The following is a 259,433-nucleotide window of genomic DNA, read 5'->3' as shown; positions in this document are numbered from 1 at the left end:
ACCATCACAGATAGCCAGAACACGCCCTTTGTTTATTATGTGTATTTAAAAATATTTTTTACAAACTTTTTTGTTTTTGTTTTACCTGTCCCGTTGTCAGGTGAATCAAAACCATAATCAAATCTTGCAGTTTTCGGTTTCCTATGAACCAGATGCATGTATGTAAGTCGGGTGAAAATGCAATATTATGGTACCATCGAGCTGATCTGATGATGGAGATAGAGGATAGCCGTAGGAACTCTGTGATAAAAAAACGCAACCTAATTGTTTGGCGTTTTTAGAATTGTCTCGATGAGTATTGTGGAAAGAAAAGTACTAAAAATGAAATATATGCTAAAAAGTAAAAAAAAATTAACTGTTAATTGAATATAATTTATTTGAACAGTCTTATCCCTTTTGTTCTTTAATAGGCATTTACAGGGTGGACAATACTATCATTTTATAATAAGAATTATTATAAACAACACATAATTTTAATAGCCCATATAATTCAAAACACCAACCCATCCATCACAGTCTCGCGTCATTTTAAAGCATATCTCCCATATGGTACATTCGGCCCCCTTGAAATATTATACTAACAATTTTTGTGCACAAGGGAGCATTGTGCCTCTAACTAGATAATGCACAGGTTTATCTCTACTCCTAATTGTACTGCTAAAGAATGGGGATCGTATTACTCGTGTATTACCATTAAAATGGCTCCAAGTCTTTTTGTTCATAAATAGAAATTATGATAATTTACCGTTGAATTAGGGGTGTGATAAATAAATGGACGTTCAATTAAGTTTCTTTTTGTGAAATGGATGCCGAAAAACAGAAGTATGGAAAAGTAAAAATAAACGTTTCCAAACGGTCAGCCTCATATGTATGTAGATACCTGTATAACAACGTAACTATTTCAATTTCTCTTGACACAAAAAAACCTTTGAAATGTTTCGTAGGGACACTTTCAACTAGTCTTGCGGCGCGATTCGGGAAATGAATTAGAGATTAACTAAGCGCCAGCCGCCATAAGGTACCTTTTGCCGTGGAACGTCACATACCTTAACTATTTAATATCTAGTGAATCTCTAATTCATTTCCCGAATCGCGGCACCAGCCGCCATAAGGTACCTTTTGCCGTGGAACTTCACATATCTTTACTATTTCATATCCAGTGAATCTCTAATTCATTTCCCGAATCGAGCCGTTACCGCCACTAAAAGTTGGTTAAGGTCGTAAAGGTCGATAGGCATTAGATTTCATTAAAAGCCAATTATTCCTACCGTCACAACCAAAAGTTAATCATAGATTAACGTTTCAAGTTAATTGAAATTCGATAAGGCCACGCGCACACTGGCCGGAATGTAACTAGATTACGGAACAATATTGTTAATGAGTAGTTCGTCGCCGTGTGTGGCGCACGCGCCTCGCCGGATGTTGTGGCGTATTTGGTTGGAGTCATCTTATTGTTAGCTTATTCATAAATTCAGTGCTTCTGTTCTTCTTTCTTGTTGTTAGAATTTATGACGTTATATATCAAAACTAGGGCTACTTACTGCATACTTAAAAATAGAAAATCTAGAACAGAATAGAACCCGATCACTTAAAAATAAAACCATTTACAAACTTAACTAAAATCATTTACATTACACAAAGGCTCATTTTTTCCCGTTCTTATCACTACTAGGTTATAAGGTTACTTATCACAATAATAATAAGTTCAACAAAGTACCTTACCCTATACATATCATATTACAAGAGGGCGGGATTGTCATTCCGTTCATATTTGTCTGTCCTTTTGTGATAAACAAGTTAAGTGAACAAATCGGCCGGTCGCGTCAGCGTCGCGTGGCCGGGCCGCGACACGTGCCCGTCGCGTGGCGATGTCGCGCATTACCAAATTAGCGTCCGGTGTGCAACTAGCTTTATAATTTCAGTAGATGTTGAGGATAAAAATCTTATCATTTGGAATACAAGAGTACTTTAATAAAAAATACTTAAAGCTTTATTTGATGATCGATGGGTCTTCATATTGAAATTGAAATGAGTATTTATGAAGGTTTGAAGGTAAGTAGACGTATTTTATACAATTCATTTAAAATATTTAAATAACGTGCTTTTGTGTATTAGTGTTAGTGTTATTTATGGAGATCTTTATAGTATCCGTATCTAATTTTATAAAATCCTTGAGACCTTCATTCATCTGAATTAAGTTGTTCTATATAAATAGGAAGAAAATTCAGGTTAGATTTTCTTTATATAGAATTTTCTTTCACCTTAACATTAATGAACGTATAACAAAAGTTAGTGAGGTGGTGCGGTGGTGGTTGAATGGATATGACGTCCGACTTTCAATCCGAAGGTCGCGGGTTCAGGTGGTGGCTTGTACCAATGAGTTTTTTGGAACTTATACGAAATATTATTTGACATTTACCACTTGTTTTTCAGTGAAGGAAAACATCGTGACGAAACCTGCATATATCTGCGAAGAAATTCAAATTATGAAGACCCCAATCCGCATTGGGCCAGCGTGGGCTATAGCCCAAGAGGAGGCATGTGCCCAGCAGTGGGACGTATATTAGGCTGAATTATTATTACTATATTAGTGAGGTGGTAGGATAGTGAAGAAAACAACGTAACTTGAATTTGCTGTTTATTCCTCCTGAAAACATAAAGGAGCATGTCATTGATTGAATTAAATCAAATTCCAAAACAATGGAATTGAGTTCAACAAGTGTTCATCGCAATACAGACATCAGACACCTCTAATTTAAGCCCGAGCCTTCGCAAACATACAACGTAAAACGCGTAAGAAAGAAGGGGGCGAAGGAGGCAGGGGGTGGCCGACAATAGGTGTACAGATAACTTTCCTTCTATAGTAGAGTCAATACCGACCCTTGGGAGTTTTACCCTCGGGGCTCGGTCGCTTGGGAAAACTAGACCCAACAATATGGAAAAGGATGGCGCGATCTATTTTAGCGAGTGGAAGTAGTACGTCCGAGTGTACTTATGTATTAATAATATATAGAGGAAAAATGTCGAGGACGTGCGCGTGTGATATGTTGCGACTGTTAGCGAGAAAGGGATGGATGACATCAATTTGTCGTGTCGTGATGGGGGTTTATTTTGTTTCTACATTTGCCATTTTTCAAGGTTTTTGAGTTTGAACGTTTTTGGAGCGTGCAGTTTTTTAACACATTTTATTGGACATCGATTATAATCGGTCTATTTCCGCGATAAAAAGGCGCGGATAACTTTTTTATTGTACCTAGGTGCAGTCGAAAGTTTTAATTTATTGTGTAGTATGAGGTCTCTAGCGACTTTCATATTGGTTTTCACTATGACAAGGTACGAAATGGGTCATAAATTAATACTTTCGACCGTATATCTAATTGTCTATGTCGATATGTCGTTGATACGGCCTATATCCTAAACGGCTCGACAGCTATTGATATCTGAGACCTTATTGATTCGCCACTCTTGTCTTCATATTTTGTTAGGTACTGTGTTAGTTGACATGCCCATTATACAGGGTGATTCATGAGACGTGAGCAGGACTAATCCTGCACACTCGGTAACTGATAATTGATCGATCACCGTCGTATTTAGATGAAACAATCACACTTTTTCCTATTTTTTAACTTTTTGGCGAGGGAAAATTTAATTCTTTACAATCATGGTCACCCTACAAGACCATTTAATAAACATAAAACCTCATTAAACGTAATGACAGCATCTTGATTACGAACTAAATAAACTGTCAAACTTGAGTGAGATACGACTTTTCAAAAGTAACCAGACCGTGATGACAGTGATGACATTCAATTTGACACAGAATATCGGTAGTTTTAGTATTCTAATTTTAGTGTGACCATGCATGTCGTAAATAAATTAATAACTTTTTTTTTCAACACGACTAGAAAATTAACGTTAACCTCACCAATACTGATACGAAACAGTTGCTTATAACTTATGAAATGCGCAGTGTTAGTCCTGCTCACGTCTCCTGAATCACCCTGTATGATCATAATCTGTGCTCTAAATTACATTAGATTTATAAAATTTGCATAAGTTCAGCAATATACTTAATTATTATTATTATTTATTTTATTATGAGCCTATATTGTCCCACTGCTGGGCAAAGACCTCCCTCTTATTTCTCCACGTATCCCTATCACCTGAAGTCTCCCACCAGTTATACTTAATAATAAATAATTAATAAGCTTAGGCCCTGCCCCTGCCCCGCTGCCGGCGGCACCCTAGGTTAGGTTTTTTATAATGTGTTTATATGTATTTTTTATTGTTTTGTATGTGTTTTTATATTTTACTTTTATATTTATATTATAAATAACCTAACTTAAGACGAAAAATAAATAAAGATAAATAATTAATAATAACCATAACTAGGCCCTTGAGGAGACTAAAGTCCAATTAATCTTATTCGCCAGCATTGGAACGTACGTAAGTAAATATAAGGCTATTAGAATGATTTTCATGATAATACTTGTAGAAAACATAAAAGTATTGAAAATAAAGTTTAGGCTAGTCGTATAAGAGTAATAAAGCGATATCGCGCCGTGTCAACGAAGCGTTGGCGAAATTGAGTGAGTCGAGTTAAAGTATTAAAAGTTTTCAGCTAGCGATCTTTGCGCGGAGACGGCGCCCGCCGCAGCGCTAGAGCGGCAGAGTGTCGATAAATGTGTCGATAGAATAAGAAAACGTTTGACAAACGCATTTCCTCAGTGGGTACTCTTTCTTAGCTAGATATCATCACATAGTGAATAAAATCAGGCGTTACTTTGCGAAAATCCATATTAATTAAAACCAAAATAATACTTTGCTAATCCGCGTAAAAGATAAGGTGCTAATCAATCAGTGCTAACCCGTTATACTTACTTGCTTGTTGTTGTTGTTGATATCATCACGTTTACTTTTTTCTTTCGACGAAATACGTGTATATCTTCGGTCGTGTTTCAACTTATCGCCACTCGTTGCGAATTTCCTACTTTTCGCGCGTGTATCGTAATGTACTAATATAGTATACCTGGTGCTCCATTACGACACCCTGTGCTATAATAAGCACATTACGTAACTACGTGGAATTTAAAGGGCCATAATAATGTGCCTACTGTAAAACATTATAGGTAGGTACGATAGGTACACGTGCAAATAGGTTATTCGCCACTCGTTGCGAATTTCCTGTTTCTCGCACTTGTATCGTAAATAACCATTACTAATAATATATTTTTTTAAATTGCTAAACTAACAATAATACTATAAAACACACATTACAATAATATTATAATAAAATACATTTTATACTCTTTTCCGGCTTTGTCGGAAAGAAAAACCATAAGGTTTACTTATATGTTATAATTACAAAATAAATTATAATCAGTATACTTACACGAAAATACTGACTCATCCCATCCCTACTTCTTTTACACGGTGTAAGTTAATAATGTAATAGAATTACGAGGGAAAAACTGTTGAACTCTGCCCGAGCGGCTCGCGACTTAATTGTAGCACTTTGTTTTGCGTGTCTCACTGTCTGATCTATACATCTACACACACACACACAAAACATACGCAATAAAGTATAAGAAGTTGGGGTGTTTTGATACTTACACTCGTTATGTGGTCTTGCTGAATTGATGCACGCCGAGCGAGCATATACGAATATTTTTAGGTAAAAGTTATGCTATGTTGACGGTAAATGTCTATTAAGACATCTATCTAGTTGTCTTAAACTATCAGTTAAAAGGGAACAATTTAGAACTTAAATAGTAGTGTAGGTAGGTACTCGTTAAAATTAGATTCGAATGAAGTAGAATTACTTCTAATGATAGCAATGATAACTACTTGAGTAGAAAAAATGTTAAAGCACTATCACTGACACTGATGAGAATATGTAATAAAAAAAGTCGTATCTTAGTATCTAATTGATCCTACGATACGATTTTTTTTATTACATATTTGTTACGTACTGACGTTACAAGTACGCGCTTTGGGTCTTTCAAACTATTTCTACTACCTTTTTCATGTCACTTCGCTCCTAACCCAACAAATAGGTACATAAATCACAGTTCATAATGGCAGTCTAGGGTTCAGCATCGATTTAGTGTCTGGTATTCAAGGTTTTTGAGTTTTTTAGCAAGGTGACTAAGTATATGGCAATAATAATGTGAAAGTACCTATTGTTATTATTCAAATCGAAGGGACGTAATCGCGTAAAATTAAATCTTAAATTTACCTCCGACGTTTCGAGGACGGCGTTGTCCCCGTGGTCTCGGAGAAGACTGGCTAAAGTTGACATCAACATCTTCTAGGCGCGCGATATTTTTCGAAATACCCGCACTTGGCCACTAAATCGGAGGTAAGTTTAAAACTCAATTTTACGCGTTTAAGAGCCAACAGGAGTGGTCATTTCTCCATACAAACGTACTCGAATGTTTCCTCCGTGAGTTTTGATGCTAGAACAATGATTTTTTCAACACAGATTAATATTGTCAATATCTATGTCGGACCGTTTTGCTTTTTTTGAAATCTTTGTTTTTCCAGGCGCTAGAGCCCTTAAAAAATGCCCAAAATGGCCTCATTGACTATGCCGCAATGAGTATACGCCTGTAGTATTGAAAACTGATATCAATTAGCCAAAAACGCAAAACGGTCCGACACAGATAATATCATAATCATTTAGATTTCCAAATTTGGTTACGATTGGTTATGTTTTGGAGGAGGAAACAGTCGAGTACGAAACCTCGATTTTTGAGATTTTACGCAGGATTTTTCGCCTTGTCCTTATCGCACTAGTTTTAGGAGCCGCTTCCGTTAGCGAGACGGGTATATTTACCTAAAATATTTAAAACTCAGCTCTTGTTTCGTCTTAAGTTGCGTCGTTGTGAATAATAATGAGTAAAAATCGTGAAAGTTAAATCAGTGTATGTATTACCTATTGTTTTTCTAAAAATAATTATGGAAACATCCCGGTGCCCGGACAAGTACTCGGTACGAGTAGCCCGTAGTGTTGCGAATATAACTTGTTGGAAACAAAAACAGACTATTTGAATATGGATAGACGCTAATAAAACCCAGTTCGTTGCGACAGGGACAGGTAAATAATAAGGACTTTTTCATCATATTGCACTTGCGTAGACCATGCTATTAATGGTAGTCTAGAACACAGAAATTAAAACAAAGCTTATTTTAAATTAACACTCGCTAAAACCTCACTAATTAGGGCCGATTGCACCAAACCGTCTGACACCGTTAAAGCGTTCGCAATTTTTTTTTGCATGGGAAAGGGGCTGGCCGCAATCCTATAGTGAAACTGCCCCTGGCTGAAATGTAAACCTTTCTTAGGTGCGTTTATTTTTCTTATTATAAGATATCGTCTTACCAAATTCCAAGCCTTGGTTTGGCCGAAAAAGGAAAATTTTTTTTAATCGTTTTCAATTTTTTGTAGCTAAACTAGTGGTTCGATTGTTTTGAAATTTGGATGTTACATGCACCTAATAGTAATTCATTTTCAAAAAATAAAAATTGAGGTTCTAGCTTGTTTAACGTTAATCAGTCTGTTAAATGTGGTTGGTGCAACTGCGCCTTAGCACAGAATAAATAATAGTACTGCCTTAGTGACGTTGAGCTTTCATGTCTGTGCTTGCTACCAAATGATTGATATTGATATTTATATCAAACTAGCTGTGCCCGCGGCTCCGCCCGCGTGGAATTCGGTTTGTGTCAGTAAGCTGCTAAATATATAAAAAATAGTAAATTATATTACGCTGTATTATTTTATTTAAAAAATTATAACATTTATAATTTCTTGCATGATAATTTCTGTTACGAATTCTATAGATCTTATTGTTTTACACTTTTTAGAGCGCGATTTGTAGTAGTCCGACTACGCTCGACTCTTTTAGTATGAGAAAGTCGAAGTTGCCTAGCTTTGGACCGCGTGCAGTGCGCCACGTACGTCGGGCTACGCCAGATTCTTTTAGTATGAGGGCGCCGAAGGCGCGCGGCTTTGGAACGCGTACAGCGCGCCACGTACGTCGGGTTACGTCCGAAGGTTTGACCATGAGGGCGCCTTTGGCGCCCGGCTTTGGTAAGCGTACAGCGCGCCACGTACGTCGGGTTACGCCCGACGCTTTGGGCATGAGGGCGCCGGAGGCGCCCGGCTTTGGAACGCGTACAGCGTGTCACGTAAGTACGTCGGTCTACGCCCGACACTTTTAGTATGAGGGCGCCGAAGGCGGGCGGCTTTGGAACGCGTACAGCGCGCCTCGTACGTTGGACTACTCCTGACACTTTGAGTATGAGGGCAACGAAGGCGCCAGGCTTTGGAACGCGTACAGTGTGTTACGTACGTCGGTCTACGCCCGACTCTTTGAGTATGAGGGCGCCGAATGCGCCCGGCTTTGGTAACCATACAGCGTGTCACGTACGTCTCTTTTAGTATGAGAAAGTCGAAGTCGCCTGGCTTTGGACCGCGTGCAGTGCGCCACGTACGTCGGGTTACGCCAGATTCTTTTAGTATGAGGGCGCCGAAGGCGCCCGGCTTTAGAACGCGTACAGCGCGCCACGTACGTCGGGTTACGTCCGAAGGTTTGACTATGAGGGCGCTTTCGGCGCCCGGCTTTGGTAAGCGTACAGCGCGCCACGTACGGCGACGTACATACCGACGTCGGGCTACGCCTGACTCTTTTGGTATGAGGGCGGCAAAGGCGCCCGGCTTTGGAACGCGTACAGCGAGCCAAGTACGTCGGGCTACGCCCGACTCTTTTAGTATGAGAAAGTCAAAGTCGCCTACCTTTGGACCGCGTGCAGCGCGCCACATACATCGGGCTATGCTCGACTCTTTTAGTATGAGGGCGCCGCAGGCGCCCGGCTTCGGACCTGGTACAGCGCGCCACATACGTCGGGCTACGCCCGACGCTTTGCGTATACGGGCGCCTGCGTACAGCGTGTCACGTACATCGGGGTACGCCCAACACTTTCAGTACTTATGAGAAAGTCGAATTCACCCGGCTTGGGATCGCGAACAGTGCGTCACGTACATCGGGCTACGCCCGACACTTTAATATGAGAGGGTCGAAGGCGCCTGGCTTTGAACCGCGTGCAGCGCGCCACGTACATCGGGTCTTCTTTGTATTTTAATAAGTATCCCATTCAATAATAATATTTGGTTTAATGAGATTAGCTTCTCTTAACATTTTTTGTCAATTCGTACTTTCTGAAACTTAAATTTAAACCCACATGTTGGATAATATATAAATTAATCGGCTTTCACAACCCTTCATTTTGATACCCTACTCGATAGGTTTGCACGATATTTTTTCTACAGGTTGCGTAATATGGCGTATTAAGTCCGCCGTATTGGTTTCATAACGACGTCACATAGCCTATGTCACCCGGGATGACGTAAGGATTCTAATGATGTATCGTACGTCGTACGTCTAAATCGGTTAAGGCATTCAGTAGTTAAGGTGGAATAAAGAAACGCACATAAATTAATATATGACCTTCATACAAACACGAACGCTGAAAACACAATACACTCTCTCTCTCTCTCTTTTTTTTGGGCAGTCGTGAAAAAGATGGCACTGTGCAATGAGGGGCAATTAATTTACTGTCGTTTAATTTTGTTGTATTATTAAATCAACAAACCTAATTATTCAATGTACCCTCTCATCTAAACTTAGAGTTAATTTGGCAAAATCCTTCCTCGGTGGGTTATTCATGTCACTACGTATTAAATTCAGCGCCATCTGTTAGTTTACCAGGGTACTCAATAGTGGTAGCACAAATTTGAAAAAAGTTTGCCCCTCCTTCCTAAGTAGCGCCATAAGATTCAGGGGCAAACTTAAATCAAGCGAGTGTTGTGGCTACCCCCCCTTTTAGGGGTTAAATTTTTATAGCCTATAACCTGGCCGGAGATTTTCTCGACAGATTAGTAAAGGTTGCATCAAAATCCGTTCAGCCGTTTTCAAGTGATGCGCGTTCAAATAAACAGACAAACAGATAAACAGATAAACAGATAAACAGATAAACAGACAAAAATTCTAAAAACTGTTGGAACGTGTTCTGTTATCGATTCTAAGTATCCCCAGCCAACTTTTTTTCAAATATCTTCCATGTACAGACTTTCGACCCTCTACAGCTTTATTATATGTATGTCCTTTCCAGATCTCGGGACCATGGGGTCCCGGACTTTTGGGAGGCGTGCGTGGAGCCGTAGCCAACAGCGCAGAGGCCCTTTAAGACAATTTAATCTAAAAGCAAGGGATACACGTGGCGGATACCATCCCCGAGCGCACAATATGATACATCCGGAGATGGTCCCCGCCAGGTGCAAAGACTATTGCAGTGCAGCACTTTTGTGCTGCGATGGGAACTAAGGTCATAGGCTATTGATTTGAATGTTGGATGGACTGGATATCGGGCTATGGGATGAGACTAGCGGACACCTGTCGTGACAATCAGTCTCAATATTGTTAAAGACAGGTGGTGACTCGCCAACTCATTGAGTGGGCCCCGCAATGGCCGCACGCACAGTGCGACAACAGGGCAACACTTTGGAGTGGCTGTAAAGTTGTCGAGAGGTGAGTCTGCGGTGTGCCAGATCCCGGTAATCCGTTCAGCAGGCCGCCGGCGTTATGACATTTTACACTTCCAACCTGGAGCATAGGTCCCGCTCTTGCGACTCCACTCTGGCCGGCCGGTCAAGGCAAGCACAGAGGCTAGGGCCAGATGAAAGTGCCCTCTAGAATAGGGGTCCGCGGTGTCGCCACTCACCGTCAGCTCGCCACAAGCTGCCCCCGCGGGGTTATATGTATTATTATTATAGATTATTATTATAGATATATAGAAGATGGGCTATTACACAACTATGCTGAAGCACAAAATTGACTGTCTTATCTATTTACGTATCTCTGCTTGCGGTTTGGACTTTTCTAAACTAATGCCTCGACGGGACGGCCAGGCCAGCAGACAAAAGTTAGTTTCAAAAATCATACGAGCGCAGCGGGAACATTTTATATTTAGATGAATGTCTGGAATTCATGTTAAATGGGCATGTGCATGTACCGATGTTTTACATTTTAGGCGCAGGTTAGGGGCCCGATTCGAATTTTGAAAAAGACCATCTATTAAGTAGATATCTTTTAGACATCACCAAGATACGATAACGATATGTTTAAGATCTAACCTGTCAAATTTGACATTTGTGCGATTCTGGAGATACTCTTGAACGATTTCCACAGGATATCACTTAGAGATCCAATTCACATGTAATAGATATCTTACTCTATCTACCGTAAAAGAGACATTGTTGCTCGAATTGCGCTGCAAAAGAGAACTAGTTGATCTCATATAATCGTCTCTATGACAACGTGGAGAAATTTTAACAACGCTAAAATGGTTCCGTGGTCGCAGGATCGCAAACGCGAAATATTTTCCTTTTAATACTTCGTGACATCAATTTTAGGCAATTCCGTTCGACTGGTTTCAGAGGTCATTCCATTTACCGAGTTCCAATGAGACTAACACGCGAGAGAACCAGTATACAAGCGCTCTTTCACTTCGTAAAGTTCTTACGAATCTCGGTCACTTTACACTGGTTTTTCCACGGACTTGACTCGTTAGAACTCGGTGTGTCAATGGGAATGAACACGTATCGATATCGCTTTAGCTATAAATTCAACAACGCAATGAGTACCCATCGTACACAGATACCCCGTTGGCCGGTTTCCGCGCGTACCTTATCAAGATCGCATCCAGTTTTATGGGTCTAATCGTGGTGGCCGCAAATTGGACCCCCGTGGCTAATTTTCTAACCTGGCCGATTATAGGATTTCCACTAATTAGCTATTACCGGTATATCCAAACGAGTAACGATGTTGCAGTGCGTAATTTGGTTAATATTGGGCGCAAAGTTGGTTTTTATGGTGTGAACTAAATTTTGCAGCAAACACTTGTTTTTAGGGTTCCGTACCGTACCCAAAGGGTAAAACGGGAGGGACCCTATTACTAAGACTCTGCTGTCCGTCTGTCCGTCCGTCCGTCCGTCCGTCTGTCACCATGCTGTATCTCACGAACCGTAATAGCTAGACAGTTGAAATTTTCACAGATGATATATTTCTGTTGCCGCTATAACAACAAATACTAAAAACAGAATAAAATAAAGATTTAAGTGGGGCTCCCATACAACAAACGTGATTTTTGACCGAAGTTAAGCAACGTCAGGCGGGGTCAGTACTTGGATGGGTGACCGTTTTTTTTTTGTTTTTGTTTGCATTATGGTACGGAACCCTTCGTGCGCGAGTCCGACTCGCACTTGGCCGGTTTTTTTTATCAATAAATACTTATATCCTTAGCTAAATACTGTGTAAGAGAATCTAACGATATTAATATCTAGAGGTTAATTTTTGAAGGAAAATAAAATGCAGCTTTACCCATGCTCGTAACAATATTAAGCGCCAAGTTTTGCGAGTCAACCGGTATGTGTAAGTACAATATCAAAGTGGCTTCGGTTGCGAGTACTGAGATCATCACTAGCGACCTAGCTAAGCCCTTATAAATTGGTAAGCTGCTTACCGCTGATCGGTTCCACGCTCCGCCATTATTTCAGACCGCTTCTTGACGGCGATTTTTACGAAATAAGTAGGTATTGTGCTTTGGAAATAATTTTTAGTGGGTACATTAATAATACATGTAATAAGTAATTTTAATATTCTCTAATAATTTGTATTAGTTAGCTAAGGACTTTTTGTATACTAATAAAAAAAATTCTTTACATTTACTGTTAGGTTGACTAGTAGAGAATATAATGGCACTAAGTTCGCATTTTGTATTATATGTTTTTTTGCCCAATATATAGATGATAGAGTAAGAACTAGCCCCGAAAAACAGTCAACATTAAAAGCAACGCAACGCAATACTATACACTTTATGTTTTTCGATACGCGGTTGGTTGGTTGAAATATTTTATCAGAAAATACATTACCTATATCGGGTGGAACAGAAAGAGGGACTTTTATACATACGAGGAATTCTTTAATTTTGTTTTTAACTTAATAATCACGTTAATGTTTCTAACCGTTTTAGAGATACGGTTTCTTAAACATTAGTGCAAAAATCTGTATGTTTCAACCCTAGTAGATCCTATGAATGACATGACATGTGTCAATTTAAAATGTAAATAGTAGGGTTATCACTAATATAAAAATATTTCATTTTAGTGATTTTGTTTTACTTCACGATTATAATAACTCGATTGTAAATCACTAAGATCCTTTTCTCCAACCTGTACATCTTCACTTCAATGAATCGAGATTTCGATTCGATTGAGAATTTCTCGTGATTGATATTTTAAATCCATATTTCTAATTTGCAACGACATTAATTGTATTTAATGAACTCAAAACAAATAATTATTGATTTAATGAATCACCTTTTAAATCATCTAGATAGATACTAGAAAATACTATTCTGAGTTAATTTCCCACCTACTCATAACCCTTTAAAACTTCCCAACTTCGATACCGAACTTCGTTAAACTCGTCACAATTTCAGATTTTCAGACGTTCGCGACGCCATCTTTTAGAACTAACCTGCACGTAGTTCAGACCAAAACTCACAGGTGGCGTTATTGTCGGTGCCTGCACTTAGATTCAAACCCAAATTTGACAGCACCGTCTTGAAACACACCAAAGCAAATTGAGAAAGAGAGAGGTGAATTCTCAAGGCTCTGTTTCGCGTTGTGTTTTGGGACTAACCGGGCTACATTGAAGTTGTTTCCTTTTTGTTGGCGCTGTGGGTGTGTCCAAGACGGCCAATAGGAGGGACCTGCCTCGTCGGACCACTCCCACCCGGTTTCTGATGCCTACTGGGAGTTGGAAGGAAAAATGTTGGCAATAGGTAATTTTGAATGTCGTTTGTAGGTGACGTAATTGAGAATTTATGATCAACAGTGCTTTATAATTTAGATCGGTCTCCTGAGTGGCGGCTCGTAAAATGTTAGCATTAAATAGGTAGTAAATAGAGCTGTAACAATGAAAATACGATCACTTCAAAGGTGTGTCGTATATCGGTTTATTGTTATTGTTAGATGATTGAATTTTTACAACTTTTAAGAAAAAAAATAAAGCGAACTCAACTCCAATTTTGTTTGACCGTGTCATAACTAATTGCTAGAACCTCACTTTAACTTGTATAACAACAGAAAACCTTTCACGTCAATAGCTTGGACATCGCCAATAGTAATGTCATTTCATTATCGAGCCATCTTTTTTATGACGTTTTCAATCCGCTAGTTGGATTAATTTCTCTAAAGGTCGTTGGTAAATTTAATGATTTACCAACGACCTTTAGAGAAATTAATAAGTATTTAAAACTATTAAATAAGTATTTAAAACTATTTATAGAAGTACGTACTAAATTGCGTACGTACGTAAATTGTGTATTACCTATTTACAGAAGCTGTACATGGGAGTATATTATAAAGCAAATCTTCGGCGTTGAAGACGTTGGTAACCATAACCGAAAAACTTTTTATAGAAAATACCAAACGCAACTGAGAACGATTTATACAAACACACACTACTTTTATACACAACTAGGTACTAGCTATGTGTATACACGTCTGCCCACAAGACGGGTGCACTAAAGAGCACTCACGTCTACTTTAAACTGAAACTCGGGTTACCCTTAAAAGTGCTAAGCCGTGTCGGGACCGCTCTATTCCCCCGGCCAGGCATCCATCAATATCTTTGCATATGTAGTTTGCTGCTATTTGTGGTGTTGTTAACCTGCCCGGAGATATTTCTGAGGTTTTTGTTTATTTGGAACTTTGAAAAGATAGTTGACTTTCCTTTTAAGGGATAATATGTCTTATTTTAGACAGATTTAGTATGTTCTGATGAATATACCTAGTGCTGGTAGTGGAAATGCATAGCTACCTTTTTTATTTTCTAAATTTTTATCCACACCGTCCATATATTATAAGTATAATATCTACGTTGTATCAAGCTCATTCGCATCTATTCGAATCGAATTGAGCTATTGAGCTCAATCGTCAATTGCCAAAACGATTTAACCCATTCAGCGCTAATCACGACACGTTGTCCTGTTGCCTCTACTAAGCATTTCCGCTACATACCGGGAAACCCATGTTATCGGCCACGATATAGAGCTACGACGGTAGCTCAGCGGTGAATGTATTAAAAAATATAAAGGCAGATAACTACTTATAATAAGCATAGGTATGCATAATGGTCCTGTTCACAGCTGAAAATAAGGCATATACTTCGTTTCCCCCCTTAGATATTTAATTTCAATGCACATATTTATTTAAATATACACCAAGTTCATAATTATGATAATCAGTTTACGATTCCTATTCTCCACCGCCACACTATTCCAACAATACTCTTTGTAGCACCTATTTAAAACCCTGTTACTGCCATTGTGCCTGTTGTGTCATTATTTCATCTGTCACATTCACCCCTTTCAGTCATAATACCAGCTGTTGGAACAATTACTGGCCACATACACTAACAAGTGTTCCAAATTTTGACAAGCAATAAATTCGATTTGGACTTTTGTGTTTCTATTGCCGTTCAATGTACGGTGAAATTATAGTTAGGGTTAGGCTGGTTTTGTTTGTGAATTGAATCTAGGGCGATTTGAGGCGAAGTTTAATTTCACTAGTTACTTTATAATACCGTATACCGTGTAAATGATAAAAATACCTTTTTTTTAACTGTCTATCTTTATGTAACTATAATGTTCATTATTGTTTTCTGAGGTGCAAAACTAATTACGTATCACGATTCAAAGTAATGAACAGTCAGCTCACAGCGGCTCGGAAAAAGGAAGAACATCTTTTATGAAAAATTACAACACAGATTGGATTCTAAAGCTCCTCACTTGGAATATCTTTATATGTACCTACGTTTTTCGTGTTTTTAGCTTCGTATCCACATCCCCCGTGCGAGCGTCATTAATATCGCCAGTAACGCGGCGCGACAGGTACGCTAAATTGAAATTCTTTCGCGTAAACACGCTTATCTGATTTGCTCTCCTGCCTACATTCTGCTACAAGAGATTCAATTCTTATTAAATTCAGTTCAATTTAATTATACTTATATGTTACGTTATTCTCTTACACGGTTGGATTTTCGTAAGAGCACCTAGTAGAGATCGGTCGGAGAATGGGGTAAGCCAACCCACCAAGTTAGATTAGGTAGTTAAAATCATCACTATTATCTACACAGTTAACAAAGAAAACTACCCTTTGCATTCAATATGCGTTATTTATTAAAGCCTGTTTGTCTATAACCCTAGATTCGAGTAGGTATAACAACTTAAACCTCATTCAACTGCGCATTTTCTCGCCTTTTAACTTCAAAACAAGCAACTAAACTTCATCTTATCCCGATCGGACACGGCCCATTGCTTGTTCTAAACGGGGCGACATAAACACTGCATTGAATTGAAATCGTATCGCCCGCCATTCATCTTGGTGTCACCCGCGCATTGTAGCAGATGTGTTGCATTACAACTGTTTAACTGTTGTGCGGGGGCCGCTTGGTATGGATGGGATGGGATATTGTATTTTTAAGGCATTTAAGCAAACTAACATTTTCTAATTCTAACATTTCTTAATGTTGGATTATCATGTCTGTTCACTCATATATATAAATGTTTTAACAGTGATCATTAAGGGATCTCTGTGGTACGAACTAGAGGGTACGAAGCAGCTTGAAAATTAAATTGGTTTAATGTATAACTTACCTAACTAAAACTTTGGCATAGTAATATGATACGTACTTGGAATCTTGGAAAGGAACAGTCAGGGAATGAAAAAAGTGGATTATTTATACGTTTTCTATAACATTTATAATAAATCTAATCCTTACAATGCCATACAAATATACTCACTATTCGAAATTTGGGCCCACAAGCCATGTCCACATTATTCCTCAACCCCAGCGCGTACGCACAAATCGAACTCAGTATCAAAACGTCAGAAGTCATGACAATTAAGACTTTGCCATGTTGCAATAAGGGTTACGATATCAGTTAACTGCGTCGACAATTGTACTAACGGCGTTGGACATACGCTCTTTCAAACGATTGAGACAGAGTTGTGTAAAGTACGAAATAATTTCACGCATCACATGCCCCCGGTAATGACCCTGGCAGGACAAACATGACATTAGACTCCGGACGGAGAAGAATGTGTGCTTTGAGGAAATTACACAAAACTCGTACGGGTTACGGTATTTGTTTAGGTCACTGGGTGGTTTTTAGTATTTCATCTTAGAGTTGAATTAAGATGACTGGTTAAAAAATACAGCATTCCTCATATCTTCGAATAACCGATGAATCAATGTCATGTCAGAATTTAAGTTCCTATATTTATGTAATAGATGATGTAATTCATTTTTTTTTCTCTAGCCTACTTTGGTGTCCCACTGCTGGGCAAAGGCCTCCCCTCGTTTTCTCCAGTCGACCCTGTCATCGGCATTTTCCCACCATTTGGGGTAGAATGCGTCCAAGTCGTCCCGCCATCTCCTTTTCGGTCTGCCTAAACTCCGGCCTGCACCGTCTACTGTATTCCGTGGGTCCCACTCAGTAACCATTAATGGATTTAATTAAATATATCTAATTAATCACCGATGGAAATGTTGAAACGCAACGGTACGGAGACGGTAATGACGGTATGCATGCATGTAAAGTTAGAGGTGGTTTGTTTGTTAGTGCACTAACGAAAATTCGTTTCCCTACATATAGGTATGTAATGCGAAAATTTCCATTTATTTCGAAATTGTAATGACTAAATTCGTTGCAGTTTTTGCTACATACATATGGGGTTTTAGAGAACAAACACTCATATCTATTAGTTTTATAAATCTGTATTGTTTTGGTATTTTTTTTATTAGTGATAATAATATCAAATTCTTTGAGCATGCCTTAGATTTACCTACTAGGTACATATTTCGAATACACGCAATATGTAAAAGACACACGCGTACAAAAAATTCGTTTTATTTCCACTTAATGCCACTAACAAATGTCACCTCACCACAATAAAGCTATTAAGATCATTATCTACATCCCGATAGCCAATTAAAATCCACCGACAAATGTTTGGCTTGTCAGCAATATTTTTAATTGAGACAACCGCGTATGTCGTCAAATAATAGTTTGAAGCGCCAATGACAGTAGAGCTCTAAGCCCCTTCTGGGGCTTTAAATTGTGTTAGCAACAAGGGGTTTTGAATGCAGTTGTGGGGGTCTATTGTGGGTGGTTGTGTGTGTAGGGTCATTGTTTACCAGAACGGCAAATAATTAAGAATGTTCATTGGTTTTGTCAACACAATCTGTGGTGCCGCCGGTGTGATTGCTAAGGGATTGCTTTGTTTGCTCTCCTTCAAATATGTTTGTTGGTACGTCGAACTTTATTAGTTTTTGCGTGGTGCCTATTGATATTCGGCGCGGTTCGGGAAATGAATTAGACAATCACTAGATATGAAATAGTATCGATATGTGACGTTTCACGGCAAAAGGTACCTTATGTCCGCAATAATATTGGAGCGGCGATAATAATAGCGTAAGCGCTAACTGCCATAGGGTACCTTTTGTCCTGGAACGTCACATATCGTTACTATTTCATATCTTGTGAATGTCTAATACAATTCCCGAATCGCGCGGATTGTCTATTTTTTTTTAGTTCTTTGGGGGATTTAAAATTGCTTGCAAAATATAATCACTAAAATAAATAATTTTAATATCTTGTAATATTATGTATATCCGTCTGTTTTAAGTATGTAGTGGTAGATATAAGTAGAAAATACTACTATATAACTAGATCGGAAACGTACCTACCAACAGAGAATATCTTGTGCTTTGTAATAAATAAAGTAATTTGCACAATTTTGGTCCAGCAAAAACTATGTATGGGCCAGATTGGACCAATTCACCGCCAGAAATTAGGGTTCAGTATTCTTAATTATGTATTGGAATATGTCTTAAAATATATTGAAGTACCTACATGAAAAGAATATTTTTTTAGCATAAGGTTCCATTGAAATGCTTGTGTATGCACACTGCACACTCATCGAAAACCAAAGTAGAGTGGCTCTCAATTAGGTCGCGTAGTTATTTCACATGCTGCTGGGATAGGGCGAATACGCGTTGAATTTTATTTTAAAGTACTTTGTGACAAAATTTGGGTCCTAATTGTGTCGTATCCACGCCCCGCGATTCACATACAGTAGGTAGGAAAACACAATTAAACTACTTTTTAAGATAGACTTCCGTCATACTAATAGAACACCGGGTCAAAATAAATCAGTAGGTACAATAGTTTAATATCGCAATTATCGCAAATTATTGAATATCTGCATTTGTTTTTATTTGCTTTATAATGAGAATGTTTTTAACATTAACTTCACTAAAACACTCAGAAGACAAAAGCTTAATGTTAAACATAATTATCAATGCTTACCAAAATTAAAATAAAATTTATATCGTTAATTAACACCATACGCTATATTCCCTAAACTCGAAAGGGTCCGGTATTCGGCTTTTACCGTTTTATCTCCGGTCGCAGGGCGCGCATATCTGCGGCCGCCATCTTGGGGCTACTGTATTGTATTCTATTCATATCGCTTACCATAACATGTGCGTTAAAACAACCAATATAAATATATCTCATATTGCGAACAGTTGGTACGGACGTCAAGGCCAAACTTATATTGGTTTCTAGGAGAGTTCTCGGTAATATGGAGATAACAGCTCTGTAAATTGGTCAAGTCTTCGGACGCTGTCAAGATGAAAAGCTTTTGAAGAGGGTTAATGAGTATGGGTATTTTGAAGTTCAGTTTCAATGTTTGCGGTATTTGTATTGTGTATTTACTTTGAATAATTTATTATGTTTAGGTGATCTAAAGGCCTACCGCGAAATTAGAACTTCGTTATCAGCCTCTCTATCGGTCAGAGAGGCAGATAACGAAATTTTGATTTTCGCCGGTGTTTACCTATTAAATGTGTTTAAAACATATCCCACCAATTAATATTTTTATTCTATTGTCGTAGTTACTAATTATTTTGATAGTGAGAAAGTTAGGTAATCAATAGTCGTACCAAATTTTCGAAACATTATCAAAAGCAAAGCCATGAAATTTTCACACAGACAAATTCAACATTGTTACATTATAAGGAAAATACAAAAATACCGGTATTATATTGTTTCTCTTGTCGCATGTCAACATTGCCAGCCAGCCGTGACGCGAATGCATAATCAATCAGTAATACCGGCAGCACTGTGACGTGCAAATCGCATGGGATTCCAATTTCGAACAAGATTCGAATCTTTATTTTTCTTTATGGTTTTCGGCGTGACAGGCGTTTTAAAAATCGAATGCTTTGCGGTTACCGTTAAAGGGAGGTGACAATGAAACGGTATGAATGGCCAGTAATTTTTGAAAGCATTCTGTTTTTCGTTTACTTTTGCTCCTTAGGGAAGCTTTTTTCCGATTATTGATGTTTTGACAATCCGCCTCGGCTTAATTATGATAATGGATGGAAATTGTTTGACTTCGGAGAGTCAGTGCTTTCGTTAGATGTTAACAATTTTTTAACAAAAATTAATACTGTCTGTCTATATGATAAGTACATCTTTAACACTTCTTCTTCACTTACAAAGTACCTAAAACAATATAGTAAGAGTTTTATGAGGACGAAATCAAGTGCAAAATTTTGTACAGAAATAATTAATTTTTCGAAGCCTCCCAAAAGCGAAGCGAAGAAAGATCAGACAATATTTCAAAAATAGCAACTTGTAACATGATATTGCAGGATAGTAAAGTGAGCGTATTAGAACACAAATTTATATTTAGATGGAAAATAATAAAATTTGAACTTTGCGCAAAAGTAATAAGAGCTATATGGATTGCAGAAATAGGCTTGTAAATATAAGCGCACGTCATAACCTCTGAGCGAAATTGGGGAAAGCGTGCGAGATAAATCTCGTTGCTAATGTGCATGTTCAAAACGGAGGATTGCATGATATCAGGCATTAAAAAACACATTTTTCTTTACTATCCCTTTTTTTTTCTGACCAAAAATGAAAACCGAATACCTCAACGCGGTGACTGTCTGTCTGAATGTCTTACCTTTAATTTTTAGTGTTCCGTACAAAACTTTGTTTACGGAACACTTATGGGATCACTTCGGTCTTGCAAATCAGTTAAATACGTTTTTCTCAGAGACCGTTTGACATAGATACCTAAAATTTGGAACAGTTATAGCAATTACCACCACTCATATTGTAAATAAGTCAAAACTGCTTATTTCTTATTAAAGGGGGAAATTTAGGGGGTTGAGAGGGGTAGGCTGAAACTTTTTTCATTTGTAAGAATCGTGTGGGGTACCATTAGAAAGCTTGCAAAAAATTGAGTCGATGGACTGATTTTGACTTCATTTTAGACTGCAATAGTTTCGTCAAAAAATGCATTTAAAGTTGCAAGTTTTCATACAAAAATTTTCACCTCTGTCCTGGCGATTTTCGCGAAAACTATAGCTAACAGGCAGCTGACCAGTCAATACCCAACTTAAAGAAGCATGGAGACGGCGGGAAAATTATCAGCTTTACTTTATCTTTATTAGTTTTTCAACTGCAGCTTGACCTTTGGTTGCTTAGGGCTAGCTAACTGATGCTTACACTGGTCAATTCATATTAGGCGAGAAACATCCTTAGTTAAAACTTTGGCATTGAAATTTATGACTTATGTCTTTGACACAAAGTTTAATTCTGCTTGCTTATTTTTGTGGGATATTTAATTTTATCTCAATAGCCTACTATAAGTATGAGAGAGATCTACAAAATACGACCTTATTATATTGCAAATAAGTTTAAATTTCGAACGGGCTTTCCAACGAATGGACTAGGCATCTCAAAAATCGGAAAAATTCAAATTAAGAATTCCGTTCTTGACTGTCGTTGTGTTTTTTTTTCCACAATAGGACACATAGAGTTAGTAAGGCGTATAGAGACAATAAAGTAATTTTCTCAAAAATGGACGGCAAAGTCGACTTTGCCGTCTAAAAACTTGGTCGCGAAGCGCGTAGTTTATGGTCAGACAAAAATTAAAAAGTTAAAAACATTGCAGTCTCGATTTTGGGACTGCAATGTTGCATACAAATTCCATTATTTGTCGAGTTCCAAACTTTTTAAAAGTTGAAATTACCATATCATATGAAGGCACAGGCCCATTAAACAGCCAAACAGATGAATAGTACCGCGACTATTTAGATGTCTCAAATAGGTTGGCGTATTTTTGGCAGAAAAATACACTTCTATTTTTTTATTTAAAAAAATAAAAAGGCGGCAAGGGTTTTTTTCTGTCAAAATATATATGTAAGAACGTTGCTTTTGTAAAATATTTCTATGATATTTATATTTCTTGCACCATTTTTGAGAAAAGCACTATATATGACTCGGCTGGAAGGCTACTTGCTGGCTTCGGATTCAATTAAACGGACTCCCAAGGTCGTCCGTTTAAAACGAATCCTCAGCCTGCAAGTAGCTACTTCCGAGCCTCGACAATAATGTACTATTAATATTTAATGAACAGCTTTGGCCTCATGTATAGATTTTATTGAGAGTATCTGATTCGTCGAAACAATATACACAATATTCCTTTTCATTAAGTACCATTACATTTCTGTATTAATTGTATAATTATAATATCTATAAATTATATTCAGTACTTATGTATATTTTTGAACGGATCGGTGAGCATTCATAGAGATTCAGGGCTATAACCGCGAAAATAGAAGTTCGCAAATTGCGAGCATTTTTCTCTGTCACTCTAATTACGCCTTCATTGGAGTAAAAGAGAAAGATCCCCGCAAATTGCGAATTTCGGTTTTCGCGGTAGCCCCTCAGTCCTGTTACGAGAAAATAATTTTGGAAGACATTAATACAGAGGCGTAGCTGGAGGATATGGCGCCAGGGGCAGGCACCAAATTTGCGCCCCCCCCCCCCACACAAACGAAATGAACTACAAAAGGGTTACTTTTTTTTTAACTAAAATTTACTTTTAATTTAGACAATACAGTGTATATGTGTTTTTTTAATACATCGGCAGGCGTGGCTCACTCCGCGATGTCGTCGCTTTGCTACAGGCAGTTAAAAGTCCATCCGTTCGACCCCAATTTTGGGGTTTGCCATAAGCCGCGCGTGGCGCTGTCGCCACCTAGCGGCCATATCTGCGCTGATCGTGACAGACGCGTTTTGTTAGAGAGTGAGTCTTCTGTACCTAGTACTATTATTTATTCTGTGACATCGGTGGGTAACATGTTTACGACCCACCTGATGGTAAGTGGTCACCGCATCATATGGACGTCTACACTCCAAAAGAGTTACAAGCGCGTTGCCGACCATTTTAAAACTTATGCACTTTTTTGGAGATCTCCGTACTGTAGCCTCTCGAGAAAAAGGAACTTAATCAATTTATTGTGGAATGAGCTCCCTTTTTTCGACAAATTTCCTCCCGACCACTGTGGAAGGAATTCCTCTTAAACCGTACAGTACGCAACCATTTAGGTTCTAGGGTGTGAGGATAAACACTCTGCCTATCCTAATACGGCGAGCGGTGCAGTGATGGCAAGCTGTCACCGTTGGCAACTAGGCAGCATGTCAAACAATTCTTCAGACAACAGCTCATTGTACTTACCTACGAGCGGTAGAGAACATTCTGTATACAGGGTGGCTAAAAAATAACTGTATTCCCGTTGCCAGGGAGGTTCTGGGATTATAATGAGCAACTTTTACTATGGGACCAACCCCTCAGTCGCGAAAAAAAAATTTGGCTGGTTCATACATTTTGGTTGGTCCATTTTCTATGGGAGGGTAAACTTTTTTTTTTGAGATTTCGGGGTTGGTCCCGTAGTAAAAGTTGCTCAGTATAATCCCAAAACCTCCCTGGCAACGGGAATGTAGTTATTTTTAACCAGCCTATATAGGAATCCCCGTACCTACTGTCGTCCGATAGACAACATGTCACAGATATGCAGCAGCAGCTATTGGAGTAGGTTCCGTCTACTACGGCTCATATATATGCGCCTACCGGACAAAGGGCTAGGGATCCATTTGCATAGGTAGTCTCTTGGACTGTCCATAAAATGGTAACTTCCCGACAGGAGACCCCTGAGGGAAAAGACGCGCTAACACGGAACACAGCTCTGAACTCTCTGAAGCACTCGGCCCGCTCGCCTTATAAAATGAAAGCATAGCAACTCCTACCGAATATCCCTCTGCTTGATAGAAGTTTCTGGCATAGAGTATTCGCACTGAAGGATGGTGGGCGGTAGGGCGCTACCGTCGTCTTTTAAGGTCGAGTTCTAGGCAAAAAAGAGTACCTAAAAGATCGGCTTTCTCTTTGCTTTTCTAAGCTGTAGGCCAGATTACCAGGATGAGAGGTAGTCTTTTGCCCATTTTGGCGCCCCCCCCTTGGACGGCGCCCGGGGCACTTGCCCCCTCCAACCCCCCCCTAGTTACGCCTCTGCATTAATAGTACTTATATGACAGTTAAATATCACAGTTTTTAGAAACAAAGGTAAAATTGACGAAATATTATTTTAAAGTAAGCCGATCTTATTTTTTAGCAGTTCTAAATAATATTAAAGTCTATATATATGGCATAGAACTAGAAACAAAATCAAATAAAAAATAATAATGAGTTCTAAATTCAAATTGAAGGAGTATACATTTAAGGTATTATAGGCCAAGCGCGTACCACGATATTAATTTTTACGACACGATTTTAGAATCGCGCTGTAATATATCGCAGAAAATTCACTGCGCGCACTGCGATGAAAAAGTCGACGATTTGTTCATTCTCAACATGGATTTCGTACCAGTCGCTTGTCATGAAACGTGTCTTTATTGTCTTTAATATGCGATTGCTGTATGACTTTGAGCATTTATAACACAAAGGTGATCCCCGTCTATTTCCATAATTAAATGGTCAACATCTAGCGTCTCATTTTGAGACTCCATTGAAGATGCAGGTGCCGAGATGTTGGGGTTTGGAGAGTGAAATGCCGACTGAGGTCCGGCCGGGGTGCGATTTTATTATCATAGTGCGCGCGGGGCCATACAACTCCGCATGCTGCAATTCACTTTGCGACAATCGCGTCGCGAACAATCGCGGAAAAATGTGACAAATCACAATTTTTAAATCGCTGCGATTTTTTTGTCGCATATGCGCGCACTAACATATAAACACATACGTTGCATTTCTGCGACAAAATTATCGCAGGACAAAAAATCGTGGTGCGCGCTTGGCCTTACTCTAAATTATTATAATACATCAAGCATTCGCGAGATGCTCGACTTCGGTATTCAAACACAAAGCAATAGTACAAGAATCTAACTAAATGCAAAGGCCGAAGGAGCGATTCGAAGATCCGAAGCGTCCGGCAGACGCGCGCCTCCCGTAACTTTTCCAAGTATTTTTAAGTACAAGTGTCTAAGTCGCAAGATCCAAAGGCTGAAGTCGCATTGGGCCGAAAGCCCGAAGCATCCAGGAGGTCAGTTCTAAACACAGGTAATTAATAATACAAGTGTCTAAATGCGAAGGCCGGAGGCCGAGCTCCGCGTAGGGCCGAAGGCCCGAAGCCTGCAAGATATCAGTGGTTAAATACAGAACTGACAGCCTGGACGCTTCGGGCCTTCGGCCCTACGCGGAGCTCGGCATTCGGCCTTCGCATTTAGATACTTATACTATTGTTCTGTGTTTAAGTACTAACATCCTGGACGCTTCGGGCCTTCGGCCCTACGCGGAGCTCGGCCTTCGGCTTTCGCATTTAGACACTTGTACTATTGTTCTGTGTTAAAGCACTGACATCCTGGACGCTTCGGGCCTTCGGGCTACGCGGAGGTCGGCCTTTGGCCTTCACATTTAGACACTTGTACTATTGCTCTGTGCTAAAGCGATGACATTTTGCTAAAGCTATTTTACCTTTGTATCCTAAAAACAGGCAAACAACCTCTGTAAAATATAACGATGCGAGCGGTACGGCTACCATCAGTTTGGCATTGACATAAACGCTACCGTGGGCGTGAACGTAGTTTTTTTCTATGCATCTCGCTCGTACTGACATATTAGTGCGAAAGAGATATACCTATAGGAAGTAAATTACGTTCACGATATCGTTTATGTCAATGCCAAACTGATGGTAGCCGTACGGAACACTAAATGCCTCGAGCTATCTCGGGCTTGGCCAAATTATTTTTAATAGATAGCGGATATCTATTTTTTCTGGATTCGTCGAAAGATAGCATTATGTATGTCGACACTAGTTCACCAATAAATCGTGATATAATGCTAATGAGGTAAATTTAGACTCTCCAAAGCTCAGTATAAAAACAATATCTGTACTAAAGACAGTAGGTACGGTATCACAATGCGGACGGCGGCGGTCGATGAGCAATTCCGCCCGCCGTGATTGGCCGAATTTCCCATGAGGCGCGATGCGACAGAACTCTTAATTTCTGCCTCGGACGCGCTGTTTTATCGTCTTGTCGACGCATTGAAGGGTTACACTTGATCATTAAGTACCTGTTGATTACTTAGGTACCTATCAGAAAATGCTGTTCACTAACGTCTGTATCTGTAATGATCAACTTGTTTGGCAATATAAGATATTTGCATTAAAATTGTTAAATAGATACAGCAATCATAATCCTACCTTGGACGCGCTATTTAGTATCTCTTAGATGCAATTGAAGTGTTACCCTACACGATAATTATTTTACATAGTTTAAGAGTACATGAATTGAGTACCTATGTACCTATCTAAAAAACTTTAAACCTACCTCTCCGGTTGTATTCAAGCGAAACTGTTTTAGGGTAAGCACGAGCTTAAAATATAATTTAACAATCTAGTTACCACCAACATACACCAGCAACAATAAATTTTGTACATACAATTTTAGATGTCATAAGCTTTGTCATTTCTATTAGTCACTAAAAAGTAATAGCGTAAGTTACAGGTAGCATTCAGCTTACCACTAAATTCACCCTTTTTCCCTACTACATAAATAAAAACAAAAGCGCACTCAAATCTAGCGCGTACGCATCGGACCGGAAGAGTGCGCGCTCATTTTGAATTTAGAATTAATGAATATTAAGCGACGTACTCGTTCGGTGACGCCATCTCGTGGATTGTGACACAATATACACGCCTCCTGAGGGACATGGGGAATTTAAATAAATTGAGACAAGCGAATTCTTGAATTTTAGGTTATTTATACGGAGTAATGTGATGTGAAGTTGGGGTTTATTTTGAGTGATGTTAATTGGGATTTAAATAATATGTTTTAAGTCTCTTACAGAATTTATGCTATTAATATGCTGTTAAATTGTGAAGTAAAGTTGAATAAATGAAAAATTAAGTACTTATAGATTGGCAATATGGCATGGAAAAATCCAAGACGTTAATGTGGAGGTAATATAGCCAGCCCACGTTAAGAAGGTCAGCTAGACCGCGAAGAGCGCCGGATAAGCTAAATCTGTAATTAAGTTTTCATTTAAAATTCTTTGATAATTAAGTTAAACTTTAAAAAAAAGGGGGACGAATGTGATGTATTCTATTTTGTGCATGGCAACTATTTAAATACAATTTATACGTACTCGTATTTTCAGTTCATTCCTAGTTCAGAAAAATTGCCAATGATTATCAATTTTCCACAGTGAGTTTGAGAATACATGAAATGACCACATACAACATAGCTTTTTAAACACACGCGACCAGCTAGCAGGCTGTGTGTTAAGGGATTATGTGTTAAGAGATTATCTCCTGTAGATGTATAAGAAAAACCATGTCTAATAAGTTCTAGATTGCCAAATGTGTACATCTATTTGGCCCCACGGCAGTATCGGTATATTTATCTTTACTTTACTTTGTTGTATAAATATAAATAACTCCGCGGGTATGATACCAGCGCCGTCGCCCATGAAATTCGATTGTCCGCTACAAAGGCGCACAATGCGACCGTTGCGGGTTATTCCGTATTCGAGTGCATTATTAGGGTCTCGGACGATGATGGATTGTGAGCACAGGGCCACATGAGATTTGAGGTGCCCTTGTGACTTGGTACACAAGACGGGCAATATTTTTGTTTGGCGATACGAACAGTTGTTTAATAAGAAGCATAAACATTTTGAACTCTTCTTCTTCTTCGTGTTCTTCATTACTAAAGGTCGTGCCTGTCTTGAAATGCCTTCACCGAGGCAACATTTTGAACATATAATTTCAAATAGAGAAACTATAGTCTGTATATTTAGATATTTAAATAAAAATAAACTAAATCTGCCCCCAAATGGCTCCTTAAGCCAGTTGAGAGTACTAGATGAAAACGTTAAAATGTAGGTTGAAGTCAGGTCGTTTAGTGACGAACCAGAGGGTTTAGTATTTGGTTGATTAACCAATAAATGTTATAACTACCCGAAAATGTACAAATTGTTTGTTTACTTATATTTTAATACCGAAAGATACAGAATATAGTTAGGTGCTTCGTATTTTTGTTGATACCTATTACCAAACTAAACGCTAACGTCAAATCTTACTCTAACGCTATCTACAAAATCTTAAACACATTACATTATTATGTTTCACTATTTGATGTTCACATTTTTTTTTCTTAGCCTATTTGTGTGTCCCACTGCTGGGCAAAGGCGTCTCCGCTGGTTCTCCATGACTCCCGATTTAGCGCTTCCTCCGGCCAGTTGTTAAGGAAGGCGTCAAAGTCGTCCCGCCATCTCCGCCTGGGCCTGCCCCGCCCACGCTTCTTCGTCGGCATCCACTTGGTGGCTATGTTCACATGGCTTATTGAAAATATTAAAACATATTAATATTTAATCTTTTCATACGATATGAAACTGTTAAACATTTTGACAATATGATTAAATATGGTTGACGAGTAGGTAGGTAATGTATAGTATAAAGTAGGTAATTAATGGCATGATACGAGATACGAGACAAAGCTCAAAAGTAAAGACTTAAAATTGTGGAAGAATACCTACGTAATATGCGCCTATTTCTCGACCATGAATCAAACTGATTAGGTATGTGTTTTATGCTGAGGTTCTTCAATTCCTGAGCCCCACAGTCCGAAGGCTGTTTTCTCCTTCAGCCGCAGGCTTTGTAAATATTTGACAACACGCACCGCGAACTGTCTTATGCCTAATTTATTTTGACAAATCATCTTCCTGCTGAATAAAGGTGAGGGGGCTTCTTATTACAAAAAAAAAACTGGACAAGTGCGAGTCGGAGTCGCCCACCGAGGGTTCCGTACTTTTTAATATTTGGTGTTATAGCGGCAACAGAAATACATCATCTGTGAAAATTTCAACTGTCTTCACGGATGTATCAGGGTTCATAAGATACAGCCTGGTGATAGACAGACGGACAGTGGAGTCTTAGTAATAGGGTCCCGTTTTTACCCTTTGGGTACGGAACCCTAAAAAATAACTTGTGGCCTCACGTTGTTTCAATACTTACCTGGGTACAAATAACTTAGATATTTAATTCTTGCCTTGTTCTAAGAGCATATATGTAATCACTTATTTTATTGTATTTTTCTTATCACAACTTTGCGTTCTCCTATGGGTTGGGTAGCTAGATTCGCTCCAAAGCTCACCTTTCATAGAGAGAGACCTTAACGTCCTATAAAAATATGACAAATATAGTGACACTTCCACACTTTGTGACTTCCAAGTCTGTGCATAGTGAGCATCGTTTTTTATAGAAAGCTACACGTGATCACCTCATGTCATAGAAAAGTAAGCACCGGAAGCTCCGGCCCGGACACGGCCCGGTCAAACGCGAGTCATCCGTAACGGTCTTTATATACCTATTCTATAAATTGCTGGTTTTAGTGTTACACGTGGCCTGTATATTAAGACCGAATTACCCAATATGATTGAATATAGTTTGAAGCTAACTAAGGTAAGTAAACGTTGGTCGGGTCTCGAGAGGACAGCCGTCATCTGACGTACGTAACGCGCTTGTTAACTCGCCTCATCCATTATGAACGCGAGTCAAACGTATCTCGACCGGAGGGTACAGGGTGATGTCTTACATTACTTCTATAAAGCGAAGTTTTGTGCGTTTACATATAGCATCGAGAGGATACATGTGGCCTATTATGGTTCTTCAGGGTACGAATCAGTTTCATCATTAATATTTGGCGCAATTCGGTGCCTTTATTCGTCTACAGCTAAATTTAGTCTTGCGTGTAAAAAAAAATTGGTCGTACAATAAACTTTTTACATGCACATTTACATCATTTTACAAAACTAACCCTTGTGTGAAAATTTTAAAGCGTAAAAATAATTTGTTAATAGAGGTATTTTTTAACAAGTTAGACTATTTAGAGGTAATTCAATTGATGACATGAAAAGATTTACAAATACGACGACTTTCTCCGAAAACTTTCGAATAAAAATATCTACCCTGTCAAGTCTGTTCATTAAATTGCTGGTTTTAGTGTTACACGCGGCCTATAGGTATATCAAGACCGAATTAATATCCAATATGATTGAATATAGTTTGAAGTTAACTAAGGTAAGTAAACGTTGGTCGGGTCTCGTGAGGACAGCCGTCATCTGACGTACGTAACACGCTTGTTAACCCTTATCTTGGCAAGGCTCAGAATATCTTAAATATAAACATTTTTTTAGTTTTTTGTCACCTATTGAGCATACTAGACTATTAAAAATTAAGAAAAAAATCCAGGATTTTCCAGTTTCGGAAAATCATATGTATCATATTTGATACAGTGCCAATAACTCGACAAAATAGTTACCTACTTTTTAGAAGAAAAATGAAGATTTTAATAAAAATAAAACATGTAATGCAACAGAAATTTGCATTTACTGCTAATTAAATGCAATCTAAAGCATCAGATGACTATTAAACCTGTAAAAATAAATTATATCTACGAATACCTGTTCACATGGGCGGAAATTTAGATCCCGTAAAATTTCAAAAAAGTCGTCAGCAAAAAGTTGAGTAAAATAAGAAAAGTAAACAAATAATTAAAAGTAAACAAAAATATTTTTTTTTTTTACTTTGGGGCCATTTTTTGCCATACACATATTTTTCCGTGCTACAGGCTACGGCGTAGCAATAATGCTACAGCGTAGGAATATATAGTTAAATAACATCTAGTACTTAAAAAGATCAAAGTTTAATAACTAAATAATACGACAACTAATATTAAATAATTGAAGCATGTTTTGTAACCCCACAAAAATAAAAAAAAATAAAAAATCATGTAAAGATATTTTGACGATAACTTGGCAATGTATTAAATGTAATACAATCCTTTCGATATGTACATTTCTAAGTTCTTGGCAGTGTATCAAATATAATACATAACAGTTTCATGTAAGGTTCTGTGTATTAAATGTTTTTAAATTCGAAGGCACTGTAAATATGTATGCACTAAGAGACAGTAAAGATATCAAAATGTAGATTATGGAAAAATATATACTAACATAAGAAATAAATGCAAAACTTCCAGTACGAACCGAAATCTATTGTTTCCGCGGCGCCATGTTGATTATTACTATTTAATTTACAATGACACTCGTGTCAATTTTTTTTTCTATAAGTAAGGAGGGTAGCTCGACATATTGATGGCAGAATTATTGTGCTAGGTAATAAAGTGAACCTGCTAGATTTTTTTAAGTTCCATGTATCACGGGTGTTACGATGCCAAGATAAGGGTTAACTCGCCTCATCCATTATGAACGCGAGTCAAACGCATCTCGACCGGAGGGTACAGGGTGATGGTTTACTTTATTTCTATGCAACTTAATATTATTAAATGTAAAGCGAAGTTTTGTTAGTTTACATTATGGTTCTTCAGGATACGAATCAGTTTCATTATTAATATTTGTTTTGCAATTCGTTGCCTTTATTCCAATAAAAATGACAATAAACAACACATGCGCATTTTCTTATTTTAAACTTATTTTTGTCGGAAAACGTTGAAGACTATTTATATAGAGGCAATACAATTGACTTACATGAAACCATTTACAAATACGACGAGGTTACCTTTGAATGAACCCTATGCAGTTAGTTAATTAATTTAATTTTAACTGTAAAAATATGATTATTAGCGGTTAGTATAATCTTATACTAACCGCTAATAATCATATTTTTTATTGAAAGCCCGACACTGTCATTTTAAGTACTTGTTATTATACACAATAACTTTAACTATTACAAAAAACAGTCACAGTTATATCTCGTGAGCACCCCGTGAATGGCTGGTAAAAATAAAGGCTCACCGAATGTCGTCTGTCGCGACCTCTGGGACACTCGCGGCTAACTTATTTAACTTTGACTTCAACTATCTCGGTCCAATATTTGCATACGTGCTGTATGTTATTTTGGTGAATATTGAGACAAGTGAAATTAAGATACCAGTTTTTCGTTAGCAAAAATTCGACTGACTTCTAAAATATTACAGCGTAATTTATCTTAGTTGTATAACAATATTACATTTAGTCATTTTTAGTTACCTAAGTGTATGTTAGTTTCTCTACATACTCGCTTCGCTCTTCGACAAAATGCTGTAAAAGGAAGAAATAATATATAAATTCATGATTCAATCTAATCCAATTTCACTGTCCAAGGCCCTAGATCACGCGGCTGCGGTAGGCCTAAGAAGCGCTGGCTGGACGTCATGACAGCGGACATGGAAGAGAACAATCTCACGCCTGAGGATGCCGAAGACCGGGCAAAGTGGAGAAGATTGAGCAGGAAAGCGGATCCTGGCGTTAGGGAAAACGCGAGGTTGAATATTTTTTAAACGGACTATAACACCTTAATATATACTGATTTCAATCAAGGAACACATCCACAATACATGGTACATACTTATAGTTTTCGCCAAAGTTTACCCATAATATAAGACTGCATCACGACCACGTAATAAAATATCTATCAAGAAGGTTATCGAAACGATACGGGGAGCGATGAAGATACATGTTTAAGCAAATATGGCGGAATATCCAATTTGAAGTCCCATCTATGCAAACGTCCGTTCGTCCTTCTTTAATGTTTTACAGAATCCACTGGTATCGGCTGCCCCACAAATACTTAATCGTGAAAAACTTTAGCGTATTGAAATATTAAAACTCATGTTACCTCTTTTTATTTTTGATGCTAAAATCTAATTTTTAGTAACTGCACGATCATAATTCATAAATTGTAAATGCGGAATAATTAATTAAAAACCGATATCACAAATTAAAGTAACATAAATGGCTAATATTTAATGGATACTGCTACATTACCTACATAATATATGTACAGGCGTATTATGTACATAATGTTAATTTTTAACAAGCAGAAACGTCTGCTAACGATGCTACTAAGCTTAGAATAATTTTTCCACTTTTAAATTTATATTATGTACATGTTTGTGATATCGCAAATTTTGGCATTTTAGCTATTTTAGAATTAAAATTACTACTATTTTTTACCTACATTTCTATGGTATAGCGGCTTTTGCCTCCGAAAGTCAAGGAACGACGTTATCTGCGGGTAGTCAGATACGATACGAATAATTACGTGGGGACCGTTCAAACCTACGTTAATATTACAAGAGGTCGACTCGTTCTGAACTGAGTTTGTTTTCGTTTTAGGGGGACTTTAGGCGTTGGCCTTCAGTACCCGTGTCATGAGTCACTGACAGTATCAAAACTGACATATAAACGTCTACGTAATTTACTTTTTATACATCTCGCTCGCACTAATATGCGAGTACCAGCGAGATGCATAGGAAGTAAGTTACGTTCTCGATAGCGTTTATGCCAGTGCCAAACTGCACAGCATTCCATACGGCCCGATTCGAACTTTTAGATACGTCAATTAATAGATCTAGAAACGATATGGATTAGATAAGTCAGTGTCAAATGTGACGTTTCTTCAAACAAAAACGTCACTTTTGACACTGAAACATCTAATCCATATCGTTTCTAGATCTATTAATTGACGTATCTTAAAGTTGGAATCGGGCAGTTAGTTTCGAACTTAGCGCGCGCGGCTAATCGCTAATACATAAGGCTACCAATGCATATAAGGCAAAAGCTTTATGTTATATTTATTTTTTCCGAGTAACGCTTAAAACTTAAGTTCATAATTAACAGCAATATTATAACCCGCACAGGTAACAAGATGAGCAGGGAGCGACCGCTCCTGACCAAAACTAATCCGTCTCCCTAATTGTGTTAGCGACAACTTTGATCCGTTCTCCCCACTCTCCCCTAGGATATGATCTAACAACGAATTTGATTAGTTATACTTGTTGGCTTCGCTAATAAAGGGCAAAAAGTTCACTTCGGATAGTTTGTGGAGTTGTAATGTTATTTAATCGGCTTTTGAAGAAAGTCAGTGGTGCATTCTATAGAGTATCTATAATTATGTAAGGTCTCTGCGCGAGATTCAAGGGTTTGGAGAAAAGGGAAATGGAGGAGTGTGCAATGAAGTCTATACTACCACTACTACCCACTACCGTTCTTCAATCCACCTAAGGAGTGACAACCTGACGCAGATGAGGCTTCATGTTAAGAGCCCATCAACGTGCACACTAGCGCCACTGCTAAATAATCGTGATTATTTAAAATTTACGAAAGATATTTTAAAACGGGGGCCGCTAGGTACTGTATTTAATATTTAAGTACCTTTTGAATACATCAAACTAGTTTAACAGTGGCGCTAGTGTGCATGTTGATAGGCTCTTAACCACTTTACGGGTTAGCGCCTGAAAGGAACTAATTAAAAAAAACTTCATCTGATCATAATCACTAATCATAACTTCCATCCTATTTAACATTTCTAATAAAATATTCAAGTTTTGCTTCAATTATGTTATTGTAATTTGCAAAAAAACATTCGAAACCATAAAATTTCAAAACTTTTGTAAACCACATTACATATTCAAAAGAACGGCCGGCTAACGTGATTGGATGTATTTTTTAGAAACCAAAAGCCACACTCCGCTTAAAAATAATAAAGCAAGCGAAGCGAAGTTACTCTTCAAAATGCATAGCCTATTACAAGAGAAACTTTATTGTGATTCTGTGTTTAAACAAAGAGGGGTGTTTTCATAGACATATACCTACTTCAGAAGACCACAAAAGCAAAAATATCCCCAGCGAGAATTATGAGGAGGAGGTCTTATACAATTACACTAGTATTCAGTGAACATGAGCTCCAGTGTGTGAGTGTGTGTGCAGTGAGCATGTGAAGATTGTTCTTGTTGCTATTCTGCAAAAATATAATAAAATATTGAAGAAATAGGAATATGAAATTGAGTAGAAGTTAAAAGAGACGGGTGAAAATGGTATCGCAAATGTAAACTTCAGCGCCACGCGAAAGGTATTGACTAAAATTGATACAATAAGAAATAGTAATATGATTGTAAAGTATTTCAGCCGATCATGTAAATATATAAAATAGGTCACTCATGTTATTTAGTTGGAAATCACTGGCATGTTTGGCTACTTTGGCTTCATAATTTATAACGTGGAACTTCATAAATTTAATATGTCTGAGTCTCATAGAAGTTTTGTTATTAAAATGCTAGCCTATCAGTACTATCTTATATAATAACATGGAACGCTACAAATGGATGAACAAAGAAAGTACGACGTCTATAAAATATATGTCGTTGGCCGTTTTCCTACCGCCCCATAATGAATTTCAGGCGAGACACTCTTTTCTTACATTTGGCAAAAACCTGATACTCTTTAAACTAATGGAATAAAGGTCATTTTTCAAGTGAATTTGATTTTTCGCTTGATGTTTTATGGTGTTAAAAAATGTACTGAATATTCAATACAATGCAGGAATATCGTACGCCTCATTGAATAGAATCGTTTCATGTACCTATTATTTTTTATCAAGTTTCCTTTTTAACGTGGACTCATGGTTGAAATAACATGTTTCTAAGCATTTCATGTGTTAATTAAACTTTTGGGCTCAGCAAAATTTCACCTAAGTCACATTTACACAATGGAATAAATAAACTTCGCTCGTTAAAAAATATCGTGCCTTCTTTTATACCACAACGGTGGCCAAGGGTGTGACCCGCCTGATATTAAGTAACTACTGCAGCCTATGGGCGTTTGCAACTCTAGTGGAGTTACACGCCTATCCTACAAGCTTACAAGGATTCATCCTTGGGAACACTGGAAACTTTAGTCAACACCAGGGACACAACACTACATTCCTACAGAGTAGGTATGTAGCATTGCTATTAAAGGTGACAGTCCATTTCCCACGACAGCTGCACTACTGTTCATTTTACTATGGAAATTGACAATGACAGCGACGCGTTCAGTACCGGTAGTGCAGCTGCGGTTAGGAATGGAATGTTACCATAAGGCTGTGGTCTTCTGTAAGGTTGAGGTACTCCCCCAGTTGGGTTGCTCCAGATTAAAAAATGACCTCTCTTTTGGTTGGATGCAGTTTAAGACATTTATTGCCAATGTTTTCGTTGCACTAATACAATACGCTAGTAGCCGATCCCAGCGTTTTCCCGCTTTGTAAAGGCAGGCGTCCGCCTTGATCTCTATTTCATATGTGCTTCGATATTAACGGCCCGATTCGAACTTTAAAATACGTCAATGTGACATTTCTTCAAAAGAAAAACGTCATTTTTGACGCTGGGCCCTATTCGGATTTTGAAATAGACATCTATTAGATATCTTTTAGACATCACCAAGTTACGATAACGATATGTTTAAGATCTAACCTGTCAAATTTGACATTTGCGTGATTCCGGAGATACTCTTGAACGATTTCCACATGATATGACTTGGAGATCCAATTCACATCTGGTAGATATCTTACTCTATCTAACGTAAAAGTGACATTGGTTGCCCGAATTGCGCTGAAAAAGAGAACTAGTTGATATCTAAACTATAACGTATCTAGAATGGATCTAGTACGTGTCGTATCTTGTGAATATCTTGAAGTTCGAATACGGCAGACTGACACCTCTAATCCATATCGTTTCTAGATCTACTAATTGACGTATCTTAGGGCAGTCTATTTCATATATGTGCTTCGATATCAAGTTATTCTTTATCTCTGATTTCCCGTCCTATTTGAATTTGTACAGAAATGTAGAAAGGATTAGGCGGACGGACAGAAGTTGTAATGCGATGCACCGCCGGCGGTCCCCCGGGCCGGGACGTTCAGAATGTTCAGATATCAAATTGTCTCCGGTCATCTTGGCGCAATAGAGGACAGTATCAGAACGCTATACCTACACCTTAAAATTTATATTTAATCTATTTGTTAGGTATTAATATATGTTCTTGTATTTGAAGTAACTAAACTGAAGATATACTCGTAAATATTGTTACTAACTAGATTCCTAAGAAATAGTCTTGGCGTTGAGGCAACGATCACAGCCTATCATGGAGTTGTGTTGGGCAGTCCCAATTCGAACTTTAAGGTTCAGTTAATAAATCTAAAAACGATATGGATTAGAGGTGTCAGTATCAACAATACATCCATATCGTTAGTAGATCTATTAATTGAGGTATCTTAAAGTTCGAATCAGGCAGTGTGAACATTGTTTTGCACGCCTGTGCTGTGCTGCGCTTACACATTATTTCAGGCGGGGATATTACATGCTACGGGCTACGACGTGGGTGTAGCACATGACTGCGCTTAATAGCTACTCTACAGTATGGGCCAACGCCGGCCACTCCAAGGGACGCAGCCATGCGGTAGAATGAGATAGCAATATCACTTGCTCCCTCTAACGCATAAATGCGTCCCTTGGAGTGGCCGGCGTTGGCCAATCGTGTAGAGGAGCCATAAAATAGGGCAATTCCAAAGTACACTTTGAAACGTATCTAAATGATGTAAAGTTATCATTCACGCGTTCATTTCGGTTGTACTTGTCCGTACGTCTATTAGCGCGAGCGAGACGCACGGTCGAATAAGAACAAAATGACTTCATTTTGATGCCAAACGGTAAGTACCTATATAACGGCCGTTTTAAAAATGAATTAATTCCTTATGTGTCCATTAATTTTGCAACTCGCTGCAGGTATATGGACAAATGAGGAAACTAATATTTATGTATTTTCATAATCTTTCACTTAGTCTCCTGGGGTCATAGGTACACTAAAATAAATTAATACCTATCTTTTCTGTCAGCCTGTAATATAATGTTGCAGCGCAATAAGCTTCAATGTATTTGAACTATATCGACATCTAACTTTTAGTCAGAAAGTTACGAGTAATTATAGGGTCAGTTTAATGTTATTAAAGTTGATATCACTTCTCCTCCGAAATTATTTATTCAATAACAAAACTTATACAAACTATTATTAAAATTAAGTATAGACTAAATAAATTAAAACTAAAACTAATAAAATAAATAAATAAAACTTACCCACCTACCTTAGATCCCCCAGATCTGTCCCCTGCGGAAGTGTGCCCATAAGGCTGGCTACATTCCCACGCTGAATAGCTATGCCTATTCTTTGGCCTAGGAATGAGCCAGCCCTAGGGTCACCCGTCGTTTCCAACAGTCTTTTTTTTAGGTTTTTAAAAAGGTTGTGGGCGTCAGGACACCACGGCCCCAGGGTCTCTACCGCGAACGCCGCAAATATGTGGTTGTTTGTAAGACCAGCATATTTGCGGCGTTTTAGGGTTTCAGCCGCTGCTGCCGCGCCGCCAGCTCTCTGAGACGTGGCGACTAGATGGGACGGCGCTAGGGTGTCCACACATGTGGCATCCCAGATGAGCGGCCGTCCCATCTGCCAGGGGATGAGGGTTATTCCATCGGGCCTCTTGCCATCGTCGCGCGCCAGACCGGCTGGTTCCAACGCGGCCGGCACGCCCACGCTGACAAAGGCCCGACGGATGACATCGTTGAGGCTGGCGTGGCGGGACAGGCGGCCGGCACTCCTTCGGCAGGAGAGGCCGTGGGAGCCCAGACTGTCAACTTCTGTTCCGCAGGGACAGCTGTGGGGGACAACTATTTCGGCGCCTAGGCGGAGGCCGACAGCCAGTCTGAAAGAATTATTGTCCAGTAAAGTTGCGCAATTAATGGAGGGGAAGGCGTGTAGCCAAAAGCCGGATTCATGTTGGGATGAGGCAAGAAGGCGGGCTTTTTCTGTGTTGGATTGTGCTGAATTTAAGAGCCAGTTTTGTATTTGATGGCAGAGCGGTTCGTCCCAAAATCGAAATAATATGTTTTATTCTATACCAAAATATACTGAGATGTGTCTCTGAGGGTGCAAACCCTCAGAGATAGAAAATAATTCCTAAATAAATCAGAATAGTTGAAATCAGAGAGAATCAGGTGGGAATTGCGACCTACCTGTAGAGGTGAACAGCCGGTATATACGAAAGCATTTTTACCCAAGCTTAAACGAACCTTCGCACTTGCTCGGTCACTTATTTAGCCGAACCTGATCAGCAAAAACGCCGTATGCAACAATCATACGGGAATTTCCTAAAACCATGCAGTCGAATTGAGGATACCTCTTTAGAAAGTCGGTTAAAATTTGGCAGCAGAATCTCTAGTGGTACTTTTTGTAGTCCATGAGAAAAAATCTAAATATTTTATAATATTAATATTAAGCAGAGCGGTAGTAGCATAATGGATCTGACGTCCGAGTTTCAATTCGGAGGTCGCGGGTTTCTTCGCGGGCAGGAAACTCGAACAAATTCAAAGGTGTATGTGAAATCCGCAGCCCGCATTGGACCAGCGTGGGACTATAGCCCAAACCCTCTCATGCTTGAGAGGCCTGTGCCCAGCAGTGGGACGTAATGCTAAATTATTTATTTTTATTTACAAGTAAAGCGTTTGCGGTCGCTGATTTAATGTTAAATGACATGACTATCGGTAACTAACTGAAGGGACCTTTTAAACGAGCCGTGAAACATTTCAATTTGCCGCATTCACCAGCAAATGAAGCGGGTCTAGCCAATTTCGGCATTACTGGAGTCATTCCTATATCTCACCGAGCTTAGGCGAGTGGAAGGCTCAAGTGAACCAGCATAAGTGCGCTCTCGTATTACGCAAAATTGTTACGGAGCTCGAGATTACGTTAGACTGGTTTCCATAAGAACTTGAACCGCCCGAGTTCGCGCATCACATGCGAATACACGACCTGGCCAAATTCCTGATAATGCCCGAATAGTTGCCACTCCGGGGAATATTATTGGTAATATTCCGCGCTAATGATGTGAAGTTACGGTTCGTTACATACTTATGTTTTATTGTTTATCGGGGTATACCTTGTTAGGTTGTGCTCAAAGCGGTCATTGAAAGGTAATTATTAGGCACTTTTAGTTACATGGGTTTTAATACTACTTACGGACTATATGTAGATGTAGTTATCGACATGCTGAACGTCCTAAGTATGGCTAAAACGGCAAAGTCTAAAGTCATCTGGATCGAATCGGCGTGGCATAAAAAAACCTGGCGGTCTTTGGTGCAGTGTAAAATGTATTTTATTTTAGAATTAACACATAGGTAGAGTTAGGCCAAGAAAAGTCTGCAGAGAATTTGATAACACACTCAGTTCAAGTGGTATTATTCGGTACGTCGTTATTTCATAGAAGTTTGACGTTTAATAACACTTGCACCGCGTGTGCTATAAAAATTGTTGCGGAATTTTCTTGGTCTAACTCAATAATACCTCACTCAATGCATAAGTTACAAAAACTTGTTGCTATTATATGTAATGTCAATAATTCAATATCCTGCCAAAAAAATCTTACACACCGCCGAGAACGCAAACAACATTTCACGCGATAATTTCGTTTTAAATAGTCATTATTTGTCGATAATGAGTCAATAAATTACGCGATAAAGTTACCGCTTTATTATTTACCGCGTTTCAGACAAATGGGCCGCCATTGTCGCTATTCAGCCTCCGCGGTATTTATGACGTGAGGCGAGAAGCTACGAATTAAAAATTGCGGCTTGTTGTTTACTATAAAATTGCCTACTATGCTCCAAAAATAAATTAATATTAAATTTTCAAATTATTATTGTGGTAGGTATGTTGATATATATACCTATATATGCTGATTTAAAGTAGACCATCACTAATATGATTATGTAACACTTAAATGAGGTTGTGTGTATTTTCATATAACAGTTGGAGCACAATTACCCAGTGGGAAGCAAAGTAGGCACCTATCGTAGGTATCCGTGTTTATTAATGAAACACCAAAATGATTAGTTTTTATTAGGTTAGAAACGAAAAACATGTATAAACTAAGATGCTGTAGGTACAAGTACATATTATTTTATATGCTATAATGTCACCTTTTACAGTACGTTAAGAAGTCGGCCCTTTTTTCTGTAACTTATTTAATTTTAATTAATATAATATATTAATTATATGTATGGTACTATGGTGAATTGATTAACCGTTATTTAAATACTTATAAAATTATCGGCTACTTTATCAGTTTCATTTTGTCATGAATATAATTTATCTAAAATTAATGTCTATCGCCGAACTCTGGCCATCAGTAAGTACATTAAGTTAGAGACGTCTTAAATAAATTTATCATTTTCCAACAACATTTTAGCAAGTAGCAACAACTCCCTCCCTTCAGCAATCCGCGTCGCGACCATAAACAGTTAATATTGCATACATTCATGCGTCGTAATTAAACGCATCATGTTAATTGCCCGCACTACTGCTGCGTTCATTTCGGGTACATGTTATGGTAACGCTAAGGTTGCGTGGCGGTTATGCGCACAGTTACACAAGTATAATAATAAAATTGCTATAGGTACACGATTAAGACAGAGTTCAAAGTACGTGCTTCATATTACTATAGGTAATACACAGAAATTATCATAGTATACTTATTGGTTAATAAGTATAATAAATCTATAATATAAAGTACTGAATAATAAATCTATTGATTAATAAGATAGATGTCTGTATTTGAAGAAGAAAAACAAGAAAGTCATTTATTGTATTTTGCGCCGATATGTTCACAGAAAAAAAAGATTCTAAAAAACGTTTTATTTTACATCCTTTAACAAGGCTCCAAAATAACAAAGTTAAAAATGATTCGTTTGAGAATGTAGGATTCGTTTTAAAAAATTTTGGCGAAGCAAACTTACTTAAGTTTACAGAAAACTGAAAAGCTTTTCCAAAACGAAATTAAAAGCTTGAAAAATATTGGGCGGAATCATGTAGTTTTTTTTTCTCTCAAGAAATAAGAATTTATTTCTAACTTTTTTTTTTTTTATTATGAATGGGCTTACTCATGGCCACAGACTAGCCGAGGCGTAGACGTGGCCCACGATGGAGCGAGCTCGCCTAGAAGAACTTCAATAAATTAAACAATATGCTACATATACAGGGTGATTCAGGAGACGTGAGCAGGACTAACACTACGCATTTCGTAAATTATAAGCAACTGTTTCGTATCAGTATTAGTGGGGTTAACGTTAATTTTCTAGCCGTGTTGAAAAAAAAACTTATTAATTTATTTACGACATGCATGGTCACCCTGCAATTAGAATACTAAACTACCGATATTCTGTGTCAAATTGAATGTCATCACGGTCTGGTTACTTTTGAAAACTCGTATCTCACTCAAATTTGACAGTTTATTTCTTTGTAATCATAATGCTGTCATTACGGTTAAAGAGGTTTTATTATTATTAATTAGGTCTTGTGGGGTGACCATGATTGTAGAGAATTAAATTTGCCCTCGCCAAAAAGTTAAAAAATTGGAAAAAGTGTGGTTGTTTCACCTAAATACGACGGTGATCGATCAATTATCAGTTACTGAGTATGCAGGATTAGTCCTGCTCACGTCTCATGAATCACCCTGTATACCTACAAGTACCTAAACAACCAAGCGAAACTGAATTGCCATGACCATAGTAGTTCTTTTTGACTGTAGTTAGAAGGTTTCATATCATTACGTGCCATATTAATACATATTTAAACGATACAAGAGGCACTCGTGTACTCCACATCGTACCTACCACCCTTCTTTTCAACCCTTCCAAACCACGCAAGAAGTACGATCTATCTAAAAAAGTTGAGACAGGTGGTTCGGTGAATTTAAACGTTTTTGGTTAAACAAATGCGGGCATAAATTAGCGAAGATTGACGAGGGTAGCCTGACATGTGGACGGAGGTGGGCATTCGTGCTGGTCGGATGGCCGAATGAAGAGAAAAGATAGAAAATATAAATCAAATATTGCTATAGGCATAACTTAAGAGATGCGGTCGTCCGCAGTAGGAAATATCTTGTGATTCTTGTGAAGTTAACAAAACGAAATAAATTTATGTTGTATTAAGCTGAAACGTCTGCAAACCATAGGTACCACAATGCTTAGAAATAAAGAAAAAGCGAAAAAACTCACTGTCTCGGGCGAGTCGACCTCGCGACGATACCAGCCCGCACAATGAACGTGTGTCTTGCTTGTGTGTGTTGTCTTGAACGTGTGTGTTGCTTGCTTGTTGTCTTGTGTGTCAGTCTCGGTACAAAAAGTACTGAACTAGCATGACAAATACGAACGTTTCCAAGAAAATACGATGGAAAACAATCATGCACTACATGTGCAATAATCGGTAACATGATGCAACTGTGCAATCTATCTTAACATTTGACAATACGTTAGACGATGTCCCCACGGACCACTCAGGACACGATTCGACGGACATGACGTCTGATGTTCATACTATATGTACAGTAGCTATATGATACCTATCCGTTATGTATGTATCATGTAAAAGATACAATTAATAAAATAGTTGAATTAGAATATTAAGAAATCTATAGCTAACATATTTTCTGATATAAAAATATAGGTCGTTTTATTTAAAGTAGAAATTAGTGTTGACAAAAAACGGGAGCATTGACTGTTACGAGTATTATCAGAGTGAGTAAAAAATCAGATCGGTTAGTCAATGGCTGAACACTTCATTGACAGTCTAAAACAAGAAAGTAATGTATTATAAGCGTCTAGTCTAGTCATGTACAGTCGCCATCAGATATATCGGAGCGGCCAAGGTGTTCACAATATCTGAACAAGCACTCTAACGCCTTGACAATAGAGGCGTGCTCAGATATTTGTGAGTACCTTGGCCGCTCCGATATATCTGATGGCGACTGTACATATGCATGGAAGAAGAAGAAACAGCAAAACATATCCTCCTACACTGTAAACAGGTAGAAGTATACAGGAACCAATACCTAGGGACTCCGTGCACACTGAAGGAGGTAGTTAGCAACCTGAAGACTGCTAGGTTTCATGGAGGAGCAGGGGTAGCTAGAGTAGTGCTACCTAGTTTTCACACAAAATAGGCACAATGGTTGTCGACTTGCGGAAAATGCTCAGTATAACTAACTAACTAACTTAGTCTAGTCACAGTATCTACGCTCATCTATTTCCAAATAATGGCGTAGTTCGGACGTGCCCATGTATTTGTAATTGCGATGCACCACGCAGCAAGACTGCACAGCACTTTGCACGCACAACTATACTCGGTGACATTGACGGCTCGCCGGGCAAACGCTTCCCCAAACATTTATTAACGAACAGGGAATAGAGTGGAGTGGTGTTGTTTGTTTTTCTTAACTAGGTTAGATGGCTAATCTGTGACATGAAAGTGCCGAATAAATATATAATTTGGATTGATTAGAAGTACCTATATAATTAGCAGGCTATTCTACCAGGCTATTCTTAAAAAAATCCTAAAGCCTTACTTTGGAACCCATTATCATTGAGGAAATATTTCCTTGGTTATAAATGTTCAATCATTTTAAGATACCTACCCATATTATAATCACTTGATGTTATTTATAAACGTCCGTTAAATCGAACAGGTCGATCATCGAATCGTTTAGAAAGAGAAAACATTTCACAAAGGTTTGCTAAGATTAATGAATGAGTGGTTATGATACTAGCCAAAGTGTAAAGTTAATTTATCATGAATTTCCATCTCAATTCACAATAGTTCAAGAAATAAATATGGCATGCGGCTCCATGGTCTTGCTAGCCATGCACGTCGTGCATACATCACGGGCGACCATTATTCTAATTGGTCACAAATTATGCCTGATCGGGTTAGCGTTTAGCTTGGTTTGGCGGGGGCACTAATTCGGTTTATTACGCACTATTGTGGCTCATTATTATCATTGATTTCTGATTTGTGACCCCCAATTTAATCGCATATTGTCTACGTATTTAATTTTTGGATATAAGTACTTAGTACAAAAACTATGTACACATATACACATATATATACGTAGGTACAAATTAGGATTTGTCGATAAGTACTTTACACTTTTATTATTTTATTAAACTCGAATTTTTAGCAGATTCATAAACGTAAACGGTACATAAAGTAAAACGCTAAATTTCACCCTACCATCCGCCATAATTTGCTTATTCTCCCCAGCACAACTGAAATATGCATGCCAGCAAAATACATTTAACCGCAAACCGGCAAAACAAGCATAAGCATTAACATAACACGGGAATCCCATAAGCATATGACGTTTTTTAACACCCTTCGTAAGTGACGATGGATTGTCAGTCACCCTTTAGACATGTCGTGAGAGAGGCTGTTTAAATTTTTCGCTTATCTTTCTTTGAAAACGTAACGAGTGTAATCCAGGAATAAAAATTAACAAATCACAACTTATTATGCTTACTAAAGCGATACTCAGATTACATCCATACTAATATTATAAATGCGAAAGTGTGTCTGTCTGTCTGTTATCTCTTCACACTTAAACCGCTGAACAATTTTAGTTGAGATTTGGTATGGAGATAGTTTGAGTCCCGAGGAAGGATATAGGGTAGTTTTTATCACAGAAATCACCCTTTAAGGGGGTGAAAAGGGGGGTGGAAGTTTGTATGGGGAACGTTGCCCCTTGCACCTACCTGTCCTACCTGAAGCTTACCTCTCTTTCTTCAGAGCATCGATGCATTTTGCCACTTCCTTAACTAGACAAATTAATAAGTATTTGTAACTATGTGAAATGTTATATTGTATTATCGCGATTTCAACAGTAATATGTAGTAAGAATAAATTTAAGATATTTTTATCCATATTATAGGAATTTGAAACACCTACTGACATGACATAAATTTATTAATTTCCGCTACCTAAAGGTTGTCTGGAAGAGATCGCTTTTTAGCGATAAGACCGCCTGTTGTTTAACCTCTTCTTCCTGTATTATTTGTATTGTTTTCTGTAATGAGGTGTGCAATAAAGAGTATTTGTATTGTATTGTATTGTATAGGATAATAGGTTACAACATAGAGAAGTATGTAGGTCTAGGTATATTGGCTGAACCCATATAGTAAACAAGGTGTATTTTAGTAGCAACATTTAAATAACCTTAAGCAAGTTTGTGTAAAAAACAAAATTGTCTATACAAACTTTAAATTATAGTGCTTATATTTATGTTCCATTTTGCAAACTATCCTTAATTAAAAGAATAGAACACATAACGAGTCATAAGCTTTCAGTGTATTAAAATGGGTAATTTTAATTAAAACTCGTTAGATTGTTGTCTTGTGGATAACAGTATGTTGATGTAACCCTTCCATTTAAAGTTACTATATCACTGTCAAACTGTCGTGTTTTATTGGGCGTGGCAGTACAGTCAACACTGAATACAATTCCATTAACACTTGTATTGCTAACTGACCGGCGATGAGAAACAAAATAAACAATTTAGGCAAAAGTATCGTTATTTATGGAATGGGGAGTCAAATATAATGGAGAAGTCCGACTCGAACTTGTCCGGTTTTTAGGGTTCCGTAGCTCAAGGAAAAAACGGAACCCTTATAGGATCACTCGTGCGTCTGTCTGTCTGTCTGTCAGCCCCCCCCCCCCCCCCTTTATCTCTGAATCCCAGTTAGGACTAAAATTGAAAGAAACTGCAGTCAAGCATGAGTGGGCCTTATATACGGAACCCTTGGAACGCGAGTCCGACTCGCACTTGAGCGGTTTTTTGTATACCTTCCTACCTTAGGTACCTACCTGCCTGCCTGCAATATTTACTTGATCAACATAATATTATTTACAATCCAGCCAGCTCTTCCATAGAAATCCATCGTCCACAACATATTACAAGAAAACAAACAAAAACCGGGGAACTTTAACCCCGTTTATGTTTTATTCAAATTTACTTACATTTGTACTAACGGGAAAGACCTCTGCTACCCTGAATTGTATTCCCTCGCCGTGCCATATATCTTCTTCACGCGCTTATTTATTTCTGGAGCGGCGGGTTGTGGGAATGGTTTTTCGTGTGTGCTGTGGAAGATGCTTAGTTCGTGTTCAAACTAAAATTTAACAGAAAAAACTAAAATTTAAATTTAACAGTAGTTTAACAGAAAGTTGCGTTTACTTGTATAGACTTGGAGTTTTAAATCATACGGCGTTAAGTGAGCAAATTCTGATATAGGTACAAAATGTAACTGATTCTACGCGATACAGGTGAATAAGCTAAGTGCAGAAACATCTGTAATACTTAATTTTTGCAAAATACAGATCTAATGTAAAATGTCAATATCAGTTAATAATGACAAAGCCTCTTTATTATTGTCTCCTCTCCGTCGGAGAAGATGATTGAAAATACATATAATACATATTTATTGACATTGTAATATCTTTTATAGTTTTTCCTAACACATCCATTATTAATTACTCAACCTGCATGACCCTGATAGGATCATAAGTGGCCACTGTAGCCAGCTTAGACGACTAGAAGCTTCCGTCTATAATAATAAAATTAACACATTAGTCAAACCCCTAATTTTACTCAAACACTGTCAATATTCCAGCTCCCAACATTTGCTACATACATAATAACTTCATCTCACATGACGCATCCCATAACTTTTCCCGTAATAAAGTTGCGAGCCGTGATTGGCCCGAAGCCCGTGGGACGCGGCAAATGAGTGAGCTAGCACGCTCATAATTTATAAGACGCACTCACTGTTATTTATAGACTTATGGATAATGTTTCGTGCTAGGCGTGTGACATGAATTCGAAAGGTTTTAGCAATTGTTCTCAGATATAAAACTGTAAGGATTAGTTTACAATCATAAACAAGTACTTACCATGCTATGTACAACTGCCTCTTAACCATAAAACACTCCGTAAATAATTCACACTACATTTTCGGGACAAAAAATACAAGATTTCCTTTTTGATAGAAAAATAGTGACGGAGTTAGGAAAATTTTGACGAGTAATAAGTTGATTTGTATTAAATTATGACGCAATTCCAAAATTTAAAAAAATATTTCCGGGTACAAATAATACTCAAAATTTATGTAAATATTGTATCAGCGCCATTTTATCTACAAAACACGAGTTTCCAGCCAGTCGTTTACAAAAGACGTTGTAAATAAAGGAACGGCAATGCATCACAGGTTATTACGCGCTGACGGCGACATTTTTCACGGAATGAAACAATCCCTGATTAATCCAGAGCGGTGAGACTGTATTGAAGTTATACAAGGAATGAGTGTGCTTGGTGCTTGCTAAAAACAGTCGTCAAATGTGTGTATACTGGATATGGCTTAAAAACCTTGACATAAGCCTATGAATCGATTAAGTGCTTGGGTTTATAATATAATTCAATTTTATCTTAAAACAAAACAAGGGAAAATATTTTTTTACATTATCCCTTAAAAAACTCTAATAGAGTCCTTAGACCTAAGACCTGTAATAGAGGATTTTTTAATTAGTTCAACACAAAAGAGAATACCTAGGTGAAAGACCCGTAACACGATATCAAACCTCATATTGAGACTTTTTGAAGGGCAAGATCGAATGAAGCAAAGGCAAGGGAAAATTTGGACATACATAAAATTTAAGTAAGTCAAAAGACTGAGCACAGAATAAAGAAGTATCATAATTACGCCACCGACAAGAGCGTGTCTTAAAATAAAAAGGAAAAAACATCTAACATAAACCTTGGCTCTTATCGGCAACTGTGACTCACTAAAGTTACTCGTGCTTTTATAAAATATTCTCCAAGTCTCAATAGTATAACATCGCTCTATAATCTCCCGCCAATACTTACCATAGAGCTGATGCATTAATATTTTGGTTGAGTTTTTCGCCGCCGTCTATTCCCCTGCGCCTGAGTGGAGCGGGCGCTCCGTCTCAATAAATTATCGAAGATGAGCGAACATTAACTAATTACCGACACCGATACCTGGGATATTGGATAGCTCGATTAAATTGCGAATATTAGTGTTACATTGATATACGTACTAAGTAGAGTAAGTAAAGTAGATATAAAATCCATGATTTTGAACACTAAATCGTTGATCTTTGTTTGTGAATACAAACATCGTTTGGTGACTTGGAAACTCCAAGTCAACTTTATAGGTATTTGATTGTTTTGTTTCTTAAGGGCGATTTTTTTTAAATCATTGATAACAACAATTGGCTAGGCCTCCCGATGTGATAGCGTGAATAATCAATTACTATTTTGAAAACATCTAATACCTAATATATAGAAAGAATTGTTTCATTAGAAATCAAATAATAATAACAAACACGTTCGACCTAAGCAAAAACAAAGGAACACCCAAATCGGCAAAATCAGAAAAAAGACAATCAAAGCTCCTACGGCTGCAATTCCCTCGATTCCCAACTTAAACGGGAACCTTTGTTGCAAACAAATGCAAATCCAGACGCTTCACCCTTTGCCGGGTTCCATATTTAATTCAGAGGAACGGAATGCAGGTAACAATCGCCTAACACCGGTAAATGTTGTAAGTGTAAACGAAGAGGAAAGTACGAAAAATTTTTCCCGGAAAAAAAAACAAAGTGAAACTCTGGCTTGCTTATTTCCCCTGACGATGCCCCGCCGACGCTGGCTTCCGGAAATGGAAAATATTGCGATAAGGAGCATTATAGATTAAACACGTCGGTACTTTAATGCGCTGCTCGATGATCAGATATGGGCTTTAGGAGTTACAATGACGTTACGGCGAGTAATGGGTTGATAAGACGATGTTTGTTATGCAAAGTGCCGAAAAATTCGTGTGAGGGGTTAAAAAATATGTGGTAGGCTGTGTTCATGTTGTTGTTATGCGAGTTAAGTTAAATGCTTTTAATAATCTGAAATAATAAAATTACAATTCAGTTGCCTTTGTCTGACCAATCGTCATCTTAGTTTTTTATTCTTCTTCTTTGGAGTTCTTCAAAAAAGTGTGAGTGTACAGGTTTTTAAAGGGTCGGCAACGCGCATATAACAACTCTGAGTTGCAGACGTCCATAGGCTTCCGTGACTGCTTACCATGAGGCGAGCGGTATGCTTGTTTGCCTCCGAGGTGGTATGAAAAATTGATACAGCATCAGGATGAAATAAGCCAATCTAACCCTCATTTCAATATCTGGGATTTAAAAATATCATATTAGATAAATACTGTAAGCAATATTATTAAATCTTAAGGCAACGTTCTCCCATTTCTAGACGAAATAAAATTAGAATAAATTCAATTATGAGCATCGTCATACAATACGAGACTATACGACTACACGAATATACATGTGCAACAAATATAAGAAAATATGGGAAAGTCCTAATCCTTCATACATTTTTGTACTTCATATAAACCACTCCATTATCTACATGTCATCTCATTAGTTATGCCAGCTCAAAAGCTACTTCGCATCGCCGTAATGGAATCTATCAGAAATCGAAGGGGTGTGCGCGTTGCATCATCCCCTAATTTGGTTTTTATTTTATTCGCCCTCGTCCGAATTAGCCTTACCATATGTGATCCTACTTGTGTTACACTTGAGCATCGAATGTTCACATTTTTATAATGTGCGTTGGTATAGCGGAGCTATCTGTGGGTTATTTTGCGAAACACATTTTATCCTAGACATGTTTTTTTTACTGCTCTATCTTTAAAAATTAAAGCAACCGTAGTGTTTTAAACCTATAATGATGTTATTAGAGAAAGATAAAAATATTTAACACCACAAATATTCGAGGTCAATTTTAAAATCTACTTAACAGTTAAATAAGCGGTATCCCGTTACATGTTCTTTGTCGGACATGCAGACCTAGTACTAGTTTAATTAAATTAATAATTAAAACATTTGGACAAATCACAGTGCTATAGAAATCTTTGTTTTATAAATATATATATATACAGTGAAACCTGGTTAATTGGCACCTGGATAAATGGAAAACCTCAATAATTGCAACCAAAAGTCCGGTCCCGGTCCCTTGAGACCAAAAGGCCTCTTTAATTGAAATTTTGGAACCTCTATAATTGCAATTTAGATTTTAGCGCTTTTCGTAATTTTGCCTCTGTAATTGACCACATCGCAACTAAGACCTCTATAATTGACACTGTGCTAAAAAAACCGTTATTTTTGTTCTTCGTTTTACCTCCATTATTGAAACGAGGCTTACTTTATTACCTCTGTAATTGAAATAATGTAGTTGTAGACAGCAGAAACAATATTTTAATAGCAATGATCATTTTATTTGTATCTTCATCCCGAATTCAACTTATTTATTGGGTATCTATCACAGCCTGTAGTAGGTGAAATACTTTTGATTAAATCAAAAACAAAGTATGCTTTTTACATTCTAATAAAATTTTCTTTTACAATTCAAGGGATTTTTTTAACCCAAATCATTAATAAGAAAATAAAGTAGTAATTAATGTAGTGTAAAAGTACAAGTATAGACATAAGCAATATATAGACCAAAAACCCAGAACGTAAGCATGTAAATCTACTTTCAAAGGTTATTTGCACCTCCATAAAAAAAAATTGTCAGAACGCAACCTCTATTAATGAGAACCTCTATAATTGACACGACGATTTTTTGAACCTCGTTAATTGACATGACCTGCTTAAATGAAAAACCTGGATAATTGACAAAAAATGGCCGGGCCCTTGAGGTTGCAATTATCCAGGTTCCACTGTATATAGATTTTTTTCTTAGCCCGTTATAATGTCCCACTGCTGGGCAAAGGCGTCCTTTGATTTCCATGATATAGATTAAAAACAATATTTAAAAAAAAGTACCTTGTACTCAGTCACACAATAAAAAAACTTCTTTAATGTGAAAGGCTAAAAGCCGTCCCCTGGCAGTCCTCCTACTGTAACGCACACACTTTGTTAAAGGGCGCTCTCGTAATCCGGCATGTGCGTGCGGCTTTAAATTCTGATCTAATACCGATTACCAGCACGCACGGGAGCAGCCTTAATTCTGTTAACCGGAGCGGAAAATGTGCACTGCTCTTAAGAGATTTGCTTATGGGAACAGGAAAGAGAATCATGTTTATCTAGCATGAAGCAAACAAGCATGAGCTTGTAATTTCGTTTAGAGTCCAGCAGTGTAGATTACCTAGCATTGTCATGCAATCTTTAAGGATGACTCACGCTAGACCGGACCGAGGCCGGGCCGGAACTTCCGGCGCTTCGTTTTTTCTGGAAAAGCACCACGTGATCACCGATCAGCCGTCATATAAAATGACATGTCGGACGTCTCGGCCCGGGCTCAGCCCGGTCCTTTATGGAGTCAGTCAGACCACGCTCAATTTTCATGGTACGTCAAGAATGATATGGAACTTACATAATATAGATATCTACGCGGTCTTAAAGTGACATTCCATTTCCAACTGCAGCTGCAATACTGTTCATTTTCTATGGAAATTGACAATGACAGCGACGCGTTTCCATAGTAAAATGAACAGTATTGCAGCTGCAGTTGGAAATGGAATGTCACTCTTACTGTCAAATTTGTATAAAGTGTCTGACGTCACTTTATAGATCAGAATCATTTTTAGGCATTTGTATTTGTATAGTAATCCTTATACCTACAGTTGAATGTGTGAACATTTAGGCATGAATTTCTTACAATTGCTAAATTCATTTATTAAAAAAACACTGGATTTCTTGGTAACTAGCGTATAACAAATTTAAATTAAAACCAAGGTAGGTAGTTATAACAACAACTTATCTGTCTAAATACCTAGTTGAAATGTTTATGCAGTAGTTCTTAATATAATCAATATTACATTCCGTAATAAACCTAACCTAGCTAGGTTAATCATGACCTAAATAATATAGGTACTTATTTACATTTGGGACAATATTTACTGTTTCCTTCTTCATGTTTTTATTTTTATTATATTACACTTTCCTATCATCCACTATCGATTTCAAGCTAAGCCCACATGTCATACAATTTGTACAAATCGCGACACCCGCTGCGAAATGAATTATTAGCGCCCGCCCTCCGTCATTCTGCAACAATGCAACTGATTATACTACTGTGTTATAATGTTATGTTTTATGATATCATATGATATTTTATGATAATTGGATGCGCAAGTGTTGCAAGTGCATTGTTGGGATGAATAGTCGTAGAGAAATTTGATGAATAAATGGAAGATTTTAGTCCCTAAATAACTAGGCAGTATGGTATATAAAATTTAATTAAACAATTGATTAGCAATTTCTTGTATTAGTATTGGATTACTACGAGTACCTAATCGTTAAAGTTTAATCGTTAGTTAACAACTCTTAAAACATTTTAATAGTTAGATAAAATTTCAAGAAACTATATTTTCAATTAACGAAATTGATCAATCCGGGGTAAACACAAAAAAAAAGCATATTTTTGATGCATTCCATGGCCAGCAAAGTCAAATTCAGACCTAAATCTGTTTGATAGTATAGTAATTGGTGTATTCATTGGTATGTTGGCCGCTAAAGCTACAGTTCCCGGCAATAATGAATCCCGGTGGAGCCTATCTATTCACCAAACAATTCAAACGATTCACCTAAAATATCTTGGTTCCTATATTCGTAACAAATATGGGAAATCGGGGGTCAGGTTTGTAATGTACTGTGGCGATTGTCTTAGAGAATGTTTAGGAGTAGGCACCGTGACTGCCGGTCGTGTGTTACGTGCAATCAGACGTGAAAAGGATCCGTTTGGAAGGATTAACGTTGTTAGGGAACCGGTGAAGGGGCAGTAAGGTTGAGAGACAAAATCTGGTAACCTCGACATTCTTACTTGAAAATTTTTTTAATCCAAATGGTTACTCAGTCCATGAGGTTGAAGGGTTGGACACTCTTGGAATTGTGTATATTCAGCCGTATTCGAACAATGAGATACGTCAAATACTAGATATTGAAACGATATGGGTTAGATATGTCAGTGTCAAACAAGTGTCAAAATTGACATTTCTTCAAACAAAAATGTCACTTATGACACTTGTTTGACACTGACATATCTATTCCATATCTTTTCAATATCCAGTATTTGACGTATCTCATTGTTCGAATACGGCTGATTGTTTTGAATTGAGGTCTTTAGTAGGTTAACTTTTAAGTTTACTAAAAGAAACCGTATAAATAAAGTACAGTAGTATTCTATAAGATTCTCTATATACATATATACATATATCAAACAAGAAACGAACATACCATAAGTGAAAAATAGGTACATAGGTACGTACCGGTTGTATTGTCTCTGGAATTTTAATAAATATGTAGGTAATATAAATCCAAATAATGGTGAAAAAGAAAGACCGGCAGCGTTTTTAAATAGAAGTCTATTCCTGGTGCTGTTTTTCCTTGTAATTAATAAAAAACTGGTCCATTAACGGCATCGATCTTATTATTAGCTGTGACGGCGCGGACAAGTCAAGCTCTAGCCAAAAACCAGTGTAATGTAACCTCGACTATCTGAACAACTACCTAAGTATTAATGAAGAGCGCTCTTACAGTCCAGCTCTTCAATAATGTGATTGACACTTTTATAGCTGTTTGATTTTTTGTCATAACATGTTCATAAGTCATAACTATAGTTGGTCAAACCAATTTGTCAGTAAGAACCAGGAAAACTATACTCATCCTTTTCTTTTGGGTGCTAGTGTAAGACAAAGATAGTATGATTCTCTCTGTCTATGATTGAAATGAGACAGACCTTTGACAAACTACATATATTCATTTCCTTCGGCCCTAGCGATAATTTTTAGAGAATGTCTTACCTTCATTTACAGTGTGTCTGAAAAACTAAAATCAAAAATACAGTGTCACTTTCTATTACGCGATTACGTCCTATTCTTCCCGAAACCCGAATATCATTCTTAGAACTAACGGACTGTAGGTAAACTGTTACCACACCGATGCGGATTCGCACGCTGCTCCGGTGTGTGAGCGCAACAGCACTATGCACGCGGCGTGTCCTTATCCAATGTGAAGACTACCTTTTACTGGTGCTTCTGTTGTCGGATCGCCCGTGCTCGGCAACCGACTGCAATGACACCCTGGTCCAAGTCGATCCAACAACCCTCTGGTGGATAAGCCAATAATGCAAAAAGAGGGCCAAGTCCTAAATGAGCCGTCTCGTGTAACTTTGAATATTTATGAGCGCGGGCAAAAACAGTGGTTAATTTGTTTAGTTTAGTTTACTCTGAAAAGTTTGCTTTCAGATAATATATCTACCCTACAGTACCCAACCAACTTTATAGTAGCAAAATGTAATCCTGAATGGATTATGCAAGTAGGTATTTGCTTGGCTAGAATTTTATATGTACTTTAACTGTAAGTATGTGTCTATAAACACAAAAGTCATGATTTTTGATTAGTGTATTTTTGATTTTAGTTCATTTATTCATTGGAATGTTGAGCTATTATTGTAGGTTGGTTATGAGAAAGTATTGTAATTTTCAAATAAGAATATTTAGTGCAGCTAAAAGTACACAGTTTGTTTCGTCACAAAAACAAACATCAATTCAAATGCCGAATACCTCAACGAGCATTCATTCGAACTCATCAGAAATTAGCATATTCGCACAACAGTTGAGGCGGAGTCGTAAGTGCAATAAACCAATTATAACTGTCATATTTCACGCGCGTATTTACATTTATATTGGGACGCATCGGACGGAGCCAAGCAGAATGGATTTAGAAATTTAGAGGTTGGCCCTGATGGCCAATAGGTATAAAATATTTATAAATTATTGTAGCACATTAAAAAAGCTACTTTTTGATACAATACATATTTACTAAAATGACAGGTAAAAATTAAACATATGTCGCATATATTTTGTTTATAAACTGAATACTTAATTACCTATGAACCGACGCCCCAAGCATGTACTTGTTAGAGCGAAATAGTCCATTTCTTTTTTTAGGATGAATATGGTAATTATGTATGTTAATTACGTGAATGGTAATGATAATGTTACCTATATTAGATAAACAATCTCATAAATCGGGATAACGTACAAATAAAGAGAATTAATCTCCCTACTTAACATCCAACTAATTGCAGTTAACACATTTATGTGTATGTGTATTTATGTGTGTGTGTATTTACGTGGTAGTAATTGAATGAATAAATAAATCATACAGCTGAAACATAGTGATTTACCATGAACCACAAAAAATTATCTACCTAACGTATGTGAACATTATTTTAGAATATAGTTTTGCTAGTAAAACTATACCAAACTTATCTTCCCGTGTAATTCCCGGTCGACGTGTGGCAGCATCGGAACTGCTCCGACTGAAGGAATAAACCCCGCGACATATGCGTATTTGCAATTCGGTCCACGGCTGCACTCTTCTTGATTCCATTTGGGAATTACGGCGCGAACACAAATCACTACTTTCATTATGATACAGACGTAAGGCAGGTTTAGGTTATTTTCTTTGTATTCTGAGGTAGGTATGGAATTATAATTAAAGTGCAATTTATAAGATTTAGATTACAGTCATCATCTAATAAAAGCAAATAATCAGTTAAATCATAGGTACTTGGTCACACCACAAGATGTTTCTCTCTACGACACAGGCATACTTAATGGGGTTACCAATGTTCATCAATTTGGATTATAGATACTTAATGTTGCTTTCTAAATATTTGTTTAATATTTAATTTTTATTATTTCTAAATTTGCTATCGATTGGGTATTTAGCTGGGTATAAGATTATTAATTGTAGTGCCATATTTACTACTGATTCTGGTTAGATCTTATTTCTTTGGTCTGATTTAATTTTAGTGAAAACCCACGCCTAATAAAACATTAAAAACTTAAAAGTTACATAAATGTATAGCGATCACTGGAAGTGAAGTTAAATTATATCACCTGTCAATTTATATGTGACCACGGAAATCACAAATTGTCCCTAAACCAATAGAACCCAGGTGTACCCAATTCAACTTCGATTGCCATCGGCAATAAAACTTGAAATCCCATGATAGAATAAAAATTCTCAACATGCAGCGTCCAAATAAATAACATTGACAGTAGCCATAATAGCTTTTTCACTGGCCAGAGGCGGGGCACGTTTTTTATCCCATTATTGTTTCTGAGAAATTGTAACAGTTTTGACGAGTGACCTGACCATTTTTCTTCCTCCACTAGTCGAGTGGAATGAAAAATTTTCAAGTTGGTCCCCCCGCCGTCCCTAGGGTGCCGTAAAACTCCGGCGGACACGGGATAGTCCGCGGGCTGACCGCCGCCGGACAATTTGTCATATTCATATGTTAACGTGTCCGTCTTTTCTTGCAAAAAGTGGATAACTTAATTCTGGGACGCCACCACCGGCGGGTTATTCGATTTGTGGACATTCAAATTTCACGTCTTGTTATGGTAATACAGGTGTTGTTTCTCCGACGGATTTTGTGTTTGCTGTGATGGAGGTTAACTGAGTTTGCCATTTGGTTGAATTTGTTGCCTATTTATGGAAGCTTACTTATATTTAGGTATTTTGATCAGTTTTATACTCCCGCTACGTAGGTACTAAGTTTATTTGGATATTAACTCTATGTGCTTAGTAAAACCTCCTGAAGCAAACGCACAGATACTAAGCTGGTCCGTTTTTATTCAAGGTGATCCATTTTGACACTTGGAACCGATACTAGAATTAGCAATGATAGAAGTCAATCTGCGAATAATAAACCATTTTTGAAATTATATTTATTTGAAAAAGTTACTCCCTAGTTTTTAACCCAAAAAGCACGGTCATAGCAGCAGTGTGACCACACCGAAAAGCCCCGCCGTAATATCAATAACACGGAGCAATTGATGACTTGTCCGATTTGCTCCGACCACTCGTTTCTCACTCGCTTTACGACGGACGTGTCCCATTCTGACATTACCGGTCGGTTACCCTAACCTGAAGTAAATAAACTATTCTAGATAAATATTCAGGCTGGTTTTTCGGTAATTTCGGTATAAGTAATTTTAGCTATAATATGTTATTTTTCTGTTAAGAATAAAGTTTTTAAAATATTAATAATAAGCTGCGCACAAATTAATTACTTCTGAAGGACAAAATGCTGTATAATGAATTAAGTTAGGTACCAGTTTTCACAGGTATTTACATTATGATTAATTACTTTAACACCGTATTTTTATCTAATCTAATAGCTACACAGAAAGCCAGCGGGAACCGTTCTAAAACCCATCACGCAATTTCCATAATTAAATCCACTTCATTACCATACTTATCATTACCGTGGCTCATTACCGGTCCTTCTGACACCGTGGCTAAGTAAACAGAATTTTTGTCACTATGTCCAATGAAATTAACCACCACAGTTTGGATGACTCTAACTTATGACAGGGCGACACGCGATCGTGTCACGGTAATGACAGAATAATAAATTATGTTGTAATAAGTTATTATAATGTTCGGCCTACGGCTAATGGAACTGGGGTATGTTCATTAGCAAATTTACTAAATTAAAATGTTTGTAGTCATTTGTCTTGCGGGGGTAATGGGTTTTAATTACACGAGTAAAGGTACCGTTAACCCTTTTCGCCGGACACGCGCGGGCATATCTATTATTTAATGTTTTTGCCTGCATTAAAAATACAATTTTTTTTGTTCATATTTTACTTTTAACATTTGTAGATTATAAAACATTTATAATACTTTTAATTTAGTTACTTCGTGTCGAAAAACCTGTACCTATTAAGAGGAAAGTGGACGACCGCGCAAAACAGTATTTCCATACAATTTAGTAAGTATCATCATATTATTACTTAAAGCTTCCGTACCATTATTCAAACTTAAACAAATTAACGTTTTACTATGTGTATTTACTCACATTTCCCTAATTTAATGCGTTTTTAGATTATTTCTGTGACATTTAAAGGCGTCAAAGCCTACGGTAACCACTTATCATCAAGGGGCTGCATGATTCTTCCCTGTGATATTTATAATGGAATAAAAAGTAGAGTTTTAATTAAAATTGATTAAAACTCGAAAATGATTCGACTATTACCTTCAAGTATTAAAAAATAATAAATTATAATGTACCTTCTGAAATTTTCAATGCAGTAGGTAACTACCTAAAACTTATATTTGGATGTGAAAACTGTATTTATTCACCTTTAACAACACACCCGATGAAAAGGTAAGTAATTCAGTAATTTTGCGATTTTTGTTATGTACCTAAGCCAAATAAGATTACAATGTCAAACAGGTATAGGTCATTCATAATTAATTAATGATTGATGTTAATATTATTCCCTAGGTCTTAAAAACACGAAATGGTTGTGACACCATCACTAATCCAAACAGTTTAGTAGTAAACAAATGCGCCTACTTACTATGCACCCTCGGGGAGGCTCGGTTGTATCAAAATAATTAATTTTTAATTACTATTTTATTACCGTCGCACATCCCATCCAATTACTAAAAGAAATATTACAAGCGGTGTCAAATTCTAATTGAATTTAAATATGTAGATAAGGCGGAGGCTGATAAGAGCTTATTAAAAACAGTTGCAATAAGGGAGAAAGAGATCTATGAAATTGCCAAACTATTTTCTAAAACGCAGCTAGAATGTATAAAACTTAATTTAAATTTATTCCTTTAGATATTTAGGTATTGCGGCATTTATACTCGTACCTCTCTCTATACTATATTATTAGATACAATGCATTAAAAGATAAATTCATGAGAAAGTCTGATAACCTGTCCTTTTATTTATTCGTATGGCATTTACAGAGTCGCTAATTATCAATTACAATATTTACAATACGATATCTAAATTCTTCACCCATTGGGCAGCGTGTGCATTAGGCGAGTGAAGGTCTAGGGCCTCTCCGACATATTTCCGTTTCGGGCAACTATGTATAATGTGGTGTATAGTCTGTACTGGGGCCCCGCAGTCACATGCTGGTGAGTCTCGCCAACCACACTTAAACAGGTAGTCCGCACAGCGTCCATGTTCGGTACGGAGTCTGTTTAGTTGGCACCATTCCTTCCTAGATGCTGAAAAGCCATACGGCTTTTTGGTAGGATCGTAGGCATTTAGGCTGGGGTTTGGCAGGTTAGATTGCCACTCATCTTTCCAAGCGTCTTTTATATTGAAGCCACCTTGCGTCAGGTTTTGAGCGGTTTGATAGGGCGGGTGTCGAGACTTCAGACGATGCTGTGGTGGGTTAAGGAATTCCTGGTGGATCGGCAGGTTCGGGTCGCTGTGAATTTTGTTCGCTTCTTTTACCAGTGCCAATTGTCGTCTAAGATGAGGTGGTGGGATGTGGCTTAGGGTTGGGAGCCATTGTACGGGTGTGGATTTGATCGTGCCTGATATACATCGCATAGTATTACGCAGTTGCACGTCAACTTTCTCTGTGTGTGCGCTATTGAGCCAGACTGGTGCGCAGTATTCACCAGCAGAATAGACTAAGCTCAGGCCAGTTGTACGAAGAACGTCCGCTTTTGCTCCCCAAGTCGTGCCAGTTAATTTGTGGAGAATGTTGTTTCGGGTCACAAGTTTTTTGCTCAGCTTTTGAAGGTGGGGACCGAAAGTAAGTGAGCGGTCCAGCGTAACACCAAGATATTTAGGGTGCGGGTTGAAAGTTAATATTTCACCATCAAATGCTACCGTTGGAATATGATTGGACTGACCTGTCCTCCAGGACCCCAACAGATTCGTATATCGAAAATGGGACTTAATCGCGAAACGTGAAACTTTAAATCAGTGGTTCGTATTTTAGCTGTACTTAAGTGTATTTTTTATTATCAGTGTTTGCGTTGCCTATTATGTATAATTATTTTGCTTATTTTTTCATCAAACGTCCGTTTCCAATTGATTTGAACGTTTTTACAAACAACAAATTTTGGATTCAGGAATGTCGACAACTGTATAATCACAGTATAATTATAATTATTTGATATTTCGTGTCTTTTGGCATTTCAGAAAAATATAAGTGCTTTTGTAAAAGTATACAAGTAAAACACTCAGGGTTGTTAATAGTTATTTGTACAACAAGAGATCAAAGTTTGATATTTCTTCGAGTGCTTATTTTGAGTCCCGTGCAAGCGAAAGATTCTATAATAGATTCACGAGCGTAGCGAGTGAATCTAATTTAGAATCTTGAGCGTAGTAAGGGATTCAAAAGCGCACGAGATGTAAATAACTTTGATCTCGTGTAGTACACAAAATTTTTCACCCTAAGCAGTGAGAACATACCTAGAGGGACAGAGATAATAGAACCCAAGTATCGAACTTGTATTAGACCCCGCATGTTGAAATGACACTTGAATGACATTTTGTCTCACTCAGTGAGCAAAATGCGATTTTGCTCATTGAGTGAGACAAAATGACTCAGTGAGCAATATCGCATTTTGCTCACTGTTTTTAAGAAGCAAAGTACGCTTGTTCGAGCTGCTGAGGTGAAAAATATATTTCTAGGTGTAAACTATTAGCACTGTGCTAACATTTTTACTTTTACCTATGCTTTTACCTTTTAAATATCGATTTCTGCTATAAAAATGCTGTGTAAGACGACTGTAAGTGAATACTAACACGAAAAAGATAAGATAGGATTAAAATTAATTTGCATTCGAAAAGTTAGCAGCAGAAGTTGTTAACAAGGCGAGGAGGTCAAAACTATCCAAGAACTGCTTTATCATCAGGCAGTACCTAAGAGCGTGTGCACTGCGCAAATCTTTATGACCACCTGTCCCGCTTCGCTAATTACGCTGCTGATTGTACTGAGTGAGCTAGGTTAACGTTTTCACGTAGGTATTAGGTGTGTAAACATTTCATATTTGCACTAGAAACAAAAATTCCCTAGATATATTTCACCGACACGACAATACTATCGTCATGGTTCCGTGCACAGACCGACTTACAGCCAAAAAACCCTTTGAATCGCGACTCGCGCGATGGAAATCTGTATTCCCAAGATCACCCGATACCCACACACCATATGAAGAAAAAAAATTCCTCAACCTCGTATCACAAATATTTCTGTCGTTGTAAAACTGATCTTCCTTTGTGCAAATAGAGTTGAAAATTACTTATACTCCGAATGATAACGTGGTAACGTGGCGAAAGTTAACCCTCTATATGCGTGCGCTAATGCCACTTGGGATGAAGGAGTAGTTCTCAAAGGCACCTGTTTTTGTAAACAGAATCTATTCGCGCTGCCGAATTGATAGTGTTACGTGGAATTTGTTATTCGCGGATATCAAAGTGGGAAACATATGTGGTTGACTTAGATGGTTTGATGTCTTGACATATACATATACTTAGGTACCTATGATGTATCGGATTCTTAGACTCGTATTGATGGTATATACAAGGTGTAACAAAAAATAATGAGGATCCGTTTACGGGCATTTTCGGTATCGTGTTCTGATGAGGATTATTAGACGCGAAAAAAAAATACAATTTATTTGGTATAGGTGTTGCTCGAACTCGGACAGGTTAGCCGTAGTCCATACATAGGCCAATTTTTTTTATCTAAAAAAATCATTTAGTAAAACCCGTAGGTATAGTTTCATTATGTGCGTCTTTTTCTGAATTCTTGAGTTGTAAAAATGTGTGATCAAATGTAGGTACTTAGTATTAAGGTTAGCTCTATAGATTACCTTATTGAAATGGCATATTTTAATTTAATTCGTCGTAAAATAAAATAAAATAAACATTCCCGGTCCAAAAGTAACCCATTGAAACATAAAAACGCACTCAACACTTCGTTGCTATTTATCAGTCAATAAATATGATAAAAAATATTATTGGGGCCAGAATGCGCCCTCCGGGAGCAGAAAGCTGCATTATTGTTTTTGTTTTATTCCGTTTCGAGTGTAAACGGATATTTGCTCAAATTGTACGCGAATATCAAGATTTATGGGTGTTTAGAAAATTATGGAATTGTTACAGGGAATGTGCGACCGGGCTCAGGCTCAAAAGCTGTTGCATATTTTTGGTCAACCTGTATTTTTATTTATTTAACGTACGGCTTTTTGTTTTTGCTCATGTATGCTTAGTTTACTAAAACTAGTTAGTATTATAACTAGCTCAGCTATCGAGATCAAAGGTAGGTTATATATGTAGGTCAATAATTATATTTTATCCACTTGTTGTTACTAATTTTAATTATTTCAGCAAATCTTACTGGGTGATTTCCATATTTATATATTTTTTTACTTTGAAATTGATGAGATCGAACAAAGTCAATGTGTGGCAGGAATTAGGCTCTTGTGTCTGCCAAAAAACTGCCACATCTGCCATACAGACCTAATTTTAACGAACAAATTTATACGTCTAAATTTAACTGTTTATCATATTTACAATTCGTTCTTAAATACATTGGTTAATGAAGTTAGCTAAAAGCTATATTATTTAGTTTACCACAAGCCATCAGGAAGTCCCGACAGGCACAAGCCAGGGACCTCTGCCAGTTAATTAACTCGAATCTTGACGTGGGTTCCGTACTTAGATAAACTTGCCCGCAAATTCGGCCCTATTAATATGCGTGATCAGTTTAATAATACCAACATACGATCATGCGCTAAGATAAAAGTAGTGGCTCTGTGTAGCTCGCGATAAGCTTAAAGGCCGAGCCACACCGGCTTGCGTGTGGTGCGTGACGTGCGCGTGTGCGTGCGCTAAAATGTTGGAGCCGCACACGCACACGTCACGCAAGCGGTGTGCCATCTCTCATAAGGATCTGTGTACTACAACGCCGCACGCGCACGTGCACGTCACTCACGCGCAGCCGGTGTGCACCGGCCTTAAACGTATTAATTCGAGTTTGTGTTAAAAGAAACCTTAAAGTTTTACCTACTTATAAATAGATATGTAACTTATTCACACATGTATACTCAATTTAAAATATATGAATAGAAGTGTGTTTTTAGTAATAATTACTATCATTAGGTAGGCGTACTACATCTACATGAAACAAAGTAAATTAAGATAATCAGACTTATATCTACCCAACTACTTTATTTACTACCTACACGCAAATTCTTACAACTAAATCCATGTCAGTTAAGTCCTTTTCGAGTAAGATAACGTTATCGTCCAATACTAATGACCGACCGCCCCTGACAAGCCAATAATTGGACGATTTACCTCACCCAATAACAGCCAAAAACAAATGTTTGTCCGTACGGCCGTACGGAAATAGGCAATAACAGGGCGAACGCGTCCATATTTACTTGGGGCGCATTCAGCTCCTGGTACGTTGTCAAATTGGTATGATATTCTACGTACTACACACTAGATATAGCGATTGTCTACAAAACCAAGGAAGGGCGCCCTACACAGACACGTGTGCTGGTAACTAGTATAGGAGTTCCATACTACGGTAATTCTGGGGCGCTCCAGGGGTTAACAGAGGAAGCAATCGCATTTCTCTAGCAGCTAAGCATACGTAGATTCATTCCCTCCGACTTTAGCACTTTTCTACACTTCTCAAAGGACAGGTAAGGTAAATTAGGTCCGGGATGCCTAGAATTTGACGTCATGCTGCTACAGCGCGATCTTTCTGTTGCTTAAATTAAAGGATGACTCACGTTAGACCGGGCCCTTTTCGGGGCCGGAGCTACCGTCGCTTACTTTTCTATGACATGATAGGCGATCACTTGATGCTTTCCATAGAAACTGATCACCGATCAGCCACCATAGAAAATGACATGTCGGACGAAATAACAAAATACTTTTCGTGTTGAAAATCCTTGAGTAAAGTGCAGAAAGGACACGTAGAAATTTGTGGGAGAACATTAAAAAAATTGTTATTGGTAGGATATTTTACGTTTCTGAATCGGCTTCGTATTTACTTATTGTAAACTCGCATGACAGGTGCCTTAATGGGCGGAATGACAGGCGGGCGCGACTGGCCAAAGATTAGCTTAGGGCAGGCGTGACTTCAATAGTTTTTGGGATTTTTAAGTGGTATTTTGGATTTCGAACTCGAATCCAGTGAGTGAGAATGAGTTCAATTTTAAGTAGGCAATAATATCAAAGAAATATACAAATATACAGCATATATATTTTCCCGAGAAAACGGGACTATGTGATAAGTGTAATCTTCGGCCCAATTCGAACTTTATGATACGTCAATTAATAGATATAGAAACGATAGGGATTAGGTGTGTCGTGTGTCACATATCTAATTCGAACTTTATGATACGTCAATTAATAGATCTAGAAACGATATGGATTAGGTCTGTCGTGTGTCAGTGTCAAAAGTGACGTTTTTGTTTGAAGAAACATCACATTTCACATATCTAATCCATATCGTTTCTAGATCTATTAATTGACGTGTCTTAAAGTTCGAATCGGGCAGCTTCTTCCGTTTTTAAGCACATGCAATGCATATGAAAAATTTAATGAAAAATATAGAATTTTTAGGGTTTTGTACCTCAAAAGTGCAAGTGGCGCGTAGATAGCTTAAGCGGCTGAAAATGACTAAAGTGAAACTTGAGTTTTTAATCGTGTCGCACACGATGTAATCTATGGCGTACGTAGTACATTGACGGACTCCAGGGAAATCGACAGCGCGAGGTGCCGCGGGCGCGGCTTGCGCCAAATTAATTAATCACTTATTGAACATTACTTGGAGTTTGTAGGCTTTACTGTAGGTAACTAAGGTATATTTATATCTTGAACTGTACGGCTACCATCAGTTTGGCATTGACATAAACGCTATCGTAAACGTAATTTACATTATATATATCTCTTTCTCACTAATATGTCAGTACGAGCGAGATGCATAGAAAGTAAATTACGTTCACGATAGCGATTATGTCATTGCCAAACTGATGGTAGCCGTACTGTTAGAACTTGAGCTGATGGTGAGATATACCATGGTTCACATTTATTAAAGGCATAGTTAGGATCCGCAGTTTAGGGTTCATATTTCAATTAATTTTCCTTCATTTTGCATAATTTCCAGGATAAATTTTATCTATACCAATTACGTTAATACCACTCTGCTGCACGAAGAATGCTGGAAAATGTACGATCACTGATAATAAATAGTTAGGTACGTATACCGAGCACATGGACAACTGTTTAAAGTGTTAAAACCGAATCCCACATACTTAAGTTACTACATACTAACAGCCGTATTCGAACAATGAGATACGTCAAATACTAGATATTGAAAAGATATGGAATAGATATGTCAGTGTCAAACAAAGTGACGTTTTTGTTTGAAGAAATGTTAATTTTGACACTTGTTTGACACTGACATATCTAATCCATATCGTTTTAATATCTAGTATTTGACGTATCTGATTGTTCGAATACGGCTGTAACTCTAGTTATTAGTCACTTCAAAACAACGTGTAGAACTCTTAAGGAGATAACAAAAGCAATTTTATCCGGTTTAGAACTGGTATATAGTGACTTTATACTACCAATGTATTCTAAATAAAATGTACCAAATAAACTTTTTAAATATTCAGCTTGCAATTGCAGACAAGCATTTGGAATCTGCATTCGGACCGCATGAGCATCTTTCGTCGGTTACTTGAAACCGACTGCATTTGTGGCACGCTGGACGGGGGCTACTCTCAGATCCGATTATGTTATGCATGTCTATATCGAATGCCTTTAAACGAGCAAGTCTTGTTTATTTATTTATATTACTATTTATTTATTTATATATTAGGGTGGTTCAAAAAACATTTTTTTTTATTTTCCGACGGGCCATCCCCTTATTTTGTTACACTTATTATGCTGATAAAATACACCAAGTTTCGTAATTTTATCTCAACTACAAGGGGGTGCTCAACCACTTTGAAAATTTTGTATGTTGTATGAAAACCAAAAAACAGAAGTATTTATTATTCAGATTTTTATTTAAGTATCTGTTTTCACATTATTTGCACATGTGATTTATAAGTTTTTAAGTAGAAAAACAGTTTTAATTCTATTTTTTATAATTTTTCGAAAAGTAAGATTTTTAGAATTTCACCTAAAAAATCATAAAAAATAGAAATAAAAATGGTTTTTCATCAAATAACTTTAAAATCGCACTTTCAAATAATGTGAAAACTACTACTTACATAAAACTGAAAAAAATAATAACTTGTTTCTTTTGGATTTCATACAACTTTGAAAAATTTCAAAGTGTTTGAGCATCCCCTTGTAGTTGAGATAAGATTACAAAACTTGGCATATTTAGTCAACAGAACACGTGTAATAAAATGAGAGGGTGGCGCTTTTTCTAGCTGGAGTTTGAATTTTTCCCATACAAACGTGAACCACCCTATTATATATATATATTTCGGCGATCTCGGAAATGGCTCTAACGATTTCGATGACATTTGCTATATGGGGGTTTTCGGGGGCGATAAATCGATCTAGGTCTTATATCTGGGAAAACGCGCATTTTTGAGTTTGTACGAGTATGTTATCCGATCAAAACTCGGTCTCCCAGATATTGTCGTATTTATGTATGTAAATCTATATGTCTGTTATTTAAGGTTCAATCTAATAGTTATTTTGAATTCGTTTCATGGCATCGAAACCTTAGTCTCGATTCAACTTGCGGTTCGCAAATCAGGATGCGAATTTTCTAGACGTATTTTAGACATGATATTGACTTTTTAACACAGGTTTTATGTTACATTTGATATAATATAATTTCCTTCGAATAGCAATGTCGTCGTCTTCACCATGACGTTAGAAAATCGTCCATGTTTTGCTTATTCCATTCTAGATTACGGGGAATTGATCAAATAACTTAGGTTGTATAATCGGGTTTTGTTGAATCTCGAAGGTACCTATGTAAGGATTGGATTGTACTTACTGATCGATTTGAACTTTAAAATACGTCAAATATTACGTCTAGATACCATATAGGTTAGATATGTCAATGTCAAAAGTGACGTTTTTGTTTGAAGAAGATGACATCTTAATATTTGACGTATCTCAAAGTTCGAATCAGGCCGTTAGTATTTTTTTAAGAACCATTGTTGCAATACGTACTTGTTACTCTACTCTCTACTCCAAGTAATTTTTTTTATGTTGAAAGACAACATTTCCTTAAATCCTGAGAATAGCCTCCCGTAAGTGGTAACAACGGCGACGCTCGCCCTATCGCAGCGATAATGGCGGCAACTCTCTCGGCGCTGTCTGTCTGTCTGTAAATGTGTCGCAGAACTGTAACTGCGGATTTGCATACGTGAATGTGCCAAATTTTACGGGTTTAGAACTGAATTCAGATAAAGACAATACAGCGTATTTCAGTGCCATTTCATTTAAGATCTGTATGTTAATCTCAATAGCCGTGTTAAAATAATAAGAATATTTTTGTCTCGCAACGCCCTCTTCTTTTGACAATTTCATTGCTATGTAACGTGCTTTCTATTGAGCTGCAATATTTTTTCTATTTTGTCTTCTAGGTATATTTACATTTTTAATTACCTATATACCTACAGTCCACTCATTCTATACCATGGCTCCAAACATATTATTATTAACTTGGTATGTTGATGATTTCTGCTGATCTTCCCAAAACATGACGACTCAACTGCCTAAACCTTCCATTATATTGTGTTTATTCATATACTATACAAATATGTATAAACTAGCAACTTAATTCTAATTCTTTGTGAAACAAACTACGTGTTGAAATTAATTTTGTATGAAGAAGAAACGTCTGCGTAGATTAAGCTAAGAATAAACTACAAGTTTTACTTATTTGCATACATACGGATTTTGCTTCGATTTAGATCTTCCATTGACATTCCAAACAAGTAATTTTGCCACTGTGAGAAATGTAGGAATTGTCTCGTCGTGAGCATACACAATAAAGACGGTAACAGTAACGGCGGCATAAACACGGGCTACCTAACGACGTAGGCCAGAGGGAGCGGCATTGTAAATAGTGCGCTGCCGTTTAGTTCGCAATATTTGTGCGGTTCCGTGGAAATGGAAAAAGAATGCACAGACTTGTTGGAGAAACAGAGTAATCTGTTGACAAGTACTGATACTTCGTTGGAGATATCGAATACCGTCGAATCATATTGAGGTCCTGGCCGGAATTTACTGCTTATTTGTGTTAAAAGTACCTAACTATCAATGAAGCAAATTAAATTTTTAATTTTAATGTGTCAGTTTGAATTAGTATCCAATTGCATTCCAAAGTAATTTACTTAGAGCTAATCATAGTAAATGAGGATTGAGAGTCGAATCTTAATGTAGCGATATGGCTTCACGTTGGTGCATTTAACATATGTATCTGGGAGACCGAGCTTTGCTCGGAAAAGATTATAAAATCTCAAAAATGAGCGTTTTGCTAGGGATACGACCCAGCTAGATCGATTTTTCACCCCCGAAATTAATTTTGCCGCAGTGAGAAATGAAGGAATTGTCTCGTCGTGAGCATACACAATAAAGACAGTAACAGTAACGGCGGCATAAACACGGGCTACCTAACGGCGTAGGCCAGAGGGAGCGGAATTGTAAATAGTGCGCTGCCGTTTAGTTCGCAATATTTGTGCGGTTCCGTGGAAATGGAAAAAGAAAGCACAGACTTGTTGGAGAAACAGAGTAATCTGTTGACAAATACTGACTTCGTTGGAGATATCGAATACGGTCAAATCATATTGAGGTTTTTGTACCTGGCCGGAATATTAAAATTTTATTTTAGGATCCATATGATATCACAAGTCATTTACTTCGAACTAATCGTATCACATATGAGGATTGAGAATCGAATCTTAATGTAGCGATATGGCTTCACGTTGGTGCGTTTAATACATACATTGTGATTTACTACAAGACAGAAAACGTCTGCTACGGGTTACGGCGTAGCGCCAAGCTAAACGAATTGTAAACGGGTGTCTTACGTTGATTCTTCTGAAAGAATCATTGAACGAAGCTGCACTTTTTTGATACGATTTGACAGATTTTATTTCATAATAATCTTAGTTTGTGTGATATGCGAACATACATTGTTGATGTAATTGTAAGCTCAACGTATCCAGTATATAAGTACTTACCCCCTTATTCATAAACGTTTACTAAAGTTGATAAGCCGATAATAATCGTTTGTCCCTTTCCGACGTATTGGTATGATGATAAGGGACAAACGAATATCGACTTGCCAACTTTAGTAAAAGTTTATGAATAAGGGGGTTATACTTTTTTTAACACTTTACTGACATGCGCACTTTTATCTATCTAGTTCTGCTTAACTATTTTATTTAGTGATCACTGATCATGCTGTCTCTGTTCCCAGTAAAACCTGTACAAGAAGGGGGTACAACATGGTATCGAAAACGCTGATGTGTGTAAGTCGACGGAAATTAGACGTTACGACGGCAGGGAATTGCCGACGCGGACCTGCCTGGGTATGGGATTAGTGCAGAACTACACATTGGGCATCAAATAGCTTTGTATTTAAACCGGCCGACTGCGTGTAGTGTAAATACTTGAACTTTATCAAAAAAACAACAAAATTGTAAGATATATACCTACTTAATATAAAGATAGAGGAAAAGGAAGCTAAGAAGAGCTTACGGATATAAGTAAAGTAAAAGTAACCATTATAGGAAACTCAGGAAAGTGATTAAGCTAATGGCAGTGCCCAGAAAAAGTACATCATCATCATCATCATGTCAGCCCTTTATCGCCTACTTCTGAGCATATGCCTCGTGGCAGATGGACTAAAATGTTAACAGAATGGTGGCCGCTTTCGGATGAAAGAATCGCCTGGTGTCCGTTGGCTCGTTGGGTGGACAGCATCCGTAAATGATGTAAAATAGACTAAATCACTCGTTCATATTAAGTAATAAAGTGTCATCAACGCCATGTCAAAAATTGCACGTAATAGATAACCAGTAGGTATAACATACCAAGTCGTGGCATGTGGGACACGAAATGTACTGACTTTACATCAAGTCCATAGCGCAAAAAGGTTTAAAGTGCGTACAAAACTGATCTGAACTTTTGAAAATACGATCCTGATCGTATCATTTGTTTTATAGATCATTTTGCAAGGCCGATTTCAGTCAGCCAGGTAATTCCAATCCCAGGTAGGTAATATTGACAGGTAAGTCACGTCCTAATCGCGTCACGCGGCACTAATTGGACACGCGTTAACGCGTAATTTGCGTCAGCCGTGCGTGCGTTTAGTTAATTCGACTCGATCAACCAACGCATTTCAAAACAGACAGTTCATATTATTAAGGGTTTATCGTCGTAGAGCATCATCTTTGTCTCTTTCTCTATCTTTGTAATGATTATGGGGCAAAAACGCGTAAGTATCTTAAACCTATAACCTAAGCTACAAATGGAGCCATTATTGTATGTACCTACCGAACCCATTATTTTGTTCGATAAGTTTTTTTTAGTTAGCTTACAATTTTGTCAAACTGGGTGCCTAATAATAAAACATTGACATGCGCGTTCTAAAATCTCTTGACATAAAAAAAAATCTCTTGGATGAACCTAGTATCTATCGTATTTAAAACAAATGACGATGGTTCCCAGTAGGTTCACAACGCAATGTTAGTAATGTGCGAATGTGAGAATTATCAACACGTGACGTCACGCGTGTCGATTAGCCATACGTGGTGAACCCTCCTAATGGCTGCCTCGTTCTGCTGACTCCACCACACCACCTGTAAAATGATGCGTTCTCACTCAATAGATGTTTCAGGGAAAGGAAATCTATAGAAATCACTATTACTACAACGTTATTTATAAGTATAACATCGAACTTAAGAAACTTAAGAAGAAGAAAAGAAGAACTAAAGAAGAAGTCAAATTAATTCAAATTAATAAAAAAAAACAGTCGTTTCAAGCCAATCCAGAGCTACAACTTACCGTGCAAAATCGGAATTACTTTTTTTAACACAATCAACAAAAGTAAACCTTTAATATATTACAAATATGCTAAGTACAACAAATGGCTAGTTATGGTCATTCAAGCGGTGCTGTGTTACATAATACATCGGTCCCTGTCAATCTGTCAGTCGGCCGCCTAATAAACCGGTGGGGGTGTCTAGCATACACAATGGACCCGGATTTATGTTACGACATTATAAAATATTATTGTTATATACCTTAGTACTTACTTAGAATCTGAAATAAAACTATAAATTCAAAGCATTTGAAGCAGAATCCTACGATAGGTACTAATAAGAATGGGGCAAAGACGCAAGTTCGCGATCCGCTAAACCGTTTTTCGTCACTCTTGTAAAGAGATAAACAAAAATGTACTATACCTACCAACCTATATTTACATTCCTAAATATATAACAATAGTTTTGATTAATTACGTTGAAATTAATTAATTAATGTTTATAAATGTACCTAAAATTTAAAAAAAAAAATGGCTAAATATAAAAGACCAATATAGGATTACACAATTTCACACAGTTTTTAATGCGGATTTTATCATTAGATTTTATCTGTAAAATATCGGATATACTCCAATTTTTCTATTAAATGTTTCATGACTGGTGCCGTCATTATAGTATGTATCTGCAGGATATGAGTTTGGTTTAAATAGCTCCCGTTATGGTGCCTCTAAATATTTCAGCACAGTAAGTGCGTTAATGGTGGTCCGTTTTTAGCCGCAGGCTAACGACTTCCTGGTCTAATTGGGGGCTAGTTCAGATTGAAATACAGTGCTGAGTAAAGTTGTATCTCTACATGAATTCATAAATATATAATATTTTCGTTTAGAGCAGTACTTAGTGTCTCCCAATAACCGATACTTGCTAAAATTGTTAAACAAAGAAAATAAAGGTGTCCTTTATTTTGTAATACATATTAATTTTGTTTCAGTATATCGTTTAAAAATTAGAGCGTAATTTCGATCGTGTGGCTTGGCAGGTATAGCAAAAGCTAGGTTCTTGCGACTCAAATATGAAAACATTTTATTCAATTGTTTCGCAACACTGGCACGTTACAGAACCATGCGAATCCACAAATTCGAAAAAAGAACAACATCCATTTGTCTCATCCGCTCCCTGGAATCATCTAAACGGCAGGGGTAGCCAACCCGCGCAATTAAAGCGCCGGGAATAATTCACCCACCGACAAAACGAGGAATTTAATACGCAAATGAAATAATTCCTCAGATTGATGACGCGATTCCTCGCGCCTCGTTTTTTGGCCCACTTTTTACGAATTGGGTTTTAATTATGTTTTATGGACTCGCGAATCGCAATTTGCCGGATTAACTGCTTTTTCGGTGTTTGGATTTTTAAATTATTTAGCGTGTTCCCTGTGGACTGGAAAAAAATCATCACGTGTTTGTAAAGGATTTAGAGGTTCTGTAAATAAAACCAACTTAATGCAAAGTACTCGTAGGTAATACAAACAGAAGCTTAAGCATCTAAATATTATATTTTAAGGAGTTAAAATATTAATATTGCCCAGATCGTCTCGCAATGAACAATGTCAGTATCCAAAATATATTTTTTTAGATATTTTCTTCACTTAACAGACTTCCGAGTCATTAGAATGTTAACACCTAATCAACTTCTAACTAAAACTATTTTTGTGTCTATATATCTGTATAGCTAAGTGTTTTTGCCATTTTGGGCACTTATATTTTTACATGAAAATGTCCTCAGTGTTCAAAACTCAGACTAAGCCATTAGCAGACGGACGACCTCTCTAATGCGTTCGCGTCTCTAATTAAGGACTCGCCAACTTGTCCAAACTCACGGACATTCAGAATACGGGACATTATAATAATAACTCCAACTTTGCCCGTCCGAAGCAACATACGCGTAAAAATCAACGTACACACTAGGAGCGCAAAGCTTCGCGAGGCGCCACAGTCTGAAAAGGTACAATAGATGAACCTTATGTACGGATACGGTAAAGTAGAATATTGGTCGGAGTCATTTTACTCTGTGGCATACAGGCCGTTAACGGGAGTTGTATACTGTAGGGTGTTTTAAAATGATATGCGTTTCATTTATAAACAGAGAGACGCGCGACCCGCCAAACAACCTCCCCCAGGAACTAAACTTTCCGTCCACCTAGCGACAATATTTGAAAGTTATTTCAGCGTTCACAACCCTCATAGGCGCCGTTAAAATTTTCCCTGCCTTATTCATAATACACACATTGAGGCTTTCTCTTTTCAACCTACTCGAAGCAAGAGGAGTGAGAGAGTGTTAGAGATATTCGCAAACTGACATCTCTGAATTAACGGTGGTCGGCTCATGATAATTTACATATTTAGGTGAAATTAACCTCGCTGCGTTAAATTGTATTATGAATATTAATAGCGTGCGTGTGCGAAATGTATTATATTATATGGTTTGAGTTAGTACAGTCTTTATGGCTCAGATTTTGGTCGGGAGTTCTGCAGATGATATTTATGTGCCATAAGTTTCTATGGGATTAATTAGGTTTTAACGTGTAAGTAGGTAGACATGTTGAATATGTGATCAATTTAAGGATGACTCACGCTAGCCCGGGCCGGGCCCGTGCATAGGCGTCCGACATGTCATTTTCAATGACGGCTGATGTGACCACGTGGTGCTTTCCATAGAAAACGAAGCTCTGGCCCGGCCCCGGTCCGGTCTAGCGAGAATCGTTCTTTATACTTTACTTTCGTAAGTTTCGTATATTTTCTAAATATTAAAATAACATACCAAACGTTATTGTTGAACAGTACTTAATTGTTTTTCTTGTCGTTTAAACTACCTATAGGGCGGGGCGACTAAAATTCTTCTTAAATTTCTTACGCATTTTTACTTCGCGCAAACACTCCCTGAGTTCTAACATTATGCTAAATTCTTAAGAGGATACTCGAAACAACTCGGGGCAAAAATGCAAACGGGCGAGGTTTATTTGGTTGTCTAATAAAATATTACGAGCTTTGACAAGTGCCGCGAGGCGCCCCGGAGGCCCGCGAGCGACGGATCTAGCTTTTATTTAATCAAACAACCGGATTTAAAATTACCTAGTTACTTGAAAAAAATATATACGCGTACTTTGGTATTTTATTTCCAAGGGATCACCACCAGGTTTTGATTACCTATAGTTGTAACTACTGGCGGTCTAGCATAAGTTGCGTTATCGCGCGCGAATCAATACACCAAGCGCGTCTTCAAGTATGACTCGCGCGCGAGAACGCAACTCATGCTAGACCTCCTGGTACCGACATAATAGACAAAAAAATCAGAGTACCTATGTAATCTAGTCTAAAGCGGTGTTTATTGTTTCAGTTGTGCCTAGTACATTTTTCATTTTATTAATCATTTGTATATAAACATGTCCCGGGCATATATTTATAACATACCATAAATACCCAGATAATAAAGGTACCGCCAGACTCTATAATAAAACCTAGCCTACTTAATTGAAAATAAGATGTTCAATGTTTTAAAAGAAAACGCGTTACAAAGAAAGGTATTCCCGTGACGCCGGCCGTTCGAAATTAAGGTACTTCGCGAATACGTCGTGCTGTTCCAATTTTAATTTTTACATCAACTTTAACGGCGACTCTAAGATGTTTAACTACGTTTGAACTTAGAACTGCCGCTGGGAATATTTCACGTCGTTCCGGTTCGAAAATTAAATTTAAATCCCCTCGCATTTTTCCCGCCCTTCGAATTATTGCCAGCCAGCTATAAGGATTTCCTTCCACTCTATTGTTTAAATTTGTTGGGGTCAATCTTGATTCAGTTTGGCAACTTTTTCTTATTCTTCCCACAGGTGACGCACTTTTAAATTGAATATGCTCGTGTATTTATTTTAATCCACAGATTGTTTACAATTTTTACAGCACTCGCCTTTTTTTACCTTATTTCATTTTCGCAAATTAGGCCTTAGATACGAAACGGATGTTGATATTAAAAAAAAAAAAATAGGTATCAATACAAATCTGGCAACCATCCTATTCTTGGTTACATATCAGAATACCGAAAACTGATTTACCTAATGTTGATTCACCTATTTTTAAATTACCTATCGATCAATTTACCTAAACATTGACTGACCTAAGTTTATAATACCTAAGCTTAAATAACCTAATGGACGAAACACCTAATGCACGATGTACCTAATGCAAGTTTTACCTATTGCACGTTTCACCTAAAGCTATTATACCTAATGCACGAATCACCTATAGCTGATATACCTAATGGACGATACACCTAAAGCTGATATACCTAATGAACGATGTACCTAAACATGATTTACCTAATGGACGAAATACCTAAAACTGTTAAACCTATCGCACGAAACACCTAAAGTTGATATACTTCCTGCACGAATTACCTAATGTCGATATGCCTAATGCACGGAATACCTAAAGTCTATATACCTAGAACAAAATTCATATCATTTTGCCGAATGATCAAGTGGCAATTCCACCCAATAATTCGTATGATTTCCCAATCTTACAGTAGAAACTGTTTGTTCGGATAACTGCTTAAAAATACACTTTTTGAAACGCTACTTTTTAGGTAGTAGAATGATTTTGTAAGTCTGATACAAAATTAGTTATCTTATCCTATCTTATTAAAAACTTAATTTTTGTAAGTTAACATCATGACGATGAAATAAAAGTCTGTTTTGGCACTGTTTGGTCGCAGTTAACCTAACACGCTCCTCCTCGCTTTACTCGTCGTCGCACCTATCTCGACTCTGGCAAATGACTAGACCTTATATTATAATAAAAAATAGTTAGCCAATTGAATGATTTGGCTAAAAAATGTATACTAAATGTTGTATGTCTTAGTAATATTCTACTAAACAATAATTATATTTTTTTTAGGTACATATTTCATTCATTAAGCGCATCGACTTCAGGTATTTCGTGCATTAGGTGTTTCGAATTTAGGTATTTCGTTCATTAGGTATGTTAACTTTAGGTAATTCGATGATTAGGTATACCGACTTTAGGTAATTCGTGCAGTAGGTATGTTAACTTTAGGCAATTCGATCATTAGGTATACCGAGTTTAGGTATTTCGTGCATTAGGTATATCAACATTAGGTGTTTCGTGTATTAGGTATATCAGCTTTAGGTATTTCGAGTATTAGGTGTTTCAACTTTAGGTGAATCGAGCATAGGTATTCTGAGCTTAGGTAAACCAATTGTAGGTGAAACGTGCAATAGGTAATTCGTTCATTAGGTGTTATGAGCTTAGGTTAATTGATCATTAGGTATTTAAAAAAATAGGTGAAACGAGCATAGGTGATTCAACATTAGGTAAATCGATTTTCGGTATTCTGATATGTAACCCTATTTTTAATTGAACCTTCAATGACACTGATTTAAATAAGTTGGTATTCATAAATATGAAAATATTGAATAAGATAAACGACACATTAAAAGGCTTCCCGGGCCGGACTTGTTCTCCATAATTAACGTAGACTCCTTGGGGACAGCCCTGGGTCCGGCTAACGCAATATATTATATTCCAGATGACAACCCTGAGGGGTCACTGTTTTGAAGGATGATACAGATACTAAATATTTTGGAGAATACGTTGATATTAGTTGCATTGTTTGTTGTTGAAAAATTAAGAGAGAGGAAGTCAAGAACTCTTACATTGAAAAATATTTATATTTCCAAATAAAACATTTTTGTACCTACGAGTATATATACTCGTACCTACTTTAAATTTGGTTGGCTGATATAATTCTTCACTGACACAAAAAAATGTGTTTCCCTGTGCAACAAATAATCTTCATTTACCTTAACCTTATAAGTAGGTCACTATATACATTAAATAACATTTGATATCAATTAATTCTAAAAATTTAATCATTCATCTCAAAGACAAACAAAACTAGACCTGACTTTAATGCTGTTTCATAATAAGTCTTACTGACTACTTAAAAACTTTATTTACCACTTCGTTTCTAATTAGGTTTTTTATAAATTATTAAAAAAAAATTGATTTCGATTGTTGTGATAGTTACTCATGCAATAAAATTATTTTAACGGATTATATTTAAATAGTTCCTTGTTATTCATATAAAGGAGATCACGATTAATTTTAAAATATTCCATGAACGGTTATTTGATGTATTTAATTGAAAAATGGAATAATAATTGTATGGTATTCGTAACAAAGGAATGGTACAAAACGATCTTGATTCCGTTTGTAATTGATTATATGGTAATGTCATTCGTCACTGCTCATGAGACTAATGAGGCTTTTAACGTTCGTCTGGTATCGAAAAGATATCTACCAATTTTCAGGTTCTCGATCAAGATTCAACAAACTGTAAGGACATTCCTATTTCTATTTTCAGCAACTTGTGTAACACACTTTGCTAGTTTTACGCCTGAGCACAATATAAGGCAACAGCCAATTATCCATAAAAGATCCCGTAAAGGCCCCGTAAAGTCGGCGAAGCGTCGAGAACAATTCGTCCTGATTTAACTTTCATAGTTTACTACTCGGTTTATGATGAACGATACGACTGCTTGAAGATTAATTATTTAGTCTTTAATCACTAGCTTTGGAGCATTATCCCAACTTTTTGTTCAACTTAATATTTTATGTTTGTTACTTAATTTAGCTACAGTTACTCGAAGCTAACGGTAGATTGGGCTGATATTGGAGTTATACAGAATGGCTAAAAAATAACTGCATTCTCATTACCAGGGAGGTTTTAGGATAATTCTGAGCAACTTTTACTATGGGACCAACCCCGAAATATCGAAAAAAAAATTGGCTGTTTCACACATTTTGGCAGGTTTATTTTCTATTGGGAGGGCAATTTCTTTTTCACGATTTCGGGGTTGGTCTCATAGTAAAAGTTACTCAGTATAATACCAAAACCCAGGGAGGTTTGACCCAACCTGACGGAAATGCAGTTATTTTTTAGCCACCGTGTATATTCTATCACCAACCGAGCATTACTAGACTCCTAACATGGTGGGTTTTCCTAAGTTGGTGACCCCAAATCCACTCTCCTTCAACAAGTCTAAGTTATACCTGAGAATTGAATTTTGGCTTATCGGAACAACTAAGTAATCAGAACACCTAATTGAGAATATTGTCGTTTTTCATGAAGTCGATGAAAAATAAAAACACGGTCTTCTATTATATATATGACATTCTACAAGAGGAAATAGACGAAATACTTAGATGTTTATTTGTAAAGCAAACGCGTAAAACAAAGGAATTATATGTATTTTCACGTATCCCAATGCACAGAGGTGCTACCCATCTAAATCTCTCCCTGACATTTTTATAAGAGCTTCACCCCTATTGCTTAGACCGAATTAGCAATTACCCACCGTCAGCAACGAACGAATAATCTTTTCTCTATATTTGTTTAAACTAAAATCATGATTATGCATTATGCATTGGCTATATCAGAAAATTTGCTTAAAATGGTATATTTTTGCCACCTTTTCTTAATTTGTCGCTTAACACACGGTGCCTACGTTTCTGTATAAACTACGATTAATTTTGCCGTCGAGTGATAAGCAAACGTAGTAAATAAATATTTACAGAAGTAATTGGCTAATGCACCAATAAATGAATCGATCCATTATCATTGCTTATTTTCATGCCTCTTAAAATTAAACAAAAGGTTGACACACACGATATATACATATAAATTAAGTTTTAACTTACATCTAAGAGCGTTGTGCGTTTCATCCAATCCGATATAGGATGTCGGATGATTCTTGGAGAAAAGCGGCTGCTAGAGAGTGACCTATGTCATCAAGTACTTTTTTGGTTTAAGGATAATCATAGGTTAATGTACCTATAAAAAGGCGCTTTTTAAATTTTTTACTTCTTTGTGGTTGGACCAACATTTTCTTTGTGGTTGTTCGATCCGATATCAGATCGGACAACGTGCAAATGCTTTAAGATGCTCTAAGTCTTACGTCTGCTTGGAACTATAAACTGGTTATGTTATGTATTGAAAAACATGACAACATATTTTATTTACATCGATATTTAGGTATCACTATACCTACATAAAGGTATGATGACGACTTCGGATTCAAATTCATCATAATAAAGTATTCGGAAATGGTAGTTATCTTTTTCACACAAGAACACCACGCTTATAAATTATAACATTCTTGGAAACTTATTATTTGTTCATTTACTTCGCTGCCGACAGTACCCGTCCATCCGCCGGCTAGTGTTTTTCACACAAGTTTTATGTGCTATTATTCGTTACGAGATATAAAAGTAATCCCGCGCAGTTTATTGCGCGCTGGCCAGGCTCATCCCGCGCGCGTAAACTTACCCCTTTATGTTACGTTGGACTGTAAAATCTTACCTATGTGCGAGTTTATTTACACAGGTTTTGGGAAAATGGGCTCGTTCGCAATTTGTTTCCGCTTGTTTGTTTAAAGAACAAAAACTTGACATGCATTTCTAACACACTTAGGCATTTCATCCCATCTTCATTTAGGTAGGTTCGCATGGCAAAGAATAGAAGCCTATGGAGGAACCTGGTCTTCAACAGGTTAAAAGGACATGATGTCACGATTCTTAGCATTGTGGGACCGTCTGAAGCAGAGAATTTAGTTGCTACAAATAAGATATAGGAATGAGTGTTAGCTATAGACGGACAAGTTAGAAAACAAGATAGAGATTTTGAATGTTGAAGACGGAACATAATGCGACTTGAGATAAAATAGTAGAAATTAAATAAAAAGGAACTAATACTAAATTGTTGCCATAAGCATTTTACGTCAAAAAATTGGTAGTTTCGTAGGAAATGGCGCCCTCAATAATTTTCTACAATTTCTTGTCGGACTATATACCAAACACCATCATAAAAATTTACTCCACCGACATTTATAAATTAATAATTTAATAATTCAAAATAAGAACACCGACTTTGCTTAACTGCCGCTATCAAAGCAACTTCTTTAATATTTAAAACGAAATGACAAACACCTTGTACCTGCCAGTAACAATCCAGCTTAACGACACGCGGAGTGATTTTAACGTGTCATGAAAACTGCATAGTCTTTATTTAAAACGTAGTATGTGAAATAGAAATAGAAATAGAAATATCGTTTATTTGCCAGAAATGTGGTACATAAATTAGGTGGTAACATTCATCTTAAATCGAACATCACATCTCGCCGAGAGTGTAGGCATGCAAATATTACTTACAATCTAGCATTTTAAGATTACCTATATACATATTTACAATTACAACAATATGCTACAATTGCCAACACAAAATATAAATAAATTCAATGTTAAGAAATAATTTTCGAATGTCAAATAGTTCTATTACAAGTTAAAATAAATAAATTACAAGATCAGTACGTATAAATTATGATACATTATTAGAATTTACAACTATTCAGTGTCACATACATGTCAATTAATACCAAACTAAGTTAATTATTAAAAAAATCGTTTAAGTTATAAAAACATTTATCCATCAGCCAATGTCGAAGTTTACGTAAAAACAGATTTTTAGGTAACAGTCTTAACTCTAAAGGGATATTGTTATATACTTTCCCTCCTTTCATGTGCTAGGACAGATGATGCAGAGTCAGACCGTTTTTCGGAATGGCCGAAGTTGATTGTGGATGTTGGGCCGTTGCGGTGGCAGTGTTACGTTTATTAGAGGACGTGGGTGATTGGCCGGTTGGAAGGCGATGGCAATTGGCTATTATGGTGGCGAGTAGATTTGGAATTGTAGGTAGTAACGACAAAAACTAAAGTTCTGCTATTGCCTACGGTTATGTATTTCTATGGAAATTATATAATTTGAACATAGTTCATATAAGTATGTCCACTTTAATTTTCTTAGTGCCACTTTCACCATGACACTAACCCGGGTTAACCGGTTAAACCTTGAGTTACCAGTACAATTTGACACTGGGTTAACGGTTTAACGGGTTAACCCCGGATTAGTAGGATGGTGCAAGTGGCCCTTGGAAGTTTTGCATAAGGTATAGTAAAATTTAAGTCATGATCATCATTAAGTTCCATAGGTACAATATTTTCCTTTACATATTGTTTTATATTTTAATCCTAAATAGGCTGACACAAACATTACGAAATTGTACACGCCAGTAATTTGTGTTTATTTAACCTTTCCTAACTGCTACCAATGTCATGTTATAGGTATAGTTTTCAATACAAACATCACGTTTCATTTAACAATTCAATTTATTCTGCCCAATGAAGGATTATTTTTAAGAGTCAGACCAAGCGAACTCTGCATGCAATAACAAAGTGTAACAATGTCATCATAAATGTCAAAATTCTTTGAAAATATGTCGTTTATAATGATAGTGACACCTCAACACTTTGTGCTGTCAAATTCGGTGCAGAACTGTAGAGTTAGCTTAAACGGACTCGGTCTACTGGATGTCATTCTCATGACTCTTCTTATGATACCCCTGAAGTGTCGTGCACAATACGACTCATGAAACTTTATCCAAAACCTATTATTGTTCCCATCACCTCGCCACATAAACTCGCGGCAATCCAAAACCCATTTACCACCATAAATAAAACAGGTCTCGCGCGCCCCATACCTTTCAATTTCTACATATTGCACCTACAATATTCCCCGGTCTATACTAAACAACTGTCATTTTATTTTATGCCCGGCTCTGTGTAAACTCGCTAGTGATAAATTTTAATGTTGCCAACGAAATATTGTCGCGTAAGGGTTTTAACTTGGAAGGAGGTGTGAATTTTTGAGGAGCGAATTCATTTGTTTGTCTGAGTATTGGGTAGCTGACGGTGAATACTTTTTCTGAGAAAGTCAGTCAGTTCAGTCAATTCCTTTTACAGCATTAATCTGATTGTGTTACACACATCTATACTCGTAATTCCTATCAAAGGGAAATAATTATTGAGAGCTTTCAGAGAGACATCTCCGTTTTCTATAGTAGTTCATTATTAAATAGCAGTTGAAGATATTTAATAGTTAGCCATCATTGTTGCTAGATATTTATTCCCTGTAGGTCTACTTGCCGCTGGTCAGATTCGGCGATACCGTATTGGCGATCAAATGACATTCTTAGTAATTTCCAACAAAACGGGTGGTGATAATTACAACCAAAAAGTCTCATTACCATACAGCGGGGTTTTTGGCGCAGTAACGATTTCGTGTATTTATGTTTATTGTAACTATGTTTATTGTAAAATATTTACAAAACTATGAATTTAAATCATAAGCCTATACAGGTTTTTACAGTTTATACCTATTTTGGGTAGTGTAAAAAACATTCCCGCACCAAAAACCCCAATGTATGCTCATTACTACTGGTTTTGAAGTTGTAGGTACTTTCCATACGCCTCTGGTCCATATTTATATAATGTAATAAAAAGATAAGAATTCAACAATTTCTTCTGGAAAATGTTAGCGTTAACATGAACTGTAATCTGCCTCGGTCTGGGGAGTTATAAAATTATGCAGCAACTCATGCTAACCCATTGCAAAGTGTCTTTTTAACAAACTTTTCAAACTTCAAGCTCCGTCGTGTTTCAAAATCCCGGATCGGTCTCGGGAGGGTTTCCGTAAAAAATTAAGGCACAAAAGACTCCAAAAAGTTACAATGTCCCCTCTTTCGGAAGAATAAACATTTTACGTTCGCTTAGGAACAGGTCGGAATTAAAAATAGCGATGGTGTGTGTTCAGACTCGGATCACTCAATAAAATATTTAACTGGTAAATTTTCCCATTCACTTAATTAATAGTTTTGAATTAATTGAATTGAATTGTGCAAACTCACCTGTTTCAACGCGCAGCTAAATGTATAAGAAAGAAGGGAAGCAATGTCTGTAAAATAAAATTTTATCACTTGCGATTTTTATGTGCTGTTTTGTGTGTTATTACTCAATTAGAATATAGTACATATAGTACCTATGTACTTAAGACTGTTTTGACGATGTATAATTATTTATAGTGGTGTGTGTGTGTATTATTCTGTTGTTCCGACCTTTCAGTATTGTGTTGGAAGACTTTGAAGCATGTGCCTAAATTGTAAGTTTTAATAAAAATCAGTTTTTTCATGAAAGTGTCATAATCTGTAAGGGTTGAATACAGGATTATGCAAGCCAGCGGTTAACTCCTGTTGAATTCATTAACTTCAAAGAGGTGCCGTAACTAGGTGTCTTGATAATTTAATCCTTGCAGGATTGCCCAATTAAAATGTTGCCAACGACTTTTTAAATATTCAGAGGAAGGGTTGCCACTCAAACGAGGCAAATTTATCACTCCTGGGAGGATTTATTCGAAAATAATGATATTTAGGTGTCGATTAGGAAAAGTTGAAAGTTTGGAGCTCAGGCTTGTCATAGCCTAAGTGACGAAATTTTTATGTTTTTTACTTTTACCTACACGTGTTAAATATATTTGATGCAATACCTATTTATGCATCGAAATTTCAAATTTAATCTACAAATCTTTATTACTGTATAAAGAAAGAATGTAGGTAAGTATAGGGGTATACATGGTAGATAGATTTTAACTATCGCAACAGTAGGTAAAACTGTGCAAGGGTTATTTTATTAAAATTTATACGTAATAATTTCATAGAAGTTTGACGTTTAAAATAACACTTTCACTGCGTGTGATATCAAAATCGTTGCAGACTTATTAGTCCGACAAGAAATTGTAGAAAATTATTGAGGGCGCCACTTTATAAGTAACTATCAATCACATTTTTGACGCAAAATGCGTAAACATGGGAACAATTTAGTATGGTTTTTTTTAGGTCCATTTAATTTTACTTCTACTATTTTATGTTGCACTATATCTTGGTCTAACTCTGATGATTTGTTAATTTTCTGTAAATATTTAGTTTTGACTGGATATTCCTATTTTATGTAGGTATAAAAATATAAATGTAGTTCCATAAAAAAAATAACATGCAAGTCATCATCATCATCATCATCATCATCATGATCTCAGCCATAAGACGTCCACTGCTGAACATAGGCCTCCCCCTTGAAACTCCATACGTGCCGGTTGGAAGCGACCCGCATCCAGCGTCTTCCGGCGACCTTAACAAGGTCGTCTGTCCATCTAAAATGCAAGTGTATTCGGGTAAATTCGAAAGGAATAAAAACACTAAATAATAGCAGATAATTTCGAAAGAGACTCTTATTACAACGGAGTACGAGTGATTTTTTAGTGAGGATTACCCAATTTCCAAAATTACCTGAATGCACCTAAAATTCCCTACGATAAAATGATAGGAAACTAATTATCATGTGAATTACTGTTACGTTGTGCGCCGTGTGGAATGAGCGCTAAAGTATTATTGAGAGTGGAATCCAGCTCTCTACTCTACGATATAATTAGTATAAAGTTTGAGTGATACCGTCTTATTCCCGTCTGTCGGTCCCTAAAGGCCATACGACAGACGTGGCCGGCAACTCTAGATATTTTCATTAGACTGGCAACCCCGTTGGCAATGTCTAGCCAGACAATTTGACAAGTTTAATTTGAGTTTAGATTTAGTGGGAATTTGATATGTTTGTAGAATTTATCAACATATTGTGTATAACGTCGTTGTTGGGATTTATAGGCAGGTTCAAATATCTGCTAGTATATCACTCCGGCTTCTCACGGGTGCAATGTAACGGGTTCCTCAATAAGAGTGCAGCACTATTTCCTTAAAAAATAAAAACACGTATTTTTTTAATTCCGATTATGTATGTAATAAAATATCCGGCAAATGACCATCATGGCAGGCAGATGGAAAAGGCAAAAGAAACATAAAACATGAAAGAACACACGTCATTAGTACAAAGACGAACTTATCCCTTTCAAGGATCTCTTCCAGTTAACCCTTGAGCAGTTAACTTGACAAGTTACAAGCTTTTAAGATACGGGCCACTGTAAGTGACTATTTTTACCACAACTCAGTCCTCACTCAGTCAGTGTTTCAGTTCAGCTAAACATCCTGCACTCTCCAGAATAGACAATTGCGGTTGGGCAACCTGTTCCTTATTTTCGTCTTCATAACACGGGCCTCGGTAGCGCAGTAGGCAGCGCGTAAGTCTCATAATCTTAAGGTCGTGAGTTCGATCCTCACCCGGGGCATAGTTTTTACTGCTCCAATTAAAATCCAGAAAAAACTGACGTAAACATAAGAATTAAATTACTTCATAAACAATTAAATTTTAGGTTAATTAGTTTCACACTTATAATTACGTACTTACGTTAGTAGGTAATCTTTAATGTTACGAAATCAGCAAAGTAGGTGTACGTAAATAAAAACTACCGTAGATTTTTTAAAGTATTTATTTATACACAGTTTCTTCGCTAGAAATACATATTTGAAATAAGTCCCAGGCTATGTGAAGCCTATTTGATGAGAACCAGCATTTGAATAAATCCAAAAACATTGCTAGTAGCGACATCTGTACTTTTAGATTGCTCAGAAACTAGGTCAGGCACGCCCTCTTTAATATTTAATTATCATACTTAGTACACAGATGTCGCTACTGTCAATTTCATTTCATATACTAATGTAGTGCGTATACTAGTTGCAATACTAGTTTCTTCAATTTCGTATAGAGGGCGCAATAAAAAGTTGATTAAAGCGCCATCTAGTGTACCTTCCTTGAACTAGCAGAAACTACACCCTAACTAAAGTTTAAAAGCTAGCAAATACGACACGACCTTATTAAGTAGTACAAAGCATTTCTCAAAGATGGCGTTAATTAAACAGTGCTAACTATTTCTAAGAGATGGCGTAAAACACAAAAGTTATATTTTTATAACAGAATGTGTCATTAGACAAGTTTAAATTGTAAGATTGCCGTAAGTTTTGCAGCAATTTATTTTATTGTTAAAGGAATCGTCAATGACGATATTTTTTATAATTCAAATCACTACCTACACGACTCTACTTAGGTTATTTGATATCTTACAATCGATAAAAAGAAAAACTTTATTGTTATTATTCAATAATTTATTATCGACATCGTTTAGGATGAAATATCTAAAGGTCACACTGGCGCCAGCAATAAAAAATCTTTTGTGATGATGATACAGTCTGGTGTTTGTTACATATTAACAAATTTAATCATGACTCCGATCGTCAGCGATGTATTTTAATAATTAATTCATTACGTGTTTAATTTAAATATTTTGTTCCAAGCCGATAAAACTTGACGAACAAATGCTGGTTCAATAAAGTATAGACTTAGGTATGTACCTACCGACACTTAAACCAGAATGAATAAAGTGTTTTTTAATAGGTAAGCTGTACCTACCACGACAGTTGCAAACAAGCTAGCTGGTCGCCTGATGTTGATCAGCCAACGCCGCCTATGGGCGCTTGAAGTTGATGAAGCTATCATGGTTAATTACTGGTTAAAGATTTGTTTTCAAGTTAACTGATTAATTAGGTACAAAATATAAAAAAAAATACAAAAAATAAAATACTTACCTATGGATTAAAATTAAATACTTACCTATTTAAACAAGTGTTAGTCCCGAAGCTAACGTATCTTCTGGTAGAAAACCATCGCACAACTAATTTATCGCCTGAGATGAGTGGTAGACCAAGAATATAAAAGAGGAGGCATGGAATCACTTAAATAATAGTGACTTTATTTCATAACATGCATGTACAGTCGCCGCCTGAGTGACAAAGGCTCTAATTATCAAATCATTTAAGCCCAAAAAAAAACCCAAGTGAGTAAAAAAAAACTTGCCGTTAAGATCTATGAGAGCTCATAGTCCTAAACGGTCAGCTTAAAAAAATACGATAACGATAACTGTCAGTTTACTTTCTCGATCTGTTTCCCGGTACGAGTGATACTTCTGATTTAGTTAATTTTTGAGTACTTAGGTACCTCTAGCACGAGCATTACAAAAACATCACTAGAAAAAACTTAAAAAAAAACATTTTCAATTTAACTGTCTGTACCTATATGAATAATTTACTTTGAAAAAGGACACAGCTAAGGCGGCTAGAAACAAGGCATTTAATCGCCATACCTGAGGTCTACTGCACTTTGACAGGAGCAACAAAACCGTGAGTTGTTGATGGCGCATTGTTGTGGAATTCCTTCACGCGCACACGCAGGTTAAGGCCACCGTACCACCACAGTATAATAAAGAGTACTAGCGTAGTACCACGGCTTCATGGAAAACTATCGTTGTTACTTTACTGGACCGTTGTAAGTGATATAGAGCACTTACCGCTGACATGGGGTATGTCTTACCCGTGCGACTATTAGATATACTTAACTAGACTACATATATTCTCATTAAAAGAAACGTTCATGTAGGTACCTACTACTACAGAATAAATAATCCTAGTACTATTTAGGTAACAGTATGTACTCTTTAACAAAACGCGTCTGTTACGATTAGGACAGATATGACCGCATGGTTAGCCACCAAAATTGGTGTGGGGTGGATGTACCTGTAGCTACTTGTTGCGATGCGACGAAATCGCGGAGTGAGCCTCGCCTGGTACTACCTAGATTTAGATTTACTTTTTTTAGCTGCTATTAAAAGAGATAAATAGTTAGGTAGGTAACTACGTCGATGATGGATATCAATGAAATTTTTTTTAAGATCTTTAAAAGAAAAATTTTATCAACGTTAATAGTTTCTCATTTATTATCCCAGAAATAACCCGCCATAAAATATAAATGAATCAAATAAAAAGGAACGTAGTTACTGTGAGGTAGCAAAAATTATAGCCACCCATATTACCTCAATTAGTTATGGAAAATTAATGAAACACTTTTTTCCGTATTGACATACTTTAAGCTCGTGAATCCGCATCGTGTTCTCGGAAATAGTTAATAATGGTGACATCGCTAATAAACTTTTCTATGACAGAAGTGTTTGTCTCCTCGAGAGATCCGTATCTACGTAACCACAATTCTTAAAACCCTTACGTACTTGGGTGAATGTGAATGGTAATCCTTTTTCTAGGAAACGAATGTTGACGTTTATGCTGTCGGGTTCAAAGAGCATTGAGTTTTCTTGCTGCGACAAAATCATTGAATTAATAATTAAATAATAGGCATATTAATAACTCCTAGCCTAGTCGGCAGTGTCCTTGGCTATAAAGCAGGAGGTCCTGGCAGGGGTGCGAAACTCCTCTCTTCGGGCAAACTCGGCACTGTTCGGCTCAGCATTGCTCCGAGCAATTTTTAGGTTTGACACAACTTGACGTCCCTTTGCGTGCACAACCACAGATAAAGTAATGGCTTGAATTTTGAAAACCCTAAAGAGACGAAAGGAATAGTGCCATTCGACCCTGAACCGCTGTCAAACTTCGTCGGTTTTGTAGGAAGTTTCCTTTCTGTACGGTAGTACTATTATTTATTCTGTGGTCCTGGGTCAAATTCTGGTATCTAATGGTCTGGACAAATTCTATTCTATGCTATTCTATTCTACATATATTTACCTTCTATGTTAACTATGTATGTCGTAGTCTAGTGCCAACTACACAAGCCTTAATATTGAGCCTACTGCGGGACTATTTAAGTCGATTTGTTTGATCCCAGTGGCCCATACCAACTGGTCAAGATTTGTTTGTCAAGAATCTCAACTGAAAGCGACTCAGTTAACTAACAATTTGTATTGCTAACAAATATGGGAAAGAACAGATACAAAGGTAAATATCATTTCATAACGCAACATGACATACCTAATTATAATCAATAAACCTTAGGGAAAATAATATCAAGAGATTACTCTAAGAAACTACTTAACACGTAAGATTAGTTCTTCCTTGAAATTAATTTCCATTGCCTAGGTATAGATAACACTTGTTCTTACTGCAATTTAAGTATGTTGACTGACAGATGCAGTCATCACGATCAGCCAATTAACTTGGTCATGTTAATACTTGCTTAACGATATTTCCTGGCATCCGATCTATTATTTACAAACAGGTTAAGTACCTATTGAATCTTGATAATTTTATTGAATTATATTATTCCTCTTGAGGTAACATTCAAAAATCAATTATGTATACAACAATTTAGTCTTCTTCTTATTCGATACCACACCATTTCTGTGATTAACAGGAAACATCAGGAACAGGAGAAACAGACTTAAATGTTTAATTGCAAAAAAGCTATGACTGATTAACTTAGTAAAATAAAAATATTTTGTCCTCTCCTAAAATGAAATAAGACAATTGCTCAGCATTTCTTCTGTTTGTAATGTACCTATTTGTAAATTGTGTGTTTTTGCAGCATCCAAATAAACGTTTTATCTATCTATCTATCTATCATTTTTGTATGTACACTTTTTTGATTAATTCAATTGTTTACAGGCAATAACTTTTAACCCCATTTTGTTTACTAACAGGTCGTCATTTATCTTTGAACTCGCGCAATGGTAACCAGAGATAACGGCAATTAAAAACTTGACGTAAACACTGCTATGTGTAAATGGGCGTATTTTTATAGGTAAACAACCTCGTTTAAGCTATTAAAACTAGGCGTGGATAGAAACTAATAATGTCATAATTGTGCTTCTACATTATTATTTAGGTTTCTCAAGGGCCGGCAACGCTTAAGTGACTCCTGTGGTGTTGCTTATGTCCATGGGCGACGATGACCGCTTCCTATCAGGCGGCTCGTCTGCTCGTTTGCTGACTATTACATAAAAAACAAAACAATCGGTTCTATTCGGGATCCCTTTGTTTGACATAAAGTTTGAAGTCATAATGCATCGTTTGTCATATTATCATTAGTCCTAATTCTGATACCGTTAACTTTTCAAGATTTTCATAAGGTTATCTTATAGATAGGTTAGGTTAGGTAAGGTTTGTTTTATGGCGCATCTTGAACAGTTACGCGTTTCTGAAAACAAACGCAAATAATGACTAACGAAAATGCGGACAAACAATACATTATGACTTAAAACTTTATGGAAAACAATTGAGATCGGGTTAAAGTCACAACAAGTTGTTGGATCTAATGACCATTTTTGTTGATTATCTTCTATCAAACATTCATTAAGCAGATCAGTTTAGTCAGTTGGCCGGACGGAGGTCTGTTACTGATAAATCACTGGACCCTGCTGCGACTACCACCAAGCAATTAAAATGGGCTTAAGGGGAAGCGTATATACATACCTACTCAATAAAACCATTGACATACTTAACATAATGTTCCGTGTCATAGATTACGTCAAAAGGTAAAATTCTATAAAAAGTTGTGCAGTCTTGTACAATAATACCTATTCTTGAAAAATACTATAAAATCTATAATATATATGTATAAGATAAGATAAGATAAGATAAAGATAAAATTTATTTCATTGAAAAATATCCAAAAATTAAAACAATCATAATACGCTTAAATAGTTACTTAAATATTATATGTATGTATTATACGTATGTATGTATGTGGTTACTACATAGCTAATTAACATTAGATTCGTTACGTAAAAAAAATGTTCCTGAAATGTTATTGCGTCATGCGCATTCAGCATATATTATTGCACAACAGCAACTTATTTTGTAGTTAAAGTTTCCATGAAATAAAAGTTCTGTAAAATGAAACTTTGTACATTCCTTACATCGGTAAAACGTACACGAAACTGTCTAGTTTAAAATATATTTACTAATAAATAATTGTACTGTTAATTTTGTGACTCTTACTTAAAAGAATAAGTAACTTCTAGACATACATATACTCGAACCTATCAATACAAGTTTTTTCGCCTAGAAAATTATTCAAATTTCGATCGGATCGAAAGGCCTTTTCAGGCCTCTGAGCGGCGCAATTATTTTTATTCGACACGGAAGATTATTTTTACGAAAAACTCCTGCTACCCCTTAAGTAAAGGTGACTATGCACCCTTAAAACTACCCAATTATAGCCACCCCTTTTAAGCACCGCTCTCAGCTATTAGCCCTTAAGTAAGAGATTTATGGCTCGTCATTAGACATTGTTGATTGGACACGGTTGTTAGAAAATAAGGAACAATATTATTGTGGCACACCATCGCTACCTGGTTTGTCTGGAAGATTGCCTCTTTAGTGATAAGAACGCATGCTGCCCATCGCCGCCATATTGTGCTTTTGATTGTAGTAAATTTCTCACCATATATGTAAATATTTGGTAAAATACAGGTAGGTAATAGTCACGTTTGGTAGGTATTAGAGATTCACTAGATATGAAATAGTATAGATATGTGACGTTCCACGGCAAAAGGTACCATTGCCCCGGCTGAATATTAGAGCGGCCTTAATAATAGCGTAAGCGCCAACCGCCATAAGGTACCTTTTGCCGTGGAAAGTTAGATATCTTTACTATTTAATATCTAGTGAATCTCTAAAACATTTCCCGAATCGCGCCGTCAAACAGTTCACCAATGAGTTTTTATGATTCTATATTTACCAGTCCCTTTTCGGTGAAGGAAAACATCGAGAGGAAACGGGACCAAACCCAATAAAACCTTGTTTTCCAGGATCCCTTAAGCCATGGCAAAAAGCCGGGATATGAATATACCGAGGAAGATGATGAATTCAGTGTTAAATTTGAAGCCTTGAAGCTATCGAGGAGCAGCAGTTTGTGAGTTAAGAGAGATGAGATAAATGATCATTCGCAGTCGATGACTGATATCTTTGACATGAAGCATCTTGCCAGCCATAGTTGAGTGCAAGTGGCACTGAACTTTTGGCGAAATTGAAGAAATCCTATGTTATCCCTTAGAACTTAGAATATGAAATTATAATCCATCAAGCTACATACCCACATACAGTCACATCAGTATAGACATACCCACATACATACACACATGTACATGTATCGATACCCTAGTTCTCCTCCACACAGGTAGGTATCCTCCACACAGGTATCTGTACGAGTTACGGAGATTTTAAACCAAACCATTGTAACTAAAACGCAATCGATCCAAAGCACCTATTAAATAGCTTAGCAAAAACAAAATACGTAGTACCTATAAAAAAGTGTACCAGTTTTTTAACTCTCCACTCATATGGCTCACTATCGAACTTTTCAATAAACAATTTAATTAAGGTAATGAGGAAGTAATTGGGATATTAAAAGGTATTAAGGGCTCCGGTTATCAGCCGATCGCGGCGGTCCGCGTTATTGATGCTACATTATTATTATTCCGCTTACGTCTTTTCACAAACGGTGCCGCCAAAAATGATCGAGAGTAGTTCTGGGATAGGCATGGAGTCGATTGTAAATATTTATGTTATTAGAAAAATAAAATGCATAAGGATTTTCTAATCCGGTAGATCCTTAATGCCTCTAGATGCTGAATAAAACAATTATGTTTTAGATATTTCGTTGAAATAAATTTAACTTAAAAACGCAGTTAATACTTTAGAGAGAGGCGGATAGATGAAATGATCGCTGAAATAAGAATTAAACCTACATGTTTATAATTTTCTAAACATACATAATGCATTATTGAGCGAGTAGCCTCTTTCTACGGTGCAATTACATGTGATCAAATGACACTTGCCAAGCAATTCCTAAGCTCACCCGGTCAGTACCTACATAATTACAAAAATTACATCATCTCAAAGGCGTTATCACTATCTTATTCCATTATTAGTTTTATTCTAACAATTTTAAATATAATTTAATCGTATTTATTGTTAACTGGGTATTCTTAGAAATACACTACACACACATGTACTAAGATTGCTTTTACTTTACTATAAGTATAATGGCGTTATAATAGTTCTGAAGTGTGGTATTATTGCATCATTGTCGCTCTTTGCATTGTGCAATTAGGTATCTAGGTAGTATGTGTTGCTGCTTTTGCTTGCTAAGGTTATTTCTAATGTCATCCAATTGCGTGATTGTGAATTGAAAATGTGTGATTGTTTGTTTGTAATTAATCAATGGTGCATTTTATTTTACCCGACATGCAAATATAATGTTTGAACTTCGTCATTATTAATCTTATTTTTAACTATACGAATTGAGTACTTGCAATAAAATACCTTGTCATTATGTTATCCGATTTATGGATGGATATCGCTTCACGGTCGTTTTAGGGATGCATTATTTATAGTTAGGGAGGCGAGGTAGCTAAATGGCGTAATTCAACGGCGCCGTCGAGACCTATCAAAATCGAAAGATAAAATAATTTCGAAAAGAAAAGCTCGTATGGCAAAAACCATTTTAGCGGTGGGTTTGGCGTGTACGGTTTTTCAAAAATGTTAAAAAAAACAGTTACTTGGGCATTCTCGAGCGCGTCAGATATTCATACTACGTATGCCCCGAGTGCCTCTGATAACAACGGTATACTAATCTGCCGGTTTGCGTGGTGGGGGTAGGCATATAAAGTAGTCAAAAATGCAAAAAAAAAAAATTTACTCGAGCGCGTCAGATTTTCGGAAGGGGTGTTAAGTAGGCCCCAAGGAAGCTTCCTTTAAAAAAACTGACGATTTCGGCGTGACGATAAGTTACGATGAATTTTTGAAAATGAAAAAAAATAAAGTTTTTTTGAAATACTCGAGCGCGTCAGATTTTCATAGAAGAGGTTTATCTCGGTATCCTGAAAGCATATTTTTTTAATCTGACAAAAATGTTGGTGGGTTCTCTTAATCTGACCGAAAAAGGTTTTTTGGTTTGGTTTGGTTTCTTTTTTTTCCTTTCTTATGTAAAGAGACCTTTTTTGTGTAAAATAAAATTACCTTTTTTGTTTATTTAAACTTTTTTTTTGTAAAATGTATCGTTCGCGACTTATATGCCGCAACGCGTTCTTAGGAAGACGAAATGGCTCCTCCACACTTCCGGTCATGCGGAAACCGGCAGATTTTGTATTTTTAGTAAGTTTTAGATTATATTCTTCAAAATAAAAAAAATAAAAATCGCGCTCGAGAATGCCGGATTAACGTTTTTTTTTTACAAGTTCGCGACCCTATAACTCGGCGGCGTCAAGGACTTATCGTCAGATTAGTTAAATTTAGTCTTTAAACACTAAAATCAACCCCCAATATCTTAATCTGACGCGCTCGAGTATTTCAGACTATCCATTTTTTTTTACTAATCTGATCGTCTATCCTAGGCGCGCGTCACTACATATAGAGCTAAATACTTTACAAGGTTGTTCTATTAGGTCTAAGGTATCTCTCATATCTTAAACTGCCACGCTCGAGTATTGCCGAAAATTCCCCTATTCGCCTCCCTAACCATTACTTTAGTTGTGTTTTTACCTAAGTATATAGGTAGTAGAAAATGATATACCTAACCAAAAAATTCGTGTCGATCATTTAATACTTAATTGATATTTCATTACATAGTGGATGACCTAGGTAGAGGGGGTCTTCGAATCTCGGGCTATATAAAATCTACATTATAAAGTTATTTTAGTAACAATTTTAACGCCGACTCCATAGCATTCCCTGTTCCTCACCACCGCCACCAAATTGAGTTATCAACTTTGGTGAAATTCATTGTTTTTAACCTTTTAGCCTTTTTGTGCCGATGCGTGTTTAATAGTCAATTAATGGACGGCGGCGCCTTTGTCCCAAATTAGTTGCTAAGGGTTGGAACTGAACCCGGGCCCCGCGGCGGGGCCCAGGGTTATGGACCATATCGTCTCTGGCTAACCAGAATAAGAATGATCTTTGATTACAATCAGTTGTTACGATCCTTTAGGTCACAGTTTACACTAGTTCGCGTGTTTCACGCTTCTGCACTTTAGGTGATACGTGTGTTACTCAGGAATGATACCACCGCGAGAGTCCATACAAAAAAACGCAATTTAGAGGATCCTGCATTACATATTACTCCGTTCTCCCTCCTATAGTAGCGGTAGCGTTGAAATATCGCCGACGCCGGCGGGTTTCAATTCCAATACGATTTGTATTGTATCATTTGTATCGATGTCAATTTATCAAATAACACATACTTATAAGGGAATGTAATACAGTTGGTAAATACCTACTTATACTTAATTATTTAGTTTATTTAATGTTTCTATGTTTTTTTCGGCTGTTGTATTTTGAATTGCTTTAGGCATTAAGTTACCTATTTATTTAAAAAAGAGACATAAATTAGGGTTAGGGTTTTAGCCGTAAGAAGTTCACTTGAAGTTAGGCTTTTAAAAATTGAAAACTAAAACAGTCTCATCAGTATTTTTTATCTACCTACATTACATATATATGTATATACGTGTAAGCCCAAACTCCAAAATTTTTTGCCTCACTATTAGGCTCAGTATTGTCACTTATACACAAAGCTTATATGATTTATAACTAAACATGACTTAAAATTCAGAGAATTAAAAAAAGACCGCATTAGGACATCACACGTTCGAATTGCACCAATATAAAAAGAATGCAACGAAAATTGTAATTTCGGAGGCACCTTCGACCGGGCGGGGCCGGTAATGGGCCGATTAGCCCCGTGATCGACTGATGAAAGTATATGGTTAACTTAATAACTTCAAAAACGAGGTTTTTATAGATCTATTTTTTTCTAGTATTGAGGAGTTTCTTGCTTTAGTTGTCGCGTTAGATGCCTTGCTATCGTATTTGACTACTAATCAAATCAGTATCTTTTTTTGAACTGTCAAAACGATTTTGCTACTATGGAATTTATATGAAACACTAGCATGTGACGTCACAGTCAAATTACCTACTTTTTATAGTTTTATACGGGTTTAAAAATAGAAATTGTGTTTAAAATTAGCTGATGTCTACGTTTCTCTATTAAACCTGTGGTTTTTTATTTCTTGCGTTTTGTAAAATTATTTATTTAAATATATTATAATTTATTATAACATAAATACAGCCAAATACCCCATAGAGTTGCAATAAGATTAACCTTGTGAAAAAACTTATAACAATATGTAATACGGGATATATATAAATCAAATCAAATCAAAATATACTTTATTCATGTAGGCCTAGCAACAAGCTCTTATGAATCGTAATTAATCTTAATCTAATTATCAGAGCAATTTATTGAGGTTAATATTATTCCATAATAAAATTGGATTATTATACATGTCAAATTTAACACTAAGAATTTCACAAAAGGATCGTCAAACATTTTAAAAAAAATTGTATAAAAAAATACTAGTCTAGAATTTCTAGAATAAAATCTAAATGTCAAAAAAAAGCATAAGTAACAAACAAGTAGATAATATTACATCGGAATATCCATTTCCTCATCAATAATCAAATATACCTAATAAATAAATAATCATTTCGAATAACAATTAATCCCACTTTGTATTATCATTCATGTAGTCCTGTGTGGTATAATAAGCTTTGGAAATAAGTTTACGCTTTACATAATTCTTAAATTTATTAATAGATAATTCAGTAATATGGTTTGGAAGTTTATTATAAAATCTTACACAATTACCCATGAATGATTTTTTAATTTTATGGAGCTGAGTGAAGGGCACTGCGTACTTATGTTTATTTCTAGTATTAATATTATGGATTTCACAATTTTTCCTAAAATTTACAATATTTTTATGTACATACAGAATATTCTCATAACCAGTACCAGTGCATTGACAGTGCACTGTCATTATGTCAATTTCCTTAAATTTATCTCTAAGTGAGTCTCTATGGTTCATTTTGTATATTGCTCGAATAGCCCTCTTCTGCAGAACAAAAATGGTATTTATCTCTGAAGCACCGCCCCACAGTAAAATACCATATGCCATAATGCTATGGAAGTAACTAAAATATACTAATCGAGCTGTTTTCACATCAGTTAACTGACGGATTTTGCTCACTGCAAAAGCTGCAGAGCTCAGTCTATTCGAAAGAGTAGCAATATGGGGACCCCACTGGAGTTTAGAATCTAAAGTTATACCAAGAAAAACTGTACTATCAACTAATTCCAATTCCTCATCCTTCACAATGACACTTGCTTGCACATGCCTTACGTTACTACTAGTGACAAACTTAATACATTTAGTTTTTTTCTCATTTAACATTAAATTATTAACATTGAACCAATTTACTACTTTTGAAATAGCATTGTTTACATCATTGTAAGCTTGTTGCTGTCGTTTGACTTTGAAAATAAGTGAGGTCGACTGCAAACAATACTATATCATGGTGGGTCTTAACAAGGAATGGCAAGTCATTTATGTAGATAAGGAACAGGAAAGGCCCCAATATTGACCCCTGTGGTACACCCATAGAGACCAATTACCCAGGTGATCGCTGTCCATTCACATCGACCCTTTGTATTCTACCATTTAAGTAGGACTTAAGTAAATTCAGTGCCGATCCTCTAACTCCGTAATAATGAAGTTTCCTGATTAATGTTTCATGACAAACACAGTCCAAGGCCTTAGATAAATCACAGAAGACACCTAAAGCATCTCGTGACTCCTCCCAGGCATCGAAAATATGCTTAATTAGCTCAACACCAGCATCGGTTGTTGAGCGACCCCGTGTAAAACCAAACTGCTTTATGCATCAAATTATTAACGTTAAAATGTCGTACTAATTGAGAAAGAACTAATTTTTCAAAAATCTTGCTAAATGTTGGTAGCACAGATATCGGTCTAAAGTTAGTGGGGTCAGAGCTGCTACCAGATTTAAATAAAGGAATTACTTTACTATGTTTCATTAGATCAGGAAACTCGCCGCAATCAACACTGTTGTTAAATATAACTACCAAGTCAGGCGCTACAATTTCTACTAAGGATTTGACAGCATGGACAGAGACTCCCCAGAGGTCACTAGTTTTTTTGACATTAATTGATTTAAACGCCTTTATTACATCTGAGGTACAAACATGTTCAAAATGAAGGTCTCCACAACACTCTGGAGCGTTATCTTTTAATAATGTAACAGCAGATGAGGGTGATGAATTTAAATCCTTAGTTGTAGATACTGGTACCTCGGTGAAAAATTTTTCAAATTCTGTAGCTACTTCTAAATTAGAATCTATAATTTTGTTATCAATGTTTAGTTTAAGTTCTTTAATTGTGTGTTTCGAACGACCAGTCTCCACATTTATTACTTTCCAGGTTGCTTTAATAATGTCTGAACTACTTTTTATTTTCTGACTTAGATAATTTCGCTTAGCTATATGACAATCTACTTTAAACTTCTTCGAATACGCCTTCACATGTTCTTTAAATTCATCACTCTGATTAAACCGCCGTTCCTCATTTAAGGCATACAGTTCACGTCTTCTTTGATGTAAGTCCGCAGTAGCCCACTCACTAAAAACTGATGCACCACTAACTACGACCGATTTTGAGGTGAATATCGCATTATAATGATTCATAAAAGTGTGAAAGAATGAATTATACATACTATTAGGACTCATATCGGAAGACAAAAAGGGTAGCGCCTGAACTAAACTTAGCTTCATTCTTTCCACGCGGTCCGAGGTTACTGGTACAAAAGTTATTTGTTTTCTCATGGTATTTTTCCTAAATGCCTCAAATACCATTAATTGACCTAAGTGGTCAGATTCTAAATTGCTGATAACTTTTTTAGCAATAGGAAAAATATCTGTGAAAATATTATCTATACAGGTCCTACCTATACCTACTACATACTATTAAAGATTAAGGATTTTATAGTAATCCCTATTTTATTTAAAAACAAATACATTCTTTGTTATGTATAGGTATTAAATATACATGTAAGTAGCATTTATAAGTCCTACGACATTATATTTAACCTTATTGTAAGCACTTTAATTAGAAATCCCGCAATATTGTATTGATATAATAATGTTACTCAATCTTATTAATATAGAGCCATAAGGTACCTACTACCTAGTAGGGCTAACTATACTCTGTATCTTTAGGTACATTATCGAGTAGTTAAAATAACATTTATTGGTTAACCAACCAAATACAAAACCGCCTGGATCTGTCACTGAACGATCTGAATTTAACCTACATTATTTGATCATGTACCTAATGTTTTGTTTACTTTTATTTAAATACCTAAAGACTACTATACTACTACAACTACTCTGCAGCATCAAGTGGAGTTCCTGGCCCAGCAAGTAGACGCCCTGGAGATGCGGTCACGACGAAAGATACTCCTTTTCCATGGCGTGGCTGAGGCTAGTGGAGAGGATACATCGGCACGGGTTGTCGAGTTGCTGAAGGAACATCTGCAGTGTGAGCTGGCTATAGAGGACATCGCTCGGAGTCATCGCATGGGTCGGCCTAGAAGTAACCAAATAAGATGCATATTGGTCAAGTTTCGCGACTTGTCCGATCGCAACAACATCTGGTTTGGCAAAACCAAATTGAAGGGCTCCGGTGTGGTAATGTCGGAGTTCTTAACAGCGCCTCGACATGAACTCTTTATGGCGGCTAGGGAGCGTTTCGGAGTCCGAAGCTGCTTTACGCGAGACGGCAGCATCTACGTTTTGGGTAAAGATGGTAAACGCAGCTGCGTGTTTGGTCGTGCAGATTTCGACCGTGTACAGGTCGCGGCGTCGGCGGAACCGGCGGAGCCGGCTCCCAAGGCAAGTGATGTAGGTGCCCCAGGTCAAGCTGCTGCGACTACTGCGAGTCAACGAGCCGGAAAAGCGAAACGGCAAGCCGCTATAAAGCCTCGAGCCTAATTACTGTATCATGTTTCTTTCTTGCAACCCTTGTTATGTCAGTATTTTTTTAGTTCATTTTAATGCTCTTTTTCTTGACTGTGTTGTTTTGCTGTGTATTTCTACCTTCTTTTAGTTTGCTATTTCTGTACTGACATTATTGTATACTTAGTTTAGCCGGATAACACTACTTGTTGTAACTTTTTGACAATTACATGACATGATGACAGCTGACGTTTTATGCAATGTTGCCGTTTAACAGAAGCGTTTCGTTTTACGTTACGTCAAAATTATTGTTTATTTATAATTACTTCATTGTCGTTTAAGATGTTTAAATATTCCGTATTTCATACTGCTGGCGGGTAGTCAGTTTACTGAACAATTTAATAGTTTATAGTTTATTTTTTGTTTGTCTTTTTTTTTTACTGTATTTAATTTATATATTTTTATATTTATTATTATATATTTATACACAAAGGCTATGTCACATTCAAGTAATATAAGCATTAATAGTGATAGTGATGATTTTCTTTCCTTTTCTTCCGATTTCGATGGTGAGAGTTTTCACAGCCTCCCTCCCCCTCTGCATGACGTACTTGACAGACAACTTTCTGATGTTCCCAAAAACCTCAATATAGTCCATTAAACAACTGTACCGCTATTCGGAACCTAATAATAATATTGAGAATGGCAACCCTGTTGTCGGTCGTATTGTCCTTTTCTAGCATATACGTCCCTCTCTCTCCCACACTCCCACCACACAGCAGTTTGCTTTTTGGCGGTTGTCGCAAAAACAAATTTCCAACACATTGGCTTGCTGTTTTTCCATCTGGAAGGTCGTGAAGCTAAACTGCTGGTGAGTTTTTGAATTGTACCCCAGTTTAGCTGACTATATTGAAAAACAGTTTCTAACGGCTTTTGCCGTTCGAAATAAATATTTAAATTTAGTGTCCGTTAAACTATCTAGCAAATAAAAACGATCCGGAATAGTAATGTGTAAGTTTTCAAAGGCTGCCTGCGCGCACCGTGGCTATGCTAATGAAAATACTAAAACACATAATGGTAGAAAACACATCGAGATGGTAAAGCGTGCACTTGTCACCATTAAAATTTAATTAATATTATACCTACATTAAGTCTCTTCTGAGTCTTATTACTTATTACTTTAAATCTTTGTGTGTCTATAATAACTGTTGAAATTAGGTATAACACTTAAATGGTGATGTGTGGAGGCATACCCTTCAGTTTTCAAGTGATTTGTGTTTTCGAATACGAAAGGATCGGATAGTTAATACGTGTTACGTAGAACCTACGTATTAAGGTAGAAGCTTATAGACGTGTAGGGTTTATCTGTCCAAGTATCTATCAGCAACTTGTCGGTTTATCCCGTTCCGGGATAAATATAATATTGCAAAATGAATTTTTTGGTAATAAACTTGCTGATAAATAATGTGTACCCGCTTAGGAGTCGACGAAGCCCCGCTTCGCGGGGCTTCTATTTCCGCTCTGAGGGACACAAGGTAACGAACAAACCTACATCGCAAGAATTGCATTTATTTTTGTGGAAAGTGAGTACTTCGGCAGTACGTAAACTTAAGTCTGACTAGATAAAGAGAGATATTAGCATGGCTCTGCGCAAGAATGACATGGAAATCCTTAAGTATTTCACTCCCTATCAATTTATATCTCTCCAACTAGATCTAAGGATATTGAAAAAAAAAAAAAGGTTAAAATGTAGGTAGATAGGTATCTCTTTAAATAAATAACAGGTACTAACAGCTTAAAAGAACTCTTGCATGTAGTTACTATATGTGCTTGTATTATTTTGGATTTGAATAACTGGATTATTCATTATACTTATATGTAACTATAGGTACATATAAGACGGTTCTTTAAGCCTACCTACCTACCTACATAAATAGTACCTACACTTGTAAACGTTTTAAGTAAAATCGGAAGCCTGTGACTTGAAAGGGCATTAACGATATGGGAATGTTTAGATTGATTCATTGACGAAGACGCATGGTTTGCTTCATAATTTCAAATTATATTCGCTAACTGTAGAGTTAAAGTTTAGTTATGGCAAATCTCGTCACCGTGAATGACACTTTCTAAAAGTGCCTATTAAAGTAAATCCTTTCCCCTTGTCAAGCGAAGAACTCGCAACTACTTAAGGGAATATTACCCATAAACATAAACTTCATTTGAATGATATTCTTAAGCTATGTCTGTTATGGTTCCACCTGCGTAAGGTGTGCCTAAGAGAATCTTTTATTCAGTCACAAACTAACGTCAAGTTATTTGTGATGAAACCAATATGTTGTGTACCTATTTAAGCCTGCGCAAGGCTGCCATGTTTCCACCTGCGTAAGGTGTGCCAAAGAATCTTTGATTCATTCACAAACTGATGTCAAGTTACTGATGATGATATTACAACCTATATATAAGCCTGCGCAAGGCATGTCAGAAATTAAATGATATGGTCATAACACAGGCGAGCGAGTAGGCCACAATCATAAAAATATAACAAAGATGAATATGTAAATACCTCCTTTTGGACAAAGGACAAGTGAAAAGGGTTCTAACAAAATAATGTTCTGGGTAAAAATCAGTCGAAATAGGCTTCGTTATTCGAGGTTTCATTATTGTTTACCAATCTATTTTAAGGGTCCCGGACACCCTATTGGCTAAACTCAAAATTGGAATAATTAACATTTCTAAAATTATAATATAATAGATATGAAATAACCTAAGATTCCAGGCCTATCTCGACTCATTTTTATTTTAAAGATGAAAAAATCTTTGCACCCTAATATAAAATTGTGGTCTAGAGACGCTAAGCCTCATAACGTTAGTGGCATAGATAATACTAAGAGATTTACTCACCTAAATTCGACCATAAGCCCAGACAGAATATTGATATTTAGAATAAGGTGTGGTCAATCCTCCAAGGTCCAGATAATCTGTGGACTCTAATTAAATCAGGCTCACTTAAGCTCACGACACAACATAGCTTACGGTTCAATTCTGAAATAAGCTATGTTTAATATCACTCATGGTGTGAAAATAAAATTACAAGAGCACAAACAGCCTGCTCAAGGTGTACAAAGGGTTCCGTTTAGCGGCCCTATGAATATCTAAAAACATTTGAAGTCTATGCCTGCTATGACAGACTAGAAATTAATATAAATTATATTTGCCTCGAGAGCACTAGTCTTTCAGTAAACATTTTTACGAGTACCTACCTATGTAGGTACACGACATAACCAAGGTTAGGTACCTATTTAATTATTATATCCCTGACTGGCATGGTATATAGGAAAATTGTCCTGCACAAGCATGTTGGAAATAAAAATATACAAAACTGACCTAACGGGGCGTTTATGAATGATTTATTTTACATCCTTATGTCTGCCTTGTGAACCTTGAGGATTCGAACCACCTTGATCGTAAGTGCTCCTATGCACAGATTAAGTTTATTTTAAACTACCCATGCACTAATCTCAAAGGCACGTGCTTCTATGCACGGACCAAATATTGTTATCACTTAATTCACTTATCATTATTCGTCATAGTTTGATACTATACGTTTAACAAATGTACCCACCGTGGAATGTAAGGTACCCAGTCATAAGGTTTTTAATAAACAGTGACTTAATGGTTTGCACGAACGATTCTAGTATAACTTCTGGGCGACACGTCTAGGGCATGACCCTCTAGTTCTCAATTTATACAAAATTATAGCATTGCGATACTGTTTGCTGTGCACAATGTGAAACAGCAGCAAGCCTTGCGAAAAGGCGAAGCTATTTTGAAAGGCGAGTACTTTTCAAAAATACATTGTAATATATATAAATATGTTTTTGTCGTGGAACAAGTACACCCAAACAAATGCAGTCATTTATTATAATATGTTGGCAAAACTCTGCGAAAGAGTTATATAGTCTGTCTGTACAGTGTAACTTGAAGGCATCAATGCACATGAATCTCTTGAAACATGGTGGATCAATTAATTTACACCCCGTTTGTGTCTTGCTCCTATTACCAAATCCACAAGTTAAGGACCTCAACCTATATATAGGTACCCTTCTTGCTCGAGACCTGTAAAAAATGTACACAATAATTTCATGCAGTCAAGTGTCGGAAAACTAGATCCACACACTTAGCGATATCGTGAATATATATCCATGAACTCTGTATATTGCCTCCCAGGAGGCGGGATGTTATTAGACTAACCTATATAGTAGGTAGTAGGCCAGAGATATAGTATACAAAAGTACACTGGCCCAAATTAAGTAATATTATATTTCAGAATATAAAATAATTTACAATCTTGCTATTATTGAAATATAAACAAGTAACAATTATCCTTAGTTCATAAGGAGGATAAGTATACCTAAATATCTAATAGATTCGACAAAGCGTTGATTCTAGCATTGGATAAAATAGGTCCCTCTTAAAGGGCCTCTGCGCTGTTGGCTTTGGGGCCACAGGCGCCCGGCAAATGGTCGGGAACCCCCTGGTTTCCCACAGCAAATAATGTAAAATTACGAAATAAGTACATAAATTTGTATTTCGGTTAAAAGCACCTATGCGATGAGCTAGGGTTTCGAATTAAGTATCTGATTCCTTATAATTTACACACTGAATATTCAGAATTAAGCAATGTCTATGAATAGTTTACAGAAATTAAGCCACTTTAGCGGTCAGAACCAATAAAGTTTTAAGGCTTATGTCTACCAGTAGGCACCAGATAAAGTAAACCACTAAGAAACTACTCTTACTACATATATACAAATTATTGAGTAAAATTAAGGTTATGATAGCTAAACATGAATTTAATTAGAATGACTCTGCAAATATTATTGATAAAGTTCTGTGGCAATTCTACACAAGAACACCACAAAGCGTCATAACTAGTGCCACAGCGCAGTGAACAATGAGTGTTGTGGCTTAAGCTCTCATAGTAACCTTCACACTTTTAAGTAAGGTTTATTTATGTATGTACAGTGACTTGCGTTCTCGTTAGTAAAGCATATAAAAGAGTTAAATGCATTTTATAGCTATAACTATAACCTATAACCAAGTATATGGCTTACAGTCATTAAATAAATTTAGTGATTCCCTATGACATTTGAATAAGTACCTAATTTTATTAACTCTGTTTGTGGTGATAGTGATATAACGAATAATTAAAATATTCGTCTACCTAATCCCGAGGGATTCTGGAAATAAGAAAGGTCCTGTCCTTGTTATAGTCCTGCAACTGCTTACTTTACTATTATAGATAATTATTATCAAATTTGATAATAATTGCGACTTATAAATAAAAACTACTCTAGTACTTTATTATTTTTATCTTTTCATACTTGAATTACATTACTCCTTATAACAGATGTTGTATGCTCTTTGAAGAGTAGACTGACTTATCACATCTTCTTTTACCTAGTTTTCACATACCTACATTTAAGTAATTATGTATAGCACCCTTGTGGTGACTCACTTATTCTTTTTGAACATTTATAAGTACATTAAGTACGTATATAAAATGTTAAGTTAGTATCATAATATAATGGAATATCAAATTGTATGCTTTACTAAATACCTCTCTCCTCACAGGTGTTAAAATAAAGGGTGTACTGCATAATTAATTAAACACTCATAATATAATAATATTACATATACATAATAAGTACATGTATAATCACATTGGCTTGGCGTCTTCCCACCACCAGGCGATAACAAACACGTCTCAATATTATTATTAGGTTCCGAATAGCGGTACAGTTGTTTAATGACAGCGTTTTACACAAAAATAAAACGCTAATTAAATAACTTACCCTATTCGGAACCTAAAGTTTTAATCCTGCCTGGTGTAAATATGTATAATTTTGAGACAATGAGTTGGAAATTTGTTTTTGCGACAACCGCCAAAAAGCAAACTGCTGTGTGGTGGGAGTGTGGGAGAGAGAGGGACGTATATGCTAGAAAAGGACAATACGACCGACAACAGGGTTGCCATTCTCAATATTATTATTAGGTTCCGAATAGGGTAAGTTATTTAATTAGCGTTTTATTTTTGTGTAAAACGCTGTCATATAAACGCGCAAAGCATTCCCGCTCACTTTACTGACTTTTTGATGACTTTCGAATCTAGTAAAATTGACGCTATTCTCGTATCGGAATCTTGGTTCAAACCCTGCTTACCCTCTACATCTTATTCCTTGCCAGGCTACCGCTTAGTGCGGAATGATCGTGCATGTCGCGGAGGTGGAGGGGTTGCAATATATATCCGTTCTCATATTCCTTTCTCTATCCTTACCATGTCGCCTCAACCGCTTTCTTCTAACACCGCAGAGTACTTGTTTCTTGAGCTGAGCTTCTCTCACTCAAAACTCCTTCTTGGCGTCTTCTATTCTCCCTCTCTTCGAGTTAACTACTTCAACTGTTTCGAAAAGCTTCTTGAAGATCTTCTACCATCTTACAATCACCATATTATTATGGGCGATTTTAATACATGCTTACTCAAAAATGATTTTCGCTCAAACTCACTAAAATCTATTGTCGATGCTTGCAACATGACCATTTTACCTTCTGAACCTACACATCACTTCCCAAATTGTTCTCCGTCGCTCCTAGATCTTACTCTGGTCTCCTCTACTGATCATGTTGCTAAATATAATCAGTACTCTGCGGATGCCTTTTCCTATCATCATCTTCTGTTTCTTTCATATAAAATCCGTCCCCCTAAGGTGTCTCCCAAGGTTCTTCATCAGCGCAGTTTTGATCGGTTGAATGTTGATAAGCTTCGCGAAGATGCTCTCTTAGTTGGTTGGAACGCGATATTGGAGGCGGATACCGTAGATAAAAAAGTATCTCTTTTCAATTCTTTTCTTACGCAGATCTACGATATTCATGCTCCGTTACGTCCGATTAAAATCAAACATGTTCCTGCTCCCTGGCTGACTAAGGAGATTAAGTCACTCATATCCAAGAAAAATTCGGCCAAATCTAAATATAAAGGCAACCCGACTGACAAAAACAAAAGCAGGTATCATACATTGCGTAATAGATGCAGTACCGTGTGTCGTGATGCCCAGAGGAGTCACATCCACAGGTCTGTTGAGAATGGTGATCCTGCTAAAGTCTGGAGATTTCTCAGGTCGTTAGGAATAGGGAAATCTGCACAAGATTCCATTAACACTAATATTGATATTGATCGCTTAAATCACCACTTTTCTACTTCCGCCACTTTTTCTGGACCAGCTAAATCTGACACTCTCAACTATCTTTCTAACATCCCAACTCCTGATCACCCATCCTTCTCTTTTACTCAATTCACCGACAGTGAGGTTAAGAAGAATATTTTAAGTATTTCATCCAATGCCGTCGGGGTGGATAGCGTCAGCCGTAACATGGTCTTACCTCTCCTTGATGTCCTGGTACCTGTTATTACCCACATCCTGAACCACTCAATTTCCTGTAATATTTTCCCTTCACTTTGGAAAGACGCTGACGTCATTCCCCTTCCAAAAAAGTCAAATCCTTCCTCTTTCTCTGACTATCGCCCAATTTCTATCCTCCCTTTCCTTTCCAAAGTCCTCGAGCGCCTTGTACATCATCAGTTAACATCTTTCTTAAATAGACATGAGCTCTTGAATCCTTTCCAGTCCGGATTCCGAACGGGCCATGGTACGGCTACCGCACTCGTAAAAATTACCGACGACATCCGTGCAGGAATGGACAACAGAAAGGTAACCGTGTTATCGCTGTTGGATTTTAGTAACGCTTTCAACACGGTTGATTTTGACGTTCTGCTCGGAATCCTGCATTCTTTTAATATATCTCCTGCGGTGATTGATTGGTTTAGTAGTTATTTAAAAGGTCGTCGGCAACGCGTAAAAGTAGATTCTCTCTGTTCTTCGTGGTGCAGCACGCTGGCCGGCGTTCCGCAGGGTGGCGTGTTGTCTCCTCTTCTTTTTTCTATTTTTATAAACTCAATTACTAGTAATCTTTCTTCCTCATACCACCTTTATGCCGATGACCTACAAATTTACTCTCAAGGCACCATTAGCGATCTACCTATGATTATCAACTCCGTAAATCGTGACTTGGGTAACATCTCGGATTGGAGCAGGCGTTACGGACTTTTAGTCAACCCAACCAAAACCCAAACGATAATTGTAGGTAGCTCTAAACTTATTCCTAGGATTGATTTTTCTGTGCTACCTTCCATTACGTTTGATGGTGTCCACATTCCATTCGCTAAACAGGTAAAAAATCTCGGGATCATAATAGACTGCACTTTATCTTGGATCCCTCAGATTAGCGAGGTAAGCAGGAGGATGTTTGCATCAATGGGTGCTCTTCGCCGACTACGTAATTTCTTGCCTTTCGCCACGAAAATTGCGCTATCAGAATCGCTTCTTATGCCTATATTAGATTATGCCGACACCTGTTATCTGGATCTTACTGAAGACCAGCTTAGTAAACTTGAACGCCTTCAAAATCTTTGTATCAGATTTATATTTGGCCTGCGTAAATTTGACCATATTTCCAACTTTCGTGCCCAGCTCAAGTGGCTCCCTATACGTCTTCGACGTAATTCTCATACCTTAGCTCTTCTCTATAGCATTCTTTTCAACCCCGCTACTCCTTCATACCTTAAAGAACGTTTTAGTTATCTCTCCTCCGTCAGGCCTTCACGGAAATATCAACTTGTTCCCCCTCCTTCTTCTACGAAATTTTATAATGACTCCTTTACGTTTCGAGCTGTTCGTCTGTGGAACAGTCTGCCGTTAGACATTAGGTGTGCTAAAACTCTCCAAAGCTTTAAAAACCTTCTAAAGAATCATTACTTATCTCTTCCTTAATGTGCCCCTGTGTATATATTATATATTTATATATATTGTGTTTGTATTTTTGTATGTGTTTATATATATGTATATGTATGTTATATATATTAAACTATTTGTTTGTACCTATTGGTACATATTTATATAATTGTATATGACCGAATGTGTAATCTTATTCCTGTAACTTATTTTGTGCACTACCTGTTTTTAAAAGTTTTCTATTCTTTATATCCTGCTACCCCAAGGTTGTCTGGAAGAGATCGCTTACAGCGATAAGACCGCCTGTTGCTACCATTATTTACACTGTAAATCTGTTATTTTATTTTTCTTTGTGGTGCAATAAAGAGTATTTACTTACTTACTTACTTACTTACTACTATACTACTACTACGACCACTACTACTACTACTACTGACTACTATACTATAGTAGTCTTAATCTTCTTAAATTTATTTAACACATTAACAAACACATGTAAATATTGTAAATCCGGTGGCACATCACTGGCTTCATTTTGTCAGAAAAGGGTCTAATCCAATGACCATAACTGCCCTCCCAAATAAAAGGTAGCAATGCTCTGGGTGGCGGCGTTTATGGCCTTATGGCCGACCTGTGTGTTCCCAGGGACTTTTTTGACCCTAGCTTATTACACGGCTTGACTTTCAAAGAAACTTAACGCTTATTGTTACTGAAGTATATATTAACTATGTTGTTTAAAGAAACTAATTTTGTATTTAAAATATTTTTTATTTTATTTTATGTGGTATTTATTTCTAATACAATAAAATAACGCATATCGGCACTACTTTGAAAAGATCTCGTATGTCACACACTCAAAAGTTAAAAGGCAGTAACTCCGTATGCCTCCTATACACAGATACCACATTTTTCGTTTGATTGACATAACAAGATACGAGTTTTTTTTTTCAAAGTAGGTAGTGCAGGCCGCGTAGCCAAGATGCACATCGCTTACGCTCCGTAGCGATCGAAACGCAACTGTCACTGTCACACTAATACGGAAGAGTGATAGAGAGACATAATGCTTTTCGTTGTCGAAGCGATAGCGATTGTAACCTCGGCTAGGCCGGCTGATGTATTAATAATAAACGCTCTAACGGCTAAAACAAAATCTATATCTGTTACAACTGAAAAAGGTTTAAATTTTTTTAAAGTAGGTAATTAGTAGGATTACGAGTAAAATCGTATAAGCCTAACGGGGATTAAGATACGACCTGATTGACGAATAAGGAAATAAATCTCTATTATACAATTTTTGCAGCTGTATCTGCGACATCTGCGTAAAATTTATAACCTCCTGAGACTAACTGCCGTATTCGAACTTCAAGATATTCACAAGAGACGACACGTACTAGATCCATTCTAGATACGTTATAGTTTACATATCAACTAGTTCTCTTTTGTAGCGCAATTCGGCCAACCAATGTCACTTTTACGTTAGATATTTATTAGATGTGAATTGGATCTCTAAGTCATATCCTGTGGAAACCGTTCAAGAGTTCCAGAATCGCGCAAATGTCAAATTTGACAGGTTAGATCTTAAACATATCGTTATCGTATCTTGGTGATGTCTAAAAGATGTCTAAAAGATATCTAATAGATGTCTATTTCAAAATCCGAATCGAGCCGTGAATGTAGGTACTTACATTACAATGTAGGCACGCATTCGTGCAACCTAATTTGAACCTTTCATGAACCAAATGAGGTACGTAGCATTTCTTTCGTTTCATTGATTTTAAAACAAACGAAATAAGTTCTAATTTACTTATAAAATAAGGTTCAAATCAAATTAGAAAAAAATAAAACTTTATATGGTGTGTCATAGGAGGTTAAACGCATAAACTTTATTGAGATGACGTTAGACGCGGTACCTACCCAAGCTATGTGGAAAAAACTAAATACATATAAGTAGGTAAGTGACGTGCCCCATCAAAGGGTTCCCAAACCTACGAGTTAAAACCCTTCTGGCGCTACACAGCTTAGTATTAAATTACTCTTAGCGGTGCGGTAGCTTGTAGTACTCGTACCTACCTTCAATAAGACAAAATTCCTCGGTTTATCCCAGTCCCGACGGGACCCGTTGCAACTGTAAGCCGTTTAATTCCTGTAATCCCACTATTAATAATAGTTTCTTCCTATCACTATTCGATATTAATTCACCTGCGAATAGCCTCTATTAAAACAGACTATAGCATCCCAAGCAGTACCTTGACTTTATACAAAATACAAGTAGCCAAAACCACACTGTACCTACACATGCAGTACCGGTTTTATTTTTAGTTTTTTGCCACGACAATCTTTGTCTATTTTATACAGGATCTCTTTCCTTTATACGACAAAAGTTGCAACCACACTACGCAAACCTAAACCACAACATGAATTGACGCTAAATTCAGTTAGTTATAGACATTTTTATTTCGCGCAATCATACTGAATTTTGTTATTTATTTCCATACGAAATTGAAATCATAAATATATTTTTGACAAAATTAAGAGTTTGGAGATGTTAGGCTATCATTTTAAAACGACTTTCTGAAATAACATGAAATTGGACATATGAACATTCGAATAAATGTTGTAACATGAATATAAAACGAAAACTAACTACAATTAAAATAACTAAAGATAAAAATGAAAAATACCAATTATTTCCATGTAGGTAGGTATACTTAAGTTAGTTTCCAAACGGCCCAGGCCCATCGCGGAAAAAAGCTAGAAAGACGATGGTGATAATATTAAGTTAAAATACTGTGAAGTCATTTACTGTGCACAAGCATACTTTATTTTGTAATTTGTTTCCATGTAAGTGAGGATTGGATAAATGGAGGTGTAATAGATAGGGCGGGACCAATTTAATAATAGCGTGCGTTTTGGTGCATCACTACCGATTTATTGGCGTTCATTAAAATACTTGGATGCACTTGAAACGTATATCTTCCGCCAATTAAGATCAGGTATTCTCACTTAACAGGGGTATAATATAATTATAGGAAAACGTGTGAATTGTTAGTTTCGTATAGAGTGTATTGCGAGTTATGTTTACTCTTCGATTTGATTATGAACTGTAAGTTAATAATAATAAGGTTGAGATTCGCAAGCACTTCTGTTGGACTGTTTTGTATAGCTAAGCAATATATTTTTTATAAAATATAAAACAACAAATACCTATAGACACACTAATATAAATAATATAATACGCCCATTAACAGCATTTTTTTTTTATCTTTGATATGAATTTTGTAACCTTTAGGTAATCTTGACCTCAACCTGATTTAATTTACATTAAATTTTTGTAGAAAATATTGTTCAAATTAACTACACAAACTAATAGGAAACCGATAGCTAATTTCGCAACGCTTACCATCGGCCGAAATAGCTCAGTTGGGAGAGCGTTAGACTGAAGATCTAAAGGTCCCTGGTTCAATCCCTGGTTTCGGCAAATCTTTTTGCTTTTTTTAATTATGTTATTACACTACTTTTGGTTTGTATTGCATAGTGATGTTTTTTACCAGCTTGAAAACGGTTGTTTTGCATATGTTAAGATTTTTACCCGAATGCCGAAGGTGTATTTTTTCAGAATCTTACCTACCTATGTATTTCTATCTACTTAATTTATCGCGAAAGTAACGTCGTAAATCGAAAGAAATTTTAAAACTAAATTAAAATACTTAAGTCCCCATTACGTAAATACATAGTAATATTAAATACATAAATCATACTATCATATTACATAGTCTTGTATCACATGTAATCAGGCAGGATGATAGGCCAAAGTAGTGTAGTGCCCACAGTTCACCAGTCAGGAATTAGGATTAAAGGATTACAAGGCACGCACTCACGCACCTAACTGCATTACCGCACTGCACTAGGGATTAAATTATGTCCTTTCAGCCCGCTGCGTCTGAAATTGGATTTTCGCACTGATTCGGTTTAGGCGCAACGCGCGTGCCGATTTGCCTCGTTAAATGGAGTTAGAACTATAGCAGTTTAGGTATATACCTAGTAGATTTTATATTAGAATAAAATAGAATAATAGCGCATTGGTATTGAATGACCAATACAGTACGGCTACGGTGTATGCGTACCATCTAGCGGGCTTTATGTTCATTTACCACGACCTTGGTATCAAGAAAAGTGTTTAACTAGTTGGTAGCAGGTAATTCCTTTGTTCACCAACGGGCAAATTTTCATCAAAACAAGGCCTAACAGCGTTACATAATCTCGTTTGCCAGAAATGTCTCGTAAACAATTTTGCTCGTAAATTCAAATTGACAGCTGTCACGAATCTTACGCCCTAAATCCACGTGTGTGTGTATATCCATGCGGATATTGTTGGCAGATTATCATAGTATTGATGTAAATGTGAACAAATTAATGCTTTTGATGGTGAATATGTATGTTCAAGGTGGAATATAATTAATAATTTATGAATGGACGAAGAGACAATGAAGGCCTAAATATTTTTTACTAGTTGTTATACAAGACATCTGCCAAACGCTTCATCTAAACTAACCAATATAAGTTGACATCCGATGGCGCATAATTTCTTATGGACCCGGAGGTCAAGTAATATAAGGGCTTAACAAGACTGTTTTTAAAATAAATGAGAATGTTAGCAGTGGGGCTAGTTTATCATTATCATACTCGGTGTTTCATACAATTTCTACGTTTTCAAACAAAAATGTCATAACGTGTTTGGCAACAGCAACGGTGTTACAAGTGATGTGTTAGTGCCTATTTTTCTATTTAGGTGCTTATCAGAAAAAAAATTACCTAATAGGTATTTTTTAATTTTCTTCTAATAATTTTCTTGTGTTAGTGCCTATTTTTCTATTTAGGTGCTTATCAGAAAAAAAAATTACCTAATAGGTATTTTTTAATTTTCTTCTAATAATTTTCTTTCGAATAGTAACGAGTGATATCGGTAAAATATGCTGCCGTATTCGAACTTCAAGATTTGCACAAGAGACGACACATAACTAGATCTATTCTAGATACGTTATAGTTTAGATATCAACTAGTTCTCTATTCGCAATTCGGGCAAGCAATGTCACTTTTACGTTAGTAAGATATCTATTAGATGTGAATTGGATCTCTAAGTCATATCCTATGGAAAACGTCCAAGAGTATCTCCAGAATCGCGGAAATGTCAAATTTGACAGGTTAGATCTTAAACATATCGTTATCGTATCTTGGTGATGACTAAAAGATATCTAATAGATGTCTATTTCAAAATCCGAATCGGGCCCATGGCTTTTTTACATTAAAGATGCATGATGCGTATAATTATCTGGTCAGCAACTTGTCCGGTAGTAGATACGTACATATATTCAGTTATTGAAGAAGTTCGACAAAACTATTACTAGTTCCAAAAAGGGCCGCGTAGGTGGCGCGGCGCCACTGCTCCCACTTTATATTGTATGCAAATTCCACACACGAATAATAATTATGACAAAAATCATTTAGAATTGTCCCTATGAGTGGCAAGCCGCAACCCGTTCTCATAATGGGTTCACATTTTAAAACCTAATCTTTTATTTCATACCGGTTTTTACTTGTATGTAGACCCTTTATTACTGTTGGTACCGTTCGATGCCACTTGTTACTGGCTGACGGATTTTTAGCATTAGAAAAGATACGTCGTATGTAGATGTTGGTGGCATAAATCATAACAAAAAAATAAATGGTTGAGTCTAAGAAGCATTTGAATTTTCGTGGCGGATAATCTTATAACTAGAAGAAGCTACATTTTAAACCATTTCAATCTATCAACCCATTTAGCACTTTTAATAGTTATTGCTTCCCGCTACTAAGAATTCCCTAGAACAATTTAGTCCAACACGTTTTGTGACAGATAAGTAATTTTTGATAAAAAATTTAGGTAGGTTAGGTACTTATTACTACGTACTGAAATGACATGTCTCAAAATTGACTTCCAAGCAGCGGGCTACAATTTTTTTTCTAGTTTTTCGTATTCGCACTGTGTATGACTGTTGGTGCCACCCTGACGGGTATTGAAAACATTAGTTGTCTGACAGTTTACAACTGTCAAATAATATGAAGATTTCATTCGATGAAAGTTCACTTTTTTTCTATCCTGTGTTGTTGCCGTTTGTATTATCCCCAACACATACTTCGCACATAGAGTCAGACCAAGATAAGTTGACAGCGATTTTGATAGCCCATACGGTGCAAGTGTTAAGTCAAATTTCATAGAATATTGACGTTTAAAATAACACATGCACCGTCTGGGCTATCAAAATCGCTGCCATCTTATCTTAGTCTGACTACAAGCAAAATGTCTGTTTCTAAGGCAGATACCAATTCAATAATCACGAAGATCTATTACGCGCCATTTTTGTCAGATATCGGGTGTAATCGTCGCATTTCCGTTGTTTTCCCTTTAAGTGGAATGCAGTGTTGATAAAGCATGTGTCTTGTTATAGATAAAATTATACGTCACCAGACCAGTCCTCATTTTAATTTTATCATAATGTATCTTTATATCAGACGTATAGACAAGTTAGACGCTTTTTACTTTTGAATTTTTACTTAGGTACGTGATGTACAATATAATAAAAACCTCTTCCCAGTTGATGAAGTAAAACTTTCAACATTCTACTAAATAGACTAAGCTTACTCGCCTAGGACAGACGGGTAAGAAGACTAAAGCATGTAATTATATGCGAATCTAAAATTAGCAAAAAATAGAGTTATGATAATGATAACCATCTACTTAGCGAACCAAAATAAAAGGCAGTAAGTAGGCTGCAGTATTTAATTCCCCATAATTGACCGACGCAGCGGCACAAATTGAACGATTACACGATGCTCACCCCACTTTAATCAATAACCGCGTTTTAAATATTCACTTAAGGGAGAGACAGATATTATTTAGGTATTTGCCTGACAAATCTTTGACAAAAAGTAACTATTTATTACACATCTACATATATATGTCCGTCCTATGACGGTACATAATGCCTTTATCGTGCGTCCTGCAATGTCCATCGTAAGTTCCGTACATTCCGAATTAAATCAAATAAATCTTAAATTAAATTAGTTAAATTTTTAGATAAATCGGCTTTTACTAACTTTGCAGAAAGAAAATCTGGATTTACCGAAAAAACATATTATGTCAGACCGTGATATACCAACCAGTCCAAGGTCAGATTTTCTCGTGTAGCAGAGGTTATTGACACATGATGTAAGAATCACTTAGGTATGAATTGGAAAATCATTTACTCATTTACATACATATGTAGACAACGCCGTCAAAAACTTCATTTTTTTTATTTTAGGTATCTACACGTGTTTTATTGTAAAGAAAGAAAAAGGTAATCGTATTATTCATTATTGACCTTCAAAATTCACAATTCTCATAGACCGACAGACGTTTTACATATCGAGCATTATTTTTTGCCATTAACATTACAATTGCAAATTTAGCAAAGACTACGCCTTAAACACGCATGACATAAATTATTTTTAAGCACTGAACATTAAATATCCTCATTACGCGTCGGAACGCCTCCAAAACTGTCGATGCATATTTTAGAAGCAGTTCCGAGTACAACGGTACAAAGAAATATGGGAGCAACTTTAAAATTTCGTGCTACAATTAACCGAGGAATTTCTGTATTAAATTTAAAGCATTAAGAACACACCTTTTATCTCCGTTGAGATTCGTTGCTTCACTGGTAGGTACTAATTAAAAATAACATAGTGACTACAATACATAATCATATCAATTCACAAGTTCCTGCAATTGATAAACACCAACACAATGCTGTTTGCAGTGGTGCTTTTAATGACACCTTTTTTTGCACAGTCAAAATACTCGTAGGTTGGAAAACATTTTTTGCACTAAAATATTCTTGAGGTCACAACTTTAGGTAATCGTAGTGATTTTGTGGCATCTTAACAGAATAATGAATATGTACATTAATATAGCAGTATCTACATAGTAATAAGCAGTAGTGATCGCACATGGTAAGGTCACGCTCCATCAGACTATAATCCAAGGCAAGAGTATGCCACCGCACCCTACAACGCAACAATCGCAACATCTTTGTCCTCGTATCTGGATCCTATCTATGCTAATAGCAATTGTGCACGCTACGGTCATCTGAGAATATTCTGAAAAAGCCCTATCTTCATCATTAGCGCCTCATATCATATGCAAATCACCGACAACTTGGATGCCACAATTACGGCCGGTGATTTCACTTAATTTTTCGTCTCCTATTTCCCTTCATTTTCTTCAGTATCTTTTTAGTTTATGATCTTAGCATAATAAACGTATATTGAAGGTGATGATTTTGGGTGGTCTACCTTTAAAGTAATGATGTTATTATTTATATGGGGTTATTAATGGAGTGTGTGCCTCTCAACTGTCTCATCAAGATAAGTTTGTTTTCAACGAGAACTCATTAGTATTTATCGGATGAACGATTGACTTTTAATGTTTATCTACGTTTTAGATGTTTGAATTCGTTAGATTTGGGATCAAACAAGTAAATCTTAGTATACGATGTCGGTATCGCATAAAGTAATTTTTTTTTTACTTTAATTAAGAGGAATTACATTTGGAGAAAATTCGACTAGGAGATATTTTTTATTTGAGAGATCCGTTTCATAAGAAGATAGAGAGAGTGCTGCAAGTTTTAGTATTGGAGTACGAATTTTGCGATTTAATTCGCGGGAAAAATCTAACAAAACAATTAAAGTTTACGAATCATGTTCATTTTAATATATTTCGGGTCAGTGCGGGTCACGTCCCAAAGCCGACCAGTCACCGTGGGAAACGGGACTATTTGCCCGGACATTATGTTGGCCTCTCCACGCCGACCAAACACTAGACGCCTTTTGTCCGAAAATGTAATGGGAACAGATAAATAATAAAAAAGGAGACTTCAATGGGGCGTTAGACGACTCGAGAGAGCCACTTAAATGAAAGACGTATGAACAATGTTGGATAAGACATCCTTGACAAATAAATACCAATGGGATGAGTGAGAATTAGAGGAAAATTTAAAAGATTTGAATATCTGATCCCGAAAGTTATCTGGTGCCATCGGAGCCAAAATGTTGACTTTAAAATATAACTATGTACCTATAAATGTGTACAGTGCTTCCAACTTATTGTCGCGGCATACCTAATCCTTATTTAAACTGGAAGGGGCATAAGGGCACTAACTACCATGGCTCCATTCAAATATAATAAAAAATTGCCACAACCGAATGCAGAACCTTCTCTTTCTTGGAATCGAAGTCGGTTAAAAAATGGTTAAGATTTATGGTAGTATTTAATTACTACAAGAATTGATACGTTGTAAAACGCTTTATTTTTTTATTATTGTCAACTCCGCGGCACTCCTGCTCCGAAGACGGCCTCAGAAAATATCCGCAAGCGAACCTAATGGACATGTAATACCCGACGACTTCAAACACACGAGTGGCGTTAAAAGGACTCAACACAACCCAATATTTTTTAACGTGTGGTATAAGCATAGACAGGACGAGAGATGATTTACCTAACATCACTATGAAAAAGTTCGATTGCGCTCCAGAAGCACTAAAGTGTCTGGGTGTCTTAAAACTAAGATTTTGTCGAAGAAAATACGACGCGACAGCGACACGTACCAGGGGGCCGATTTTTGAATTTCGATCACTCGATTTCGTCACTCGAAAATCGGTGGAAAACGGCGAAATGCTAATTTTTGAAACACGAGCGATCGAAATTTGGAATCTAGTGGTATTGACCACTCGATTTCAATTCTATTAGTAGAATTTAAACGCCTAGCAGTGGAGATATTATTTAACGAAATACACGAAATCGAGTGGTCGAATTTTAAAAATCGGCCCCCTGTTCTGTTCAGAAAGACAGGCTCAAAAATTTAATAATTGCTGATTGTTCAGATTAACACCCAGCAAATGTACATAAAGAATACATTATCACTCCAAAAAACAAAGATGATGAGGTTACTGACCGGAGACATTTCAATCCTAGAATGTACTTTCGCACTTGATGCACTCTTCCTTGGCTTGCACCAAGCGGCTAGACGCTGCAGTCCAATATTTACCAAGTGGAGTATTTTTTGTCAGGCCCGCAAGGGTTGAACGGCTAGGGTGTTTGGAGAGACGAAACCTTCATCATGGAATTCCTTAAATTGTACCGCAACAATATAAATAATATAATAAAGGGATCTCTATTGTTGCGATGACAAGTGAGGGTTATTTGAACTGCTTTGATGGATCCAATGTTTGACGAGCTTAGAGGAAGGAAACATGTTTTTTTAGTTTTAATTATAAGTCCGTGAGGCCACTTATGCCCACGTTTCGTTCCCGATTTGTGTTCCTGATGTTACTTAAGTTTTTCAATAGTCCTTTTACAAATGTATAGTTTTGCCTGTTTATTGACCGAAAAATATTTCTGTTTTGTCGGTAATATTTTGTTTTATAAGAAATGTAAAATATGTCTGTATTTTTCACAAGAACGGTAGTTGTGTTTTGCCTTTTAAAGAAACCGTATTGATATGGGTTCATGAGCGCGTCCAGCAAAGAAGTAAACTGCTGACGTACTATTAGACGCTCAAGAACTTAAGAGAAGAAATGGGACCGTAGTCTAATTGGATTTTTTGGCAAAAGAGAAACGGTAAGATTAAGGTAAGATTTCATCTCATACACTACTTATGCATCTACATAAGAATAATAAGATCAGACAATTAAAAGCCTATTACTAAATATTCGATTTAAAATCCGCACCTCAATAAAAAACCTCCTTTCGCATTTTTCTTTTATAAAGTACTTGTGTCTTAATCGTCAAAGTAAATAACAAAAAAATCTCAAAGCCAAGGTTGCTTAAAGCCCAATTTTTGTATTAAAGCAAGTACTAGAGTTGCCAGCGGGCCGGGAATGTTTGCCGACCTCTCCACCGCTATTGTACAGAGTCGAGGGAATCGCGGCTAACCCAATATTTGACTATAACATTATAATTGTGATGCTGAATTTTTATTTCCAATGTCCAATGTTTTTAGTCGTGATTTTGCTAATTACATCCACGTCATCCTTCAATCTCTGTTCATGAATAATAATCGGCTTCGTAAAGGCAATTTGGATGGCAAAAACTTAGGACATTGATTTCAATCTCCATGCATCTCCCTCACATTTGTATATATCAGCCACTTCTTCATCTATTTGGAATTAATCGCCATGGAATAGCAATCAACGTATGCAATACACCTGCCAACCTGCCAAAATTTTCTGATTTCTTTAAATATCAAAGCTTAGAAACTAAATATCTACAGGTAAACGAAGTGAAGCCATTTTTGCTATGTAATACTGACAAGGTATCAATCTCTCGTTATATTGTTGTAATAGAATAGCTAAATACATGGATGGAGATTTCCGTATTACGACTGCAATTTTCAACTAACTAGGTTTTATAGACTTTATTATCTTTATTTATCTTTCTTCTTAGGCTAGGTCATTTATAATATCTATTTATCTCTCTTTATTTATCTTTCTTCTTAGGCTAGGTCTTTTATATTCAAAAAGTAAAATATAAAAACACTTACAAAACAATAAAAAATACATATAAACACATTATAAAAAACCTAACCTAGGGTGCCGCCGGCAGCGGGGCAGGGCCCAAGCTGCCGGTGGTCAGGGCCGCAGAGTGAGGAACCGACGTACTATACGCGCCGTGTCCAAAATTACCGCCTTCTGCATCTGACCCTTGATCCAGCCACCCAGCGAGAGTCTCTCTAGGTGTTGGTCAAGACTCTTCGCTATGAGACCGTTCGCTGACACGACTATCGGAACAATGATCGTCGAGTCTACATCCCACATGGCGGTAATCTCATGAGCTAAGATAGACTTTATTATTATTATTGTGACATTGCAAATTAGGTACTTACTCTTATACGGAACCTCCTGCATTCACCTATTACCATCTCAGTAAAAACTTATGAAATAACCACTCGCTATTCATGAAGGCTCGGCTAGTCAGAACTCAGAACCTGCTCTCGGATGTTTGGTCAAACGGTTAACGCCGGCACCGACTAGTTGGGCATCATCCTCGATTAACGTTACATTTGTATGGCAAACAACACTTTCAAGTTCAACATCATCAGTAGGTAGTTAGGTTAAGTAGGCTATTTGCGACAAGCAGGAATTTAATGTTAGGTTGTAAATACCATAATTTCCATGTTAGACTTTTTCTAGCAGGTTAAAGGTTTTAGTTCTAGCTAGGACGTCATTTAATAAACAAAATCCCCAATTTAATAATTTACTCCTAATGGAGCAACAAAACACGTGGTAAACTAATATAGCGTTCCGCACGTCGTCGTAGCACACACGTGAAGACCAGTGGCAAAACAGTAGGTATTCTACGATGTAGGTACAGGTTTCCTATTACAATCCTCAGGAATTAGCGATGTATGCGATAATATAGAAGTTATACTTGCCAACTTTACATGAATTCTGCGTGCCAGATAGGGCAACTCTTTAGAAACTAAGACTAAGGTCTCCTAGTAAGTGACGTGATTATTTCTATACATTATTTAAGTCCCAGTTAACGTTTTCTGTTAAATAATTGCCACTGGGCTAGACACCAAAACAAAAATAATATAGAGCCTCTTTTCTTTTATCTATCATTCCATGTAATGTGACAACTGTTGTAATAATAGTGGGCGTTTTCTATTTATGTAAATTTCCTTGGCAGTTATGTGTAAAACCTTCATTTATGTGTAAAAAATCTGTCAAAATAACATAGAAATATGTTAATTATGTAGGTATGTACGTAAGGAAGGTAAAGAATTATCCCATACTTATATAAAATTATTATTTAGAATTCGATTCGAAATAACTAATACTGTTTAAAACTTTAACCGGTCTGACATTTAATGTTCATTTTATATGGCTTCGTAAAACCTCTTATACATTTCCAGAACGCCTTTTCCCAAAAATTTTAACTCCATGAAAAGGTGTTCTTCTTTCTTTGAATTTAAGCTCTTGTCGGTGCAGCGTGATGAAGTTGTCTCCACCTTGGTCGGTCCAAAGCCAGACCCTTTGTGTCCTGGTACGACACGGCCCCTACATTCTCCTTTACTTGGCTCATATAACTCTTCCTTGGTCTTCCCCTCCCTCTCTAAAAGGTGAAAAGGTGTTATTAGAACATGGAATTTGTCTAACACAATAAACCAAAATTCCTAATTAACCCTCGGCACCGCACACAGCAGGTGTGGATACCGGCGCACTATGGGCTACTTAGCACTTACATCAGTATGTTAGCGTCCACAAACATTATCGACGAGATACGTCGTTGTATACTGACTTGTGTGTTTCTTGTGAGATAGAGAAGTAATGCTCCAGAGACTTTTGGTTACAATATGCACATGAGCTTGTAGAAAGCAAAATGAAACCCCACTTGGTGCTTGGACATGGACACACATCCCTCCACTTCCTAGATCCCCAAATCCATGAATTTTAAACTATTAGCATCTTTTCCGAGCCTCTCTAGATAATACATAGATACCTAATTAATAAAGACTAGCATCAAAACGCCAACGTCAACGTTAACAAACGTATATTATTTAAAACTACTTTAGTCTCATTTCGATTCAGATGAATAATTTTAACAAAAAATATGTAGGTTTATATTATGTTCCAGTCAAATCTTCCATACCGAATTATACACGCTTCAATCGATATTAAACTTTTGTGAGACATATTTTAAATTGTTTATACGACAACGGTTTCACTCACTTGAATTTGTAGTCGCTATTGGCGACATGTTTCGGGCCCGTCGGGGGTCCTTCTTCAGGCTCGAGTGCTCGCTTATACACGCTTCATTACCAAAGGAGAAGACTTATTAAGTGAAATTGTAACTGATGCACCTTTTGATTAGTCTTTTTAGAAGCATTAAGGCGCCTTTAGTTGCCGATGCAACGCAATTACAAAAAATCTCTAGTTCAAAACACGACACGTTATCCAACGTTTTAACGTCAAACTCGTGCCATAATACCATTTATAGTTTTCAATATTCACGGTTAATTTTGAGTAACATCAACAATTTTATAGACACTAAAATGACGTTACCGTTACGATTTATGAATACGTGTTGCAATACATTTATAGCGTGAAACATTATCCTTTATTACTTATTTGACGAATCACGTTACAATACGAAATGAGAATTATTATACAAGTGGTTTTATACTTGGTTTATAGTTTTTCTCACGTGTTCAGTCAGTCTCAGTCTCAGTGTCAATCGAGAGTTGATTTCGAATCAGATTTGACCCGCGGACCTGCCGTGCCCTTGCCTATAGGTAGTTTTTAGAAATTAGATAAAAGGCAAACAATCTTGACGTGTCTTTTTATTAAAAAAACACTTTTGAAAAATAAGTCACGGCAAATATGTAACAATTACGAATCATATACGATTATTTACATTATTTTGCTTTCATAAGTAATAAGTACTCGTACTAGTTACCTACTAATTTTTAAAAAGCGTTTTTCAATTAAAAGACACGTCAAGATCGCGTAGTCTTTTTCTAATGCTAACAAAACGAACTATTACTACAACTTTACAAACATACTAAAGAAAACAAAAACACATACAACACCAATAAATACATACCTATTTGAACCTTTTTAATAATTTGGCATAATGTGTTAATATCAAATGGTGTAATATTATAAGATCCTTGTCTGAAAACAAAAAAAAACAACGGGTTGCACTCCGGGAGTACCGGCAGAAGTGAAAACTCAATGTCATTGTATTTTGATCAGGTAACGTGTCCGTCTTACGTCTTACGAATCTTTCGGTCACGTGGCCTGTCGCGAGTTTAACATTTTTCCCCATCACAAAAAGTGCATAGCGCCGCTAAAGAAGTTTTTACTTCAAAAACTGTGTTGCCTCTACGCAGTAGTACTCTGCGCAGGTGCTAATCGCGCCGCGCACGCGCATTGCTCCTCCGCCACACTGCTTCACCTCCGAAATGTATTAAGAACCTAACAGCTTCTCGGCTGTGACGTCGTTTAGTAGCGAAAGCGTCATCTGGTTACATTTCACCCGCGACCTCTTCCGGCCCACTTATTGGAAATCTCGCCCTTTTTTCTGACCGCCCCTGACCGGCTACTTTTGAGTAAACATAATGACAGGTTCCTGATGTAAGATTTACAGCCTTTTTGGTCACGTAGAATGAACTTACGGTTATGTTATCAAGTAATTAATGCAAATTCTTGGCAGTATAAAATAAAATTCATGCACGAATGGTGTTTTATAATGGTACCTAAATGTCCTTACCTCAAAGTAACAATTTTATCTAACTATGCTATGTATGTTTTTAAGAGTAATAATAATAAACTAAATGGACCGTTATGACCGTTTAAAAGTATTATTATTAAAGAAAAATATAAAGCATTACCTTATAAGTATAGATAGTGGCTTTTCTCTATAGGTTAAATGGCATACGGTAAAAAAACAACAGGCGTTTGCGAGTTAAATATGATTTAATTTCGTAATTTTTCTTAGCAATTATATGATTTCGATCTCAGCATCTGATAGGTACTTATAATTAGACACAGTAATACATTAGACAGTGTCATCGCGTTGACATACTGTGTTAAGCGCATGGTCGGGAATTTGTTTTACACCCCATTGTGTGGAATGTTTGCCGTGCGCCGGCGTTGCAGTTAACATACATTTATTGATGGGTACGGAGAACCAGTCGGCAGCTTTACGAGGACGAACACTCCAACAATCGGAATATTACTTTTTATTTGAATACACTGAACAGTTTTCTCCGCCTAATGTTAAACATATTAGTTTACTCGAAGTTTACAGACATACACTTAATACACTAGTTACAATGCGAACACAAAGTCGTACACTGCCACCACACTATGGCACAGATCTTATTAAAATATTAAGATTATAATGTCCTCTATTAAGTATGGATATGAAAAAGTAATTGTACAAGAAGCAGAAGTATTGTCATTCGTTTGTTAAGTAAATTTACATTAATTCGAAACCAATAATTCAAAATGGATGACGCGAAAACAAGGACAGAAAAGAGATTCATAATAGAAACCTATCACTCTCAGATGAACTCTTAAAATAATATGTACAAACGTTCAAAACAAACAATCAATGCCAAGTTGAACATAAACTACTGCGCAATGGGAATGTATAGTAACCCGAGAGAACTAGAGTATGAGCTGAGGCTAGCGAGCGGGAGAGAGCGATTGGTTTTACACCCATAATTAAATACAAAACATTTTAATACAACTTTACAACTAACATCTACGTTTACAAATTCCGATTAAAGTCTTTTGATAAATAAGTATGTAAACACAATTATTTTATTATATTTACAAGCAGATAACACAATTCGTACTTAAGTAACAGTAAAGCATTTAAATAATAACACACTGAGAATTGACGTGAAGGCGTTTTGCTACATTCATGGCGAGCCAGCCCAAGCATGCGCGGCCGAGCCGTGGTGACCGAGCATGCGCGGCGAGCGGCGGAGCGAGCGGCGCGCGCGCCGTCCTCCAGTGCGGTGGTCTGTCGGAAGACTCGTGACTAGCGCGACTACTATTTACTCTTTCCACAGAAAGCCTTTTTTTCCTTTTAGAGCACGAGTCTGACCGCAGGCACAAGAGCAAACGAGCGCCACGATATTACACGACCTTAAGGAATTTCACAGCTCCGAACGACGTCCCGGCTCGGCTTTTTTCTCCATTCAAATGTTTGCTCTCTCGCTTCAGCTACCATTCATGCGGCGTTTGAGCCGCCGCGGCCACCGCGACCGAGCCCTAACTTAACGCTATCCAGTCCTCGTCACTGTAATAATACTGCGATAGTTGACTAATACTCTGTCCACTCACAAGGTCCATCGACAGCTGGCAACGGAACGCGCGAAGCGTTGAAGCGTAAAGGAGCTGCTAAGCTGGGGCACCTACGTGCCATTGGGGCTCTTCCGCCGCGGCCACTGCCGGCGGTGGTGGTGCCGCACACGGTACGGCGGGCTGATGGAGTTCTGTGGCGGCGGCCGGAGCCTACGCTGGCGCCACTTGGGCGGGTCGCCCGCGAGCAACGTGTTGTGTCGGTTGATGTCGAAGTCGTGGGCCTCCTTCATGAAGGACAGACACTTGTGGCTGCGCTCGGGGAGGAGGCTCTTGCCGCGCCGAAGCTGCAGGCCGCGCCGGTTGAAGCCTATGTAGCGGTCGGTGTTCTTCACGAGGTGGTATCTGTTGTAGCCGTCCACAAACTCCTCTTTGAAGAGGCAGTTGGGCTGTTTCATCGCTTGGGCATGCGTCTGTGTACAAGGAAACGAGGTTAAAGAAACTTTCCTGAACATGATAGTTCAATTAATATTAAGCTCATATGATTAGACTTACCAGTCGCCTGCCGACCAGTTTGGCCTTGTTGAAGCAGAGGTACATGTCCTGCACGGGCGAGTGGATGAGCAGCTCGAGACTGTAGCCGCGCGAACTGATGGTGAGATTCGCTGTAACAACAAAAACGTTTCCACATTAACTAATGTCTTTAGATAAGAAAGACCCTAAATAATGCATCATTCTGAGGCAAAAATGCAATCTCAATAGTAAAATTATTAATTTTATTGGTTATTTATTAAAGTAATAAACAGACTCATACATAAGATAATCATATTGAATTGAAAGTAAATTGATCATTGAATATTTAAAAAGACGACTACAATTAGACAAATTCTATCTTTCGTCCAAGCCCTATTAAAGGATTCAAATGACTTAATTAAAAATGTAATTAAGCTGCAAGTTATTAACATCCAATCACGGACTACCAAACTTTCATCTCACACGCGCTTCAATACATTAATTAGCCTTATGTTTATTAAATAGAAAGTAAATATTCTAAGAATTCTCATTTACATGTATCGACTAATGCTTACAATACTACCGCTTTAAGCCAATAGAGCTTAAGAGGGTTTAGGAGTAAAATGCGTATACGCCGCTTTGGCTTAATGCTTTAAAATAATGACGCGCCGCCGCCTCATGCGTCGGTCACATAGTAAATTCAATTACTAATATGAGGGAGAGAGTAAGAGTGTCAGGAGCGACAACTAATGACACTGAACGCTAATAAAGTACAAAAATAAAATGTCAATAAATATTAATCTATCGCTGGACATTCAATACTTGAGATGTTAAGAGTTGGGTTACATGTTGATGATTTTTGGGTTAGTATTTAAAAATATTAATAATATATTTCACTTTGAACGATCCTACTTACAGAAGTAAAATATGTTGATATTTGATATCTATTAATTTTCATATAAACAAGTCAAGTAAAAAAAATGTGTCTTTAAGTTCCGATTTCAATCTGGTACTCAAAACCTTCAGCATTATAAGAAAAGGATATACGTTCCGTATTTTGCAAACGTCATTTTCACCCTTAAAGTAATGAAAGAAGGCGTCGCACTGACATTTTATAATTGATACAATTAAATTTACATGAATATTTTACCAACTTTCACTGCAACATGTAAGCCCGCCGCGGTCATCAATGGGTAATGTAAGAAAGTTCGTCGGAATTTGATGATCGCGCGATGGGCCCGAATAAAAATTAATAAAATAAAAAGGCCAGGACCCGACGGTCAAGTCATTTCAATTAACATCTGGAGAAGTGAAAACACGCTGTTGGGTGCGTTGGAGACATTTTTGAATGGTGTTTATATTAAGTAAACGAAGAAAAATCACTATTTAGTATTTACCTACATCTTTTCAGAATAACATAAACATGAACTTTCAAAGAACGTTGGCGTAATAAATCTCGGACTTTTTCAGCTTGTTATGATTTAGCCAAATTTTTACCTTATTTACATACATTGGGGAAACCAAAATTACAGTGTACCTAACACCTTACAACCTATACCTAAGAATCGCGCACTCAAACCGTAGTTTGAGAGGAGTTTTTCCGCGAACACTCCGTCAAGAGTACCTACTGTAAACTGTCGACAGAGAACTTGTAAAGGTATTTGTGAAAAGGGAGTATGATTTTCTTCATAAAACGGATATTAAGGGTTACGTATTCGCTCGCTTTTTATTGGGTACAGAGCATACACTATCAACTTAAGCGAACGCCTAAACAATTTTTGATCGATTTTAAGTGACCACAGATTTGTCTATGCCCCACACTAGCCTTCAGCGTGTTATGTGATGTTACATAGATTCCAAGCGAGCAGCGGCCTGTCAACATTGCCCAAGAGTTAATTTCGAAAAGACAACAAGATCCGCCGGCTAACGAGTCTTTGAGCTCGCCGACGCGTGAATTTTCTCTTTCCTCGCATATACTGTGACAATATTTTTATGACACTCTTAATAAGCTAGTTTCCTACGAAGTGAAAGCAGCTGGGTCTCTTTATAAGAACACTTCAATTTTTCCTAAATCATAAGTACAAATGTAGAATTATAACAATATAGTTGTACCATAATCTTAGACTGAGATTAAAAATGAGCCTCGAAAAAGAAATACAATTTTATTGTTTAAAAATTAAACGTTTTTCATTTAAAACTATTGTTTGTGACCCTAGCGCTGAATTTAATGAAACTTTTTAATACTTTTTGGACAGGTACAATTACACCCACATATATTAAGCATCAGTAGCATCACCTATTATTCCAAACGCATCGGCGTTTAGACACTGTATTGTACCAGTGTATCGACACTGGAGAGCAAAACCATATCCTGACATTTCGCTACATAAAGGATAAGCCACAGCCTAGGCCGTAAGAGATAGAGAGGTCCGGTTTTTTTTTCAAAATGTAGCCTAACTTTTTTAATTTTTTCGATATCGCTTTTCTTTTTCGATAAATTGTCGATTTAGTGCGACAAGATACCGAAAATATGCGTCATTTTTCTACATTTTTGAGATTTCCGAAAAGAGTTTTTGACTTTTTCAAAATATTTTTTCACCATATTATACCCTTGTTAAGACGAATCTTTTGACACCTGGACCGTAGCCCTAAAACTCACGAGACCAGGGCGATGTCTCACTATCTGGCTGAAATTGGAGGGCTACTGATGCGATCGAAAAAACATGTTCAATGTTAAAATTCTCTATGGCAAAACTCAAGCATGTGTTGTTAACTCCGTGCAAGCACGCCATGTCCGTAAATGACCAATCGGGGGTCAACGGCCGGCTATCGCACTGATAGTAGCCGTATCGATGTAACTAATCTCGGTACTCCCAACTCACCTGCATTTAACGGAGCCGATATTTTTGTATACATAACAAAGTTTCCTCTATTTATTTTTGGGATAGATTTTTCTTGTCCTTGATTTAATCTAAAGTCCAACATGTATGTTTTAAAGACGTCCCTAATTCTTTTGTTAATTAATTGTAATAACGTTTTAACGTGTCTCTTTCCATTTTATTGACATCTATTATCAAAAATAACCAAAACAGAGATGAATCCTTTTATTATCAATAGGTACACTTTTTTAACGTTTGAATTCGTATAAAAACCTGGTAGATGATAATGTCCGAATTTTCATGACCTACTTTAAATAATGCGGTCGCGTTATCAGCTAATATCGGCAAATCGCCGATAAAATGGATTCAACTCGAATCCAAAACCAATCAATTTCAAATCCAAAGCTGCTGTCTTCAAAATTAATTTTCGATTAAACATGCTATAAATTTAACGGGATAAATGTGGATTTGGAATGCGATAACGAAACTGGTGATAGTATGTGCCAAAGTGCATTCCTCTGTTAAGTGGACTCTTGGTCTAGAACTCGTACTTGATACTTGATAACGAATACTTGATAATTATTGTGCCCTTAAAACGTCCTAACTTTTTTTTTATCTGTCGCAGCGTTTTCTGCAATATGGTAAATTCTTGGCGCTCTAGATCAAGCATAGCAAGGGTTATGTACCTCAAGTCCTATGGTGCATCCAATACGGCTATGAAAGGAAACTTTACTTTGTTATTTTTATTTTTTTTATAAAGTTCTCATCCGTTATTGCATGCATAAATTGTAATAACAATTAAATTACATTTTGCCAGGCTACCGATTAATTTCTGTAATAGATAATTTAGAAAGATTATACACAATAATACATGTAATTACATATATTTGCAAACAAAACACTTACTTACCTACTTAATATTATGCATTACCTGCGTTTCAACAACATAATGCAAATATGTGTCGCTTAACTGCAAACTCGGTTAAATCCATTGGACCCTCTCAGCAAATATCTACCCTATTACGTTTTCTTAATACCAAAATCGCATAATCTGACAGATGGATTTACCCGAGTTTGAAGTTAAGCGACTCATATAATATTTCTGTTGTAGGTTATGTGAACTGCGACAAACCGATTATAAATACATATTGTACATACGTACATCTCAAAATCATGCTACTGTTGTTACAGAAGTTTTAAAAATAAAGGCAAAATTATGTAAACTCTTTAAGAGTCCGACTCGCACTTGGCCGGTTTTTTCTTCTTGTACCTATAATATACATGGTCAGGCTTTGGGACACCCTATGCTGCTAAGTAACACCAAAAAGAAATAAGGGTGTTTTGATTTTCGTGTCGACAAAATAACCATGAGTTAGGCGCCGTGGGGCCATAAAGTAGCGACTCGAGCGGTCATCCGAGCTACCATGTAATTTTTAAAGCGTGCACATTGGCTATTTGAACCCTTCGAGGTCCTATAAAAACAAGAGTTATGACTTATACTAAATATATAGTTTCGTTTAATATACCTAAATGCTTACAGGTTTATACTTGAGCCAAAACTTGAGTTATAAGATTCGAGATCCAGCCGTTTGTAAGGTTTGACACATGAAATTATCACAAATCCTGTATGTACCCTATACTATATATATCCGTAACAACTATAAATGATTACGTGTACTTACTTCAAATAGAAAAGTAATCTTAGTAGGTAATTATCAAAAAAAAATATTTGCCGTGGCAATCTGACAATCTAAAAAAATTAAGTCTTGCGTAATTATATAGTGGGCCTACAGTATTGACAATATTTCTTCCTTTCCCAAGTAGGTAGGTACTTTATACGCGTACGCAATGAATTGCGTATAAATGAATTGACTGAAGTCCGAGAATATTAAGTTATTACCGTATTTTGTTTTGACATGAATGGATAAATTGTTGACATAAGATTAATTAATGCAAGACATTTTTTAATTTGTATGTATTAAATAATATTATGTAAATATGAATGACGATCATAATATAAATTCGTGTAGATTAGTCTAGCATAATTTATAATGTAATTTAATATTATGAGAATAAATATCTAAATCTAAATCTATTCTTTTTACGCAAACGTACACAAATCTTTACCACACGATCATCACATCTCTATTAAACGACGTACTGTGTTTCTCCCGGCTAGTTAATTGTTACAGCTAGATAAGCCAGGACTATAAACGTGTCCCACGTAATCGCGGGATAAGCCGGCAAATCCTCCCGCTGCGGTAGGTAAGCATTTGACAGAAATCTTGGAGTAAATTCCGGAATGCTTCCTTGGTAGCTGAACGTTAGCATAGTAGCGTCCGGTACGGGAATGAGCCCGCATCAGATTTTACACCAATCAATATTTTTTATATTGTTTGTACTTAAAAAGTTTGACGACCCAATTCGAACTTTAAGATACGTCAGTTAATTAATTACAGCCTCAGGGGGCTTTGTTCGCTGTCATGATTTTTTAATTGTATTATTTTGTGTTAATAAATAAATTAAAAAAAAAAAATTGATCTAGAAAAGATATGGATTAGATATGACAGTGTCAAATGGGACATTTCTTCACTTTTGACACTGACATATCTAATCCACATCTTTTCTAGATCTATTAACTGACGTATCTTAAAGTTCGAATTGGGCCGTCAGTGAGGTCATTTTCTATTATTTTCATGCAAATGGTCTCGAAACATCACGACGACATACACGGCAAAATTATTAGCATACTGATGCAGCGACGTGTGGCATCTGAAATGGCATACAATTATGGATACGTGAACGGGTGTTTAATATTATGTACTGTAATCCATCCAATATGTAAACCATGTCCATGTGCTGTATTTTTTTACCATACCAGCTCGGAAAGGCTCTTTTTACCTTTCAAAAATTAATTGGAAAGTTGCATTTTATCTACAGTGGCATACTATAGTAAGTTGATGCAAATTATGAGTTGCTTCCACATGTTGTCTGGTATCGACCTTTAAATGATGTTTTTAAACGATATGTAACATTTTAAAGTTAGTATTATCCTCATGTTCGTGCGTTAAAAAATTATGATTGCAAATAACTATTAATAGGTAATTTTATTTGGTATATTTTCACGCAAAACGATTCATCACGATTCACGGGTCATAATATGGATGTCGGCGGCAGATCGTAAAATCGGGCATATCGAGATATTCCTAGGCATATCATGAAACGCCGCCATTTCATGATCTGACTAACGACTACTAGCCATATCGTTCAAACCTCAACGTTTGACGATTTGCCTGGCTACGTTTAGGCATATCAAATAAGTAGGGTGTGATATTCCTAGGCAGATCATGAAACGCCGGCATTTCATGATATGCCTAACGAACACCAGCCATATCGTGCAAACCTCACGGGGTGATTTTCCTAGGCAGATCATGAAACGCCGGCATTTCATGATATGCCTAGCGAACACAAGCCATATCGTGCAAACCTCAAGGGGTGATATTCCTAGGCAGATCATGAAACGCCGGCATTTCATGATATGCCTAGCGAACACCAGCCTTAGGGCTGATTTAGACGGCGCGCGAACTCGCATGCGATTTTAGTTACACTGCGGACTGTGGATTACGTCAAATTCAACCGACCAATTAAAACCCGCAATGGTATGAAACTCGCATGCGAGTTCTGGCATCGTCTAAATCGGCCTTTATCGTGCAAACCTCACGGGGTGATTTTCCTAGGCAAATCATGAAACGCCGGCATTTCATGATCTGCCTAGCGAACACCAGCCATATCGTGCAAGCCTCAAGGGGTGATATTCCTAGGCAGATCATGAAACGCCGGCATTTCATGATATGCCTAGCGAACACCAGCCATATCGTGCAAACCTCAAGGGGTGATATTCCTAGGCAGATCATGAAACGCCGGCATTTCATGATATGCCTAGCGAACACCAGCCTTATCGTGCAAACCTCACGGGGTGATTTTCCTAGGCAAATCATGAAACGCCGGCATTTCATGATCTGCCTAGCGAACACCAGCCATATCGTGCAAGCCTCAAGGGGTGTTCCGTTCTTAACGTTTAGTTTTTAAGTAATTAATCAAATTTCTGCGCGCTTCTACCGTTTATCGATGCAAAGAGTGAGTATTATATTCTTTGATGCAAAGCCAAAACGCACTTCACAACGATACAATATTGACATTTTAGCCAATAGGATCGTCCGAAACTCTCGGGCGGCCCGCTCAGGACGAGCCTCAGCAGCGCCTCTGTTGGAGAAGGAGAGAACTAGCGAGACGCCGCGGCATGCGGATCGACCGCTATCGATTTAAATCACATTATATGTATTAAGCCTCCAAAACTAAGTGTTTTAGTGATATATCGTGCGTGACAAAAGCCCTAAGACTGTTTAACGTACCGCCGGCCGGCGTGTGAAAGAGGAGAAGGTGCTGAACGTAAAAAAGAACTAGTGGCATCGAGAGGATTCCGCCATTGCTGCAGTATCAGGTCAGTCCAGTGCGTATATCCTTTGGTTATTTTATCGTGTTGTACCGTTTATTACCGGTGAGTATAGATATTTATGCTCGATCCTGAATGTTGTGAATTGGCATTGCATCTCATTCCAAAACCGCATCGTTTTGCAACACGGGGTGATATTCCTAGGCAGATCATGAAACGCCGGCATTTCATGATATGCCTAGCGAACACCAGCCATATCGTGCAAACCTCACAGGGTGATATTCCTAGGCAGATCATGAAACGCCGGCATTTCATGATATGCCTAGCGAACACCAGCCATATCGTGCACATCTCACAGGGTGATATTCCTAGGCATATCATGAAATGCCGGCATTTCATGATATGCCTAGCGAACACCAGCCATATCGTACAATCCTCACGAGGTTATTTTACGATGCGCCCGGTATGAAGCTAGGAATATCAACGAATGCCAATGCTCTGATCGATCTGCCGCCTCTTTTATAAGGCAGATCGTGATATGCCTGGGCAAATCTTAGTCAGATCATGAAATGGCGGCGTTTCATGATATGCCTAGGAATATCTCGATATGCCCGGTTTTACGATCTGCCGCCGACATGGACAAGTTAGCGGCTTTTTGGCGTAGCGGCGCGTGGCAATTTCTAAAACATCATATTCATACTAAGTAAAGTCATATAATAAGTATATTAATACGCAAATGCGTACTAATATTTATGATTCTATACATGATCATTTCAAATAACCTACAAGTCCTACAAGATATTTTACATATAAAACTATCTAATTAAAATTGTCGCAGTGACCCATAGGGATTACGGTCGCACAGTGTGTGATTTTGCCTTAGTTGCGGCCATCTCTTTTTTTGCGCTTTTTGGATAGATAATAACCAACAAAAGCTTGTGTTAAAACTCCAATGGCTTTAAGTACCATAGTTTTTGAGATATTTAAAAAATCGAGAAAAGTCCTGAAAAACCATAGAAACGCATTTTATGCTCTGTCGAAGCAGATTAATCAATAAATGCTTCCTGGTATGCTAGACATGACTTAATAGCACCATTATACGCATATAAACATAAAGATATACTCTCAAGTAGTCGTCAATTAATTAATTTCTTTGATATGTCAATTATTATTTTTTCGGCTATTCCCTTCACGGTCGCATTTTTTTTCACTGCGTATATGTTAAGCAAGATGATAACTATTACCATAAAAAATATCAAACGCAACTAAGGCAGGAATAAGGAGATACAATTTTTTCAAATTTTAGGTTAGGGTTGTCACATCTCTAGTCTGCTACAACAAAATATTTTCTTTTCCAGGAAAAATGGTAGAGCGACAGTGCTCCTCTCTCTTTCATCATCACATCATCAATAGTTTTCATTAACAATCTTCGATGAAAGATATTATGTGGGATTGGGAAGGGGTCCGCCCTCGTTAGACACTAGTCGAAACCCAATTCCTATACATAATATCTGGAGAAGCGGGGGTGAGGTGTCATGGAGCCGTTAAAGACCCATGGCACTGCTTTGCCTCAGCAGGCACTGACCCGTCCTGCTGAGGGATGTCCTTCTGGGCCCCGACCAGAGGACTTAATGCTAGGGGGGCATGAGGGCGCCAACCCTCATGCTGGTCAGCGAGTGGCAATTCCAACAACCGCCTACCAAAGCATGAATGAGGATCAAAAGAAATCGCTCACGAAACTAGATATTTACAGAATTCTACAAGATAAGGCACATTCATATGGTGTTAAGACGAGACCATTGAATCTTGATAGTGACGAACGATGCCTTACTGTATTAAAAGCTTTATATCCGAATGGAATTCCGAGCATTATTGACACGGAAAACAAAGAATTTAAAAACAGGATTACTAAGTTTTTAGACAAATGTGAAACCTTATACAAGAATAGTAAAAGAAACTTTAACCGATTTTGCAATAAAAACAAAACCTGGCTATCGACCATTTTCGAAATCGAAGTACCAAAATTGAACATCCAAGAAAGTCCTTTATCACAACCTAACGTTATAGAACCGGAAACACCACATATATTAACTTCAGATAATCCATCAACTTCATTAGACACAGAAACTTGTAGCTTTTCCCTACAAGATACTTTAAAACTACAAAAACATGAACTATCAGTAGCTCCAAAACCTGGAACTTCTTTTGATAGTCCTAGCTGTTCTACCCATTCTTTTGAAGATTTAAGTGACCGCCAAAAACGTCGTGCATGCAGAACTCTCCAGGAATCGCTTCAAGAAGAACCTCATGCCAAAATTATTAAAGTTATGTCACGTATTGTTAAAGATGAAACCGGCAAGAATCTTGACAAAAGTTCAGCTCGGGAATTAGAATTTGTAGTAAATGAATGTTTGAAAAGTCCTACACGTCCTAAAAAAATTGCAACGACCTTAAAATCCATGTCGGCGCCTAAACCCTATACCTCTGATGAAGCTCTGTCATACATAATTGATAGAAAACTGACTGTATATGATTACACTACACAGCAGAAAGATTTGAAAGAAAGAGGATTCCCAGCTTATCCTCCGTATTATAAGGTACAAATAGCTAAGAAGAAATGTTACCCGGAAGAGGAAATAACCGTTACTGAAAGAGAAGCAAGTGTTTCGTTACAAAGTCTGTTGATACACACATTCCGAAGGATTGTAGAAGTCTGCGATGAACAAATATCAGAATACTGCAGGCAAAAGCAAAAAAATGATCTTTATTGTACACTTGAAGGTTCCTGGGGGTTTGACGGCAGTACAGGCCAGTCTTTTTATAAACAAAAGTTCATAGATGCCGAAGACGATGATAATGAAAATTGCTTATTCGCAACTACATACATACCATTGCAACTAAAAACACAAGACGGCTTTGTCCTGTGGACTAACCCCTGTCCACAATCCTTTCGTTTTTGCCGCCCACTAAAAATACAGTACAGGAAAGAGACTAAAGGACTGGTAACGAGCGAAAAACAACGCGTTGAGGATGAAATTAAAACTTTAGTTCCGATTTATGCTGAAACTCTTTCCAGTCATACATTGATCGCAGATCCTTTGCTACACTTAACCATCATTGATGGTAAGGTGTACAATATAATAACGGGAACAACTTCACAACTTCGTTGCGCGTGCTGCAGTGCTACATCAGTCGAGTTTAATAATCTAAAGCTTGTTCGTGAAAAGAAAATAAATCATGAAGCTTTAAGACATGGATTAAGCCCACTACACGCCTGGATCAGGATTTTTGAATTTTTACTGCATTTAGGCTATAAAAATTATCCAGCGGTTATGAAGTGGCGAGTAAACAAAAACACTCCGGAAGCGAAGATAGTCGAAGAACGAAAAAAGTCAATACAGGCGGAAATTAGAGCAAAAATGTCACTGTTAGTTGATGTTGTTCGCCCTAATGCAGGGACGACAAATGATGGTAATACTGCACGCACAGCATTATCGGATGAACACCGAAAAACGTTTGCTGAAATCTTAGGTCTAGAGATGTGGCTTGTAGAAGACTTGCATACAATATTGGTAGCTCTATCGAGTGGGTTACATATTGATACAGAGAAATTTGAAGAATTTTGTAGCTCACTTGCAAAGAAATACGTGAAAAAATATGAGTGGTTTTACATGTCAGTTTCGTTACATAAGATATTGATACATGGTCGAAGCATTATAGAGGCTAGTACGCTGCCGATAGGTATGTTGTCTGAACAAGCTGGCGAGTCAAGAAATAAATACTGGCGTTATGACAGGGAGCACCATACCAGAAAATTAAATCGTATGACGACTATTTTAGACTTATTCCACAGAGCCTTAGAATCGTCCGACCCCTACTTGTCTTCCATCAGCTTACGAAATAAACAACAAAAACGTTTGCCTATACCGAACAACGGTCCCACACAAAACGATGATGACTCTTAAGAGTTAACCTTTAGTTAGTTAGTTTGGATATTTTAGTTAGTTAGTATTATAATTCCACGAACACTTTTAAACATCGTACTATGAACACGCGCCACAGAAGCTAGCGCCCCCCGACGACAGGAAAGCGCTTAATACTGTAAACACAGATCCATAGACACTGCTGAGCTACAGATAACCCCCAATGCCGCAGCGTCTGTCACCAGGAAAATGCGGCATCCAAAAGCGTCAGTGCTTGATCCCTTAAGCTAATCTGGATAACTTCATCTGTGGGCAAATAGGGCTGCGTGATGAAGATTTAAGGTTTGTGTTTCGTAATGAGTTTGTTGCAGTAGTGTATTTTTCCATTCTTTTTGTAACCTTAATAGGTAAGTAAATTTGAACTATGTTTTTTTTTTATTTGAATAAAACTAATATATATCGAAACCGTTTTTAAAATACAAACGCGGCTAGCGCGTGACTTGTGACATGTCTGATGTCCAGTGAAACACGTGACATGTCAATGAAAATTTAAAGCCCCAGACATATATCCAAATAGAACACGAAAAATATTTTACAGGTCAATCGTGGTAATGCTCTGCAAATTTTATAAACAATGTTTCTTTTTAAGAATCTCTCGTTATTCTTTAATTTTTTAAAGCTTATCCCGTGTATTAAGCCGTCAAATTTGTATGGGGCTCGTTGTTGACAATGCTACATGTACGATATATATTAATTTAGCAGTACAATGCCATTCATATAATTGGGAAGTATATATTTACTTGAATTATTTTATATAATATTGCCCCTCTCTCTATCCCCAAATACCTTTAATTGTACTTGCAGCAACTGCTCAGATATATCTGCGCATCCGCAGGCATCACGTAAACAAGATATTGAATTAATTTCAAATCCAAGATAACCTCAACTACAAGAATGCATGTTAATGTCCACTATCGACACAGATGATTGTATATCTTATGCAGATTGCAACATATCGTGTTCACAGAACTGTCAAATCGCATCTTAGGTTATCATAACTTAGATTAGTCATATCATATTGCCGTCTAGCCAGATACAACCACAAACACTGTGGCATTGACACTAATACTATGTGTGATTCACTTAATATCTTACTACTCAGTGCCTTGATGTTGCTGATGTAAAGAGTATCTGTTGCATCCTTTCCTCGTATGTGCAATTTAGTTTGACGTTTAAAAAGTACGAAATATAATTTTTCACTAATAAATGATGTGAATTATTATTTTCATTATTGTCAGAATGACTACAGTCAATGTCAGATATCAGTTGCAATAAGAATAAATCAAAAAGATTTACAAATATATATGTAGATAATAGGGGAGCTAACATATTATTTAATAATTATGATTTATGTACTTCAAGGACGAGTTAGATTTGTTATTATGACTTAGAAATTACTTGCTATCGATATTGATAACATTTGGGTCGCATTTAATTAATCATTAGGATTGGTACGTTTTGCCTCCGAAAACTGAGCCATGCACGCAGATCTACTAGGCATGCGGTGTCTAATAAGAAATATTACTTGTCTATTGCATAGAGCAATCTACTACGATGAAATTTTTGTCCAAGTCCCATTAATTTTTTCTACCCTGTGCATCTACCATTCAACATTAATCGTATACCGGGTGTGGCCTGTAATATGAGCAAAAAATTAAACTGTAGACTATACTCCTCATACTGACCAACATTTGTTCAGCGACTTTTAAAAATAACTTGTGATTTCATTTTTAATACACTTTAAAGTTTATTCTAAGACGCAATGTACTGCGGATTATGTTATGTTTAAGGCGTGACAAGCAACGTCAATCACAATGATATGGCGTGGCGATGGCGTCCGTTGAAGATAATATTTATTTTGTCTAAATACTTCATAATTTTTAAAAGTTGTAGAACAAAAGTGTCACCGTTTGAGGAGTACAATCTATGTTTTAATAAAATTATTTGCTCATGTTACAGGCCACACCCGGTATATTTTAGTCTAATGGCTTATGGATTACGGTCGAGAGATAGTTCAGAGCCGGAAACTGCTACCGATTTTTAGGGTGTAGATGAGCTTGCTTATCCAACATTAAGTACCTTATTGGAATCAATTAAGTAATTAATTAAAGATTAATCAATTAATAACACTAATTGATTATCAACATCCCGGTTATATTATATCACAGATGTTATATAGATATTATAAGATATATATGTATCTCTCGTTACCTACATTTGCGTCTATTATTTATTTTTAATTGTTATGTTACCTACATTTGCGTCTATTATTTATTTTTAATTGTTATTAGTCTGTAAAAAAACTGTTCGACTAAAAGATTGAGAAAGAGAGATTCGAAGAAAGAAACATTGACCTACAATTTAAAGAAAAAAGATAAGGATAATACGTTTAAGAGATAAAATATGAATCAGACCTAAATTCATGACATAAAGGAAGTAGGTGCAAGTGCGCAAAACATCACAGTAATCCATTATTTGACAGCCAAAAATCGTCACTAAGGAGATGGCAATAAAGACCGTGCTAAATCGTGTATTGGGTGTTATCGCATGGTAATGAGAAGGGACAAATGCGATCGGAATCAGGTCAGACGCATAAGATAAACTGACGACTTTCGATAATGGCCCACAATGTAGACAAACAATGCACTGCCGTACACTGTCAGATTTGAAATTGTCATACAATACACCAGCGGTCGGCAACAAGCGGCCCGCGTGCCTCCCTGGCTATTTTGTATGTAATATTGACAAACGACAATATCTGATAAAGTCATAAATATTAACAAAGTGCGGCCCGCGTCAACTTCGGTAACTACTATTTGGCCCTTGGCTGCTAAAAGGTTGCCGACCGCTGCAATACACAATACTCTTTATTGCACACCTCACATACTCGTAGTTTACTATAAATGTACAGTAACATAAACAGACAGTAGAGGTAGCAACAGTCATAGTGACACTCTTCTTAGCTTCTTCTTAGTCATATGTAGTAACATTCTTCTTAGCTTTATGTGATTTGTGGAGGAGACAGTAGGAGTTACACAAAAAATATAGATATATACAGATACACATTTCTTGAGGGATCTTCACTCTTCTTCTTAGCTTGATCCACTATCATCAACACTGAATAGTTGAAAGGAACAATACTGTTACTCGAAGCAATTTAAGTAAGTAGGTATAATTAAGTCACCCCAGTCTATGGCCCCAACTAACTCAACTTGGTACTGTCAAAATAAACAAATAGTAACTGTCGGAAAACTACGTCTTCAGATAAACTAGCCTGAACTCTTGATAAAGAACGCGCCTATTGATATTTTTCGCTACGAAGATTTGATTGGTGTGACTTTTTGACTTTATGACGTAATTATAAGTAATTCCATTACGCATGTTACGTTGATAAAATAATTTATTACCAATATGATATGCTCACAAATTGTCGCAAATTGTAAGTCTTCTACGACGTGACATGAATGTTGGATTTCGGAGCATAGGTATAGTCGCTTTGTTTACTCATCGTTATCGTTATAATTATGTACTCGTAATGAAAGTAACTGAAGGAAGCGACAAATCTGATAGAATAAGAAAAACTCTGATCAGCTCCTCCTACAATATTTGTATAAACGGAGGTAGATTTTTCATTAAAGTTGAAATGTTGGAAAAATTCACGAAAAGTAGAAATCAATTACATCGAAAATAGTAAAAACTTGAATTTTCTCATTAACGCAATAAAAATTGCGTTAATGCATTTGGTCCTTAAAAACACAAGATCGGTTGACACCATGAAAACATGCAACAAGCCAATAAATTGGCGGTGCGCGATGTTTAACCGTTACCTTCATTTCAACGCTCTTAAATATTTGCACCTCCCTCATTGTAATACTTTGTTTACAAAACGTACACCGTCACATTCCATTTTATTTGCGACATCAACATTGGAAACTAAGTCGGGACCACCCACCTAGCAATTGTTAACCAGATGTTATAATAAAGGCAATAAAATAACGATAAGCTATCATTCGTTTGAGGCCTTGATTTTGACGAGCATGAAACTTGTATTTTATTAATTGTTAATAGCCGTCGATAGTTTAATTAATGGGGCGATTCTGGGATTGGCGCCGGTGCCAAATTAACGTATTACGTCTTGAGGGAAAAAACTGTTAGGTTTTATTTACTACAAATCCGGCTATGAACTGTATTTTTAAGGTTATTTTCAAATACCTTTTTTTAACACTGCTGCGCTTACCACACTACTGTATCATCTATACTATACTTTGGTAAACGGTGCAATTAGGTTTAAAAATTAATCAATTAAAGGCGTTAACGTAATGGTACTTTCGTTGGAATAAAAACGAACAACATTTATTTTATATTGTATACATTTTGATACCAATTTTTTGCCACCACTTAGGTATATATGCCATGCCTAAGCAATTATTTATGGCTTATGATCGCACACTGTGGAGACGTAGCATACATGGTCGCGATCTTCAGCAATGAGGGACCGAGGAGGAAGAAGAAGAAGCAATTATTTATACCTATACAAAAATATCACGAGTCATGCCACCCCGCAGCAAACGGTTATGCCTCTTGCGATTCCGGACGCTAACGAGGTAATCAAAAACTTCTACGATATAGTTTTTGTCGAAATTTAGAGTAAATACCAGCTGCTGAATGTATAATAAAAAACTTATTCTAATAAAAACCCTTGCCTACAAAACCAAATGATAATACACATTCTGTTTGACACGAACAATCATAAGTTTGTATTAAAGCAAAAAACGTCTTTATAACCTTTCACGGAAACGTTTTCCCCTTGCGCCAAATTATGTTATTTTGGTCCAATTAAATAATAATGAGTGCACGCATGTGTGTGGTATTTTTTGCAAAACGGAGGGCCTTATGGGTTTTATATTATTATACTTTTTATAAAATAACAACTTAATTTGGGAAGGCACCGCGCCGCCTCCATCGATTGATTTCATATAATTTTCGTTCCGCCTACCTTCTCCCGATGAATTGCCACAAAAAATGAACCACATAAAAATCCGGGGGTAAAGCTGAACGAAATTCTTGAGATTTTTTTAATACATACAAGTATCCGCAATACTTCGGACAAATATGACAATACATGTCGAGCAAGTTATCTGTAAGCATTGAACTTTGAGTGTTATGTAAGACTGATAATAAATAAGTTATCGTAAAGACGGCGGCGTTTAAAAAAATACCTATGGGAGCATTTTAAACAGACGTACAGGCAGACGCTTCGATACGGAGCCGTAAAATAATACTTTACAATTACCTAAGTACCTACTTAACACTTAATTTGGCAAAAATCACGTAAAGTCGTGAGTTCAAACCTCGTCGGCCCTCGACAGTATCAATGATTTTGTTAAAAAAAAAATACAAAAAGAGATACATATAAGATTGTGTACCTACAGTATGTTGAAAACTGACTTACGGGATTAACTTTACGTAACTGGCTTTGAAATATTTTGAAATATTTTTTCCTAGAATCCTAAGGCATACGATACTTCCGTTATTCAGAACAGTCGTTTTTCTAAATCACTTCGAGTAATTAAATTTCTTTATCAGTACTTCAAAATCTAATTTTAATTAAAAAGTATCACATATTTCACGCGGTATTCGTCAGGAGGCGGAGATACTGATTCCGATGAAAACAGAACTTACCAAGGTATCATGAACCCTGTCACGGAATGAAAAGTACTGGATAACGGGTCAAGGAATAACGGAGATTCAATATTAAATCGTTAAATTTAATATTGGCCACGTCGTTTCTTTTATTGCCTCACAACTAACACGTATGCTAACATGGGGCAGGTGATTAAAAATTTTTGTAGCATCAAATAAATGTTTATTCTCACGCAATTATTGTTCATATTAGATTAATGGTTTTCCGGCTAGCATTAGTTAACATATAGAAAGTATAATTTTATTGATATAATTGATGGTTAATATTCTTTCTTTTCTCATGAACGATGAACGTGGGTGATACCTTATTGGACAATACCAAGTTACAGATTACACATGTCAATGATACTCATGGGGTTATAGATTTTCCGTTTTATTACAAAGGACTAAAATGCAAAGGTGTATTATACACATTTAGTAAATAATCCTTTCCCATTGTATTTTCTTAGTTACTTAGGTAACATCGTATTTTATTACTTTTTTGCACTGAGACAGATTCAAGTAGCAATAACGTGACGCAAACGATGGGAAAGGATTATTCAAAATACATCTGTAGATATGTTTTGAGGTCGATTGTATTGTATGTACGCGTGAACGCATTCGCATATGACCTTTTTTTTTAAATTAATAACGGTTTAGGTATTAGATATATCAGGCACATAATATCACAATACCTACATAATATCATAATGCAAACTGACGTACAAATACTCGTACTACCAATACCTAGATACCTAATGTTATTGTCTTTATTAGGTCACTATTCGCTTGTAACATGATCCCTGTAATCTTGATTCACATTTTACACGTACACCTTTCTGTGTGATGGACGTCATAATAACACGATATTGCGACCTATGACCTCGGCTTAAAGTTCAAAATCGAACTTAATACTTGCAGTCTTCCGATAGCTTCACACAATATCATACAATGTGGAAGATTTCAATGTGCCTGCATGGGACAATCTTGAGGTACCCTGTCATCAACTTTAGGTTTAGGGAGTTTACTTGTTTTCGTTGGTATTTTAAGGTCTTTGCACATTTTTGTTCCAAATAAAGATTACCTTTAAGATACCTTTATGAACACCTTGATTGAAGCTACCTAACTGTAAATATTCTTGTTACCTAGTTGTTGATTATCATTGCATCTAATACCTACTCTTACTCAATATATTTACAATGTACTAGCTTTAGTCTGCAATTTTGAACGAGCACACACAGATTTGTGTTTAAATCAATGTTGAATAAAAACCAACTTAAGTAGGTAATTAGGTAGTTTTCCTCATTCTTTATTTTCTACAATGTATTTCTGTTTACGCCCACTTTATCACTCCTCTAGTTACCTATGTGAATCGCCAACTATACGTATTTGCAAAAAACACGCAACATACCTCGTCATAAAGTCTGCGCGAAAAAAAGAAATGTGAAAGTAAATATATTTGCGAAGACGACCGCTAAAAGTTGCATACTCTTACAAAAATCAAACATTGAGTAATATCTTATAATGGATACTTATCTAATACGTGTTTGCAAATACTTGTAGTTTCTCTGTTTTAAACAAACTATGAAACGAAGTAAAAATGGTTGAGAGATTAGGTTATAACTACATTTCACTCGATATATTTAGTATCCACGTAGAATTTTAAAGTGATGTATTTTAGGATCCAATAATATTTCGATATCGAATATCCTTATAGTAATAAAAGAATTTCAATTAGCACATATGTTTAAATAGGCATATATCGCCAAATCGCCATCTTATTTGAGTGACCCGAGATGTTAAATAATGCTAAGATTATGTTTTGTTTATCTATGATACTGAATCAATCATTTTGTTAAAATATATGTAACATGTTACATTAAATAAAAACAATATATTACGAATTGAAATTGTATACGCCTTGGAGGCGTGAACAGAACAGCCATGTCGTCGACATACTCGTAAAAGATCAGAGATAAATACTAGGTATTATATTAATAACACATAATAAAATAATATTAGTGAATATTACCTTGTATTAAGATCCAATGCAACTAGCAGGTAATTTATTACACTATGAGAAAGCACCAAGCAACAAAATCATTGATAAAACTTAAGCAATGAATTAATCAAATTTCATTAACTCAATTTCATAATTTTACAAGCACTAAGTTTTTTTTATATAGGTATGTATATATTTATTAACATACTTATCTCTGCTAGACATTTGTTTAAAAGAAGAATTATATTTATCGTTGTTACCTATATCCTTATTAGTGTATCATCATAATCCACTTGGTCTGTGATCATAATCAAATTTAATTATGTAAGTAGGTATTGTAGATATAGATTGAATTGATTTATTTTTATGCGTAAACGTACTAGTGCTCGACATGCTAATGCCCAATAGATGACATCTTGCTGTCACTTCTATTGACAATGACTTAAGTTACCGCGTCGAGCACCAGTACGTTTACCTTTAATTTAAAGATTCTAGAGCATTTTCGTAAGATTTATTATATATATAACGGGATATGATCATGAGGATAAAATATTGGAATTAAAAAAACTTGCAATACAAGTATAAACTTCGTCCTCAAGTTATATAAGTAATACAATTATATCCTAGAATTCACAATAAAGTAAATTCCTGGTATTTCCGACATTTTCAGTAACAATAATACGTGTAACATAATGGGGTTGTTATAAACTTTAACCTCGCACATACCCCGTTATGGCGCGTACCTGCGACTGGCCGTTGACCCTTCAAGTATTGACATATTCCTATACGTTCCCGTGTACGACTTCTATGTATATGTATATACCTACGTAGCGTACTTACTATACACGCGGACTCGTAAGTTTTCACCACGCCACTGCTAAACAATGTTATGCTTTCTATGAATAGTGAGGATATTACATCGACGTTAGGTTCATTTCATTTCTTATTGGTCAGAACTTTGCAGCCTAATTAGGTAAGTAATATCTATTTTCAATGCGGTTTGATATCAATTCTGGATTTTAATTACATTGCTCAAATACCTACCTTTATTATAACGGACTTTTAAAAAGAATCTTAATTCCAAATTCAACTTTCTCTTACATCCAAAATATACCTATGGTATGGTAAATTGACGTGAATAGAACCATACAATTCATACAAAGAGAACAAACACAGCTGAAGAGCACTGTCAAACAAATCATCGCATTTTGTATGAATCTTGGGAATGAAAAACCTACTGCCACTTGTCCAGCAGTTATACAATACAATATGTCGGCGACCGATCGTAAGATCAGGCAGATTGTAATGATTCTGTGTAATGTGTCAAAACATTAAACAAATTCGCTCGGTTGGTTCGTTAGGTTGCTTCAGATGCCCGAAGGGCAAGCTGTCCAGAAATAGGAGCCCCGCATAGGGACTCTTTATTTCACACCACATACTAACTTACAATAAATGTACATGTATCATCATCACATCAGCCACTGCTGGACATAGGCTCTGCCAAAGAGTGCCACAATGACCTGTACGGCTATCACCAGTTTTGACATTAGCATTAGCTAACGTCTACGTAAATTACTTTCTATATATCTCGCTTGCACTGATGTGCGAGTACGAGCGAGATGCATAGAAAGTAAAGGGGCCCACTGATTAACAGTCCGCCGGACGGTATCGGCCTGTCAGTTCTTCGGAACTGTCAAAATTCTGTTCTAACTGACAGGCCGATACCGTCCAGCGGACTGTTAATTAGTGGGCCCCTTAAGTTACTTAGACGTCAGTGAATATGTCCATGTTAAAACTGGTGGTAGTGGTACGGAATGTATGTGTGTAGTTATCTGTTGTGGAATATGAAGATGTTGGTACTTACGCTGGTCGTTTCCATCGGAGCGAGCCATGACAGTGCCGTTTGGCAACACGTTGACGTAGAGGTGCGAGCACTGGCTGTAGAGGCGGACCGACCGGACCATCGATGGCACCGCACCGCAGATCACCACCTGAAGAATAAACATTTTTTTTTATTTATGACATCTAAGAAAAATGGCTGTCTGTAAAGTCGGTTTACGGATGATAGTCATAAGAAAACGTGGCCGTAACGTTACTCCGGTGATCCATCCACAACGTGACACTTTTTCGTGCATGCTACCGGTGTTCATCGATTTATAAGACATTATCACATCAATAAAAATTTTCATCTCGTCGAATAGGATTTCAATCTCCGGCGTCATCACATTAGGCGGTCTATTGCCATATTTCGCTATTTGCAAATAATTTATATACTCGTACATTAAAAAAAAATCTTTAGAGAGGGTTGCAATGTGATTAATGGCGTGACAGGGACAACATGATAGTATTGATAGTGTTTTAGTATGTTGTATTAATGTTATAAAGGTAAGCAGAGTTCACCCGGGTATATCCTTAAAGGACCCGGGTATGTCCTTAAACTACGTCCAGGACCCGGGTATGTCCTTAAACCACGTCCAAGACCACCGGTGGACGGGCAGCAGCGTCCCTCAAATTCGGCGTACTCGACTGCGATCGCCAACCCGCCTGCCAAGCGTGGCGATTATGGCATTCACCCCCCAAAAAAGGGGGAGGTCTATGTTCAGCAGTGGACGTCTTATGGCTGAGATGATGATGATGATAAATGTTATACATGTAATATTTTGTGACAGCAAATGTGAGAGAATGAATATTTTGAACACTTCACGAGACAAGTTAAGGTTTAAATAATATTTTACAAAAACACCTATACCTACTCAATTAGAAGGTACTGTTATAGTAGGGTATTGAATGGACAGTAAAATCAGCAAGCAATATGTTTATATTATATCATACGTGTATGTAAAGTGACGAGACAGAGCTATCGACCGAGCGCTCACGAGGTGTGAACTCATCACTGGCCACTCGGCCTAGAAAAGAACCACGCGGCCGAGACAGCCACTCGGTCTTTGATCTTTTTACTGGGCAGAGTGCTGTCTCGCAATTATACTAGTGTGTAACAAGCGAAGGTGTCAAAGAGTTAATAGTAACATTAACTCTGACACCGGCATTCTGACTATCACGACGCGTTAACGTTCCTATTCAGTCTGCTTACTCTTAAACCTAGACGCTGGTTCTAGGCGTACAGTCAGCTTAGCATCCATTTTTATACGCAGGTGTATTAAGCCAATAGTTTTGCTGACTGTAGCTACCCAAATTTTTTTTAACACTATCAACTGAATTTGATATCACTATCGTTTTTGTACCGTCATCGTCTCAACTGATCTTCTATAACTTTTAGCACTAAAAGAGCTATCCAGTAAGGGGAGATCGGATAATAAGATAATCGGTTTGTATGGCGCGACCTTTATACGGGCGAGGGTGAAGGGTGGAAAATCACCGCTATCAATGCATGGCATTTGCTTACCCCTCGTTTGTCTTTTGAATCATGCATGGTAAGCAGAGTTCATGCAATTGTCATTCATAACTTGCACGCTTGTGCTTCTGTCGTACCGGTCAATAATACATTTGTTTTATTATACCACAGCAATGCCTGAAAGATCATGAAAAAATCTTAAAATAAATGTTTTAAGCATTTATATTTTGCTAGACAGTAGACCTCATTCTAATTCCATGATTTGTGTAGTTAGATTTTATAGCTCGGTCATTCTTATAAATTTTACCATTTTATAATGTTTTTAAGTCGCAACAATATAAATTTATTCACCTACTTATTTTGTATAATTACTTAATCGATACTGTGCGGAATTTTATAGTTTGCTTAAAACAAAGCACGTGTCTTGTAATTATATATTTGAGTTACGCTGATGTTTAATTAATCAATATTTGCTCAGTAATAAATCCACAGGCGAAGTGGAAAAAACCTTTACTTTAGACTATCATCATTTTATCAATGAAATTCAGATGTCACGTGTCTTAAACGTGTAGACACATTTCATTCAAGAATTTAATCATAGCCTACGTTTGGCACAATCAATGGAACGCCATATGTTACGACATTTAATTAAAGTGCATTCAAGCCAATGTGGTATAGTTAATTACAACCACAGAGTACATAAGCGAAACAAAAAACTGCGTATCAAACTGCTTTTTCTAGCAAGGAAAGTGAAACGAACTTACTGCCGTATTCGAACTTCAAGATATTCAAAACAGACGACACGTACTAGATCCATTCTAGACACGTTATAGTTTAGATATCAACTAGTTCTCTTTTGCAGCGCAATTCGGGCAACCAATGTCACTTTTACGTTAGGGAGCGTAAGATATCTATTAGATGTGAATTGGATCTCTAAGTCATATCCTGAAGAAATCGTTCAAGAGTATCTCCAGAATCGCGCAAATGTCAAATTTGACAGGTTAGATCTTAAACATATCGTTATCGTATCTTGGTGATGTCTAAAAGATATCTAATAGATGTCTATTTCAAAATCCGAATCGGGCCCTAAGGGTCGGTTGAACCAGACCGTCTGTCACCGTTAAAGCGTTCGCTAAATTTTATTGTATGGAAAATTTTATAATTCAGTCTTGAGTGACGTTGATCAGGCTGCTATAATATTTGGATATAATAATTGTGGTTGGTTCAACAGCCCCTAAGTGTGCAACTGTGCATCACTCTTACTTTAACGGCTTACCAAACGAAGGGTCGTTAACATCGAAATTTTGTAAGGATTCTCTACTGTTAGCACTCACACAGCTCTGATAGTTATGTTTTTAATAGTATTAGGTAAATTTGAACTTAAAGATGTTATATCTGATTTAGTGTTTGAAGGTGAATGATAGAGTCTATACGAGTACCTATTGAATCATAGTAAATGCGTGCATACGCCGCTCTTACAATCATAGGTACTATTTTACGACTTAGGAAGTCATTGTATAGGTATGATGTCGTCACAGTGTGACGGAAAATGATTACTCTGAATCGTTCAAACGATAACATTACAGGCAGCAAATCATCGGATTACGCCAACTTTACATAGTCATTGGTCTTGAGTCCCAGTTAAGTATCGTAATATGCGTCATACGTTTGATGGTAACTCAATACAATTAAGCACTTAGGAAGGCAAAAGAAGCATTTGGTTAAGGAATTTAACATGCGTAATCGGCAGCGTCAGATACTTTATATCGCTTAAAGTTACTGCTAGTAACTGAATGCGTTCGTGTGACAGCAAATCTGGGGGCCTACAGCGAAAACCGAAATTCACTAATTGCGGGGATCTTTCTCTTATACTCCAATGAAGGCGTGACTAGAGTCACAGAGAAAGGTACCTGCAATTGAAGAACTTCGATTTTCGCGGTTATAGCCTTATGGCATTGACAAGGAAAATGTAACTAAAGATTTAATACATGTCTAGGAGCAAATTTTAAAATCGACACTTTTCTATGTATTTGATAATTGATCAGTTTTCAGGTTCTCCGAAAACCTACTTCCTAATTTGTTGTTTCTGTGATGTGGTCAAAGTTAGCGAAGGAAACTGCGGAAACAAAAGCATATAATTTTGGCATCGGTGAAAACTGCGTCCGGAAATTGGTCTCCAGGACCCAATTTTTTATTTTTTAGTTTTATTATTTCGTGACATTTTTATGCTATCTTTTGATACGAATAAATAAAACCGCAAATATAAGATAAACTATGCATGTTTTTGTACCACAAGCACGTTGACACCATGTCTGTAAATCGCAAGGAAGTTTCTCTCTACCCAGTCCTAATGAAGAAGCTAAAATCGTGAGATACGTGTTTGTGTGTGGCCGATGTCCTATCGCGGTGTGATAGCTTGAATTAGTTTCCCTATTCTTACCACATATTCCCCTTGATGCAAGCGTAGTTGAGAAAAATACTGAAGAAAACCATTCCATAAATGAGCTGTGATTCCATAACATCTATGTAATTGAAAAGCGCAGTCTATACTGGTTGTCTCAGGACATGACTCCCATGTACTCGGCAAGCAGCAAGAATGATACTCCTAGGCTTTCACCATTAATGGCGCCAGAGCTGACTCATTACGCAGATCTGATCGGCATCTCGTGAACCCCTGAACTTCACAATACAGTTATACCGGCCGCCGATGAATTTGGCTAACTGTTGGCACTATTTGAGCCGAAGAAGACTGATTATGATGGTAAAGCTAAAGAATTCTTGCATAAAAAGTAAGATAAAATTGTTACCCGTAATATAAATACTTAGTAGTAAATATGTAAGTTTTATTGTGCGTTTAACAGTTTGTTCATATTTAAAGCTGCTAAAACTCAAAGTTAAATTTTCGTAAAACTGTTCCTTTGGGGATAAGGAATGTATCAAACAATAATTTCATACAGGTATATTTAACTATAAATCAATAGCACTTCGCAATTTTCACAAATCCTAATACCTAAACCATAGAAACTATCCGCCCACGAATCAAAACTTGCCGAGACAAATGCAATTTTGATTTGTCAAATTAAAGATTCAAAATTCAATGGAACAGGAGACCTTTATATAGGCCTCTGGCCGGCAAGAGGATACAGTTGGTTGACTTATGTTGCTAAAAAAATCTAAAAAGGATAAAATATATTATATACCGGGTGTGGCCTGTAACACGAGCAAATAATTAAAACATAGATTGTACTCCTCAGAGGGTGACACTTTTGTTCAACAACTTTTAAACATTATGAAGTATTTAGACTCCCTATTTTTCATACTAAATAAATATTATCTTCAATGGACGTCATCGCCACGCCATATCATTGTGATTGACGTTGCTTGTCACGCCTTAAACATAACCAAATTCGAAATACATTGCATCTTAGAATAAACTTTAAAGTGTATTAAAAATCAAACCACAAGTTATTTTTAAAAGTAGCTGAACAAATGTTGGTCAGTATGAGGAGGACAGCCTACAGTTTAATTTTTTGCTCATATTACAGGCCACACCCGGTATACCGTCATAATCGTATACAGTTCTTATAAATTGATTTAGCCGTATAGCCTGAAACACTAATTTTCCTAAACTGAAAGTCGTGTTTTCACGTTCAGACGATTAGTCGCCTTCACCGTTTCCGTAGCCAATCGCGTTAAAGGACACGTATTATTAGTCTACCAGTTCTGTATTATTACGCTTATTTACGTTTATTTTTTTAGCACCCACGGCAATTCTCATGCTCATGTCAGTACTAATTACCGTGGAACAGATCAAATGTCGACGCACATAATTTAAATTGTGTCATAGTATTTATTTCCTTGTCAGCATAGGCCTTCGGATAGAGCCTCGATCCATAATCACATTAAATTTATAATTATTACTAGAAACAACGGCTTCAAGCACCACAATAAGGAAACAATCGATCGTTTTAATGGGTCAGGCGTGCTCGGCTAATCCGTCATACTGAGGGTTTGGAATGTGCAATACAAGCGATAGTTACCCTTATTTTGATCAAGTGAAAGTCGCTTGTTGGTTGATGTTAAAGGATGCGTTTGGACGTTTTGAATGCGGGCGGGTGGTGTCATATTCAGGTGGGAAAGCATAGGCTACCGCGACGCGGTCGGCGCTCAGCCATATTGCGTTTCACGTGAACTTTGTGTAAACAATACTGGGATTACTTATACTCTTTAATGTCGAAAGACTTTCTTCGACTGTTTCTTTACTTAATTATTAAATACCTACCCGTCGGAATTTATTGTTGAAATAAATTAGTTGACAACGATACAGTATCATAAAACGCTTGACACATTCGTACACAAAAAAAACTAAACTCAACACCTGCTTTTATTTTACTGACAACACGGGATCCTTCCGAAGGTACAAATAAAAATAATTGAAGTGCTTAAGACAATACATTCTTGCGACGAGATCATGGTCCCAGTAGTTCAGTTGATAGAACGACGAGTGTCGATGCGATAGAATGTCGTGAGTTCAATCAAACCCAGCTTGAGGTATTAGTTTTAAATTTATTTAAAATTTAATTTTAAATATCTGTTGCAGTAGGAAACGGTAGGCCGTAGTTAATAAGAGAAAATTTGTAGGATAAAAAATGATGTATGTTGTTTCCTTTAATTGAAAACACGCAGGATGCACGGGTTTTATTTTAAGAATTATTATATAAATGCCGATAGAGTCTGGCTAGCCAAAAATTGTTGACAGATATTTCGTTGTTGTATCACCAATTGTCTATGATTTAAAAAAAAGCTAAAAGTTAGTTGTCAATTTATGTCATTCATTCAAATTGTTTGCGGTATATAAGGGGTTTATTTTAAATAATATTAATAATTTCTATACTGAGTGAGGTTTGCAAACTATTATTTAAGCTCGTAAATAATTACGACAATGTGCGATGTCGACGTGTAGTGTTGTATAACGAAAAACTGCAATGTTTACAAGTCCTAACCAAATGTAAACAAATTAGGAGGTTGGTGCTCTATAAATATTTTGATACTTTAAGTACTAGTTCTAACATTTGCCTATTACTTTATTTAAGTACGTGAATTTATTAATGCCTGAATCTCATAAACAGGACAAGTGTATAAAGAAACGGATAAATTAAAAGTTCTGAAAAATATCCATAAAATCTAAATATTGGAACGTAAACATATGTGTTTGTCGTTGAAAGTGCTTTAAATAGTGGTAGAATTTATGTGAGCTGACTTTGAGTGCACGTAAACGTTTATTTAACTTATTTCCTTAGGTACCTTACTTGTGCACAGAAAATCAAAAATATTGTCTAGTATCAAAACTATTATTCCTACTACACAAAGTGTGCCCAGCCCAAGATTTTTTGAATTTCCCGCCAAACATTTGTGTAAAATTTCAGTAGCCAGACTCTAAAAATCTTATTTGTTAAAAATAGACGCACCAGTAAACACGTTGGTGCTTGAAGTACCTTTTTTGGGTAAAGTACCTACTTATCTAGATCTAACTTATGTTGGTAACACGCGCAAACCTCATGATACCTGTACAAAGAAGACGACCACAGTTATTCTGAAACTGTACAAAACATAAATAGTCGTACCTGATGGGTATTTTCCTTTATACACACACAAATGATTGAAGCTACCTGTTATAATTATATTTCAGCACATTATTATAGGTAATGACGTTTGTTAAGTAAATTATGGCAGTTTCACATTGACATTCGTCACTTTTCACAAAATTACTCGCCACCGGTGATCACCAAGACGCCAAGAAACCAAACTTAGTATAGCTCCAGTGCTCTTGTATTGTTTCATAATCATCTCACGAGAACTTCAACTTGTAAAGCTAGTTAATATATAATAAGTACATTTTATGCACATACTTGTTTCGATCCAAATCGTAAATTTCGAAATCTGTATATTAATACCAATATAAACTACGCGTAATCATATCATAACACGTCAAAACAGTCACATTTAGAAATAACGGTCGCATTTCCAAATATTATAAATGACGTTCATTATGTTAATAGTTAAGTCTGATACTCGTATTTGTGGAATCTGTAGAAAGTGCATTTTATTTTATAGATGTTAATAGAGCCGTTAATCTATGTGGTTCTATGATATCAGTCACACTGGAGATGGAATCCTAATTAAGGTTTGCAATGTTATGTTTCTAATTTTAATGTATTTACTCAACCGCTTATTTTATAATAATCTAAAACGCGATGGACTTCGTGAAACGCGAGAGACAATATCAATATGAAGGAAGTGATGCTGATGACAGAAAGGTATGAAAGAAATACGACAATCCTAAATAAATTCTAAAACGGCAAGCGAATGAGTATTTCAACTTGACCGACGACCGGTCTGGCCTAGTGGGTAGTGACCCTGCCTATGAAGCCAATGGTCCCGGGTTCCAATCCTGGTAAGGGCATTTATTTGTATGATGATACAGATATTTGTTCCTGAGTCATGGTTGTTTTCTATGTATTTAAGTATTTATATATTACATATATCGTTGTCTGAGTACCCACAACACAAGCCTTCTTGAGCTTACCGTGGGGCTTAGTCAATTTGTGTAAAAATGTCCTGTAATATTTATTTATTTATTTATTTTATTTATTTATTGGGTAGAAAAAAAATATCAAAATGCCGGATTTAGGTAAATACAATATCTTGCAATATTTGGGTATAATATATGTGTAATGGATCTTTTACCAGGGTTATCTATTAGCTAAGAAAGCCCCAAACAGCATAACCGTAGCCCTTTAGGTAGTCAGTGCCCAGTTAAGATACCATCACACTTATCTAAAGGTTTATGCCTCGTTTGACGGGTAAACCGGCCACACACGCGACAGATAACGGCTACGTAATAATTGTTTTCGGTAGATAAAACAAGCAAACAGTTTAATGGAAGCGTGATTAATGTTTGAACAGCATTTTGCAGATTTGATAAAATGAAAAGTAACTGTTTACGAAAAATGTCGAGGTGACGTGCAAGATAGTTAGTGTATTTGATTGATGTCATGATTAGAATAATTTGCTTATTAAGTCTATGTTGAAATGTAGACAAGTTTAAGTACCTAACTAAATACAGCAAATATTTTTACTCGTACTACATTTTTACTCGCTTCACGTGCCATACTAATATGTACCTAGTTAACCAGCGATGTCTTGATTGCTCGCCAAAAACAGCACCTATTTAGGTAAATTACCTACGATAACTACCTTCCTGTAATTTAAGCATATTTTCGGCTGTACTTTTAAGTGGCGACAGTTTCAAATTCAAATCACAGTTGTCACATTTACTTCAGAGACGTAACACTACCTTGCAAAACTTAACTTAGGTACTACGGAGTCCGAAACCGTTGTACAAAATTTTATCTTATATTAACTCAATGACGTATAATATCTAAGGACTGGCCAATAAGAATGAGGCATGAATGGGGCCAGTACAGCGGTGTGACACCGCTACAACGCTATTGGTTGATGAGAATAATGAAGAGTTCGCATCACGCGCGCGATCGGTCGTAACTAGTTGCGTTAGACTACACGATTGGTTCGAATTCGTAAGTGACACCGCTGATCTAGTACCATTTTTAGTGCCCGTAAGGCCCGTCCTTAGGTATTATACGTCAATGTAATTAACTACCTACTTTATTTAGGGTAATGGACCTGAAACCCCACACTTCATGCATTGTTATTTTTTAATTTCAGATTGCTTCACAATCTGAATGGATCCATTAATTAGTGGTCGTTAGAACGAGCAGTGAGTGGCAGTGACGGCCACGCCTGACTGAACGGGCGAGGGTTGTTTACACCAAATTGTGTAACCAGACGTTCATAAATAGCCTACAAATTTAATACACAGCTGTCTACTACGTGAATCTGAATAAAGTGCATATACGTACATTCATTTAATTTAATATGTACACTTTGCGATAAATAAAAAATCTCGATAGATGTTACCTAATCGCAGTGATCTCTCAGTGTATTAATTAGGTAGGTGTGAAGCATCCTTAATAGCTCTGCTACTGACTGCAGTGTTCTAAAATTTTATTCTTGTTTAAGTGGATACACAACTTAGTTGTGATTTGCTTTAAAACTCTCCAGTTTTTTTAATAGTATGAATAATTTGGACTAATTTGTATCATGAAAATTAACCCTCAAATGAGTTTGATAACTTGCCTACCTCATTGTTTTTAAGCAGAAATAAATTTCAGAAAAATGAGTCCGGATATAAATTGCCTAGGTACCTACTTCTTTAGTTACGTAAGTAGCTCTCTTCTTCTTCTTCCTCGCATTATCCCGGCATTTCGCCACGGCTCATGAGAGCCTGGGGTCCGCTTGACAACTAATCCCATGATTTGACGTAGGCACTAGTTTTTACGAAAGCGACTGCCATCTGACCTTTCAACCCAGAGGGTAAACTAGGCCTTATTGGGATTAGTCCGGTTTCCTCACGATGTTTTCCTTCACCGAAAAGCGACTGGTAAATATCAAATGATATTTCGTACATAAGTTCCGAAAAACTCATTGGTACGAGCCGGGGTTTGAACCCGCGACCTCCAGATTGCATGTCGCACGCTCTTACCGCTAGGTCACCAGCGCTAAGTAGCTCTCTTCATTAATGAAAAATACGGGATATCATTAAATGAAACACCGTTCAATCATTAGAAAAGTGGTCGGCGATTGACTGAAGGTAAATTTCTTCATCGAAGAGTGTTTGCTTGCGCAGGTAATTACGGGGCGCGACAGCCAGCGAGTGAGGCTCTGATAGCCCATGTATTAAATTATATAGAAACTATTTACTTCACGACACAGCGTTCGCGGAACACCGGTGAATTAAACAGAAAATGTGATGATAAATTTCTTAGAATACTAGTGCCTGCGCCATTTTTACACGACTGCCCAAACAAAGGAGTGTATTGTTTTTCAATGATGTAGCGCTGGGTGCAATCGATGTTGATTAAATAATGTAAGTTTAATTTAATCGCCTTAATTTAAGAATTCTAGCGTTTCATTCTAGTATATTTTAGTTCTAATACAAGTGCAGGAAATACATAATATACATATATAACAGAAAAAAATATTCGGAGGAATTCTATATCTCAAAATATAAATATACAATTATCGTTCGTTTTGTTATGGTTCCATCATTAGGGTTAAAATTGTGTGAGAAAAACTATCACAAGAAAAAAAAATCATTTCAGTGGACAGTGAAGTTGAAAAATATGGCATTAGATTATTTAGTAATATAACACAACGTCCTCTGTTTTTATAAGGTCACATTAAAAAAAAAACTATTAAAAATATATACTTATGTCAGATATGCAAAAAGTATAAAAATTGTTTTGACAAATAACTAAAAATTTGTAAAGCTTGGAGGTGTCAGTCGAAACAGTTAAATGGGGGTCACGATTGAAGCTCACGGATTTTTAAAACAATAAAAAAATCCCACCCAACTGGTTTTGTACCAAAATTGTTCAAATATTTTTAAAGGCAAACGAGTTTCAACAATAAGTGTTTTCAATGTCGTTGACGCAAATGTGCCGTTTTCTTTTTTTATGGATTATTGTAATCATTTGAGATTCGATCAAATTCGCGGAGTAAATAATAAGACGACATTGATCAACCGTGTTCAGGAAATCTTAAACACTACTTAAAGCATTTATTTACATATAAGATATATATACAATAGTACTACTATTTAAACTAAATTAATAACTAGCTTACATCTAAAATAGGTGCCCACCGGCTGCCAGGCTGCCCAGGCCCAGGCGCTTGTAATCCTTGTTAAATCTACACGACCAATTTAAGAAAACTCCCTCTCCATACTTATTATTAGCAATTAGTTACAATCTTAACTCGATTATCATACACACATTACCGCACAAGTGAGATAATATAATAAAAATAGGGTCCCGTTTTACCCTTTGGGTACGGAACCCTAAAAAACACTCGTGCGTAATATCTAGGGTTATGAGGCTTAAAGCGGTTCAATAAGTTTAACGTTACGAGCAAGTGGGTTAAAAAGTAATTAATAGTCATAAATATGCACTTCATTTAGTCGCACGGGTCACTCGGAAGGCTGACGTTTTCTCATTACGATGGCAAATGCGAACAGAATAGTCCGAGATTGAAATTACTAATCCTTGCCGGTTAACTGACCTTTTGCATGTAACCCGCTTATTTCACTTAGTAATTCAAACTTAACTGTTATATTATCTAATTAGACTATTAACTACTATTTAGGTTATCAATAAGTACTTGTTTTTTACGTAATTAGTACACGATTGGTGTGAGAGAATTCACAATCTTTTACATACATATGTTAATGTCTCGAAATCACGTTACCTATTATTATTTTCATATAAGGATAAGGTGAGGCATACATTTAGTCACATGTCTATATCTGACTTATGTTAATAAATAATTTTACCTTCCAAAATACCTCAATTATAAAAATAATGACTTACCATCAGGAGGCACAATATCTTCGCAGAGACGGCAAGCTGTGGTAACCTGAAACAAAAAGATAAGAAAATTTTATTTCATTGAAAAATCTTGTTGGAATTAAATCTAATTGGATTTAAATAAATGTCTGTCTACATTAGTTTAACATTAAAAGTGCTAGCTATCTCATGTTTTTTACAATATCATGATATGCAAATAACAGCAATATACAGGATGTAACAAAAATAGTGGTATTCCTTTTAAGGGCATATTCGGTATCGTGTTCTGATTAGGAAAAAATAAAAGAAAAATTTTGGCCTTTGTATAGGATTGGTGGACTTGGACGACCTTCTCCATAGAACAAAATGTTTTACCGACAAGACGATAATACCAATTACTAATTAAAGGATCGGCATATCCCTTATTATTGTATTAAAGCGCAAAAACTCAGTCATAATATGTATTACTCATCCTCTCTTCTTCATGTAATACAAATGGTAATGGCAAAATAATATTACATCTAACTATATGTTATGCTTAATGCTTGTTTGCAGGGTTAAAAAAAGTTCGTGCACGAGCTACTTACGAGGATTTGGGAGTTGAAGAAACAGAAGGGTGTGCGCCACCATAGCGGGGGACATTTATAACTGATTAAAAATAAGACTATTTGAAACAAACGGGTGACCCTAGGCTGGCTCATTCCTAGGACAAAGAATAGGCATAGCTATTCAGCGTGGGAATGTAGCCAGCCTTATGGGCACCCTTCCGCGGGGACAGATCTGAGGGACCTAAGATATGTGGGTAAATTTTATTTATTAGTTTTTTTTATTTCGTTTATACTCAATTTTAAAAATAGTTTATAAGTTAAAAAAAGTAAAATTAAAAATAGGTAATGGTCATGTTCACCCTGTTTAACATTTCCACAAATTAGATAAGTAGATACTATGATTGATTAATCTCATAAGAATTAACATAGCCAAGTATTTCTAATGAAGCCAGATAACTTATCAGTAAGATTACCGGTATAAATATTAGGCAGATATCGTATACAAGAACCAGTTATTTCGACATTAGGTATTTGTGTGGTTTATCTAACATATCGCTTCCATGTCGGCTGCTCAATTATCTGGCATGTTTTAGTACACACAAACATACTCTGATGTGTTTGCGCTTTCCATTTTCAAGTAGACTTGTTATTGGTCTAGTCGGTGTCCTCAGGAAAATCGCTCGTGCCTTATGACTGTTTGATTTTGAGCAGATAAAATCAAGTAGTTAACTTCCATATTCTTACTTTATTTTTCCAATAAAGAAACCCAATTGACTGGAAGAAACGTCTATTTATACCGTGAACTATAGTGAACATAATGAAACTTTAAACTTTTTATTAACATGTAGTTGTAGGTACCCACGGTTAGTTTGTAAAATTTTGGTTAGGGAGTATTTTATTATTTATCAGGCAAAAGTAGCCGTAACGATGATGTCGTACATATATTATTATATCTAGGTAGTTATTTACATATTATCTATATCTATCTGACATAATCGTTATCGCCATGTAATAAACCAGAATATGAACTTATAGATAGGTCACGTTATAAAAGAAATTTACACCAATAAATATGTTCACCTTAAATAACAAATATTAAAATGTAGCAATACGAGTGTATTCTTATTTAGGAATCAAAAGCAAATGACTAAATTAAAAATATTTGATACTACGTGACTAGTTAACATTTTAATGTAACATTTAATTTGATGCATCCAAAATCTGCTGCAGCTGCACTCACCATTCGAATGTCAACTTTAAACTAAGGTACAGGTTGCCTACTTTCAATATTTCACTCTTTTTTTAAATGTGAATAGGTTTAAATTCGCTCGCTATATGTTCGCTAGTACCATAGACAAAACTGCAAGTTCACATTAAACGTAACTAAAATAAAAATTATTTGGTGCAGGTACCTCGTATGTACCTATATATATCAACATTCCAAAAAAAATTCTCACCAGTTTTTCTGTAGTCTTCATAAATACCAATATCTACTAATAGGTTTATTTCTATATACCTATACATAGTAAGAATACATATAAGTAGTAAAATCGTAGGCATTTATTTGTCGTGTAATCATTGAAAACAATCATATTTTTATGCCGTATAAACATTTCAAACCTCGCTTTAAAAAAAATTTTTTGTTTCTGTTAGTAAGTCAGGAAAACAGGGAAATTTATTTAACCGTAAGTTATCATAGACATTAAAGAAGTATAGTAGGGTAGTAGGTAGAGACCCCAGATTTAGATTTTTCTCTCATTCACTTTCATGAAATTCTTCACCAATCGATTTAGTTTAGGGCACTCTTGATCTGAGCTTTTAGTTTTATGAATTTATAATAAGCCAAGTGAAATTTAACCTAGGCTAATACATATAGAGAATTTAAGAAAATATATATGGTTTGCGTATCGGTCATAAATTATTTTTTATCGAAAACCCTGAGCGCTGAACTCAATAGATAGTAGAAACGTAATAATTCGCCTTAATAGCCTGATTTGCCACGCGATTATAATATTTATAATAGATAGTTAGGTACATGTTGTTAGCAGAATAATGACTTAGTAAAAAGATACCTACTATTTAATAATTATGTAAAAAAAACAAAAGAATGCGAGTTTCGAGGGGTAGGATCATAGAAATAGCCTATAGTTGTTACATGAAGTACATAAATGGCCGTAGGTTTCATACAAATTATGTCATTTTAATACGATACATCTTCCGACTACGACTAGTGACCTTGAGAAGATGGTTTTATATACTTAATTTTATATCATGCACGTGTATAATAATATTTGTGTCCTTCATGCAATGTGTGATAGGTACCTAATTCCAGGAAACTTCACTTGCGATAATTTACTTATATTAAGTCGAAAAGTTAATTATATTGTTCATGTACTTTGTAAGTTGTTAAAATTTTGTTATGACGATTTAATTTAATTTAAATATTAAGTAGCACGCTTTCTTTGTACAAGAATTATTACTTTTAACATAAACCTTCTTTCTCAATCCAAGCGAAATAAAAACATCAAATAAGAAAATAACAGCATAAATAATATAACAGAAACTGACTGACTAATGATAACATGAACGAAAACTTTACCTATATGAGACAACAGTTTTTATCATTAAAGTTAATTTTTTTAGCATTAGTAAAAAGGTATTTTTATTGAAAAACACGTTTTAAAAATAAGTCACGGCAAATATGTAACAATTATGAATCTAATACGATCATTCTTCTGCTCTCATAAGTAATAGTTACTGATTTTTAAAAAGCGTTTTTCAATTAAAAGTCTTGTCAAAATCGCTTATTACCTTCTTTCTAATGCAAAAAAATGAACTATAATACCCAGCCGAGTAGCCGACGTAAATTTATGTGCATTTAGAAATTTTATTTTCAATTTTAGTCCATTAAGCTTTTCTTTCTAGTGTAAATAATATCATGTACCTACTCAAAACACATGCCCAAATTATCGTAACGTTATCAAATGGCAATGATGTGGCTCGCAGACTGGCAACTGTTTAAATACTTTAAATCCAATCAAGTACGTAGCATCCGAACGGTGTGTGATAAGCTAATTCGCACACGACGGGCCATTACTGTTTATCTCAGTGCGTATGGACGTCAAAGATATGTTTATGTTTATCGCCTTATTACAAAGGAGTAAGGTACAAAAGTGGAAACATATCTTGGACATGAACTGTACGAGTCGTTGCTAATTAATAATTCCCACAGGTCATCTGCTAGTAGGTGCAATATCATGATTGATATCTGAAGGAATTCAATATAGACAAGATAATGGATGAAAAAAAGCTAGTTTTGAACTTAATAATAATCGATGCCATCTAACTAATTATTATAGTTAAGTTTATTCTGAAAATAAAACTCGTAGGATTTGATTGGTAATATACACGACATATTCAAAAAAGATTTACTTACTATCTACTGTGTATTGTGTAATTTTAATTACAATTATATAATAGATAGATAAATAGAATATTTATTGCACAGATACAGTTTTAGGAAAAATAATTATAATAAACATTTCAAAATAATTTTAAAAACTTACGCTAGTATTGTAGGTTGTAGGTATATCTATCGATATATATCGCAGATAGTGCGAAAAAAAACAGAAGGCGAGAAATACATAAACATCAAAAAGTACCCAATGATTTCCCGCCCATCCCAGATATACATAGACTACATTTATTAACACAAACTATTGTTAGGTACAATACATTATTTTATTACCTAACAAATAAGCATTTGCAGACATTCCAACTGGCATTTTCTAGTAATCTGTACAATCCCCTTACATATCTATAGATAATTTATAAATATTCCATTCATAACAATGCAAAAATATAACATATATGAAAATATAAGTGCCAGATAAACATCATAATATTATCAAGTGTTTATTGATTGCTGTCTGTCATTCAATTAGCGGCTAGAAAAGAGGGTACTTTTGTAGTACTACCGATTCACGTGAATAGAATTAAAGCTAAAATATAGTAGATACAGTAAAAACAAGAAACGATTATAACGGTTTTTTTTATTAATTATTAAAACAATTATTTACTCACATAGCCGAACTTTGCCGTCATGTTGTGTCTCGTTGTATATTATGTAGAACACACATCTAAATGAATTGCTCTGCCACTTATCCTTTTAAAAACTTAACAATCCACTTTTATATAACAATTTTTCAACACACTTTGCATACATAAGCAAAACACTTGAATAAGTATACTTTTTGTTCCTAGGTGCGACGTAACAATAGCTTTTGTAGTCATAAGATTGAAAATAACTGAGAAAATTCTGAACGGAAACACTACGGTTTCACTACACTTTACTCGTTAATTTTTCGGAAAACCCAACTAAGCCTGCGCGAATTTAAAAATAGAACACTTTTCGCTTGTGAAACACTCCTTTGACGGCTTCTTTTAGCTGTTTTTTTTTTGTAATTTTCATAGGCGAAGGGGAGTTTTTTTTTTCACGCGCGTTATTTTATGGGGCTTCAGCGCTGACGGCGACATGCGCGCTGTGCGACGGCCAGCCATCGACTACGAGATAAAAACTTCGCTTGATTATAAACTTATAAGCTAAAGTTTTTTGTTCGTGTGCGTTCGTGCGTCGGTATGGACGATAGGCTTTTGTTGGTGGTCAGCCGTAGGTGCTCATAGTTTTCACTAGGCCTACTTAGAAAATAAAATGTTGTCCGTTACTTAGTTACATTTTAGTACTACATTTTATTACTAAATTATAAAAAACGAGATATATTACAATTTTAGAATAAAAAGCTGATAATTGTATGAAACTAGCAAGCGTAACGTAATTAGTATTTCAGTGCGTAAGTATTGCAGTTTTATAGATAGACATTACAGGACTCTATAAGGTATTATATGTTATATTATGTAAGCACTTGTATACAAAAATGCATAATAGTTGCCAAGGCAAGTGCGTACTCGCAATAGCCGTACGAGTTATCAAAATGGGTCAATGTAGCCTACACCTTGCTCCCAACGTACTCAGGTCGTTCGTTGGCTCTCTATGCCTAAGTAATATTTTTATTTATTTACTTATCTATTTCTATAAATTTTTTGAGAAGAAAGAGAGTAGAATGATGGTATAGAAATCTTACCTAATTCTAAGTAGAACTACCATATAAATTCCGATATCTGAGAAAAAAGTTTAATAAAATGCCCGGATAGGTACTTCTTCTTACTCCTATAATTTGGTTGTGACAGCCATAAAAATAAAACAAACGTTTGCTAAAGTAAAGTAGTGTTTACACAGCCGAAAATCCTGCATAACATTATTTAAGTAATTGTAGTCAATTAGATTTTAACAGTTGGTGTTTCTAGGTTACGCTGCGTGGCCAGTGACCTTAACTTTGAATTTTAAACAAACATTAACACATTTTTAAGTTGATATTTACTAATTAATATTGACTTCTGTAAAAATATTTTAGCATAATTTTAATTAGGTAATATTCCTCGATGTAGGTATTTAAAGATCAAAACCACGTGTAGGTAACTACTCTGTAAGTACCTAGTCTATATAAAATGGTGATGCAGATAAACGCGCAGGTTTCATTCAGTTATAAGGAAAATGCTCACTGATAGTGGTACCTTTTAGTACGTACCGGCTATTTCATGGTGAGCGCAAATAATCGTACATGCTTCAAAATGCAAAATATTGAAAGATGTAGTTTATGCATACTTATCCAAGCTAAACAATGTTACAAGATTTTGCAACAAAAACCTTGTGCCAAAAGACGCATTTCAATCCATTAAAATGACTATAATATTCTAAGTTTGCTATTTGCTATTACCTACTTGAATTACCTCAAAACGTGAAACATGACGACCACCGTTATTAAAATCGTAAACACATAATTATTGCGTCGGAATATGACGCTTAATAAATAATGTGTAAACGACCGTAGCGTAGTCTTGTAAGATTCCTTTGCGAAACTGACAATGAACGGGTTTTGAAATGTATGCCTGAATGATTGTTTTTGTTATAAGAAGGAAATTATTTCGCTAAATAAGCGTAAGAAATAGTAACAACTGACACTTAAAGGTGTCCCAATAATTTAATTGTAGGTAGATGTAGTAGACAGGAAGACCATAGATTAGGCTGTTTAATATAGACTATTTTGTTATTGAACAAATACGCCTCACTCTTATGAATTTTGCCGGTTTACAGTGTTTGCTCTTGTTAATAACTTTTAGTTTTTAAAGAATGGGGTCCAGAGAACGTAAGTCCGAATATATAATGACATCGCGATATTTTCAACAAATGTTTAGTAAATTATTTACTGAATGAGTTTGAAAATAAATGTTGAACTCAAATCACCATAAAATATAATAACAATACAATAATAGGTACATGTGGTGCCGCATTTTGCAGTATCGACTCTTCCTAGAAACTGCCTGGGTCGACGGGTCGCGGCGTAATTATTTCAAGTGCTTTCGACTTAGCATACTGAAATACTGAAGCTAAAATTTATACCGCAGCAACCTTGGCCTATAAAATTTTTAAACCGGTAAAAACGGAAGCAACTAAATAACTAAACATTCAGTCACGTAAAATGTTCTCCTGAGTAATCAAATAACAGATTAATTGATCGATTTACAATCAATAGATTTGAGCTGAGAACTGGGATAATTTCTCGTTTGTAACACCCTACAAAGCAAACAATGAGATAAAACCGTTCCTAAATACATACACAATAAGCAATGAATACTTACATGAATTATAAGTAGTGGTACGAACATCCAAGAATTTTCCTATTAAACATACATACCGGTCAAAATCATAACCCTCCTTTTGCGTTGCCGTAGTCGGGTAAAAAGAGGTTAATTCGTTTTAGTTACAAATCCACCTTCCGTACCAAGTGCACAGATTACAAAATATAAGGTAAACGTACTAGTTGGTGCTCGACGCAGTCCCAGTACATATCATCTTGAAACTTAAGTCATTGTCAATAGAAGTGACGGAAAGGTGTCATCTATTGGGCATTAGCATGTCGAGCTAGTCGTTTACCTTATCGGCTTCTAACAAATTGATTCCAACAATGTGACTAGTGAAGTGAAAATCCAGGAAACTTCCTCGTTCCGGAGTCGTTGACCACATCGGTGTCAAGATTCGACCGCTTCCTTGTTTAGTCTGGACCCCAACAAGGTTACTGTGTAAAGAGGATTGTTTTGACAGAATCGCCTTGACCGTCCGACGTGTCCAATGCACGACCTTTGGTAAGTATTTTCATTTCCTTCATTTACGCCTTAAATGTGTAGCTACTAGTACAGTCGCCATCAGATATATTGGAGCGGCCAAGGTGTTCACAATATCTGAACACACACTCTAACGCCCTGACAATAGAGGCGTGCTCAGATATTTATTAGCGCCTTGGCCGCTCCGATATATCTGATGGCGACTGTACTAGCAGTGACGGAAAACTTTGTAATAGGAAGTGTAGGGCGAAGTCCTACTAGACGCATGAGGATTTTTGTTTAATTATAACATTTATAAGAGCCAATGCAGTTTAGTCTGCTAGGTTACGTTAAATACATAGTATAGGTAAGTTATATGTTTATGAGTTTAAAAAGTATACATAATTGAAGGGATAGTAAAAAAAGAGAGGCAGAGGAAGACCGAGACGTACGTTTTAGGACCAAGCTAAAGAGAGCGTAGAGCAAATCAGTAGCAGAAAGAAGAACCGAATGAGCCAGGCTCTTAAAATTATGATAATTATGACATTTTAGTTAAGTAGGTACGAACTAAACTTTAATGCAAGTCAAATAAAGTCCGTCTAACCTAACTTTGCACCGAATCGAACAGAACCGAGTGAGGGAGTGATTATAAACGTCATATTTTCATATAAATTAGATATTTAATGCCATTGTCACACTTTGTCATTGCAAATGGCACGCAGAGTTAGCTTGGTCCGACTCTAGTTCGACTTTCATTGCTTATGTCTAAAGTGTTTAGGTATACATAACTCACCGCCAGTGCATTACCATCAGCAGTCACTCATCTGCAGTCACTATTGACTTAACAATTGCACCTTGCAAGGTGCATTAAAAGTAATAAAATTCAAATTAGCGTACAAATACGGAGGCTCTAAGTAATCCTCGATCAATAAAATGTGCGAGTGGAACACACATGGTCACGATACGTCACCGTGACCGCGAAAACCAGTGAAGTGCAATTTCGTGTACTATTAAAAGAGACGGTATCAATAACGCACGCTCATTACGCAGTGTGGGCTTAAAGGGCAATATTCATGAGCTTGGTTTTTGAGCTTGAACATTTTGCTGTGCTGAAGTAAACGAAGGCCGCGACCAGAGTGGAATGACACCGTTTTTGAAGCTATCATATCAACAGCTTACACAACACACAACACAACCATAATAATCATGTCAACACTGCAACCGACAAAAAAATGATACCTTTCTTTACTTACTTAGTAAATTAAATAATTTATAAATTAAATTATTTGCCGAAAAAAATCATCACATTTAACAACTTTTATTTCTGGGTAGTTACACAATGTAATTTTTACAACTTCTTTACTTAAATGTTTTTTTAGTTATCCTGTGACCACGTGTGCTAGTAAAAGGCACATAACGTAAGGATATAATATTTAAAACCTATTCCAGTAATAATTATCGCTATCATCATCATCATCATCATTTCAGCCTTTATACGTCCCACTGCTGAGCACAGGCCTCCTCTCATCCGCGAGAGGGCTTGGGCTATAGTCCCCATGCTAGCCCAATGCGGATTGGGGACTTTTTATACTTTTTATTATCGCTATAACCGAGGACTATATTTTGTTTACACTTCCCGCTTTATTACATAAACTCTGCTACGAAATTTTGCATAAAGGAACGTTCGAATTCAGCCAACTCTTGACACTGAGTAGCGTCTTTATCCGCAGTCTTTCGCGTGTTTGTTTATTTTACCGTCTCAATATATCCATAACACTATAATGTAACTTTGCCGGCCATAATGACCAGGCCAGAGTAAATAAACTCCCTTGAGAACACACTTGAGGAGTACTTGACCGCCCAACCTTTACATTTACATAGCATGATGTACTCGGAAAAATTGCGACTCTGACTATATGTTTGGGTTCCGTGAGTAATCAGGTAACATACCTATTTGTGTTATGGTTTATGGGTGAGTGGTCAAAAGGCAATAAAAAGGCTATTAGGTGCCCTATCTAGATGATGTCATGGCTGATCTCACTTTATATGACGGTAATATGCTCTCGAGTTTTTGCTAGCTTGCGAAATGCACATTTTAGTCAATAAATTGAACTTGGCTTACCAACCCGAAAATGAAAACAATATTAACTTTTATGGTTGAAAAATAATAAGGAAACAAAAATATATCTATTAAAAATTATACTTTAGTACCTAAGCTAAATGCCTTTTCAATTAGTAATTAGTTGAAATTGATCCCTATGTTAGTAACTAAAGTTAATGTATAAGGTAAATGCTTATTGTAATTGGATATTACCTAGTAACTTGACGTTGATAACATAATTTACTTAAGTTTACCGGGTTTATCTATCTGTTTGCCGGCCACCAAAACAGACAGGCCCACAAAGTTGCCTGACGTCTCATTCCTATTTTACAGCCTACACGACGCGTCGACCAACTCGGGCGGCGGCGATTCTGAAAATTTATGCCGGCCCAAACCCGCGCATGCTTCGATAATGTAACGTAAATTTTCATTAACTCGAACGCATGTGGGTAAAAACATATTTAGAACCAAGAAGCATCATTTCTTATATTTATCAGTATCACAAATATTTTTTGCGTTGTGTACCAAATAAATATTTATGAACGCAACGCAATGAACATTTTTAATTTGATATTTTTGGATTTTGATCCTGTTGGTTAGGTATTTCCACTTCAACTTTTTGATTGTCAGGTGTTTGGACATTTTAAATATAACTACCACTATCTGATAAATTATTAAATCTATTTTCTTGCATGTTTCACGGGATAATGATATTTTATTATTTTTAGCATCTTGTATATGAATGTGGATGTGTGTGGATGAATGGAGATATAATTGCGACCACAATATCTAAATATAACTTTGCATGGATTGATAACATATTACTGATTATATAAAGAAGCTGGCATTATGCTTAAGATTTAAGCTGAAAACTTTTTATCAATTTTATTGTTAATACCATCTCATTACAGTCCCGATTGAAGCTAATCCGTGATAATGCATTAGTGTAGGTCTGCTATGTATTATGACTCGTGTCATACTTAGAGATAACCAATTTAAAGTATAAAATGTATCATACAGTGATGTAAACTTTCTGAAAAACTTTCGATTTCAAGAATGATTACGTTATTAAATTTATTCATAAAATGAATCAATCACACATGCTGTTACGTCAGGACTAATACTGGGTGTGGCCTGTAATATGAGCAAAAAATTTATCTGTAGGCTGTTCTCCTCATACTGACCAACATTTGTTCAGCGACTTTTAAAAATAACTCGTGGTTTGATTTTTAATACACTTTAAAGTTTATTTTAAGGCGCAATGTATTGCGAATTTTGTTATGTTTAAGGTGTGACAAGCAACGTCAATCACAATCATATGGCGTGGCGATGGCGTCCATTGAAGATAATAAGTATTTATTTTGTATGAAAAATAGTGAGACTAAATACTTCATAATTTTTTAAAGTTGTTGAACAAAAGTGACACCTTTTGAGGAGTACAATCTATGTTTTAATTATTTGCTCGTGTTACAGGCCACACCCGGTATACACACATAATATTTTGTTCACACTTATTTGTTTTTGTGGCGTACTAGTACATCAACTAATCGCAAGCACACCAGCTACAACTAACTTCATAGCTCACCATTTTAATAAAAATTTTGGATGGTCCCTAATCCAATCGCTTCGTTAGGGACCTACACTTAAATCAAATTATCATCTTGCTGAATTTTGTATAACGCGATTCTCAATTGATTCTAGGCACATGAAAATATCACAATGGCACAAAAAAGACATGAGAGAATCACACAACCTCGTGATATTTTTCTTGTAGGTACCGTAAAAGTATATCACTCATCATTATTTAATCATTTGCAAATCTTGTGTTAGTGTAAAAAAATACCAATATTCTGTGCCTTGTATGTATAACGTAGAAGTACTAGTGCTCGACGCTGCACTAGTATTCGACATAGGCACTTTATGTCAAAGTAATATAGGTTAAATATGAACGGCGAAGATTTTACTGTATTCAAATTTAATCCTTATAACTTTGACATAAAGTGCCCATGTCGAATACTAGTGCAGCGTCGAGCACTAGTACTTCTACCTTATATTATGATTACAGCATGATGTTTTTTTTTACTTTTTCACGGCATTGGTTTTTCACGGTATGCTCTCTGAGCAAGTGTTTTGACGAAAATCGTCAACGGATGATCCTCACGTATTGTGTAAGTGCTAAAACCAGATACATTAGTAAATCAGGCGCCCGCCTCGCCTGTTTGTACGTACAATTACACACGCGAGGCGCCAGTCGCCAAACAAAACGGACAAACTTGTTACTGCTATTTGTAAATTAGCAAGGATAATCGCTAGTTTATTTAATAACACGACGGGTTCGATATTATCCTTTAAATCTTCTATCTTTAAATCTTATTATCTTTATAATTTTTTAATCTTTCTTATTAAATAAAACAATGTGGAAATTAAAGATTAGGTACAAACACACAATCAAATCGTATTTCATAGCACAAATAAGGAAGAGTTTTTAATATTAAATAAAATACATATTGTATTGAATATAGCTCTTTATACATCTTGTTGAGTACCGGTTTAAAACTAGAATATTATCATTCACGTGGCATTGTTGTAATTTTATCAATCTTTCACATGCGGCGCCAACGCTTATCAGTTCAATATGCACTTGGTTACAAATGTCTTTAAGGAATTTATTTACCAATAAAAAGAGAATAAAAACACATCTAGTGGCTCCCATGGAGCTTCCAATAACAAACCACTCCAAGCTCACTTTATATTAAAGCATCAATTAAATTACATCCAGATAGCAGTTGCATAATCAAACCTATGGACGTCCATACATCGGCTATGAAAATAAACAGCGGGTGTCAATAAAGTATTTATCGAATATCATATATAGATACTGCCCAATCTGTACAACTGGGTGTATGCATTTTTGTAGTCTGTGACATCGGAGTTCGATGCGTATTGGGCAGACGTGACGACATTGACTGTGATTGTCACTCCGTCACATGGCGGGTCCGGCCAACGACCCGACTCCCATTTCGCCGTAGGCTCAAGTGCTGAAATTGGACAAACGGAAAACGACATATTGCTACATTGGTTTTACATATTTTCGTCACACCGCTAATAAAGGTTTCGGTATAAAACTTATTTACCCGTCTGAACGAAAAATGGTTTGATTTGCACACTTTTATTACGAGAACATGATGAAAGATCTTTTTTTTTAATAAACAGAGAAACGATTCTTGACCTGTTTAGAAATTATAGAACACTCTTGAGGCATTAAAATCGGATTTGGTTCGCGATTTCGATAATTCAGTTCACCACCTTCTACTGAACTATGTTGCTGGAAAATTTTGATTGCCATTATTTTCAAATCGAATACGTTAATCATTAAACAAGCCTGCGTTGCTTTGTTCAGCGGCCTCGTGTCAACAGTGGTTGCCTAACGCCTGTAACAAACAATACCTCTACTAACAACCCTTGAAAGTGCAAACAAACGTTACTTAATCGTAACTAGTTACCGCTGTAAATATAGCCATTTTGCAGGAAATTGAAATATAAAGGAAAGTTAAGGCAAGTCAGTTATAAAATACTGAATAAATGACCTTAAACTTAGATTAAAATTTCCTTCGGCACGTGAGGCAAGAGACAAGGAACATAAATATCTAACTCACAAATATTTAGCCCAAATACAGTAGTAACTATATAGACTGTCTACATCACTTATGGTGCTTGATTGTAATAAAATAAGCTGAACGAATATACCAACAAAACGTTAAATTACTCCAGATATAAATATAATAAATATTATAGGACAATTTTACACAGATCGACCTAGTCCCACAGTAAAATCAATAAGGCTGGTGTTGTGGGTACTAGACGACGATATTTATAATATACATATATATACGAATACTTATATATTTACATAGAAAACATCCATAAGTAAGGAACAAATATTTGTGATGAACGCACAAATAAATGCCCTTACCGGGATTCGAACTCGGGCGTCCTGCTTCGTAGGAAGGGTCACTACCGACTAGGTTAGGAGGCCGTCAATATCAGTGTACGGATCCAGTTGTTTCTTATAATTATATTATAGGTTCTTCGAATTTATCTATTGTTTTGAAGAACCCTAGTCTGCTAATCGTGTTAGCAGACGGGTTAATGATTTATACTGATGAATTGTTTCGCAGCTTGCTACGAGGTCAAGTATGCGATGCAGTTTACAAACAATTATCTAAACCATAAACTTACTTTTCCTATATAAATATAAAATGTGCATAACACTGTCTCTCTTTTGTGCAATTAGGCTGATGTTTAATTATTTATTTTCAAAATTACGGAGTATTTTATTATAATAAAATTTATAAATCACCATACTAAGAATTACCTACATACCATGCGTTGTTTTTAAACTAGCCAAAGTTTTTTTCGGTTCTGGTGACATTTTAAGTAAGGTAAGTTGGTAGAAATCGATCAAATCCTGAAGACAATACAATAAAATAAATTACTAATACCTAATCGCTAACGCTAATCGCGGATGCAAATCACTACCTATACAATAATCATATGAGTAACTGAAATCAGTAGAAACCTGATAAAAATATAAGAAATTGAACACTTACTCAAACATTCAGATTTTTATGTATTAACACCGGTGTTCCATAGCTATATTTGATAATGTTGCAGTTATAAAAAATATAAAAACCGTTAAGAACCCACAAGGTTTGCACTGAGACAATATTTTCGGGAATGTCCCATAATCCGCACATCACTAGTCCGGGGCCCATTCCATGAAACGGTATCAGCGTAATACCTATATTAATGGGCTGCTATGGAAACCATGTGTGGGTTTATATTTATAAATGGTAACTGCTTGACAAATTTGATTCGTCTGATATCGTTCTAGTCACGGGCCACGGGTATCACCAAACTACCACACAGCTTTAATATGTACATATAACCAGTAGGTACTCACTTGATCCGAGCGCGCGAATGTTCAGACATCAGACGTCAAAATTCCAATGAAATCCTACAACGCGATAAGTTTTACGATATTGCGTATTTTTCGTCACTCGCATACCGATGCAGTAATCTCTTCGGAGTTTAATAGTCCAAATCGTCATTTCCTGCATAAACTTGATAATAAATAATGTTTTGCATGTGCAGACATCGGTGATGCTGGAACACTGAATGTTTTATTTTTACTTCCGAAGGAAAATGATTAATTATTATTAATTTATTATTGCTTTAAAGACCCCTTGTTTTAGCGTTTATCGCGTCACGTAAAATAAAACTGGCGTTTAGCTGAAATTCAATTAATTTTAACGTTACATGCTTGCGAAAGGAAGTAATTATGTTTTACCTAACGATGATGAACCCTTAACATTTAGACGTAAAACATTCAAGTAGCAGCATAAAATAATTAATTCCACAACTATTTAGATGCTCGTAAAACACGCAGAAATTCCTAAAGTGTCGAGAATTACCACATCGCTGCTAAGAGCTGCGATCAACTGCGTTAAGTCAAATCCCTTGTAGCGGGGTCCTCTACTGTCAATTGTTTATCAAGTCCACTGCACTTTGTAAACAGCAATAACAGACCAGCGGTGTGATTCCGACTGCATAGCGAACGCTAATGAGAACCAGTATAAGTTCAACCCGATTACGCAAATTAGCTACTGATCTCGAAGTCACTGTTGCACTGGTCGGCATGAGCAAGTAATAGGAATAGACGATAACTGCGGCCTTCTTGTCATGAGGAAAAGCTTAGTACAGCGGCGAACGTTTCTATGAAGCTCGATGTAGGTTATGATGAGAGCCTGGGACATGCCATTAGAGCCTTCGGTATGCAGTTTCCCTTGTAGACAATTTTATGTTCTATAGAATTTTAGACTTATCTATACATCATTCTTAATGTAATTTGAATATTAGTTTTATGTAGATATATTCGTAAGTTATATTTATTGTTATTGTGTATCGAAATGTTTATTTCTTAAGAAGCCTTTCTAATTATCTGAAACTTAAGACAGTTTGATGATTTCTCTCATAAGCATCACTGAAGCTATCTAAGAGTGACATTCCATTTCCAACTGCAGCTGCAATACTGTTCATTTTACTATGGAAATTGACAGTGACAGCGACGCGTTTCCATAGTAAAATGAACAGTATTGCAGCTGCAGTTGGAAATGGAATGTCACTTTAAAGGTGACAGTCCATTTCCAATGACAGCTGCACTACTGTTCATTTTACTATGGAAATTGACAATGACAGCGACGCGTTCAATACCGGTAGTGCAGCTGCGGTTAGAAATGGAATGTTACCATAAGAATTGCTCTTTAGATTACCTATAAAACGCAAACTCTACCCAAGTACTACACACTAACTAATTGAATGTCTACCTACATATTTTATAAATTGACAAAATATACCTACTTCAGAATTCCGTTTAAAATTTGTATTGTGCTTACTATGTAATGTTACAATAAAATAGGTAAATATGGTCCTGAGAATTTGATCTTCACAATGATACTCAGCAATTTTGCATTTGTAACTTTTGTAAGTAACATTCAAAGTTCATAGTTGCCTGTACCCATTGTATCAGGGTCTAGAACCCTGTTATTGTTGAGATCATGCGCTCGCGCCGCATAGTCCCCGCGCAAGGTCGGTGACATAGCAGGTTACCTAAACATGAATACTATGATGAAAACTCACCTGCTAACGTTAGCGTCTTATTATCTAGTTTGCTTAACATTGTGAATTAGGAAGATATACATTTTACAAATGATATCCTCTAAAAATTGTGAGATTAAGTAAACCCGCCAAGAATTTTAATTTAATTTTCATGTTTTGAGTGTATTAGAATAATTATTAATTTTGTCATACATATTTCCACTTTCAGCAGAGGAAAAGCTCCAAGTAATTTAAATTTTACACTTACTTACCGACTATGTCATGACGTGAAACCTTTTGGCGCAGGGTCGGTCAAGGCCCCTACACACGAAAATTAACAAGCCTCCAGACACTCCAAGTCCATAAACTGCATTAGCACTCCCTCGCCTTTGTCTTTTCATTAGCCTTCCTAAGATGAGCTCCATACCCACACTCATCCAAGAGCGGCACAGACTCGCAGACAATGGTCGAAAGTTCGATGGCTGAGAAAGGACGAGATTTAATTTTACGTAACGTTCAAAATATTTTTAAAACAAATAACTTGAACGAATAAAATTTTGAGGATATGATCCAAAGAATATAATACTCTCAGCTTATGAATAAGACTACAAACATCTTTTTGGAGGAAAATAATCACATTCTGAGGAATGACTGGCAGCAAGATAAATATTAGATGACATAAAAATTGAAAGTTGCGTATTCATGGTGTCAAATGTAAGTAACTTTAATTAGGTACATATATTGTTCATTTATGTAAATAATTCATCGTTTATTTTAATGGCTACCCATTAATTAAACATTAAGCTACATAATATTCAACTCAACTGCATTTTACTTGTGAATAATTTGATCTTATTTCTGCCGGTAATAGATTTACCAGTTTAATGTATTGCCACTTACAAAATTTGCAACGATGTCCAATCTCCAAGCTGAATAGAATTGCACATTGGAATATTGCTACAAAAAAAGATTGTTACATATTTTAAAACAAAATGCAACTCTATAAAAATTACTAGCCTCCCCGCGACTTTGTCCGCATAGAAGCCGTTCTTAAAATATAAAAATAATTTAGTGACTGACTTTGAAGGCAATAAATGGTCAATGCCATTATGTTAAATAATTAGTGTTCGCCGTTTGTGCCTGCCAAATAAATGCTGCATAGCACAAGCCGACCACACAAGTACTTCACATAACATATGCAATCTGGATTTTTCTCGGTCGTTTACAAACATTCCGTGTTTCGTTGTGGCTTGATTAATGCGCGCGCACGGCCGAACCGTTTGGCCACTTAGAACCTTACATTTTCATATGCGCCATGTCGAATTTGTTAATTATTATGCAAATATTATGGGCAAATAATACACGCGCCTTTCATCTTTAGGGAAAACTCTGGGAATTTGTTTTAATGATGGCCCTTCAGGGCCACGGTTACGTTTAGGGCACTCCCTTTGCAATAAATATATACATACTTACATAAATAAATACATAGTTATTTACTAGGTACTTTAAGGGCCGACCACACCGAACGTTAACTAATCTGTCAGCTTTCCACGAAATTATAAATTACTAAAAGATAACTATACCTACCTTTAGATATGTTTCTAGTTATTTTCCCACATGATAAGTGATGAACTAGTGGGTAATGTGAACGGCATTGAGCTGCCAGCGAGGCTGGCTTGAAGCCGTTGATATTAGGATGGCACCGCGACCGCACGCCAGGCCGATTACGCGCCGATCCTCAATGGAAACCACAAGGATGCAAGGCTTGAGATCACTAATTAAATCGCTATTTTACATTTTATTATATTGCTAACTACATATGGATTAATAATAATCCGTGAACGATAAAATAATGAACATTTTTTGTCAGATTGAAACTTTGCACGCAATCCTGGCCGTATGGTTTAGAAGTATTTTTATGATTGTGTTGTGTATCCAAATTTTAGCTTTTTAACGTTGTTATTTTTTGCGTTAAAAAAATAAAAATGATCTTTTATATTGTGTTAGATTTTATATATACTGGGTGTTTGGTCCATCGTATATCCATGGCAAGCGATGGACCAAACACCCTGTATATTAAAGTTATCAATAACTATTTAAATTTGATTTAGTACAAATACATATTTATAAGAGCCTACATAGAGAAACAATAATATAATGACGTTTCTGTGCACCACGCTCTTCAATACGTTTACACCAGTGATTTACTCCTAATTTAATATTTTATTTTATTTATTTATTTTATCTTTTTAATTTTCAAATTGTCTTGCACTAAGTGCAAATCGATAATATATACATATAATAAATTGGCGATGCATTAATTGAGGCATGCGTTTGTTATTCAGACATCACTTAAACATTAAATGGCACTGTTAATATTCGATCGATTTTGCGCTAGTAGGTATACAAACAAGCGTTTTATTACCTTTTTACCTTATTATAGAATAGACGCAAAGGTCAAATTAAAATAAAACTGCGTAGTACAATGTAACCTTACTAAGCGATCTTAACTTTAGAGTGGATCGTATGTTTCCAGCCCTTTTTTAAGGTACTACGAATAGCGCGCAATAAACGTTTTTAGCCTTCAATAAAGGGCCGTCCACCCACACAATATGTAATGTACAAATGTATGGAAAATTTCAAATCCACTCGCACTTTGGCGTCATCTTTGGTAAATGCGTACTAACAACAACAACATTCCTTAGATGACGTCGCTCAAATATTTACTATCTTATAAAAATTACAATCGGCTTATGTTTAAGGTGATTGTACTGCTTGTCCCTATATTATAAGGTATATTGACTAATTAATTAACAGGTTTCAACAAAACATACAACTGGCTTACCGTCTACACAAAGCTTTCGAGATTCCATCGTTCCAAAATTCACCTAAATAAGTAAATATGTTTAGTACCTATAGATTAAACGAGAGATAAATTGACTTAAACCTTCGCAAGTAAAAAAATACTTTTAATATAGAGAAAAAGATGTCTAAAAGTTTTAGTTATCTGTACTCACATTTTATCAGCAATACCAGTAAGTCCATCGAAACATTCAATAAACATTGTAACAAATTCGCAATATGAGCATTACAAATACCGCTTTATACCTTATTACAATTATTGCGACACTGTCGATAACTGTGGTCCGCGTAGTACTATCGTTATTTTGTATGGGTTTCCCTGACATCTATTGATTCTTATACCAAGACATAAACCGATTTTTGAAATTCCATTCTTTTCCAACGGACTGTGACTAACATATATGTTATGAGAAACAATTACGAAATTTTCCTTGAAGCCTTTTCTACAATTACACTTGACACTTGGGTTCCGGATTAACCACATTCCTTTAATACTATTTTATAAAATCATCCGGTGAATTTAAGTAATCACATAACGAGCTACGTTTATAACAAGTTAGACATTAAAGGCCTGTGCACACCGGCTGCGTGTGCGTGACGTGCGCGTGCGGCGTTGACAGATCCTTATGAGAGACGACACACCGCTTGCGTGATGTGTGAGCGGCTCCAACATTTTAGCGCACGCGCACGCGCACGTCACGCAGACGCAAGCCGGTGTGCACAGGCCTTAACAATCTTCATTTAATTTCGGTTATACATGTAATACTTGCACTAGCAAATGTTTGAACTGACTTTAATATTGGTTAACATGCGACCATCCCCTTTACGATTATAAAACGCAAACACGCAGGCATGGGCACCGGCACCGATTACAAAATACAACACGATATGCTACTCTCGAAATCGCTCCCGATTTAAATATGACTCACGCTAGACCGGGGCCGGGCTGGAGCTTCCCGCGCTTCGTTTTCTATGTAAAGCACGACGTGATCACCGATTCGCCGTCATAGAAAAGTACATGTCGGACGCCTCGGCCCGGGCACGGCTTGGTCTAGCGTGAGTCATCCTTTACTATGACCATGCGGATCACGGTCGCTCTGTGAAATTATTTTGACATGTCCCTTATTTTACTGTGAATTTAATGAGCAGTAAATAGAAAAGTGTTTTCCAAGAGAAAATTGCAAACTTACGTAAGTACACGGAAAAAAGTTTAGTTAGCATAGCAACGATGCCAAAGGATATCTCCGTTTCTTTTTAATAGTAGCGCATCTTTTATTGTATTAATTAATCTTTTTTGATATCTCTACTGTTCATCTCAATTACTCCGTTACTGGTAATGTGTTCACAGAATATACCTGTTAAACTTAGAGTCTAACTGGCGGTTAAACTATTAATTACTATTAAACAGTATCAGTACCTTCAGCTAGTACTATTATATTCTGTGCTTCAGTTGGCATCATATCTGACTTAGTAGTCTTTTTCTTGCAACTCTTCGGGATGTCCTACCCGAAGAGTTTCAAGAAAAAGATTTTAAAATTTTCAGAAAAGCGAGGTATTGGTTAATAAGTTTTTTTTTTACATATTTTAGTAAAGCCTGTCCGTGATTTCTAAGATCAAGTTCGCCATAGATTTATTGATTATCTTTATCAATATGTGAACATTATATATTCTCTTCTGCGAGAAGACCACATAAGACTGACATACTTTCGATTTATAAAACATCGGTACTTATATTATTCTTGCTAAATTTAAATTCAGTTTTAACGGTGCAAAAATAGAAGTCTTGTTACATAACAATATGCTAAGCACTCGGGAATTTATGGTGCTATCCCTTTTATTTATTTTTTATCTGTTTACACTAAACTTGGCGTTAACAATTAATAATTTAACATATTAACCGATGTGTTATCGATAGATTGCATCGCCCGGATGGCTCCATGAGTTTGCCACGATAAAGGGATTCGTAGAAGTTGTAAACATATTACAATGTTTTTTTTTTTTTAATATGAAGCGATAATGGCTAAAAGCAGGTCTCCAAACCCCGGCCCATGGGCCAAATCTGGCTCGCGACGCTTCCAATCCGGCCCGCCGACATCCAAAGCGAGTCCTCACTGCCCGGCCCGCAGGAGCCAGGCTCCCGGGGTTCAGCATTCAATGAGAGTGGAACTGTTCCTAACAGCAGCAACCAGACAACCGCCGCAAAGTGGTGGTGGCCCACTCGAAAGTTTCTTAGACGCAATATGGCTCTCAGCTAAAAAAGTTTGGAGACCCCTGACTAAGAGGATTGTTGAGAAACGCTGAATGTGATAGCGATTTCAATGATCCAAGTTCTTCGACACAGCTCGGACAGTTTCCTAGCTTAACGGCTTGTTAACCCGTGCGAAGCCGGGGCGGATCGCTAGTTTCTGAATAAGTCTCAATGACTCTGGGCCCGATTCGGATTTTGAAATAGATATCTACTAGATATCTTTTAGACGTCACAAAGATCTATAACGATATGTTTAAGATCTAACCTGTCAAATTTGACATTTATGCGATTCTGCAGATTCGCTTGAACGATTACCACAAGATATGACTTAGAGATCTAATTCACATCTAATAGATATCTAACACTATCTGACGTAAAAGTGACACTGGTTGCCCGAATTGAGCTGCAAAAGAGAACTAGTTGAAATCTAAACTATAACGTATCTAGAATGGTTCTAGTACGTGTCGTCTCTTGTGAATATCTTGAAGTTCGAATACGGTAGTGTCGCTGCGGCGTAGTAGCGTAGCGTCATCTTCCGTTCTTTGACATTGTTTGCAAACGTTGACCATGTAACCGATTCTATTGAAGAATACACTTTTGTTAAGAAAAATTAACAAGTTTGTTTCTGCTCTATACACAAACAATGTCGCAAACATTATTTAATTTTATAAATAGAATTGAATACCATAGTGATTTATCAACACTTTGGCTGTTGGTAGAATTTCACCTCAGTTCAAAACATTGCACTTTTCTTTAATTTCTTTAATAAATAGTACGTAATATGTACCTCTATATCGCAACATTAGTCAAGCTTAAAAAAAAATATTTCGATGCAGCCTAATCCAGGTTTGCCTGATGCCAAACAAAACATTTGCTATTAAAAATAAACCTTGACATGACACGTACACTATAGAGTTAGAATACATAGTCGTGATATAAAACGTTACAGAGGCTTCATAATAAATTGGATTGATTCAGCGCCACCCGATACCGCGCTCACCTACATTCGGTGGCACGCGAACTAGGGTCCTATTCGGAAACGAATATTCAATAGCAATGTAATACAAAAAGATTTGCCAGCGAGTTATTAAATATTTCACGACGATTAGGTAAAGTAGCTGGATTTCAATAGCAATTGTAGTGAAGTGAGGCTGGGTCGGTCATGTCTCTTCTACTTACGTGTTAGGCATAGGCACAAGATAGGCGATGCAGACGGGGCAGGCAGCAAATAAACTGGCTGCGACATACGGACAGACAGACGGACGGACGTGCAGACGGACATGACGAAACTGTAAGAGTTCCGTTACTGCCATTTTGGCTATGAAAACCTTAAAAATGAAGCACGAAAACAAAAAGCTGAAATACTCCACATACTAAAATATTTTGAAGATCCAATTTCAACCTCCTTGCCTTTGTATATCGACATAAAGTCAGCATAAAGTGGCCAATACAATAAAGTGTTTACATACATAATATATGAATTATATGATACAATACAAACCTGTCTCATACAAGTTATTAGTTAATCTGTTTTGAAATCACATCAATATCAAAATTGATTTTGTAATCACCAATAACCAATAATTCTTAACGAGTTATTTATTAATCTTCTTAGTTTTATCGGGACACGAGCCAAATTATTAAGCAGACACCCAGTATAAATTAAACAAGTCAAGTACTAATAAAACATATTCGAATTGTCTCATCTACATCAAGGATGATATAATAATATCATAAATTTTCATCATAATTGGCTGGAATTGATAAATGGAATGCCAATATTTGATTTCACAGGCTGGCTACCATACTGATCTGACTTAAGAAATTCTTTACAAGCATCGCTGTTTAATAAAGTTCATAGTTTGTATGAGGTAGGTATGTACTTAATAGTTCAGTAGCTATGCAATTACGATCGGCTTCCACATGTACATTACAGTATATTAGTATTTAACATAAGTAATTTTGTGCAAATGAGTACCTTTGGTACTAATTTGTATGAAAATGCTAACTCAGAACATATGTGTAATTTTGAGACAACTTAATTATTGTTGAAACACTGGTTCAATGGCCAATGATATATTATTTCGAAACTCGTAAAATTCACAGTAAGATATAAACTTTGCCCGATTAGTAAAATAAGCTATGACTATATAGATGTACGACCTGTTTTGTGACCAGTATAATGAGCAGTTTTGATTAGAAGAATATCTTAAATGTAGTTTCTTTGCATATTCATAATTATGGGACCTTGACCAATAGACTCCTCTATGCGGACCCGACCCGACATGCCTTAACTGTAGGTAAATGAAATGCAAATTAAATTACTAATTTCTTCTATGTTATGGTCATGTTAGCAAACTTTATATTTATCGCAAATAGTATTGAGAAAAAGTTACTTCAATATCGTAAACGGCTCAGTTTAGCTTTCGATCTTTTCTCTTTACTAGTCGAGTCGGTATTAACTACAAAACATTAATAATTCTAAAGAAAAGGAGAAAATATTTAAATTCTGTTAATAAAATAAACAAAAAAAAAATACAACAATGGTGTGAAAGTGCGATAAAATAAATAATTACGACGCGTTCCAAACGAGGTTCACTTCCAGCTGCGAAATATGCATTCAAAATTCCTATGGACATCAATAAATTGGAATCACCGCATAAGCTACATTCTTTAATTGGCAATCGAGTCCAAGTTATTGATCATAGACACCACGGGAATGTATTATCGTAATTCAATACAAAACATTTTCAAAATTTAGAATGCGACAAAGATGATAAATAAAATAACAGAGGGCCTTCGCTTTCTTTGGCCTCAACCCACTACCAAAGGAATATGTGTCAGTGGACTCGTTTAAGGTCTGAAGATAAATTTAAAGTGTCAAATTTACGCTAGGGAATCATATCTAACACTCCACTGACACCGTTACCAGCTCCACGCTATTGTTTTAATTGATAGAGAAAGTTTACTGTGATCGAAACGACCGATATGAAGATACCTATGAACAGAGTGAATATTTACATGAAATTGAATCTATACATCTTCTATACATATAATAAAGCTGTAGAGGATCGAAAGTCTGTACTTGGAATATATTTGAAAAAAAGTTGGCTGGGGATACTTAGAATCGATAACAGAACACGTTCCAACAGTTTTTAGAATTTTTGTCTGTTTGTCTGTTTATCTGTTTATCTGTTTATCTGTTTGTCTGTTTATTTGAACGCGCATCACGTGAAAACGGCTGACAAAATTAAACGACAGTAAATTACCCCTCATTGCACAGTGACATCTTTTTCACGACTACCCAAAAAAAAGAGAGAGAGTGTATTGTGTTTTCAGCGTTCGTGTTTGTACGTAGGTATATATTTATTTATCTGAGTTTCTTTATTACACCTTAACTTCTGAATGCCTTAACCTTAGCCCGACGTACGTGCCACGCTGTACGCTTACCAAAGCCGGGCGCCGAAGGCGCCCTCATAGTCAAACCTTCGGACCAGTGCCGGAGTAACCAATAAGCAAAACAAGCACGTGCTTAGCTCCACGTTCAGGGGGGGGCACCAAAATGCCAGGTTAAAAAAATAGAAGAAATTTTAAAATTAGGGACAGACACATCGTTTTTACCACACGATTTTTTTTAGCTGCCCAAAAGCTAATTTGCAAAAATAATGGCGCGTAATTCTTTGGGAAACAATCGGTAGCAGTAGAAGAGTCGTGATTACATGCATAGATTCGATTTCAACCCACTCTTTTGCGGTTCTGCCTTACGGCAAAGTTGATCTTCTGCCTTAAATACACTTGGGCGTGGATCCAAATCCAAGCTTTCCTCTTTCGCAGCTGGGCCTACTGCCTTGCTCACCCTTCGCCAATTCAATTCAGTTGGTCAATTCCAAGCTCTGCTTTCTTGCATCTTTTATGCATGAAAACAACCTCGCTGAAACCCTTAAATATCGAGCCCTATGCGAAGCTAGGCTGATAGAAAACTGTCCCATCCCTTCTTTGTATAAAATCCTGGATTCGCGCCTGGTTGGGACTAAAAGTAAAATTGCATTTTTTATATCGAAAAATTTTCGCGCTCGCTTCGCTCGCGTTTTTAATAACTTTCTAAGGTATGATAAAGGTGACATTCGGGTGGCGACTGCAGCAGCATTACTCTGTTGCAACGTTACTGTCAATTTTCGTCATAAAATGATGTGACTGATTTCCATACTAAAAGTAAAAATGTAGTACTGTCTATTATATTGCGTTTTTATATCGAAAAATTTTCGCGCTCGCTTCGCTCGCGTGTCAATCACTTTCTAAGATAAGATAAAGGTGACATTCGGGTGACGACTGCAGCAGCATTACTCTGTTACAACGTTACTGCTGCAGCACTGTCAAATTTCGTGATAAAATGATGTGACTAATTTCCATACTAAAAGTAAAAATGTACAACTGTCTAACAAATTGCGTTTTTATATCGAAAAATTTTCGCGCTCGCTTCGCTCGCGTTTTCAATTACATTCCAACCTAAGATATGATAAAGGTGACATTCGGGTGGCGACTGCAGCAGCATTAGGTACTCTGTTGCAACATTACTGCTGCGGCACTGTCAATTTTCGAGATAAAATGATGTGACTGATTTCCATTCTCAGCTGTAATGCGGCAATGAACTTCACTCAATGTACCAAAAAAAATAATGTAATCTTAATGACCCTAGGGAGAGGGGGCACCATGGTCTAGAAATGCTTAGGGCATCAAAATATCTTAATCCGGCACTGCTTCGGACTTAACCCGACGTAACGTGTCGCGCTGTACGCGTTCCAAAGCCGGGCGCCTTCGGCGCCCTTATACTAAAAGAGTCTGGCGTAGCCCAACAACGTGGCGCGCTGCACTCGGTCCAAAGCCAGGCGACTTCGACTTTCTCATACTAAAAGAGACGTACGTGACACGCTGTACGGTTACCAAAGCCGGGCGCCTTCGGCGCCCTCATACTCAAAGAGTCGGGCGTAGACCGACGTACGTGACACACTGTGCGTGTTCCAAAGCCGGGCGCCTTCGGCGCCCTTATACTCAAAGCGTCGGGAGTAGCCCAACGTACGTGGCGCCCTCATACTAAAAGTCAGGCGTAGACCGACGTACGTGACACGCTGTACGCATTCCACAGCCGGGCGCCTCCGGCGCCCTCATACTCAGAGCGTCGGGCGTAACGTACGCGTTTCAAAGCTGGGCGTCTTCGGCGCCCTCATACCAAATGAGTCGGGCGTAGACCGACGTACGTGACACGCTGTACGCTTGCCAAAGTTGGGCGCCGAAGGCACCCTCATACTCAAAACGTCGGGCTACGTCCGACGCACGTGGCACTCTGTGCGCGTTCCAAAGCCGGGCGCCTTAGGCGCCCTCATACTAAAAGTGTCGGGGGTAGACCGACGTACGTAATACGCTGTACGCGTTCCAAAGCCGGGCGCCTCCCTCATACTCAAAGCGTCAGGAGTAGCCCAACGCACGTGGCGCGCTGAATGCGTTCCAAAGCCGGGCTCCTTCGGCGCCCTCATACTAAAAGAGTCGGGAATTGCCCGACGTATGTGGCGCACTGCACGCGGTCCAAAGCTAGGCGACTTCGACTTTCTCATACTAAAAGAGTTGGGCGTAGTCGGACTACTACAAATCGCGCTCTAAAAAGTATGAAACAATAAGATAGAATTATTTTAAGAAATTATCATGCAGGAAATTATAAATGTTTTAATTTTTTCAATAACAAAATACAGCGTAATGTAATTTACTATTTTTTATATATTTAGCAGCTTACTGACACAAACCGAATTCCACGCGGGCGGAGCCGCGGCCACAGCTAGTTAATAATAAAGCTTTAATTCCATTTCGAGACCATTCACACAAAATCGTGTGAAAATTGCAAGTTTAGTTTCCAAAGTTCCATATCAACCTTCATAAATCACGACAATTTCAACAGCGTTTTCCAAATATTCCATTCGAAATATCTCTATCGACCAAAATCGAACTTTGTTTTTCTTATAAGGTGTAGAACACAATTAATTACTTTTGACATATTATTGCAAATTCAACAGATTCGTATCTTTTCACATAGCTAATAACTATTTGTCGAAACGATAATTTATTGTATTATTATGTAAATTTTAAGACTAGTAGGCAACAAGCAGGTTTTATGGAATTTTCATTAGGTTTTTTTATTGTTTTATTTCAACTTGTCAACGGTATGATATCCTTGACTGTGAAATATTAACAAATTAATAAAACTTCTCGTTCGATACCCGTCTGTGTTTAGTATTCCTACATATGTATTTTTTATATAGCTGCATACAAAAAGGACTTAATTTGACTTTACTTACCAATACAATATTAGCAATACAATGCTAAAATGTAACGGTTTCAATTATAAACATCGACAAAAAGGGCGCGGCTCTGAACGTAGAAACCATTGAGGAAGCTACATAAGTATCTACTACCGCAAAGTAAAATGATTAAATCATCAAGTGTTTAGTATCGCAAGGACCTGTCTAGACACTAGTAGCAACATAAGCACTCCAACTGACTCTTTTGACAAACATCATGAAGAGGTGCTTAATTTTTTACTTGACCATATATGTGTACCGTACCTACCACGAAGAATGCCTGACGTAGGTAGGTATTCAATTCAATGACGCTTAAAATGGTAATATGGAGCCATAGATAATAGAAAATTGGTGGCAGACAAAAAACAACAGACCATAAAAATCGCGTCTAAATATCGTAAAATTACATGTAAATTGGCATATTTGATATCAATATTGTCAGTCGTTCGGATCTATTTGGATATTTTATGTGATTGCTCCTTTATAACGTTAGGCGACGCTGTGCTGTAGGTATATGTGTCCGCTACCGTGGGCTTGGTAACAACCATTAAGCTTATACAATAGATTTAAGTTATTTGCTTTAGGACCATAACATCTTCATGCCCATTTCGTATTCATTATTCTGTAGGTCAATGTTACAAGTTTATAAATATGTATTTAAATAGAAATTTTAACTTCCGACCAGTTTTTACGTTTTTTTTTTTTTTTTTTTTATTATGCATGGGTTTACTCATGGCCACAGACTAGCCGAGGCGTAGACGTGGCCTACGATGGAGCGAGCTCGCCCAGAAGGTGCCTGTTCACTCTTGATTTGAAGGTTGCCGGGTTATAAGAGCACGGAAATATACGTATTTTGCATCTTTATAATAATTTATGACGGGCAAAGGATAGGTAAAGGGCATTAGTATTTTTTTATGCGTTCGTTAAACCCAGGTATTTTCAAAGCTTCACGAAATAGTTGGAACAAATGTTTTACAATACCTCTATATAAAGCATAAGGTACATATTATATTCCACTACGGTTGTAGAGGAAGAAATCCCAAAAGGGTAAGGTTATGTAAGGTTAGATCAAGTAAGAGTACTTAACACTGAGGCAAGAGAAATATTTGTAGGGATTTCTCAAACCGCTTCTTTTGCCCAAAAAAAATAAATTACGTTTGTCTTAGCCCACATGATATAGAAATCGTAAATTATGTACGGAAGTCTATGAAGATGTGTAAAAATTGGGGCCTCAATTATTCCCAAATACCTGAACGTCCACTTGGTATGCACGGGGCTACCTCCGTGGCGTCAACTTGGTATTCCTACACCATCATATTGTCGATTTGGTGCAGATATCAATTTGTGGTTAACGCTATCGGAATTTTAAAATGACACCCGCGGTTTGAAAGATTAAGCAAATGCCGAGCATGCGTGTGTGCCGCGACTATGAAGTCGATCAAATTCGGTTAAATTAATATTGAACGCTTAAATCGTTGGTAGACGTGACACCTGTATTGCCTCTGTAGATTTATATCTACAAGCTATTTGCTTTCGAGAATTTGCTTTTGAATGAAGTTATCTATTGGTATCTAGAGCCGATAACTAGTGGGCTACTTGGACTTGAATAACTAAAATCTAGGGTAGATAATGTAGGTATGTAGGTTTGGTAAAAATGTAGATTAAATATATACAGCCGTGTGCGTGGCTAGTATTTAGAATATTCTTGTTTAGATTTTTTTGCTGCTGCTGTCCTGAGTTCGATTTTGAATCTAAGCAATTATTATGTACTTTATATCAGTTTTATCACTATATTCTCGAAATATAAAAATTTAACGACACCCCCTGCGCAATTATACTTTTTTACTAAATTACAGTCCTCATCGGAATGCATCATTAGGGAATGCATTCTGGGATTAAAAGTATCATATAGCATCATATTATAACCTTTGCATATATTATATGCATATATTATAAGCTATGAAAGACTCGAATATCCAAAAAAACTTTCCCAATATGTAAGATTTTCTTTCTCCTTCACTTCGCAACATTTAGTACTTGACATGTTGTAAGTAGCAATTGTATAATAGGCTGTAATCGAAAATTCTCCGAGTAACGGGAAGGTTAATAGCTCCCGGTGGCGCCACCGCCGCCCGATACCGCGGGGGCCTTTGAGTTGCCGCGGACTGTACTTAGGCCTGCAATACACCAATATCTAATTTTATGGCTCCACTACACGATGGGCCAGCGCCGGCCACTCCAAGGGCTGCAGCCATGCGGTAGAATGAGATAGCAATATCACTTGCTCCCTCTATAATATTTATCATCCAAAATCATCATTTAAAGTCAATTTTACCAGCAAACATAAGAAAACAACTCAAAATTTGCATTTGATTACTTTGCCTCACATGTGAATAAAATGCAACTTTGCTATCAGGTTGTGTAGAGCAAAGTAAGCCTTTCCGAGCTGGTGTGGTGAAAATTTATTTTTAATCAGCTCTGATAACGCACGCAAGAGTGCATACGTGTTCTACTTAACTTAATTAATAGAAAAAGTTGACGATTCTCCGTTACATATTTTTTTTTTAAAGTTCGTGGAAACCTGCCATCGATTGACTTACATATTACTTGTTAGTTATGTTAGAATTTTTTTATCCAGTCCCTGCATTAATGGCTTTAGTCTGTAATGAGTCAAACTACTCAGTACGAGTACCACACCACTAATTTCTAGGTAATTATGTGATATTCATCAAACACCAATGTCACAGACTTTGCTCATTATTAGCATGTAGCGGCATGTATACAAACAGACACGGACAACACGGCTGTGTAATTGCCAAACAAGTCGGATTTACATCGCATGTAGCCTGCGGTCGGCGCTTTACTTAAAAATCACAAGTTAATGTACTTTGTTTACAAGGTTATGTGTTAATAAGCAGTTTATACGAAAACTAGAATTGGAGTCTTTATACGCATGGGAATAAAACATAATGATAGTTTTTAACCACTTTACTGCTTTTGCAGTTGCCACCAACACTAATCGCCAGAAAATATGTTCTCTCAAATTGTATCTTTTATTTTGCGAAATCATTGGACATCGTAATATAATAAAAAAAACTTCTAACTGTCAAAACAATTTAATTTACATGTTTGACAGTTCGCCAATAGTGTTGAGTAAGTTCCCCTCGTGACACTATTGGTCATTTGGATTCAAACAATATCGCCTAATTTGCCTCCTGTGTGCCCCGCACTCGCGGGATCTTTACAAGCTCTCTGCTAATCTCGATTGTTTTGCATATCGTGCTGTCGAAGCGCGGCAAATTTATGTATAAAATGGGTTCTCCATCGCTTCGACGGAAACCTACTCGCGAGACGAATGCCTGCCGCAAACATAATGAATCTCAACCGTATGCCAGCCAAAAAGAAATGTTCATCAACGCTCAAATACAAAATCATTGTATTATCATTATTCAATTACTACACCGGTCCGCGGTAAGTGTGCGAACAGCCCGACTCCATCAATCACACTTTAACTGTATCAAGTTTTTTCCCTGCCTCTTGTTCCATCACTTTTTACTTTGCCGCCGCTGGCACTGTCATAATTTGTCAAGGTTTTTATTTTACTTAATTAATCACCGCAGCTAGCGGTCGCAGCCAAGCAGGCCATTGAGGAAATATTAACATACTCGTCGATTGTACACTCGCGTTCATTGTGTATCTAACAACTGAATGTCATTAACAATTTCCTGCACAAGAGTTTCGAGTGTCCGTCTTTTCAAGTCGGTGTGCTATTGAATAAATATTGTTCGACAAGTTGCCAAGTGACATTTTGTTGCGTGCCGCGGCGCATCGCTTGCGCCCGCGTCTCCCCACCCACGTCATTCCACTGTCCACTATCAACAATTTATTCTCAATGCATTTTATGCAAAATGAGAACAATTAAAATTGTTTTATGAATTCATAGCCGCGTCGATTAAGATTCAATTTTGATAAGGGATGCTACTGTTGTCGACTGTATCATTAGACAACATGACGACGTCGTGCGAGCCTCTTGAGTTATGGGGGCAGTGAGAACATCCACCGGATTAATTTATCGTAATAATGCCTTCTAAATGAATTGGGTAGGTATGAGTAATGCGCTAGAAATACTGTCGCCGTTACTTTTATAACGGCTTTCATTGGAATCGAAGTTGCAATTCGGAAATGTCGAAATGGTACTAAAGTTTTTACAAACGATAAGAACGATTCGAATGAAGATTTAATGCTAGGAATGAGCGGCGCCGCCACCGTCTCCTCAACTCTATAGATTTACGACCACGGGGTTATGATGGCGCACACGCCCACAACACTTTTGAATATACTCCTCGCTTCGACAAAAGAAACTTGTCCGGACGCAAGTTTGGACATGAATAGGGAAACTAAATTTCTCTTCATCATAAAACACCGAAATGACAGTGCGGCATACGAGCTAGATAAACAATGTAAGACATGCGATGCGTACGCGCATGTAAATTAAACGAAAGCTGGCATTAAACGAGCACCCATAAACTACCGAAGGGATCGAAGGGCCGTCAGAGTTTAAGCGGGTGAAATGAAGACATAAATGATAATAATGGTTCGCTGCAGCGGCGCTAATTCCTTGCCCCATTAACATGGCCATCGTAACTGAGAACATCCGAGGCTGGTGGAAGACAAGTCCCCATTGTGGAGGTTATTTGTGCCACGGACAGTTCGCTAATGCAGGTGCCGTGGCCGCTCGCCGATTGTCACGTAAATGTCTAAGCGCCAATGAAAGTGCCGAGACCCTTCGGCTATTTCAATAACCTTTATTGTTCGGCTGTCCATGCGTCAAATTGTTTTACTTTGTTGAAGCTTCGCTTAAGTTAGAGGGAAGGATTCCCACGGATTCTTCACGTAGGATTTTTTGTAGAAAACGTGAAAAAACAGGAATGACCACCCATAAAATCCGTCATGTAATAATGAAGAAGTAGCGTTATGCAATAAACATTGAAATATAACACCTTCCGCGACATACGTTCGAAACCTTTCAAAATGTTTTATTGTAAGCCGAAAGATATGTTCATTATATTCCAAACGATTTCTTTAAATGGCTTCGGAAGCCGTAAATGCTGTCATTTTGCGAAGCGAATAAAAAAGATTTATTGTGCAAGTCATCACGACAAGCAACATCTTATTTAGTTATATCGTAATAACAACGTAATCGTTTGTAACTTATCCGAATTTGGCACATAAGTAAAGACTAATAGTTTCTAACCTGGCATAGAACAATGGGTGCCGGGATTGGATATACATATTTTTTTAGAGAGCTAAAGACAACCCTTAAAGAATATGTGTTTCAAATTTCAAAACCCCATCGATTTATTTATTTGAAGTAGGTATATACCTCATATTAATGTGTTACCTACCTTAATGTAAAAAAAAGCTAGACGCCTTACATTATACAATTGATGAAAAAATAAAACATACATCGAACAAAGATTGTGAAACCTTTTATTTGGCATCTCCGTAAAAAAGTTCATTAAAATTAAACTAAACAATGCTAATGAGTGTTGTCTGTCAAAACGTGACTGTCTGTGTTCGATGTTTCGATACATCGGGAAGCTTATATCGGTTTCATAATCATTTGTTTGACGCACGATCATTACCACAGATTGATTTTGATACCGATTGCTCACTTCCGCATCATTCCGTTCACGTTTGCTCTTCGCTTTGTTTTGACGTTTTAACAAATCACGTTGAATGCTATTACAATTACTTTCAATCAAAGTTGCTTTTAAACTTATTGATTCTTTGTTAATAATATTGAAATCATCGGCGGCTGGAACTGTGTTAGCTGGATTTACAGCATAATTAATAATACTGGCAACGTACACCACAGGCAAACCGCAGTGATAGAAGTGATTAAAATAATAAATTATTTTATTAATGCTACCACAATCGCGGTTCATGTTTCTTCATTAAACTCCCCATTTGTTGGCGCGTCAGCCTCCCAGAGCGCTGCTAATATGCTTTTAATGGTAACATGCTTTTTAATAATGTTAGTTGTTGATATGAAACGCTCGTCTTGGCTTTCTGATCGATAGGGATATCATCTTCATAAGTTGTAACGATGAAATCTATTTACTCGTACTTGTACGGTTGTATAATAATTTTACTGTATCGTAGACAAACGTTTATTACTTCCCTTACTTCCATTATCTAGTTATGACTTAACAAGCAGGAAAAATTACATAACTCACATAAAAGCCTTGAACTTAGTTGCTTTACGTGCATGTTACTCTTTGTTATGGTACGCATTTTTGAGTACTCTTCTTTTATATTGCATAGATTTAGATATATGATATTCAAAAATAATCCAGTAGTCAGAGGCATTTAAAAAGCTATTCTTAAATAAATGGTATTAATAGTTACAGCTATAACCTAAAGCACGACTACTAATCTTTTGAACCGCAGCAATAACTGTCATAATAGACGCACAAATCATCACCTTTTAAATGGAAAAATAATAGGTTCTAGTTAATAAACATGAAACTGAAAGTGTATTACGAAACGCTTGTAAATCAGAAAGTGGTAACTGAGAGGTTGGGCGTACCAATTTGCCACCGACTCTTTAACACTGATTCGTTTCGGCTGCGCTCGCGACTGTGATACTATCCTTAATTGAATGTTCCGCGGTGGGTGTAGCGATGAATTATATGCAACTGGGCATATGGGAACTGTGCGCATTCTAGCTTTGCACGCTACTCACGTACTCAGCTTCTGATATATTAGAGGGCTCCTTTTATATTAGAACATTGAAACAATATTATTTATGTAGTGTATGTGACAATACAATCAGAAGTATAATAAAATATTTGACACAAAATCAGACTACCTGTAGATTTAACATTTTAAATATTTACAAAAGTGTTAATTTTTTTAAACGTAAAATATTGCAGGAATCAAGCTCCTGGATTGGCCGGCAGTTAAACCGCGGCTCAAAATACATTTTTTTACTACCCTATAAAACTCATGCTAATTTGTTTCTGCAATTAAAATTACCAGATAAGAGTACTAAGTACATACGTATTCGTAATCGCGATCAGATAAGGTATCTGATAAAAATCTCATCGGAATTCTTTCGTGCAGGTTGTGGGTAATGTTACCTACGCCTTTTAATTGTAGGCAGCGACATAAATATGAGAGTTTAGTGTCATCGCGAGCGACACTTTTGCTTATCGTAGTCATGTCGATTGCTTGTAGCTTCCATAAGCTAGAGTAGCACAAAGATGTTGGAAACGTTATAGTAGAAGAGCCGGCCGCAAATTTTCTAACCGACTTGATACCACGATGAAATGCACAATGTTTTCCCATAAAAGTGATGCTAAGTCCGAATTCGATAGTCTGCCACGGCGGAACTTGCCGAAAGTACGAAAAAGAAGGCCACTTCCGGTGCGAAAAAAGGGGGCTGATTTAACCCATCTGATACCGAAATAATAGTTATGGCAGCAGTTAGAAATTTACATGTAGACACATAAAAGCGAAGTCTGCCAGTATTTTTTTTGCCGGAAGTGCTTGGCAGACGCTCTCAAAGGTGGCCAACGGGACCCCTAATTTAACCCATCTGATACCACCATGAAACCAATTCCAGTCGGTAGGTATGAACCCTCATGTCAGGAATATATAAGTCTGCCAAGGCTTTTCCTGCCGAAACACCTTGGCAGACGAGATTATGTAAGCAAGGTCGGCATCGGTTACCCCACACTAACCCATCTGATACCACCATGAAACCAATTCCAGTCGGTAGGTACGAACCCCCATTTTAGGAATATATAAGTCTGCCAAGGTTTTTCCTGCCGAAACACCTTGGCAGACGAGATTATAAACAAGATGACCATCGGTTACCGTACACTAACCCATCTGATACCGCCATGAAACCAATTCCAGTCGGTAGGTATGAACCCTCATTTCAGGAATATATAAGTCTGCCAAGGCTTTTCCTGCCGTAACACCACGGCAGACGAGATTATGTAAGGAAGGTCGGCATCGGTTACCCTACACTAACCCATCTGATACCACCATGAAACCAATTCCAGTCGGTAGGTATGAACCCCCATTTTAGAAATGTATAAGTCTGCCAAGGTTTTTCCTGCCGAAACACCTTGGCAGACGAGATTATAAGCAAGATGACCATCGGTTACCGTACACTAACCCATCTGATATCACCATGAAACCAATTCTAGTCGATAGGTATGAACCCTCATTTCAGGAATTTATAAGTCTGCCAAGGCCTTTCCTGCCGAAACACCTTGACAGACGAGATTATGTAAGCAGCATCCACATACGAGGGATCCGTATTTTGGGATTATACAGATTACGGACATTATTAATAGCTGTAGGCTTATTTATTGCTTTATGCTTATACATATTTGTATATAATTATGTTACTAATAAAATATATTTATAATTTATTAAACCTAAACTTAATACATTGGGAATTCATTACCTGCTTACGGCAGTAGTAGGGATAAGTGGGTGAGTTCTGGCTCACTGAGCCAGGCCAACAGTCCCTCCCCCTTTTTTCCCTTGTTGAGGCCCTGCAACCTTGCCTTGAACCCAAACTAATGTCATTGTAGCTCGAATCTAACCTAATCTATTTTTATTGCTTTTAAAATATTTCAATTATCTACTTTTGCAAAGTTAAAGGTTGAAATCTCTATTTCGCAAAATGGAATTTTAATGTGACTTTAATGAATGTGCAGTCTACTTAGTAATTGGGTTTAAAGATATAAAAACACACATTTTATTTCCTATCCTAAGTATCCTATCCTAAGTTTATTCAAATAATATTCTGAACATATATAGTAATAAGACTGGTCATATTTTTCATAAAATCGATTTCGACTGGCAAAGCATATTACTTTTTGGCAACCGGGTTTTTTAACCTAATCAGACCCCGCTGAATCCGAATTTGCCCGAAATCTTGACCGGAAGTGAGATATTTGACATTAAAGGTCCCTTTTTTTCGTTTTTCGTAAATTACTCTTAAACGGTGGCACATAGCAAAAAATGTTCTATTACATAAGTATTCTACATAAAATTGCCTACAAGAAAGATTCAGTACAAATTTTCGCTAGGATCAATATTCAAAGAGATTTTAACGCGGGAAATTTAATTATAATCACTTCTAAGGTCCGGTTTTTTAGGTTTTCGTAAATAACTCATAAACGGTGGCCAATATCAAAAAATGTTGTTAGACGTTAATAATCTACACAAAATTTTGAACAAAAAAGATTCAGTACACTTTTTGCAGGGATCAATATTTAAAAAGATAATAAAGAGGGAAAGTTAATTATAATAAATTCTAAGGTTCCTTGTTTTTATTTTTTCGTTAATAATTTGAAAAGTATGACTCATAGCAAAAAAAATCTTATACATAAATAATAAACGTAAAATTTCCTACAAGAAACATGCAGAACACTTTTCGCTAGGATCAATATTTAAAAAGACAAAGCAGCGGGTAAGTTAATTATAATCAATTTTAAAGTCCCTTTTTAGTTTTTTGTAAATAACTCGTAAACGGTGTCCCATAGCGAAATAGGTTTTTAAGAATAAATTATCTACATAAAATTTCCTCCAAAAAACATCTAGAACACTTTTCTCTAGGATCAATATTTCAAGCGATATTAAAGGAAGAAAGTTAATTACAATCAGTTCACAGGTCACTTTTTTTTAGTTTTTCGTAAATAACTCGTAAACGGTGGCCCGTTGCAAAACAATATTCTACATAAATATTAAACATAAAATTGTCCACAAAAAAGGTTCTGTACACTTTTTCGCTACGATCAATATTTAAACAGATATTAAAGGGGGTAAGTTAATTATAATCAATTTCCAGGTCCCTATTTTTAGGATTTCGCAAATGACTCGTAAAATAAGGCTCATAGCAAAATAAGTTCTTAATGTTCTTGTAAATAAATAATCGATATAAAATTTTCTACGAAAGACATATGGAACACTTTTCTCTTTTAAGGGTTCCGTACCTCAAAATGAATAAAAACCGGCCAAGCGCGAGTCGGACTCGCGTTGCAAGGGTTCCGTACATTACCCAATTTTTAACAGTGTATTTTATATATGTGAAACGCGAGTGAATTGCCTTTAAAAAACCTGTAGGGATCGGTTCAAAAACTATAAGTAATGTCCGACTCGCGCTTGACTGCATAATTCTAATAGGTTTTCCTGTCATCTATAGATTCTATTCTGTGTATCTTTTCAAAATTTTAGACCCAGTAGTTTCGGAGATAAAGCCCCCTTCCCCAAAATAAAACATTAAAATACAAAAAAATACCCCCCCCCCCCTTTATCTCCGAAACTACTGGGTCTAAATTTTGAAAATAAAATAAAATAAAATAGTTCTTTACCTATATAGACGTAAACCTAAAAATAGGGACCTGGAAATTGATTATAATTAACTTACCCCCTTTAATACCTCTTTAAATATTGATCGTAGCGAAAAAGTGTACAGAACCTTTTTTGTGGACAATTTTATGTTTAATATTTATGTAGAATATTGTTTTACAACGGGCTACCGTTTACGAGTTATTTACGAAAAACTAAAAAAAAGTGACCTGTGAACTGATTGTAATTAACTTTCTTCCTTTAATATCGCTTGAAATATTGATCCTAGAGAAAAGTGTTCTAGATGTTTTTTGGAGAAAATTTTATGTAGATAATTTATTCTAAAACACTTATTTCGCTATGGGACAACGTTTACGAGTTATTTACAAAAAACTAAAAAGGGACTTTAAAATTGATTATAATTAACTTACCCGCTGCTTTGTCTTTTTAAATATTGATCCTAGCGAAAAGTGTTCTGCATGTTTCTTGTAGGAAGTTTTACGTTTATTATTTATGTATAAGATTTTTTTTGCTATGAGTCATACTTTTCAAATTATTAACGAATTAATAAAAACAAGCAAACTTAGAATTCATTATACTAGAACTTTCCCTCTTTATTATCTTTTTAAATATTGATCCCTGCAAAAAGTATATTGAATCTTTTTTGTTCAAAATCTTGTGTAGATTATTAACGTCTAATAACATTTTTTGATATTGGCCACCGTTTATGAGTTATTTACGAAAACCTAAAAAACGGGACCTTAGAAGTGATTATAATTAAATTTCCCGCGTTAAAATCTCTTTTAATATTGATCCTAGCGAAAAATTGTACAGAATCTTTCTTGTAGGCAATTTTATGCATATTACTTATGTAATAGAACATTTTTTGCTATGCACCACCGTTTAAGAGTTCTTTACGAAAAACGAAAAAAACGGACCTTTAATGTCAAATATCTCACTTCCGGTCAAGATTTCGATCGAGCAACCGGCAAATTCGGATTCAGTGGGGTCTAATTAGGTTAAAAAATTCGGTTGCCAAAAAGTTATATGATTTGCCAGTCGCATCAAGAAGGAGAGCGATTTTGATTTTTTTTGTCTAGTCTAAATATCATTATTTATTCTGTGTACAGTGGAGAAAACGAATGAAATCATGCAATTTGATTTTGCTATTTTTAAATAAAGAGTTACAGCCGTATTCATAAACAGTTAGAGCATTGATCATCAGTTGCTGATAACCGGATGTCACAAAACGTGATTCATAAACACTTTTTAGCGCTAAACAGTTGATCATCTCTTTATTAAATCCTCGGAAAGTTACGGAGCCGAGGACCCTTCTTTATCTGTTTATTATCTGCTATTTTACAAGATGGCGGTCACGAAACAGCTGATTTTGGCAAGAGTGACAAGAGCAAGAGCAAATAGTACGTTTTGGTTAAAATCCCAAATGTGAATGGAAAACAACTTTAATATGTGCAATTACGTATTACATACCTGGATATAGTGCGAAAATGGCGTGAAACCTAAATATCCCGCTTTTTATAAGTTGTTTATGTGATTTTGTGTATGGTGATTTTCGTTTAACCAAAATATCGAAGAAGGCAACAGAATTCTATGATCGCGTAGTCGGAAAAATGCATCATAAACGGAGCGAGTTCCTCCCTCACAGCTATTAGGCGTTTGGAGAAATAGGTAAACCGCCAGATTCACTTAAATCTATGCGGGCCAGCTTCATTGCTCGCCATACAATCGCATTTTCGAAACCAAGTTTGGCTTGGCAAGTAATATTAGAGCGTTCCATGTTCCTAATTAAAAATATTTGGAGGAGTCGCCATCGTCGGACACGGCGAGGACTTACTTATATTTGTGCGTAAACCCTTTAGTTATTCATTATTACCACTTGCCAGAAACGTTGTTTTTAATTTAAGATCAGGGTGTTCGCATTTCGCAAACTTAAATTTAATTGCATTTCTTGCGCACATTATACCTACCTATATAATATTATAGACCCTGTAAGAGTACATCAATCTCGTTCATAGTTTGCAATTGAATAACTAACCATTATACCTAATGAGATTATAATATTTACCATAAGTTAACTTGTTTTATAGACATATTTAACCGACTGTGTTTAATAAAAAATATCACAGGTAAGTAGGCACTACTTAAAAGTATCAACTTATTTACAGGTAAAAGAAGTGTGCACTCTTGTCAGTCTGGTAAAGTGATGAAAAATCTGAAAAAGTCACGGGTATATGCAGTCATTGCATAGGCAGTTTGCTCAATATTGGCTTTGAGCATAACAATTTGGCCTCCAGGTAAAAATATTGCAAGCTGAACTTTATAGAATGAAAGTTTCATTTATGTCAACTAATTATTCAGTATAGTCATCCAGGTTGGATTCTATACCTACCTGTTCTTGACGCTAAGGTTTCCAGTGCTCCCAAAAATGCACTGTCGGCTATTTGTAACTCCGCTAGTTGCCTGTAGGCTGCAGTGCTTAATATCAGATGGGCAGCACTAAACTTATCCTTGTCATTGTCTGGTATTCAAAAATACCTTTTAATTTTATTCTACATAAGAACCATTAATTACCAATATTATTTTTGAACTTCTTTGAACTAGGTACATAGCATGAACTTACCTATGAATATCTACTTTACTTTATATAAATTGTACACTTTCATCAGAACAATATTGCAAACACATGAATATCATAAATATGTGCAAAATAGGGTCCTACTTTCCTTTTTAGAACTCTCAAAATGATTTGCTATTATGGTATTTATATGAAAATTTATTTTCTAATAATAATCTGGTGCTTTATTTTATACATGGTATGGTGTGACATAATTTATTTTAAGTACAGGAAATATCCCTATTAGACTGCTAGATACATTTAAGATTTTATTGCATTGTAATTAGAAAAATGGAATTTTGAGTATTTCAATATGGGTACAGTCGCCTGCAATAATATGTTACTCTTCGAAGGCTGCAAAAATGTGCAATGCTCTTATGGGCCTTTGTTGTGTAACATATTATTGCAGGTGACTGTACATCAATAATAAAAATTGTACAAACCTTAACAAGTCAAAAAATATATTTAATTAGTAAAATAAAACACCAATTAAATTAGAACAATTTTATTACTTCAACCTAAATCAAGCTAGGTTTTCATTTTGATGTTTTTTTTCTTTTAGGTTTCTTGCTGATTTCCTGCTGGGACTTGCAGTGTACGGAGTCAGTTACACTTCTCTGACCAATATTCACAGCTGTTCACAGGCCACAGCTTTTCTTCCAAAGCCTGGAGTTATTCAACAATAACAGTGGCTAATGATGGTACTTTCAGGATCTGAAAAGATGCAATAATTTGAATAAAAGTATTTTTGTATTCAACAATTTTCTTTAATTTTTAGCTTATGATATAATGGATGTACTTAAGTTAGGGTCACATGATTCAATATAGTTATGGTAACTAAGTATCATTTTAAGCTATAGACAGAGATCAATATGACTTCATTTATTATTCATTACCTATTAGGTACTATAATATGATATCATTGTACATTGACCTTGCAAACTCTCTGGAATAGATGTCCAAACTGTCTGATGAGATATAGATTAGCCAACTTAATTATAACCAATTGTACGCAGAAAACATCTTATTTTTAATCAGCAGGTACACAGTATCTATACACACACCTGTACACTGGTATTTAAATACTGCCTAATTTGTGAACCATCCTTCCTCGTAGTAAGTAGGTTGGCTAGGTGATCGAGTATAATAACCATCCCATTGTTCCATGCATAAAATAAATACCATTACAAAATTATTACTAATGACACGATGACAAGAAGTAAACTCGCGACACAACGGCTTGTTACAATAAAACATCACTTGTACATATAATTATCATTTGGTTCCATTGTATGGTTAAGAAATATAATACCTATAATAGGTAGGTACCTATGCATAATTTTAAACAAATACACCAAGCTCCACAAAGCACGGATAAATTTACCAAATTTATAAGTGTTATAACCTTTAAATAATGTCAAAGCCGTCAATGCAAGTGTCAATCTTAACATGTTCAGATACTACATTTTATGTTACATACCTATGTCTATAATATATTATAAATAGATGGTCATGCCCAAAATTTGAACTGTACCTAGAGTTATCATCAAAATCGCTGCAGACTTTTCTTTGTCTAACTCTAAACACTGCAGGTATGTAAGGTAAACAAGAAAGTATAGGACATTGTTCATACCTGATTTAGTGAGTCTGAATGGACTTCGTTTTGTTGACCCGTTGTGAATTTCTGCCGCAACCAGAATAAATTAGTGTGAACTCATGAACCATTATTCAATGGTTCTTCTTGCGGAGGCGAGTGGGGTCTGGTACGGTATCTGGCTTCGACTTCTTCTCTTCGCTAATTATGCACTTCTCGGTTAGTTTGAAAGAACCCCACTTCTTTCGACTCCATTCCACATAATATTGAAACTAAAAGCAATAAGATATAGGTATATCAACATTGCAGTGAACTCATATTATTACTTGTTGCTGTATAAGATACTTGTCTGTAAACGTAGTTACTCACCAAGTTTTATAAAATTTCCGGCCATGCAGCAATCTTTAATTATTTTTGTGGCACAGAAGCTATTTTAATAAGAGATAATTCCGAAAATTAGTCAAAATAGTAAATCAACTTCTTTATGATATTACGATTGGCCGCTAGTGCTGCTGTCAAACTTTTTTTTTAATTTAATGTTCAGCCATATTTTAGTCTATGATGCGCCAAGATGCCAACATAACGCGTCTAATCTGCTTATTAGTTAAGAAGCCCCTAATAAACGTTTATAAATCATGGTTCTTATCAACGGCTTATTAAGCCTAAACAGCGGATTAGCTAATAAGCTGATCATTCCTCATTTAAGGATTTTTTATGAATACGGCTGTAACTAAACAGTATTTTCCACAGGTTGTTGGTAATGATACCATCTCTTACAATTTCTCTTCATGAACATTTTATGATACCTAACCTTCCAGTTTTCGCCCGAATTAAAAAAAAAAATTCACCAACTCCATTTACACCAACCAAATAGAAAACGGGTCCGTGTCCGAATTCGCGATCTCGAGTCCGGGTCCGCCTCCGGGTCCAGGTTCAGGTAGAAGTCGAATTCAAAATCTTGCTTGCTTTGCCAGTGGGGTAACTTGCTTAACAATCAATTAGAAAAAGACAAGTCGTCGATAGCAATACCACTTCATCAAATGCCACTGTTCTTAATGTAAATCCTTGTTTGCCTGATGAAAATACAAGAGTCACTATACAATGCCATTAAGATTTGTAGAGTTCCCTCGATTCCTTGTGGATCCCATCATCAGAACTTGAGCTTCACGATAATATGACTTAAAAATCTAACGTGCTTAACAAACATAACGAAGAGGACAAATCCCCAAACATGAGCTATGCGTCGTTGAAGAGTTCCATTCTGATCATCATCAGCAGTTTCACTTCATCAAATGTCACAATTCTGAATGTAAATGCTTGGTTTGTTTAAAATACACCAGTATCACTATATGTTAGGGTGGTTCAAAAAACATGTTTTTTCCTAAGGGGCACCCCCTTATTTTGTTACACTTATTATGTTGATAAAATACACCAAGTTTCTTAATTTATCTCAACTATACTTCGTTTTTTTTAGCATTAGAAATTAGGTAAACAATCTTGATGTGTCTTTTAATTGAAAAACACATTTTACAAATAAGTTACGGCAAATATGTATGTAACAATTATTAATCTAGTACGATCATTTATATTCGTCTGCTTTCATAAGTAATAGTTTTTGAATTTTGAAAAGCGTTTTTCAATTAAAAGACATGCTAAGATCGCTTACCTTCTTGCAAGTTCTTTCTAATGCTAAAAAAACGAACTATACAAGGGGGTGCTTAACCACGTTGAAATTTTGTATGTTGTTTGAAACCCAACAAAAAGAGTATTTATGATTCAGAATTTTATTTAAATATCTGGTTTCACACTATTTGCACATGTGATGTATATAAGTTTTGAAGTAGAAAAACATTTTCTTTCAAAATAATATCTTTTAAATCACACTTTCAAATAATGTGAAAACTACTACTTACATAAAAATCAAAAAAATAGTAACTTATTTTTTTTATTTCATACAATTTGAAAAATTTCAAAGTGTTTTGAGCACCCCCTTGTAGTTAAGATTGTAAGATTACAAACTTGGCGTATTTTTACAACATAATAAGTGTAACAAAATGAGGGGGTGCCGCTTCTTCTAGCTAGAGTTTGAATTTTTCCCATACAAACGTGAACAACCCTTACAAGATTTGAAGAGTGCCCTCGATTCCTCATAAATCTCACCATCAGAACTGGGTTTTGACAAAGACGGAACCAATCTGTATGTATATACTTACAAGTTATAACTCAACTAAAAAAATAATTTTCAAAATCGATCCCGAAATGACGGAGATATCAAACATTAAAAAACCGAATTAATACCTCCTTTTTAGGGTTCCGTAGCCAAATGGCAAAAAACGGAACCCTTATAGATTCGTCATGTCTGTCTGTCTGTCCGTCCGTATGTCACAGCCACTTTTTTCCGAAACTATAAGAACTGTTGAAACTTGGTAAGTAGATGTATTCTGTGAACCGCATTAAGATTTCAACACAAAAATAGAAAAAAAAATGAGAGAGGCTGTATCAGGGACACAGCCGCTATGGCTGACGTGAAACGTGGTGTGGACCGCCAATGCGAAGGCCGAAGGCCGAGCTCCGCGTAGGGCCAAAGGCCCGAAGCGTCCAGGATTTAAGTGCTTTACCATAGAACAATAGTAAAAGTGTCTAAATGCGAAGGCCGAAGGCCCGAAGCGTCCAGGATTTAAGTGCTATAACACAGAACAATAGTACAAGTGTCTAAATGCAAAGGCCGAAGGCCGAGCTCCGCGTAGGGCCGAAGGCCCGAAGCGTCCAAGATGTCAGTGCTTTAATACCTCCTTTTTAGGGTTCCGTAGCCAAATGGCAAAAAACGGAACCCTTATAGATTCGTCATGTCTGTCTGTCTGTCCGTCCGTATGTCACAGCCACTTTTTTCCGAAACTATAAGAACTGTTGAAACTTGGTAAGTAGATGTATTCTGTGAACCGCATTAAGATTTCAACACAAAAATAGAAAAAAAAATGAGAGAGGCTGTATCAGGGACACAGCCGCTATGGCTGACGTGAAACGTGGTGTGGACCGCCAATGCGAAGGCCGAAGGCCGAGCTCCGCGTAGGGCCAAAGGCCCGAAGCGTCCAGGATTTAAGTGCTTTACCATAGAACAATAGTAAAAGTGTCTAAATGCGAAGGCCGAAGGCCCGAAGCGTCCAGGATTTAAGTGCTATAACACAGAACAATAGTACAAGTGTCTAAATGCAAAGGCCGAAGGCCGAGCTCCGCGTAGGGCCGAAGGCCCGAAGCGTCCAAGATGTCAGTGCTTTAGCACAGAAAAATAGTAAAAGTGTCTAAATGCGAAAGCCGAAGGCCGAGCTCCGCGTAGGGCCGAAGGCCCGAAGCGTCCAGGATTTAAGTACTATAACACAAAACAATAGTACAATTGTCTTAATGCGAAGGCCGAAGGCCGAGCTCCGCGTAGGGCCGAAGGCCCGAAGCGTCCAAGATGTCAGTGCTTTAGCACAGAAAAATAGTAAAAGTGTCTAAATGCGAAGGCCGAAGGCCGAGCTCCGCGTAGGGCCGAAGGCCCGAAGCGTCCAGAATGTTAGTGCTTTAACATGGCACAATAGTACAAGTGTCTAAATGCGAAGGCCGAAGGCCGAGCTCCGCGTAGGGCCGAAGGCCCGAAGCGTCCAGGATTTAAGTACTATAACACAAAACAATAGTACAAGTGTTTAAATACGAAGGCCGAAGGCCGAGCTCCGCGTAGGGCCAAAGGCCCGAAGCGTCCAGGATTTAAGTGCTATAACACAGAACAATAGTACAAGTGTCTAAATGCGAAGGCCCGAAGCGTCCAAGATGTCAGTGCTTTAGCACAGAAAAATAGTAAAAGTGTCTAAATGCGAAGGCCGAAGGCCGAGCTCCGCGTAGGGCCGAAGGCCCGAAGCGTCCAGAATGTTAGTGCTTTAACACAGAACAATAGTACAAGTGTCTAAATGCGAAGGCCGAAGGCCGAGCTCCGCGTAGGGTCGAAGGCCCGAAGCGTCCAGGATTTAAGTACTATAACACAAAACAATAGTACAAGTGTCTAAATGCGAAGGCCGAAGGCCGAGCTCCACGTAGGGCCGAAGGCCCGAAGCGTCCAGGACATCAGTGTTTTAGCACAGAACAATAATACAAGTGTCTAAATGCGAAGGCCGAAGGCCGAGCTCCGCGTAGGGCCGAAGGCCCGAAGCGTTCAGAATGTTAGTGCTTTAACATAGAACAATAGTACAAGTGTCTAAATGCGAAGGCCGAAGGCCGCGCTCCGCGTAGGGCCGAAGGCCCGAAGCGTCCAGGATTTAAGTACTATAACACAGAACAATAGTACAAGTGTCTAAATGCGAAGGCCGAAGGCCGAGCTCCGCGTAGGGCCGAAGGCCCGAAGCGTCCAGGACATCAGTGTTTTAGCACAAAACAATAATACAAGTGTCTAAATGCGAAGGCCGAAGGCCGAGCTCCGCGTAGGGCCGAAGGCCCGAAGCATCCAGAATGTTAGTGCTTTAACACAGATCAATAGTACAAGTGTTTAAATGCGAAGGCCGAAGGCCGAGCTCCGCGTAGGGCCGAAGGCCCGAAGCGTCCAGGATTTAAATGCTATAACACAGAACAATAGTACAAGTGTCTAAATGCGAAGGCCGAGCTCCGCGTAGGACTGAAGGCCCGAAGCGTGCAGGACATCAGTGCTTTAGCACAGAAAAATAGTACAAGTGTCTAAATGCGAAGGCCGAAGGCCGAGCTCCGCGTAGGGCCGAAGGCCCGAAGCGTCCAGGATTTAAATGCTATAACACAGAACAATAGTACAAGTGTCTAAATGCAAAGGCCGAAGCGTCCAGGATGTCAGTGGTTAAACACAGAACTGACAGACTGGACGCTTCGGGCCTTCGGCCCTACGCGGAGCTCGGCCTTCGGCCTTCGCATTTAGACACTTGTAATATTGTTCTGTGTTAAAGCACTGACATCCTGGACGCTTCTTGCCTTCGGCCTTACGTAGAGCGCAGCCTTCGACCTTCGCATTTAGTTAGACTCTTGTACTATTGCTTTGTGTTTGAATACCGAAGTCGCACATCTCGCGAATGCGTGATGTATTATAATAATTTTGAGTAATATCTAAATTTTATTTGTAAAGATTATTTGGGGTCATAATGATTCACTGTATCTAGATGAACTTGAATACAGCATTTGATGGGTAATTTTAAAATAATTAATTACAGCGTCACACTTATTTAAATAATTAAATGATCAATTCATTTTGGAGTAATGAATGTAACGATTAGGTACAATTTTTTTGTAAATATCACACCAAAATTACGAGAATAGATATTTTATACGGGTAATACACGTTTTATAGCAAACTCGTTCGTGTTTTTCCTGTAGCCATCGCATTTAAGGGAATCTAAAAGCAATTTTTTACGCAGCACCTTTACAGGCAAAATATTTCATTCAATATTTGAGACTCAAATGAGAAAAACTGGATATATATGAACCACAGTTACCTTTTATAGTACCTATTTTCCACAGAAGTGACCTTTTCTAAATTATGTTTTACCCATTACATCAGAAAGTACCTAACTAAGATTATTATTAAACGGTGGGGTCGTCATTTCATCGGTGTTTGACATCACTACGGTAACCGGCAAGGTCACATCACTAGAGGTGGTCGTCCATCTTAGATTGGTTCTACGCGAGAGCGTCTTGGCATATTATTTCAGAACTATATTCTCATATTTGTGATTCCCTAATAAATGTTGTTATAAAGTGGTGTCTGGTGTTTTTACTCTTACAGCTTCAGAAGTGCGATGTGAACTTTTCGCCTACTGCGATATAATTTGTCGGAAATTGGCAATACAAAATTAACCGGGCGTAGTCCTTTCTTGTTTCATTGTTATTGAACGTTATCGTTATATAAAATAATGAAACTGATTGTAATGAGTAAACGCATCAACACCACTCATCAGTTAGGGATTAAAATATACAAGGTCTTACCGTCCAAGACCTACAAGGATAACCTAACTAACCTACTAAACCACTGTCGGCTGCCGACGTACTGTACCTTTGCCTTTTGTTGTGTTTACTTTCAGATATCTATTTCAGTTTACTGTCCATCATAAATGAACATGTCTGGCTAAAAAAAAAAAATACATATGGACAGTGTAATAAAGCTGATTCCATGATGATGATGAATATGTATTACAATATTCACAGCAGAAGATTACAAGACATAGGCTGACAGTATGGTATGAATAAAAGAAATCCTTGGGATTACAAAGTAAGAATTAAATTTAACTCAGGTAAGAAGTCGTTGATCCAACAGATAAGAATGTTCCCTGGAACGTTCCCCGGAATGGCCCCGGCCATAGTGGTAAATATTCACTGCTTCTCTTATATGTTGTGTTATTTTTGTGATTCATGTGCTTTCAGATACATAACATAATGTGACATGACATATTATCACAATGCTATAATCATTTTCTAAGGTTTGTGTTCCGGTGTGAGAATTATATTCAAGTAAAAGTCATACAAAACAATTTTGGTAATATAAATTTAGCCTTGATTGATACTATGTGTATGGTGATATTATGCTCTCACAATTAACAATGAGTGCTACTTAATACTTTCCCTTTACAGTCAAATTAAAATAGATTCCAAGTTTTCAAAAACTCAAACCGGTAAGGAAAGTGAATTGTTGTTTCACATATGTGTGTGTGTAAAACATGCTTATTGCAACTGAAATAATGCTTTGTTAGTATGTTTTTGAGTTGTGTAATTTCCAGAAATTTGACAGCAATGATTCTTGAAGTGAATTACCATACCGTTGAAGGCATTAGACGCCTATCAGCTCAGACCTCTATAATGAACCCAAATCGACATGGATAATATTTCAAAGTTAGTTGGTTATGGATGCCAGGTATATTATGTTCAAGTAATTCATTATATGCAGAAAATATGTTGATAAGTGACAAATCTCTGATGCCATGGAAAATGAGGTATTTATTTAGAAATAAAATGATTGTTGATGTTTTACATGGGTACTAATGGTTAGTATGTGTTACATGGACTGTGGGTTGGTAAAATGCGCTTTGTGAATAAGCAAAAGGAATTATTGGCATCTATTTGTAGCTGGTTAGTATTGTCTGTGACAGGTTTAGTCACTCCATGTTTCCGGAGCCTCCTCGGGCTGAATATTTTAAAAAAGATGTTCCATATCTCATATAACCTCATACATCCTTGCAATTCATATTAAGTTGGAGACATACTGCTATAGTAAAAGGCAGTATCTCAGTAAAAATGGCAAGGAAAGTAACAAGGATAATTTCTGTCTGTCTGTACATATTATTTTATTAATTATGAATAAAATGTTTATCCAACCATTCCATACAACTTATAGTATGTTGTGATTGTTGTTTTGTTCACAGGGATGTTGGTTTAAGTTGGCATTGCAAATATTTTTCACAAAATGTCATGTTATAAAATGAACCAAAGACATATATTTAAACAGACTTACCAAATAAAGAAAATGTTATTGCTATGACATTGTCATGTGTTTGAGTTATTGACAATGATAATCATTTGTGTTCTAGCAGTATTTTTCAGATGCATTTCCTTATAACAAAACTTGATTGCTGGTGAAGTTTTGACCATAAGTTGTAATCACATACTTGCACTGATGAATTATGATTACAGGAGATTCCAATGTTTAAATCTTGTCAAAAAGATGGACATATTATATTAGATATTAATTGCGCTGATTGGTAAAGCAGGTTGCTGCTAATGGTAAGCAAGGTGAATTCTTTCAGGAGTCAATATAGACTTTGACGGTCTACATGATATACATGTCTTTTACATACAATTGCTACTGGTCTCTAAACGTACCGGTCAGTTAAATATTAAATGGATGAATATTAAACGAAGGTAAATAGCTTGGTTAAAGCTTTCTAAGTAACTATTTTAACCCATTCACTGCTACTGAACATTGACCGAAGGATATCATGTCATCATGAGCTACTGTTTGAAGTTATTAATGGTTTTCGTCTGAACTTGTGTGTGTGTGAACGTTGAAGTGTGTTATGGTACTGTTTGCATTATAAAACAGTACACTTTTATTGCTTCTGGGTTTCATAAATCAGAAGTTAAAAATAATAATAATAATAATGTTTCACAAATTTTGTGGGTTCACTAAGTATCTATTTCATTGTTTTGCAAACTGCATAAATTGTGGTTTATTATGTTATGAACTCATTTACTTTTAAATGTGTGCTTGCATGGCATTTAACAAAATTATTTAGTTTTGTGCAGGTATAAGATGATGTGATGAGTTACCTACACATAAAATGCACATATACAGCTGAAGAAAATCAACCATGTGTGTCTTGGAATCGGAAGCTTTATGGTTTAAGCATATGTGCCATTGATTCGGTTGATTGATCATTATCAATACACACTTTCATGATGGTTGAAAAATACAATTTGTGAAACCTCGGTAAGGCGAACCTGGGTAACAGAGGAACCTCGATAACATGAACTTCTGTTCAGGGTCTACTGTAGTTCAACCGTGGTATAGTAAGAGTGTGGCCTTTATTTAGGGGCACGGAAGAGGCCCGCCAAGTTGCACAAAACCATTTTACAATTGGTTGCATATTAGCAACTGCTTATTATTTTATGTTTTCAATGCTACCGTTTTCAGATTAGGAACTGACTATATTCTCAGACTAACAACTGAGTTATAATTTTATTAAAAAACTCGGACTGAGAACTGAGTTTTGATTTTATACAAATTACTCACTCGGATTAGGAACCGAGTTGTGATTTTGTTTTATTCCAGCTTTAGAACTGGGTTACTGTTGTCATACTAATGTGTTTTGTTAACGGGTTTGCCGACTAATGAAGGCAAGTGCTGTTATTTCAGGTACCGTTTTCAGATTAAGAACTGACTATATTTTCAGACTAAGACTGAGTTATACTTTTATTGAACACTCGGATTGTGATTTTGTTTTATTCCAGATTTAGAACTGGGTTACTGTTGTCATACTAATGTGTTTTGTTAACGGGTTTGCCGACTAAACCTAGAAAATAAACACAATGTGCTTGATTAAATATTGTAGTAACCATGGTAATGCTTGCGATATGTTATTTTATGCCACCTCACTGTTAACCATTTTACTCTAAAGGCTGGTTCATAATTCTACCGGTTGCTTCAATGTCTGCTATAGAGCTTTAATTATTGTGTGCTCTTTAAGAAAGACTGTTACTTTAGTCTTGGCAAGGGATGTTATCCTTAAGAGGCTAGTTCCTGGCGCCATAATCGCAACAAAGGCTTTAAGGAGCGGTCTGTTGCTTGTCACTATCCTTAATAGGCTAGTTGTTTTTGGTTTCTGCAGTGTAGGCCTTAAGGGGCGGACCGCTGTATGTGATATAATACTATCCTTAAGAGGCTAGTTTGTTCCTGGTATCTGCAGTGCAGGCCTTAAGGGCGGACCACTGTATGTGATGTAATACTAACCTTAAGAGGCTAGTTTGTTCCTGGTATCTGCAGTGCAGGCCTTAAGGGCGGACCACTGTATGTGATGTAATACTAACCTTAAGAGGCTAGTTTGTTCCTGGTATCTGCAGTGCAGGCCTTAAGGGGCGGACCACTGTATGTGATATAATACTAACCTTAAGAGGCTAGTTTGTTCCTGGTATCTGCAGTGTAGGCCTCAAGAGGCGGTCCATTGTATGTGATATGAGATTATCCTTAAGAGGACCATTATTTCTACTACCGATAACTGTTTTATCTATATCGTACTATTTGTTGTTGACTTTGAGAGGTTGGCTTGAGACTTTGTTTACAAAAGGATATTTTAATGACCTTAAGACTGATGATCTCAAGGTTACCTTGAAAGAGTTGCTTGCACTAATACCTTCTAGAGATCGCTGGCGCAGTTCCGGACCCAGTAGAGGTTGAGGTAGTGCCTGTTCAAAATGCCCAGTAGAACGAGTGCGTGCAATGGGCTCCGTGACAGCCTTATCGTGAAGTGCTGACTTCTACGGTTGTTACCCCTACAAAGGCAGTGATATTCTAGCCTGCATGTGGTATTTTAACACGGTAATGTTTTCTTTTTGTCCAATAATCAAATCTGTGGTTATATGCCATTAGTCACGATGCTAGAAAGCGGTGACATGAAGTACCTACTTGATTACGTCGCCATTAAGGGTGATTATGTAATTTATTAACAATGTTGCTAAAGAGTGCTCATGAGTTCTGTCCAATCATAACTGCATCTTTCTCATGTATTTACAGAAGTAGACCTTTTGACTGTGATGGTTATTACGGTATAATTTTATGGCTATCAAGCCGGACCTGTGATCAAAGGGTCTAACTGTGCCATTTGCGCATTAATATATCGTCGAAACCTTATCATGATTATTTTGAACAACATTGTGGTATGCTAATGCAAAGCCTATCGATGGCGCTAGGGTGAATTATAACGCCTTAGTTATATTAAGGAACTGAGGCTTTTCACATGTATGTTATAGAGTTTCGTGAATAAGAGTTTGTACTGTTTACATGTGCTGTATCGGAGGGCACCTATGCACATGCATGAGACGTGTCCCACATTAGCCTCCCACCAGTTGAGGAGCCAACCAGTAATGAACTGGTGGAGGCTACCGCCACCTGGTGAAGGCCCAGCTTGCTGCGACTGCGTTGGCTGCGGCAGTCTTCAGTGGCGGCCTTGATAACGGTGACCTGACGGGACGTAGGTCGGGTCAGAAGATGGCCGAGCTAAACGGTGGGGTCGTCATTTCATCGGTGTTTGACATCACTACGGTAACCGGCAAGGTCACATCACTAGAGGTGGTCGTCCATCTTAGATTGGTTCTACGCGAGAGCGTCTTGGCATATTATTTCAGAACTATATTCTCATATTTGTGATTCCCTAATAAATGTTGTTATAAAGTGGTGTCTGGTGTTTTTACTCTTACATTATATACTTACTAGCATTAGGAACTCGGGATTGTCAAGCAGCCGTCATACGTTATATGTGTTCTATCAAAGTAACTCGCGCCGCCGCGCCGACATAGATGCTAATGCATTATTTGAGGAGATGAGCATGTATTACTATGGTGAATGTGGTATTAAAAGAACCGTTATTGCTTTATCTTACTATTTCAGGTATATTTTGTCAGTTTTGCGCCCTTTTTTTCGCACACGGTGGCCTCAAACAAGAGCAGTGATAAAAATTGTGTAAAAACTGTCACATTTTTATTTTTTAACAGCTTATTATAATTCCACGTACTTTATTTTACTCATATTTCATTAAAATAAAGTAAGATCTATCAAATGACATGAATTTTACCGAAATCGGTTAATGGGCTGATGAGTCATTACTAAATGAACACTGAAATTAGGGGTCATTTTTGCTCCGAATACGTCGTGTCTAGCGCAGAATCAGCGCCATCTATGTCAGCGGCACGTGCTGTTCCGAGTAATGGCTACTTTCTTCTACACATCTGTATCAAAACTATGTTTATAGGTATTATAGTTTCGGAGATATAAGCCGCCGCGCCATAACACTTTTTCGTTACATCGGTTTTTGATCCGAGCCCCTCTACGGGTTTTTAAAGACGTTTACCTACGTTTCACGTCAAAAAACAATAAATTTTGGGGGTCCCCCATACTTAGAACTGAAACTTAAAATGTCTTTTTCATTAAACCCATACGTGTGGGGTATCTATGGATAGGTCTTCAAAAAAAACCGGGCAAGTGCGAGTCGGACTCGCGCACGAAGGGTTCCGTACCATAATGAAAAAAAAACAAAAACAAAAAAAAAGCAAAAAAAAACGGTCACCCATCCAAGTACTGACCCCTCCCGACGTTGCTTAACTTTGGTCAAAAATCACGTTTGTTGTATGGGAGCCCCATTTAAATCTTTATTTTATTCTGTTTTTAGTATTTGTTGTTATAGCGGCAACAGAAATACATCATCTGTGAAAATTTCAACTGTCTAGCTATCACGGTTCGTGAGATACAGCCTGGTGACAGACGGACGGACGGACGGACGGACGGACGGACGGACGGACGGACGGACAGCGAAGTCTTAGTAATAGGGTCCCGTTTTACCCTTTGGGTACGGAACCCTAATGATACAATACAATACAATACTCTTTATTGCACGCCTCACATACACTTAGTTTACAATAAATGGACAATAACATAAACAAAGACAATAGAGGTAACAACAGGCGGTCTTATCGCTTATGATATTGAGGTTTCTAATATTATTTATTTCTAAACTGAATAGTTTGCGCGAGAGACACTTCCAAAGTGGTAAAATGTGTGCACCCTCCCCTCCCCCTTTAACTTCTAAAATAAATTTAACTTCGCACTGAATGATGACATCGTACGGGGCTTAAAGCCCCCGTAACGCAGTGAACGTGTTAAAGTCACATTAAAATTCCATTTTGCGAAATAGAGATTTCCACCTTTAACTTTGCAAAAGTAGATAATTGAAATATTTTAAAAGCAATAAAAATAGATTAGGTTAGATTCGAGCTACAATGACATTAGTTTGGGTTCAAGGTAAGGTTGCAGGGCCTCAACAAGGGAAAAAAGGGGGAGGGACTGTTGGCCTGGCTCAGTGAGCCAGAACTCACCCACTTATCCCTACTACTGCCGTAAGCAGGTAATGAATTCCCAATGTATTAAGTTTAGGTTTAATAAATTATAAATATATTTTATTAGTAACATAATTATATACAAATATGTATAAGCATAAAGCAATAAATAAGCCTACAGCTATTAATAATGTCCGTAATCTGTATAATCCCAAAATACGGATCCCTCGTATGTGGATGCTGCTTACATAATCTCGTCTGTCAAGGTGTTTCGGCAGGAAAGGCCTTGGCAGACTTATAAATTCCTGAAATGAGGGTTCATACCTACCGACTAGAATTGGTTTCATGGTGGTATCAGATGGGTTAGTGTACGGTAACCGATGGTCATCTTGCTTATAATCTCGTCTGCCAAGGTGTTTCGGCAGGAAAAACCTTGGCAGACTTATATATTTCTAAAATGGGGGTTCATACCTACCGACTGGAATTGGTTTCATGGTGGTATCAGATGGGTTAGTGTAGGGTAACCGATGCCGACCTTGCTTACATAATCTCGTCTGCCGTGGTGTTACGGCAGGAAAAGCCTTGGCAGACTTATATATTCCTGAAATGAGGGTTCATACCTACCGACTGGAATTGGTTTCATGGCGGTATCAGATGGGTTAGTGTACGGTAACCGATGGTCATCTTGTTTATAATCTCGTCTGCCAAGGTGTTTCGGCAGGAAAAACCTTGGCAGACTTATATATTCCTAAAATGGGGGTTCGTACCTACCGACTGGAATTGGTTTCATGGTGGTATCAGATGGGTTAGTGTAGGGTAACCGATGCCGACCTTGCTTACATAATCTCGTCTGCCAAGGTGTTTCGGCAGGAAAAGCCTTGGCAGACTTATATATTCCTGACATGAGGGTTCATACCTACCGACTGGAATTGGTTTCATGGTGGTATCAGATGGGTTAAATTAGGGGTCCCGTTGGCCACCTTTGAGAGCGTCTGCCAAGCACTTCCGGCAAAAAAAATACTGGCAGACTTCGCTTTTATGTGTCTACATGTAAATTTCTAACTGCTGCCATAACTATTATTTCGGTATCAGATGGGTTAAATCAGCCCCCTTTTTTCGCACCGGAAGTGGCCTTCTTTTTCGTACTTTCGGCAAGTTCCGCCGTGGCAGACTATCGAATTCGGACTTAGCATCACTTTTATGGGAAACCATTGTGCATTTCATCGTGGTATCAAGTCGGTTAGAAAATTTGCGGCCGGCTCTTCTACTATTATGGTATTCGTCAACTTTATCAGCTTACCTGCATGTAAAGATTACGAATCGTCTTTCTTTTTTAGTTCTTGGGAGTTTTTTTTTATTAACTAATTGACTTTTATTTCAGATTTGTAAATGTCCGGTAGGAATGTTTTATCTTAATGTTGCCTCAAATTCACTAAATATGAACAATAACTGCAATTATTCAAAAGAAGTCTGTATGTAGGTACTTAGGTACAGTTTATTCAAACTTTAAGCCTGTCTGGTTCATAAGGTACCTACTTCAAAACTATTTACGTTATTTTGTCATGCCTACCAACAATTATTCACGACTTAATTATTAAATACCCTACTTCGAATAACTTGAACCGTATGCTGATTTTTGCAGCGACTCCTCAGTCCTCATGCTTTTATCTCATTGGCTGGAGCCGAACCACTACACACCACTAGGCAACGTCTCATTTAAATTACTCGGTAATTGGTTACTAGTGCTCCGATTGAGATACAGACATTTTTCTACGCTCCTCGTTTTGCAACACTTAACCATGCTTAATGTTAACATGCTCACTGATAATTATTTAAATAAACTGGGCAATTGATGTGTCCTGATTGCTTGAGGGAGAGCACTTGGTCGTGTGAGCAAAATTGGCACATCGTTTGCTGGGTAATTTATTTGCGCATATTCATTACGTGTACTAGTTAGTACTTAGCTAATAGACGGAGCTATTTTTATTGTTATTATCTAATTGAATTTGCTTTAGTTAAGAAGTTATGTAGGTTAGAAGTAGAAGTTAATGTAGCCTTTGTATGTAGGTTTACGTACGTACGTGCGTGCTATGTCAGTCATACCGTAACATAATAATATGAAGAGTTCAAGGAAAATCTGTGTATTTTTTTATTCAATTCTCGTTAAGTATATGTATTCCATATTTTTAGGAAATGACAAAACTGTTTACCTTCTCCTCCATTTTGTAAAATTAAAATATAAAAGTGCAGAGAAAAACTCTTAATATGCTAAAATTAAATTATATTTATTAAATAATTATATAGGTTCTATATTTTTTTTAGGTATTAGTTTTAGTTTTGTAGGTAGTTTTAATTTTAGGTTACTTTTTATTCTAAGTTTGTTATTAATATTGTAAATATATTTTGCTACATTAATAAAAATACCTATATGTAGAACTCTTAATGTGAATAAAGCATTAATCATCTGATCAACTAAAAATGCACGAAATATTTTTTTGCCTTTTTAGTTATGGAAACGGTTTGCCAGACTACATTTAATTTACTGCACATTTTATTTTACATATCTACATACTTATTCAATAATTCTAAATATTATAATTCTCGTATTCCTCATCTTGCCGTACGAGTGGAATCTTTGCCAAAGCTAATTATATTGTAGTACATAAAAATACCGCAACATTCTTATTATACCGCAATAAGAATTAAACTGAAGTCAGTACAGCCTATAGCGACACGATAAGATCTTTCGGTCTCCACGATAAAGATCGGCCTGAACTTGAGCGGTCACGTGAAGCCTAGGCTGCGATCAAAAATCTAGATAAAATGGAAACTTGAGCTGAACGGGTCAGGGCCGTTAAAGCTGGAAACGTTAATAGAGCCAAAGCGAGTGAAATTAATTAATTTAAATACAAATTGTCGATTCGGTCGGTGTCAGGTTTCCGCATGAGAACGTTAATTAGTGGAACTCTGGAAATAGAAATGCTTCAACGCTTTCAAAGGTTTGCCGCAGCTACTGTCGCATTGCATATATAATATTTATAGTAAGCCTACAATCACGGTCCAAAATACTGTGACGTAATAGTTATTTGTTTTACATGGGGGCAAAGTTGTTGTTTAACTGCTCGTGCTAATATTGATACCCGAGCAAGCGAAAGATTCCAAAATTGAACCACGAGCGTAGCGAGTGATTCGAAAATGGAATCTTGAGCGTTGGGAGGGTTTCAAAGCACGAGGGTTAAACAAAATTTGCCCCCGAGTGAAACACAAAATTTTTCACCACACCAACCCGAAGCAAATATTAAATGTAAAATATCAAACAAAATCAAACCAAAACAAATCCAAATGAATGTTATTAAATATTCATCATCCAAAAGTCAATTCTACAAGCAAACAAAAGAAAACAACTCAAAATTTGCATTTGATTACTTTGCCTCACATGTGTATAAAATGCAACTTTGCTATTTCTTTGAAGCGCAAAGTAAGCCTTTCCGAGCTGGTGTGGTGAAAAATACTTTAACAGTACATATGCTTTACCGCCCTAATAGGGCGGGAATTAAGACAATACGTGCCTAATTCCTATGTCAAATATTTAAAGGGCCATATGTATGTACTGTAAAACGTTGTAAATACGATACACGTGCGAATAGGTAATTCGCAACTCGTGTCGATTTACAACACTCCCTTCGGTCGTGTTTTGATTTATCACCACTTGTTTCGAATTTCCTCTTTTCCGCACTTGTATCGTAAATAACTAATTTAACTATTGGACAGTGAATACAATAAGAGTAGCTCTAAATCGCTACTACGACTAAGAAATATAGATATCAAACAGGAAACACCGACATTCCATAGATTCACATTTGAGCCTGATTTGCATGGATCTATGTAATGTAATGTGAATCTAATCTGTATAATGTAAATGGTATTGTACCATTCATAAATCGATTATGACCTTGGTATTTTGTAAAGAAACCACGGAACATACTACATATTTCTCAAATAACTCATTTCATATCGAAAGATTAATTGAATGTCAGAACTCCGTAACCTCTTCCGCCATCGCAGGTTTTTTAGGTCCTGCAAATTTCCCTAGCATGACGGTTAAATCACATAGTTCTCGACGAGAAAATCGTTCTCAACTCCGAAGGTTATAATTACACGGTTGTTAATTAGGATTAACAACCCGTAAGAAGATTTTACGCCAATAAAGATTGCAAAGTATGGAACGACCGTTTAAATTCAAGACGTAGTTGTGCTAAGCGGCTCGGCTAAAAAAAAAACTCGGCTCGGTGTTGAAAGTGCTAGAAGGCGCCTGTACCTATTATACCAGCTTTTCTTTGTCACCCATCTCTTTTCTTGTCTACCTCTGTATCAAATCTTACTGGATATATATCTGGCCCTTTCTCAAGTACAATAATAATTGTATGTAATGCAATAGTAATATATCAATGAGTTAGCTGCTATAGACTTATGACTCCCTACTCTACTACTAAATCGGGAATTTAAGTAGGTGGGTAATAAAATTTTACAGTTTTCAAATATTGTTATACATTCTTTATTATTGTTCTACATTTTTTATTGTTCGTTCGATTTGGTCATCCTACTAGTAGGTACTACCTACATTATTAAACTTAATTTCAATTTGGAATTCCTGATATGAAATGAAGTTTATACTACATAAATTACCTAAAACTAAATACATAGATATAGCAGGTATCAAAAAATAAACTAGAAGTAGATAGTAGTATTAAATACATACCTATATATAGTACGATTCGTTTCTTATATTTGTTGTTTATCTTCTATCTGGATTTAATATGAAGGCTATTCTATTTTACGAGGTGATTACTGATTATTTTACTGTAGGTACATGCTTTAAGTAAGTAGCGAAACACCCGCAATATTTACAAAGTGATTGGTCGTCAATACTTTATTGCTCCGTAATTATGATGTGCAGTTACGATACTCGCTCTGATACCTATATTTACATTTGCAAAGCAAATACATATAACTAAGATACTTAAATCTATTTTAGATATTAACAGATCATGGTTATACCGGGTGTGGCCTGTAACACGAGCAAATAATTTAAACATAGATTGTACTCCTCAAACGGTGACACTTTTATTCAACAACTTTTAAAAATTATGTAGTATTTAGACTTCCTATTTTTCATACAAAATAAATATTATCTTCAATGGACGCCATCGCCATGCCATATCATTTGTGATTGACGTTGCTTGTCATGCCTTAAACATAACAAAATTCGCAATACATTGTGTCTTAGAATAAACTTTAAAGTGTATTAAAAATCAAACCACAAGTTATTTTTAAAAGTTGCTGAACAAATGTTGATCAGTATGAGGAGTACAGCCTACAGTGATTTTTGCTCGTATTACAGGCCACACCCGGTATATGCATTGCGTTTATAAAGGTGATGTTTATATTTGCTTTACGTTCACTATGATTTTCATATAAACCCATAGGTAATACTGGGTCATTAGGTTTTAACGATATACAAAGTGGTTTTTTCTTGAAAAAAAAAATGATGTGTCCAGCAGTGGGACGCATATAGGCAGATGACAATGATTAATGAAAATAAATCTTGTCAGATGTTTCGTCAGGTCGCACGTGCAACTTTCGATTCACAAGAGGCCACTTTTACTCCACTTCTGCCGCAGTTTCTAACACGAGACGACTCTGGCTTTGTCAAATAAATTCTAATTAAACCGGCCATGGCCCTCGCTACCAGAATAATAATTGACACGTCTTGATGAATCGCTTCAGTTACCTTGTTATAAAATCACTAACCCCATCTGTCACTTGATGACAGTTGTGTGAATAGAAAACTATTTTCATTTGGATGTGTGATATATTGGGTGTTACTTTTTTATTGATTTTTTATTGATACTTGTCGGATCAAACTTTTTTATTTGTTTTTTTGTAGCGATTACATTAGTTTCATTTATTTGTCATGAGTATTTGTGCCAGGAACTTATATTGAAATATCGATTGTGTATCCTTTGCTTTAATTTTTAGTTAAATTAGCAACGTGACTGCTTAGCCCATAAATTATATAGAACTCGGACAATATTCGTAATAAATCGTTAGTATAAATCATCCGTACACACGACACGTAACGGTACCACCTCGTTATAACAAAATATATCGAGTACAATACCTAGTATTTGGTACGGGGGAGTAAATAAAAGAGTATAGATACTTGGAGTATCAGTGACAGTAGAGGCTTGGCATTATTCTTCTCGTCCAAGCCTTTAGGCGAGGAACATCGGGATACATGGATGCGACAGCTTTAAACTTTCCGCTAACTACAATACAAATACAACACACGTCCATACAATATACAAACAAAGATTCAAACTCAAATGGTCTTATACAGTTTTATACATTTTTTTTAAATTTCATATTGAAATTTAACTATTGCATTATTCTACCATGTTAGTAGCATGTTATAACAGTTTTCGTATTGTATTTGCTTATTTATAATTTCATTATTATAGCACCCTAACCTAACCTAACCTAACACAAGCATTATACCTAATCGATGTAAGTCGATTACGATAAAACACAAGATAGAATAGAATAGAAAATCGTTTATTGCAAAAACCATCTACATACAGCACCACACATATAAACTTAAAAGAGAACTTATACACTAAACAGTTAAAACTACGTAGTAGATGAAGGCAGTGGTTAAAAAACTGAGACACTGTGCTTTATACTCGTAATTATTTCTTAAACCAAAAAATACCCAGACAGGATATATTTCGAAAAGTATGAATTATTTTTATGGACACAATATATAAATGTTATCGTGCGTGACTATTCCATAGTTTTCCGGACAATGTGTCGGTCACTCAAGCCAGCCCATTTGTCCTGTGACATCAAAGTCCTTTCCCACTCATCCAATATTAATCTCGGGGTCCCGTATCACAACCGATACACCTACACGCGGATTAAAATAATACACGTATTTAAACTCCATTCATAGATCGAATATCAAGATAATAACTGTTTCTATCAGTCTATGAGATAAAATTATCTGGTTACAAATTAACGTGACATATTTAAACTTGGCATCGATTTTAAGCTCCAACGGTATCGACGATGCAAAAAAATATAAAAAGCTAACGAAACAATAAAGTATCTAATTGAATTACAACCAGAGAGTAGAACGAAAACACCGTTACGTATGAAAATTATGGTCACCGACAGGATACAGCTGCGCGAGACATTACAAAAAAGCAATAGTTTTCATAATTAAATTAGCGTGTTCTAAAATTAAAAATGTAAAAGAGCGGCGTCCTACGGGCCGCCGCTGGGCGCCTGCCGCGACACATACCATAGAGTTTTATGCCCATCAAATTGTTCGATAATTGAAATGAGTTCCTTGTAAAAGTCAGAAAAACGATTATCCCCATACCTTTTAAGACGTCCGAGATACACAAATGGACTTTGTATTAGAATTTATGTCACTTAAAGAGATGATATAAAAACGCGCCGACGGGTTTACACGCAATAAAAATATGGGAACGACAAGAATGCCTTCCCGGTTGTCAATCGTGGGGTTTAATAACCGTAAAATGTTTTTTTCATCTACTCGTTACGTATGCCATTGAACACTTACAGCGACGAACATAAAATACGCCTAATTGATAAAAGACAATTAACGGCACCGTAATAATTACCACGGAATCAATTTATTGCTAGAAGTTAGGATATGAATATTTTAAAGTTATGTTGTCGATCAAAAATTATTTACGTAATATCGTAACAGGCCTCCTTGACAACGACTATACCGGCCGTAATCATGAAAAGTATTTTGGCTTTTCAAACTCTCAACTTTTGCTATTCGAAATTAATTTAAAATATTTAAGTAACAATTAAGTATTATAAAGATACTTTTGTGGTATCTTTTTTTAAACAAGGTACACATTTCTAAAGTGCTGCCTAAATTAGTTTATCTCTTCATCAAACATTAGCGAAACATATATTAACTACATACATTTGGTTTCACGTGTCGAAAAAACATGGTATAGTATTAATTAAGGCTACTGAGACCGTGCAAGAACTAATGCGAGTTTAAGGACTCATTTAGGTTACATCCAACTCAGCCGACCGATCAAATAATGTAAAGAAACTCGCAAGCGATGCCTCGCACCGTATTAATGAGCCCTAATATTTGTGGCATTTGATAGAGAGGTAGATAATTCGCTGCACCTCTCTGGTCGCTAATGTATCGAAAATCGTATGCGAGCACTCGCACCATATAAATGAGCCTTAAACAGATAATGATATGCTTGTTTATCTAAACAAATTTGGTAAGTTTACGACCCGTGCCGCCATATTGCATTCGATTACATCTTAATGTTTAAAGCGTTGCCTATGTTTATTAAATACGCATAATCAAATCAAACCTAAGTCATAAAATAGGGAATAAAATTTCCAAACATAAATCAGTAGTATCCGACAATTTCTTAATTTAATGATTTTTTATTACTGGATATTGCACAATTTTTGTATCGTACGTAAGTGTGAATAACATGCGTACCACAAAGAGGAAATACGCCTAACCATAATTAGCAACCTTTAAAAAGCTCTTAAAATCAATTAGCTTTAAAAGCACTAAAGCAAAATTTAATGATGGGATAATAAACGTTTTAATCGACAGGCCAATCTTGTAGACAGGCTTTGCCGGCGTTATCCTGCAAAAAGCATAAAAAGGGAGGTAATTAAAAACTTTAACACTGCATACATTTTATGAATACCGAGGTACATCGTCGGTCACCTGTAATAAGACATCAACGGTTTATGTTAACTCCGGCCCCCAACTTAATGTAATACCTATTCATTAAAAACACTTGCGCAGGCTAAAAGAGGTTTAGTCGTGTGGTGAATGTGAAAAGAGACAGCGGAAGGATTAGTTTATGCACACGTACACGCAGGCACTTAATGTAGCATTACCCTCATTATTCTATATTGAAAAATAAGCTATACCTACGTACAACTACTACAGCAAAAAATATTTTAACGCATCTGTAATCGATTGCCAATCTGCTTTTAATCTTTGGTATTACAATTGTCTCAATCTCATGTGTAAACTTAAAGTGACATTCCATTTCCGACTGCAGCTGCAATACTGTTCATTTTACTATGGAAACGCGTCGCTGTCACTATCAATTTCCATAGTAAAATGAACAGTATTGCAACTGCAGTTGGAAATGGAATGTCACTCTTATTTAATAATATAGGTTCGGTTAGATTAATGAGTATGAATATTTTAAAGCAAATAAATTAATTAATTAATTACATATGCTTGCTTTGCTTCCTTAGATATTTCTGTATTTTTTGATCCACTTCACATCTATCGGATATTAACAAGGTGAGGGCCTAAGCTAATACCCATTATTTGAAGATTATCGCTCCATCTTATTTTATCAGTAAAATTTGTTTAACAATAGGACTATGTCATATAAAACAAAAAAGTAGTAGAGTTAGACCAAGACAAGTCTGCAAGGATTTTGATAGCACACACAGTGCAAGTGTTATTGAAAAGTCATACTTCTATGAAATTATGGCACTTGCACTGCGTGTGCTATCAAAATTGTTGCAGACTTATCTTGTTCTAACTCTAGTAGGTATCTAATCGTTTAATAAGTAAAGACGGACAACAAAATCTGACTATAACCTGACTGAGCTAAGTTTTTACCTTACTTCAATTCAAGAAGCCGGTTTGAAGAAATAGCATAAGCACTAAGTTATAACATCAGAAATAAGCTATTAACTTTACATACCTTATAAAGTACTATGTTAAGATGAAGGTAACATCAAGTAGAGACATTAAATGGCCTACTGAGAGAGTGTTCACGTTTGAGCGTTTCACCTTTAACTTGCGCCGCACCCTTTAACACTAAACCCACAATTACGCATATTGGACGAGGCGATCAAAGCAGCGGCGCGGGAGTCTACGCGCACACCGAATTAAAAACAATTTCATCTTGCCAGTCACTTCACGTTTACGTGTTACTACATGTAATGTGAAATATAAATTGAAATTACTTAAATTAAAACAAAAGAGTTGTGCAGACACTGACAAGTCACGGCGCGATTCGGGAAATGAATTAGAGATGCACTAGATAAGATATAGTAAAGATATGTGACGTTCCACGGCGAAAGGTACCATTACCCCGACTGAATATTGGAGCGGCGTTAATAATAAGCGTAAGCGCCAGCTGCCATAAGGTACCTTTTGCCGTGGAACATCACATATCTTTACTATTTCATATCTAGTGAATGTCTAACGGCGCGATATCTTAAAGTTCGAATCGCGCCGTCAGTCACCAATTCATTATTTTACAGTACGGTGGAACGGGGTGACTTTCAAATGCAGGGGCGACTTTAAAATTCTAGTTTTGATGTCATAATATATATTTATGCGAGATTTTTTACAGTAGGTGAATATGAATATATAGTAATCTAACTAGTTACAGGAACATTTTCAGTAAATAATGAATAATGGTAATTCTATGGCCGTTTTAAATCTATCAAAGTAACCCCAAATTTTCCAAAGTCACCCCGGTCTACAGTCACCACACGGGATTGTTATGCCATTTAGGGATCTTCCTAAATTGGCAATTCTATAGCGTAAGTATTGAACAACAAATTTAGCAGGACCCTAAATGGTGCAACAAGGGAAAGAGCAGTTTCTGTGCGTATGTCAAAAATTTAAAGGGTCATATATACTGTAAAACGTTGTACGATACACGTGCGAATAGGTGATTGGTGCAAGACTGCAAGTCCCTAATGGTAACATTCCATTTCTAACCGCAGCTGCACTACCGGTACTGAACGCGTCGCTGTCATTGTCAATTTCCATAGTAAAATGAACAGTAGTGCAGCTGTCGTTCGAAATGGACTGTCACCTTAATAGATTCTTCCGGGCCTATAATAATTAAAGGTAACTTTGTTTCTAATTCATTCAGCTCTTGATCCTGACATTTAAAACATTACATTAACACATCCGTCAATTACAAAAGACAAATAATGAAAGGATCGTTCCGTACGTGACAATAAATTAATTAACATAGCCCTGCGACCCGGATTTGTCCGCTTCCCCGGGTCAGGTGGTCCTTTCGCCTCAAGAGGGAAGTATTTCGAGGGTTCAAAAAACGTATTATAAATCCGTATTGTCTGAGATGCATTGAACTCGAGAGCAACGGATAAATGGAGCACATATATTAGGGCAGAATGTTGTTCAATGCATGGCTTTCATCTTGTCGCATTCTTATTTTACTACCTAGGTTCTAGGTACACGCCTTTTAAGTAAGTAGGTAACTTGCAATATTTGTAAGTTAGTATTCTAATTTATTAGAAGAGGTGGTTAAATTATCTTGCGCGCGACTTGCCTTGCATTGTAAAATGTGCAAGACGATATTTGCTTGGTTTTGGTTGGCCTTACATTATCTAGCTTATCTGTCTAGAAGTTGTACAAAAAGAGCATCATGTTTCTACTAGACGAATCTACTAAGACCATTTAATTTACTTTAATGGTACATTCGGTACTTCTTCAGTAGGCAACTACTGAATGGACCAGTCACATTTGGATATGACGATGACGCAGCGTAATAGTGACTAGCAAGTAGCGATAAAACATATACTCGTACTGCTAACAGTAATATACCATTCAAAATGTATGAATTGTTTCTTTGCCCGTTCATTCGGTCGTTGCCTCTCATTCTATATTCCACCCCGACGGCAATCACTACGGAACAATTCAGATTAAGTAGTTGAAAGTTTCAGATTCAATTTGCGTTGTGCAGCTTTTGCCGGTCAATTAGGTTAGAATTGGCAGTGGGGCGGAATGGCAACGACTTATTATTGTGAAGTTGTGCTAGTTCCCATTTGTTAAGAGATTTGTCAACTATTACACTACTACTTGCATAAAATAAGCTAAAGTTCATTGCGATAACTTTTATAACTGTTTAAAGAAGTAACTTCTAAAATCACAGCAATACTACTAATCTTTAATGAGCTCTTTATTTGTTTAATGCCTTTGTGTTGCAAAGGTGTACTTACATACCTGTTTTTTTGTAACTCTTACCCCCTTATTCATAAACGTTTACTAAAGTTGACAAGCCGATAATAATCGTTTGTCCCTTTCCGACGTAATGGTATGATGGAAAGGGACAAACGTTTATTAGCGGCTTGATAACTTTATTAAACGTTTATGAATAAGGGGGTTAGACTAACTGTAATCATAATTAGAAAAATATTAGTGCATAATTAGCGACAGCAATTAACGATTAGGTAGCGAAAACCACCCCGCATTATAATTTTAACACATTAAGAATACTTTTAGTACCTACCTAACTTTATTTTATAATTTATAACTAACAGATACTATTAATCATAATATACAGATATTAATACTTCTTTTTCTAGGAAATAGATACTTAATTCCTTAAAAAATATCCCATATATTTAAATCTTGAAAGGTAAAAAGCAACATGAAGGGAACACAATTGCCAGCACGACATTTATCATAACCATTAAGTTTGTAACAGTAAAATACACTTTAAAAATTAAAAAAGTACAAGCCATGTATCATTGGGGACAATTCGAGTTCAAATTTTGAACAATTCTCAAATAATGCCACCTACGCACTGGGCAAGTAAAAGTAGCTTTCCAGTCGCAACATGCAAGTAGTTTACTTACCCGCTGTCACAACAAAAAGCAAGCATAAAGGTTCTTTCTGTGCCCTACTCCGAGTCCGTTCTGTGTCAACTAGTATTTGGTTTAGATATATAATAGCCGGTTTGGGCGGGTTTGCTTTACAATTGAATAGGTAACAGTATTCAATATAACTATTATAATTATGTACACTCACCTTAAGTAAGTAATGACTTTTAACAAAACATTAGGTGATTCTCTCGTTTAACAAATTGCAAGAAGTTAATGAAAATAGTTGTTATTTGTACCAATGTGTTAATATTAAAAAAACTCGGCTCTCACGATAAATAGCTTGATACATGTACTATGAGTACGTGTACGAGTTCTATATAGCTTAATACTATATGTATTAATTATATGTACTTATATGGTATTGGGTGATTTTACGGTAATCATTGGGACCAAAAGACATAACCGGGTGAAGTACCGTGGAGATCCTTGGCGGAGACGTTTACGTTTATCCTGCAATGGACTAGGCCCGATTCGAACTTTAAGATACATACGTCAATTAATAGATCTAGAAACGATATGGATTAGATATGCCAGTGTCAAATGTGAGGTTACTTCAAACAAAAACGTCAGTAAGGCGTTTCTGTGAAGCAAGCATTATTTCCGTAATCACAAAAGGACGAGTGCAGCTGTAGCATCTTGTGACACAACCATACTTATACGAATATACTTACTTACTTATACTAATTATAAAGTTATTCAGTTATTCATACGACTTCCGATTACGCTTTCCCTTTTTAGTGGAATAAAATACAAGCATTAATGAGCTACATCTTGATGTTAAATGTCAAAAGAGAATAAAGTACAGATTATTCCAGAGTAAGATACTCCATTGTAAAAGCAAAGAATAGCATGGTTCTACCGGTTCAATAATTCATTGACTCCTACATTGGCAGCACGATGAGTGACACATGAATTACATTGTTTGGGTGTCAATGGCGGACGATAATTAGATTATTAGATTAACTAGTAACTTCTTACACGCGCGGACAGACTTTAGACACGCTAACGTACTTACCTCTGACAGATTAGAAAAATATATATAGAGATATGTCACACAAAAAGTCACGTTTCCAAATTGCGGTTGCGATTTCGGTGTAATGTAAGGAAGATCACCGAGCATTCATAACGAGGATATGCAATTTTGCGGCTAGGTGTACACACATTTTATGAATTGAATCGATTCATAGAGTGTATTTACTTTACACTTACCATACCTATGCACTTTTACAGCTCATTGTACCTAACTATTCGGGCCCTTGTACTGTGCGCGTAACCAGAGAAGCGGTAGATTTTTACTTAAACAAAACGTTTTTATATAATTATTAATTAACATATTTTTTTACATTACTGTGTTAAGGAAATTGAAATTATCCAATGTTGTAAGATGCGAATGGCAATTTCTTTTGTTTTTAGATTGACGTATCTATTTATGGGTAAAATATTATTAAATCTATGACTTGAGTGACTCGGTCACTTTGATTTTTTAGCCTGCGTCATCAAAAGACGCAAAAACTAATGCTACTCACAAGCTGCAGTAGTATATGTGTCAAATAGAGGCTGTTTATAATATTATTATTATTGGCTTACAACAATTCATACTCTGAATCGACTGTTTTTTATTGACTAATAGCGAATAAGTGGGCGGCTGTATACATTATGCTATATAAAGATTAAAAACTTCATACTTTATTCATGAATGACACAGTAAGTTTTAATTGATATTATCAGAGTTCAATAATGTCTGTTTAATTACTGCACTGACGTATAAGTGAGACATATTATTCTAATTATGATATATATGATATACATAAATATATAACTTTCAAAACCTTTTCAGAATCACGTCTGCAAAATAATGTTTCAAAATTAATTAAAAATTACGGATTGAAAATAAGTAGTTCAGTATTGAGCTAACTGTTTACCGACTTGAACAAAATAAAGCGAGGAAGTATCATTATAAATATAAACGTCTTATATTCATAGAAATTTGACAATAAATGACATTGACACACTGTCATTGCAGATGCCATATACGGCTCGATTCTGAAAATGTATTAGATCTCTACTAGACCCTTCGAGCAACACGGAAGGGAGGCGGCATTCGCACTATTTCCCTTCTGCCGAGGTACAAGATTAGCGCGTCAATCTAATCTAGCGCGGGTAATAAAACTAGTTGCACTTGGATTTTTCACTAGACCGAGTCCAGACGCGCGCGTGAACACTGCTGCACAAAAATGCCTGTTTGCTCGGTTTTTTGTTAGAAAAAGAAGTCGGGGACATCAAATTTACAAAAAGATAGTGTTACATTTCACATGTAATATTTTTTTTACATATCATACGTTAAATTACATTTAAATACAATTATTATATTTTAGTCTCAAGTAATTGTTGGATTTATCGATTTTGCTTGCTCAGTACAAATTGCGGATCGGTCGAGCGACAAATCCGACTTCACATCTCTCAGAAGACAATGACATACTTCAACGAAAATGTGTTAGTGTGCGTGTTGTGACACTAGTCACTCGTCCGTACACAAAAAGAGATCGAGGTTTGCAAGATTTGTCTTTGACGGGTGTCATTTTCTATGTATTTGTGTCGTCATTACAGATTGGATTTTGTATGTAAGTGTGTGAGAAATGCGACTGTGTGCACCTTTCCCCCCGCGAAAAATGGCAGAAAGATTTGTACGGCGAGATATCGCTTGGGCCCCTCCCTTCCGACGTGTCGGAAGCCGGTGTTGCTCGAAGACTAGACCTCAACAAGTTACGATATGGATAATTTAAAGATATTTGTAAGATATGTAGATATGTCAAATTTGACATTTCCGCGATTCTGGAGGCCCTCTTGAACGATTTCGACAAGTTATGACTTAGATATCCAAGTCACATCTAGTCGATATCTAATGTAAATCTAGTTGATCTCTATATTGTTTCTAGATCTTGTGATTATCTCGTTTCCCGAATACGCGTGATAGTTTGAACTTGATCCGACTCTAGTCGGTCTTTTATACGTGTCACAAGATGTGTAGCCATATTAGCTAACACTTATTACAACTACCAAGAAATAAAAAGACAATAGGTACCCGAACTACCAAACTAGTAAAGTATCTTATGTCGATCTGACACGTAATAATAGAAATTCGAACGTGATAAATTCGCCGTTGAAATTATTGTAAGCAATAAACAGTAGCAGTCTTTTGAGCAGGGTTCTGATTGAATATTTTATCACATTACAAGCCTACAATACGAACAATCGCCGTTATGTCTGAAATATCATGAGAATTTTGTTACATAAAAAATTGTTCAATGGAAGAGTATAGTTATATTTGTTTTTGTTATAATACTAAAGATATTGATGTTTTTCGGACTAACGCGAAGAAGCTATCTTAACCCTTTACCAGGCTATGGGATATATATTTTCCACAGACGGCACTTCACTACAAACATGTGTTCTATTTTCGATGAGTAAGACTGACATTCGATTGTCATTTTTGAAATGTCAGCTTGGTAACGGGTTAATAAATTCTAACTCAAAAAGCATGTTACATTAATCCTTGTCTCTTGGGTTTACCCATTAGATGAAACACGAACTGCTTGCAATTTTTTAAAACCCACATAGAGCGGAAACAAAGAATGGGTATGCGCTGATTTTACCGCGTCTACTACGACTTATTGCATTTCTTTACTTTAAATAATAAATACACATAATTAACCAAACGTATACGGGACCCTAAACAAACAGCTTACGAAGGTGTCTAGACGCCTCTGTTGTAACCACAGCAATGTAATGCGAGCTGTAGCCGTAATCAGAGAGGCATTATTTGAATAAGTATTTATTCTAATAAATCAAAAAATATTTCATAAATGACCAATAGTACATTATAAAAATATAGATCCTTATATATCACTAAAATAAGTATTAGGAAATCAACCTCTCCGTGGACGAAGTTGCGCAACTACTTAATCTGTCACTCTAAAAACCAAAGATATCCAAAATTATACGACGAATCATTAAACACAAAAACTGTAAACAATTTAATGTTCTTACATTTTCTCAAAATAGTATCCAATATTACTTATTATTACTTAGTTAGCGAATAATTTAATTCATATGATTAGTTTTATACAAAAATAATCTTGACATTTAAATCTACATTGCGAAAAATATAATTTATTAATTATTCGTCAGGTTATATTTTGGCCGTCTCTACTTGTGGTGGCCTGGCCAAACAATGCGCCTCCCACTCGGCCATTATTGTCTTCTGCGTGACCTAGACGACTTGGTTAGGACTGATTTTTTCGCTACTTTGAAGGTCAATGACTTACATATTTAATTACCTACAGACATTATATATTTATGGACCCAAAAATAAGTTCTCTTTATGTCTAGTACTTTTTAGCAAAACTTCGTATTTCATCGCAATAAGAAGGTACAATCGTCTTAAAAATTTAAAAATATGATCAATCTAGCAGTCACATCTTACGAAATATTGACAAACAATTGATATTCCTAAAAAGGTTTTTTCACATGTGACCTTATGAACCTCAAGGCCTATAATAACATCAGAAACTTTTGTTCTTTACCTTTTCCATATTTTTTTGTCATATTGCCTCGTAACCGGTTAATTTCATAAGCGTCCATTGTGATTTGGTAATGGCTAGAAATATTTGCAAATGTTTGACAAACGCTCGCGGCAATGTGTATAATAGTTGAATAGAATAGGTTTAAGTACAAAAGGCTTAGCAGAATGTTCATTAACTATTCAATTCACATTTTAGTACTGGTAATATTAGCTACGCGTGAAAATTAACAAGCCGATTGTCAGTCACAGTCACTTGGTACAAAAATTATACTAACAGGAATTTTCCAATCAGTATAAGTACTCATAAAATAAATCTTATAAGAATTTCCGTAAGTCCACAACCTCGCTAGCAAATTTTGACAGTAACGTCAGTTTTACTAAATATTGTGTGTTCTCTCTTCTTCTTGATCGGAACACTCTTGACAGAGCGGTCGTGGTCATCATTGGAAGTCTCCCTTTGTGACACAGACACATTTGACGGCGGTTTGGATTGTGTGTTACTTAGTGATATTTTTGTTGAGGACTAACAAAACAGCCTATCCTATATCATATAGTATTATGGACATTGTTGTTAATTTGCCGTTAAAGTTTCCTTCAAAGTTATATCCCGAACAATTGTCGAAGTGTCGCTGACCGATTTGGTTTATCCATCAAACAAGCGTGAACTTATAAACAGTATTTTGTTACAAAAAAATCTTTTCACATACTGAGCCTAACAAATCTTTGCCACGAGACACGAAATCCGTCACATATGCTTTTGTTATTTAGATGGGAATTTATTTGCATACATATTAGTTCTAGCGGCCCCAAAATTCTGATTGGAATTAGATTTCCAACCTCGCACTGGGAAACATCTGTTCAAACTTAATTACTCATTAAACAATTCAATTTAAAATGAAGCATCCCTCATACGTTAACGGTAAATAATCTTACATAAATACCTACTCCTGAAATTGGTATTGAATAATGAAGATTATACTTAAATACCTAAAAACACATTCTAAATACGTTGTACATAATTATGAAATAACTACAGTACAATCCGCATATAATGACATCGAAGGGAAGTGACAAACACGTCATACTAAGCGGATGTTATATAAAACATAGGTGATTCTTATTTTTGTTATTTTATGTATGTATGTATAAACTCTTTATTGTACAAAACACAAAACACAAATTTATGGCACAGGATAGGCAGTACAAAGGCATTTTACAGGTATTAAAGGTAGGTAGGTTTTTAAAGGTATTTTTTCCAAATTAGTCTCATATTCTTTTGTGAGAGATGGATTTTATCACGTTGTACCAATTATCAACTTGTCACTGAAAATCAAAACTAAATCAACTTACACGCCACGCACGCACCAAACTTCCACGCAAAGAAAGACGTGGGGACGGCCACGAAAACCAGCGAATGTGTCAGTATAACCGGACATAATTTCACGAAAATAGGATTTACAGGTCATAATAAGCGGTTTGTCACTAAAAGCGAAGTCATCATATCCGACTTTGTCGCAAAGAATTTTATATGAAAACTAAACTCTGCACGGTAATTAGGTCATAGTAAGCGGTTTGTCAGTATAAGCGGAGTCATATGTCATAATAAACGGATTCCACTGTATCTAGTTTACTTAGGTATTTAGAAGTACTTACGTGTATACAGTTAGTAGCATCCAGCACTGAAGTCGCGCGCCGGGAAGCCACGTGACGTAGCGACCAGTGAGCGCACAGTCGACACAAGATGCAATATAAAGCATACCACCGCAGTGGTACCTACCCAGCGCCCGCCCAAGTGCCCACGACTACCCCAGATAACTATGGTAACTTATAATATTTGCTACTGATCTTTATTTTGTTGTGACTAGTTCTGTTTCGGATTGCGATTGAATTTAATTTGTTAAGGCCAAAACTGTTGCTTGTTAAAGTTTATTCGTTCGGTCATCTACTTGTCTAAGCAACGGCTGTCGTCAGCCGTGCTGAAGTTGATGGTCTTCGGGCAATCGGCAGACACGGAGGGAACTCTTCTCAGAGCACACCCCAGCATCTTTGTATTTATGACGGTTTAAAAAATACCGGGTTATTTAAAGGAGCCTAATTAACAGCGCTCGATCCGGGGCTGGTCGAGTGGTCGATGTCCATATTGTTCCTGTAACAAAAGAGAATCACGATTACGCAAGACGATTTCATGTTTTTATTTTGTTCTGGGAGTTCGCGCTACGAAACCACCCAAACTCGGGCACACGGGGCTCTAAACGTAGTCGTAAATAAATCACACCTCTACAGAAAACTGTGTCCCTTTTGTTTATACGCTAGTAAGACATACAAAAAAAGTTTTAACTCCCCTCGCAACCTGGATTAAAAAAAACAAAAGTCGGCCGAGGATTGTGCAATATCACAACAGAGAAGTCATTAAACAATGCCTCTGCCAGGAATTGAGGTGTTTATTATGTCGGTCCACGTTCATTCTGTTTCATGCAAAAAACTGCAGTCCAGGTAAGCTCGGACAAGATTTTTTTTGCAGCAGAGGACTTATTATGCGGGATTTATGTCACTTTTTGCTGCGTCCAAGCTAATTATTGTTATCTGCTTTCTGCTTTACTATGGGCCCTGTAAAGCAATAATGGGCCACTAATTCTGGTAACACCTCCGAAGTCGAAGCGTCAATCGCATCAGAGACTTGCCATTGTGTGTTGGACAAAGCGACCCGCAAGTCCTACTGTGCTTTCACCGTTTTTATTTGGCCTCAGATATCTCATTCAGAGGGGCGATGGTCTCCTTCCACTTTTACGACTGCGGTGTACGTAATTATCAAGCCATTGTCATTGAAGCTACCACAAATTAATTATATTATTTAGACTCATGCAGGCAGACGATTAAGAAGACACTCCATCATTAGTGCGCCGCTAACAGAAATCGAAAGATTTATATGTTTAAAGGCCAGTTTTTATGTACAGTGTAGGTACATTGTGAAATAGACATCGCTACTTGATATAGCAATGACAATGACGTAAACTGATACGCAATTTTGAAAAAGGTCTTAAAATCTACAAAGATTACTGTAATGAATATTGGTATCGGGCTATGTTCCAAATATTTATCTATACACATACTTAGAAAATAGCAAGATAACCTTTAACAGAATATTATCTTATTTAATTTAAAGGTAGTCTAACAACTAAACAGCAGAATATCCGAGTTATTCGTATAGAGTAGCGAGAATTCAAGATAATATAACGCTGACTCATAACGCTGCCGACATTATAATGGGGTTGCAAATTAAATCTTAACCTGACCATATCGGCTTCAAGCAAAGGAAAAAAATAACAATAAAATATCGAATTTAGAACAGCAATGCAGACGTGGCTCTTATTATTTTAGCCAACAAAGTAGAAACCATTTACAATAAATCATTTTGAATGCTTTCTTGCTTCCATGAGTCGGGCGTCGCAAAGGGTGATTCTGTTGGAGTGTGCATAAATAAAGGTGAAGGTCCTGAGTGCGGATCTCAGGTACTTTTGGTTTAAAGTTGACTTTTACAATGAGCGCGCGCGGCTGGATGCGGCAAGGCAGGAAGGAAGTCGCGAGCGTAAGGACAATGTTGAGTTACTTACGAATTTTTAGTATAGATACAGTAGGTACAATACAAACATTCCTTGTTGAAAAAGAAAACGACAACAAATAAAACGAAATAACTGTATAACGGTAGGTATGTAGCGGTTTTATTGTATCTTGTAGGAAGTGGAGACAACTTACGAATGGAAATGGCAAAAATGGAACTCTTATAGATACGTTATATTCGTACCTATATCAGTTATATCAGACCAATTTCATTGTTGCAACAAGGCACTCTTTTTACTCTAATACTCGTAAATAACACTCAAAGAATACTACTTCGCTAAAATATTAGCTCAAACGGTGAAGACATTCCTGAACGTTAAACCACTCTGCAATCTACCCTAAAGGATGACTCACGATAGACCGGGCCGTGTCCGGGGCGGAGCTTCCGGCGCTTACTTTTCTATGACATGACAGGCGATCACGTGATGCTTTCCATAGAAAACAATGTGCCTGAAGCTCCGGCCCGGACACGGCCCGGTCTAACGTGAGTCATCCTTAAACCATAAACGTGACCCATTTTGATATATTTAATTAATCTCCCCCTACGTTACGTACAGTGAGCATTGCTTCACTTCCACGCTCTCTACTTCCTTGTATTATTCACACTTGTGGTACAAGACCACACGTAGAATGCAACCGTGGCTGTTTGCCGAACGATTAGACGGCGTAGCGGTCTGGCCTTTTATTCCGATAGCTTACCGAGTCGATCGCTTAGGTAACCCACTGGTATTGTACCTCAATGTCCGTAAAATCTTACGTCAAAGAATTGTGCACTTATTCTGGTTCAACTGAATGTTTGCCTCGCTTACGCTCGGTGGACGATAGCAATAACGCCTCTGCATATTCATATGCAATGAAAAACTCTCCACTCATTTATATTTTACTAGCTTTCTGGCCCGCAATTGCCGATGGGTTACAATAGGTGAAAATTTGAGAACTAGTTAAGTTAATGGTTATGCCAGGACACGGACCGTTTGATTTTAGAAGGTTTGGTCCTTAATGTTTGAACATTAACTACTGAAATGTATGACAAACTACCTACCTACACATTTACATATCGATAGGCGCTCGACTAGTAATGGTTTAGTAAAAATAGTGAAACACATGCTACTTAGAATAGTTATTTGCTTAAATAGCGTGACAGAATTTTACGTAAATTATAGAATTAAAAACAGTTTTCATATTGGTCGTGAGCTGCAGTGTGTTACTGGTTTAGCGGGAAAGACAAGTGTAATAAAATTCACAAAAAGGTTAAAATGGAACGCAATCATGAACTAGTCACAAAGTGGCAAGCAACACAATTAGTAGGTATTGATTTTGGCTGCACATAAGTAAATTTATGATTGCATCTGTGATGGTCATTCGTCGCATGCATCGCGGCCGCATCGAACAATGGGCCCAATTCGGATTTTGAAATAGACATCTACTTATTAGATATCTTTTAGACATCACCAAGATACGATAACGATATGTTTAAGATCTAACCTGTCAAATTTGACATTTGCGCGATTCTGGAGATACTCTTGAACGATTTCCACAGGATATGACTTAGAGATCCAATTCATATCTAATAGATATCTTACTCTATCTAACGTAAAAGTGACATTGGTTGCCCGAATTGCGCTGCAAAAGAGAACTAGTTGATATCTAAACTATAACGTATCTAGAATGGATCTTGTACGTGTCGTCTCTTGTGAATATCTTGAGGTTCAAATACGGCAGAATGTCGTTTTCCTGGCATCCCCAAATCCCCATAGGTATAGCTACTATGATTTAGTGCCTGCATTAGGTGATAGACTATCTAAAATTGCAACCTTAATCTTATTAAGTGCATTTAAAACACCGCATCTAATATATCATTAGCAGGTAGGTACATAACACGAACAGATACAAGATTCTCCACTTCATACTACACCAATATTTACCTTTTTTTGTTAAAATGCCAACTATATTTATGTTTTAATGGCTACTTTTATAGCCTCAACATTTAGATAATGAGCAACGGTTAAAGCAGTTTCCATTTAAATGTCTTAAACGGTAACAATTCAATTGCTTAAGTGATATTGTCATGTGGGTGGTCTTTTTTTACTCTTTGGGGACATTTTGTTCGCAATTTTAAGGTTATGGTAGGTTTTTGAGATATTATATCTCAGTAATGTAGATATGTAAGAAGGCACTTCCGGGCGTTGCACGCATTTCTGAGTTCAATTAAACATGGGGTCCGATTCGGATTTTAAAATAGTTATATTTTAGATATCTTTTAGACATCACCAAGATACGATAACGATATGTTTAAGATTTAACCTGTCAAATTTGACATTTGCGCGATTCTGGAGATACTCTTGAACGATTTCCACAGGATATGACTTAGAGATCCAATTCACATCTAATAGATATCTTACTCTATCTAACGTAAAAGTGACATTGGTTGCCCGAATTGCGCTGCAACAGAGAACTAGTTGATATCTAAACTATAACGTATCTAGAATGGATCTTGTACGTGTCGTCTCTTGTGAATATCTTGAAGTTCGAATACAGCAGATGATAAGCATGTAAGGTATATTCGCAAACATGCGCGGAAGTGTCAAGCAAATCATTTTGATCTAATGAACCGCGCCGGCAGTACTTAAAAGTGGGTCCGAGCCGCACGTCACGTGCCTAGTTACTAGGACTCTAACCGCGAAAATAGCGGGCATTTTTCTCTGTTAGTCTTATTACCTTGTTGGAGTAAAAGAGAAAGATCCCCGCAAGTTGCGATTTTTGGTTTTCGCGGTAGCCCCTGCTCCGCAGCCCCAGTTCAGCAGCGCCCGTATGCTGAACAAAGGTTCAATATAAATACCTATTGTTTTTTAGGAAAGCACTATACTTACATATTATTCAGTTAAATATGTACCTCGGTGGGACAAATTACCGGCTTGATATCCTTATGCATCGCGCCCTAATTTAGAGAAAATAGGTTCTTATCAGAAGGTAGTCGGTATAAATTATACAAAAACTTGTTTCTCAGTGGAAATAATCATCATCATTCATTTAAGAGTTAGACTCTTGTCGGTGGAGCGATTTCCATGTATGTCGGTCCTCTGCCTTCTCCTTGACAGCCTGATACGACACGACGTTGAGCTTTTCCTTTACTTGATCTATGTACGTTCTCCTTGGTCTCCCCCTCCGTCTTGTTGCCTCAACTTTCCCTTCAAATAATGAAATTGTGAAATTAAGCCCCAATTTAGTAAATTGTAGCTAAGATTTATTGTTAGTACCTAAGCATTGTATGTTCTTGCAACCGTATTTATGTTAAGTTCCTAACCGAAGTCGCCAAGTTTGCGGTTTAAATGCGAGCATCGTTTATAGTCTAACTAAACTACACATCAATTAATTAATTATCAAAAATATTTGAATATATATTATAATGATTTATCTATTTAAAAAAAGTTTTGTAAATAAACGTGCAAAAGGCGGACTTAGTGTCAGATCGCTGTCTCAACCATCAGACTAATTACAGAAAATACCTAATAATTTTAATAAGGAAAAGTGGAAAATATGTACCAAAATGAATCAAAACATACTTTTTAGCATACCTACGTTATTTACGCACGTAATATTTGGCATCTCCATTTCATAACAAATATGTAATTAGACGAGGAGCACTCGAGATTTTTCCAAATAAAATATTTTTTCCTGTACTTAGGTAACCTACGGCCAGCTAAGGCTGGAGCTAAATATGCAGCGAGAACAACCTATATTCGACTGCATGAGTCACCTGCTAGCGTAGATCATGTCACTGTTTAAATTGGGCATTTGATTTTTCTACTTAACGTTATAAATATTAACGATACATATATCGAAACAACCTAGATATCACTTTTTTTTTACTTTTGAAGTAAATTAGTTTTGTATTTAACATGGTATTTGCTACACGTAAAATTGCTGTTATGTTCATTCTATCGTAACGTCTCTTGCGCAAAATAAAGTGTTTATGAACATGCTACGACTACGAGTATAACTACTCGTAGCATCTTCTTTTCATAAACCTATGTTTTAGGTTAATGAAAAGAACACGCCTAATACTTATCATATAAGATTAGTATTAAAAACTTGTTTGCTACATAACCGCTTCAAATAAAACCACATCTTAATTTAAGTAGGTACAAACCACTTCAATTCAGCTACCACTTGGCCACGGTAAGTTAAAATAATTCACCTTTTAAGTGGTATTTGCAAATAAAATATGTATACAATTATTTGTAATACAGTAAATCCGGGTACTATTATGGGTTTCCCAAATTAGATTTTATTAAACGTTAAAAATAACTACATATTTACCTACACAGATACGTGAAAAATTAAACGTTATCTACAACAGTTTTACAGAAAGCTTTTAAACAAAAGTATTTACTACTGACCGTAAATACCTACTAAATCATAATTTTCGTCAAGCCATTTGTAGGCCTTACAAATGATATAGACATACTTACCTATAATATCTATACCTATCATATACCTACTATCGTTCGGGTAAAAAGTTGCTAAACCAATAATATAAGTAGGTAAAGGTAGGTATTGTTTCTATAATGACAAGATACAAATTCGTCTATTCATCTCAAGTATTCAGTATCTTATTGTTATCTTAGGGTAAGTGTGGAATAGTTGCGAGCATCTCCCTCGTTGCAGCCATTCTTACTAATGCTCTTAAAAGGCTCTGCGAAGCTAAGATAAGACACAAAGAGCATTATGATTTTCGTGAATGAACCCGGTTTGAAAGCCTTACGATTCCATTCGGAGTTGAAGTGATGTAAAATGACGTAGTAATAGTAAACAATGACGAAATGATGAATCATTTTATTAGAAACTTTTTCTTATAATTAATCTAAATAAAATATGGCTTATCGTGTACAGAGAATGAGAGAGGGTAATCTGACGATTATGGGCACATATTTCATGAGATTTATTGAATTATAGGAATTTTTGATATAAGTGTACCATATATATGAATAACATAATAAATAATATTGGTAAACTTGTCACTTAAAAAAAAAAAAAAAAGTGTAGACCTACACAACATAAATAAACGCGCCATAAAACTAATTATCAAATTACTTGACCATTTATTAGCTTTTCTTATTGTTAGCACCCCTGCTACATATGTGTTTGTACATGCTCTGGACATTGAAGGTACGACCGGTTCATTTTACTGCTGTGCTCGTATGGTTTTTGTGAAGTTGTACCTACCGAATTAAATCCTTAAAATACCGGGTGTGGCCTGTAATATGAGCAAAAAATTAAACTGTAGGCTGGACTCCTCATACTGACTAACATTTGTTCAGCGACTTTTAAAAATAACTTGTGGTTTGATTTTTAATACACTTTAAAGTTTATTCTAAGACGCAATGTATTGCGAATTTTGTTTTGTTTAAGGCGTGACAAGCAACGTCAATCACAATGATATGGCGTGGCGATGTAGTCCATTGAAGATAATATTTATTTTGTATGAAAAATAGAGAGTCTAAATAATTCATAATTTTTAAAAGCTGTAGAACAAAAGTGTCACCGTTTGTGGAGTACAATCTATGTTTTAATTATTTGCTCATGTTACAGGCCACACCCGGTATTGTAGGACTGTTATATTTTTAGCATCTAAAATCACCCAAGTATCTACATATTAGTAAATAAAGTTGTTGACTAGGTACTTCAGTACCTAACTTACAATTATACTGTTTACTTGCCACTTGCGGTTAGACGTATTTTTGTAAATTAACAGCAGGAAATAATGAGTCTGACATATTTTATGCCTAATTGAGAAAAAAACACGGTAACCCGTCAGTATCGTGTCTCATAATTCTCATAAACAATTGTCATGGCTGTTTTTATAAATTTATAATTCGATTATGCATTCTCATTTCCTATAAGCGACAGATGCGGACAGATATTTAAACGATAACACCGCCATAAGGCTGGCACAGCTCAAGATCCCCTGAACTGATAATGGACCGCTAATATAATTCCATCGTTTCCTATTCTGTTCTCCCAAGCTAAAAATATCAAAATACGTATATCATTCCATTTGGCGTTTTATTTCAAAAACTAGGAACAACTTTGGAAGTTTACTGCGCATTCCACCACAAAGTTGTTTATGCCGATGGTGAAATATTGAACGAGCATCGTCGCGTACTAAGTTTCGAATGGTAAAAGGTAGTGGCGCTGTGTAAAACCGCAGATGTATGTTTGTGAGCTACGTTCGCTAGTATTTTGATGTTTCCGTACTCTTTCCGTAACTGTTCGCGAAAACACTGCGAACAAGGATTTTGCTCTCTCGGACAATTAAGCTAACGTACGTATCGAAAATAGATGGTGCACCGAGTCTGACGTGAGTGGGAACTTTTTGGAGAATCCGAACAAATACCGATAAAAATAACTTTAACCTGTATCATTGTTTACTCCTCGGTTTAGGAAAATTGTCCATTTAATGGTTACAAGGAAAATATACCTGTTAGTAAGGAGCTTTGTAAACTGCTGAACTGTCGTATTTGAATTTCTGTATCTAGTTAGTACACGGATAGTACCTACAAATTACGATTGTTCATGTTTTACGTGTCAGCCGTATGTGTTTGCACGTGCGCGTGCGGCGTTGTAGTATACAGATCCTTATGAGAAATGGCACACCGCTTGCGTGACGTGTGCGTGTGCGGCTCCAACATTTTAGCGCACGCACACGCGCACGTCACGCACACGCAAGCCGGTGTGGCTCGGCCTTAAAGGAAAGATTCCAGGCTACACCATCTAACAGGATCGGACTTTCAAATCGCCGTAAATGTAAATCGTTTTGCAATGGTGAAAATGCCTTGCAGATATTAATTTTCTTTTCACCACACCAGCTCGTAAAAGATCCTCTCTCTCTCTGTTCTTCAAAAAATTATGATAAAGTTGCATTTTATTAACAAGAACGGCAAAGTAATTTTTTGGCTGGTAGAATGATTTTGTATGATAAATAGGTATTTACAGTTACTATTATACGTCACGTTGGTGTGGTGCTAAATTGTGTGTCTCACTCGTAGCAAAGTTTGTTGAACCCTCGTGCCTCGAAACCCCCGCATCGCTCAAGTTTCCACTTTTCGAACAACCCCACGCTCGTAGTTCAATTTTGCAATCTTTCGCTTGCTCGGGTATCAATACCAGCACAAGGAGTAAAACACCAGCTTTGCCTCATGTAAAACAAATAATTATCTTACAAGTTTATTAAACAGGAATATCGTTTGATAAAAAAAAACCGTCGCCTTATTTCAAAAATTCGTGTTTACAAAAGTTGTAAGGTGTATTCGGGTAATACCGAATGTCGGATAATTCCGAAATTCAGATGAAAATCACCCTTAATTCCATCATAATAAAAGTCTCTTTTCGGAATTATCCGACAGTTTTCAACATTCGGAATTACCCGAGTAAACCTTACCTACATTGTAGCTTCAAAATTGCACTCGAAGCTTGAAGTTATTGAAAACTATCCTCTCGCTGTTTTCGTACTCCCTTCGATTTTTCCCGTACCTACTTCAGTCGGAATGTCCAGTCAGCGTCGTATCGTATAGTAGGTAGCATCCAAAGTATTCAAATAGTTCGGTACGCCATACTAATTATACGGTGTACCGAACTATTTGAATACTTTGGATGCTACCTACTATATGACGCTGACTGCCCCTCGGAATAATCTGGTTTTACCTGACTGGGTGGTGCAACATGGATTTGTAATTTTGATTAAATTTTCTTTTACATAACTATGCAATGAGACGCACCCACTGCCTGTTATCAGTGATTTCGCATCTAAGATGAGTATCGGATATACCTATGTAATTATACGTTACATATGATTGAGGTAAATTCTATCGTGGTAAAAAAACGGTGATCATGATCACATATTTTTTTAAACAAAAAATATGTTATTAGTTAGATATTGAGTATTTTAATGCTCAGGTCATACTGAACGGCCTTTAATAGGTAATGTAATGTAAAATCATCTAATGCTATAATTATAATTCACATAAAGTACTAAAAATAACAAGCACATGTGAGTTATATTACTAACATAATATGAATTGTTGCCTATAATAATTTGGAGAAACTAGGTATTTGTATGAAGATAAGAAATTCTCTTATAATCCGTGAGAGTTACGTTTAAATATTATAAAAATATAGAATAGGTATACATTTGTAATATTTACATTTATTGTATAATTTTTAACTCGTTAGTCACAAAACACGTACTTAACAAACAACCTTTATTTCACCTCTATGGTATTGGATAGAACAACAGGCCAAAAGCATCTACAACAATCCTATAGGTACAGTCCTATAACCGCGAACATCGAAGTTCGCAAATTGCGGGCATTTTTTTCTGTCACTCTAAGTACAGTCAAGGAATTTAAATTCCGACCCATTTCGTACTTTGTCACAGTGACAACCGTATGAGGTCTCTAGTAGAGATGCAAGGGATAGTTGTTTGGCCGGATACCGGATACCGGATATCCGGCCCGGACACTGGCCGAATATCCGGTATCCGGCCGCCGGATATTCGGCCGGCGGAACTATACCTACATTTCGGTTTTTCAGGTGCACATTCTGCAGGTTTGACCTGTTTCGTAGTAAACGTTCGCGCGGACTAATTTCTAGGTTCGAAATGAGTGCGCGTGCAAGTCAGTGGAATGATTAAATTGTTTTAAAATAATAAACAAGTACGATTATGACCGTGTCTGGTTCTTAAATCCAATTTATTTACTCCGAAATCAAGCAATGTTACTATCCGGTATCCGGCCGAATAGTAAGTCACTATCCGGTATCCGGCCGGATAGTAAAATCATGGCCGGATACCGGATAGTAACCGGATATCAGTACGAAATGGGTCGGAATTTAAATTCCTTGACTGTACCTACGCCTTCTTTGGAGTAAATGAGAAAGATCCCCGCAATTTGCGAATTTCGGTTTTCGCGGTAACCCCTCAGACGCGAGACGGCCCGATTCGAACTTTATGGTACGTCAGTTGATAGATCTAGAAACGATATGGATTAGATATGTCAGTGTCATGGCGCCTCTACACTATGGGCCAACGCCGGCCACTCCAAGGGACGCAGGCATGCGGTACAATGTACAATATCACTTGCTCGCTCTAACGCATAAATGCGTCCCTTGGAGTGGCCGGCGCTGGGCCATCGTATAGAGGAGCCATCGAATGTGACGTTTTTCCAAACAAAAACGTCACTTTTGACATTGACATATCTAATCCATATCGTTTATAGATTTATTAATTGACGTGTCTTAAAGTTAGAATCGGGTAGAGAGACATTTTACCTCTAAAAGAGATCGCATTATATTGCAACAGACCTATATATTTTTAGTGTTCCGTACAAAACTTTTTTTTTTTTTTTATTATGAATGGGCTTACTCATGGCCACAGACTAGCCGAGGCGTAGACGTGGCCTACGATGGAGCGAGCTCGCCCAGAAGGTGCCTGTTCACTCTTGATTTGAAGGTTGCCGGGTTATAAGAACACGGAAATATAGACGCCGGCAAGGAATTCCATTCCTTGGCAGTACGCATAAGGAAAGTAGAAGCAAAGCGCTTCGTGCGAATTGGTGGAATATTTACCAAGTAAGGATGGAAACCGGCCGTGCGTCTAAAAGTCCGATGGTAGAATGGGGACGGTGGAATAAGCTCGTGTAGCTCTTGGGCACACTCCCCGAAGTGCAACCTGTAGAATACCGACAGGCTGGCGACTTTCCGCCGATGGGCCAAAGACTGAAGCTTAGCCGTTAGCTTCTTGTCGCCAATCATCCTCCTGGCTCTGCGCTCCACTGAGTCCAAAGCGGCGAGTTGGTATTTAGCTGAGCCATCCCACAGGTGGCTGCAATACTCCATACACGACCGGACTGAGCTTTGTAAAGTGTTAGAAGCTGTCCAGGTGTGAAGTATCGTTTCACCTTATTTAGGACGCCCAGCTTTCTGGCCTAAATTTGTGCTTTAGACTCAATGAAGCTGCCGAAGCTGAGGACTGAACTCAGCTCCATGCCGAGGAGTTCCAGGCTGTCGGCAATAGGTACAGATGCACCCCGGAAAGAAGGAGTCAGGTCGAATGGACTCCGTTTTGCGGAAAATAGACACGTCTGCGTTTTGGAGGCATTGAACGTGACCAGATTGTCATCACCCCACTGGGAAACGAGACTAAGGGTCAAGTTCATTCGCTCAACCATGGCCTCTCTCTGTGAACGTATATCCTCCCTGCTGTCCCCTGCACTAGCCAAATATCTCTCAACAACCGTACTGTCATCTGCATAACCTACAATGCTGGGTTGCAGCATGTCGTTAATGTGGAGCAGGAAAAGGGTTGCGGAGAGAACAGACCCCTGAGGAACACCGGCGTCAATGGCCATGAGGTCTGAAGAGCAGCCATCAATAACTACTCTGATCGACCGTTCACTCAAGAAATCAGATAGCCAGCTACAAAAGTCAGCAGGGATGCCGTATGCAGGAAGCTTGCTAAGGAGACTTGCGTGCCAAACCCTGTCAAAGGCCTTCGAGATGTCCAGTGAAACAGCAAGCGCTTCACCGTTCCTCTCGATGGCCTCGCCGCAGCAGTGCGTGACATACGCTAAAAGATCCCCAGTAGACCGACCTCGGCGAAAGCCATATTGACGGTCACTGAGCAGATCATTTGCTTCGAGGTATGCCAGCAGCTTGCCGTTAAGTACCCTTTCCATGACTTTACAGAGCATGGAGGTAATGGCGATTGGTCGGTAATTGCAGGGATCTTCTTTACGGAATCTTTGTTTACGGAACACTTATGGGATCACTTCGGTCTTGCAAATCAGTTAAATACGTTTTTCTCAGAGACCGTTTGACATAGATATTTATTATCTATATTAGCAAACAGAAATACATAACCGCACTAAGTATGTACTAGTACATACTACATAGATATCTTTAGAGAGAGTTGATATCTCAATAAATGTGAAACTTTCAGTAGTAATTGCCGGCTACAACGCGGCGTAGCACTATCAGAAAACCATTTCAAAGGACGTTACTCCGCTACACAAACTTTATACGCCGAATAACTTTAATAACTGCGAATTTGAAGCTTTCCCGATATAAAATCTCATACGTTGCAGACAAAGAACGTTATAAGTGACAAAATGCACCTTCTGATATTGAAAAGCAGTAAGACTGCCGTATCCGAACTTCAAGATATTCACAAGAGACGACACGCACTAGATCCATTCTAGGTACGTTATAGTTTAGATATCAACTAGTTCTCTTTTGCAGCGAAATTCGGGCAACCAATGTCACTTTTACGTTAGATAGCGTAAGATATCTATTAGATGTGAATTGGATCTCTAAGTCATATCCTCAGGAAATCGTTCAAGAGTATCTCCAGAATCGCGCAAATGTCAAATTTGACAGGTTAGATCTTAAACATATCGTTATCGTATCTTGGTGATGTCTAAAAGATATCTAATAGATGTCTATTTCAAAATCCGAATCGGGCCCAGAGTCATATCCAGATCGTAGATTGTTACGGCCCGATTCGAACTTTAAAATACGTCAATTAATAGATTTTTAAACAATATGGGCTAGATATGTCAGTGTCAAAAGTGACGTTTCAAACAAAAACGTCGCTTTTGACACTGACATATGTAATCCATATTGTATCTAGACCTTATATTTGACGTATCTTACAAAGCTCACCTTCTTATACTGAAAAGTAGTAAGAGTCATATGCAGATCATAGATTTTATTGTCTTACCCGGTACCCCCTTATTAATAAAACTTTGCGGGCCTGATTTAGTTAAATTATTTTTTATCCCTTTCTTACAAATACATAAATCAATATGAATATGAGATATAAGGACAAACGATTATTAGCTAATTGAGTTTTGTAGTACGTTTATGAATAAAAGGGTAACTCTTACCCAGTGTAAGGCATATTCTGAAGCATAAAATACGAAACTGATTTGATATTTTAAAAATCAATGCGTTGCGTCGCACGCGCGTAACTGTGACTCAAGAGAAAGAGCGACACATGATATTGATATCAAATCGATAGCAGAATTTACGATGCTGAATGGCCTTAAGTGAGTTTGCTGAAACTACGACGGTAAATATGTTATTGCAGTTCAGTTCAATAGCACCATAGCAATGAATCTTTAGATGCACGTCTTTCCTACCAATGCTATCTGACTTGAAACTACGAGCAGTGTTTGTTATTCGGTAGTGATGTATGTTAACTTCATTGCGAGACGACATATTTATTAAAAGTAAAGAGAATTTGAATTCTGTAGCTACTCTTATTCTCTTTGATTAAATTAAGTTATTTCAATTCCTGAATTGTACTGACACATCGAATTTTAACTTATTTTACTTTTGGTTTTGATCTTTACTACGATGATTTTTTTTATTATGAATGGGCTTACTCATGGCCACAGACTAGCCGATGCGTAGACGTGGCCTACGATGGAGCGAGCTCGCCCAGAAGGTGCCTGTTCACTCTTTAAGTCAGAGATTTTGTATCAAGTACTTATTGCAATTTATGAAACGTTTGCGATGTGAATGTTGAGTCACAAATTCTTCCATTCAGAATACTTATACCATACTATTAATTGGATTTAATTTATATGTGACGTTATCTATGAAAAGGGACCTTATTGTCGATGGCGCTTACGTCATTATTAACGATAATATAAATACAATGCCGCGCGACGCTGTGCGGCGTATGCGCCATCGACATAAGGTCCCTTTTCATATATAATGCCCCATCATCATCATCATCATCTCAGCCTATATACGTCCCACTGCTGGGCACAGGCCTCCTCTCGAGCGCGAGAGGGCTTGGGCTATAGTCCCCACGCTAGCCCAATGCGGATTGGGGACTTCACATACACCTTTGAATTTCTTCGCAGATGTATGCAGGTTTCCTCACGATGTTTTCCTTCACCGAAAAGCGACTGGTAAATATCAAATGATATTTCGTACTTACATAAGTTCCGAAAAACTCGGAACTCGAAAAAGTACGAGCCGGGGTTTGAACCCGCGACCTCCGGATTGCAATTCGCACGCTCTTACCGCTAGGCCACCAGCGCTCTATATCTGAGCTTAAATAATTTGACATAACCAAATATAGGTATTTAATCTGTTTTATGTTTATGTTCGACAATTCTAAATTCCAAAAATTCTAGGCTTTCGTACCCCAAAAGACTGCCATCGGAATTATTTTGCTGGCTTCCGTATCCATCCATCTTACCTACCGTAATGGGTAGATCTTTATAAATTTCACATAGTGCGTATCACCTTATTCCCGCAGTTATAATATTACAACTCGGTATTATTTTTATGTTAGTATGTATAGTCAGCATGACCAATAGTTTTACTGGCCGTACATTGTTTAATAATCATGTATGATGTTACTGAATATTTGCACTTCGCCAGATAGGTAACATTTTGGAGTAATAAAAACATGTTACTGGTTCTAGAAGGGTTACCCCCACCGATAAAATAAAACTGTAATTAGAATGAAACAAAAGATATGGTGCGCCGCGCGAAACTAGCTACGGGAGGTAGTTACATATTTATATTGCGCGGAATAAAAAGGGTTTTCATGTTTTGCGCTAATTAATACGAAAATATGTTATATTTAACATGCTACTAATGACGTCGCCTAGCTATATCACAGGCTAACGATATACACCACAAATTAAATGAAAATTAAATGTTAACGTGTTTTTTAGGGTTCCGTACCTCAAAAGGAAAAAAACGGATTCCTTATAGGATCACTCGTGCGTCTGTCTGTCTGTCTGTCCGTCTGTCACAGCCTATTTTCTCCGAAACTACTGGACCAATTAAGTTGAAATTTCGTACACATATGTAAGTTTGTGACCCAAAGACGGACATGTAATGTAAACAAATGAATTTTAAACATGGGGGCCACTTTTGGGGGGTAAATGAGAAAATAAAAAAATAAAGTTTTTCAAACTATATCGTGTTATATATCAAATGAAAGAGCTCAATGTGAGAATCTCAAACATATTTTTTTTATCATTATAGAATAAACAGTTTAGAAGTAATTCAAGAGAATAGGAAAAAAATGACCATTCCCCCCCCCCTTTATCTCCGAAACTACTGGGTCTAAAATTTTGAAAAAAATACATAAAATAGGTCTTTACCTATAGATGACAGGAAAACCTATTAGAAATATGTAGTCAAGCGTGAGTCGGACCAATTACTTAGTTTTTGATCCGGCCCCTACGGGTTTTTTAAAGGCAATTCACTCGCGTTTCACATATTTATTTAAAAAAATACATTGTTAAAAATTTAGCAATGTGTATGGAACCCTTGGAACGCGAGTCCGACTCGCACTTGGCCGGTTTTTTTTATATTAATTTAACTTTACCCTTATGGTTGCTTGGAGTCTGCCTTTGGAAATTTTATTTAGTTTCCGTGAGATTTTTTTATGGTGTTTGCCCTCGTTTTGAAATCCCTCGATTCATACGAATTAGTTTCCTTGTTGTAAACAAATACTACACATCAAAACCTTCCAACTGGCTCCTCCTATTCTTATTAACCACACTTATTATTATTTATAATTTTCCTATTTTATTTACAATGTTTAACAATATTATAAATTGTTGCGAAAAACTCCCAAAAATAAAATCCGGACATGGGCACAAAATTTGTCTTCATCTTTCTTCATACCAATACCTATAGTTACTAGTTATAAATACTTATAGTTAGGTACAACCTGCAAAAGGCAAAGGTTCTAAAAATGCGGCTTTTTTAACTTTCATTTTTATAATTTCTAAAGGGTTTACCTTCATGCAGTTCTGTTAAACTAAATAAATATCACATAGTCTATTTTTTTATTCGGTATAAAAAAATAGACTTTAAATGTCTGAGGTGGCAGTTACCTACCCTGAAACCTCCGACGCATCAGTATAATACGATACAAGTGCGAAAAGTAGGAAATTCGCACGTTTTAACTCGACACGAGTTGCGAATTAATTTTTCGCACGGGTATTGTACGTTTCACAGTTCATATGGCGCTTTTAATTTTTGACATAGGCACGTATTGTCCTTAATCCCGACCTAGGTAAAGTAGCCATATGTACCTACTATGAAAATTACTAAATTACGAAAAATATTCTTATAGGGCTCTACAGCCACTACCACGAAATGTAACATAAAACCCCAAGAGTAACCGATTGCAAAAAGCATTCAAAACCGCATTATGAACCGAAACATTGTTTCCATTTGTAAGCAATATTGCCTGAAATGATTTTTTTTGCACCTAAATACCACCAGTTGGCTAGTAAAAAAAATGTGCAATAATATTAAATACAAATAAATCATTCACATCGTTATTCCGCTGAAAGTTTAAACTAAATTAAAACGCAAAAAAGGCTCGCTTAAACTTTGAATCAAAGAGAGAGCTATCCCAAAACTATAACAGGCCTTACAAGACATTAAGTGAATGCAACAAAAATATTATTATTTAAAGAAATCGGAAATAAGTTTTTAACTATAACAGGACTTACAAGACATTAAGTGAATGCAACAAAAATATTATTATTTAAAGAAATCGGAAATAAGTTTTTAACTACACGTACAATGGTATTTTACTACCTAGGTGCGTACCGGATCGTTTATTTTCCGAGCACTGCTAGTAATGTAGGCACCAACTACCAATACTAGAATTGCTACAAGCCGCTTTCAACTCGTAGCAGCTCCGCTACATGAAAGCGAAATATTGTTCTGAAACTATATCTGTCACTATTACGCCTACCCGTATTATAATTTAAAATCATATAAATTATTGTACTTGCATAATCTAAATAAAAAATAATGCATTATAAATGGTTAATTGCATGATGCCAAAAAAATTAAGCCTAGAATACCTATTCTATTTGTAATAGTAAATACCAGTAAAATGAAAAACATAAATAAAAACGTTAATATAAAATAAAATAAAAAACAAAAAACAACCAACCCAAATCCGGAGCAAATAAAATCCAAATAGAAAAGTGCACTTAATAATAAAACACTTCACAAACAGAATCTTTCGGCACACCGATACGATATAGCACATAAATGAAAAAAAAAAATGTTCAACGCTCTATTAATGCAAAATGCACTTTTACATACACCAACTAAAAACTTTACCGTTTGCCTCCTCCTGTATTGTATAACAGTCAAGTGTAAAAAAAGTTCGTTTATCAAATAACGGAAAAAAGTTTCGCGAATTTAAAATTCGTATTTGGAACTTTCGCGTCGGCCGGCACGCGTAACTCTGGAATTCGAATGTGGAATTTTCGGCTATGATGGGTAAGATGTGCGCATAGCTGTGGCTTAGATGAGACTGTGGCGTAGAACCGCGCGGCCGCTGTGTGTGACCAGCCGACTTTCGCCCCGACCCGTCGCCCGACAGCTCCAGCGACCAATGACGCATCCAGGACCACATTTTATTCCCAATATTTAGTACCGTGACTAATATTTTCAAATAATTTTCCCAGTAAATTAACGGTATTCCACTGGATTAATACGGCGTGTTGTATATCCGCGGTGGATCAGTCGTACGACTAGTCGGAACTGCTTTTATGTGAGCGCCCTTAGATTAGGGGTTGTGAATGGATGTTGTTGACACAGAAATTTTTGCACCATTGCATTGTTATTGACGAGGTGCTCTTTAATTAATTAGGTCATTTAAATTTAACTAAATCAATTTTAAATTATATATCAATCTCAATTTTCAAGATTCTTAGGCGAAAAGCGATGATTATTTTCAACCAATAAAAAACGTCGTCTTTTTATTCATCAATTAAAAAACATTTAATTACTAACTATAATAAATTCCAATTCATCACTACTTCACTTCTCTTTGGTCACTTTTTCTTAGTATACTCGTATGACATTTATTTCAGTTAATAATTTATTCAGTAGTGTGTCTACTTGAAATAAAACCAAATTAAAATATTTTCGGAAAATAATTTAATTTATTCTAATACTTCTAATAGTAAGGTTATCGTCGTTCTCCGAAATTGTCCGCGGTTGCATCTAATTACCACTACTCTTTACATTCATTTGACTTCGCACTTACCAACCGCAAAAGTACTTTCTAAGAATGGTTCAAATACAAGGGACCATTTTCCGTACAATAATTTATTAAGTTATTAATATCTTGGGTGATTTTCCGCAAGTTGACATCCATGACTGTACAGCATCAAATAGATATAGGTGACCCCAAATATATTGTAATACACCTTTGTTACTATTGAAATAAGTTCACGTAGATCAGGTCGCTTTGGCCATAACTATCTATTTCGGCCCCATTCGAACTTTAAGGTACGTAAAATGTTACGTATAGTTATGTTATGGATTATACAGCCCGTTAAAGTATGAAGGAAAAATTAGCAACTTATGTAGGTAAGCGTCTTATCTCGCTGCAATAGGGTTCATAGTAAGCGTCTTATCTCGCTGCAATAGGGTTCATAATTGGTGACGCGATTGCAAACAGCGGGAGGGGCGGGGTGTCAACTGATAAGAGAGAAGCGGGTGTAGTGGGTAGTTGTCGGTTCACCATAACGTACGAGGTTTTAGGACAACTTGATGATGAGTTATTTCGAAAAAAATGTACTGAGCGGTATTAAAAGAAAAAACACGTGTTTAATATTTTTTCGAGTTCTTTCGGGTGTTTCAATTTGGCCAGTGATTTAAATTTCACCCTGTATATGTCAGTGTCAAAAGTGACGTTTTTTTTAAACAAAAAAGGCAATATATAATCCATATCGTATCTAGACGTAATATTTGACGTATCTTAAAGTTCGAATCGGGCAGCTGATGCTGACCGTACAAAAGGCACCGGCTTCCTTAGATTTGAGTGGATTAAACAGTTTTCCTACAACTCATGAAAAAAAGTCAGATAAATATTTGACATACCGCTTCTGAACTGAACTTACTATACCATAGTCGGTCTTACCAATAATTTTATTCAACGGCTACCATCAGTTTGGCATTGACATATACGCTATCGTGAACGTAATTTACTTTCTATGCATCTCGCTTGTACTGACATATTAGTGCGAAAGAGATATATAGAAAGTAAATTACGTTCACGATAGCGTTTATGTCAATGCCATACAGTACGGTTACCATCAGTTTGTCACTGACATAAACGCCGTCGAGAACGTAATTTACTTTCTATACATCCCGTTTGCACTAATATGCGAGTGCGAGCGAGATGTATAGAAAGTAAATTACGTTCTCGACGGCGTTTATGTCAGTGACAAACTGATGGTAACCGTACTGATGGTAGCCGTAAAGTACTTACATGTATAGTAAATAAAAGGGGATAAAGTATTTTTATTCAAGTATGTAGTAAATAAAAGGGGATGATAAGTAAATAAGTACAAATAAATGAACGTATATATACTATGTTTGTATGGTATTATCGCTAGTTGTCGCTAACCCAGTTACGGTTAGGCTGAACAAGGACTGTTTCATCGAACGCTGCGCGTGAGTTGACTCCTCTTGGTACTGGCTTTTTTGTCTTTTTATCTAAATGACAAAAGATGTTATTCAGATATATTAAATATTGTATTGTTTGTATGTTTATTATTACTTACTTTTATTTTCATAGTTCTAATCCTTGCCATAAATATTATATATTAAAAACGTAAAATATTTCTTACAACTGTGTCTTACTGACTGTGATAGTTGGTATCGTAATTCATGTAAGTATAATAACCAAGCATTGTCTTAGCTTAATATTCTCAATATCATAATAAGACAAATTATTTTCTATCAATATTACCATTAAATATTATGACAACTTCTGCTAAAATATTATCAATACTATCGTATCTAGTAGTTATAAATGTTATAATGGTAAGAATAAACTAGACCGAACTGAGACTGCCCACAATAATGATAAAAAACATGCCTTAACGGGCCTAATAATTAAGTTTTTATCTTTTATCGTTAAGGATAGCTCATATCGACAACAATACATAATTTTTTTTTTATCACTAATGTGTTATATGAACCTCTCAGATCCATTAGTATCACTTCTCAGTTTTGTACATTATGTACAACATATGTAACATGTTTAATATGACGGTTTGTCTTCTAAATAAATCCGAACCGGTTTTTTTTCAAAACCTCGAAATATCCCAATATTTTTAATTATTTTATGCTCTTTACGTAGAACCGAATCATGTGTATGTATGTATGAACTTCGTATTTTTAGTAGAAGCTGTACAAAGCGCGCGGTCACAAGTGGAGCGCGCCGCGACAGGAAGCGGCAGGAGCAGGATAACGCCGGGAACTGTACCAACTTCGCTGGAACTGCCCGTTGTTCAGAGTACCATTTGTACTACATTAACATTGTATTCATTCATACTCTCCATATTATTGCCTACTTTCTGCAACAATGCTTTAGGGTAAAATAATGCCTTTTATTAAGGTAAGCGGTCTAAACGGCACGGCACAATATATTATCTGTCTTTCCACGCTTGAATTGCTGAATCGATATTGCTAAATAGAATGAAATTTGATATAGATATACAGAATTTGAGTTCTGAGGTAGAGATTAAGACAAATTTATTTAATTCTGGAAATAGTCTCGAATGAGTGTTTATTGTTTAATAAGTAAATAGTTATGTTTATTTAAGAATCTGTTCGTCATAAAATGTTCATGTAGTTATGAATGAACGAAAATAAATTGGAATCCGGTATTCATTTCCTATTAGCTTGCACATATTACATACATGAAAGAATGAATATGGGTGAAAGTTAATAAGCAAGAGCTTATACATATGCCATATACTTAGTTTGACGCATGCGGAGTCGTTTTTACAAAAGCTAATATATTATACAAATTGTTTCTGAAAAAATTATAAGTACCTATTTTATTTACCATTTTTTTCGCGCAGGCTTTACGTGCCCGGGCTATTCAAACTTGAATTTAAACTGTTGTGGGACATACTAACATTGAATAACAAGTGAGTCTAAACCGTAAAATTATTAAATATTCAAACTTGACTTTAACATAAATATTATTACATACGAGTATATGAATATGCATAATTAGTCCGTCAAATTAAAAAATAACCCAATGGAAATAATTCTCACAGATTACTAACCCCTTTTACAATCAATCCGGCAACCAGATGGTCTTGAAGTCATATTAATGGCTACTAGTTGTAAACAGTATGTTATCGCGATCCGCGGACATCTTACTCGGCGAGCCACTGTATACAACCACTGTGCGGACACAGGGCTACAGTACAGTAGGCCACCTTCAACAGAAAACGTCATAAAACCGTCGGCTACAACCTACAAGCAATCGTGAGTAATATCTTATGATATTACTCTTGAGAATGTGCACCTAAAAGTAAAAACTAAGCATACAGCAAAGTATGGTACAATTACTTATAGTATTGTGGCTTCGGGCTCTGAAAGGATTTGGACAATGTTTATCATATTTCTAAGCAAATTTCCTGAGCAAGCTAAATTTTAACTATTTAAGGGAACTCTATTTGTATCAAAAAATCGTTGTTTAGATTATAAATGATGTTATTATAATCAGCTAGAAAGCCTCTATGATCTGAAATATATATCATGTTTATAAGAAATAAAGACCAATCTGACCAATGCATTCAGTGCCCAGGGCAGAGTTCGAACCAACATCTCGTTAGCCTATTGTATATCTGTGTCCATTAGACACGTCAGTTGCAATAAACTGAAATCCGATGCGGCTGCCATTTAACCACGAGATCGCAGATAAGCGACGATCGTCTTATCATTTACAACTTGTGCTTGACTCCCGATCGACTACCTTGTAATTTAGCCGGAGACACATTCAGATTTTAAAAATGTGATATTAATTATTTATCAATGTGCAATTGTGCATATATTTCACTTGGAAAGCCCAGTATCCACAATCCAGGGTCCAGGATCGCGCAAAGTGAAGGAAAGCAAGGAGGAAAGCGGATCCTGGCAAAGGCCGGGAAAACGCTAGGTAGAAGAAGGGGGGGGGGAATATATTTCACTTGCACTTAAATATTGATGCGAGACCGAGCACTGAGATAAATATCAAATTAATATCTTGTTTCTAAAATCAGAATGTGGGTCCTGGCATGCATGGATGATTGTTATGTTACCTTGATTCGTTCTTTTGATGATCAGATTTAAAGTAGTCAACTTACAACAATAAATAATTAATCATTCATACTTACTGAGGCAAGATATACCAGACCAAACACCCAAACCGTTACCAAATATTAACCAAAATTTTTAAATTGCAAGTTGCAATTTTAATCGAACTTTTTTAAATAATTTAAGTCACTACGGACGGCTACTGATTTACTGACCCCGCCCGAAAAACTTACTTATCCCGCACTGTCAATCCTTAAGCCGACCACTGACTAACAGTCCGCCGGACGATATCGGCCGGTCAGTTGTTCAGAACTGTCAAATTTTTGTTCTAACTGACAGGCCGATATCGTCCGGCGGCCTGTTAGTCAGCCTGACTATATTCCACGACTCTTCTTTTTCCGAACTGACTCTACTTATTGATAAATAAAGCCTGAGTCAGGCTTTATTTATCAATCAGTAGAGTCAGTTCGGAAAAAGAAGAGTCGTGGAATATATTGGGCCCCATACATTCAACGACTTTTTCCGCACAGACTCTATAAAATTTAACCTAGTCGGTAAAATGATCATTAGAAATAACGATTGTATTTGATCAGGTAGCAGAAAAGTCTTTTGTTAGTTTTGGACTCAATGAACTGATACTTAATTTTTGCTTTTCGATGAAGCAGTGGTAACTCGGACTATAAGATAAGATAAGACCTTTATTTGCATACCAGTATAATGTAGAGTTCAATTAATAATTACATCGGCAACTTTGGTCACCTTATTTGGAATACAAAAATGCGACTATTTCTGCACCATTATATCATCTTGTGGTCAGAGCAAACGTCTAAAATGAAATCGCTACTGATGGCCTACTGTTTGCTAATACCATAATAGTACTGTTGATTCATCCACTGAAATTAGCAAGCCACCGCATTTAGTATCCTATCATAGAAGTTAATTAGTTTGTACTTTGAATATGTGTCACTGTTTAGCTAAATCCAGGAATTATGGATTAAATTATATGAATCGCTCTAATAATTAAAATGAGTCACAGAGCTTCCCTGGTACATTAACATCGTTATTAAACAAAATTGGTTTTCCTTTTAACAAAAGAGAATGACATTTACAAATTTAATATAGCAATTGTAATAATATAAGCAAATATTGGCAAAATTATCATGCAAATAAGTAAGTGTCTACCAATAGATTAAAGCATCATCCTTTGTCTAATCCACGGGTAAGAGAGAGAAGAAAAAAATCATCAGACACCGTCGCAAGCGCACCAACAGCTGCGCGAGCGCGATTCTATACTACTTGTCTAAACGAGAATGGTGTAAGTGACATATTTTTAAACTGATGTAAGGCCTTTTTAAAAACCTAACCCTATTAATATATTCATGCACCCTTCACGCCCTAAATCCGGTGATAATGGGGGCCCGTGCTACATCCATCATCCGCCAATGCAAAACAAATCGATTTCTAAGCGCGCCCGATTATTGTGCGGAATTTTGAATAAAGGATTGTAGAGAATATAGCATTTTTTGGGATGGGTGTAAATTATTGTATTTTAATAGAACGCAAACTACAATTAAAAATTAACATGTTTGGTTCTACTTTATAGATTTTTATGACTTTGATTAATGAGAGGTATCGGTACTCTTCGCATTTAAATTATATTCTTAAAGTTTTTATATAAATAATGTGATTCATTCGCGTACAAGTTATTATAACCCTATTTTTACTTCCTTATAAATAGATTGAGTTCCATTTATTGCTGTATATTTCAAGGTATTTAAATACATTCGTATAAAACGAAAAAAGTGTGGGCAAACAGCATCTAGTCAGAATTTCCAACCTCTGTTAATAATCCTCAAGCAAATTGCCGACGCTCTTTTGACGAAAGCCCCCGCGAAACGTCAGCGAAACCACCCTACAAATGTCTAAAAAGCTGCGGTCGGAGGGTGCAGGAAGCGATACTGGTTTTATTTCCTCCCTGTAACCATAGAATAAAAACGTCACAGAAATGAATAGAGACAATAATCAGATACGTCGTTTTACTTTTCAGCAGTCGTATCATAGTGTATCGATTCGCCATTGTCACCACATACGTTCCCCTTTCAAACATATTTTGATTGATGTCACACCGTTGTGTGCTTTTGAAGTTATCAATTTGTATGAAAACAATTTTATTGGTAGCGTTTATTTTTTCGGTTGGGATGATGTTTGGTGCTATTATTGGTGAAATAGCTTTAGAATTATTATTGATTTATTATCAGCACT

General features: G+C 36.6%; 2 protein-coding genes, 2 long non-coding RNA genes and 2 other non-coding genes across 7 annotated transcripts; 4 read left to right on the top strand and 2 right to left on the bottom strand.

Annotated features, from left to right (window-relative positions):
• The first annotated feature begins 69,868 nt into the window (after positions 1 to 69,868).
• Positions 69,869 to 101,035, top strand: LOC134668289 (uncharacterized). Its single transcript, XM_063525771.1, has 2 exons — positions 69,869 to 69,905; positions 100,184 to 101,035. Exons 1-2 carry the CDS (start codon positions 69,869 to 69,871, stop codon positions 100,807 to 100,809), a joined length of 663 nt encoding a protein of 220 aa, XP_063381841.1. The 3' UTR covers positions 100,810 to 101,035.
• Positions 86,281 to 86,353, top strand: Trnam-cau (transfer RNA methionine (anticodon CAU)). Its single transcript has one exon. It is a non-coding gene; the product is annotated as a tRNA-Met (tRNA).
• An 11,992-nt stretch (positions 101,036 to 113,027) lies between the features above and the next one.
• On the top strand, positions 113,028 to 113,100 carry Trnaf-gaa (transfer RNA phenylalanine (anticodon GAA)). Its single transcript has one exon. It is a non-coding gene; the product is annotated as a tRNA-Phe (tRNA).
• A 12,061-nt stretch (positions 113,101 to 125,161) lies between these two features.
• Positions 125,162 to 252,488, bottom strand: LOC134668127 (uncharacterized). 2 transcript variants are annotated; one of them, XM_063525634.1, is made up of 6 exons: positions 252,180 to 252,488; positions 234,033 to 234,525; positions 159,891 to 159,936; positions 147,895 to 148,021; positions 127,074 to 127,183; positions 125,162 to 126,991 (listed from the first exon to the last, which is right to left on the bottom strand). In XM_063525634.1, exons 2-6 carry the CDS (start codon positions 234,134 to 234,136, stop codon positions 126,632 to 126,634), a joined length of 747 nt encoding a protein of 248 aa, XP_063381704.1. In that variant the 5' UTR covers positions 234,137 to 234,525; positions 252,180 to 252,488; the 3' UTR covers positions 125,162 to 126,631. The 2 variants fall into 2 exon arrangements, with proteins under 2 accessions (XP_063381704.1, XP_063381705.1); XM_063525635.1 differs by lacking the exons at positions 234,033 to 234,525; positions 252,180 to 252,488 and adding an exon at positions 164,498 to 165,042.
• LOC134668217 (uncharacterized) lies at positions 199,430 to 201,620 on the top strand. Its single transcript, XR_010098738.1, has 3 exons — positions 199,430 to 199,913; positions 200,411 to 200,539; positions 201,422 to 201,620. It is a non-coding gene; the product is annotated as an uncharacterized LOC134668217 (long non-coding RNA).
• Positions 201,304 to 203,171, bottom strand: LOC134668216 (uncharacterized). The gene is made up of 3 exons (XR_010098737.1): positions 202,823 to 203,171; positions 202,493 to 202,725; positions 201,304 to 201,573 (listed from the first exon to the last, which is right to left on the bottom strand). It is a non-coding gene; the product is annotated as an uncharacterized LOC134668216 (long non-coding RNA).
• Positions 252,489 to 259,433: the final 6,945 nt, after the last annotated feature.

The sequence above is a fragment of the Cydia fagiglandana genome, chromosome 10 (assembly GCF_963556715.1).
Source record: "Cydia fagiglandana chromosome 10, ilCydFagi1.1, whole genome shotgun sequence".
NCBI lineage: Eukaryota > Metazoa > Arthropoda > Insecta > Lepidoptera > Tortricidae > Cydia > Cydia fagiglandana.
Note: the sequence above shows the minus strand (reverse complement) of the source record. Positions and strands in the feature narration are given on the sequence as shown.

Bases quoted from the DNA above. Each gene is read 5' to 3' on its own strand.
- LOC134668289 (XM_063525771.1), top strand. From the start codon at position 69,869: ATGGAAAAAGAAAGCACAGACTTGTTGGAGAAACAGA. The intron at 69,906-100,183 runs GTAATCTGTTGA...AAATACCTAAAG, and splicing joins AGACTTGTTGGAGAAACAGA to ACTACTATACTACTACAACT.
- LOC134668127 (XM_063525634.1), bottom strand. From the start codon at position 234,136: ATGCTTTATATTGCATCTTGTGTCGACTGTGCGCTCACTGGTCGCTAC. The intron at 127,184-147,894 runs GTAAGTACCAAC...TTGTTGTTACAG, and splicing joins CTCCGATGGAAACGACCAGC to CGAATCTCACCATCAGTTCG. The intron at 126,992-127,073 runs GTAAGTCTAATC...CCTTGTACACAG, and splicing joins AACTGGTCGGCAGGCGACTG to ACGCATGCCCAAGCGATGAA.